Source organism: Narcine bancroftii, chromosome 3 (assembly GCF_036971445.1).
Source record: "Narcine bancroftii isolate sNarBan1 chromosome 3, sNarBan1.hap1, whole genome shotgun sequence".
NCBI lineage: Eukaryota > Metazoa > Chordata > Chondrichthyes > Torpediniformes > Narcinidae > Narcine > Narcine bancroftii.
The window spans coordinates 15958490-16246847 of record NC_091471.1 but is presented as its reverse complement, the minus strand read 5'-3'; the positions used below and the strand labels follow the sequence as shown (position 1 = coordinate 16246847).

Genomic DNA, 288358 nt, shown 5'->3' with positions numbered 1-288358 from the left:
GTTCTTCAACCACAGTGTCTGTAGACTTTCATGTTTTACTTTCCTTCCTTCCAAAACTAAATGTTCACACCTTTCCTGATCCTTGAATGATCCAAAAGCCATTTGTACTCTCATTCCATCCAACCAATGATAACCTCTTGTAGTCACTTCTCCATTCCAGCCCAGGAAATAGAACAACCAACACGAACACAGCAAGAGCTTTGTCGTAGATATATTAAGTATATAGAATCATGAGGGATTCATGTAGATAAGGTAAATAGTCACATTATTCATCCCAGGGTAAGGGAGCATAAAATTAGTCGGCATAGATTGGTGAACGATTTAAAAAGGTCCAGAGAGGGCATTTTTTTCCACTCAGAAGGGCCGTGGGTGTATGGAACGAGCTCCCAACAGAATTGGTGGTGTGAGTAAAATTGCAGCATTTAAATGGCTTTTAGCTCAGTATATGGGCAGGAAAGGGTGAAAGGGATATGGACAAGGTGCTGTGATGTGAGGATTCATGTAGATAAGGTAAATAGTCGCATTATTCATCCCAGGGTAAGGGAGCATAAAATTAGTGGGCATAGATTGGTGAAAGATTTAAAAGGGTCCAGAGAGGGCATTTTTTCCACTCAGAAGGGCCGTGGGTGTATGGAATGAGCTCCCAACAGAATTGGTGGAGGTGAGTAAAATTGCAGCATTTAAATGGCTTTTAGCTCAGTATATGGGCAGGAAAGGGTGAAAGGGATATGGACAAGATGCTGTGATGTGAGGATTCATGTAGATAAGGTAAATAGTCACATTATTCATCCCAGGGTAAGGGAGCATAAAATTAGTGGGCATAGATTGGTGAAAGATTTAAAAGGGTCCAGAGAGGCATTTTTTCCACTCAGAAGGGCCGTGGGTGTATGGAACGAGTTCCCAACAGAATTGGTGGAGGTGAGTAAAATTGCAGCATTTAAATGGCTTTTAGCTCAGTATATGGGCAGGAAAGGGTGAAAGGGATATGGACAAGGTGCTGTGATGTGAGGAACAAGTTTGGCAGATGATTGAAATGATAACTTCTTCCCACAGATAATGTTAGTATTTCTATAAATTATTATTTGAGAATGACAGGAACAGAGTCATCCAAGAAAGCTTATGGAAAAGTTAGCTCCTTAATCACCAACCGGTCTTGATCTATTGTTGAGTGAGAAGCAATGAGTCTGAACACAAGTTGAACGCAATGAAAGACCTTTATTTGTTCACGAGGGAAAGGCACCACAGGGATCATGCGCATGCTCACACACACACACACACACACACACACACACACACACACACAGAGATATGGTCCATGCACTACACTAATATCAGACACAGCTAACAACTGGTAATCAGATATAGGAGCTCAAGTAGGGGGCCATGGTTCGAGGATAATAGGCAAACCATTTAGGACTGAGATGAGGAGGAATTTCTTTACCCAGAGGGTGATGAATCTGTGGAATTCATTGCCACAGAGGGCAGTAGAGGCAGGTTCATTAAATATATTTAAGAGGGAATTAGATCCATTTCTTCAGTATAAGGGTATTAAAGGATACGGAGAGAAGGTGGGGACGGGGTACTGAATTTTAAGATCAGCCATGATCTCGTTGAATGGAGGAGCAGGCTCGAAGGGTCGAATGACCTACTCCTGCTCCTATCTTCTATGTTTTTCTACAAACTGTGATCTAGAGACTATAAACATAACATGCAACAACCCTTGATCCAGTGCAGGTACAACACCCTGATTAGTTAGAAAAGAATAAAGGATTTTACTATGATTTACAGCTCTCAGTCGCGCTGCAAGGGCAAAGTGCTGGTGATCTTGATCTTGATTGGCAGATGTGGAGGCTTTCAACAAGGTTCCCACCAGAGGAATCATGTGACTGTCCATACTATAGGTGCACACAAATGAGACTCGCTCATATGGGAAACTTGGTCGGCATGGACGAGTTGGGCAGGGGAGTGGGACAATGGAGCATCTCATGATGGAGCAGTGGAGCAGACTTGACATGCCAAATGGCCTACTTGAGCTCCTATATCTTATGGGCTAAAGGGCCTGAAGTTCCTTCTCAGTCATAGGGAATAACCATGGTGTGTGGTCATTGCAGATCTTTTCCAGCATTCAATCTCATTGAAGGTACCGGAAGCTGATTTCAGAATGTCACTGAACAATCAGAAATCTCTTCGAATGAGGTTGAGAGGAAAAGCACATCAACCATGGTTTGAATGGTGGAGGAGGCTCAATGGGCCAAATGGCCTAATTCTGCTCTCTGTTTTATGATCTGATGTTAAGTATAATGTATATTGTGTGAATAGCATGTGCTAACTAATAAAGAATCACCACTCAATCGGTTCATTATTCTTTTGGCTTCAGCAGCCTTTATTAATATCTAACCAACAAACAAAGGGAGATCACATTGGCCACTGGGTGCTTGTGTTACTTGTTCATGTTGCCTACCAGAGCACTAAGAGTGGCAGCCACCAGGTGATGTCTCTGTCAGCATCTGTCGGGCTTTATCCAATGACCAAAAGAACAGGGTGCTGACTAATCTGAATTCAGACATGAACAAGACCAGTTGGTGATAAAGGAGCTGATTTTTCATGAGTCTTCATGAATGGAATTAACCCTGTTCCCCTGTCACTGTCAAATAATAATTTATAGAACTACAGCCATTATCCCTGGTAAGAAGTTATCCATTTAATCATCTCACTTCTCCCTCTCTCTTTCTCACTCTCTCTCTCTCTCTCTCTCTCTCTCACTCCTTCTCTCCCTACCTCACTCTCTCACCTCTTTCCTCTCCCTCCTTCTCCCCTCTCTCCCTCTCTACTTCACTCTCTCTCTTCCTCTCTCCCTTCATTCCACTCTTTCTCTCTCCCCTTTCTCATTCTCTCTCTCTCCCTTCATTCTGTTCTCTCTCTCCCTATCTCTTTCTCTTTTCCTTTCTCTTGCTCTCCCTCTCTCTCCTGTGCTCTCTCTCTCTCTCTCTTGTTGATCTTCAGTGTAACCTTATTTTGAATCATCAAACAGGAGTTAATTATTCAACTCTTTGAGCCCAGTTGATTTCTAAATTCTCCACCTGGTTTCATCCTTTTCCCCATATCACTTCATCTCCCCAGTCCTAGGAGTGATATCTAATTCCTTCATGAAAGATTTATGCTTTAAGTGTTTTCTGTTGGAGAGAATTCCACAGGTTCACCACTAACAGGAAGAGGAAATTTCTCTTCACCTCATTTTTAAATCCTTATGCTTCGATTCTGACCCCTGGTCCTTGCCTCTTCAACGTCCTTCCTGCATTGAACCTCTCCAATCCTGTTAGAATGCTGTGCGTTTCGTTGAGATCCCCTCTCGTTCTTCTAAACCCATGAGAATATCTGCCCTTGTCTTGTGAAGGAAGACATCCATGCAGGATGGTTGGAGAGAGCATTAGTTTCAAATTTTTTTAAAAATTAGCATGGTCAAGGTAAAAATCCACAACAGTGCTAATATATCAACGTTGCAGTTGGTGACATCTTGATGTGCGCACATTGGCAGCCATTACCTAAGTTGCATCAGAATGTAGACTGCAAAATACCCCAGAGATTGCAGGAACCATTAGACAATAAGGGGCAAAGGATGAATCTGAGCATCTTTCTCTCTACATATTTCCTCAGACAATAAATTATTAACCCTACCCCTAACAGCAGATTGAACTCACCAAGGCATTGGCTTTCTCCTCTCCCTCAATGTGCTCATCTCTCCCAATTCTATTTCAGCAATTGCTGAAATATTTTTCCTTCCCCTTTTCATTTAGTTCAGCCCTAGCCAAGAATATTTCCTTATCCTTCTGACTGTGGGCTTCTGTTCTCTTTGGGCAGCATGGTTCGCGTAGCCACACCGTAACAGCGATCGGGTCCGGACCGGGGTTTGAATCCCACGCTGTCTGTAAAGAGTTTGTATGTTCTTCCTGAGTCTGCATGGATTTCCCTCGGGTGCTCCAGTTTCCTCCCGTCATTGAGGCCATTTGGGAGTAATTGGGCGGCACGGACTCATGGGTCGAAAGAGCCTGTCGTCGTGTTGTATGTCTAAAACTAAAGGTAGCGCAAATAAAATAAAAAGATAAAATAAGGTTATGTCTATGGTTCATTGTTCATTCAGGAATCTGATGGCAGTGGGGGAAGAAGTGGTTCTTGTACCACTGAGCTTTAGGCTCCTGTACCTTTTTCCCGATGTTAGCAGGGCAAGGCCTGGGTGATGGAGGTCCTTGAGAATAGAAGCTGTTTTTATTAAGACACCACCTCATGTAGATGTCTTCGATGGAGTGAAGTCTGGTGCCCATGATATCACAGGCTGAGTTAACAACCCTCTGGAGATTTTTCTTGTCCAGAGTGTTGGCACCTCCATACCAGACAGTGATACAACCAGCCAGAATGATCTCCACGGTACACTTGTAGAAGTTCTCAAGAGTCTTCAGTGACATGCAGAATACATATAACAAGTACAGCACAGAAATAGGTCAGTTCAGCCCTTCTAGTCCATGCCGAACACTTTCTCCCAGTGACCTGCACCCAGCCCATATTAGAGATGAAGACACAGTTCAATAACTATGGAGGATGGGGGTATTGGCAAAGGACTAAATGCTAAGGCTGGTCTCCAGGATCATTTTGTATTAAAATGCCAGCTCATTCAAGGCATTCAATTTAAGTACCTGAAGTTAGGTGAGACAAGAACTAGAGGACACGCGTTAAGGGGAAAGGTCAAATATTTAAAGTGAATATTAGGAGGTTTTTTTTCATTCAGTGAGTGGTGAGATTGTGAAATGAGGTGCTAGCTTAATTAGTTAATGTGGTTCCAATTTGACGTGTAAGAGAAATTTGGATTGGTACGTGGATGGGAGAGGTATGGAGGGCATGGTCTGAGTACAGGTCAAGGTCAAAATAGTCGTTATTTTAGATAGATTCGAAGACCTAAAACGACACAGATAAAATGGAAGGAATTACTAAAATGCAACAAATGGAATTCATTGTTAGTAAACGTGAGGTTATACTCATCAATTGTGCTTCAGTATAAGTAGTAATTATACTCCATGGAAGAACGGATGATAATGCAGGAGAGAAATAGGTCTGAAGGTCTGGATTTAAGGTTACATCTCTGGCTAATAAGATAATAAAAAAAGCTGATAGAGTGCTAAGTTTTATTACGAGGAACTGAATATTGAAGCTGAGCAGCGATAATGGGCTTGAAATAAAATCCTAACAAGACCTTGGCTAGTTTTGTTAGTTCTGCATCGGACCCAGCAATAGGAGGGCCACAAAGACAGTGAAGGTGATCTGGTGTGGACTTTACGGTCTGCGACATACAGTGAAAATCTTCCTTTTCTGCGAAGGAACACTGAAAAGACGGATGTATGGACAAGAAGGGTTCAGAAGGATATGGACCAAAGACTGGCAAAGCGACGACGCAGTCTGCCGCAACCTAGAAAAATACAAGAGAAATAGAGGTTAGAAAAGTCCCTTCAGAGCTAGCAGGTGGTCGAGGATCATACCACATCGCCCTCCTTTGCCGCTATATCCACAACCTCGTTCTTAAAATTTAAATTCACTTTTTAAATTAATATTTTTGTTTCATGTTAGGCATACAGCACGATCCTTTTGGCCTACGAGCCCATGCCGCTCAATTACACCCAATTGACCTACAGCCTCGGTATGTTTGAAGGGTAGGAGGAAACCGAAGCCTCTGGGGAAAACCCACGCAAACATGGGGAGAACGTATAAGCTCCTTATAGATAGCGCCAGATTCAAACGTGGGTCACTGGCGCTGTAACTGCATTGCACTGACTGCTGCGCTAACCTTCTTCTCGTGGGGAGGAAGGCTGAAGAGTTTGAAATCGTGCACCAACAGGCTCAAAGACAGTTTCATCTCCAGCAGCCATCAAGCTCCTGAATAAGGCCCACAGCAGTGCTTTCATGCTGCCCTACTTTGCACCAGTTGCTCTTTATATTACCCATTGCAGCTCTATACTTTGCAGTTGTGTTCTTGTGTTACCCGGTTGTTAGATTACACACAGAAGAAACCTTCTCACCTACCATGTATGAGTTGAGATATTTGTCATATATGCAAGCACGAAGTAGAGATGTACCAAAAGTCTTATTTGCTGCAACCTTACAGGTCCAGATGATCTTTGGCTTGGCTTCGCGGACGAAGATTTATGGAGGGGGTAAAAAGTCCACGTCAGCTGCAGGCTCGTTTGTGGCTGACCAGTCCGATGCGGGACAGGCAGACACGATTGCAGCGGTTGCAAGGGAAAATTGGTTGGTTGGGGTTGGGTGTTGGGTTTTTCCTCCTTTGCCTTTTGTCAGTGAGGTGGGCTCTGCGGTCTTCTTCAAAGGAGGCTGCTGCCCGCCAAACTGTGAGGCGCCAAGATGCACGGTTTGAGGCGTTATCAGCCCACTGGCGGTGGTCAATGTGGCAGGCACCAAGAGATTTCTTTAGGCAGTCCTTGTACCTTTTCTTTGGTGCACCTCTGTCACGGTGGCCAGTGGAGAGCTCGCCATATAATACGATCTTGGGAAGGCGATGGTCCTCCATTCTGGAGACGTGACCCATCCAGCGCAGCTGGATCTTCAGCAGCGTGGACTCGATGCTGTCGACCTCTGCCATCTCGAGTACCTCGACGTTAGGGGTGTGAGCGCTCCAATGGATGTTGAGGATGGAGCGGAGACAACGCTGGTGGAAGCGTTCTAGGAGCCGTAGGTGGTGCCGGTAGAGGACCCATGATTCGGAGCCGAACAGGAGTGTGGGTATGACAACGGCTCTGTATACGCTTATCTTTGTGAGGTTTTTCAGTTGGTTGTTTTTCCAGACTCTTTTGTGTAGTCTTCCAAAGGCGCTATTTGCCTTGGCGAGTCTGTTGTCTATCTCATTGTCGATCCTTGCATCTGATGAAATGGTGCAGCCGATATACCCCAACTACAATAGGACAAAAAAACTCACAAGCATACCACAATATGATGAGGTGTGCAATTTTCCTTAAATGGAAGGATGCTGGTTCCCCCTTACCCCTCCCCCACCCCATGATCAGGGGTTGTGTGACATCATGTCCTGTTTCAACATGGAAAAGATTTGTTATTCAATTAATAATCTGGGTATAAGATTCCAGAAGTTATGGGGATCGTTTATGACTCACTTTCTTACTTTATAATTTTACTTCAATGTAATTAAATTGCTGATATGTATCTTTTCCACATTCTTTATATTTAATTTATTATTTTACCTTTGTTTTACATCCCAACGCGGTTTGGTAAAGGGTTTGAGTTTTTCTCCTCTACTATTTTTTTCTTTCTTTTTGATATTATTGGAGTTCACTTTCCCAAAAAAAGGTATATACTATTTAGAGCAGTGGTTCTCAACCTTTTTCTTCCCACTCACATGCCACTTAAAGTCATACCTATGCCATCGGTGCTCTGTGATTAGTCAGGGATTGCTTACGGTGGGATGTGAGTGGGAAGGGAAGGTTGAGAACCATTGCTCTAGAACCAATTGTTACTGAAATATTTTGCTTGAGAAAAGTTGTCATTGGCCAATTTCCTTTGGAGTTATGAAACCGTGCACATAACGAGTCAATTAGGTATGATTAAAACAGTGGTTTTCAAACTTTTTCTTTCCACCCACATACCTCCTGAAGCAATCCCTTACTAATCACAGAGCACCTATGGCACAGGGATTACTTAAAGTGGTATGTGAATGGAAAGAAAAAGATTGAGAACCATTGATTTAGAATATGAATTATGGATATGATTGACAATTTATGTACATTAGTGTTACATGGAATAATTTTATATCGTTTATGTAACTGTCCATACTGTCTCATTGAATTGTACCTTTTTTGTTTGTACAAGTTCTTTATTAAAATCAATAAAAATATTTTAGAAAGAAAAGAACATGCCCAAACAGTAACATGAGACAATGAAAATGAAAGGATAGATAAATAAGTATTCACAGTTGCAGTAATACAAGAAAAACATGTCACTTCAGTGGTGCAGACAGATCTTTTGATGCTCCGGGAGTAGTTTAGTGTAGTGTGATAAATAAACTTAAGATTCTTCAACCACTATTTCTTCCCATTGTTCCCAATAGAGGGGGAGGGGTGCCTACAGACACTGAGCTCGAAAGCCCGCATCCAGCTGCCTGCTCTCCTTCACACCTCTTCCACCTCTGGTCCTAATACGCAGAAGGTGTCAGAAGTTGCCAGCGCCGCTGCATTTGGTCTTCACAAAAGATCCGCATCCTCAAGATGGCGGTGCCCACGCTCGGCGGCGTGACCTCAAGGATTGCGGGCTCTGAGGGAGGGAGGGAGCAGAAGATCAACACAGGGCTCCAGAGCAGCAGGGCACCACCCACTGAGAAAGGGAAATCTGAGAGCTCACCCCACGGAGAAGGAGACCACAGCAGCTTACCAGTGAAAGACTTGTCGGATAAAGGACTCACACCAGAGCGCCATGGTTAGCGTAGAGGTAAGCACAATGCTATTACACCAGGAGCAACCCGGGTTTAAATCCGGCGCTGTCTGTAAAGAGTTTGTACATTCTTCTTCTGTCTGCATGGGTTCCCTCCAAGAGCTCCAATTTCCTCTCATCCTCCAAAAATAAAGAGTGTTGACGGTGGAAAGAAGTAAAACATGAAAATCTGCAGACATCGTTGTTGAAGTAAAAGCACAAAGCTCGAGAAACTCAACAGGCCAAACAGTGTCCTATATATAGCAACGGTAAAAATACATAACCGACATTTCAGGGCTTGAGCCCTTCATCAAGGTATGGTGCAACCTACAGTGTCGTAGGTTGATTGGTGTAATTGGGTGGCATGGGCTTGCATGTCTAAAAATTTAAACCAGGCACGAGCTGTTGGAGACCAGGTGTCGGGACCGGGATCCATGAGGGTGGTCTCAGAGAGCAGGGTTCCTGAAGGGCCTCAGGAGCGGTCAGCTTCCTAATCACTTTGGGAACTTGAACCAGTGTCCGACCAAGGTGATGGATGCTTTAATTTCGGGCTCACTGCTGGGTCGGCAAGAGGTCATGCAGTTGCAGAGGTTGTGGGGGAAGAAGAGCCAGTGGCATTAGAGGAGATCCACAGACTCTCGGTGCATCTGGTATCTGTGACAATAAACTTGAATTTGAGGAGTAATGGGAGAATGAGTTGAGGCCAAAGATCAGAGGTGTCGTGATCTCATTGAGCTCCCAGGTTGATTTCAAAGGTTCAGAGGTTCCTTTTATCGTCATGTATTAATACATTAAAATTGTAATATGCATGATATGCTTCAGCTTTTGTTTGTGGTAAGGCAAAGGGTCACCATCAGCATTGACCCAACAATAGGAGAATGAGAAGTAGAGTCCCTTCAGAGACTCTGCATGTCAATGGATTTACCTCTATCACTCCCGCAGTCTCTGCAGCCACACAGACTTCAACCCGAGCTCCTAGCTATCATGTTCTTGCGAAACAATACATCCTGGGCTGAGTCAGGCAAACAAGATCTCCAGCATGGAGTATGTCCACAGCCCCCACTCCCACCTCCCCCAACGCCTACCAATGACAGGTGCAAACAGAGGTGGGTCCATTACATTGGTGAATGCCACTCAGAACATCACGTAAGCCTACCTCCCCTCCTCGGATTCCATCTACATCTCTCGCTGCTTGGGAAAGGCAGCCAACGTACTGAAAGACCTTTCACACCTTGGACACAATCCCTTCTCCCTCCTCCCATCAGGCAGAAGATTCAAGAGTGTGAAAGCACACACCAACAAGCTTAAAGCCAGATTCTTCCCTGCAACTATCAGGGCTCCTGAACGAAGCCCACAACAGTGCCCTCATGCTGCCCTTGCTACAGTATGTATTGATTGATCTTTGATGTTTGTCCTTCTATGAATTGAACATTTTCCCTTCCACTTCACATGGCTGTATGAATAGTAGAGTTAACCTGTTAGACTGCTCTAGTGTGGATTGCAGAGGGTCATGTGGGCTCTCCGGTTGGAATCCAAACTCATCTTACCTTCCAATCTGCCCACACTGGTATGTGATTGGCTCTTGCAGCTGACCTGTGAATGGTTCGCTCAGGTGCCAATCGATGGTTAGATCGGCCCACAGGTAAGGCTGATGCGCGATCGGTCCTCGCAGGTCACGTGAACGGGCCCTACATTGAAAAAGCTGAGCACATGGAGTCTCGCTCTCTCTTTTGCTACTGCCTTGAGACTATCACTGAACTCCAGGCTGCCAGCCACAGGCGGGCACCAGAGGGTCGAATGTGATGGGCCCATCCCAGATCCCAAGCTGTGGTCAATCCTGAAAACCAGGTTCATTTGATATACTTGTTAGTTATCATTAATTTACTGTTCATTGGTGTTCTGTGCCTGTGGGTGGATGGGCATTGTATGTTTAACCCTGCATTTACCAGTCGGGTCTTGAGAATGTTTAACAGCAGTTTATTTGCACCTGATGGTTACTTATTTGTGTATTATTCCGAGTCAATCTCTGTGAATGTGTCCCCTTTTTTGAGTTCTCCTGTGCGTAAATAAAGACCACTGTTTGTTGATAACTCATGTCCAGCTTGATTCACTTTAAACCCATCAAATCTATTCTGAACACAACTGCTCACAGAAGAACCCTTGTCAGTATGTTTAGTGTAATGTGACAAAGAAACTTAAACGTAACTTATGTTCTGCCACCCAGAAACCTGCAGAAACCAAGGGAGTTCAATCTCTGCTCATTCACTGAAAGTTGGCCAAAAGTATGAACACACGACATGATATTAAAGCTAATTACAGTTAAATCAACACCCACTTTGTACTTTTCTGTAAAATAAGTGACACATGAGACCAAAAATAAATCCACAAAAGATGAACTTCAATTGACTAATTTTATAATGGTCTTGATTTTGAGTATTGTGTTTAAATAGAATCATGTACAGCAGGAGGAGAACGGTTTATTGTTTGCACGTACATATAATAAGCAATATTTCTCAACCCTTTCATCTGTACTATTCATGGGCCGACACATCTTGTGCAGGCAGAATTCTGTGGGATTTACAAAATGGATGTGGTAGGAATGTTCTTAATGATTCAGCGTGAATCACAAGGACTGCAGAAGATCACTGCCTTTGACAACTCCACCTCCTTCACAGCAAGACCAGGAAAGGCGGGGTAAGAGGCTGACTTCAGACCACGTCCCTCCAGAAGGCAAATATGAGAGACAAGAAGAGCTGAAAGTGGTGGCTCAGCAGGTATCTAATCGATTGTGGAAGAAGTCTTTCTTAAAGGGTCACCGTCTTCCTGGGCCAGCCTTTTTTTTAAATTTTATGATATTGATTTGCAATAGACTCAAAAACCTGCGAACCAGGAAAGTGATCTCTTAACGTTCGCGCAACATGATTACAGCACCACCGACCCAGGTTCGAATCCAGCGCTGTGTGTATGTACGTCCTCCCTACGTTTATGCTCAAGATTCCTCCCACATTCCAAAGACGTAGGGGTTTGATGGGTTGATTGGTCGCATGGGTGTATTTGGGTGAGAAGGACCCGTTAATGTGCTGTGTCTCTAAATAACTAAAGACATCCGTGAAGGGAGGAAAGTTTAGGGGATAAATAAAGGGATGTAGCGGCTACTCCGATAGAGCTACTAAGGTAATGCACACACACGCTAGATTCGTCAACTCAAGATTGAGTTTATTCAGATTTTAAAAACTTCTTTTATACCCCGCATGTCCCAGGCTCCACGGGACAAGGCAAGACATCGCTACTGGAGTGCTTCTGATCAACAGGACCGGCAGGTTTAAGTTGATCCTTGTGAGTGTCCTGCGCCTTCCAGCAGGATATTCAGTGGGACAATGCGCCGTTCTCCAGCATGCAGTACTGCTCCGTCAGGTGAGTATTCACCTGTTTGTATTGTTGTTCGGCGGCACACTGAACTGTGCCGGTGACGGTTTGCGACACCGTGCTGCGCGCTCACTCGGCCCACTACACGGCCGCCACATCATAAGTTTTTTACACAGAGAGGGATGGTGGTGGAGGCTGGAACATTAAGGGCATTTAAGAGACTCTTAGATGGGCACATAAATGAAAGAAAACATAGAGGGTAACGAGGTAGAAAGGGTTTCATATTTTTTTGGTAGAAATATATAGGTCGGCACAACATCGAAGGCCAAAGGGCCTGTACTGTGTTATAATGTTCTGTGTTCTATCTTCTAAATATCAGTGCATTTGAAAATAACAGCATTTATTCAAAACCTGCTCAGGATGTTGCCAGGACCAGAAAACTTGAGTAATATGCAAGGATGGATCCGTTGGGACATTATTCCCTAGCATTTAGCAGGCTGAGGAGTAACCTTATCGAGGCATGAAAAATAATATTCAGCAGGGGGGCATGGATAAAATAAATGTTCTCAGTATTTTTTTTTCTCAGGGGAGACGATTAAATGACCAGAGGGTATAGATTTACGGTGAATGGGGAGATTTGACGGACCTGAGGAGTACGTTTTTGCCTCAGAGGTTCGTCAGTCTATGGAGTGAGCTGCCAGAATAAGATAGAGAAACAGCTATTTTATTACAACACTAAAAAGACAGATGTATGGACAAGAAGGGTTGAGAAGGATATGGACCAAATACAGGCAAAGGGAAGTCAGCCAGTATGCCATTTACGCAAAAATGCCAGAGAAATTCAGCAAGTCATGTTGAGTTCTTTATGGAGTAAAGATAAAGGTTCATAACCAATGTTTCGGGCCTGAGCCCTTCATCAAGGTATGAGCAAAAAGGAGTCAGGTGCCTGAATGAGAAGTGGGGGGGAAGGAGCAGGGGACGGAGCACAGGCCAGCAGCCAAGATGTAGAAAGATGCAGGAGAGGAAAGTTGAGAATTGATCGGGAGTGGGGGGGGTCGCTCTCTGAATGCCTGAATGAAATGGTGCCGCTGCCTGCTTTTCGCTCATTCTTCAATGAAAGTCTCAGGCCCGGAATTTTGGTGATATATCTTTATCTTTGCTGCATGCAGACATAACACACCTACAAGAAACGATACATATGCAGCACATATATTGATATTTAAAAATAAATAAATATTGTTCAATAAAGAGTCTCGAAGGGTTGGTATGAGTCATTCAGCATTCTCACTGCCCATGGGAAGAAGCTGTTCCTCAGCCTGGTGGTTCTGGCTCTGATGCACCTGTATCTCTTTCCCTATAGGAGTAGCTGAAAGATGCTGTGTCCAGGATGATTGAGGTTCTCAGCAATTTTGCGAGCTTTCTTTAGACTATGATCCTGCTAGATCAAGTCGATTTGGGGGGGGAGGTGGGGGTGGGCTTAATCCTCTCTGCTGGATTGACCTCCATTCCAATGCTCAACACCATCTGTACCACATTATGATGCAGCCAGCCAGGACACTCTCGATAGAGCTTCTGTAGGAAGTTGATCTGATGGCAGTCAGTCGTCTTGCCTGCCTCTCTCTTCTTAGAGAGTACAGTCACTGTTGCACCTTCCTGACAAGTGGGGAAATGTTGTCCAACAAGGATAGATCATTTCTTAAGTGGTCTCAGAGGAACGTGGTGCTCTCTACTCTCTCCCCTACCAAACTATTTACATGTAGTGGAAGGTAGTCATCCCTGATCCTCCTGAAGTCCACAATCATCTTATGAAGGCCAATATCCCAAAAGCTCTCTTTACAACCCTATTTACCTGTGATGCCACTTTCAGAGAATTTTGTTTCTGTATTCTCAGATCCCTCCGTTCTACATCACCCTTCAGGGCCCTACCTTGGTAGGTCCTTCCAAAATGCAAAACCTATCCAGATACTTGTATATCTGAGGTCTTACAGTACCTTCCAATAAATTACCAACGACTGACATCATGCTCACAGGTCTATAATTTCCCAGATTTCTCTTCAAGCCTTTTTTAAACAAAGGGCTGTCTGAAGAACTTCAGTTCAATTCCTCCAGCAGTTTGCCTTTTGCACTACATTAATTATTAACTTCCTGAGAACTGGAGAAAAGTCTCTCTTGACAAGGGCAGGAATAGTGTAATGACTACAGCACCCTAAAGACGATTCTTAAAAGTGGAATTTATGAAGTTTTGCGTTTTTCGTGAGTCCTGGACCAATACTTCACTGTTGAGTCCTGTTGCTTCAGCCAAATAGAGCCTCTATTTTGTTCCAGCAAAATCTCTTGAAGAATGTTTTGTCCCCACAATCTTACAATGCTCAGCGTTACTTGGTGGTGCATTTTTCATGACCTGTTTCTATTTTTGGGACTATATTATCTTGGCAGACAGAGGTAGAACAGCATTTTGCTTCATCATGGCTTTGAATCTTCTCAGTGTCATTGTTTTTGGCAAATGGGTACCTGCTCATGTAACCAATCCGCTGTTCTGCAACCCTTGTCCTCTTCAATCATTGGATCAGTTCAGGCATTGCCTATGCAGCTGTTATATCAAAACAATATCAAAACAAAGGTATTCAAAAACCTCAGCAAACTTCTTCAAATGTGTATTGGAAAGTGTGCTGACCGGCTGCATCACGCCCTGGTATGGGGGCACCAATATCCCTGAGTGCAAAGCCATAAAAAGCTAGTGGACGCAGCCCAGGACATCACAGGCAAAACTCTTCCCCACCGTCGAGAATACTTACATGGAACGCTGCCGTCGAAGAGCAGAACCAAACATCAAGCGTCCGCACCTCCCAGGACATGCTCTGTTCTTGCTTCTGCCATCAGGAAAGAGGTACAGGTGCCACACGATTCATACCTACAAGTTCAGGAGTAGCTCTCAACCATCAGACCACTGAACAACAGGCTCATTCACAGGAATCATTATTTTATTGAATATTTACATTTCTGTATTTGCTCACGTTTATTTGCTTTGTTTACATTTCTTTCCCTGTATATATTTCTTTCTTCTTGAGTACATTTGACAGTTACCAGGAATTTAGAAATCTGTTCTGGCCCGCAGTAAAAAGAATCTCAAGACTTTAAGAGATGTCATGTACAGTATGTACTCTGACAATAAATTTGAACTTTAAAATAAAATTATAACAGTTTGGATTGAACAAGCAGGTTGGTGGACTTAATTGGGAACATGGTTTGTAATTAAAATGTTAGAAGTGTGAATAGTGTCGAGCTAGAGTAGGAAATGTCCTTACAGAGCTGACACCACAAGTGTTTGTTCACTCATCACACTGACAGATGCACCCGCATCACCAATACATTGATTCCCCAGTGTAGGCATTCATTTCTTCCCTTGTGGTCCCATGAGAGTGATAAATGGCAAATGGGCACTCAGGAGTATAAGAATCAATGCTGTTCCCTCTGTGATGCAGGCCAAAGTTCTCTGTTCACACTTTGAAGTGTGAAGTTATGCCCTTCATTTCTCAGTTGTCAATGCCTCCTGACAGTCTTGATACCATTTCCAGTCCACAATCTGAATCGTTCGACTCAAGTAGCTCAGGGAGTTTGTTGTCCTTTTGCACCCCCTTCATTGCTGAAGATCAGAACAGGTTTTGCAGAACTGTTTCCAACACATGCAAAAATGACCAACGGTTTTGTTCGTTTCTTGCCTTGTGCGACAGAGGAAATTGTCCCATCAACTACCCGTTGGCTGCCACAGTGCAAACTATGCAGGTGCTGCAGCCTTGGGTTCTGTAAGGTAAAACATCATGAGATGGGAATGTGTAAGGAGTTACCCTGGGCAGGGCTGTAACAAGATGTGAATGCATCCTTGTACTTACAAGATAAGAGAGACATTGATGGATTGAGAGGCAGGAAGCTAGCAGGGAAAGGATAGCAACAGTTTTAGTCATTGGACAAGTAATGATATGATGATGTTCTAAGCACGTATCCAAGGGTATAAAAAATCACCATTTTGCTGATAACGGCAGAATGCATTCTCCGACTAACATTGTTAGTCGCAAGTGTTACAATCCGGTAATAAAGAACAAAGAACCCTGATTTCGACTCAGTCTGGTGTTTGTCTCACTCATTCATGAACAAAGCAGACCTAACAATTCTAGAGAGTCAGCAGTTGTCATTAATAATGTGTCATGAATCCCCTGTAATTCTTCAGGACCTTTGATGTGACAGGAGTTTTTTTTTGTCCTATATCATCTCTGGTTCCATTTTCTGTCATTAACTCTTCAAATCTGTGATTTGAAGGGCCTTTGAACTGTTTTCTCTCTATAAATGTTTTATTGTGAATAAAGTCTATTTTGGTTAAAAAAAATGTACATTATACTTGTGCATAATAAAATATTTACAGAGAGAAAACAGTTCAAAGGCCCTTCCTGGTTTTTGTTTCATATTCATACATTTCCATTACATTTCTTTTCTACTTAAACCATTGCCATCACCTTGTCATTGCTCTGCCTCTGTTCTTTGGCGGGCTTCCCTCGGACTCAGTCCCTCAATGCCTGGTAGCAGAAGGATTCTAGACTGTAGTCCTTCCACACAGCGCTCTCGCATTGACTGCGCCAAGCCTCAGTGCGTCCATCAGCACATACTCCTACAGCCTGGAATGTGCCAGTCGGCAGCATTCCCTCTCCGACATCTCCATGTGCTGAAAGGCCAGTAGGTTTCAGGCAGACCGAAGCACATCTTTCACCTCATCGATGTTCTTCCATTGGTTCTGGCTGTCTGACACGGTGTACACCTCCAGGAACGGCCGAGTATAATATACAGATTCACCAAAATGTTCATTTGCTGCAGAAAAACGTGCATAAGATATACCAACTACAATGGCGTATGCTAAATTAGCCGAGTTCAGAAAAAAGTTAATAAATATAGAGATTACATAGATAAATTAGTATTCACAGTTACAGTTGTTACAAAAAGAAAAAGTGGCATTTCAATGAATAAATGGGTCTTTGTGGTCCCCAATTAATATATGGTGAGGATAGTTAGGGGACGTGGTTCATCAGCCTGTTAGCCATTGAAAAAAAAACTGTTCTTGAATATAGAGATTCTGAAGAGAGCAGCACACAGATATTATGACTAGGTTGATGGGGGTCCTTTACGATATTGTCAGTGCCTCACGTAGATGACTTCAGTGGATGGAAGGTCGGAGCCTGTGATGGACTTGGCGATATTTGCTACTTTCTGCTCCCTTGTGAATTCCTGGCCACTTGAATAACCAAATCATGTCATGATGCAACCAGTCAGTATGTTTTCCATGGTACACCGATCGAATTTCAAGGGAGTATTTGCCAATATGCCAAATTTCTTCAGACATCTTGGAAAATAGATATATTGCCGCGCCTTCTTCACAGTTGCCTCAAGGTGCTGACTCCAGGAAAGATACTCAACATGCAGGCTTCCAGTAATTTGAAGGCATCACTTCTCCACCGTTGTCCCATCAGGGGTGTGGTACCTTGGCTTCCTCTTCCGAAAATCCACAAAAGGGGCCTTGGTTTTGTTGATATTGAGAGCAAGATTGTTGCCCTGCCACCACCTAATCAGATTCTCAATCTCCAGTATTCTAACTCATCGCTTCCCATTATTCAGCGTTGGACCCGAACTTTGCTGTATAGTTACAAGTGTACAGGGAATAGAGCAGGAGACAAAAAAGTGAGGAAGAAAAACTGGTTTCATCCTCCGAAACATTAACTGTTCCTCTTTCCGTGAATGCAGCCCGATCTGCTGAATATTGTGTCACAATTTAATTAAAACAATAATGTTCAATAATAGTCTTTAATTAATTAGATTAGGTGTTAGCATCAACAGGCATTAGGTTAACTGGTGATCTGACTGGTGATGTGAGATCCTGGTTATTATCATTAATTGTACATTTCTCATGATACCTGGATACATAATCAAAATTCCAGTAATGTTCTTCCAGTTTGTACATCCTCATTGCCTGGGCAGATTGCAAATGGTGTGTTTTTGGTCCATGGCATCGCTCAAACTGCATCCTATCACCACATCCATACATGCTCTGATCTATACGTATTTTTATAAACTTTATTTAAGATATTAAAATATTTAAAATATTTCAAACCTAATCCAAATACATGTGGTATTTATATTAAAAGAAAGAAAAAAAAAGAAAAACCTCCTATTAATCCCCCACCCCCTCTGCCCACAACTCCCTACAAACTCAAGAGAAGAAAGAAAAAAAGAAAAGAAACCAGACAAGAGAACACAACAGGAGTATTTCACTTTCTGATACCTTTAAGTGTATGTATGTGTGTGTGTGTGTGTGTGTGTGTGTGTGTGTGTGTGTGTGGATGTGTGTGTATGTGAGCATGCGCATGATCCCTGTGGCGCCTTTCCCTCGTGAAAGAGATTTTCCCTCGAGAAATTGGGAAAGATTTATCAGACCAAATCACACACAAATACTTGAAAACACAGAATTTTTGCAGGAGCTTTTGCAATAGTGCTCAGAAACTTCAATAATGGAGTGTTATTTGCAAAAGGCAACAAATGTAACAACATGCAGTAGCAGCTATGTCTGGAAATGAGAATTTACTGTCTGTAAGGTCATGTGATCTTTGCAGGCAGAGAGGAGAAAAAAACAGGCTTTGGTCCAGAGGGACAAACTTCCAATCAATGGACGACAGCTTGATCAAAGGAGAGGACTGGCAGTCTGGTGTTTCCCTTGGAATAGGAGAAACAGAAAGGAATTCTGTGGTGACCTGAAAGAAAGAGGTTATCATCTGGAGAACCCTGAAGGGGGAAAGTTTTGTCAGCAAGACACCGGAGTGGCTGAGGATGTCCTGGACAAGAAAAACTCTCTCTCTCTGAAAACCAACAAGTACCCTTCTGGGTGGTAATCATTTAGCTGTTAAGCACCAAAGCCTGGTGAACTTTATTAATGTTAACTTCTGTGTAAAGTACAAGAACCAGTGAGATTGGACTGTGAACCAAAGAACTTTGCTGAACTTACACACACATTACACACACATGTGCTTAGAATTAGAAGGGAGTTAAGTAGGTTAAGTGAGTCCAATAGAGATAAGTTAAAGTGTGATTTTGTTTTCATGTTCAAAGATAATTAAAAGCAACTTTTTTATGTAACCCTTTGTCGTGGTGCATATCTGTTGCTGCCAGGTTTTGAGGTCCTCTGGACTCGTAACATTATTAGCTCCTCCTTTCGAGTTTTCTTTTATAATAATTTATACATATCCAAAATAAATTTTGTTACATTTCTAGTACATAATAATAATTCTACTTCCCTCTCCACAGGTAATTCTAAATCTTGACCAAAAATTTCACAAAAAAATTCTTGATTTAATAATAACAAAATGTTCTATTTTAAAATAACTTAAACTTTTCCTTCATTCTACTAAAAATAATAAATTTCCCAACTTCAAAACAATCTTTAATTTTCTTAATACCCCTACGCAATCTTAAAGACCAGAAGACAGAGGAGCAGAAATAGGCTATTAAGCCCATCGAATCTGCCCCACCATTTAATCATGACCTGATCAATTTCCCCACTCACCCCCTCTCTCTGGCCTTTTCCCCATAACCATTGATGCCCTGGCTAATGAAGAACCTATCAATCTATCTCTGCCTTAAATACCCCCAATAACCTGGCCTCTACAGATTCACCACACTCTGGCTGAAGAAATCCTCCATATCTGTTCTAAGTGGGCACCCTTTAATCCTGAAGTTGTGCCACCTCATCCTAGATTCTCCCATCATGGAAAACAACCTTTCTACATCTACTCTGTCCATGCTTTTCAACTTTCAAAATATTTCTACAAGTTCCACCCCTCTCCTCTTTCTCCTAAATTGCAATGAGTGCACACCTCCTATGATAACCCTTCCATTCCTGGAATCATTTTATAAACCTCCTTTGAAACATCTCCAATGCCAACATATCCTTTCTTAAATGAGGAGTCGAAAACTCCTCACAATACTCCAAGTGAGGTATCACCAGTTCCTTTAGAGTAGGTGTGGTCATCCTATGGCCTCCGATCCAAATTTATCCATCCAATGTTGCCGCCACGCCCCTTAACCTCTCCAGCACCGCCGCCATCCCCCCATCCAGCGCCGCCACCACCCCCCCCTCCCCCAATTCAGCGCCGCCAAAGAAATTAGTGCAGTCCGCCATTCAACTACAGACTCAATATCCAGCCCATGCAGGGTAAAAGGATCCCTGCCCCTGTTATAGAGCCATAACAAGGAATTATATGAACAGTTGAACAACTCCACGGAGGCCACGGTTTGGCTTCAAGGAGGAACATTGGGCAGAATATTGATCCAAGGAGTTATTGTGGACAAAGCAACAACTTCAGCCAAATGAATACTTTAAATTAAAACTGCTGTATTCTTCTTTTGATGTGTGAGGTTTGGAATGTCTAAGCACTTCAGCTCCCAAGCATTACTTCATACACAAATCTTAAAGACAAGGTGACAGCAGAATGCTACCTTCTGTGAATGTACTGAATCATCTTAACAAAATGTACACAATCTCCAAAATGAGGTAAGACCAGTGTTTATCAAGAAAGTCTGCAGGCGCTGGGGTAGAGTGCAATTGACAAATGCGCTGGACAAACTCAGCAGGTCGCACAGCATCCAGGGGAAGTAAAGGATGACCAATGTTTCAGGCCTGACCCTTACCTGATAAACATTAATTATCCTTCACTTCCTGCTGAGGAAAGCCACCGCTTGCTGGCCATATCTGATGGAAGGGTGGAGTGAGCCGGCTTCATGAAGGTGGTAGTGTTGAAATGGTGAAAGTACTCCCACAGTATCTATACAAAAGGAATTCCAGGATTATAGAGCATAGAAATCTACAGCAGAGAACAGGCCCTTTAGTGTTGTGCCGACTAACCACTGCCTAGAATTTCCCGACTGCATAACCATCTCCATTAACCTGATCCAGATTAAAGAAATTGCTTGTTATCCACAAGCAATTTGGACCAAAACTTGCCATGCTCAAGCTATCCTCCCCCTCCTAGGTGATTGAGGCTGTCAGTTTTAGAAGTTCTGTTAAAGAATTCCTTTCACTGCCTTGAATAATGATCCTCCTTTAACCTCCACAGATAAGGTCAGAATGCAACATTACCCCCTCTTACCGAAGCCGTTTTCCTTCAACTCAGAGCCCACAAACTTCATTAGGAATATCAAAGCAGATTACGCTTTCACTTCTATTTTTGCCACTATTTCTATTATAGAAGTAACCCGGCCTCTGTCAATGTCAGTGAGACGACACTGAAAGGATATTGTGCAGCTCTGTTTGCTCATCTGAGGGAAGGATGTCCTTACACTGGAGATGATTCACAAGGATGTTGCTGGGACTTGAGGGCTTGAGCTTTAAGGAGGGCTAGTACCTTTCTTTCCTGGAGGCTGAGGTGACCTTATAGAGGTATGTAAAATCATGAAGGGCACGGATACGGTAAACAGTCACAGTCTTTTACCCAGGGTAGGGGAATCTGAAACAAGAGGATATGGATTTCAGGTGAGAAGGTGGTGCAGTTTGTGTAGTGGGTAGTGTGATACGATTACAGCGCCAGTGACCCAGGTCTGAATCTGGCGCCGATTGTTAAGGAGTTTATATTGTGACAGGGTATATAAAGTATATAGATATGCTTGTGTGAAATAAATTGGGAAAGGTTTGTTAGAGTACATCACATACAAACACTTTAAAACAGATCTTGTTTGAAATACTGGAGCTCTGCCCCATGCTAGGCACATTGGCTGCTCAGCTGTTGCAAGAGCTTTGAAAAGTGCTCAAGTGATGTCACTAATGGATTGTTGTTTACAAAAGGCAACAGATGCAAGAGCATGTTGGAGCTGCTATGCCTGGAAGAGAACTTGTTGTTCTGAGAGGGTCACGTGGTTTTGCAAGCAGAGAGAGTCAAACAGGCTTTCTCTCAGAGAGAGAGAGAGACACACACAGATCACTTGTACAGTGTCACAGCCAGCAGAAGTAGCTGGGATTGGAACAGGACAAGCTGGCAAGCTTATGGAAAGCCCCATTTTGGAAGATAGCCTGGTCAAAGCCCTTGCAAGAGGAGAGGACTGGCTGTCTAATGTTTCACTTGGAATAAAAGAAACAAAAAGGAACTCTGAGGTTACCTGAAAGAAAGAGATTATCATCTGGAGAACCCTGAAGGGGCAAGTTTCATCAGCAAGATACTAGAGTGGCTGATGGAAGTACGTCAGTTGTGGATGTCCCGGAACAGCAAATCTCTCTCTGAAAACCGACAAGAACTTTCCTGAGCGGTAACCATTTACCTTTTGAACACCAAAGCCTGGTGAACTTTATCAATGTTAAATTCTGTGCACAGTGTAAGAATTGTCTGCAACCAGTGAACTTGGAGGAGTGAAAAGTGAGATTGGATTGTGAACCAAAGAACTTTTCTGGACTTACACACACATTACATACACGAGCACTTAAAATTAGAAGGTGGTTAAGTAAGGTTAAGTAAGTCAATAGAGATAAGTTAAAGTTTGATTCTATTTTCATGTTTAAATATAATTAAAAGCAATTTTGTTTAAGTAACCATTTGTCTTGGTGAATATCTATTGGGGTCCTCTGGGCACGTAACAGTATGTTCTCCCCATGTCTGCGTGGGTTTTCTCTAGGTGCTCTGGTTTCCTCTAAAATGAATGCTAATTTGGGTGAATTGGGCAACATGGCTTTAAATGGCCACAATTGGTTTCTATCATGTTGTAAACAAATCGCAAAATTTAAATTTAAGAAGGGGAAAGATTTAACAGGGACTCGAGGGGCACATGTTTCACAAAGAGGGTAGTAGGTATGTGGAGTGAGCTGCCAGAGGAAGTTGGTGAAACACAAAGGTCTTCAGATGCTGTGATTGTTGTAAAAGCACACAGAAATGCTGAAGGAACTCAGCTGGTCTCACAGCATCCATAGTGTAAGTGTTCCTCCTGACCACTAGAGGGAGTCTGAGACTAGTTTGTGGTAGCTTGGATTGAGTTCAAGATGGATGCCTCCACATGGTCATGAATGAGTTCCATAGGTAATAAAGTATAGTTGTTTTAAAAGAACCTAAGTTTCTTTGGCCTGGAAGTCAGCCTGAAGAAAACTGAGGTCCTCCATCAGCCAGCTCCCCACCATGACTACCAGCACCCCCACATCTCCATCGGGCACACAAAACTCAAAACGGTCAACCAGTTTACCTATCTCAGCTGCACCATTTCATCAGATGCAAGGATCGACAATGAGATAGACAACAGACTCGCCAAGGCAAATAGCGCCTTTGGAAGACTACACAAAAGAGTCTGGAAAAACAACCAACTGAAAAACCTCACAAAGATAAGCGTATACAGAGCCGTTGTCATACCCACACTCCTGTTCGGCTCCGAATCATGGGTCCTCTACCGGCATCACCTACGGCTCCTAGAACGCTTCCACCAGCGTTGTCTCCGCTCCATCCTCAACATCCATTGGAGCGCTTTCATCCCTAACGTCGAAGTACTCGAGATGGCAGAGGTCGACAGCATCGAGTCCACGCTGCTGAAGATCCAGCTGCGCTGGATGGGTCACGTCTCCAGAATGGAGGACCATCGCCTTCCCAAGATCGTGTTATATGGCGAGCTCTCCACTGGCCACCGTGACAGAGGTGCACCAAAGAAAAGGTACAAGGACTGCCTAAAGAAATCTCTTGGTGCCTGCCACATTGACCACCGCCAGTGGGCTGATATCGCCTCAAACCTTGCATCTTGGCGCCTCACAGTTTGGCGGGCAGCAACCTCCTTTGAAAAAGACCACAGAGCCCACCTCACTGACAAAAGCCAAAGGAGGAAAAACCCAACACCCAACCCCAACCAACCAATTTTCCCCTGCAGCCGCTGCAACCATGTCTGCCTGTCCCGCATCGGACTTGTCAGCCACAAACGAGCCTGCAGCTGACGTGGACTTTTACCCCCTCCATAAATCTTCGTCCGCGAAGCCAAGCCAAAGAAGAAGAAAGAAAAAGAAGTTTCTTTATTACAATAAATAAACATCACATGGTACCAGGAGTGGAAGAGACATCATATGGTACCAGGAGTAAGAACAGTCAATAGCCGCAGAGAAATAGAAAGTGTGAAGACTCCTGATGCCGTAAATTGGACTGGAGATGGAGGCTGTTCAAACAAAGATTCATGCTGTACCTGCAAGCCATTGGGGTCAATAGCAAATCTCATGCAGAGAAGATTGCACTGCTATCTACCATGGATGAACCTCAAGCAATGGAGGTTTTCAATACATTTGGGGATTTTTGAAAAGTTTATTTAAAATTTTACAAAATATAAGCATAAAATACACTAGTAAAAAAACCCTCTGATACATTTGTTTATGATGAGGCAGAAGACCAGGGCAAGTTCAACAAGGTTATCGAAATGTTTGATGAACACTTTTCACCAAAGAAAAATGAAATGTTCGAGAAATAGGTGTTTTACTCGCGCATGCAGCTGCAGTGAGAGAGTTTTGATACTTTTTAACAGACTTGAAATTAAAAGAAAGAACATGCAATTTTGGATTGCTGCAAGATACAACCATCAGTGATCAAATTGTGTTCGGGATTATTGATCAGAAAGTGAGAGAGAAGTTGCTGCGAGAGATAAAGCTTCCCTCAGCTGGAGCTGTGAAGAGACGCCATGCCAGTGAATTAGCTCTGCCAAGTCTGTAATAAGTGCAAAGGGCAGAATCATTATGCAAAGCAATGTTTTTCCAAAGGGAAACAAAACTGAAGTGAAAGTGTGCACACAGTACATACTATACAAGAAACTGCCCTCATTGGCATGGTAGGGTAGAAAGAATATAAACCAACAGATACTGAACAGCCAAGCATGAACAGAATTGAGCAGGATAAATGGTCTGGGTCATTGATAACAAATGGGGCAAATATTCCTTTCAAGGTCAATTTGATCTGTGAGTGCAACATCAGGGCAATGAAGATAAAGCTATACATTCATGCAAATCCTGTACAGTTCAAGGCCTGCAATTGAACATCGACATGAAAGGTACATGTAAACTCAAGGTGAAAGTTAATGATAAAGAGCACCAGCTCAGCTTCACAGTAGTCTCAGATGGATGTAAATCACTGCTTGGTGACAAGGCCTTTGGAAACTTAAGCCTAGTCAAGATGTTGTGCCACATTAACAGCATTATTGCATGAAAAAGTGCAGAGGAAATACTGGATCAATTTCCAGACATCTTCAAGGGGTTTGGCATTCTACCATTCACCTTTAAGATACAATTAAAAGAAGATGCACAGCCAGTCGTGCATGCCCTGAGGCAGGTTCCAGTGCCACTAAAAGAGAAGCTCAAGCAGGAACTCGACTGAATGATGTAACTATGGGTCCTAAAGAAAGTGAGGGAGACCACAGACTATGTGTGAATTCAATGGTGTGGGTCAAATAGAATAATGGTGACCTATACGTGTGCATGGACCCAAAAGACTTGAATGCCAATATAAAGAGGGAACATTATCAGATTCCAACCAGGGATAAGTTACAAGTGAGATGGCCGGTGCATAGTTTTTCACCAAATTGGATGAATCCCAGGGCTTCTGGCAAATAAAATTGTATGAAGATACCACAAAATACTGTACATTTAATACACTGTTTGGCCAATACTTCTGTCTGAGGATGCCTTTTGGAATTTTCTCAGCTCTGGAAGTGTTCCATAGGACAACTGAACACATCATAGAATGTAGAAATGGGGTACATGTTAACATGGTTGACATGATCCTCTGGGGACCTATGCAAGAGCAACGCAACAGGAGGCTCATCAAAGTGTTACAACTCATCCAGAAGTATGAATTAAAGTTAAACTGAGGAAAATGTCAGTTTGGTGTTAAGGAAATCACCTTTTTGGGAGATAAACTGACAGAGGCAGGTGTGGAGCCAGACAAAAGCAATTTTAGAGATGCCCAGACCCACTGACTATAAAGGCATATTGAGAGTGCTGGGAATCATCAATTTTATTCATACCAAACCTATCTACCAAAACAATGGACCTAAGGAAGTTGTTACATGTGAATTCAAGTGCACAGAAAACCACAAGGAAGAATGGGGATGATTGACTACAGAACCAGTGCTTTTGACATTCTTTGATGCACCCAGAAGGACAAAAATATTTACATCATTTCAAAAGATGGAATAGCTGCCATACTACTTCAGGCTGTGGGAGAAGATTGAAGGCCGGTAACATACACATCAAGGACAATATCTGAATGTTGACATGCACAGATCAAGAAAAAGTGTTTACGGCTGGTCTATGGACTCAAGAAATTCCACAGTTGTGTATGGTCGACCAACATTCATGGCAGAGACAGACCACAACCCATCAATAGCCATAATCAAGACAAATCTCATTGAAATGTTGCAGAGAATCTAAAGACTGATGATGAACCTATAACGTTATGACATTTAATTATTGTACACACCGGGAAATTTATTGCATTAGCTGATGCACTATCCAGGGCAACAACGCAGAGTGAAGCACACAATGAGAGTTCCACTAGAAACAGATGTGAATCTCCATGCGAATCTGATCACTGAATCTCTTCCCATATCTGATATGAAATTCAAGCAGGTCACAGCTGAAACAGGGAAGCACACAATTCTTCAGAAGGTCATCAAGAATCTGAATGAAGGTAAATGTCAGCTATTCTACAACATCAGAGCTAAGCTGAGAGTTGGCAAAGGGCTTCTACTCAGACAGAGCAGAATTGTCATTCCTCAATCACTGTGACATGAAGTGCTAAAAAGAATGCAAGAGGGGGACCTTGGAATTGAAAAATGTAAGCAGAGGGCCAGAACTGTTGTTTATTGGCCAGCAGTAAATGCTGACAATAACAGGATGGTTTCCAGACAAAGGAAACCATTATAATAAATGATGTACCAGCAGAACCATGGCAGAAAGTTAGGACTGATCTGTTCCACATGGTTGGAAATAATTACTTGCTGGCTATTGAGCATCTATCGAACTATCTGGAGACTGCACTGCTTCCTAGCATGTCTGCTGCTTGTGTGATCAAATATATGAAATCAATCTTTGCAAGACATGGAATTCCTCAAATTGTCTACAGTGACAATGGACCATACTACAGCTGTAGAGAATTCCAGAACTTTGCAAAAGAGAATGATTTTTGAATCTGATTTTAAGTCCTCTGCAACCACAGTCAAACGGTAAAGCAGAGAAAGGAGTTCACATAGTTAAACAGTTGCTCAAAAAAGCACTGGAGATTGGCTCAAATCCTTATCTAGCTCTATTGAGTTACAGAGCTTCGCCACTTGAACATGGCATGTCACCTGCTAAGCTTCTGATACAATGTAGACTATGCACCACATTTCCCTGCTATGCAGACCCAAACAAGAACAGAGATCTCAAAGAAGTCAAACGGAAACAAAAGCCTCTGCAATGGAGACAAAAATCAAACTATGACAAGTTAGTAAGAAGCTGAGGGCCACTGGCACAACGTGACACAGGGAGACTCCGAGATTCCAAAACCTGGGACAAAAATCCACTGTTCTGGAGGACATAAATCCAAGGTCCTACCCTGTCAGAACAGAGGAGGGTCAAATACTGAGGAGGGATTGAAAGAGCCTGCTGAAAACACAAGAGACACTGCAGAAACAGACAAATGCAGAAGGTCCAGCCTGCAGAGCAACAGAGGAAAAACCACCAGTGCCAGAGAGTAGTGGACTAGCAGAGACGACACAAGCATCTGCATTAAGAAAATCCACGAGTTATCAAAACACCTGGCAGACTGAATCTCCAAAAGTAAAGGAACTGCACACTTAAAATGTTTTTCCTGCTGATGATTACATTTTTATTGACCTTTAAATTGAAATAAATACTGTGTTAGTGTGTCATGTTGTTAGATTAAACATCTCAAGGAAAGGGGATGCAGTGATAGAGTGCTAATGATCCTCCTGACCACTAGAGGGAGTCAGAGATTAGTTTGTGGCAACTTGAGTTGTAGTCAAGATGGGTGCCCCCACACAGTCGTGAATAAGTTCTATAGGTAATAAAGAACCCAAATTTCTTTAATACAATAAAAGAAACATCATACATAAGAGGTAGAGCTATATTACCAATGTTTTGGTAATATTCAAGAAACAAAAATAAGCAAAAAATAACAGGAAGGTGTCTGGAAAAAGACTGGAGAGAAAAGGGAGATGAAAAATCCAAAAAGTGTTAATTGGATATGATAAGAGGAAGGTGAGAATTGATTTTGGCCCTCTGAAAGGTGACAAAGGGAAAAAGGAAGAAAGAGAAAATGGGTGTTATGCTATTTAAAACACATACTGAGCCATACCACAACTGCACTTCGGCAAGTTTGATCACCTGGCTGCACTTCTACTCCCAGCGTACAAGCAGAGACTGAAGACCATAGCACAAGTGATTGAAGACGGTAAAGGTATGGTCAAGGGAGGTGGAGGAGTGTCTGCAAGAGTGGTTTGAATTGGTGGACTGGAACATATTCAAGAACATCCATAGACTTGAATGAATATGCAACAGGTGACACCAGTTTCATCAAGACCTGTGTGGATGAGTGTGTGCCCATGCGCACATACAGGGAGTTCCCAACCAGAAGCCCTGGAGGAATCAAAGAATCTGCAAGTTGCTGAAGGCGAGCTCAAGGCCATTTAAGGCCAGGGATTGAGATCTTAACAAGAAGTCCAGGTACAATATGTGGAAGGTCACCTCTGAAGCAGAATGGCAATTCCGGAGGAAGCTAGAGACAGAGACAGATACATGCCTGCTATGGCTGGGCGTGCAGGACATTACAGCCTACAAAGCAAAGGTGAACACTATAGATGGCTACGATGCTTCACTACCCAATGAGCTGAACACATTCTATGCCCGCTTTGAGAAGAAGAACCAAACAATGCCTACTAGAATCCCTGAAAAGGCTGAAGACCTTATGATATCTATCTATCTCTGAGAGAAATGTCAGAACATCATTCAAGAGGGTGAACCCTCGCAAGGCATCAGGCCCCGAAGGTGTACCTGGCAGGGTACTGAAAATCTGCGCCAACCAACTAGCCGGAGTATTCACGGACATATTCAACCTCTCATTGTGGCAGTCAGAGATTCCCACCAGCTTCAAAAGGGCATCAATCATTCTTGCACTAACATCTACTGTGATGAAATGCTACAAGAGGCTGGTCATGGCCAGAATTAATACATGCCAAAGGAAAGCACTGGACCCACTGCAATTCACCTATCGTCACATATGTTCCACAGCAGATGCACTATTACTGGTTCTCCACTCAGCTCTGGATTTCCTCAGAAACATCAACTCAAACATATGGCTGCTCTTCATAGACTGCAGCTCAGCCTTCAATACCATTATTCCCTCAGCACCGGTGAAGAAGCTGCAAACTCTAGGCCTCTGCACCCCTCCCCCCCTCTGTCACTGAATCCTTGACTTTCTCATTGGAAGACCACACTCAGTATGAATTGGAAACAACGTCTCCTCCTCACTGGTCCTCTACACAGGCGCACCCTAAGGATGTGTGCTTAGTCCACTGATCTACTCCTTATACACCCATGACTGAGTGGCCAGGCACAATTACAACGCCATCTTCAAGTTTGCCTGTGACACCACAGTGGTCGGCAGAATCACAAACGGCAATGAGGGAGGGACCAAATTTCATGTCTCTTTTATGACAGTAAATCCTGATTCTGATTCTAACTTTAGTGCAGGAACATGCAAGGAAAAGGTTTGGTGGGATATGGGTCAAAAGCAGGCAAATGGAACCAGCTCAGAGAGGGGCCTTGGCAGGCAGGGATCGTTGTGCTGAAGGGCTTGTTTCCATGCTGTATAACTCTATGACTCAACTTGTATCGTTTTGCCATTCCGGCCTCTCTCTGCACCTCCACTAGTGATGGGTGTCTGATACTTTTCTTTCCCTTTCTTCTGCTCTTTTGTGAAGAAAACACTGCCTGACTATTTTCTTACTGAAGACAATTGTCACAACAAGTTCAAGTCAAGTTTATTGTCATCTGATTGTACAACCGACGAAAGTGTTCTCCAATCCTCGATGCAAAACATGCAGGCACACAACCAGATATAAATGCACATACAGACAAGCATAGATTACAGATGCAGATAAGAATTTCATCGATACAAATAAATAAATCTTGTCTTGTTGCGGATTGTGCGCGAGTGCAGCGAAAGAACTGAGACAGGAAGCTGTGAGCTCATTTAGCACAACTGATTTACCTTGAAGTTCATGCTGCAGCCTTTAAGGCTGTCACCAGCAGGCCCCTTGTGTTCTGGAACGTACATTACGCTGACATAAGCTCGTACGCGCACTTCTGGTCTGCACCCTCGACGCCATCTTTGCCACAGCTGCCCCACTTGCTCGTGACAAGTAGGGCTGGTTCACCACTCCAATTAGGTGCGCCGCCAAAGTTTTATACATATCAGAGTCTCAGATGGTTAGTGTGAGCAGTTCCTTTGGTCGTGAGAAGAAGATGTTCCCCGGCCTGGCAGTGCTGGCTCTCATATTCCTGTATCTTGTTCCCAACAGGAGGTGCTGAAAGAAGCTGTGTGCAGGGTGGAAGGGGTCCTCAGTGATTTTGCAGTTTTGCAACAGTTAAGAGAACTGAAAACCCTCTTAGGCCACTCACCCACTTTGTATTGTATGACCAGGGCTGAATATTGAGCGGGGAATGTAAATGATTCTCAGCATTTATTTTCAGTCAGACACCAAAGACAAGATCTTCGCTCCAAGGACTCCTGGTGCAGTTCAGCTATTAAACTGCTGCTTGCTTTATCAAAACTGTCTCTGCTTCGTTTCTCTTTCTGCAATTTCCAGACCTTGATTCTGATTCCTTCGGCAGATCGTGGCTATGATCAGCTCCTCCTCAGAATAACTGTCACATTTCCTTTATATAAAAAAAACATTCATTATTAGACATATGCTGTGCTTGGATTTTAGAGATTCATCACATCCGTAGAAATACCATGGCAACAACATAAGTTCCAAACCAATTTTTAATCACAATTCCTGCTCCACTTTCTATTTTCCTGATTGGTCGGTTCAGCCAGTTTTGGGTGGCAGCTTCTTACCCCAGTAGCTGAGTCCTCCACACTGTTCAGTTGAGTTTAGTTTAAATTTTATTTGTCACATTATACCAAGTAGAGCAAGAATGGATCCGGTGCAAGCAGTCTAACAGATTCAGCCTAACATACATACAGCCATGTAGGGTAGAAGAGCAGGACCATAATGGCAGAGCATCGACTTATACCAGAGTGAGCATCAGAAGAGATCTAATCGAGGTGGTGATTCGGGGGTAGTCATTAAGGTAACCATGCGGGGGAATGGGGGTGGGGCACAAACTCCTGCTCGAGAACACATTCAGCGATGGGGGGGTGGGGAATATGGGTGCTATACATGCCATGAACCTCCTCCATCCGCCACGCCATCACACTTTGTCCTCCCTCCAGCATTTCAAACAAACACACCTGGAGACCAAACCATGTGATTCATTTTGGTAACACCCTCTCTGATGGCATCATCCGGTGCGGTCTGCAACCACCCTCTAGTGACACTAGTGCTGTGGGTGGGTGGGAGAGCACAATAACTCATTTGGGGGGGCATGGGCCATGGTGGATGTCCCAACATGATGCCGAGCCTGAGTTATACCTAGAACAATGACCTATCTTTTACCAAGCAATATCAACAGAGAAGCACTATTGTGGAGTTCATTCAAAAACCTGATCATTGTCTAAAGAGGGCATGCAAAACCATTGAGGACCCCCTCCTCACTGCACACTGCTGCTCCCATTGGAAAACAGATACAGGAGTATCAAAGTTAGCGCCACAAGGTTGAGCAAGGCAGTGAGAAAGTTGAACAACCAAAGGAACTGCTCACACTAACTATCCGAGACTCTCATATTCATGAAACATTTATTTTTATAGGTGAATACTTGTCCTTCATAAATATTGCTTGTCTGTATGTGGGTTACGTCTTCATGCTTTGTACAGAGGACCAAATAATGCTGTTTTGTTGGTTTTACGTGTGCAATCAGATGACAATAAACTTGATTTGACATGATGACTGTAGGGAAAAATGAAATGGAATCTAAATTTTGTATTACATTCTTTGGCTTGGCTTCACGGACAAAGATTTATGGAGGGGGTAAAAGTCCACGTCAGCTGCAGGCTCGTTTGTGGCTGACAAGTCCGATGCGGGTCAGGCAGACACGGTTGCAGCGGCTGCAGGGGAAAATTGGTTGGTTGGGGTTGGGTGTTGGGTTTTTCCTCCTTTGCCTTTTGTCAGTGAGGTGGGCTCTGCGGTCTTCTTCAAAGGAGGTTGCTGCCCGCCAAACTGTGAGGCGCCAAGATGCACGGTTTGAGGCGATATCAGCCCACTGGCGGTGGTCAATGTGGCAGGCACCAAGAGATTTCTTTAGGCAGTCCTTGTACCTTTTCTTTGGTGCACCTCTGTCACGGTGGCCAGTGGAGAGCTCGCCATATAACACGATCTTGGGAAGGCGATGGTCCTCCATTCTGGAGACGTGACCCATCCAGCGCAAACAGAGGAACTACTGACATGGTCTTTGCCCTCAGACAGCTCCAAGAAAAGTGCAGAGAACAAAACAAAGGACTCTACATCACCGTTGTTGACCTCACCAAAGCCTTCGACACCGTGAGCAGGAAAGGGCTTTGGCAAATACTAGAGCGCATCGGATGTCCCCCAAAGTTCCTCAACATGATTATCCAACTGCACGAAAACCAACAAGGTCGGGTCAGATACAGCAATGAGCTCTCTGAACCCTTCTCCATTAACAATGGCGTGAAGCAAGGCTGTGTTCTCGCACCAACCCTCTTTTCAATCTTCTTCAGCATGATGCTGAACCAAGCCATGAAAGACCCCAACAATGAAGACGCTGTTTACATCCGGTACCGCACGGATGGCAGTCTCTTCAATCTGAGGCGCCTGCAAGCTCACACCAAGACACAAGAGAAACTTGTCCGTGAACTACTCTTTGCAGACGATGCCGCTTTAGTTGCCCATTCAGAGCCATGTATTACATTAATCAGTTATTAAATAATGAAAAGCAACTCGATATTTGTTTGATTCTAAGTTTTCTTAAATAATTTTTAAATTAGCCATACAGCACAGTTTCAGACCCTTTCAGCTCACGAGTGCACGCCACGCAAGTACATCCAATTAACTTATAACCCCAGAAACCAAAGTTCCTGGAGAAAACACATCCAGACGCGGGGAGAAAAAACAAACTCTTTACTGACTGCGTGGGATTCGAACCCCAGTCCCGATCGCTGGTGCTGCACACCCATTTTGTACGGTTGGCTAACTAACTCTCAATCAATGATTGATCTTCGGGTCTTATCATTTCACACTTTTGTTTGATTATACCTGCACTTTTGCTTTACTATTGTAATTTCTGTTTTATCGAAGTATTGGTTAATTTCCCTGGATAGCATGCAAAATAAATCTTTTCACAGATTCACAGATTCAATTAGTTATGCAAATGGAAGGAGGTATTTTTTTTTCTGAAGCTTATGTTAAACTTTATTTCACCAATCCAGGATATAAGAGAAACTAGAGCTACTCTCTGCCCTCACTTTTCAGCTTTTGTCTCTTCTGTTCTCCCATCTAAGACCTCTTGCCTGTTCTCCTTTGCGCCTTCACCTTCCCTTTCCTCCCTCCTCTCATCCTCCTCCATCCTCCCCCACCCTCCCCACATCTTTTCATTCAGGGGCCTGCATGTATTTTTGTTATACCTGATGAAGGGCCCAGACCCAAAAGGATTGTTACCCTTTGTTTCCTGTGAATACTTTGTGACCTGCTGAGTTTCTCCAGCACTTTTGTGTGCCCCGCTGCTTGCACTCAGTCATACAAAATTGTGAGGATTACAAAGTATTCACTGTGGTTGGGTGAGACAAAACCTAGAGGGCATGGGATAAGAATGATAGGTGATATGCTTAGGGGGAACATTAGGGGAAACTGCTCTACACAGAGGGTGGTGAGAGTGTGGAGGAGCTGCCAGCATGGTAACAGGTCCTTTTGGCCCTCGAGTCCGTGCCACCCAATTACACCCAATTGGCCAAAAAACGTTTTGAAGGGTGGGAGGAAATCAGAGCACTTGGAGGAAACCCATGCAGACACAGGGAGAATGTACAAATGCTTTACAGACAGTACAGAATTCAAACCCAGGTCCCAATTGTTGGCACGACAACAGCTACGCTAATCGTGCTATATCATGTAGAGGCGACTGTGGGCTCAGTTTTAACTTATTAAAAAATTTGGGAAAATGCATGAATGGAAAGTGAACGCTGGGCTATGGTCCGGGTGCAGGTCAATAGGACTAGGTGGAATAATATTTGGCGCATTCTAGATGGGCCAAGGGTTACTGATTCCGTGCTGTAGCATTCTATAGTTCTAGTGTATGCCAACACAAAGTTATCCCTGGTATCAATGGCACTGTATTTCCTCTCTCAAGATACTGCCATCCACTGAACTTTGAATAAGCCAAGCCACGTATCTGGAATGGGATTCTGCCAATTAATTTGTTTTTGTTCAAGCAGAGTGCTCAAGAGGTAAAAAGTCTGCAGACACCATGGTTGAAGTGAAAGCACAGTGCTGGGGAAAATCAGCAGGTCAAACAGTATATTTTGTGTAAGATCAAGATACATGACCAACGTTTCGGGCTTGACGCCTTCATCAAGGTATGGAAAAGTGTCAGCAGGCACCCGAACAAAATGGTAGGGAGGAAGGGCAGGGGGAGAAGCGTGGACCCAAGGCAGAAGGTAAGAGGTGGATAAGGGAGGGAGGGCACAGCAGTGAACAGGAGGAGGAGGGATGGCTCTGTGAATGGAGAGGGAAGGGGGCAGAGAGCTAAGGGAAAGAAGACCAAGGGAAAAGGGAAGGGAGGGATAATGGAGAGTAGGTTAGCAGAAACTGATTGGAGAGTGCCCAGACAGAAAATCAAGTGTTGTTCCTCCAACTTACGGGTGATCTTGGTGGGCTATGGACAGACATGTGAGTATGGGAGTGGGATGCAGAACTGAAATGGTTACCCACTGGGAGTGGCTAAATGGTTAGCCAATGGTTAGCCTTGTCACTGATGCGAAAAGACCAAAGGTGCTCAGCAAAGCAATCTCCCAATCTGCGCCCAACCTCAGAGCAAATTGACAAAGGATTAGAATTACTTTCTGCTTCCATTGTGTGAGGACAAAGGGAGATCACTCGGGCTTGCAAATTGGCCACTTTCTATCCCTTCATTAGCTGGGGTGAGTAACTTTGTGACCTCCTCCATTCAAACAAGAGCCAAACAGGAGTCAGGAACAGAGAGCCAATAGAAATACAAAGTGTCCTTTTATTAGGTTACATATTCTTCTGTCAATAGCTCCTGTCCCATTACATTAATCAAACAGAACTCAAGAATCCTAAAGCATCCTGACAGTGGATATTGTGAGGGGTCAAAATGTAGTCATCACTGTTTAAGTTAAACAACAAAGTCTGCGGGGGCCCCAACATTGGTTATCCTTTACTTCCTATGGATGCTGCATGGCCTACTGAGTTTCTCCAGCACGTTGGAAACCTACTCCACATCAATCTACTTTTTCCCAACATCACACCCATAACCCTTTATTTTTCTTACATCCATGTGCCTGCCAAAGTCTTTTGAATTCCTCTATTGTACCAGCTTCCACCACCATTCCTGGCAATGCATTCCAGACATCAACCGCTCTCTGACAAAAAAAACCTTTCCTCTGACATCTCGCCTCCATTAGCATTAAACAGATGTCCTCTGGTGTTTGCTATTGTCACCCCAGAAAAAAAGCTGATGGCTCACCACCCTATCCACAAAACACCTATGTCTTGCCTCATAAGACATGTTCTCCAATCCAGGTAACATCCTGGTAAATCTCTCTGCTCCCTCTCAAAAGCATTTAGGCTCTTCCTACAATGAGATGAGCAGAACTTAATGCAATACTCCAAATGTGGTCTCACCAGAGTCTTACCGAGCTACAACATTACTTCACAGCTTTTGAACTCGATCGACTTGACTAAAAAGCCATCACACCACCCTTTCAACTTCTGAGGCAACCTTAAGGGATTTACAGACCCCAAGAACCCTCTGTTCCACCACACTCTTACAAATTCTGCCATGTCTTCTTCCTCTTCTTCCTCCTCTTCCTCCTCTTCCTCTTCTTCTTCTTCTTCTTCTTCTTCTTCTTCTTCTTCCTCCTCTTCCTCCTCTTCCTCTTCTTCCTCCTCTTCCTCCTCTTCTTCTTCTTCTTCTTCTTCTTCTTCTTCTTCTTCTTCTTCTTCCTCCTCTTCCTCCTCTTCCTCGTCTTCCTCCTCTTCCTCGTCTTCTTCTTCTTCTTCTTCTTCTTCTTCTTCTTCTTCTTCTTCTTCTTCTTCTTCTTCTTCTTCTTCTTCTTCTTCTTCCTCCTCCTCCTCTGCTGTGATCTCTTTGGCTAGAGGATAACATATGTCAACTCCAGTTCTGCAGTGGATGGAGACTATTGTGGAACTCAGGGAGTTTTCCAAAGGTTGGGAGAAGGTGGTTGACTTGAGGGTAGATGGGGAAGTCATATTCTCATTTCACCATATTTTCTACTTGGCTTCACATGCTTCCAGAGTTAAGAGTCAAGGCTCAACACAGCTGTCCTTGATGCAATTTGAGTGATCCTGGGCAAGGTGATTCCTGAGAGCTGAGGAGGACATCCCAACATTCATGTCAGCTTTCTGACCCTCCTTGACATATTCCTTCTGCCTTCTGGGTCTTCCCTTCACAGGAAGAAGTTCAGATAGAGAGTTTCTTTCAGGTCTGGTGTTGGACATGATGTGCCCTGTGCATCAAAACCTGCTGAATATAATTACAGCCTTGATACATGGGATTTCAGTCTGGAAGATGACGATGATGTTGGTTCAGTAATCCTGCCAGTAGATTTGGAGGATTATTCATTGCCGCTCTCACAGGTTAATTATGTGCCACGTGGGATCTATTCATGGCTCACTGCAAACTATGGGGCATATAATTGCCTTTGGGAATCCGCTGCTCTGAAAACTAAAGTTGAAAGCTAATAGCTCATGACAGATAGCTCTGGTCTGTGACCTTCTGGGACTCTCTGTTGCAGTGTTACCTGTGACTGGAATTGTTGCTTCTTCAGCAACTGAAATCCCATTATCTGTCTGTATGACTTGAAATCTTTGTGCATTCTTAATATCTAATAAAGTCTATGTTCAGACAAATGTGCATCAGGTAGAATGACCTGAAGCAGATAAGTCCTCTAAATTTAAGCACTCCCCTTAGATTTAGAAAACAATTTAAAAAAAGGGACAGTTTCTATTAATGATGAGAGACTTGCTTTGATTTATTTATTTTGGAAGAATGTGGGCATCACCAGCAAGGCCAGAATCTACTCTCTTTGCCCCCTCCCCCCCCCCCCCCCCCCCCCACCACCGCCAATTCCTTTTGACAAGATGGCGATGATCCATTTTCTGGAAATGCCTCAGTCCTTCTGACGAAAGAGCCTCCATTGTGATAAAAACATAGAAATGCTGAAGGATCTCAGCCAGTCTCATAGCGTCCGCAGGAAGTAAAGATATATAACTGGCATTTATATAATGGGCCTTGTTTACCTCCTATGGATGGCTGAGATCCTCCAGTGTTTCTGTGTTTTTATTATAATCACAGCATCTGCAGACTTTCCTGTTTCACTTCCCCTGTCATGTTAGGCAGAGGGGTTCTACATGGGAAGTTCCAGGAACAATGAACCAGAGAGAATAAAGACTTCCATGATTCCAATGCACAAATGTGCTGGAGAAACTGAGCAGATCACACAGTAAAAGACAAGGTCAACAATTCATGCCTGAGGCCTTCATTGAGAATGTGGAAAAACAGGTAGAATAAAATGTTGGGAGTGAGGAACGGGGAGAGGAAGTTCGGATTGAATACAAATCCGAGAAGAATCTGAGAGTAAAACGTTCTTTAACCTTTCAACTGCTGCCGTGGTACTTCTCGGCGATAAGAGACGACGAGCTTGGAGATGGGGGCTGCTTTTGGATTAGCCTTGCCAAGTAACTGCAGTGCATTTTGTCTCCAAACGTTGCAACAATTTAAATGTAGTCAGCATTTCTGTGGCACTTTGTTTGAGAGTGAATAACCGCGCATTGTCCCACAGTGTATTGCATCTGCCCTCTCATTTATCACCCCAGTCTAGTCATGCTCTCTTCTCCCACTTCCATCAGACACGCTATACATGAGCTTGCAAACACAAGCCTCCGGATTCAAGGACAGTTGTATTTTTTTCTCTCCCGTTGTTATAAGAGTCTTAAATGGATGCATTTCTGGCAAAAGATAATGCTCCGGCATTCTTTTTAAAAACACTTTTCTCCACACCCTGAACGGTTAGTGCCCAGGTTCGAATCCAGCACTGTCTGTAGATTCTACGTGTCTGCGTGGATTTGCTGGGGGAATTCTGGTTTTCTCCCACCTTTCAAAAAATGTACACGGGTTGTTGGTTAATTGGGGTAATTTGGAGGTATAAGTTCATGGGCTGGATGAGCCTGTTACAGTACTATAAGTCTAAACTGTTTTTGTACTTTTCTCTATTCCCCATACTATTTAACTTACTGTAATAAATAATTCCCAGTACTGTTTTATTTACTTCCAGTGCACGATCTGTTGTGTGAGATAACTTGCTGGGATAGCATGGAAAACAAAGCTTTCTCCCTATATCTCAGTACATGTGACAACAAACAATTCAATTCAATTGATTAACTCCTTCAGCTTGCCCTTATCTCAAAGTCTGTGCACTATCCATCACTACTGACATACCCACTCAACTGTGTGTCATCAGCAAATATGGCGGATTCCTTTTGTCCCCAAGTTATTGATATAAATTGTGAAGAGAGTGAAACACGAAAGCCTCCAGATGTTATGATTGTAATATAGACACACAGAGATGCTGGAGGAACTCAGCCGGTCTTGCAATGTCCATAGGAGGTAAAGATATATTACCGACGGTTCGGGCCTGACCCCTTCTTCAGGGTACCAGCAAAAGATAGGAAGGCGTCGGAATAAAGAGTGGAGACTGGAGAGAGAAAGGAGGAAGAATGAGAGGAGGAGGAGTGTAGACAAAGGGTGTTAATTGGGTATGATAAGAGGAAAGATGAGAAATGATTTTGTCTCTGTGATAGGAGACAGAGGGGAAAGGGAAGAGAGAGAAAAAGAGAGAGAGCGAGCTGGGGAAAGCGACAGGGACAAGAAGTGGGAGTGAGGGTGGGGGGGGGATGGGGGAGCTGGGAAGATCAATTTTAATCAATGATCTCGAGAGCAAAACCCTAGTCGCAGCACACAATGAGCTGCTCAGGGAAATTCAATGAGTCAGGTACCATCCATGGCTAGAAATGGTCCTTCAATGTACGGGTTTGGGATCCTTCATCAAGGTTAAAGTAAAGAATGCATGTGAAGGGGGAAATGAGCTGTGGAAGGACGCCGAAAGGTTATTGGACAAAAAGTGTGAGAGGTGGAGATACAAGAAGAGGATGAGACCATTGGGGAAGATACCGGAGCGCCCAGAGGAACCCCAAACAACCACAGGAAGAACGTACAAACTCTTCAGAGGCAGGCACTGGATTCGAACCCGGGTCCCTGATGGTGTAACAGCTTTGCGCTAACCATCTCACTAACTGTGCTGCCCTTCACACTGGTTGTCAGATAAAGTCCAGGAAAATTAAAGGACTGGGTGGCGAAGTTAATGTGTTATGTACTCTGACAGCAGCAATTGAAATTAGCCCAGTGTTATAATTAAATATTACAGGTACACAATCCTTTATCTGGACATCGAAAATCCGGAAAGCTCCAAAATCCGGCATGTGGGGAGAGAGACAGCAGGGTGAGTCGGGCGAGCGAGGGGAAGAGACTGGCAGCGTGAGTAGGGCGGGCAAGAGACCTCTGCATCTCTCAGCTTTTCCAACTCAATCTGTTTTACTGGCGACCTCTGCTCACAGGAATCCCTCTGGAGAAATTGTTTTACCTCCTCCTCTCCAAACTTCCCATTTATCACACAATAGTCACCTGAAACTTTCTGGATGTCTGCCTTTTTCATTGATCGTTTGACCACCGCAAGTTCCAACTTTTGTACGATAATCAAAAACTCACTCGTTCTCTCCTCCTGCAAATCTGCAAAGGTGGGCGATACCAAAAAATTATCAATGTCCATCGCTACTATTGTTCCACACACACGTCTTTAATTTGGCTCAAAAATAATTCGAATCAATTAAATTGAAAATTAATCGATCACTCAGCTCCCAATTTGGTGTGATCCGAGATGACGAGCCCCAATTTTGTTACATATTCAGACATAGAAATTATCCCAGATAGTGTTATATTTAATTTTTTTTTAATTAATAATTAATTAATAACTTTTTATTATTAAGTACCAATAATATATCACCTTATCTACTTAAACTTATCTAAACTTAACCTCCAACTCTGCACAAATGTGTGTGTGTGTGTGTGTGTGTGTGTGTGTGTGTGTGTGTGCGCGCGCGTGTGTGTGTGTGAAAATATCCCATACCATTACAGTTCACACCCAATTCTCAAAAGTCAATTCAAAGTCCAGTCTCAGAAATCCAGTGTTGATGTGAAGACTCTTAAATTGATGCAAAGAAATAGTCACAAAGTAGGTGGGAAGGACAAGAATGACAGACTGCTTATAAACTCATGAAATCCTTGTCAAGTTGCTTCCAAAGAAAGGTCCTTTTCAGATGAGTAGCAACTAAAGCTTTCCTTTTCCTTGGCGTAGGGGCCACGAAGCAAATGATTTTCACAAGTCTTCCAAAATCATTTTGTGGGTCAGCTGTTCAAATTTACTTTCCCTTTTGGTCACGGTGTAGCACACTCATTCCCCCATAACATGGAAAAATCAGACAAATAGTTTATTACCACATGAGGCTGCTTCAGCACAGTATCACATCCAAACACTCCTGTGCTGTCTCCTTAAAAATAGCCCCTGAGCAAACAATGTACTGTTGGTTTAACATGTTGGTCACGTGGCCTCCACACCTGTGTCTCCAAGTACTTCCTCTCTCCTCAGAAATATTGAATTTGGGTGCATGCTGTCCTCAGCCTGACAACCCACAGTCACTCTCCAGGGTTTGCAGCTGGATTTGTTCTCAATCCCACTCAAGTGAAAATGAACTGAAAATGGGAGCATGAATTAAATGAAATTGTCAAGTTCTATTTGGGGGCAAGAGGCAGCTCCAGAGCCACTGTTGATGCAGGGGAGGAAGCTATGATTGGAACAGGGACTGTTCCACATACCTGACAAACAGGTCACCATAGCTGAGGCCCATAGGTTTGCTCATAACTACACCCTGGATGTAAAGGAAATGATAGGAGTGGAAGGATAGGTTGTTAAATTAATAAATTGTCAGGTAGAGGAGAATGTTAGCTAAAGCCTGGACAGTCCTTTGTTCAGGAAAGAACCTTTCTGATTGGGCATGAATGCGTAAAGGGACTGCACGTCCATGACGATGAGGCGCTAGGGCCAGTCACAGCACGCCACCTCAGGAAGCACCCATTTATTCTCTGGAGATACAAGGCTCTACAGATACTGGAATCTGAAGCGAAAAGCAAATGGCTGGAGGATCTCGACAGGACCAGTGGCATCTGTGGAGTCAAAGGGATGTGCAGACATTTCGGGTCATGACCATGGATCTGGAGTATAAAGGAAAGATAGCCAATGTGGAGGGAAAGGGATAAGGCAGGAGCTGGCAGGTGATGGGTGGTTCCAGGTGAGAGAAGGAAGGGTGGAGCCAGCCCCAGAGAGTAGGACGTGATATGTGGAGTCAACAAGGAGCTACAGATTATGGATTTGGTAAGAAAGGAAGGTGATGAGTGGAGTGAAACACGAAAGTCTGCAGACACTCTGGTTGTAGTAAAATCATAGAAATGCTGGAGGAAGTCACCAAGTCTCGCAGTGTCCATAGATGATAAAGATATATAACAGACATTTCAGGCCTGAGTACCTTGAAGGCCCGAAATATTGGTAATGTATTTTTACCTCCAATGGACACTGCAAGACCTGTTGACTTCCTCCAGCATTTGTGTCTTTTCTAAGATGATGAGTGGAACGAGATAGGGTAAGGAATAAAAACACAATGCTGGAGAAACTCAACTGGTCAAACAGTGTCCTTTATATAGCTGTATTTGATCAATTCACGAATAACTAAATGTACTGCAGTGGTCATCACTAACCTGTTTTTGAGTGATTATTGCATGTATTTTGTTTTGATGTGTTGATAATGCAATTGTGAAGTGCCTGACAAAACTAGAAAATTTATCAAGGTCTTCATCAAGGTCTGAGCAAATTGTAGGCAGGCGCCTGAATAAAATGGTGGGGTGGTGGGGCATGGGGGGGGTGGGGCAGGGGGAGGACCATAGTCCAAGAGGCTGGAGGTAACAGAAAGGAGAGAGAAGAGTGTAAAGATTTTTTTTTAATTTAAATTCAAAACATACAGCATGGCAACAGGCCATTTCGGCCCATGAGCCCGTAAAACCCAATGTACACCTCCAGTACATTTTGAACAATGGAAGGAAACCAGAGCCCCGGGAGAAAACACAGGCAGACATGGGGAGAACATACAAACTCCTTACAAATAGTGCAGGTTTTGAACCCCGGTTTCGATGGCTGGCACAGTAAAAGCGTTACACTAACCACCACGCCCACTATGCCACCCAAATGTTGGACAGATGTGGGTAACGGGGAAAGAGCCTAGGGGGCCCTTTTGGCGAGAGACAGATGGAGCTGAGTGGGGAACAGAAAGAAGCTAGGTGGCAGGAGGCTGGAGGCTGGTATGGAAAGAAGGATTTGTGTGAGAGCATCTGGATGGATCAGGAGAGAGAGAGAGGGTGTAGGTTACCTGAAAGCTGGAGGCTTGAATGTTCATGCCATTGAGTTGGAGATTACCCAGGTGGAATATGATGTCCTTCTCGAGTTTGTGTTTGGCGTCATGTTGGCAATAGAGGATGCTGATCACAGGAAGGTCAGTTTGGGAATGTGAAGGGGAGGTATAACCACTTGCTGCCAGAGCTCAAGATGGTCTCTGTGTAGAGAGTGCCTAGATTGCACTTGCTTTCTCCTCTGCATCAGAGGGCAAACTGAGGTTAGACGAGATGCAGGTGGCTCTCACCTGGAAGAGCTATTTAGGTTTGTGTATGGTGGTGAGCAGTGGGGGACAGGAGTTGCAGGGAAAATGCCTGGGATTTGCAGGGAAGGAGAGAAGGGTTGAGAAAAGCAGGGAGTCATGGAGAGAGCAGTCCCTGCAGAAAGCAGAAGAGGATGAGTTGTGGAAGATGTGGTTGGTGGTGGAATACACCTCATCTCTTCCTGATGTCTTCTGTTGATGCCTGTTGTGCGACAAGGAAAAGGTTCAGCGGTTTTAAAGAGGAACGAGTCTGGACAAAAGATGAACACAGGAAGGATCTTTATTAAAACACACGTAATCACAGAAGGAATAACACACATGTGATCACAGCAGGGATAACACACACTAGTACTGTAAATCACACAACACAGTATAACCAGTCACATCGAACTTAACACTACTGATACTAGCAACTGTGTACAACTAAGGATTACCGTACGCTACCCGCCATTCCTTATCTAACATGGGCACAGCTCCAATGCTATCTACAACACTAATGTACTGCAGTCCCGATCCCTATGTGGTCCACACTTTTCCAATGACTCCTTCAGCATCGCCCACAGTTCACGACCTTGAGTGGAGGAGGGTTCATCTCAGGACCGAAGAGCACAAGAGAAAGTTGATCCATGTGGTGGACTTAACAGTAGGGTAAGCTGGAGGGTCCGGACCAGGTAATCACTAGGTGCTTAAAGGGCATGTGTGTGCCATTAGGTGGGCGGAGTCCAAACTCGATTGGCAGGTGATGTGACCTCCGACTCGGTTCCAGACGGAGAGATCACGTGAACCTCCACAATTCACACTACAACATCCTTTCATTAACAATATCACAAAGCACCTTGAGCAGGAAGAAATGTATCTGGTCTCAGATTTTCCTGAAATACCTTGGTGGAAGACATGTATCTTGTCATATTTATCACTCAATAAAGCAAATCTTCACAAGACTGTTTACAAGGGTGACTCAGTGGGTAGTTCCTGCCTCACAGATCTAGAGTCCTGGGTTGAAACCTGATCTCAGATGCCATCTGTAATTTTCTACCCATGTGGTCATTCACACTGGGCACCTTATTAGACTGCAAGTACCTGAATGCCACAGTCCCAGTGCAGTAGAGTGGATGACCAACAACGAATATTCCCAGTACAATTTACACTGCAAGCTTCCTCCAAAAAGTTGTAGGGGTCCTGCAGGATAAATCACAATGCAGGAATTGACTCAAAATTCCTGTGCATCCCTTTTTAGACTGCCCGCATAGCGGCACAATTCCTTGATTGAGCCGTTACAGGCCTGCAGTGTAAAAACCAAGTCTGATTGAGTTTGTTGTTGAGGAGCCTGACGGCGGAGGGGAAGCAGCTGTTCCTGAACCTGGTGGCACAAGTCTTGTGGCACCTGAACCTCTTTCCTGACGACAGCAGTGAGAACAGAGCGCGTGTTGGGAGGTGTGGATGATTGCTGCTGGAGTGACCTGGAGAGTGGATGAATTTAATGGGGGAAACTGAGGATGGAGAGAGATTAATTATAACTATGAAATTTCCTATCATATACTATTTATTTTAGATATAGCATATTTTTTTAATTTCCTTTCGTATTTTTAAAATGCTTCAAAGCATACAAAACCATAAAGTGCAGCATTCCATTAAAAATTCATTTTCTACTTGGACTTCTCTGGTGATTTTTGGTGGAGTCAGAAACGAGCAGGGTGAAAGGTTTCTCCAGGACATTGCAACCATGATAAAATGGTATCAGGGCCACTGGAATCCATCAAGACTGGCTAACTATTGTTGGTCACTAACACGAGAGGCATCAGATGCTGAGAACAAACGAAAATCAGTGGTAAAACATTTTTTTAGGTCCCTCGAACTAACCCAAAGTGTCGGCATCCTTATACGATTAAACACGCTGAATTCAATAAAAGTTCATGTCACGTTTCTCCAACTTCCTACATGATACAGCAAATCTGAAATTATCTTTGCGTTCAGCTTGAAGTTGTGTATCATAATCCCCAATTTATTTTCAGGAAGTAGAAAAAAATTGTTGGCTAGTGTATCTACTGAAATTTAACTGAGCCTACGAGTGATTTTGTGATTTTAATCCACCAAATTACAAGGAACTTTTGAGCAACGCAGAAGTTTTAGATGCTGGAATCTTGAGCAGACAAGGAGGTTTTGACTCGAAATGTTGACTGACCATTTTGATCCATGGTTGCGGTCTAACCTGTTGAGTTCTTCCAGCAATTCTTTTTTTGCTCAAGGAATTGTTGCCTTGTAACCCACGGCCAATATTTCACGCTGGGATCTAAAGTTCAAAATGTTGCCTTTTTCATACTGTGAATCATTTGGTGTAAAAGGAGGTCTTTCAGCCCAATTAGAGCTTATTCATTATTCTTTCTGCATGGATTGCAGAGGGGATATAAAAGGTAGCATTAACTCTATAGAATTAGCCTTAGAAATGGGATCATTTAAAATCAAAGTGTTTGCAAAATTTACCTCTCTCTCTCTCTCTCTCTCTCTCTCTCTCGCTCTCTCTCTCTCCTTGCTCTCATACTAATGAGGTTTATATGTTGAGATATGAAGATGGAGAAGTAGGAACAGGACCAAGGAATCTCTGAACCACCATCACTGATGAACAAACAGTGCAAGAAAGACGGGGTTTTTTTGGTCTGCCCAAAATATGTTGCTCTTCCGGCACCCAGAGATGTTGGAGAGGAAATGCTGTCGACTGGCCCTCTGCAGGCTGCAGGTGTACGTGCTGAGGCATGCACTGCGACTTGGCGCAACCAATGCAAGGCCATTTTGGGGAAAGGCCACAGTCCAGGGTCTCTCCCACTATAGGCCATTGAGGCTGGTGGAGAGAAGGCCCTTTAACGACTGAGGGAGAATTAACTTCAGAGGGTCAAATTACTGTCAGGGATAATGAAATGAATGGTTAATAAAACAGTGCAGAGCAAAACATCTATATACGAGCACGATAATGAGGATGTGAAAAGATTTTGCACTGTTTTCTTTGGTGCATATTTTATTGTGAATGGCTTACTTTTGAAATAAAAATATTGAGTAAGAACATAGAACAAAGAACATTACAGCACTGCACAGGCCCTTCAGCCCTTAATGTTATGCTGACCTATATAATCCTTCTAAAAAAATCTAAATAATAAAAAAAATGTAACCCTCCCTAACTCGTAACCTTCTATTTTTCTTTCATCCATGTGCCTGTCTTTCTTTGGCTTGGCTTCGCGGACGAAGATTTATGGAAGAGTATGTCCACGTCTGCTGCAGGCTCGTTGGTGACTGACAAGTCCGATGTGGGACAGGCAGGCACAGTTACAGCGGTTGCAAGGGAAAATTGGTTGGTTGGGGTTGGGTGTTGGGTTTTTCCTCCTTTATCTTTTGTCAGTGAGGTGGGCTCTGTGATCTTCTTCAAAGGAGGTTGCTGCCCGCCGAACTGTGAGGCGCCAAGATGCACGGTTGGGGGCAAGATCAGTCCACTGGCGGTGGTCAATGTGGCAGGCACCAAGAGATTTCTTTAAACAGTCCTTGTACCTCTTCTTTGGTGCACCTCTGTCTCGGTGGCCAGTGGAGAGCTCGCCATATAACACGATCTTGGGAAGGCGATGGTCCTCCATTCTGGAGACGTGACCCACCCAGCGCAGTTGGGTCTTCAGCAGCGTGGATTCGATGCTTGCGGACTCTGCCAGCTCGAGTACTTCGATGTTGGTGATGAAGTCTATTTGTCACTTAAATGCCCCAAATGTTTCAGCCTCTGTCACCACAACTATTCCAGACAACCACAACTCTCTGTATAAAGAATATCAGTTAGAATTCCCCTCCGGTTGTAAATCGGCAACAGTCTATAAGGAGTTTATACATTCTGCATGGATTTCCTCCAGGTGCTCTGATTATCTCCCACCCTCCAAGAATGTATGGGGTTAGTAAGTTAATTGGGTGTATTTGGGCTCATGTGGCAGAAGGAAGCAGTTTGCAGTTCATACATTAGTTATTCTTCACATAAACCATTTAAACCATCAATTATATGCCTCAGTTGTAAACTTATCTGAACAGCTATTACCCAAAATAACACAGTTTAGTTCCCCTGTGCTTACTTTAATTATGTTTATGTGATTGGTTACCAAGCTGCTTGAAGGATAACTTTAGTCCCCTTTTTTGTGCGTCAAAATATCCAAAATTTTATTTTCCACCATGTATTTGACGTGATCTCCATTGAAACAAACACCTTTCTATTTGTCGAACCACCAAAAAAAGGTAAAATATTCCACTTGTAGAACGCAACTTTCAAACGAAGCTTTGAAAAATGATGCTCTGAATTGCCAAGGTTGCACCCCCTGTAGGAGATGTTAACTGCACGGCCAAGCCCGGAAAATAATCACAGCTGTCGTGTCGAAGTGGCGACATGTCGATGGAGCATTTTTGGAATTTATTTTCACATTAGCAGTTGCAAGCAAGTATTTACATCAATGAAAAATGCGGCTTTCTTCCCGTATCATAAATATAGAACAGAAGGGACGCAATTCATCTCCAAATCTGTACAATTCACTTTGAAGAGCAATCTGATTTGTTCCATTCCTTTGCCACTTGTTCATCAACTCCTTTGATGAAACTCTGCCTTTCTCTCTTCGAGGTCCAGAGTGGTCCCCTCTACATCGCAGAGACCGGCCACAGACTTGGAGATCTGTCCATTGCCATAGTGCGGATCTCCCAGTGGCCTCCCATTTCAATTCCCCGTCCATCCCATGTCCTTGCTGATATGTCTGTCCAGGGTCTCATGCACTGTCAGATTGAGAAGAATGACACCTCATCTTCCATCTGGGTACCCTTCAATCAGATGCCATTAACATGGACTTCTCTGGCTTCTGTCAAACCCATCCCCCCTTCCTGTGTCACCTTTTCCCCTCTCACTCTCTCTCTCTCTCTCTCTCTCTCTCTCTCTCTCTCTTCCCTTGTCCCTCTGTCTCCTTTCACAGAGCCAAAATCAATTCTCACCTCTCTTCTTATCATATCCAATTAACACCTTTTGTTTGTTGCTCTGGATTCCTCCCCCTGCCAGCCTTCAGTGGTTATTCTGACGCCTTCCTGTTCTTTGCTTATACGTTGAAGAAGGACTCAGGCCTGAAACAGCGCTAATACATCTTTACATCCTCTGGACACTGCGAGACCAGCTGAGTTCCTTCAGCATCTCTGTGTGCTTTTACTACAATCACAGCATCTGCAGACTTTTGCGGTTCACGACCATTCACAGGACCTTGTCGTATTCCGCCCAATTCATCATGGCTCTCTGGGACTGTAGTACAGCTGGACAATTGGGCTGCAGAGGGCATCACAGAAAGCTGTTGTCGTTGCTTGGTAATGGTCCCATTAGGTTGCATATCTGTCATGAGATGGTCAGAAGGAGAGGGGGGGATCAGCAGCTGAATGGTGGTCTAAGACCATTGGAAGAGTGTGACAGTCAACAACCTGAACTAATCATTGCTACCTCTTTCACCCTTGTGAATGGGGAAATCAATTGTCATAGTTTATAATAATCAGAGGGAAAACAGTGGCTGGTTATTTTTGTGGTTTAAGAAACAAATTTGATAAAAATATTTACAAGAAATATAAACAACCAGAACAGTAAAAACATATTGCTGGAGAAATTTAGCAATGTACTTTATACAGCAAAGCTAATGATACATCACCAACGTTTCAGGCATGAACCCTTCATCAAGGTATGGACAAAATGTGGGCAGGCACCCGAACAAAATTGTAGGAGGTGGGGGGGGGGGGGAAGACGCAGGGGGAGGAGCCCCATCCCACAGGCAAGTAGGTGGATAAGGGAGGTGTCAGTGTTGTGAAATTGCTCAGCCAAAGGAAGTATAAGATGCTCCTTCCGTCCAATAGCCTTGGGCAAGGTGTGGTGGCCATTTAGCCTCCAAGTCAGGGTCACGTGAAGCCGTGGATTGCAGATGGTGGATGGTTTTCGCAGGCAGATTCTACAAATTGGAATTTATGGTTGTAAAACTAAAAATGCTGGGCAGATGGATCTGCTGATCGATGGCCAGGGCTATCCATCCAGTACGGACATTGCAACTGAAGAAGGCAACGGAAACCACTTCAGTATGATCATGAACTCAACATTGACTACAGTCTCAGCTCAAAGATGAAGCCTTCACTGTAGGAGAACAAGGGAGGCAACAACTACAATTCGGAGAGTCAGAGTTCATGACCGGAGATGGAGCCCAGGCAGAACAACAAGACACCTAAATGAATGAGGGAAGGAGGGCACACCAGTAAACAGGGGGATGGCTCTGTGAATGGTGAGGGAAGGGGATGTACAACTGCCGGAAAGACAGAGGGATGGGGTAGAGAAGGAGAACTGGGAATAGGCGACAGAAATTGGAGAATTCAATATTGATGCCATCTGGTTGGAGAGTGCCCAGGTGGAAAATTAGGTGTTCCTGCTCCAATTTTCAAGTGGTCTTGGTTTGACAGTACAAGAGGCCATGACAGACATGTTAGCACAGGAGTGGGGCAAAGAATTGAAATGGTTGGTCACTGGGAGATCCATGTCAGCGTACATAATTGTGACATCTATTCTATTATACAAGAGTGTTTTAGTGGAGTCACAAAGATATCTGTACAGGGTTTTCTGCGCTGGATTCTCCACATTCCCCGTCAAGGACATTACTCTGGGAAAAGGGGTCAGAAATCAGAGAAGCTAATTGACAAAAGGTTGGGCGGTGGGGGGGTGGGGGGGGGGGAGAGTGGCTGACAATAGGCAGGGCAGGATTTTCCTGGAGCGTTCCACCCTCTGTTAAAATTTGCTCTTCTCACCGTGAGGAGCGAGATATTGTCAGAGTTCGCATACAAGCCTGAGATTCTTCTCCCTGTGGACGAGGCTGGTAGTGCAAATCAAAACTGCACCCATGTCAACAAATGCAAACCAACTGTGTTCAACACAGAAAGAAATCAATAAAGTGCTGGAATGAGTCCCTGATTGAGTTGATCGTTGAGGAATTCGCCCATCGTTATTGAATGAAGATCTACCGGGACCAATGCCTGAAGAGGGCGCACAAAATCAGTGAACCGGTGCGGACTCGAAAGGCCAACATGGCCTGTTTCCGCTCCGTAAATGGTTATATGGTTATATGGAGGCTGATGGTGGAGGGGGAGCTGCTGTTCCTGAACCTGGTGGCGCCCCACCCTCCTTTCTGATAGCAGCGAGGGTCTTCGATGCAGCCCTCGAATGGCAGCGTTCTTGCTGGTGGGGTGGGTTTCGCCTGTAATACCCTGGGCTGTCGCAGGCCTCTAGGCTCGGGGGTATTGCCTCGCCCATGGTCAGCACACTTGGCACCCCACCTCTGGAGAAGTTTGGCAGGGTTTGGGGTGGCACTGAGAGCAAGGGAGCAGATAATACCTGGATCTCCAGAAAGCAAAGGAGCAAGAGGGAAGTCAGGGGAGGGGTGCTGACTCTCCATGCTGGGGCAAAACGAAAAGTTCAGTCGTGGAAGGATATCCATTCATCCCGGCAGGAACGCCCTCTCCAAATTGGCCCCGGGGGGGCTCAAGTGGGCTGTTAGAGTGGGCAAGATCCTCGCTTTAAGCGGTGCCGCTGACGCCAGGCGGCGGAACAGACGAGCTAGAGAGAGAGAGAGATGGGGGGGTGAGGGCGAGCTCATTCACTGCTGGAGAGCCGTGCGCCGATATTTCACCATTTCCCTCTTTCAAAGTGGGTCGGGACAAAAAGGGCCAACTGATTGACGACCTCAATACGGCAGATTGAAACCCCTCGCCAGCAGGGACGGCGCTGGAAGCTGCGAGTCTCATCTGACAAGCTGCCTCTGCTGGGGTTTTACAAGAAGAAATGTAAAAACTGTGCAGAGAGTTGCAAACCTCTTGGCTTTCCCTTTGGCTCCCCTCGAGACATTCCTAGATTGAACAGAGGTTTCTTTTTTTTTGCATCGAATCTTATAAGGAATGATACCACGGAAAGACCCCAGCAAAACCCAGCGGATTATAATTTTTATACACGATTGGACAAGTGATTTTTGAATCGATTTGAATGTGTGAGAAGGGGAGCGGCTCACACGCAATGTTGTTGATGGGGATTTATTTAGCCTTGACACTCAGTGGTAAGTAGACACTATTTTCAAAGATGTGCAGACGTGGGGAAATAAACCCCTGGCTCCTTGTTTGTAACTCGCAGACATGCAGAGGGGCACTTGAAGAGTCTACGGGGAGGAGGAGGAGGAGGGGGGGGGGGAGCCCAACAGTTGTAATTCGTTTGAGAGTGTGCGAGGTGCGCGTCTCATCCTGTATCTCTTGAGTCCGGCTACACCGAACTGCAGAGAACTGCGTGGGTCAGGAGCCGGTGCGGGCTTCCTCGTCCTGGGATTGCGAGAGAACCGACTTGCAACTTCTCAGGCCAGCGGGGGATGATTCCATCCGAGGAAATATTGTTTTCGACCATCAGCTTTCGGCCTCGCCTTAAGGGAGATGGGGGTTTTTAAAAATAAAGGCAACTTCAGATGGCTTAACTAGTTCGGAGAGGTGGAGGGGAGGGGGGGGAAGAGGGAGGAGAGGTGGAGGGGGGAGAGGTGGAGGGGGTAAGGGGGAGGGGAAGAGGGAGAGGTGGAGGGGGGTAAAAGAGGGAGGAGAGGTGGAGGAGGTAAGGAGGAGGGGAAGAGGGAGGAGAGGTGGAGGGGAGAGGGAGGAGAGGTGGAGGGGAAGAGGGAGGAGAGGTGGAGGGGGAGGAGAGGTGGAGGGAGGGAAGAGGGAGGAGAGGTGAAGGGGAGGAGAGGTGGAGGGGGAGGAGAGGTGGAGGGGTAAGGGGAAGAGGGAGGAGAGGTGGAGGGGGGAAGAGGGAGGAGAGGTGGAGGGGGGAAGAGGGAGGAGAGGTGGAGGGGAGGAGAGGGGGAGTGGAGGGGAGGAAGAGGGAGGGCAAGGGGAGGAGAGGTGGAAGGAGTAAGAGGGAGGAGAGGTGGAGGGAGGAGAAGTGAGGGAGGTAAGAGGGAGGGGAAGGGGGTAGAGGAGGAAGCAAACAGGAGGAAAGGAAAAAAAAAGGGGAAGGAGAGAACCGGGCAGAACGATGCTTGTTTTCTCACCGATTTCGCAATGGACACTCCGCGCCTGGAATAAAACAAACGGGGAATAAATCGTCGACTGGCCAGTCCTGGTCTTGGACACGTTTTGAGGGGGGGGGGGGGGTGTTCTGTAAGTGCACCATAAAGTACTTTTGTGCATGAAGGTATGGATGCACAACTGTGTTTGAATGCGTTAAGTTTGTGTTTGACCGGAGAATGTGCGACTGGGGGGGGGGGGGCACTGGTTCTGAATCGAGGGCTGAAATACATATATAAAGGGGCACCGTCCGGCGTTCGTCGAAACGTGTGGATTCGTTGAAGCCAGTTGCCAGGAGGTTAGAGGTTACTGCGTCTTTTAAAGATCGGCATTGCTAGAGAGATGGGGAAGGGGGGTAGGGGGAGTGTTCAGTCTCAGACCTGCGAGCGAGGGAGGCAAAGTTGGGGACGGTCGATGTGGAAGGAGCCGCTATTAACCCGTCAGTGGACGATGTGCTGGTGTCTTGAACGTCAGCAAGATCTGAGCGAATTGAGGGGAGGAACCCACCCCCCCCCCCCCCCCCACGTCCCTGGGGCAACCCTGCCGGTCCACCAAACCAAGCAGAGAACAAGGCTGCAGAAAGTTTCTCCCAATCCCCCTCCCTCCTGGACAGCACAGACTGCAGAGGTCAGACAGACACCCTGATCAATGTCTTCTCTCTCCACGGATTCCCTCTCCTTCTAGCACATACACCCCATTTCACATTTCCAAGGTTCTTCCCCACACTATCAAACCTCATGAGGGGGGGGTTCAAATTATATTCCTGCCCGGTGGGACAAGCTCTCTGTGACCAACTCGTCGCAGAGCGTTGAAAGGCTTTCCCTGTGCATGCCCCTGCATTCTCCTTCGATGTATATTATTAGACTTGCTTCCTCTGTCCTTTCAGACAGGCAGCCAGTGACAGGACCCAACAGCTGGGAGAGGTTCTTTTTATTTTAAAAAAGAGCCTTCGCCTTTCCTCCGATCTTTTATTTTTGAATCCTGGTCCAAGGCTGGTGTTAGAAAGAAAAAGATTTTGTATCTTTATCGCAGAAATCGGCTTGATTTAAATGAAATTGAATTAGCCAAGGGGGGAGATGGAGGCCGATGAACTCTTGGTGTTGAAGGATCTCGATGAGTACAGGTTTGGTGCAGGTTTCTATGACTAGATGTTACAATTGGCTGGATTGATCCTCTCTCATGGAGAGGTGGGTTGCCTCCATGACAATAATGGAGGATGAGCCCAAGGGAATATTATCCGGTATTGGACACACCTTTAGTTGTATTCCTTGGTACCATTGGGAGTTCGGGCCTTTTAAGCCCAAGGCGCCCTCTGCCAGGGCTGATCAGACCTGGGTGCGTGCCCCCGTATCCGTTTCTCCAAGTGGTTGTTTGGAGCCCAGATAGGATCCCTCCTTCTCAGCCTGAACCAGTGACTGGATGTCTCAGCTGAGTTGGAGGGGGATTCAATTGCCTTTCTCAGGGCCTGCCCCGTGATTTCCCTCAGAAGCTTCTTGATCCTGAAGGATCTCGATGAGCGCTTGAGGTACTATGGCAGAGTTTGGTAGATTGAGTGAGGAGAGGAAGGCAGATAGATGATGGTAGACCAGAGCACAGAGGGCTGAAATGTTTCTGTGTGTCCTGAACTTAATTGAAAATGATCATTTCGACAAGGAATGTAAGAGGGCTTGTGTCAAGCTGCAGGGATTTATTTTATGCACCATTAGGCTTGTAAATATTATTGTTAAAACTGACCGTGTGTACTTGTTATTGCTGTTGGTCCTAGTGTATGGAAACGGATGGCCACTGAGCCTCTACACAACATGATTCTCACACTAGAATGAGCCCAGGCAAGTGGACCACAGAGGCAAAAACGATATTATTGTTACATAAAGTGGGATCATCAAAATAATGCTTGTACAACCTATTACTCTCTCTCGGCCAAATTAAGTGAATCTATTTACCAATGTCACCACTAGCCAGGCAAGCAGTCTGTCCCTATTATGGTGTCTTTGAACGTGGTCGAGCACATGTGTCTGTGCCGAACGTAATGTCCGAATTAAATTAAAACTCTGCTACTTGGACATGATACAAATCCCTCTATATCATGAAGGGTTCAAGCCCAAAACTTTGGTTTATATATCTTCATTTTTGCAGTGTTTCCACCTGCTGAGTTTCTCTAGTAATTGTGTTTTTACAGATCACTCTGCCTTCTGTATATTCATGTATCTATCTAGAAGCCTCCTGAGCACGACGTTTGTATCTGCTTCCACCACTACTCCTGGCAGATTCTTCCAGGGACCTACCACTCTCTGTATGCAAAGAAACATTTGCTTTAAATTTTCCTCCCCTCCCTTCTCTCACCTTAAAAGCATGTCCTCTACTATGGGTTAATTTTTACCCTGGGAAAAAGATTTGGACCGTCTACCCTCTCCTAATTTCATAGGGTTCTATTGGGTCTACTCTCAGTCATTTAAGAGTCAGTTGATTCTGGAGTCATGTCTAAACCAGATGAAAATCTAATGAGGATAAATTTCCTTCAGTGACAAACAAACAGACAATGGTGAAACAGATGGGCTTTTACAACACCAACCATTTGACATTCAGTATCACTTATATTTGTTTTTTTTATGGCAGATTTAGTTAATTACAAGTGATAATGTTCCCCAGCTGCCATAGTTGGAGTTGAACTTGGGTTCCAGATCGATAATTTAAGCCATTGGATATTAGTCCAGTAGCTGAAACCATTATTCTGCTCTTCTGCCAGATGGACTGATGAGTCACCCAAACTGTTGCATCAGTGGCAAATATTCCAAGCAAGCAACAAATATGCTGGAGAAACTCAGCAGGTCACGCAGCATCCATGGGAAGGAAAGGTTTGGGGCCCCCGGGTCCTTCCAAAACTTTACTTCCTCCGGATGCTGAGTGGCCTGTTGAGTTTCTCCACATTAGTGTAGTGCACTGGACCCTGCAAATTTTCTTGGTGAACTCCAATTGCCTGTAATTCCCATCATCCTAATATGAGTTGCTCAGCAGACTGTAGTTCTTTCAAGGATTGGTAGGGACATACTGCAAGCAGGTGGATTTTCAGCGATGGTGCTGTCAGACTTAAGATGAAGAGGAAAGAGAATGATGGGGCTGGTTGTGCACCAAGCCTCTTTTCTGTGCTGTAAATGTGAATGGCTTTGTAAGCCAGCAGGGAATCTGATGTGTACAAAACACAGAATAAAAGTCAACCCATGTTTAAAAGCTGTTTTTCTATTTGTGGTGAAGTGTGTTTGTGTTCTAGGTATTCAATAAAGGGACATCAGACTCTCCAGTCTCAGCATGTAGTTCTATCACCAATCTGAATTTTGCAATGGTATTATTATGGCCTTCCTGTTCCAATAACATAAACATGGAACTCATTCATTCAATTTTTCTCTGCTGTTTTTTAAACATTTAGACGTTTTTCTATCTTTCCAAACTGTGGTAATTTGAGGTACACTATACATGTTTGGCTGCAGCAAGTAAGAATTTCTGACGATTTTACTTACGTATACGACAATAAACTATCATTTTATATTTATAATGCCTTCTCATTACATATTGTGGTAATGGAATTGTTGTTGGGATGTCAAACATTCCAGTTTAGCTGCAGCAATTAAGAATTTGGATCCATTTGTAAATTGCACTTATGTGTATGACAATAAATCACATATTCACACTTCAGACTGCTTTCCCATTTAAAATAGGAATAAACAGGGATTTAGACCAAGCCCATAACGCCAGAAATAAGAGCAGTAAGTCTGCTATCCTGCCCCGTGAGCCTGCTCCACTATTCAGATCATGGCTGATCTGATCTTGGCTCAACTCCACCGACCAGCCTTTTCCTCATATCCCTTAATTCCCGTGCTTTCTAAAAATCTAAGCATCATCCAGAAATAATTTATATAATTATTAGAAAAGATGAGTATGGTAGCATACTGATAAAGTTATTCGACAGATTTTCTTAAGAATGTAGGTTTCAAATTCTGTTTCAGCTGCCAGAAATTTAATATCAAATAATCAACTCTATCTCAACAATGAACGTGGATATTGTCTTTAAGAGAGAGACATCATACTGCCGAAATCTATTTTCCTTATTCTCGCTGGGCCATAACTTACTCCACACTGACTCCTAGAAATGACCCAGAAAGTCATTCAGATCTGGACAGACATGGTGTGGAAGAGTAAATAAGAGGAAGGTCAGTTGGCATCTGTGGAACATGATGTGAAGTTAATGCTTGGTTAAAGGAAAACAGGCAAGGAAACTTTCCTTCTCTATGAATCTGGCCTTGGTTGAGGCATAGATAAGGTAGACAACCAATACCTTTTCTCCCAGGGCAGGAGTAGCAAACACCAAAGGATGCCTGTATAAAGTGAAGGGAGGAAAGTTTAGGGAAGACATCAGGGGTAAGTCATTTTGCACAGAGAGTTGTGGGGGTCAGGAATGTCCTTGCCAGGGGTGGTGGTGGAGGCTGGAATGGTAGGACCATTGAAGGGTAAGAGGCTCATGGATAAAAGAAAAAGAGGGGGTTATGAGGTAGGGAGGGTTTAGGTTTTTTTTGTAGTTTTACATGGGTCGGCACCACATTGTTCTGTTCTATGTTGTATACAAGACACTCGCATTACTGAGGACTGGAAAGTCTCTATAATGGGTGTTAATTGAATTAAGGAGGAAAATCCTTCACCAGAACCTGCCTGGATCTGCCAGCGCAATTGGGCAGTCCCAGGGTGGAGGATTTCGCATGGAGTTCCACTCAATGGACCACAGGCCCCAGAATAGTTATGATACACCAGTAGACTTCTTGTGTTGTCCTCCAGAGTTATGCCAACTACCGGAGGTTACACTGCTCTGTCATTGAGTCTGTCCCAAGGACTGCAGTTTATTAATATTATCTGCTGGAGTAAAGATTCAAGAAAGCGTTGATCTCATTTAGTTGAAATATTTCTATATTTTTAAGTGTATGTATAACTGTCAATTTTCCGCATTTTAATAGTTGGAAAGCAATACAACGTGGATAAAGGCCCTTCAGCCCATCATGTCCATACTAGCCATAAAGCACATATTTATACTGATCCTGTTTATTTTCCTCACACCACCACCTACAGGTTGCCGACCAAACTACACACCAGCCAGACTTGAAAATATATCACCGTTCGTTCTCTCTCTGTTGCTGAGTCAAAGTCCTGGAGCTCTCTACCTGGAAAAAAAAACAGGTAAATGGCAGTGCTGCCATTGGTGCAGCCCGGGGAGAGCAAGGACCGGAGACACAGCACTGCTCCGCAGGGTCCTGCCATCTGGCCTGATGAGCTATCAATAATTCCAAAGACTTGAAGTTATCTGACTGATCGGCTTTTATTATCATAAACTGATGGCACATCTCATGTTGCTGACCTGAGACCTGAGCTTGCTCTGGGGGAGGGGTTACGGTTGGGGCTTTATTAGGGGAATCAGGTACAATCAGCAAGGGGCGGGCCAGCCATACACATACAAACAGTATTAAAAGGAGCTCCACCACATTCACCCCCTCTTTTAAAAAAGAAGTCCGGCAGGGTGAAGTGGATTCATGTCCATCACAGGTTCAATCCATCCAGTGGTCTTGTCTGTCATTGTGACCATCGTGGAGTTGGTTGTGGCTCAGCTGTTAGATCCTGGATGGTCTGGTCGTTGTTGGATGGTCCGGCAAGTGAACTGGGAGAGTTTGGGCAGGGGCTGGATAGGGTGACTTGGTCGTGGTGGGTTATCAGAGGGGACTAATATATTGATTGGTCTTCTGTGCACGCCAGGTCTTGGACAGACATAGTGTCCTCGTGCCCATCAAGCATGCCATATAGGCATATTGGGTATTGCCATGGAGGGGGTGGACCCTCTTGACCATGGGTTTGACTTATGGCTTTTCATATGCTGAGCCTTGAGGCTGTGAGGAAGTGGGAGCTCCAAAAAAGGGGAGCGTGCAATTGGGATTGGAATCAATAACTCCATTCTCCACAACACAGCCGAGAATAGCCTGGTGTGATGTGTGGAATACACATTTATCCTTGTTGTAGGTGAGATTGAGGGTTTTGGCTGTCTGGAGGAATTACCAGAGGTTGGCATCATGGTCCTGTAGATCGTGGCCACAGAGAGTGACGTTGTCGAGGTAGGGGAATGTGGCTAGTAGCCTGTGCTCGTCCATCATTCGAACTGTCTCCCTCTGAAAAATGGGGACCCCATTGGTGACCCTGAAGGGGATCCTCAAGAAATGGTAGAGGCGGCCATCTGCCTCGAACACAATGTACTGGTGGTCCTCCAAGCAGATAGGGACCTGGTGGTATGCCGACTTCAAGTCAATGGTTGAAAATTCCAGATATTGGGCAATTTGATGTGCCCTGACAATTATGCAGGGAAGGGAGTACACGTCCAGTTGCAAAAACCTGTTAATGGTTTGCCTGTAGTCAATAACCTTTCAATATTTTTCCCCACTCTTAAAGTCCAATATCTGGGCTCTCCAGGGGCTGGCACTGGGTTCGATGATCCTCTCAGTCAGGAGCCATCTCACCTGTGATTTGATAAAGGCCCTGTGTCCAGTTCGGTACCACCTGCTCTTGGTGGCAACGGGCTTACAGTCAGGGGCAAGGTTGGCAAACGGAGGTGGGGAGGAACCGGAGCTCGCAGAGGCTACAGGTCGCAGGCGGTGGATTGGATGCATTTGGAGGGGAGGGTGGACAGTTTAAAAACTGTTGGTATTAAATAGTGAGGGGTGGATGGATTCTGTCATACACCACGGTGATGCTCTTGAGGTGACACTGAAAGTCCAACCCCAGTAGAATAGGTGCACAGAGTTGCGGCAAGACAAACAGTTTAAAATGTTTGTACTCTGTGCCACACGCAGTCAGTGCCTGTGGATCTCTACCAAATGGGATTTAGAGTCCATGGAGACTTGGTAACTCACTGGTCTCACCATGAGGGAGTAATGCTGCATCATGTTGGGGTGGATGAAGCTCCCCATGTTTCTGCAAATGAACAGGCAGCTCATCTTGTGCCCATTTACCTCCATGTCCATCATCGACCTGGCAAACTGATGAAGGCTGTTTTGATTGAGCGTGACCGAAGCCAGAATAGCGTCGCTGCCTGACCTGCCATACTGGTAAGATGGCACCCTTGAAGTTGGTGGCCCCCATAGCGGGCGCGCAGTGCTGTTGCTTGTTGGGAGTGACGTCGTCCAAGATGGCGGTGGCCTGCACTGCCCTCATGTGGCACTGCTCAGGTTAGAAGGTTGCTTAGATTTCCATACCTTCGTGTAGTGCCCTTTCTTCTTGTAGCCGGAACAGAGTACGTCCTTCGCCGGGAAGTGCTTCCTGGGATGCTTCTGCTGACCGTAGAGGTAGCACCGGGTATTCACTGCCAGCGGTAGCTGCAGTCAGGTTGGGGTGTGGGGTGGTCTGCAATCCCATGTCCCAAGATGGTGGCACCCATATTCCCCACATGGTGGACGCGTGATCAGATGGGAAGGAGTCCACATTGCGGAGAGCTGCTCCTAGGGTTTTCGCCAGTTTGGTGGCTTTCTTCAGTTTCAGCTCACCCTGTACTAGTAGACGCTGGAGAATGTAGTCCAAACTGACGCCTACTACACAGGCATCTCGAATCACCTCGCTATGCTGATATGGCCATGCAGCTGCAGGCCCGTCCGAGGTCTCGCAGGACCTGAAGGGAATTATCAATCAACTCCCCGGGTTTGCAGCTTACGTGTGGCTAGGACGTGCCTGGCATAGACTTCATTCACCTGGGACAGGTGGTGACCTTCCAAAATATACATGGCTTTGGTGAATGTCTTGTGGTCTCTAACCATCAGGTTAGAGACTGGGTCAATGCCTGATCCGTGAAAACAGTAGGTGTAGTTTGTCTGTGTCAGACTGGATGATCGCGGTGGAGGCCTGCAGAAATACGTTGAAACAGTGTAGCCAGAGTTTGAACTTGTCTGATGGTTCCGGTGACCATAGGACGATTTCAAACCTCTCTGGTCTCACTTGTCCATTCCAATTCAAAGTTATGGTAATAAAATTGATGCACCATCAATAACTCCAAAGATTAGAAGTTACCAGACTGATAGGCTTTTATTACCATAAATTGATGGAACTTCTCATATTGCTGACCCAAGACCCGAGTTTGCTCTGGGAGAGGGGTTATGGCATTGCCCCTTTATTAGACAAAACAAAGAGGGAGGAGCCACAGGTACAATTAGCAAGGGACGGGTCAACCATACATGTGCAAACAGTAATACAGTGGTTCCTCCATATGGTCCTAATGCCAATGGCTCCATACAGTATTTAAATGGCTTGTTAAAGGAGCCGATGGTGTTCTATTTTACCATCCTGCAACCACAGAGGTCTGTGCCCAAGATAGCAATACCAGACCACAAGGGGTTGCAGACTCCTGGGGAACAGGGCACCAGGAACAGAAACCCATCCACTGAGAAGGAGAAGCATGAGAGATACTCGACAGGACAGTGACCATGCTCCTGACTGGCGAGGGGCTCAGCGGTTGAAAGACCCACACGGGCTTCTGTCTTGTGAAACACTCTGGGTTTCAAGGTAGTGCTGAGGGCAAGAAAGGCTACAGAAGGGACTGAGGAACTAAAACGCCCTGATTGTATTGCAGGTTTGAATCTGGTGCTCGGATTGCCAATGGTTTGTACTGGAGTCTGCATCTGGAGAGGCTGCAGAAGCATTGGAGGTCCATCCAGGGGTACAGTGTTTCTGAAGGGACTCTTTCTTGCTTCCCTTTCTCCTATTGTTAGGGGCGTTGGATAATGCTCACGGTGAAACTTTGAAGAGAATATTACATTTTTAACGTATCAGTGCATTACAATGAAAGGAACTTCCTGAATATTTTAACCTAGCAGCATTGTGGGTACATCCACACCCACAAGCCCTGAAATGGTTCAAGTAGGCAGCTCTCCACCTTCTCAAAGGTAATTAGGAATGAGCAATCTCTTTGAAAGAGTTTTCCAATCAGGCTTTCTCCCTTTTTTTCTGATCTTCCCCATAATGCGATTTTTTTTTTGAAATGCACTGGCACTGACTGCACTGTGGAGATTGTGTGGAGTGGTTGCATCAAGGCTACTTGGATACCCAGGAATGCAGAAGGCTGCAGACATCGCCAAATCCGTCGCGGGCACCAAACACCCCTCCATTGAAGACATTGGTGCTACCTCGAGGCAGTGGCCAACATCGTAAAGGTCCCCCATCACCCTGATCACAACCTCTTCTCACTACTGCCTTCAGGCAGAAGGTGCAGAAACTTGAAATCCTCAAGGTTCAAGAACAGTTTATTTTTCCAACCACCATCAAGCTCTTGAACCTCCCAGTACTACCCCAGACCTCACTATAACCCTGGTCCACAAATATCCGTCTCCACTACTAATTCAAACAACATTTTCATTATATAACCACTGGTGAATATTTATCATTTTTTACTCTTGAATATTAATATCCTTTTTATCGCCTTAGTTATTGTGTTTTAAGAATCTGGGAAGCTGAAACAAGAGAGGTGCAATATAAGCATGACGTCAAACTTCATTCACACATTTCAGTGTAGTTATCCCAATTCCCTTTCAAAGGTTACTATTGAATCTGCTTTCACCACCCATTCAGGCAGTGTGTCCCGGACCTCAGACATTCATTGCATTAAATAATAATTCTCCCCCCCACCCCCCGCCACCTTCCAGCTTTACTTAAACATGCTGCCCAGTGACGTTACAAAAAGCAGCAAAAAAAATCACTTCTTTCCACATCTGAGCTGTTTTCTATGTGATTAATTATTCCTTTACCTCTCCTGCTTGGTTCCTTTGAAAATTGCTTTAAGTCTGTGGTTGTTGATCCAACTGTCAGTTTCTCCCATGAAATCCCATCATGGCTTTGAAATAGTGGAGTTACATTCTGTGCTGTGGGTTGCAGTTTCAGCTTTAATAATGTGCCTTTTTCTGCTGCCCTCTTCCAAGCTCTGTGACGGTAAGATGACTTGAGGTTTGGGCATTTGCTTTGCAAAGAGGAGATCTCCAGAGTCACTTTGATTCGAGGTTCAAAGTCTGATTAACAGCAGTGAAGTTTAAAAAATGTTCTGCTTTTAAAACTAAGGCGATTTGGTAATGAAAGGAACTAGCTGTGAATGAAGTTTATAAAATTCCTCATTGATGTTTATGAAATTATGGGAGACTTAGATAGGGCAGACAGTCAGAATCATTCTCCCCGGGGTCAAAATGTCAGACACTAGGGGATATGCATTTAAGAGGAGGGTTGGGGGTTTAAAGGAGATTTGCCAGCCAACATTTTTTTTTAACAGAGACGCATAAAAAGCATGTCAGGGATAGTGCTGGATGAGGCACAACGGTTAAGAGGACACACAAGAATGTGTGGGGAATAAGGGGGGTGATATATATCATACATATGCAGCAGACATATTGAATCCATGGGCAGATTGGTCTTTTTCTGTGATGGGCTGTTTATGTAAATGCTGAGAGTTTGCTTCATTCAGCCAGTGAGTCGGGAACTGGGACAAAAGCCATCATCGAAGACTGGGATTAATTGTGTTTGATACATAGAGATCCATAAATCATGAAAGACTGAACATGAAAGGACATGAAAAAAATAAACAAACTGCTGGACATGAGGAGATAAATTCAGTGCGGCAAAGGGCAGACAGAAAGAATGGGCCTACCAAGGCAATCCTTGTTTGGGAATCTTGGGTAGGAGATAGAAACTGGCAGCTTGGTGTTGGTGGAGGCTGCAGAGGGGAGATCTCCTGAAGTGAAGATGTCACTGACGGTATGGGAGACAGTGGCCTGATTGTTGGTGCAGATTGTTTTTTTGCATTGAACCATTAGAAATCAATTGAAGGTATAGATGCTGAGTCATTGAACTATTTCAAAGCTGAAACTGATTTTGAACTCTGAAGGGAATCTACACAGCTCAAGTGGAAAAGTGTTGCTGCATGGAGCAAGTGTCTTGCTTCCATTTTTTTTACACTCAAGTCTGGACATCAGGTTAACGAAGCGATAGGATGATGAGAGTTTGGGCGGCGCGATGTGCGCAAAGCTGTTACAGCACCAGAGACCGGGCTTCAAATCCAGTTAGTACGTTCTCCCTGCATCTGCATGGGTTTGCTCCAGGTGTTCCAGTTACCTCTCAACCTTCAAAAAGTATGGGGGTTGTTGGTCAGTTGGTTGTAATTGGACAGCACAGGCTTATGGGCCGGAAGGGCCTGTTGCTGTGCTGCATGTCTAAATATCAAAAATTTAAATTTAATTTTAAAAAATTAAAAATGTATTGTTATCCATACAAGTGCAATATGCAGAATGACTTAGCTATCTTTCCAAGGAGAAAAAAAAACTTTAGTTGCTCCAAAATCTTAGCTCAGCGAAAGCTGGAGCTTTGATGAGAAGAGGAAGTTGGAGGTTCTTGGCAAGTCAAGAAAAATGGACAGTCAGTGTTTCGAGTTGGGATCGTTTCACAAGATCTTGATTTTTCAGGATCGTGTTTCTCTTCCTGAAGTTTTTGTTGGATTTTCTTTATCACCCATCCTTGTTCATCAATTTGCTTTCTTAAACCTGTGTCATGGTATCTCCCCATTCACTGGCAAGAACAGTGAATATTACCCATCCCTAGTTATCCTTGAGAGGGCAGCATTGAGTTCTAGCGCTCGCAGGGAAGACAGGGTGCCATTCAGGAATATGGACCAAAAGACAATGAATTCAAGTTCAAGCGGATTGTCACATGTAGAAAGGTGCAATGATAGAGGTTGTTGCCTGCAGACCAGTAGAGAATGGTGGATGCCAGTCATGTTTTGCCATGGATGATGGTGGAGGCTGGTACAATAGGCACATTCAAAAGAGAGGCCTGACTTGAACAGATCACTTGAATTCTGCCCCCATTTCCCCCATCAACCCTAACCCCACTCCCCCCCGCCAACCCTACCCCAACTCTCCCCCCACCACCAACGCTAGCCCCACTTTCCCCCACCACCAATGTTACCCCCACTCTGCCCCACCAACCCTACTCCCACTCTCCCCCACTCACCAAATCTACCCCCACACACCAACACTCCTACTCTCCCCCACCCATCAACCCTTCTCCCATTCTCCCCCACATCAAACCCTACCCCCACTCTCTCCCCACCACCAACCCTACCCCCACTCTCCCCCACCAACCCTGCCCCCACTCTCCCCCCACCAACCCTGCCCCCACACTCTCCCCCACCAACCCTGCCCCAACTGTCCCCCCACCAACTCTTCCCCTACCTCCAACCCTAACCCTGCTCCCATTCCCCGACCCCGACCCCTACCCCCACTCCCCTACACACCAACCCTTCTCCCACTCTCCCCCACTCACCAAATCTACCCCCACACACCAACCTTACTCCCACTCTCCCCCACCCACCAACCCTCCCACTCTCCCCCACAACAATCTCTAACCCCACTCTCCCCCCAGCACCAACTCTACCCCCACTCTCCCCCCAGCACCAACCCTACCCCCACTCTCCCCCACCAACCCTTCCCCCACTATCCCCCCCACCAACCCTACCCCTACCCCTACTCCAATCCTAACCCTACTCCCACTCCCCGACCCCTAACCCTACCCCCACCACCACAAACCCTACCCCCTCCCCATGCTTAGCAATGATCCAGTTCTGCAAAACTCACCTGGACACTTTGACTCAAAGTCCACTTACCATTCATTCAATCCAGTCACTTCAACAAGACCTTTACAATCAAGCAGGAGCCTTTCTCACCTGCTCTGAAAAGATCTAGTCAACTTGCCTCACTCCCCTTGCATTTCCTCTGTTGCAGGGTAAAGGACGGAAAGGGGGTAAATATGGAGACTATAGTGTTTAAGAAAGAGGTAGTACTGGAGCTTTTTAAACATATAAAGGTGGATAAGTCTCCAGATCCTGACAGAATTTTCCCCAGGAACTTAAGAGAAGTTAGTGAGGAAATAGCGAAGGCTCTGGCAGTGATTTTTCAAATGTCATTAGAGACGGGTATAGTGAGTTGAGCATATGGTTCCTTTGTTTAAAAAGGGTTCGAGGAGCAAGCCTAGCAATTATTGGCCTGTAAGTTTGACATCTGTGGTAGGTAAATTGATGGAAAGCATTCTTAGAGATAGTATACATAAGTATATGGAGGGACAGGGTCTGATCAGGGACACTCAACATGAATTTGTGCGTGGAAGGTCGTGTTAGACCAATCTTGTTGAATTTTTTGAAGAGGTGACTAGGAATGTTGATGAGGGTAGAGCAGTGGATGTTGTCTATATGGACTTCATTAAGGCCTTCGATAAGTTTCCGCATGGAGGGTTAGTTAGGAAGGCTAAGTCCTTGGGTATTAATTTGGAGAAGGTCAAATGGATTCAACAGTGGCTGGAAGGAAGGTGCCAGAGAGTAATAGTAGATAATTGTTTGTCAGGATGGAGGCCAGTGATAACCGGTGTACCTCAGGGTTCAGTATTGGGAATGTTGCTGTTTGTCATATATATTAATGATCTGGAGGATGGGGTGGTAAATTGGATTAGTAAATATGCAGAAGATACTAAAATAGGGGGAATTGTGGATGATGAAGAGGGTTTTCAAAGATTGCAAAGGGATTTAAACTGCTTCGAGGAGTGGGCAGAAAGATGGCAGATGATGTTTAATGCTGATAAGTGTGAGATGCTTCATTTTGGAAAGAATAATCAAAGCAAGACATGTGGTAAATGGGAGGGCGTGGAAGAATGCAGTGGAGCAGAAAGATCTAAGAATAACGGTGCATTGTTCCCTGAAGGTAGGAGCGCATGTGGATAGGGTGGTGATGAAGGCCTTTAGTATGTTTGCCTATATAAATCAGTGCATAGAATATAGGAGTTGGGAAGTAATGATGAAACTGTACAAGGCATTGGTGAGGCCAAATTTAGAGGACTGTGTGCAGTTCTGGTCACCGATTTATAGGAAGGATATTAACAAGATAGAGAGAGTTCAGAGAAGATTTACTAAAATGTTGCCTGGGTTTCAGCATCTGGAATACAATGAGAGATTGAGCAGATTACATCTTTATTCCTTGGAACGTAGAAGGCTGAGAGGGGATTTGATAGAGGTTTTTAAGATAATGGGAGGGATAGATAGAGTTGATGTGGAAAGGCTTTTCCCATTGAGAGGAGAAGAGGGGGATACAAGAGATCATGGGTTGAGAGTTTTACGGGCAAAGGTTTGGGAGTAACATGAGGGAGAACTTCTTTACTCAGAGAGTGGTTACTGTGTGGAATGGGCTTCTGGACAAGGCGGTGGAGGCAGGATCAATTTTGTCATTTAAGAAAGAGTTGGATAAGTATATGGATGGGAGGGGGATGGATAGATATGGGCAGAGTGCTGGTAAGTGGGATTAGAGGAGGGTACTTGGATCAGTGCGGACTAGAAGGGCCAAATTGGCCTGTTTCCATGCTGTAATTGTTATATATGGTTATATAATTTGTAATTGAGGTCAATCTTGCTGTTTCCAAACTTAATCTTGCCATTTGTTTCAGAATATTGTACACCTCAGTCTTCCAGTGTCCAGAGTGTTGGGGTCAACCTCTCCTGAAAGGAAAGCCTCTTCATTCATTGAGGCCATTGAGCACAGGAGTTGAGACATCACATTACAGCTGATCAAGATGTTGGTTTGACCACATTTGGAAAACTGTGTGCTGTCTGGTTGTGATGCTATAGGAAGGATATCATGGAACTGGAAAAGGGTGCAGAAAAGGTGATCAGGACTGGAGGGCTTCAATAATAAGGAGAGGCTGGATAGGCTGGGATCTTTTCCCCTGAAGCTCAGAGTGTTGAGGATTAATGCAGGCTCAATTTTAAGATTTAAGAAGAATTTGGGCAAGTACATGGATGAGAGAGGTATGGAGGGCTATGGACTGGATGCAAGTCAGTGGGACTGGGCAGAACAATAGTTTAGCACGGACTAGAAGGGCGAAGGACCTGTTTCCTGTGTGTAGTGTTCTACGGCTAACTGTATAGAACTTGTACAATCAGGAGGGGCATATATGAGGTAAATAGTCGCAGTCTTTTCCCCAGGGAAGGAGATTCTAAAACCAGAGGTCATCAGTGTAAAATGATTTAAAGGAACATGAGGGGCAACTTTATCACACAGGGGTGGTGCGTATGTTGAATGAGCTATAAGAGAAAATTGTAGATGCGGGTACAATTTTGACATTTAAAGGACATTTAGACAGATTTATGGGTAGAAAAGAGTCCAAGGGATGTAGATCAAGCACAAGCAAATGGGGCTAGCTTAGATATTACAGCATGGGCTAAATGACCTGTTTTCTTGTGGTAAATCTCTGCAACAATGATTCTGTTCAGGAATCTGTCTATTGATCCCGTTCCACTCTGCATGTGGAGACTAAAGCTCCAATGGAATCATTTCGAGAGGAATAGAATATAAGAGCAGGGATGTGATGCTTTCTCAGGCACTGTTGAGACATCGCGGAGTATTGTTAGCAATTTTGGACTTTGCATTTCAGAAAGGAGGTGCTACCATTAGGCAGGTTCATAAGAATGATTCTTGGAATGAAAGGGTTATCCGATGAGGATTTTTTGACCACTCTTGGCCTGTACTCATTGGAACTTAGGAAAATAAGTGGGGGGGGGGGGGGGAAATCTCACTGAAACATTTTGAATGTTGAAGGAACATGAACAGGGTAAATGTGGAAAGGTTGTATCCCATGGTGGGAGAGTGTAGGACAAGATGGCACGGCCTAAGATTGAAGGGTGTCCACTTAGAAAAGAGATGTGAAAAAAAACTTTAGCCACAGGGTGGTGAATCACAGAGGTTGTGGAGGCCAAGTCATTGGGTCTATTTAAGGCAGAGATTGATAGGTTCTTGATTGGCCAGGGCATCAAAAGCTTATGAGGAGAAGGTCAGGGAGTAGGGATGACTGGGAGAATGGATCAGCTTGTGATAAACCACTATTTGTATATTTATCTGTCAGAGCACACCCCATTGTCTGACTGTATCTGTGGTTCCACCCACAGACTCCTCAATAAAGGTGATAGTTCCACAACCCCCTCCCCAGTTCAGGACCGTCGACCAGCATGGGCATGCTTCCATTCTATTGTGAATAAAAGCTTATCAGTTTTGCATAACTTCCAGTCTTTTGGAATTATTGGTGGTGCATCACAGCTCATGATTAAATGATGGGGCAGAATCAATGGGCTGAATAGCCTATTTCTGCTCCTATGTCTTATGAAATATTACGAAAGCTCAGTGAAATCTCTCGGCCAGCCTTCCCCATTCTTGTCCTTTTCCAACGAATGATTTGCCCTCTGATTTACTTGATTTGTGTGCACACAAATGTCCGAGCTACAACAATGTGCTCCAGCGTTTTCCTGCTCTGTCATCCTCTGCTTTAACCAAATGCTCAACCCTGTGAGAAAGGAAACAATCGACACTGCAGCGCTTTCAGAAACCAGCTACAACACTTGGCAAAGGGAGGGGTGTTAGCTTTATCAGAATTGTGCTTTGGAGCGTGGAGCACGCATCAGAATTATTCCGAACTCCACTGCACAGCCTCGGGGTGGTGGATGTCAATAGTGACTGCCATCTGGTGAGAGTTTGTCCAAACTACATGCAGATGGGATGTGTTCAGAAAATCTGCCGAGGAGTTTTCCCTGGAACCTTTTGTGTACTGGGATGTGTTGAGAAGTGTTTGGCCAGAGATGCCTGTTTCTTAAACTCTCTCTACTGTGAATGATGGATTCAGCACCAGACTTTAAGGGAAGATGTTGAGATTTGCTTTAAAAGTGTATTACACTTCCAATTCTTCTGCACTTTGCAAGCAGCCTTGATATATATCACATAACTTCACACACGCAGACAGCATTGATAAGTAATTGTGGACTCAGCAAGATTCTACGAGCAAAGGCAAGGAAGGGGCACAAGATCCTGCCTGAATAATTTAAGGAGTTAAGTGGCAAGTTAAAAATAAATGCAACCTCAAGGGCTGTGATCTCCAGATTATACCCTGTGCCCATGTATCAATGAGACCGGAAATAGGAAGCTAGTTGAGCTGAATGCATGATAAACTGCTGTACCAGCGAGGGCCTCTAATATCTGGATCATTTGTCACAGAGGAAATTAATGCTTAGAATCCTTTCCCCAGGTAGGTGATTCTAGAACCAAAGGGCATAAGTTTAAGGTAGGACCATGGATATTGCCTATGTAAACAATTTAACAAGGGCCCTCATGGTAAGATGGTCCAGAAAATCAAGTCACATATGGTGAGTAGGTAAGTTAGCCTCAAAATTGGCTTGGTTCTAGAAGACAGAGGATAATGTGGAGAGATGTTTCCCTCACTAAACGAATACTCTGCTTCAGTATTCACAAATGAGAGGGACCTTGATCAGGGTGAGGTCAGAATAGAACAGGCCAGTGTGCTGGACAATGTGTAGATAAAGGAAGAGGAAGTGTTAGATCTTCTTTGAAACGTTAAGATTGATAAATCCCCGGGACCAGGCGCGATATACCGTAGGATGTTGTGGGAAGTGAGGGAAGAGATAGCTGGGGCAGTAGCAATGATCTTTAAATCTTCTTTGGCCACACAGAATGTGCTGGAATTTGGAGAATGTCATATGTAGACCCCTTGTTTAAAAAGGTATTAGGGAGAATCCTGGGATTTATAGACCAGTGAGTGTGTCAGTGGTGTGCAAACATTTGGAGAGGATTCATAAGGGTAGGATCTATAAGCATTTGGAGAAGTCCAGTCGACTCAAGGATAGTCAGCGTGGCTTTGTGAAGGGAAGGTCATGCCTCATGAGCCTAATTGAGTTTTTTGAGGAGGTAACAAAATAAATTGATGAGTGTAAGGCAGTAGATATGGTCCACATGGATTTTAGCAAGGCATTTGATAAGGTCTGCCACGAGAGACTCATCCAGAGAGTCATGAGACATGGGATTAGTGGAACCTTGGCTGTGTGGATTTAAAAAAATTGGATTGTAGGTAAAAAGCAGGGAGTAACAGTGGAAGGAAAGTATTCTGCCTGGAGGTCGGTGATTAGTAGAGTACTGCAACGATCTGTTCTGGGACCCTTGCTCTTTGTGAATTTTATAAATGATCTGAATGAAGAAGTGGATGGCTGGGTCAGTAAGTTTGTGGATGACAAAAAGATTGAAGGAGTTGTGGATGGAGCTGAAGGTTGTCGAAGGTTATAAGTGGATAGAGGATAGAGACAGGATAGAGTTGGTCCAAAAAGTGGCAAATGGAGTTCAATCTGGATAAGTGTGAGGTGATTCATTTTGGAAGGCTCAGTTACTTAAGAATGTGGAAGATCAGAGGGACCTTAGGGTTCAGATCCATACATCCCTCAAGGTCACTGCACAGGTTTATAAGATAGTTAAGAAGGCCTGTGGGATGCTGGGCTTCATTAATAGGGGGATTGAGTTCAGCAGTAGAGAGGTTATGTTGCAACTCTGGTGAGACCACTCTCAGAATATTGTGTTCAGTTCTGGTCATCTCATTATAGGAAGGATGTGGAAACTATGAAGAGGGTGCAGATGAGATTTACCAGGATGTTACCTGGATTGAAAACTAGTCATATGAGGCAAGGTTAGCAGAGCTGGGGCTATTTTCTTTGGAACATAAAAGGATGAGAGAAGACTTGATAGAGGTCTGCAAGATTATGAGAGGCATAGATAGGGTAGACAGTCAACACCTGTTTCCCAGGGCAGGATCAGCAAACACCAGAGGACATATGTACAAAGAGGGGGATGTTTAGGGGAGACATCAGAGTTGTGGATGCCTGGAATACCTCGCTGGAGATGGTAGTGGAGGCTGAAACATGGGGGGCATTTAAGAGACTCTTAGACAGGCACATGGATGAAGGAAAAATAGAGGGTGATGGGGTAAGGAGGGTTTAGTACTTCTTTTAGGCACAACATTGAAGCTGAAGAGCCTGTACTGTGCTGTAGTGTTCTACATGCAGGGTGATTAAAACTGCTGAGAGATCACTGGGGTCTCCTTTCTCTCTATCAATGATATTATCAGGGAGTAATGCTTAAAGAGGGCTCAGAGAATCATTGAGGATGCTTGCCATCCAGCCTGCAGAATCTTTGAGACAGTACTTTCAAGGAGCATTAAAGAAACAGGACTGCCAGGCTGGGAAACAGCTTCTTCCCACAGGCTGTGAGACTGTTGAACAATCCAAGAACCCCATAAATTATTTTTATATATATTTATTTTGGATCACTATGTGCAATACATATGTCATTTGTGTGAAGCGTATATTGTGTATCTTTGCATGTGCACTGTGGTCCAGAAAAATTGCTCTTTCATCAGGTTGTACATATACAATCTCATGACAATAAATTTGAACTGGAGATCTCAGACCAGTGATCTTCCACAAGGATTATTTCTGGGTCCTCTGCTCTTTGTAATATACTGTATCTATAAATGATTTGGATGAAAATGAAGGTGGTCTGATTTGTAAGTCTGCAGAGAACATGAACAATAGTGGCCTTGTGGGAAGTATGGAAAGTTGTTGGGTGTATTTATTAGTCAGGGTATCAAGGATAGCAGGAAGAAGGCCATGGAGTGGGGCTGACTGGGAGGATGGATCAGCTCATGATAGGATGGCGGGCCGATTAGCCTACTTCTGCTCCGATATCTTGTGATCTTGTAAAAGTAAGGAAGGTTGTCAAAGGAGAGAGAGCAAGATATAGATCCAGTGGAAGTTTGGGCAGAGAAATGGCAGATGGAGTTCAACCCAAACAAGGGTGAGGTGATGCACTTCAGGATATGAAATGCAAGAAGAAAGCCTACGGAAAATGAATGATGAATCAGCAATCATCAAAGACCGATATTGTGAAACTATCAGGCTTTTATTAACTAAAGACGGGAACTGTCAGAAAACCTCATTGACCAATCAAAGCAAAGAGAAAGGGGAACATGCAAAGAACAATGGATAGATCAGTTTTGGGAGGAAAGTCCAGCCGGCAGCAGCCAATCATGACACAACAGTAGTTTATCACAATGACAGAACCCTTAGATGCCCTGTTAATCTTGGGGTGGAAGTCCATGTCTCCCTGATAGTTGAAACACAATGGACAGGGTGGGAATGGACAGGGTGCGACATGCTAACTTTCATCAGTAGGGGCAATTACTGAGGGTAATAGCTGGGAAGTCATGACACAGTTTTATATATCTTTGGTTAGGCCACATTTGGAATATTGTGTACTGCACCAGAGGGAGGATACAGAAGCTTTGGAGAGGACACAGGAGTAGTTCACCAGGATGTTGCCTGGATTGGAATGCATTGTATGTAAGGTCATGAGGGGCTTACACAGGGTGGACAGCCAGCACCTTTTCCCTGAGGAAGCTATTGGAAATACTAGCAGACATCTGTTTAAAGTGAATGGAGGAAAGTTTTGGGGAGATGTCAGAGGTAGGATTTTTTTATACACAGAGAGTGTGAGTGCCTGGAATACATTGCCAAGAGTGGTACACTAGGGACATTCTTTTTCAATATTTGTTATTGGATTTTACATAGAAATAGTACATAATTAAAGCCATTAATCAAAGGTAATATATAAAAAGGAATAGACAGAAAAAAAAAACTATTATATAAGCTCAATATCAAAACAGTCAAACTGAAAAAAAGTAGCAAACACTTAAGCAATTACAACATAGGGCTAATTTTAAATTTTTTTTAAAAATGACTATTACACTATACTACAAATTCTAACCCCTTCCCTTCTCAAGTTATGTGGTATGTACATATAATTTCACTGCCATTAAAAGAAACCACAGTTGGGGAGGGGGGAGGGGGTGTGACATGATGACGTAGGTTGGAGGTGTGAAAATACACCTCTCCTGGCAGAATTAATTAAAACTTGACTAAAAATAGATTTTTTAAAAAATGTTTCTTCAATTTAAAACCTTTGAGATTTATTCTTAATTGATATATTATGGCTACAAAGAAAATAAAAGATTCAAGCAATTTAAAAAATGATCACTGAAGAGTTTAGTACAACTGAAGAAGTTGGGCCTACCTTAATGATGGAACCTCGGGCTCAATTTCCTCTTCCTGCAAGAGTGATCCGTGCTGCAACGGCAAGGATTCATGTGAATCCAGTGCCATCTCTCCAGGTAGCCGGCAAAGATGGTGCTGGAGTCCAGAAGAAGATTATTGAAATGTAGACATCACAGGATCAACTGCACATGCTCAATAGTTCGCACATGCGCATAACGGAGCAACCTGTTTCCCTATGAGGAACAGCTGAGTCGGTTAAGGCTGTGGTTACTAGCGTCAGACTCAAAGCCAGCCATAGATATTGAATCAGGATCATCTACAAATGATTCAGAGAGACAAAAAGATGAAGATCAAGACAAAGAGAAGGAAGAAAGAGTTTATGAAGAATTGAAGGGAGCAGGAGGAGAATATGAAAAAAAAAGCCCAAATGATTCAAGGGATTGAATACAATACCATGAAGCCAGAACTCAAAGTGTGGGAGCTCATGAACAAACCTCTATAATTATCAACCAAATGCAGTTAATGTGTTGCAATTTATTTCTGTCAGAAGTGATGTTAAACCACAATTTGAATATGTTAAGAGTGAAATGAAAAATATTAAAGAAGAAACGGAATCTGTTTTTTTTTATTTATTCGTTCAAAAAACAAATAATATATGACATATACAGCAATTAAGCATGAACATGAACATTTTTTTTATATATAGAAAAAAAAGAAAAGAAAAGAACCCCATCCCCCCCCCCCCCCACTACAGCCAACTCTCCTAAGGAGAGCCATAAAGAAAGAAAAAAGAAAGAACATTTTTTTAAAAGTTAAATATACATATTAAAATCTAATCAATATAAATTGAAATGTAAATATTCCGAGTATAACAGCCACTTATTAATAAAAAATTATAATTATCATGTGAAACATACATAATTTTTCCATTATTAAACAATATTTCATCTCATTATGCCATCTATTAATATCTGTATCTTTCCACGTACTAGCAATATATTTTTTTGCTACGGATAAAGCTAAATATACAAAAGCAAGCTGAAACTTATCTAATCCCAAGCCTTTCAGAGATTGCAAACTACCCAATAAAAGTACTGTCGGATCTAAAACTATTTTAATCTTATACAGATATTCTAAAAACGATTGAATTTTCTTCCAAAAAGATTGTATATATATACATGACCAAACGGCATGAAAAAAAGTTCCAACCGTATCACCACATCTAAAACACAAATCTGATTCATTAAAATCATTATGTTTTTAATTTTTCAGGTGTCAAATATAATTGATGTAAAAAGTTGTAATTAATCATTCTATAATGTGCATTTATCAATCTAGTTACACGATCATAACAGATATCTAACCAATCCTCTTCAGAAAAAGTAAAACCAATATCCGCTTCCCATTTAATTTTAGGGAATCTGTTGATAAAATTAAAATTCAAGTCCAGAAAATTGAAGATGATATTTCAAGATTATCTCTATGAAGTGGAAGATACAATTAATAAAATGGAAGATTCTGTTATGGCTTGGGATGTGCAAAGGAAAGAACTTTTACAAGAGACTGATAATTTGAAAAACCATAGTCGCAGAAACAATGTGAAGATTGTTGGGTTTCCTGAAGATTTGGAAGGCTCTAAAAGTGGATGCCAGAAACTCTGGATCCTGAGAACTTCCCAAATGGACTTGAACTGGATAATAAAAAGAAGCCATTCCCAGGACCAGTGCCACAGTCAATCTTGATTACTTGTTATCAAGATAAAGAAATGATACTAAGTGACAGTGCAAAACATCTGAAAATATCAAGGTCTGTTAATGGTTACAAATAGTAAGGTTTTTTTTAAATGCGGATTTAAGTATGTCAATTGCTTTGGAAAAAGGGATATAAATTCTCTTCTCGATACCCAGCCACCCTTAAGAGTGTTTTCTGGAGAAAACCAATCATGTTTTCTTAGTGATGAAGGTGAAGCTTTGGAATTTGCAAATTCTCTTCTGATATTCAACAAGATTATTGAATGGATGTTCAGAGTCAAACTACTCAGCAAAGTTTGGCAGATCGACCTGAGAAGAAACAGCAAGAGTTGGTTGAGACTGATTGACTGACCGAGTGAATAAAGATCTCAAAGAAACTCTGTACTTATAAATAAATTGATTAAAGTAATGTCCAGTGGAAGCAGACATTGTTGTCTTCTTCTTCCATAGCCGCTTGCCATTTTGTGGTGAAGGCCACTTGACAAGATCACAACATAAAGGAGCAGAAGCAGGCCACTAGACCCATTGAGTCTGTTCTGTGAGTCTACACTAAGCTGAACCATGCTCACACCTAGTTCCAATTTCCAGCCTTTTCCCCACATCCCTTGATACCCTTACAAATTAGATACTTATCAATTTTCCATTTAAATACTCCCAATGATCTGGCCTCCACCACTGTATGTGGCAATGAGTTTCACAGATCTGACTAAAGAAGTTCTTACTCATTTCTGTTTTAAATGGATAAATTCTAATTTTAAGACTGTGACCCCTTTTCCATGATGCACCCACCAAGGGAAACATCTACATCCACTTTGTCAAAACCTTACAAAATTCGAAATGTCTCTATGAGATCTCCTCTCATTCTCCTCTCGTCCAATGAATACAATCCAAGAGCTGCCAAATGTTCCTTGTACATTAGCCCTTGCATTTCAGGAATCATCCTAGTAAATCTCCTCTGCACCCTCTCCAACAACATCATATCCTTTCTAAGATAGGGGGCCCAACATTGCACACAGTACTCCAAATGAGGTCTCACCAGTGCCCCCATAGAGCCTTATCAACACCTCTTTACTCCTATATATTATTCCTCTTGAAATGAAGGCCAACATAGTATTTGCTTTCTTCACTACCAATCTTACCTGATCATTAACTTTTAGGTTTCCCTGCACAAGGACACCCAGATCCCTTTGCACTTCTGAGGTTTGAATTTTCTTCCCAACCAAATAGTATTCTGCCTGTTTATTTCCACTGCCAACATTTCTCAACATTGTATCTCATCTACCATATTTTTGCCCAGTCTCCTAATCTGTCTAAATCCTCCTATCTTAGTGTCATCTGCCAATTTGGCCACACAACCATTCATTTCATAATCCAAATCATGAATATAAATTGTAAACAGCAGCGGCCCCAAGACCGACCCCTGCGGTACACCGCTTGTTACAGGCAGCCATCCTGAATGGGATCCTTTAATTTCAACCCTTTCCTTCCTGTCTATCAGCCAATTTTCTATCCAGTCTAATGTTGTCCCTGTAATTCCATGGGGCCTCATCTTATTAAGCAGCCTAACATGTGGCACCTTATCAAAAGCCTTTTGAAAATCCAAATATTCAACATCCGTAGCCTCCCCTTTGTCTATCCTACCAGAGATTTCTTTAAACTCAGGCAGGATCTACCCTTTAAAAAACCATGCAGACTTGGACCTATCCTGTCATGCATCTCCAGGTATTTTGTAACCTCATCCTTGAGGATTGACTCTAATATCTTTCCAACACCAACATCAGACTAATAGGCCTACAGTTTCCTTTGGCATGATTCCAGTGGGAGACAGAATTACATATTTCCAGGGTCTATTGATTTCTTGAAGATCATCGCCAATGGGTCCACAATCTCCAAAGCCACTTCTTTCAGAACCCATGGGTGCACCTCATTCCGTCCGGGAGATTTATTAATATTCCTAGCACAATTTCTCTAGTAACCTTAACTGTATCTAAAGGGCCTATCTCATTGGCCTGGAGACTAGGTGGCGACCAGGTAGTGACTCAAGTCTCCACTGGTTGCGGAGACGTCTCCGCGATGTCTCCTGGAGACTAGCCAGGTCTCCGGGGAGTCGCAGGAAATTCAAACATGTTCGATTTTTTTTGGAGACTTTTTCCAGACTCCAGCAGGTCTTGGAGACGTCTCCAAGACCTGCTGGAGACCAAGGAGACTGAGACGACGTTGCGGCGAAGTCCCCGCGACTTCCATGCAAATTGGTTGTCACCTTGTCTGTCGCCCTGGCGTCGCCTTGGTGAGAGCGCAAGCCATTTTTGAGTCTCCCGAGTCACCCAAGTTGCCGCGACGACATCTCCGCCAATGAGATACCAGTGTAACTCTACTCCCTGAAGCCTGTGTCTGACAGGAATATTACTAATGTCTTCCACAGTTGAGACTTATGTAAAATATTGATTTAGTTCTTCTGCCATTTCTTTATAACCCATTGCAATTTCCTCAACATTATTTTCTATCAGTCCAATGTCAACACGTGTCTCTCTATTATTCTTTATATATTTTTTAAAAAGTAACTTTTTTTGTATTGTTTGCCAATCTCCTTTCATAACTCATCTTTACTTTCCTAATGACTTTCTTTGTCTCGTTCTGAAAGTTTCTAAAGGTGACCCAGCCCTCAGATTTCCCACTAATTCTAGTTTCCTTGTGTGCCCTCCCCTTTGCTTTTATCTTGGCCTTCACCTCTTTTGTTAGTCACATTGGTACCATCTTTCCTTGGACAAATTTCCTTTTCCTTGGAATATATCTATCCTGCATGCTTTTTATTACTTCCAAAAATATCTTCCAATTCTGCTTTGTTCCTCCAATGTTTGCTTTTCCAGTCGGCTCGAGCCAGTTCTTTTCTCATACCCCCATAATTTTCTTTATTCCACTGAAAAATTGATACTTCCCGATAACATTTTTTTCTTTTTCAAATTTGAAATTATATTCACCCATGTCATGATCACTGCTTCCTAGAGGTTCTACGACCCTTAACTCCTTAATGACCTCGGGTTCATTGCACATGACCCAATCCAGAACTGCGGATCACCTGGTGGGCTTCTCAAAAAAGCCATCTCAGGTTTTCTACAAACTCTCTCTCCTGGGATCCAGTAATTTTCTAGCCTTCCCAATCCTCTGCCATGTTAAAATCCCCCATAATTATTTTGATATTATCCTTGTGACATGCTCTTTTTATTTCTAACTGTAACTCATTGTCCACTTCCCAGCTACTGTTTGGGGGCTTGAATATATATCTGCTAATATGGTCTTTTTACCCTTGACATTTCTTAATTCAACCCATAATGATTCTTTAGACCCTATGTCTCTTATTTCTATTGAATTAATGTCATTACTTACCATGAGAGCTAGCTCCTCCACCTCTACCCATCTACCTTTCTTTCCTATAGACTGTATCCTCGGATATTGAGCTCCCAATTGCACGCCTCATTGAGCCATGCTTCAGTAATGGCCACAATGTCATAACTTTTCAATTGAATCTGAGCAGCCAGGTCATCTACTTTGTGTCTAATGCTACATGCATTTAAGTAGAGAGCCCTGAGACCCCATACTGATATTGTTTGTGCTATATTCCTATTGAACAGCACTTTCTCCTGCCTGCTCACCTGCCTTTCCTTTATGTCATTATTGACTAACTCTTTACTATCTATTTCCTTCTCCTCCATAACTCCCTGTCTCCCTACTATTCTATTCTCTTCACTCTCATTCTGATTTCCCTCCCCAACAGCTCTAGCAAACCCTCCTGCCAGGATATTGGTCCCCTTCCTGTTCAGGTTCAGCCCATCCTTGTTATAGAAGTCTGACCTTCCCCAGGAGTGATCCCAATGATCTAGGAATCTGAAGACCTGCTCCCTGCATCAACTCCTCAGCCATGCATTCTTCAGCCATATCTTCCTATTTGTACCCTGTCTAGCACGTGGCACAGGGAGCAATCCGGAGATTACCACCTTCGAGATCCTATCATTTAACTTTGTACCTAACTCCATAAATTCCCTCTTAAGGACCTCATCTCTACCAATTGGTCCCCATGTGGACCACGACATCTGACTGCTCCCCTTACCCTTCCAAAATGCTGCAGAGTCGATCTGAGACATCCCTGACCCTGGCACCTGGGAGGCAACATACCAGCTGGGAGCCTTGATACAATCCAACAAACTTCGTGTCTGCCCTCCTAACCAATGAGTCCCCTATTACTAATGCCCTCTCAGCCCTTCCCTTCTGAGCTGAAGTCCCAGTCTCTGTGCCAGAGACGTGACCGCCTCGACTAAACCCTAGTAGATCGTCCCCACCAACAATATCCAAAAGAGCACACCTCTTGTGGGTGGGAACATCCATACAGTAGAGGGAATTAGTACTGCTTTTTTTTTAATCAGTAATTATTTTGGTTTTATTTTAGGGTAGGTAGGTGGGAGGGGGGTGGGGAGGGAGGAATGAGGGTTTTTTTTTCCTATATTTACCACATTTGTACTTGTTTTAGTTTTACTGATTTTGACATGAATGTGATTTTTTTTAATTCTTAAATTTTAAAAAAACACAAACTTACAAAGCAAAATCCAAATTATTTTAAAATTGCAAAAATAATTAATAAAAGGACCCCATAAACTTAGAAAAGCTACAGTAAAGAACATCTGATTTTTTCCAAAGTTAAGCATGCCATTATATTGGATAGCCATTCAGTATAAGTAGGAGGGACAGCATCTTTCCATCTCATCAATATTGAACGTCTAGCAATAAGGGAGGCAAAGGAGACTACAGGGGATTGAGGCATAGTTAAATTCAAATCAGTTGTCTTAGTTGATCCAAAAAAGGACAATACTAGGATTAGGTATCAGATTAACATTGAGAACTAAAGATAAGGTACAAAAGATCGTGTGACAGATTATATTTTTATATAATCTATATAAATCTACATAAAATATATTTTATATTGTATGTTTTTGAAGGAGATAGATTGTGGGATTTTAGTGTAGGTCACAAACTGATGCAAACACTTCAAAACAGATCTCATTTTAAAATGCAAGAGTTATGCATAAGGTGGTGCCTACAAGTCTACAAAGACAATAGACTCCTGTGCTGGAGATTTTCACAAAAAGGTGCAAATGGAAGGGCCCATCTCAGGAAACTGACAAGATCTCTCGTGAATTGATTTTGGGAGTCAAGCAAGCTGTTTTGGTGGAGTGTGCCTGTAATAGTATCTTCCCTAAAAAATGCAGAGAGGATCAAGACCAAAACATATGCAACAAAGTACCTTCTTCAGTCGCATTTCGAGGAACTGTTAGAGTAAAATTTAGCCAATTGAACTTTAGAAAAATAAGCTCAATGTATTACCTTAAATTGTAAAAGCAAATATCGGGCACATAAAGAAGATGAATTTACCAGTTTTAAGAAAGAAACCCATATAGTATCCGAAATGAAAATTGGTGATCTTGATCCCATAATGTTTTAAACTTATCTAGGGAATTATTCCTGGACTATGACAATGAGATCATCTTTTTTTGATTTGGTTAAAAATCATAGATCACCCCTATCATATTTATGACAAGGTCTCGAGGAAGTCTCAACACTACAGAATTCATAAACCTCCTAATTTGTAAGTATCTAAAGAAATTATGTTTGGTAAGTTTAAATTTAAGAGATAGTTGCAGTAGGGACATTCAAAAAAACTCTTAGACAGGCACATGGATGTGAGAGAAATAGAGGGATATGGTCGAGAGGTAGGGAAGAATTAGATGGCTGTGGAGTTGATTTATGTGGGTTGGTACAACTGGGGGCTGAAGGGCCTTTACTGTGCTGTAATATTCAATCTATTAGCTACAAGGAGAGGTCAAATAACCATGAATTATTTTCTCTGGACCATCAGAGGGGGAGGGATGACTATCGATAGACAATTGTGGGAGGCATAGATGGGGTATATAGTAAGGATGGAAATGTCAAATACCAAAGAATGTAGGTTTAAGGTGAGAGGGTAAAATTTTAAGAAGATTTATAAGTGATACGCTACCAATGACTTGCATCAGACCAGGAATCATGATTAATAGGCTTTAATCACCATAAACTGCAGACATGTCTCACATGTTGCTGGCCCAGTTCTAAGGCAGCTAGTGAAGGAGGGGTGTAGATGTAACCGCCCTTATGAGAATTCTGAGGGGAGGAGTTATAGATACAGGGGTGGGCCAGACCATACAATACATTTGTATTAGGACACCACTAGCAGTTACCGAACTTGGTAGTGCTGGCTGTGATTCAGCTGTTGGCTCCTGTGTGGTGTCTTGTGTGACAGGCTAGGTGTCCAGTGGCTGAAAAGAGTTAATAGGGTCAGGGGGTGGTGGAGGATGTTTGGTCTAGAGTTGGGGTGGGGTTCCAGGTGCCATTAGTGGGGCTGGATTGTGTTACCGGTAGTTGTGGGGGGAGGGGTGCTGGTTGGTCGATAGTGGAGGTTCTGGCATGTATCAAGTCCCAGACAGAAACAATGACTTTCTATCCATCCTGATACTCTACATAACCATACCTGGGGTTCACATGGAGGGGTGAATCTTCTCGACCAGGGATTCTGTCTTATGGCTCCTTGTGTGTCCCCAGAGCAGGATGGGCCCTGGGGTCGTCAGCCAGAATAGCAGCATGATTCCCAACGCTGACTTCCTGGGGGAAGGAAAACAACCTTTCTTGCAGGATAGTGTTTGCAGTGGTACAGAGGAGGGACCAGATAGTGTGAAATGCCTCTGAGAGGATCTCTTACCACTGGGAAATGGGCTGGCCTTTTGACCTGAGAACTAGGAAGACTGCCTTCCAAACAGTGGTGTTTTCCCTCTCCAACTGGCGTTCCCTGGTGGTCCTGCTTGTGGTTATGCCCTTTGCCAGCAGGTCTAATGAAACTCATCACTCATAAAGGAGGACTCCTAGTCGCTATAAATATAGCAGGAGTATCCAAAAAGAGTGAACAGTTTGCACAGTGCCTTGCTGACTGTGGCCGTGGTCATGTCTGGGCAGGGGATGGTGAACGGGAAACATGAGTACTCGTCGACAACGTTGCTAAAGTATACGTTCCAGTTGGTAAAGGGGAGGGGGCCCTTGAAGTCCAGACTCAGACACTCAAAGGGGTGGGTGGCCTTAATCAAGTGAGCTTCCTCCAGCTGGTAGAATTGTGGATGGCACTCAGTGTAAACTAAGTAGTACCAGGTCAATTCCCTGATATTCTCAACCAAGCAAGGGAGGTTGCGAACTCTAACGAATTGGTAGAGTCTGGTGACCCCCGGGTGGCAGAGGTTGTTGTGGAGGCCTTGGAGGTGGTATATCTGTGCACTGGTGCATGTCCTCCGGGACAGTGCATCAGGGGGCTCGTTGAGCTTCCTGGGCCAGTACAAGATCTCGTAGTTGTAGGTGGATAGTTCAATTCTCCACCTCAGGATCTTGTCATTCTTAATTTTATCCCCACTGCTTGTTATTAAACATAAAACCAATTGCACATTGGTCGGTCAGCAGAGTGAACTATTTGCCAGCCAGGTAATGTCTCCAGTGGCGCACAGTTTCCACTATGGCCTGGGCCTCCTTCTCATTGGCAGAGTGCCAGAGTTCGGGGCCCTGAAGGGTGCGGAAAAAAAATGCCATGAGCCTACCTGCCTGGTTAAGGGTGGCAGCCAGGATAAAGTCAGACGCATTCCTCTCCACCTGGAAAGGGGTGGATTCCTCCACAGTGTGAATCGCCACCTTGGACTTCTGCTGAAGGGGGGAAAGTGGTTGCTTTCACTCACCAGGGGCTGGGTCTTATCTGCATAATTAGGGACCCACTGGGCGCAAAAGGAGAACTCCAAGCACCTTTCAGGGCCTTGAGGTTGCGGGGCAGTGGGAGTTCCAGCAGGGGGCATATATGGTCATGGTCAGGCCCAATGACTTCATTGTCCATCATGCAACTGAGCATAGCCAGACGTGAAATGCAGAATATGCATTTCTTCTGGTTGAGCTTTTTAGCTGCCTGGAGAAATTTTTGTAGGTTAGCGTCATGGATCATTGCCGCAGAAGGTTGCATTGTCCTGGTGGGGAACATGGCCATTAACCCGTGGTCATCCAATATTCAATGCGGCAGCTGCCTTGCCAGAGGAGAAAATCTCTGCATTTTTCTGGGCTGTTTCAAGTGATTTTGCCATGTCCACGACACCTGCAGGCTCCGATCACCCTTTTCTAGGATTCTCTGGTGGAGCTGGCAACACACGCATCTCAGATCAGCTCCTCTAAGTGGACAGCAGCCGAAACTTCTTGGCAGTCACAGGCTCGCCCCAGCTTCCACAGGACGCACATATACTCGTCCACTGACTGACCAGACGCTTGCCTGCGATGGACCAGAAGATACCTGGCAGAGGTGACTTTTGTCGAGGTTTGGTACTGTTTCTGCTCCACAGCCGCTGTGTAAATACCGCAGTCTCTTATTGTTTGAAAAAGAAGGTGGGTGACCTGTGGTAAGAGCAGGTCCCTTTTATCTTCTTCACTCTGCACATCGTTTCATCTCATGAAGGCGTTGAGGCATTGCAGCCACCTGATCAAAATTTATGGAGATCTTCGGAGCTTTAGGGTTGGTGTCCAATTTATCCACCCATATTGCCTCGTCCATGGCACGAAAGTATGGTAATTACATTGATACGCTATCAATGACTCACATCAGACTAGAAGTCCTGATTAATAGGCTTTAATCACCATAAACTGCAGACACATCTCACATGTTTCTGGCCTGGTTCCAAGGCAGGTACTGCCTTTATGGGAATTCTGAGGGGAGGAGTTACAGGTACAAGGGTGGACCAGCCCATACCGTACATTTGTATTAGACAGCATTAGCAATTACACAGAGGATCCACCACACTGAGGCCATGTTCTTTACATGGAGACTGGCAGGTATCAGGAACACTCTGTCAGTGAAGGTACTTGAAATAGGTATGATGCCATCTTTTTAAAGGCATTTAGACAAGCACACTCGCAGGCAAGGAGTATAGGGATTCAGACCATTTGCAGGCAGATGGGATTAGATGAGATTGGCATCTTGGCCGGTTCTGCTGACTCGTGACTTCACGACCAGATTCAGTTCAATTAGAATCATAAAGTTTATGGATGGTGCAACAGTACCTGGCCTTATGGGCAACAATGATGAGTCGGCTTACAGAGAGGAGGTTGTGAGGCTCGTCAAGTGCTACAAGAACAACAAACTGAGTCTCAACGTGAACAAGACAAAGGAGGTGACTGTGGATTTGAGGAAGACGAAGGTCGACCATTCTCCATTACACATCAATGGCTCTGTTGTGGAAAGTTTCTTGCTGTGCATATAAAGGGTGACCTATCCTGTGCCCAGAACACCTCTTCCTCAGGAGGTTGGGGAAGGCAAGGCTACCAACCCCTATCTTGACAACTTTTTTTACTGGAGCACAATTGAGAGGGTCCTGTCAGGCTGCATCATTGTGTGGGACAGTCGCTGCAAATCATCAGGCCAGAGGTCTCCTTTTCTCTACTGACAATATTTACCGGGTGCGTTGTTTAAATAAGGCTCAAGGATTTTAGAGGACCCTTTCCATCCATCCATTACCATTAAGAAAGAGGATAAAAAAGCATCAAAATCAAGACTGCCAAGACAGGAAATAGATTCTTCCTGCAGGCTGTGAGATCGATGAACGTATTTAAGTCAAAATATCTATAGATATTATATTAATTTTGAATTATATCTTTATGTATATATGTGATTCTTATGTGCTGTGTATTATGTGTGCACCTTGGTCCAGAGAAATACCGTTTCAACTCTGTGTACAATCAGATGGTAATAAACTTGAACTTGAACCTGGTGGATCAAGGGCCTGTAACTGTGCTGCACTATCCCACATTCTCTGTAAATGAGAGCAGATCATTCCTGGTGTTGATTGTAGACAATAATTTGATACACAGGAAGAGTCTGGTTCACTACCTGTCAGCCAATGGGATGTGCTGACAGAAACACACAGGTAACATGGAGATCTCCAAAGTAGCATGGATGATGGGATCATTCGTCGTAAATGGGACCTGAACAATGGTTCGATCACCAGATCTCCACAGCATTTCCTTGACAAATGCCTTTATAAATGTACAACCTTCTGACTTGGACAGAATTAAGGGCAAAGCACAGGGAGCAGTTTTAATATCCTACTTCCCTTTGACAACCTGCTGCATTGTTTCTTCAGATTCCAGGGGCTGTGGATGTAATTGTCCGGGTGACGGATGAAGGTATAATAACTCATGAATGGCTTTAAGGCATGTTAGGGTAGTCCATTACTTATGGCTTGCGGGGAATTGAAGGGCTTTGGGGAGGAAGGTTGTAAGTCACTCGCTGCAGGGAACGCTGCCACTAACATTGGCTTTTAAAGAATTGGTCCTGTGTAGTTTGTGTTGATGGAAGAAATGAATGTTTGGAACATTGCAAAGGGGACTTTGTCATGGCTGATATTTCATGAGCACTTGTGTGCAAGTGGAGAGTTTTCCATCAAGGCCTTACATGGGACGTAAGGAGTTTGTACATTTTTTCCAAGACCACATGAGTTTCTTACCAAGTTCCAAAGACGTTCAGGGTTAGTATGTTAAATAGTCTCATAGGTGTATTTAGGAAGTGCAAGCTCATGGGCCAGAAGGGTTTGTAGTAAAAATACTTGTAATAGTCGATCCCATGGAAAAGGTGACTCCCCACCCCCATTTTTGGCCCCGGCCACCTGCCCATCTGAGCTCATGATGCCCTGACCGCAGGTCTTTGTCCCGGCTACCTGCCCTCCAGAACCCCCGACGCCCAACTACCTGCCTATCTGAGCATCTGAAGCTACTGATTGTGGATCCTCACCTCAGCCATCTGCCCATCCGAACTCCCAGTCCCCCAACCGCAAATCCTTGCCCCCACCGTCCACCTATCTGAGTTCCCAGCACCCTGACTGCAAATCCTTGCCCTTGCCACCCATCCATCTGAGCTCTTGGCACCCCGACTGCGAATCCTCACCCCCGCCACCCCCCATCCAAGTTCCCAATGCCCCAACTGAAAATCCTCGTCCCACTTGCCTGCCCATCCAAGCTTCCAACTGCCCACCATCTGAGCTCCCGATGCCCTGAGCACAGACTTACCACCTGGTCCCAATGCCTTGAACTATGCAGGTACTTAACAAGGTCAAAAGTAGTATCCATGTAAAAGTCAACCCCCTCCCCAAATTTGACCTGAAATATTGATCCCCAAAACTCATCTATTACATGAGAATCTACGGTAAATTAAATGTATAAGCCTACGGCAGTCTGCCCAAGATGGTGGTACCTGTGCTTGGAAGCCATGACCACCGGGTGAGCAGAAGATTGACACACGACATCAGAGCAGGAGAACACCACCCCACTGAAAAGGACAAGTCTGTGGAAGATCCTACAGGTCCCACAGCAGGGGACCAGTGAGGGGCTCAGAGGCCAAAGGCTTCAGCAGACTCCTAACTCATGGGAACTAGTTGGGGCTGGGATTTGTGAGGGTGCCCCAATTTCAAGCAGGACTCGTAGGTAATAGCTTCACTTCTGAACCAGGGTCTGAGGAATGCGCAGGAGCTTGGGTTCACCACTGGAACAAACAGGAGGCCGTATGGCTACAGAGGTAGTGGGATCCACAGACACTTGACATCTCTGAGGAGACTCTCTTTTGCTTCTCTTTCTTTTCTCGGTAAGGTTACCAGACTGGCAGTGCCTCTTTGTGTGTCCCTTGGTGCAGGACATGGTTGGCGTAGCAGTTAGAGTAATGCAGCACCAATGACCCTGGTTCATTCCAGCACTGTCTGTAAGGAGTTGTATGTTTTTACCATGTCCGCGTAGGTTTCCTCCAGGTGCTCTGATTTCCTCCTGGCCTTCAAAGTTGGTTCATTGGGTGGCATGAACATAGAGTTCAGAAGGACCTCTTACCATGCTGTTTCACTAAATTAAGACGTAAAATAGGAAGATTTTTTGTAGCATGTGCATGATAAAAAAGGAATCTGTATTACCCCTCAAACCCCCCCCCCCACCCCACTGCTTTCCCTATCTCTTTGGCTCCCATCCCTCCTTCTCTTTCCTCTCCCCCACCCTCCCTACCTGCCCACCACCCGTACCTCCCTTCCTCCAGCCCCAACCCCTTTCCCAACCATCATCATACCTGTAACTGATGAGGCGGTTTCAGCTTCGTTGTCAGTGTCCCAGAATAAATCATCTTCCATACCATCCGTTGCACAAGAGATAACGGACTTTTTAAAGGATTTCATCACAGTCTCTCACTTTGTCCCATGCTTTGAGCACAAGGTTACACAGCACATAGTGTGATGCAGGCACACGCTTCCCCTGCCTTTTGTAAATGACTTTCCTGCACTCGCCACCCATGTACTCCATTCCTCGTGCACGTGGTCTTTGAATGGCTTGTTCAAGCAGACATCGAGAGGTTGCAATATTGACATCAAACCACCCAGAATAACCGCCATATAAGTATTATGTCGTGCTAATCTACTTTCAGTGTTCTCAGTTAAGTGGCTACGAAACATATCCCAGACCAGCAAACTCCTTTCTTTGTATAAACCCCCCGGCCGCCTGTTCTGCACATTGTTTATTCATAGTTTGACACCATTTTCATCTATCCATCGTTTTTCATAAAAAATGTACAAAAATACCTGCTGGGAATTTCATTTTAGGTTTATGTTTGCACTTGAAGATGATGTTTTCATCCCATCGGCCGTGCACGATAACACCACGGTAAACCTGGTCCTTTTGTGGCCTGTACTTCTGGTTTGCACAGTTTTAACACCTGTTCCACCGTTCTATTGCCTATCATGTCTTAAATTCATGGGTGTTTCATCCATGTTTCCGATATTTGCAAATGCAAACTGATGTTTCTGCCAGTTACGTATAATAAACTGATGAAAACTTATAGCTTTATGATCAAGATCTTTTGGTAGTTTCTGTGCAATTTTTGTTTTTCGGCGTAATACCAGATTTTTCCTGTTCATGAAAGGACAGCACCAGCTTCAAAATCTTTACCGCGTCCTGGGTGCAACTTGGCCCACTTCAGTGCAAACTGCTCTTATTTTATTTGAGTGACTACATAGCAATCTTGCCTCTGTTCATGTACCCATGCTGTGATGTGATTTTCCAGCTCTGGCCAACGTGTGATTCCTTTTATCATCAAACTTTGTCTTTTTAGTATTTTTCTTCAAGTCTCTTCTTTCTTCCTCCAATCTCTTACCAACTTCTCATGTACAGCAGATTTTCTTGCAGTAGCGCACTTGTTGGTTTTCTCGGCCACTTCTATCATTTTCGACTTAAAACTCGCGTCATACTTTCGTTGTTTTCCTGGAGCCTCCGTGATAACAACCAACCTTCAGCCAACGCCCAGCAGCTCAATTTTTAAAGGTTGACTTATACACCAGATATATGATAGGGGGGTGGGGGAACTTATCTGCCAGTCGACTTATACAACCAAAATATATGGTCACTTTTCCTGACCTCACACCCATAACCTTCTATTTTCTTTCCATCCATGTGCCAGTCTATGAGTTTTTGTAAACGTCCCCATTGTAGCAGCCTCCACCAGCACCAGCCATGGCAGTGCATTGCAGGCACCCACAATCTCCATCTCTGGCACTTCCCCTGGCAGGTCGTCTTGTGTACCCACCAGCCTTTGTGTGAAGAAAGTACCCCTCATCTCTTACTCTGGGAACAGAGACTATGATTATTTACCTTAACTGTGTCCTCATTTATTTCATAAAATCCCCACACTCCAGCGAGGAAAGTCCCAGCCTCTCTTCATAATTCAATCCCTCCAGTCCAGTAATGTACAAATCATGCGTTAAAGGTACGTATGTTGAAATCCCATCCATCTGCATGTTGGACTGGGCACAATAACCCTGCGCGTTGATGCCAATGGGATCATTGGTCAATCTGCCATTTTTTTAAAAAAAGAGGAAACCTTAAACCTTAAACCACAGTAACAAGCTCTTTCATCCCACAAGCCTGTGCCACCCAATGGACTTACATCCTCAGTACGATATGAAACCTTGCAGTAAGATGGCACGGAGATACAAGTTGATACTGGGACACTAATGTGCAGCATCTATCTGCCTGAGTTTTGATGCCCTGTATATTTCACATACCACTGCTGGATCTTTTGCACAACAAAAGAGATATTCTTTTATCTCTGCCAATGCCTTGGAGCCAGTTATGACAGGGGACTCCACAATCGAAGCAGTGGAGGTGCTCGTGGTGACCAGCATAGGCACACACACTGAAGACAGTTCTCCTTGTTCTCCCTCACCTCCATGACCGGTGTGCAGCAGCTGAGTCCTACTTCCTAGGATCCCTAGCAGCAAAAGAAAATGGCCAACGCAATCCATCCAGGCAGCTGCCATCAAGAATCACTCAGTTTCTATTTTAAAGCAAAAATCAAGGTGAAATCTTTTAAATATAAATATTCCTCATTATGTGATTTATTTTGGGAGGGAGTAGGAGTTCACAAGTGGGTGTTAGCACTACATGCAAGCAACAACTTTGCGGAGAAATAAGGCAGACACCCAATTTATAAGCATATTTAGAATGTCTTGATAGAAATTTATGAGTATTGATATGGTAGTCAAGTCAAGTCAGGTTTAATGTCATCTGATTGCACCCAATGAAACAGCATCTTCTGGTCCTCGGTACAAAACACGCAGACACACAACCAGACATAACACACCTACAGACAAAACCCAGCAGCAATAGACATTCACTAAGACAAATGGTTACTTAAACAAAAGTTGCTTTTAGTTATCTTTAAACATGAAAATAGAATCAAACTTTAATTTATCTATTATTAACTTACTTAACCTAACTTAACTCCCTTCTAATTCTAAGGGCACAGGTGTGTAATGTGTGTGTAAGTTCAGAAAAGTTATTTGGTTGACAGTCCAATCTCACTTCTCATTCCTCCAAGTTCACTGGTTGCAGACAATTCTTATACTGTGCACAGAATTTAACGTATAAAGTTCATCAGGCTTTGGTGCTCGAAAGGTAAACGGTTACCACTCAGGAAGGTTCTTGTTGGTTTTCAGAGAGAGATGTGTCGTTCCAGGACATCCACAACTGATGTACTTCCATCAGTCTCCTCAGTGTCTTGCTGACGAAACTTGCCCCATCAAGGTTCTCCAGATGATACCATCTTTATTTCAGGTCACCTTCTTGTTTCACTTATTCCAAGTGAAATATTAGACAGCCAGTCCTCTCCTCTTGCATGAACCAAAAGCTTGCCAGCTTGTCCTGTTTCAGTCCCAGCAACTTCTGCTAGCTGTAACACTGTCAAATTATCTCTGCTTATCTCTCTCTCTCTCTCTCTCTCTCTCTCTCACACACACACACACACACACACACACACACACACACACACACACACACACATGCACGCACACACACACACACACACACACACACACACACACACACACACACACACACACACACACACACTGAGAATAAGAGAAAGCCTGCTTCATTCTCTCTGCTTGCAAAACCACATGACCCTCTTACAACACAAAACTCTCCAGCAGACCATAGCTGCTCCAGCCTGCTCTTTCATCTGTTGCCTTGATAAACAATAATCCATGAGTGACATCTCTGGAGCACTCTTCAAGGATCTTTCAAAAAGGTGTGAAAAGCCACTATGTCTCCAGTATTTCAAATAAAATCCGTTTTAAACTGTTTGCATGTGACCTACTCTAACAAACCTTTCCCAATTTTACTCCCAAAGACATTTCTATATACTCTGTCACAATATGCAGGACAAGTGTTCATAGGCAGTCAGAAATATTTATTTCCCATAGGGTAAAAATCTCAAATACCAGAGGACATGTATTTGCGGATGAGGTAAAAGGTGGGGGGAGGGAAGGTGGAAGTTTAAAGAAACTAATTTTTTACACAGAGAGTAGTGAGTGCTTTGGACAGGCTACCAGGAGTAGTGGTGAAAACAGATACAATAGTCCTGTTTAAAAAGCTTCTCCATCGTGAACATGGTGGAGGGATATGGATCGTGGGCAAGCAGCAGTTTTAATTTAACATCATGTTCAGCACAGACATTTTCCTGGTTATCCTCTTTTAAGATTTAAATATTCATTATTTGTTTATCTGTATAAAGTGAAGGGAGTAAAGCTTAGGGGAGATATTAGGGGTAATTTTTTTACACAGAGAGTTGAAGGCACCTGGAATGCGTTGCCAGGGGTGTGGTGGAGGCTGGAACATTTCGGGCATTTAAGAGACTCTTAGACAGGCACATGGTTGAAAAGAAAATAGAGGGTTATGAGGTAGGGAGGGTTTAGGTTTTTTTTAGGTTGGCCCAACATTGTGACCTGAAGGGCCTGTAATGGTTTTTGTTTTGCCATTTAAATTTACCTGTTGTTGTCTAACATAAACCTTACATATACCACAGATGAAACAGATATTAGAAACCCAAAATGAAAGCAAAATTTGCTGGAAATTGCCAGCAGTTCTACGGAGGCTGATAGAGAGTTAACTCCTCAGGTTGGACTGCATCTCTGGCCATCTGACGATGTAAGTAAAATATCCTGGAACATTAGGGGCATTTAAGACACTCTTAGACAGGCACATGGATGAAAGAAGAATAGAGGGTTATGAGTCTAGGACCAGCGAGCACAGCCTCAGAATACAAAAATGTTATCGCTGAAATAGTCATTTGTGAACTTGTTTTCTCTTTGGTTATGCTGGGCTCTCTGTCAGACACTTGTTCAATGCCAATGTCACTGAGATCAATTTCAAATGATTGACAGGCGAAAGGTTCACGAGAATGATCCCTGGAATGAAAGTTTGTCCATAAGGACAAATGGCTCTGGGGCAGTACTGGCTGGAGTTCTGAAGAATAAGGGGGTGGAGGATCTCATTGAAAACTATTGAATACTGAAAAGCCGGGATAGAGTGGATGTGGAGAGGAGGTTTCCTATGGTGGGGGAGTCTGGGACCAGAGAGCACAACCTCAGAATACAAAAACGTCCCTTTGAAAGAGATGAGACGTATCCTTTCCCCAGAGGGTAGTGACGCTATGGAATTCAATGCCGTGGATGGCTATAGAGGCTGTTACTGGATATACTAAATTACAAATTTATTGTCAGAGTGACATACACGAGATTGGTTTTTACTGTGGGGCGTGGCATAGTTTCTGATTATAGGTAACTGTAAACTGAACAGAAATAATTGTAAATGAAAGAGAGAAAAAGAAACAAAATGTCTGTGCAAATGCAGAAAAATAAATATTCAGTGATAAATAACGTGCAAAGTTTGTTGGTTGAGCCAGTGGTTGAGGGATAATAACTATTCCTGAATATGGAGGAATATTTAAAACAAAGGTCCATGATCAGGAAAGGATTCAAGGATTTGGGGGAAAAAAGCAGGAAAATGGGATTGAAAACAATAGTAAATGAGCTGTCTATATGTTGGGGTGGACTCGATGGACTGAATGGCCTAATTCCGCTCTCGTGGAAGACATGATTCCTGAGATGAACTTGGGTGAGAGAGGCTCAACCATGACAGACAGAAGGACCCTAGCTTGTTAATGCTCAGAAATATGCCGGCTTGCACAGTGTACCGATCATATGATGGGTGATGGCTAGTGCATAAAACCAGTTCAATGCCTGATATAGAGACACCAAACACCATTTAAGATTGCTTCCTTGGCAGAGTTACATTATTTTATTTATTAGACTTTCTGCGCGGTAACAGGACCTTCCGGCCCATGAGCACATGCAATTACGCCCAATTAACCAACAACCCCGTACGTTTTGAAGGGGGGGAAGGAAACCGGAACACCCTGGGAAAACCCAAACAGACATGGGGAAGACATACAATCTCCTTACAGAGAACCCCAGATTCAAACCCAGTTGCTAGCTCTGTAAAAGCACGAAAACCAACAAGGTCGGGTCAGATACAGCAATGAGCTCTCTGAACCCTTCTCCATTAACAATGGCGTGAAGCAAGGCTGTGTTCTCGCACCAACCCTCTTTTCAATCTTCTTCAGCATGATGCTGAACCAAGCCATGAAAGACCCCAACAATGAAGACGCTGTTTACATCCGGTACCGCACGGATGGCAGTCTCTTCAATCTGAGGCGCCTGCAAGCTCACACCAAGACACAAGAGAAACTTGTCCGTGAACTACTCTTTGCAGATGATGCCGCTTTAGTTGCCCATTCAGAGCCAGCTCTTCAGCGCTTGACGTCCTGCTTTGCGGAAACTGCCAAAATGTTTGGCCTGGAAGTCAGCCTGAAGAAAACTGAGGTCCTCCATCAGCCAGCTCCCCACCATGACTACCAGCCCCCCCACATCTCCATCGGGCACACAAAACTCAAAACGGTCAACCAGTTTACCTATCTCGGCTGCACCATTTCATCAGATGCAAGGATCGACAATGAGATAGACAACAGACTCGCCAAGGCAAATAGCGCCTTTGGAAGACTACACAAAAGAGTCTGGAAAAACAACCAACTGAAAAACCTCACAAAGTTAAGCGTATACAGAGCTGTTGTCATACCCACACTCCTGTTCGGCTCCGAATCATGGGTCCTCTACCGGCATCACCTACGGCTCCTAGAACGCTTCCACCAGCGTTGTCTCCGCTCCATCCTCAACATCCATTGGAGCGCTTACACCCCTAACGTCGAAGTACTCGAGATGGCAGAGGTCGACAGCATCGAGTCCACGCTGCTGAAGATCCAGCTGCGCTGGATGGGTCACGTCTCCAGAATGGAGGACCATCGCCTTCCCAAGATCGTGTTATATGGCGAGCTCTCCACTGGCCACCGTGACAGAGGTGCACCAAAGAAAAGGTACAAGGACTGCCTAAAGAAATCTCTTTGTGCCTGCCACATTGACCACCGCCAGTGGGCTGATAACGCCTCAAACCGTGCATCTTGGCGCCTCACAGTTTGGCGGGCAGCAACCTCCTTTGAAGAAGACCGCAGAGCCCACCTCACTGACAAAAGGCAAAGGAGGAAAAACCCAACACCCAACCCCAACCAACCAATTTTCCCTTGCAACCGCTGCAATCGTGTCTGCCTGTCCCGCATCGGACTTGTCAGCCACAAACGAGCCTGCAGCTGACGTGGACTTTTTACCCCCTCCATAAATCTTCGTCCGCGAAGCCAAGCCAAAGAAGAAAAGCATTGCACTAACCAGGCCGCCACGAAGGTTAACCAGTAATCTTTCCAGTGTACGGATCTACTTACTTTTAACTTTTACGCTGCACACACCAGGGGTGGCAAAATTTGCTTAATGTAAGAGCCACACACGATCAACTTCAGATATTTGAGAGTCGCCACACCACGCGATCGCAAGTTGCGTCCACTAAAAACTACCACTACGAGCAGTGGCTCATTCGATTCCAACATAATTCCACGAACCGCAAGTTGTATGTCAAGGAGCAGTGTGTGGCTCGCGAGCTGCGGTGTGGCCACCCCTGCTGTTCACCATCCACACACACATACCCACACAAACACAGACGTCCCACCTCCACATACAAATTACTCCTCACAAATACGCAGATTGTTGCGTATTTGATCCCAAAGCATCACACACGTTTCCATGAGATCAACCTTATGGGTGCACGCATCCCTCCCTTGGGACACACTTCCACAGATATTTACCCATATGTATATTTATCACCTAACATGCTTGCCGAAGATATCAGTCAGACATGTGATATATGAAAAATTGCAAAAACTCCCAAGATTTAATAGTGGTTGACAATTGAACTGTTGTTGGCTACCAAAGCACTGCCTTGCGTTGATAATTAAAGTAGCTATTGTTATCACTTATGTCGTCCCTCACGGTGCTAGGGAACATGATTCAAATTAAATGTACAAAACAAATTGTGAATTTGCATGCGGTTGTTTGTGATTGGTCGGTAATTATAAGCCCTGCAGGACAAGGTTCAGGCACATGGAGCATGACTTACAGGGTTGCTTGGAACAAATTGGCTAAAACTGAAGTGTGTTCAGCAGAAATTGCTCCAAACCCAGGAGCAATGTTGGCTTCAAATGCACAGTGAGACTTTTGACATTTAAAGGGCAGTGCCAATGTGACATCAATCACCCATATAATCAACAGCCACGGACTGTCCCGTTCAGCCGCTGAGCGATCCCAGTTTGGGCATCATTTAAAGATACAATTTCAAATTGTGTTGTCCTGGTTCCCCCATGCAAAGTAGGACATTGGCAAAGAAATGTGAAGATGAAGCTGGTGTCCAAGGTGTTTTTGAAGATGGTGTCCATTGCACAATTTAATTAGCGACAAGCACATTTTGACCAGCCTTGATTGACTTTACACAGGACGGAGCAATGCATTGATTGGCTGATTTCATCTTTTTTGGGAGTCAATGCTCCAACTATTTAATTTTTTTTTAAATTTCGTCATACAGCCCATGAGTCAGTGCTGCCCAATTTACACCCAATTAACCTACACCCCCGGTACATTTTGAATGGTGAGAGGAAACCGGAGCCCATGCAGACACAGAAAGAAAATACAAACTCCTTACAGACAGCATGGGCTTCGAACCCTGCTCCCAATCGCTGGTGCTGTAAAGGCGTGGCGCTCACCGCTATGCCAACCATGATCTAACTATGATCTAATCCCAAGTCTATTGTCTAAGTAAAATCTTCTATTCACATAGCTCTGGTATATTTAGTGACACAGCAGCATTTTACGTATGTTGGGCCCCGTATACACGAATGTGTTGTGATAAAAGGAGGTTTGAAGGATTTGTATGATACCATGATGGATTTAGGCAGGATGAATAGAGAGAAACTGTTTGCATTTGCAGATGATTCAATAGTCAAGGCATTTAAGGTGATGGGTAAAAGTTATAGGTGTAGGTTGGAAGTTGTAGCAACAGAAACCTGGTTAAATAAAGTATATTAATTTGTCCTTAACAATCAGATGCAGACCTCCTACTCACTATTTTAGGCAATTAGGAAGTCAGCTGAACATATACCACACATGGTTTGAGGCAAGGACACAGAAAATCCTTAATGTCATATTGCTCGGGGAAATTGGGATAGGAAAGTCTATGTTACATCAGAAGTATGAGCAGGAGAAGGCCATGTGGCCCATCAAACCTCCTCCACCTTTGAACGTAATCATACCTGATCTGATGACAGGCTCATCACCACCAACCTGCCTTTTTCCCACATCCTTTAATTCCCCTATTGTGTAGAAATCTATCCAACTTTGTCTTAAATATATTTGCTGAGGTCACTTCCACTGATTCATTGGGGAGTGAATTCCACAGATTCACCACACTCTGGAAAAAGCAGTTCCTCCTCATCTCCATCCTAAATCTTTTACCCTGAACTTTGAGGCAATGTCCTCTTGTTCTGGACTTTCCCAAATAGAAACAACCTACCTGCCTGTTGCCTGGGGCTGAATGTTTTCCCTCTCTCCCCTTAGAACCATAGAACACTACAGCACAGATCTATCTAGTCCATGCCAAACTATTATTTTGTCTCATCCCATTGACTGCACCCAGACCATAGTCCTCCGTATCCCTCCCATCCATGTAATCATCCAAGTTTCTTTTAATGTTACATTTTGATAAATTAGTGAATCGTCCTTCTTCGGTAGAAATGGAACTGAAATTTCCTAAAAAACTTATTTATGTTGGCAAATTTAGGTTTCATTTTACCCTTTTCCTTTTCTAAATTGACACATAAGAGGCAAATAAGTGAGCAGACTTGAGGGACCTGGTGTTACCAATACTCTCTGATCAGTTGGTCAGAAATCCATCTGCAGAGTCATTTGCTTAGGCCAAGGTCATGGAGTTTGGGGATGCATTTATATGAGATTGTGGTTTAAATTAAAATTTAATTTAGACATACAGCACAGTAACAGGCCCTTCTGACCTACAAGCCAGTGCCCCCCAAATATATCAATTAAGCTACAAACCCCATAAGTTTTGAAGGGAAGGAAGAAACCAGAGCACTTGGAAGCAACACACAAAGAAGCAGGGAGAACATACAAACTCCTTATAGGCAGCACCAGATTCGAACTCAGGTCACTGGTGCTGTAATAGTGTTGCGCTAACTGGTACGTTAACTGTGCTGTAGTCAACGAAAAATAGTCTGACAGAAGTGAATTTGCTATCCAGATGTTCCAGGGCTTAGTATAAGGTCAGGAAAGTGACGCCTACTGTGGATCTGTGGGGGGTGTTTGGTGAATTGAAATGGGTTGAGGCTGGCTGAGATGCTGGAGTTAATGTGGGCCATGATCAATCTCCTGAAGCCATCAGCCAGTGGTCATTAAGGCCTATTGTCATGTTTCACTCGGCACCAGGTTGTTAGTGGCCTTCTTGAACCAGGTGGGTTTCAGGGAAAGACTGAAGATGTCATCTGATCTGTGTGGGCTTGCAGGACATATCCAGGGACTCCTTCAGGGCCAATTGATCCCCTGGTGTTCACTCTCAGGAAGGCCAAGCCAATGACAGCAGTAGTAACCGCGGGAGTGGTTGTGCCTGAGGTTTGTAGCTCCCTGGTCAAAGGGAGCCCAGATGCATTGATCACACTGGGGAGGTATATGTTATTGCCTACCCCTGCCCAGTTTCGCCGTACCATGTACTGCCATTCATGTCTTGCCAGAGGTGCTGGCTGTGGACTTACTTGTTATGAACCAGAAGCCATTTGGCCCATCATGGTTATACTAGCTCCAAGCAGAGCAATCCGATCAGTCCCTTTGCCCTGGGGAAAAAAGTATTCTTGCCTGTCTCCCCTAAATATACCTCTCATAACTTTGTTCACAGAGGATTCACAATAAATTCATTGTGGAATTTGGTCAACGCTCTACTGGAAGAACATGGGGAAGAACATTTCCAAGAGTGGAGCATTTTACTGAAGGGAAAAAGTTGGATAGATTCCAGATTGTTTTCTTTCTTTTTTAATCTTTTTATTGTTTTTTATAAGAAATACAATACAATGAAGAAAAGGGAACAAAACTGCCAGATTGTTTTCTTTAAAACTCAGAGAGGATGGGGATGAGTAATGGTTAGGATTTAATCAACATCTTCTTTCAAATCCACCAGGGTCAACTTTGGGTGAATTGGAAACACCTACCTCCTTTGTAAAGAGGTCAATTATCAAGAGGGTGGAGATTTAAGATGGTAAAAGGACTAGGGGAGAAATGAGGGAAAATACCATATATTTTGGTGGATAAGACAACACTTGAAGCACCCAGAAAAACAACCCCCAACGTAAAGGGGTCAACCTATAGGCCAGATATTTTTAAAAAATTACTTTAAAATTCTACTCAAAATACCACTTGATTGGTTCCATAACCCACCCAGACCCCACCCAATAACAATTTTTAAGCTAACAATTTTTTTTTTTTAAAAAGCTGCGATCGTGTACACAATTTTTCTTTTCATCATCTGAGGCACAAAATGCATCCGGAATCTCATCGTGTGGGTCCCAGTCGGAATTTGGTGAGTCAGCTTCAGCTTCGTCTTCAGTGTCCCACAGTAAATCATCCTCTGTCGTGTCCGTTGGCTAGAGACCTTTAACTTAGAACTTGCTTCATACTTCCTTTATTTTGCTGGTGATAACAATTTGATTTAAAAAAATTTGGGGGGGGGGGGGTTCATCTTATACCACCCACTGATATGAGCTTAAACCATGAAATTCAGACTGAAAGTGGGGTCTCGTCTTACCTGAAGTTGCCTTATCCACTGCTCACAAAGTATAAAGAACTTTGACCCAGAAAATTGTCATGACCAAAGGTCTCTGTCCAAATGGGTGGTAAATGTCGAGAACCCTCACCATTTGATGTGCAACAATTTGCAAGGTTAGGAAAGACAAAAAGGCTGAGGATCAGATTTACGACACTTTCTTGACTGTAAATCTTTACAAATCAGTTCTCTGCTCTCTTAACATTCACCACCTGCAGGACGGCAACTTCCTTCTCCTCTCTCCTTTTCTACTGGAAACTAAACAGCAGCATTTATATCATGGGTCCCATTTTTCCCCGTGCATTGACCCAGACTCTTGACAGATTCCATCATCGCAGAATAAATTACCTTCTGTGAGAATCTGGCTTCTTCATCTCTTAATAAAATGAAGCGCGCTTCATCCAATGAGTCAGCCATGGCATTTTAGCACGAGCCATTAATATTGAAAGAAAAGGTCAATCAAAAAAAAAATCTTCCCTTGCTGAAATCTGAAATACCTGCAAGGCAACAACAACAAATTCTGTTGGCACTGCAAATCCTGGAAACAATCAGCAGGTCAAGAAACATCCACGGAAGGGAGGACGGAGTTAACATTTCAGGTTGAAAATCCTATATGAAAATTGGGAAGGGGAGAACATAAATAAATTTCAGACCTGTTGAAATTTCCAGCAGATTCTGAGATGGTGACACGCATCAATCACACGAGACAGAGCGCAAGTTAAACATTAGTTTTAATAGGCTAATATATACAGCTAGATCTTGCCTCTGTGCAAGCCTAGGTCAGAGTGGAGGAACATGAGCTCTGATCGGCTTTATATACAAGGTCGTCAGGTGGTAGTCCTTGGTGACCTAGTGGTCACCACATTCACCCCCCCCCTTAAAGGATTTTGACCTCCCCCTCCCCAACCCCCCGTACATTCAGTATCTGATGGGCTTTCCTTTTTCTCCTGGACCTTCGGGGTACTGGGGCAGGGGGAGTGGAGGGTATTGATGGCAAAGGGTCCTGACATTGGATGTAGGGCTTTCCGTACGAGTACTGGTTGTTGGGGGTGTATTGTTTGCCGGGGCCCTTTGGGATGACGTGATGATCAGCTGTCCTGGTGTCTGTCATCCTTTGTGCTGATCTATAGGGGTCTGTGACTCTCTCGCGTCATCCACGATCCCTTCATGCTGATCCATAGTGGTCTGCGACTCTCCTGCATCATCCACAATTCCGGCCAGTGCGAGGTCCCTGGTGCCCACTGAGTCTTCCCATCCGTCCCTGAATGCAACAAATTCGTAGTGGGGGATCACGTGCCTCAATTCCACGGCTCCACCAGCGGGTCTATTTTGTGCGGCCTGCAGTGTTTCCGGAGGAACGCCGGTCCCCTTGTCATCAACCAGCTAGGCAGCACCGTGCCAGTCGCGGTTTTCCTCGAAAAAGAAAACATACAGTTATGTGGTGTCGTGTTAATGGCGGTACACAACAGTGAGTGTATAGAATGTAAAGCCTCCGGTAACACATCTTGCCATCTTGCCACAGGTAGGTCTTTTGCCTTTAAGGTCAACAGGATGTTTTCCAGAGAGTGGCATTTTCCCTTTCTACTTGCCCATTACCCCTGGGATTGTAGCTTGTGGTGCAGCTGGTGGCAATGCTTCTATCCCGTACATATTTCTGGACTTTGGCACTCATAAAGGTGGCACCCCTGTCTGTGTGTATATAGCTGGGGTACCCACACATGCTAAAAATGAATTGCAGGCATTTTATTACCGTGGCTGCCAATATGTCGGGGCATGGAATTACAAAAGGGAAGCATGAGTATTCGTCTATGGCATTAAGGAAATAGGTGTTCCTGTCGTAGGAAGGGAGCGGACCTTTAAAGTCGAGTCTGAGGCGCTTGAAAGGACTAGTAGCTTTTATTAGAGTGGCTTTATCCGGCCGGTAAAACTGTGGTTTGCATTCTGCACAGATGGGACAGCCCTTGTTTACTTCCTCTACCGAGAATGGGAGATTTTGGGTCCTTATGAAGTGAAACAGTCTAGTGACTCCCAGGTGGCCCATCTCATTGTGCAAGCTCTGCAGTTGGAACATGTGGTTGAGGGCTGCACAGGTGCCCCTGGACAGCACATCTGGGGGCTCATTGAGCCTCCTGGGATGGTATAGAATGTAGTAATTATACGTAGACAATTCTATCCCCCAGCGCAAGATTTTATCATTTTTTTAATCTTCCCTCTGTTCTGGTTGTCAAACATAAAAGCCAGGGATTGTTGGTCCATGACGAAGGTGAAGCGTTTACATGCCAGATAATTTCTTGAGTGCCTTACCGCTTCCACAATGGCTTGAGCCTCCTTCTCCACTGCTGAGTGTCTTACCTTGGACCCCTGTAGGGTCTGTGAGAAAAAGGCCTCCGGTCGCTCCTCCTGATTCAGTGTGGCAGCTGGCGTTAAATCTGAGGCATCGGTCTCCATTTGGAATGGGTTTGTCTCATCTATAGACCACAGGGTTCCTTTTGCAATCAGGTCCCTAGTATCTGTGAAGGCTGCTGGGCAGAGAGGGAAAGCTGAGGCTTTTGTGAGTGGACGAGCCCTGTTGGCATAGTTGGAAACCCACTGTGCATAATATGCAAAAAGTCCCAAACATTTCTTTAAGGTTTTCTGTGTATGTGGGACTGGGAGGTTTAGAAGTGGGCGCATGCTGGCGGGGTCCGGGCTGATTTCCCCGTTCTGCCCCACTTAGCCCAGAATGGCCAGTTTCCTAGTGCTGAAGATGCATTTATCCCTATTATACGTTAGATTGCGTTCCTTTGATGCCTGAAAAAACATTTAAGGTTAATGTCATGGTCAGCTTGCGAGTGGCCGCAAATCGTAACATTATCCAGGAATGGGAACACTGCCTGGAGTTGATAAACTCATCTACTATGCAGTCCATTTTCCGCTGGAACAGGGACACCCCGTTGGTGATGCCGAAGGGGAGACAGAGAAACTGATTCAGCCTGCCATCTGCCTCGAACGCTGTGTATATGCGATCGCTCTCTCTAATGGGCAACTGATGATACACTGCCTTGAGGTCAATTGTGGAGAACATATTAGACTGAGCAATGCTGTTTACCATGTCCCCAATACGTGGTAGTGGGTAGGCATCCAGCTGCGTAAACTTGTTGATCGTCTGACTGTAATCAACCACCATTCGCTATTTATCCCCTGACTTCACTCCAACAACTTGTGCTCTCCAGGGGCTGGAGCTCTTCTCTATAACGCCCTCCTGCAGGAGTCTGCGGACTTCTGCTCTAATGAAATCTCTGTCCCTTGGGCTGTACCTCCTGCTCTTGGTGGCTACTGGGGTGCAGTTGGGAGTGAGGTGCATGAATAGTGGGGGAGGATCTATGTTCAAGGCTGTCAGGCTACAGTGTCCTCTGTTCTTAAGGAGCAGAGGGGGAAGGGGCCTTTTATGTATTATCGTGATGCTTTTCGATTGGCATGTGCCCAGCAGGACGGGGGCACAAAGGCAAGGGAGAACTAACAACTTAAATTCTTCGTACTCTGTGCCTTAAATTTCCGGTGTGACCCTGCAGAAATGTTTTACCTTAGCTATGTGTCTGCTGGATGTTAACAAAATCTGGTGTTTAGAGCAAGGCGTTCTACCAGACCCTGGTCTATGAAACTTTCAGTTCTCCCACTATCCATCAAGCAATTTAATTTTAATACTAAGAGTAGCATCTGATAAATTGTGTGAATTCACCTGATTCAAACGCAGAGAGGCCAGCATGGCATGTCCTCCGTTCTGGTAGTATTTGGCATCCTGGTCGTAGTGGTACTCTGTATCCTATTCATCCCGGAGAAAAAGGAAAGCCCGTCAGATACTGGACTTATGAATATACAATGGGGGGTTCTCAGGAGTAGCAACCTGTCCACGAAGTCCTGGCAGTAGATCGTGATCAGGAGGGTAACTTTCTGTATGCCTTCTGCCCGCATTTGTCGCGATCCTTGATTATAAATCAGGAACCCGGGGGGTTGTATGGCCGGTCCTGCTTCCAGTGAATTAACTAACAAGCGGGGTTCTTGGCCGCTCTTTACCTGGTCCAAGATACTTCTGTCCCTCTCATAGTCCATGGTCGCTGGGTGTGTCCCTCTCTCCCCCACGATTTCAGTTCCGCAGCTCTATCTGGTCCATACATGGTTGCACATGCGTGGGAGCAATCTCCGTTTCCAGGTCCTTAAATTGGATTTCAGTGGAGCCGGGAGCGTGGGCGAGGGCAGAAGTAGATTCCATCCTGGTTATATATTAGTCTATTAAATTGATGGTGACTAGCATCAACTACACGAGACAGAGTGAAAGTTAAATGCTAGTTTTAATAGACTAATATATACAGCTAGGTCTTGCCTCTGTGCAAGCCTAGGTCAGAATGGAGGAGCATGAGCTCCAAACAGCTTATATATACAAGGTAGTCAGATGGTGGTAATAGGTACTTCTGGCCTACAAGCCTATGCCACCTAATTACATCCAATTGAGCAACAACTCCCAGCACATTTTTGAAAGGGAGGAGGAAACCAGAATGACTGGAAGAAACCCACGCAGACATTGGGAGAATGTACAAACTCCTCACAGACAGAGGTGGGATTTGAACCCCCGATCCCGGTTGCTGGAGCTGTAACAGCGTTGGGGTAGTCCTTACACTAACCATGCCACATGTCTGTAGACTCTCCACATCCTCTGCACAATTTGCTTTTCCACTCAATCTAGTGTAATGTTAGATACACTACACTCAGTCCCCTCTTCCAAATAATTAATGTGCGTTGTGAACATTTCCTGGGATCACTCCTGACCTCTGATGGTGTACGTGTGAAGGTTTCATGTTTTCCTCTGACTGCATGGGTTTCATCTGAGTGCTTTGCTTTCTTCCAACCTCCTAAAGATATGCCAGTTGGTAGGTTAATTGGCCTCCATAGGTGGTCCCTAATGTGTAGGTGGGTGGCAGGATCCAAAATAGAGTTGATGGGAATGCCAAGAGTATAACATGGGACTAATAGAAATGATGTTTAACAGGAAAGTCTGCAGATGCTGTGATTGTAGTTTAAAGTGCTGGAGAAACTCAGCAAGTTATGAAGCATTCTTTATATAGACATATCAAATTTACATCTGATAGATCTGGGTGCTTGATGGTTGGCATGAATGGTTCCTGTACTGCATAACTGTATGGCCATTAAGTGGCCAGGCAACTCACTCAGTTCAAGGGTAATTGATGGTGCCACAATGACCAGCAACACCAAGATCCTGAGAAATTAATCAATAAAATGCTGAAATCTCCAGAATGAACATAAGAAGCCTGTGGCGCCTGCTCTATCATATCATTCAATAAGATCATGTCTATTCTGGTCATGGACTCAGCTCCATTTGCCTTCCTGTTCCCCATTGGCCTTAATTCCTCAACTATGCAAAAATCTATCTTCCTGTGTCTTAACTCCGTTCAATGAGGCAGCCTCTTCTGTTTGATTGAGCAGAGAATTGCACAGATTCACGACTCTCCGGGAGAAGTAATTCCTTCTTATCTCTGTTTTAAATACACTGCCACAAATTTTGAGGCTAGGTTCGCACAGTTAGTGTACCGATTAGCACAACCCTGTTACAGCACCCAGTAATTGGGACCAGGGTTCGACCCCGACACTGTTTGTAAGAAGTTTGTACGTTCTCCCCTTGTTTGTGTGAGCTTTCCTCCTACTGTTCAAAAAGTGTATGGGAAATTGTAGGACAATTGGGTGTAAATGGGTGATAAGGGCTTGTGGGCCAAAAGGGCTTGTGGGCCAAAAAGGCTTGTTACCGTGCTATATGTCTAAATTTAAAAATGTTCCCCAGTTCTCGCCTCATCTGATTTCCTGCTTCTATTGTTATGGAATGGGTTAATAAAATGTTGGTAAAATATATCTTAAAGGGGGTAAGATTGTGAGGTTTAGTTGTTAGATCACATTTCACAAACAAGCAGGAGTAGACTCATGTTTTCATTTGGCTTTGCTGAGTCAATGGGAGAGAACTTGTGAGAGTTTTACAAGTAGGTGTCAATGGATCAGCATGTTTGTACAGTGCCCAGGCTCAAGAATTTTTTGCTATTAAGACTGGTGCCAGAAGTTTAAATTCCTGGTTGAAGGTTGCTATTCTACAAGAGGGGTCATGTGGTTTTGCAAACAGAAAGAAAACCTTCATTCTTTGGGAGAGAGACTGAGACATTCAGCAGATGTTTGTGGTGAAGGCTGCAGGTTGGCAGACCTGCTGCATGACCCCATTTCAAGACAGGTTTTGAGTCCTTGAATTCAACCTATTCTAAATATCCGTAGCAAATTGCAGAGTCTGTGGCTTATTCTTGTGTTTCTCCTGAAATCGGGGAAAAAGAAGAGCTCTTTGTGGTAACCTGGAAGAGGAGGTTATCTTTTGGAAAAACGCAAGAGGGGGCAAGTTTCTTCAGTGAGAGATTTCAGTGGCTGTTTGAAGGCGATCAGTTTGTGTGTCCAACGGTCTTTCTGAAACCAACAAAGACCTTCCTGAGCAGTAACAATTAAGTTAAAGCATCAGAACCTGGTGAAGACAATAAATGTTTAATTCTGTGCACAGTACGGAAGATTGCCTGATGCGAGTGAACTTGGAGAAGTGAAAAGTAAATGATTGGACAGTGAAAAGGAACTTTCCTGAACACATAAACATTGCATACACGTGCACTTAGAATTACAAGAGGGTAAAGTTAGGCTAAGTTAACAGTAATTAGTTAAATATTGATTTTAATTATGTGTTAAGAACATAACATAACATATAACATAACAATTACAGCACGGAAACAGGCCATTAGGCCCTTCTAGTCCGCACCGAACCAAACACCCGTTTCTAGTCCCACCCCCCTGCACAATGCCCATAACCCTCCATCTTCTTCTCATCCATATACCTGTCCAACCTTTTCTTAAATAATACAATTGACTCCGCCGCCACTATTTCTCCCGGAAGCTCATTCCACACGGCTACCACTCTCTGAGTAAAGAAGTTCCCCCTCATGTTACCTCTAAACCTCTGCCCCTTAATTCTTAACTCATGTCTTTCCTCCTCTTAACGGAAATAGTCTATCCACATCCACTCTGTCTATCCCTTTCATAATCTTAAATACTTCTATCAAATCCCCTCTCAACCTTCTACGCTCCAAAGAATAAAGACCTAATCTGTCCAATCTCTCCCTATACTCTAGATGCTTAAACCCAGGTAACATTCTGGTAAACCTTCTCTGCACTCTCTCCACTCTGTTTATATCCTTCCTATAATTAGGCGACCAGAACTGCACACAGAACTCCAAATTAGGCCGCACCAACGTCTTATACAATCTCAACATCACCTCCCAACTCCTATATTCCATGCAATGATTGATAAAGGCCAGCATACTAAAAGCCTTCTTCACCACCCTATTCACGTGAGTTTCTACCTTCAGGGAACGATGTACCGTTAATCCTAAAACCAGTTTTGTTTAACTAGTCATTGGTGAATTTCAGTTGCTGCTGGTCTTTGAGTCTTTTGAGCTTATAACACTATTTTATCTACATCTCTCTGTAAGATTCCTGCCCCACCCCACCACCCCCATCCTTCTGAATGACAATGAGTATGGTCCCAGCCTACTAAATATTTCTTCATAAGCTAACCTCTTGATGACTATAGCTAAAAAATGATCAAAAGTGAAATGTTCCCTCGAGCATTAGATCGAGAAAGAAATTTGTCATTTTAGATCCTAAGATCTTGACATTCATACTTCCTGAGTGTTTCCAACACATTCAGTTCTTATTTTATATGAGCAATTGTCTGGAGTGCTATGTAATCTGAAGAGAGAGATCAAGAGGAACATCCTTTACACAGAGCAACAGGGGAAAGGAATGATTGGCCACAGGGCATCCTGAAACCAAGGCACCTTTTCATTAAAAGCAAATAAATTTCCAGAGTGCATATGTTTTATATTACAATACCTGTGTAACAATTAACCTAAAGATCCTTTTTATAGCATAGTTAAAGACATTTCTTCAGACAGGAAGATATCAGAGAAATATCAAGAGGAATTGATGTTGAGGATAATAAGGCACTGGTGAGACCTCCCCTATTTTGGAGCAATTTGGGGCTCCTCGTTTATGAAAAAATGTATGGAGAGAATTCAAAGGAGGTTCAGAAAGATGAATGTCGGAATGAGAGAGTTATCATATGAGCATTTGACAGCTCTTGGCCTGCTGTACTCGTTGGAATTTAGGAGAATGAAGGGGGGGATCTCATTGAAACATATTGGATGCTGAAAGACATGGAGAGAGTAAATGTAAAAGTGGTGGAAAAGTCTAGGACAAGAGGGCATAACTTCAGGACTGAAGGGCATCCGCTTGAACAGAGATGTAGAGGAATCTCTTCAGCTAGAGGGTGGTAAATTTGTGGAATTTGTTACCACAGGTGGTTTTGGAGGCCAGGTCATTGGGTGTATTTAAGGCAGAGATTGATGGGTTCTTGCCGGCAGCGGAGCTGTGGGAAAATGGATCAGCTGGTGGGGCAGATGTGATGGGCTATATATCTTACTTCAGCTCCTATGTCTTATAGTCTTATGGCAGAGTTTTTCAGCACGGAAATAGATGCTTTTGTGATGCACCATCAAGGACTCCAAAGGATTGAAGTTGTGCAAACTGATAGGCTTTTATTAGCTATAGAACAAAAGCTCGTCCATGCTACTCAACTGCTCTGCACTGAGTGGGGACTGTGGAACAGTCACCTTTATTCGGGAGCCTGTGGGAAAGGCCACAGGTACACTCAGCCAATGGGAGTATCCAAACAGATAAATATATATATACAGTGATTTACCACTGTGACAGATTATGTTATATGTTATTTTTTATATTGTATATAGATATGTTTTAAAGGAAATAAATTGTGGAGGTATTTTTTAGTGTAGTTCACAAACACTTCACAACACAGATCTCATTTAAAATGTCAGTTTTTGCTCCACTCAAGCCAGACAGTCCAGCCTCCCAGTGCCTTTGTTAAGACAATAGATATGCTTTCCTGAAGGAGTTCACAAATAAGTGTTAATTGGATGTGCTGTGGAGTAATGGATTATTGTTTTGGAAAGCAACAGATGAACGGATTCGCAAGATTGGTTCCTTTGCCGCCGTCTGTTTGAATGCAGGTTGCTGTTCTAAGAAGATCATGTGGTTTTGCAAGCAGAGAGGGAGGAGAGACCAAGCAGGCTTTTTGTAAGAGAGTGTGAGAGAGAGAGAGAACCGACTTCTGCAGCATGGCAAGCTGGCAGCTTGTTTGAAACACCATTTTGGAGATAGGTTGTGAGTTCAGCCTGTTCAAAGCCCTTGTGGTCATTATGAGAGAAGATGGCTGGTTGTATAATTTTTCACCTGAGATCAGGGAAACAGAAAAGGAACTCTATAGTGACTTGAAAGAAAGAGGTCATCATCTGGAAAGCCCTCATGGGACAAGTTTCTTCGGCAAGACACTGAAGTGGCTGATTGGAAGGAATCAGTTTGTGTGTGTCCAACGAGCAACAAATCTCTCTCTGAAAACTGACAAGAAGCTTCCTGAGCTGTAACCATTTACCTTTCAAGTACCAAAACTTCTCTCCAGTCTTCCAGTATCTCATTCGTGGCTGAGGAAGATACAAAAGTACCTATCAGAGCCCCTGCAATTTTTCTTCTTGATTCCCGCAACATCCAAGGATACACCTGGTCAAACCCCGGGAATTTATCCATCTTAAGGCTGCTCCCATACCACTAGCATCTCCTACCTTGTAACATTGATAAGTTTTGGCACATCGCTGTTCTCTTCCCTGAACTCATTCGTTTGACCTTCTCCACAGAAAAAACAGATAAAAAGTATTTATTTCAGGTTCAAGTTTATTGTCACATGTACTGACCCCACGTCACCCAAAGACATATCAAATCAAGTTTATTGTCATCTGATTGCACAAGTACAACCCAACAAAACACCGTTCTCCAATCCTCAGTGCAAAACAAACATAACACACATATAGACAAATAATGCATATGCAGGACAAGTATTCATCTATACAAATAAAGATATAAATATTGTTTCATGAATGTGAGAGTCTCAGATGGTTAGTGTGAGCAGTTCCTTTGGTCAGCTTTTGTCAAACTGAGAGGGAATGGGAGAATGATCAAGGGTAGAAAAAAGATGTGTGTGTTCTCTGTGCTATTGGTAGTGCCGTTTCCCCCCCCCCCCACCCATCCAGCAATGCCACCACCCCTCTGTCCGGTACCACCACCATCCCCTCCACTGGGATTCCATGCCTGGGGATCGATGAGGGATCAAGTATTCCATGTGCACAGACATGGAAGTTCTCATTTGAAAGGGAAATGCAACTAAATTTATTTCTACTATGCATTCCTGCTTCAAGACCAAAGCCCAAATATTGGGTGACATAAATCTCAGGAGTGATGGGTATTGGATTTGGGCATTGTAATTAATCAACAATGCTGGTCAAATTTATGTTGAGATAGTGTGATAGGTCATATTAATTCAAGATATAGAATGATAGATTTCCATTTTTTATATCAACACTATCTCAGACTCCATCTCATTCCTCAAAAATAGTAAATCAGAAATCTCAAATCTTTTTAAATGTGGCATAGATATTGGTACTTTCATACATTCTACCTGGTTATGCATGAAATTTAGATCTTTTTGGATAAATTTGAGGGAAATATTTACAAAAATTATGGGGAAGGTCTTCCCTCTTGATCCACAGTTGTTCCTTTTGGGGAATTTGGCTGGGATGGATGCTAACTTTCTTTGGCAATAGCCAGAAAATGTATAGCAGTAACATGGAAATCTGATGCCCCCATACGTATTGATCATTGGAATTTCACTTATAATCTTAGAAATGAATATAACATTTGTAGATGTCTGGTAGCCATATTTGAATCAGTTAAATGCCCAGATAGTTTAGTCTAGTTATTAAATACTGTATATTTAATTTTCATCCTTTACTTGTAATTTAATATTTTTATTTTTTGATTGTATTAAATGGTTGACACCAGCTGTGTCCCCTTTTCCTTTATCTTCTTCTCCCCTCTTAAGGTTCAGAGGGGTTATTCCTATGTTTAATGTGTATTTTAAAGATATAAATTTTTTGTATATATTCATTGAGATTTTCTTAAAAATTAAATAAAATATAATTTTTTAAAAGTATTCCATGAGGGGGGGGTCGAAGGTCTAAAATTTTGGGCACCCCTGTCATAGAGGTTTATAAAGCTATGCGTGGAATAGATAAGAAGACTAGTCATTGTCTTTTTCCCAGGGTCGGATGTCTAAAATTAGAGGGCATGGGTTTAAGGTGAGAGAGGGAAAGGGGACCTGAGTAGCAGGTTTTTCATACAAGGGGTGTGGAGCAGGCTACCAGAGTTTGTAGTGAGCTGGGTACAATTACAAAATTTAAAACATATTTTGACAGGCACATGGACAAAGAAGATTTTAAGGGACATGAGCCAAACACAGGAACATTAAAAAAAAAATTTAATTATACATTTTAATTTTTAAAAAATTTTAAAAAACATTTAATTCTTTTTTTATTTAAAAAATTTAGACTAACAGCATGGTGGAACGTTTGGTGTAGTGGTTAGTGCAACACCTTTATAGCACCAGTCGTCGGGAATACCGCGCTGGTCTGTAAGGAGTCTGTGCATTCTCCCCATGTCTGCGAGGGTTTTCTCCGGAGCCTCTGGTTTCCTCTCACTCTTCAAAAACGTACCGGGGGGTGTAGGTAAATGAGGTGTAAATTGGGCAGCATGGACTCGTGGGCTGAAATTGCCTTTTACCGTGCTGTATGTTTAAAGTCTAAAAATAAATTTAATTTTTAATTTTAAATTAGCCCTTCCAGCCCGTGCTGCCAATTACAACTAATTCATCTCCACGCTTTAAGGGGTAGGACAAAACCAGAGGACTCGGAGGAAACCCACGCAGACACGGGGAGAACGTACAAACTCCTAACAGGCAGTGGCAGATTCAAACCTCGGTCACTGGCGCTGTGACGGTGTTGTACTAACTCCTGCACTAAATATGCTGCCAAAATAGGACAAGCTCAGGTGGGCAACTTGGTCAGCATGGAAAGGTTGGGCTGAAAGGCCTGTTTTTACACTGTATCTCAATAAAAAAGGGAATGAAAATCATTCAGATAAATGTCAAATTCACCCATGGACACATTACATATGGACAGATTTGGTGTCTAAAATCTTTGGGGTGGGGCCAGGAAGCCAGACTCAGCATCAGAACAAATCTAATTGAGGGGCATTAGGGTAACTGCTGGGGGGGGGGGGGGTGCAGTGGTGTATTTACACAAAATATCGCCTATGGCAGGGGTGGCCAGTGCATCAAAATAAACGGCAACAAGGAGGTCTCATGAGAGCTGGCCTTCGTGGCTGCCATTTTGTATTTGGTGTTATCGGTCATGGAAGAAACAGCTGTGTGTTCCTTATATGTCCGGGATAGCATTTGGGGTCGGGGGCGTCCTCCCTTCAAGTGGCGCCCCGGACATGTGCCATTGGTGAGTGGGGGAGGGTCCCAGATGCCCCCCATGACGCCGACCCTGCAGAAAACCATGGCAATGAACAGTAGATAAGAGATGCATCCTTGTAGCCTCAGGGAGGCTATATGGAAAGGTAATGCCATTGGAGAATGAGGAGAACCCAATGATCGAAAGCTGGCAATTGAGAAGGCACTGGTTTCTAAGCAAATGTTTCACCATGTCCCGCACAGCTGAAAAAGTCTGTCGAGAGAGCGGCCAGTGTCTGCTGTTGTTCTCAACCGTATCATCCTTAAACTCATCAAACACTGAAGCAGCTGGCCCGAGTTAGCTGGACCTAAATCATCTCCAGCATGTTGTGAATCTGTCGGGATTCAGCCAATGCATTCAGCTTCACAGCTTGCAGTTTATATCTTTCGCATCCCTGGAGTACGTGAGAGACAGAACATCCAGTCACACTCCTGGCAAAGACCCAGATTTCTTCCCCTTTGCAGAAAGTTTCTGCCTGTTCATACTTTATTTTAATCTCTATTGTTACCAGCTGCACTGATAAATGCTGCTAATTTCAACGATCCTTTGACATGAAGAGCAAAGCCCCTTTGTTTTTCAGTGCTTCCCTGGGCTTTACCACTCATTTTACACCAGTAATCTTCCGAATGAGTGGTAAATTGTTCAGCATGTGGTGAGTGCACTCCAGAACCAAGACCGTACCATCCTTTGTAACCCCTCAGTGTATCAGGTTATTGTCAACTTATTCACAGAAGTGCGCAGGGAGAAAACAAGGTTTCTGCCTTTTGGAAGAAGCTGAAAGCCCCGTCCCCCCATTTCCCCCCACAGATGCCAGCCACGTTAACTTCCCAATCACCTTTCCCACAGAGATATGTCTGTCTGTCCTTGCCCTCATCCATTGACAGGTAAGGCCAAACAAAAACTTGAGGAATATAGTTTGGCACCGACTAGATGGCCTGAAAGGCCTGTTTTTCAAATTTAAATTGAGATGTTCAGCATGGTAACAGGCCTGTCCAGTCCATGAGCCCGTACCCCTCAAATACCCCAATTAACCTATAATCCCCATACATTCTTGAAGGGTGGGAGCACCCAAAGGAAACATGCAGACACAGGAAGAACTTACAAACTGGTTACAGTGTTGGATTAGAACCCAGGCAGTGTTGTGCTAGCTGCAAAGATAAATGTGCTGCAACAGTCATTTATGCTGTAGTATTCTGGGGTCAAGATATTCTGCCTAGATTGCACCATTTCCATCTGTCCTTTGCATGCTCCTATTATCACTTTTATTTTAAACCTGCACCCCCAACTCCTTTTCCTCTTGCTGGTCTCTCCCTCCACCTATCTCTTCACTTCTCCCCCCCCCCCCATCATGTTTCCAGCATTCTATCACCTCTTAGCCCTCCCCTCCACCCCTTTCTCTGCTTCGTGTACCTCGGGATGTTGGTGGGCAACTCAGTGGTCATCATATCATTCAGTATCAAAGATTTCAGGCATGGCTGAAAAAAGGCAAGCAAATTTTTTTAATGGTAGCGACCAGGCAGATTTTGCTTGCCATTTTTCAGTCATGCCTGAAATTTGTCGCGGTATTATTGCATGCATGCTCCATTTCCCGAAGAGTTACGAATAGAATTTGAACATTGTTCAGTCAACAACAGACATCCTCACTTCTGACCTTCTAGCAACTGAAGATGAGTGAACTGGGGCATTGCCCTGAGGGGGTCCTGCAATGTCCCAGGGCCAGATTTTTTTTTAAATTTTGAGATTATAAATTTTAGATATGCAGCACGGTAACAGGCCATTTGTGGCCCATGCTGTCAATTAACCTGCATCCAGAGGAAACCCATGCAGATACAGGAAGAACATATAAACTCCATACATTTGAACCTGGGTTGCTGTAACAGTATTGTATAATCCTTATGCCAACTGTACATACCACCCACTATGCTAACCATGTCACCACTCCACTAAAGGGCCTATCTCATTGACTTGGAGACTAGGTGGAGACCTGGTGGTGACTCGAGTCTCTGCGACATCTCCTGGAGACTAGCCGGGTCCCCGGGAGTCGCGGGAAATTCAAACATGCTCGATTTTCTTGGAGACTTTTTCTGGTCTCCAGCAGGTCTTGGAAATTATTCCATCAGTTGCGGCGATGTTGAGGAGACTAATTTTGTCCATGACGTCTCCGAGACCTGCTGGAGACCAAGGAGATGTTGTGGCAACGTTGTGGTGACGTCGCAGAGATGTTTCAGCAATTGGCGGAGACGTCGTCGCGGACATCGCCCTGGTGTCGCCTTGGTGAGAGCGCAAGCCATTATTTGGTCTCCCGAGTTACCCGAGTTGCCGCGACTAATTAGTCGCGGCAGTCACGGCAACGTCTCAGCCAATGAGATACCAGTGTAAGATTGAGATTGGCCTCCAGCAACACACCCAGCTTCTTTATTGTGAGGTATGACTCTACCCATTGACTTTGTCCAGTGATTTTAGATTTACCACTTTATCATTACGTTCGGTCAAATGTTGAATCAAAGCTAATGACAGTCATCGAGTCATAGTCACACAGCACAGAACAGGCCCTATGTCCCGACCTCATCAGTACTAGCCCAGTTGGCATCCTGAGGTGAGACATTTGCTTGCATTCAGTCTATAATCTTCAAAGCACTTCTTATCCACTTATTGGTTCAATTGTTCTCGCTTCTACAGTTAACTCTTGCAACTCATTCCAGATACGGACCACCTTCTGCTCACTTCAGGCCTATGCCTTCTGGTTCTCGAATCATCAACCTGGGGAAAAGACTATGGGCATTTGCTTTATTCATCCCAAGCAATTCAGATACCTGAAGCACTTCCAGCTCTTTAGTCATGCATTCAACTGCACTGCCTTCCTATTTCTGGCCTCATTGGTATCTTAGATGTCTTCCCACAACCCTCGAGGTCCTGTTATGTAACTTTCCACTTAACTCCCAAAAACCCTCAGGCAGGACCTCGTCCCTTGCTTACGAGATCTCGCTGACCCACAATTACTTAGCAATGAAAAATGAACGTATGAAGCTCTGTGATATTTTCCAGGCCAGTTGTGAGGAGTAGAAGAATTAGAACCATCATTTTTTTTAAATCTCAAAATCTTACCTCAAAGCCTGGCCCTATATCTCACCCTCTCACATTGTCAACTTGTGTGTAGAATCATTGGTAAGGAAGGCAAATTGAATGATAACATAAGATGGATTGAATATAAAATTTGGGATCTTAGGGTGGTCAAGTAGTCCGAGGCACCAGACTCAAACAGTGAAATCCTTCAAGAGAAACATGGGTGTTCTGGTATCCAGATGGGGTGGTGGTTTTGTGTCCCTGACAGATGCATTTGGGGGCAGTTAGTGTAGCAGTTAGCGAAACCCTATTACTGCGCCAGGGATCAGGACCGGGGTGCGCATCCGGCACTGTCTGTTAGGAGTTTGTACTTTCTCCCCAAGTCTGCATGGGGATTTTTCCTGGTCCTCTGGTTTTCTCCCACCATTCAAAACATACCAGGGATGTAAGTTAATTGGGTGTCATTGGGCAGCACTTATTCTTGGGCCGAAATGGCCTGTTACCGTGCTGTATGTCCAAATTTAAGTTTAAAAGCAGGGATGTGATATTGAGGCTTTATGAGGTCAGACAACACTTGGAATATTGTAAGCAGTATTGAGTTCCATATCTAAGAAAGGATATGTTGGCATTGGAGGTTAACATGGATGATCCCCAGAGTGAATTGCTTTTCATATAACGAGCGTTGGAAGATTCTGGGATTGTACTCGCTGGAGTTTAGATGAATGAGGGGGATCTCATTGAAACCTATCGAATACTGAAAAGTCTGGATAGAGTGGATGTGGAGAGGATGTTTCCTATGGTGGGGGAGTCTGGGACCAGAGGGGACAGTCTCAGAATACAAAAATATCCTTTTGTACAAAGATGAGGAAGAATTTCTTTACCCAGAGGATGGTGAATATGTGGAATTGGTTGCTGTGGAGGCCAAGTCATTGGGAATGTTTAAGACAGAGACCAAGTACATTCTTGATCAGGAAGGGAATCAAGGATGAATGGAAGAAAGCAAAAGAATGGGGTTTAAGAAAGTAGTAAATCAGCCTTGATGAAGTGGGTGGACACACTTGGCGGGCTGAATCCCCTAATTCCACTTCTATGTCTTATAGTCTTATTAAACCTATGCCCTTTCATTCTAGAATAATCAACCGGGGAATAAGACTGTGAGTATTCCCTTTATACATGCCAAATGATCCAAATACTGGAAGCACTTCCAATAACCCCAGCTCTTTAGCCATGCATTCAACTGAAATATCTTTCTAGTTTTATTTGATCCATGCTCCTTATGATTTTATAAAGCTCATAAGATCAGCCTTCAGCTTCCTACATTCAAGGGAAGACAGACCCAATGCCTGCCTCCCCTCAGGAAATCTTTTTTGGTTCATGATCGGACAGTGATGAGGAACAGAGCAGAGTAATAGAACCATAGAACAATGCACCAGAGACTCAAGCCTATTTGGGCCTTCTAGTCTGTTTCTTTACCTAGTCCTACTGACCTGCACCCAGTCCATAGCCTCTCCCATCCATGTACCTGTCAAAATTCTTTCTAAATGTTCAAATTGAGCCGGCATTCACCACTTCAGTTGGAAGCTTGTTCCACACTCCCACCACTCTCTGTGTGAAGAAGTTTCCCCTCATGTTCCCCCAAAAGGTTTCCCTTTTCTCTCTTAACCCATGTCCTCTGATTTATATCTCACCTGCCCTCAGTGTGAAAAAAACCTACCTGCATTTACTCTGTCTATCCCCCTCATAATTTTAAATATCTCTCCCCACATTCTTCTACGCTCCTAACCTGTTTAACCTTTCCCTATCACTCAATTCCTGAAGTCTGGGCAACATCCGAATAAATCTTCTCTGCACTCTCTCTATCTCATTGATATTTTTCCTGTAGTTAGGTGACCAAAACAGCCCACAATACTCCATATTTGGCCTCACCGATATCTTATAACATTGTCTCATAACACCAATGTCTATAACATCCCCCAACACCTACACTCAACACTTTGATTTATGAAGGCCAATATGCCAAAAGCTCTCTTCACAACCCTATCCACCTGTGATGCCACTTTCAGGGAATTATTTATCTATATTCCCAGATCCCTCTGCTCTACCACACACCTCAGTGCCCTACCATTCACCATGTATGTCCTTTCTTCGTTTATCCTTCCAAAATCCAACACCTCACACTTGACAGCATTAAATTCCATCTGCCATTTTCCAGCCCATTTTTCCAGCTGGTCCAGATCCCTCTGCAAGCTTTGAAAATCTTCTCCGCTCTCCACAACGTCTCCAATCTTAGTGTCATTGCAAACTTGCTGATCCGATTTACCACATTATCATCCAGATCATTGATATAGATGAACAACAGTGGTCCCAGCACTGATCCCTGAAGGACACCACTAGTCACAGTCAGAGAAGCATCATGCACTACCATTCTGGTTTCTCCCATCCAGCCAATGCCAAATACCGTTTACTATTCCTGGTGAAACAGATATTCTGCATGAATAAAAAAGTTAATGGTGATGAAGGGCTGGTTGATAGCCTGTCAAGGATAGCTTTGCTGGTGGTGCAGAGGAGACTGGAGTTTAGTTCACCAGACTGGATTTGCACTGCTTTTTGTGAACATGGCTGGAGAAATTTGCACAATCTAAATAGAAACCTGTGTTCCAACTGAACCTGCTTGATTAGGAGCTCAGATAGTTCTGGAGCACAAGGCTTCAGTGTTTCAACTGGGGTCTTGTGTGCTTCTACAGCCAACCGGGCTTCTCAGCTATTCCATATAACTATAAAACAATTTACAGTACGAAAACAGGCCATATCGGCCCTTCTAGTCCTCACCGATTTACGTGAAACTCCACTACTTTCACCTACCCACTTCCATGCCCATAACCCTCCAATCCCCTCACATCCATGTACTCCTCTCTTCTTCTTCTTCTTCTTCTTTGGCTTGGCTTCGCGGACGAAGATTTATGGAGGGGGTAAAAGTCCACGTCAGCTGCAGGCTCGTTTGTGGCTGACAAGTCCGATGCGGGACAGGCAGACACGGTTGCAGCGGTTGTAGGGGAAAATTGGTTGGTTGGGGTTGGGTTTTTCCTCCTTTGTCTTTTGTCAGTGAGGTGGGCTCTGCGGTCTTCTTCAAAGGAGGTTGCTGCCCGCCAAACTGTGAGGCGCCAAGATGCACGGTTTGAGGCGAGATCAGCCCACTGGCGGTGGTCAATGTGGCAGGCACCAAGAGATTTCTTTAGGCAGTCCTTGTACCTTTTCTTTGGTGCACCTCTGTCACGGTGGCCAGTGGAGAGCTCGCCAAATAACACGATCTTGGGAAGGCGATGGTCCTCCATTCTGGAGACATGACCCACCCAGCGCAGCTGGATCTTCAGCAGCGTGGACTCGATGCTGTCGACCTCTCCATCTCGAGTACTTCGACGTTAGGGATGAAAGCGCTCCAATGGATGTTGAGGATGGAGCGGAGACAACGCTGGTGGAAGCGTTCTAGGAGCCGTAGGTGATGCCGGTAGAGGACCCGTGATTCGGAGCCTCCTCCTAAATGACAGGATTGACCCTGCTGCAACTACTTCTTCTGGTCGATCATTCCACTCAGCCACCACTCTGAGCATTCTCTTATATTACTCCTAAAGTTTTGCCCCCTAACCCTTAACTTATGAACCTTTGTACCTCAGGGGAAAGAACCTATTCACATCTACTCTATCTATTCATAAGTTTAAATAGAACATAGAATATTGCAGAACATGTACAGCCCTCAACATTGTGCCTACCTATGGAAACCTGCTCCACCTCATATCCATAACCTTTTATTTTTCTAACATGAATGCACCTATCTAAGAGTCTTTTGAATGTCCCAATTATACCACCCTCCACCACCGCCCCTGCCCATACATTCCAGGCACTCACTGTCATAAAACCTCTGACATCCCCTCTGACTTTTCCTCCACTGACCTTAAACTGATGTCCTCTGGTATTTGCAATTATCTCCCCAGGGGGGAAAAAATGTTCTGGCTTTATGTCCTATCTAAGCCCCTCAAATGTACTTCTATGAAGTCAGCTCATTCTTTGTCACTCCAAAGAGAAAAACTCTAGCTCTCTCAACCTTGCTTCCTATGGCATGTTCTCCAATCCAGGTGACATCCGTGTAAATCACCTCTGCACCCTCTCCAATGCATCAGCTTCCTTCCTGTAATGAGGTGACCAGGACTGAACACAATATAAAATAAATTTTGATATTGGTTTTTTCCCACTCACATATCATCTTAAGTAATCCCTTACTGACCACAGAGCCCCTATGGAATAAGATGGCATAGGTGCCCTGTCATTAGTAAGGGACTACTTAAGGTGTACTGACAATAACCACAGCAGCAGTGCGAGTATAAGACAGCTTTAATAAACTAATATATACACTAAGAGGTCTTGTCTCCCTGCAAGACGAACCTGGAAGGTGTTAGGTCTGCTTTGTTCATGAATGAGTGAGTCAAACACCAGACTGAGTCGAAATCAAGGTTCTTTGTTCTTTATTGCCGGATTGTAACACTTGCAACTAACAGTGTTAGTTGGAGAAGGCGCATTCTGCCGTTATCAGCAAGTGGTGTTTTTTTTATACCTCAGGATACGTACTTAGTAAATTATCATACCATGACATTGTCCAATGAATAAACTGTTGCTATCCTTCTCTGTTAGTCTGCTCACATCATTCTTGTTAGTGCCAAGCTTATCTTGAGTGTACAAGGTCACATCTGCATTCTGTTACTCCTTAGTACTGGTGACTCCTTCTCCGGTCCCATCTCATGATGTTTTTACCTTACAAAGGCTAGACTGTAGCTCTGGACTGCTTTATCTACAAGGTCACCAGGATGACCCCTGATGACCTAGTGGTGTATTTACATATCACCACAGTATGCGAGTGGGGTAAAAAAATGGTTGAAAACCATTGGGCTAGAGGATGGCTTCTGGAGATCTCAGGAAGAAGTCGAGAGGAATCATCTGTTCATCACCTCTGGCTTGAAAGTGGTTGTGAATGCTTCCGCCTTTTCTTTGCCCCTTACTTGCTGATAATGGGGATGTTCTGGGAGGCTTTTCCCACTGTTATCTGTTTAATTATCTACCACCATTCACGTCCCAGATGCGATGGGACTGTAGAGCTTCAATCTGACCTGCTGCTTGAGAACTTTGTTCATTACATGCTGTTTATGCTGTTTTGCCGACCTGTTGAAACTTTAGCTGGCTGCCACCTCTCAGTTTCCAGGTAGGTATTCCTGATCCCTCTGCAGTCCTTTCTAATCCAGGGTTGATCACTTAACTATATAGAGATGATAGAGGGAAGAATATGGTGGACCTTTGGATTAGAGAGTGGCAATGTACATTTCTGCTTGCTGTTTATTATCCATGTCCACAGTGCCATTTCTATAGATCTGCCCGATCTATATTGAGTCAATCCCATTGAACACAAATGTGACACCCCACAACACGACGAATATGGTCATCACTTTCAAAACAGATCTTTGTTTTCCCAAAGACTGTTTGATGCTCACTTCTATCAGTGCCTTAGAAGCGTAGAACCGTCGAACTTTACGGCACAAAAAGCAGGTCCTTCAGCCTTCTAGTCTATACCAATCTATAATTCTGCCTAGTCTCACTGACCTGTACCTATTCCATATCCCTCCATACCCCTCCTGTTCATGTCCCTATCCAAACTTTTCTTAAATGTTAAAACTGAGCCAGCATTCACCTCTTCATCTGGCAACTTGTTCCATACTCCCATCACTCTCTGAGTGAAGCAGTTCCTCTCTAACCGTTTCCCCTTTCCTCCCAACCCATGTCTTCTGGTTTGTATTTCACCTAACCTCAGTAAAGAAAAGCCTACTTGCATTTACTATATCTATGCCCCTCATTATTTTGTACACCTCTATCAAATTTCCCCTCTTTCTCTGATGCTCCAGGTAATAAAGTCCTAACCTATTCAACCTTTCCCTGTAACTCAGCTCCTCAAGTCCCAGCACCATTCTTGTAAATCTCTGCACTCTTTCAATCTTAATGACATTTTACCCATAAGCAGGTGGCCAAAACTGTACACACTACTCCAAATTTAGCTTCACTAATGCCTTGTGCAACTTTACAATAACATCCCACTCTCCTATTCTCCTGTAGATGTCCTATAGATGTCTATCCACTGATGGATAGATGTATCTGCCACAAGGGATCTGGTGAGAACAATGTTAAGCAAGTTTATCACTGGCAATTGATCCTTCATTACATGCTTCAGACCTAGTCTGGCCACTGAGCCCTTCAGGACTCAACTACCTTGGTATGCCAAGCCACTCTTGGTGATAGACATTGAGGTTTCTCCACCCAGGGACTATTCTGTGCTCTTGCTGCTTTTTGTAGTTCTTCAATAAGGGGGAATGTTGATTCATTAGCTGATGTAATATGGTGAGTGGTAATCAGAAAGAATTTCCCTGCTTGGATTTGACCCACTAATATGAGAATCAATGGTAAGGGCGACTCCTTTCATCTTTACAACATTTGGTTACTAACACTAGTCTAGCTCTGCCAGTCAGATACAGCATACCCAGGGATATTAATGGAGGAGTCTGGCAAATTGTCTGTGAGGTATGATTAATTTAATACAATGATGTCAGGTGGTTGCTTAACTAGTTTCTGGGACACCTCTCCCAATTTAGACACCAGTTCCCAAATGCCTGAGTGGAGAAATTTGTCAGGTCAACAAGGCGCAGAACAATCTGCCACTGCCAAATTCGATATTGAGGTTTATTCTCTCTTCTGTTTGAACAGAAGAGGCAAGGAGCTTGAGAGACCATTTAGAAGGCAAAGAAAGGTCATGTATCAGCTGGTATGGGATGACTGAGTGAACCTCAATAGTCTTTGTGGTCATTATTACCTGTACTTTTGTCAGATTCGAGATCATTTAGCAATATACTGTAAATTCCACAGCTGCCAGGGAGAGATTTGAACTTAGACCTTGGCTCCTCTGGTTTGCACCTCTAGGTAACTCATTTGGGAACTTGAACACATGCAGAAATTGCAGCTTCCTCGTAGATGTAATTTCTAACAATGTAAATTCCTGGTAACCCATGAGAAACTGCAGATGCTGGAATCATGACCAAATCACAATCTGCCAGAGAACACGTGAAAACACAATGCTGGATAAACTCAGCAGGTCAAACTGTATCTTTTGTGTACCAAAGATAGATACATAACTGAATTTTTTGGGCTTGAGCCCTTCATCAAGGTACGGAGAAATGTTGGCAGGTGTCCGAACAAAAAGGTAAGGTGGGAAGGCAAGGGAGGAGCATGGTCCTAAAGGCAAGAGATAATAGATGGAGAAGGGAGGGAGGACACAGCAGCAAGTGGAAGAGGAGAGATGGCTAGGTGAATAAAGAGGGAAGGGGTTGGAAAGCTAAGGGAAAGAAGATGGAGTGAAGAGAAGGGAAGGAGAAAGGAGAGCAGATTAGCAGAAACTGGAGAAGTCAATGTCAATGCCATCGGGCTAACGGAAAATTAGGTGTTGTTCCTCCAATTTATGGGTGATCTTGGTGGAATAGGTCATGAGGCCATGGACAGACATGTGAATATGGGAGTGGAATGCAGAACTGAAATGGGGATTAAGTCTGAATTCAAGTCATCAAGTTTTGTTTATTGTTATCTGATTGTACACGCATAACCCGAAGAAACAGGATTCTTCTGTCTGGAATTCTAGAGACCTCTCCAAAAAACACCACCATCATCATACATAGAACATTACAGCACAGTACAGGCTCTTCAGCCCATAATGTTGTGCCAACCTGATAAAAATAACTCCTTACTCATAATTCTCTATTTTTCTTTCATCTGTGTGCCCGTCTAAGTCTCTTAAATGTCGCTATATTGTTCCAACCTCCACCATCACCCCTGTCAATTTATTTCAGGCACCCACAACTCTCTATGTAAAAAACATGTCTCTCCTAAGCTTTCCTCCCTTCATTTTGTACAGATGTCCTCTGGTGTTTGCTACTCCATCCTTGGGGAAAAAAGTTGCTGGCTGTTTACCTTATCTAGGCCTCTCATAATTTTGTAGACTTTTAATAAGTTATTTGACATCCTTCTCACTGCAAAGAAAAAAATATCTAGCTCTGCTAACCTTGCTAACCTTGCCTTATAAGACATATTTTCCAATCCAGACCACATCCTGATCAATTCTCCTCTGCACCCTCTCCATAGCTTCCATATCCTTCCTGTAATGAGGAGGCCAGAGTTGAACACAATATTCTAAGTGTGGTCTCACCAGAAGTTTACAGAACTGGAGCACAACTCCTGAACTCAATTCTCCAACTAATAAAGCCTTTTTAACTATCCTATCAACCTGTGTGGCAACCTTGAGAGATCTATGGATTTGGACCCCAAGGTCTCTCTATTCTTCCACATTCTAACCGGCCATTAACCATGTACCATGATCCAAAATGCATCACCTCACACTTATCCAGATTGATCTCCATCTGCTACTTTTCCGCCCAACTCTGCATTCTGTCGACCTTCAACACTAGCCACAACTCCTTCAACCATCGTGTCATCCACAAACTTACTGACCTATCTCTCTGCATCTTTGTCGAGGTCATTTATAATATACACAAGGACCAGGGGTCCCAGAACAACATGGACTGCAACAGTTCATAAAAGGTTAAGGGATGAGCAATAAATGGTGTCCCTCTCAGTAATGCCCACATCCACATTAAAAGGAAAAGACTTCCTTAAATATGTTGCCTAGAAGTGGTCACAACTCTTTTCAAAATACCTGCTGGATTAGACCCAACTTTTGGTTTTCACAACCTTTTTCTCAGTAGGTAATTTTACATTGAATGTTCCCACCACTTTTTCATGTTCATGTCACTGTACAGGCTTGAACGGTCAGTCAGAGGCCAGTATTTTGTTGGTTTTTTTCTTTCTTTGGCTTGGCTTCGCGGACGAAGATTTATGGAGGGGGTAAAAAGTCCACGTCAGCTGCAGGCTCGTTTGTGGCTGACAAGTCCGATGCGGGACAGGCAGACACGATTGCAGCGGTTGCAAGGGAAAATTGGTTGGTTGGGGTTGGGTGTTGGGTTTTTCCTCCTTTGCCTTTTGTCAGTGAGGTGGGCTCTGCGGTCTTCTTCAAAGGAGGTTGCTGCCCGCCAAACTGTGAGGCGCCAAGATGCACGGTTTGAGGCGTTATCAGCCCACTGGCGGTGGTCAATGTGGCAGGCACCAAGAGATTTCTTTAGGCAGTCCTTGTACCTTTTCTTTGGTGCACCTCTGTCACGGTGGCCAGTGGAGAGCTCGCCATATAACACGATCTTGGGAAGGCGATGGTCCTCCATTCTGGAGACGTGACCCATCCAGCGCAGCTGGATCTTCAGCAGCGTGGACTCGATGCTGTCGACCTCTGCCATCTCGAGTACTTCGACGTTAGGGGTGTAAGCGCTCCAATGGATGTTGAGGATGGAGCGGAGACAACGCTGGTGGAAGCGTTCTAGGAGCCGTAGGTGGTGCCGGTAGAGGACCCATGATTCGGAGCCGAACAGGAGTGTGGGTATGACAACGGCTCTGTATACGCTTATCTTTGTGAGGTTTTTCAGTTGGTTGTTTTTCCAGACTCTTTTGTGTAGTCTTCCAAAGGCGCTATTTGCCTTGGCGAGTCTGTTGTCTATCTCGTTATCGATCCTTGCATCTGATGAAATGATGCAGCCGAGATAGGTAAACTGGTTGACCGTTTTGAGTTTTGTGTGCCCGATGGAGATGTGGGGGGGCTGGTAGTCATGGTGGGGAGCTGGCTGATGGAGGACCTCAGTTTTCTTCAGGCTGACTTCCAGGCCAAACATTTTGGCAGTTTCCGCAAAGCAGGACGTCAAGCGCTGAAGAGCTGATATTTAAAGCAGTAAAGCAAAATTAGAAACATACAGCATAGAAAGAAGTCCTACGGTCTAACTTCATCATGCCAACCAAGTTATCTATCTGACATAGTCATTGTGTTTGACCCATAATCCTCTAAACCGCTCCTATCCAATATATAGTAAAATCCTCTATATCCAGAATTCAAGCAATTGGCAGCCACAAGCAACCAGCAAAAAATAAATAGGGGAAAATAGGTCAGTAAAAAATACGCACGTTTAAAATTGGTTCCCCCTACAGGTTAGTTCGCCAATCCGCGCAACTCAATCTCACACAACCGGCAAATTCACTTATCCGGCATCTCCCATTTCCCATTACAAGTGATTTACAGTATCTAAATACTACTCTAAATATATTTCAAGTATCATAAATGCACCCAACTCCAGTAGCTAGTTCCATACACCAACTATTCACTGTGTAAACTTAAGGCAATGGATTTATAAGGAAAGCAACGGAGAGTTTCAAGTTCAAATTCAGGTACACATGTAATGAGGGACTGTAAGAAAGTGCATTTTGGAGTAACATATATGAGGCACACTGTGATTTACAAATCACCAAGTGTTGTTGAGGCAATTTTTCAGTAGTCTCCCAAAAAACAAATCAATCCATCACTCTCCCTGGAGGCTTCAGGAAATTGCTGATTTGAAAAAGGGAATTAAACTTAATGCAAAATGTCTGGAATGGTACTGAATCATGTCGGTCTCTCTACCCCTTTCTACATCTTTTCACTCTTTCACTCTCCCTGGTTAGTATATTCTTCTTTGGCTTGGCTTCGCAGACGAAGATTTATGGAGGGGGTAAAAGTCCACGTCAGCTGCAGGCTCGTTTGTGGCTGACACATTGGAAAGGGTGCAGAAAAGATTCACGAGAATGTTACCAGGACAGGTAGGCTTGAATTATAAGGAGAGACTAGAAAGGCTGTGCCTTATTCCTTTTGCATGAGGGGGACCTTATGGAGGTTTATAAAATCATGAGAGAGAGATTAAGGTAAATATCATAGTCTTTTTCCCAGGATAGAGGGATCTAAGGTGATACTAAGGGACATGAGGAGTATAATAAATGTAAGAAAACACTTAAGAAGGAAATCAGAAGGGCATGATATATGAAGAGCTAGTGTGACAGAGTATATTGATAAGTTTTTTGAGAGATAAATTGGGAAAGGTTTGTTAGAGTAGGTCACATACAAACACTTCTCAACAGATCTTATTTGAAATACAGGAGCTCTGCCCCATGCTAGACATATTGGCTCCACAGTTTTTGCAAGAGCTTTGGAGAGTGCTCGAGTCTCCACTAATAGATTGTTGTTAACATAAGGTAACAGATGAAAGATCTTGTCAGAGCCACAGACAGTCTGAAGGAGAACTCTTGTTCTAAGAGGGTCATGTGGTTTTGCAAGCAGAGAGAGTCAAACAGGCTTTTCTGTGTGTGTGTATGTGTGTGTGTGTGTGTGTGTGTGTGTGTGTGTGTGTGTGTGTGTATGTGTGTGTGTGTGTGTGTGTGTGTGTGTGTGTGTGTGTGTGTGTGTGTGTGTGTGTGTGTGTGAGCCCTTGTGGTTCATGCAAGAGGAGAAGACTGGCTGTCTAATGTTTCACTTGGAATAAGCGAAACAAAAAGGAACTCTGGTGACCTGAAAGAAAGAGGTTATCATCTGGAGAATCCTGATGGGGCAAGTTTTATCAGCAAGGCACTGGAGTGGCTGATGGAAGTACATTAGTTGTTAATGTCCTAGAACAACAAATCTCTCTCTGAAAACTGACAAGAACCTTCCAGAGCAGTAACCGTTTATCTTTCAAGCACCAAAGCCTGGTGAACTTTATAAATGTTAAATTCTGTGCACAATATAAGATTTTCCTGCAACCAGTGAACTTGGAGAAATGAGAAGTGAGATTGGACTGTGAATCAAAGAACTTTTCTCAACCTACACATACATTACACCCATGTGCCCTTAGAGTTAAAAGGGAGTTAAGTTAGGTTAAGTTAATAATAGATAAATTAAAGTTTGATTCTACTTTCATGTTTAAAGATCATTAAAAGCAACTTTCGTTTAAGTAACCATTTGTCTTAGTGATTATCTATTGCTGCTGTGTTTTGGAGTCCTCTGGCTTGTAAAATATAGTAGTCCTGAAACAATGGCAATATATATCACTTATGGATGCTGAAAGACTGGCTGAGTTTATCCAGCATTACAGTGTGTTTTTCCTACAATCACAGTGTCTTCAGACTTTTGTGTTTCACTCAAGGGACAAAATTTAGTCCAATTGAAGATCAAAGTGGCTATTTATTCTTGGAGACACAAGAGATGGGGAAATCATAAATAGATATTTTAAATCTATATTTATTTGGGAGGCACACTTAGAGTCTACACAACTGAGGCAAAACAGCAGTGAGGTTATGGACCTTATAAAGATTACAGAGGAGGTTTCTGTCTTGAGGCAAATAAGGTTTAATAAATCCCCAGGACCTGACAAGTTATTCCTTCGGACCTTGAGGGAAGCTCATGCAGAAATTGCAGGGGTACCAGCAAAAAGTATTTAAAATATGCTTAGACTTGGTGAGGTGCCAGAAGTTTGGAAGATAGCTAATATTGTTCCGTTGTTTAAAAAGGATTCTACATGTAATCTGAGAAACTATAGGCTGGTGAACCCAAAATCAGTAGTGGGTACTGTTATGACATAAACCAACAGCAATAGAAATTCACCAAGGCAATGGTATCTTCAAAACAATAATTAATAATATAAAATCTTACTTAATTCTAAACTTAACCCCACTATGCATAAATGTGTGTGTGTGTGTGTGTGTGTGTGTGTGTGTGTGTGTGTGTGTGTGTGTGTGTGTGTGTGTGTGTGTGTGTGTGTGTGTGTGGCAGATCCCCCCCCCCCCCAAACTATTACAGTTTAGGCACAATTCTGAAGAGATGAATCACATTTAAAGTTCCATCTTAGAAATCTTTTGTGTCAAAACTCATAGTCTTTAAACTGCTGTTCAAAAAGTATTAAAGCTCATGAATTCTTATAGATTAGCTTTCAATTAAATATTTCTTCATAAATTCTACTCTCTTGCGTGGAGGTTTTGGAACTTGTGTTTCACACGATGATTTCACCGACCCAGACAAGGGTTAACACACACACACATACACACACTTTGCCAAAGGACATGCAGAACTGCCCTTTCTTGACAAAGATGCCATTGAAGTGGCCCTTTCATTTCAAAGCCACTGATTCTATGTTCCTTTCCTATCAAAAAGAGAATGCACCATGAATCTCATTCAATATTACAGATGCTCTCTTGAAGTGGTGTAATCACATGATATCCCATCACTTAAGTTTCATTTTTCTTCAGTCAACAAGCAAATAGTCTTCTCTTTATACAGGTACTTTTCTGAATAATGTTCATTGTCCCAGCTTTCAATGGAGTACAATAAGCCAACTTGTTACTTTTTGAATTAGCAGTCAAACTGTTTCTTTGAGCAAACATTCATTAACTTCAATATTTCAATGGAAAATCAGTCCAGTTTTTATTGCTTTGGTTCTGCTGACCATAGCAGACTCAGCATCTCTGTGTGTGAGTGGCTTTGTGTGTGTCCCTTTTTCTAACCTACAAAGTCTCTTTACCACTAAAATGCATATTCAACCTAAAAATTACTAATAACATAATTCTCTAATGGTACATTATAGAAAGGCATTCTAAATTTTGTGTAGATGGACTGATTAGGTATAGTAAACATGGCTTTGACTATATCTAACCAATGTATAGAGATTTTAGAGAGTGTTACAGGGAAGTTGATGAAGAAAAGGCAACGGATGGTGCTTACATGGACTTTAGCATGCTGTAGATCAGTGGTTCTCAACCTTTTCCTTTTCACTCTTTTATGGGCCCAGAGGACCCCAAAACCCAGCAGCAATAGAAATTCACCAAGACAAATGGTTACTTAAACAAAAGTCATTTTTAATTTTCTTTAAATATAAGGTACAATTAAAATTTTCTTTCCACCCACATACCACCTTAAGCGATCCCTTACTAATCACAGATCCATTTCTTATTAGCAGCTGTAGAACACTGTGATCTGTGATGCAGCTGATCAGGATGCTCTTGATAGAGCTCCTATAGAAAGTTGACATGATGGTGGCTGGTGACCTTGCCTGCCTCAGTCTTCTCAGGAAGTGCAGTAGCTGTTGCACCGTCCTAACAAATAAGGAGATGTTGAGACTCCACGACAGGTCACTGGTTAAGTGAGCTCCACGGAACTTGGTGCTTTCCACTCTCTCTCTCTCTCTTCTACAGAGTTGCTGATGTGTAGTGGGGGGCTGGTCATTCCTGGTCCTCCAGAAGTCCACGATCATCCACATTGTCCCCATTGAGACTTAAGTTGTTATTCATGAGATATTCCACCTATTCTTTGTAATATGACTCATCGCTGTTGTATATTCTGCAAACTTGATGACATTGTTGAAGCTAGATCTGGCGACACAGTTGAGGATCAATAACGTGTACAGGAGCAGACTGTGCACAGAGCCCTGAGGTGAGCCAGTACTTAGTGTGATGGTGATCTTTCCATTAGGATATCCAGGATCCAGTAACAAAGAGAATTATTGAGTCCCAGTGAGAACAGGCTTCCCCTTCAGGCTCTGGGAAATGATTGTACTATGCCAAGCTGAAGTCAAATAGCAGCAGCTTGGCGAATGAGGCATCATTATCCAGGTGGGCCAGGACAGAGTGAAGCAACAGGGCTATAGCATTGTCTGTAGAATGGTTTCTTCTATAGGTGAATTGAAATGGGTCCAGCATCTCTGGGTGGCGTGCTTTGATGCATTCCATCACCAGACATTCAAAGCATTTCATAATAATGCCAAAGGGTGGTAGTAAATGTTGCCCTCTTGGGTACCGGGATGATGCTGGCTGACTTGAACCTGGCAGGAATAGTAGACTGCTGTAGTGAGGTACTGAAGATGTGTGTGAAGACCTCCGTTAATTCGTCTGTGTGGTCCTTCAGTACCCAACCAGGTATGTTGTCTTGTCCCGCTGCCTTGGATATGGATCTCTTCAACTTGGCTGCGGCTATGCAGGGGCCCTGATCATCAGAAGGACATGGAGCTTTCTTTGGCGTCGTCCTGTTCATCTAATCAAACCCTGCATAGAAGATGTGAAGTCTGTCCATAAGAGAGGTGTCATTGTCCTTAACTCACAAGGTGGACTTTTGATCTGTTATAGACTTGATCCCTTGCCACATGCGCCTCGCATGGCTGGTGTTGTACAGCTGTCTGGGATCTTCTGTGCATTCCCTCTCTTTGCTTCCTGGATAGCATGGGAGAGTTCACCCCTGGCTGATGTTAGTGCAATCCTGCACCCTGTTCTGAGTGCAGCATCACGAGCTCTGAGAAAGGATTGGACCTGAGCTGGAGTGCCTCATGGACTATTGGTGAACCTCAGGGAGGTCCATTGTTTGTCATCTTTATCAATGATCTGGATGTTAATGTGGTAAACTGAATTAGCAAGTTTGCAAATGATTGATTTGCAGATGATTGTAGATGATTGGTTGATTAGAGATTGGAAGTGTAGTGGACAGTGAGGAAGGTTTTCAAACCTTGTGGTGGGTTCTGTACCTGCTGAAAAAATGGGCTGAAAAATGGCAGATGGAATTTCCTGTGGACGAGTGTGAGGTGTTGCACTTTGGGAGGACAAACCAAGGTAGGACATATGTGGTAAACACTTCAGCTCTGTGTAGTGTGGTAGAAGAAAGGAATCTGGTAATACAGATATATAATTTCTTGAAAGTGGTGTCACAGGTTGATAAAGCTGTGCATTGACCTTCAAAAATCAATGTATTGAGGGGTGGGAGTTTGAAACAAGCTGGCAGTGGAACTGATGGATTTGGATTCAATTTCAATATTTCAGAGAAATTTGGATACAGTACATGGAACGGAGGAGTATGGATGCTCCTGGATGCAGGTTCATAGGACTGGACAGAAAAATATTTAAGAATGGACTAGGTGGGCCAAAGGACCTGTTTCTATACTGTAGTGTTCTATGGTTCCAGAGGGTATAGATGCCTTCTTCATAAAGAGTGTAGTGGGTCCATGAAATGAGCTGCCAGAGGAAGATGTGAGGCGGGGACAATTGTAGTGATTAAAACACATTTAGTCAGGTACATGGAAAGGAAAGGTTTTGAGGGATATGGGGCCAAATTAGGTCGGCATGCATAAGCTGAGCTGAAGGACCTGTCAAACTCTATGCCTCTATTACTGCACCAGTGACCCAGATTCAAACCACCCCTCACTGTAAGGAGTTTATACCTTCTTCCTGTGACCTGTGTGGGTTTTCTCTGGGTGCTCCGGTTTCCTCCCACCTTTCAAAACATCCAGGGGTGTTGTAGGTTCATTGGGGCAGCATGGGCTCATGGGCTGGAAGGGCCTGTTACTGAACTATATGTCTAAAATTTTGTTAATGAATTTCATTTAAATTTCAATTCTGGTGCTATTGCTTTTTTGGAGCAGTGGAGTGAGAAAGAAATTGCCACCACAATGTTATCCAGAAGTCTGGTCCAATAACCTGGTGGGGGATAGAAGGGATGATTTGCTTCTGTTGTGCGGCCTCAATTAAATGTTAATTGTGGGGGGATAAAAGTTCCAGGTTTATCAGCACAAAACTTCTGAGAGCCCGCTCTTTGAAAGACGGAGTTAGAGACCCCAGGTGCTCACTCTTGCTGGCAGTAAGCAATTGCAAAGAAATCATTTGAAAGCTGCTTATAAGAGCATTTCAGAATCCAGCCCTTGGAGAGATGACTAACATTGACAGTAATGAGAGGTGCACGATAATAATTAGATTGTGTCTAAATGACTCATTTAACCAGCAACATTAATTGGGCATTTGTAATGAGGGCCAAATTGATGCAGGCTTTTTATCCTTGAGAAATCAGGCAGTGTCTAGGAATTTATACGTCCTCCCGGTGTCTACAAGGGTTTCTTCTGGGTGCGCCGGTTTCCTCCCACCCTTCAAAACATTCTGGGGTTGTAGGGATACTTTAATGGGCTTGTGGGCCTGGAAAGACCTGTAACCATGCTGAATGTCCAAATTTATAAAAGTTTTTACAAGAGACTCAGGAGCATTGTATACAGCACAGAAACAAGCCCTTTGGCCCACAATGTCCATGCCGACCAAAAATGTCCCACCCTCACTCTTCCCACCTGCTTGCATTTGGCACATATCCCTCTGAACCCAGCCTATCTATATGTTCATCTAAATGTTTCTTAAAAGTTGCTGCCTCAAAAACTTCTCCAGAAACCTGTTCCATTCACCCTCTACACTCTGTGTAAGAAGTTACTCCTCAGGGATTTGTTAAATCTTTGCTCCCTCACCTTAAACCTCTGGTCCTCAATTCACCTACTCTTGGCAAAAGACCCTGTGCATTCACTCAATCTATTCCTCTCATTATTTTTTACACCTCAGTGAGATCACCCTTCATCCTCCTGCCCTCAAAGAAGTAAAGAATTAACCTTCTCAACCTCCCCCCTGTAGCACAGGGCTGCAAATCCTGACATCATCGTAAATCTCCTCTGCACTTTCTCCAGCTTGACAGCATCTTTCCTCTCACATAATGATCAAAGCTGAACACAACTGGGTTGTGTTTTCTGTCATCGTGCTGTAGATCTGGAGCTCTCCATAGAAAAATGCATGTAATGTAGATGGTAGAATCTTGGGTGAAGCTGGAGAGGCTCCACGGGTTAAGCAATACTCTTGGAGGAAAATGATGGGTCAAACTCTCTCATGGGCTGGAAGGGCCTGTTACTGTACTACAGTAAATCTCACTGAAGATTCCAGCATCAAAACATCTCAAGGATTGTGTTTCTATCAAGGATCCTGACCTGAAACATTGACTGACCATTTCTCACCATGAATGGTGGTTGACCAGCTGAGTCCCTGCCACTTCTCTTGGTTCACTGTGGCTTTCTATAGCCAGACAATTTAAGAGGCTTGGTCAATATAAGTAATTGAACACAAAAAATATAGAACATAGAGCATAAGAGCACAGTAGAAGCCCTTCAGCCCACGATGTGTCGACCAATATATTACCAAACAAAACCTAAACCTTCTCTACCTAATAACCCTCTTTTTTTTTCATTCATGTGCCTAAAAATCTCTAAACATGCCCCTGTTCAATCATCTACTACCACCCCTTGCAATGTATTCCAGGCACCCACAATTCTCAGTGTACAAAACGTTCACTCTCGTGTTTGCTACTTCTCCCTGGGAAGAAGGTGCTGGCTGTCTACCCTCTCCATGCCTTGTATTATCTTGTAAATGTCTATTTAGTCACCTCACATCCTTCTTCACTCCAAAGAGAACAGCCCTTGCTCTATTATCCTTGCCTCATAACATATATTTTCCAATTCAGGCAACATCCTGTTAAATCTCCTCTGCACCCTCTCCATAATGTCCACATCATTCCTGTAATGAGGTGACCAGAACTAATTAGAAGTTTCTAAGTGTGGTCTCACCAGAGATTTATAGAGCTGCAATAGCAACTCACAACTCATGAACTACTCAGTGTGAAATCCTTGCCACATTAATTCACATTTGCAAAGCTCCTAAACAATGCAAATACATAAGAACATTGGCAATCAATATTATTTGACAGTGAAAGTCTTGAAATTTGGCGTCTGAAGGTTTGGTCACCAATCCTGCTGCAGTGGAATCTGGGGAAATGCAACACAGAATTGGTAGTGAGAATTTCACAACCTGTAGGAAGTTGCAGTGATAGGAAGAGGTGAAATAATGGGGGGGTAGGATGGGAAGGTGTTGGGGGGGGGGGGATACTGGGAAATGTTGGCTTCATTATCACTGAATGTACTCCAGTACAATGGCAGCATAATGGGCTCTGCCTCAGAATTTTATTCCTGAATTTTGAAAGCTGACTGGGACACCATCGCGAAATTGACTGAGCGCTAATTACCCGAGTTAGTGTCCAAGCAACAGAACTTTGAATTCAAGAGAGTGCCCTGTCAAAGCCAGTGACCATCTCCTGATCCAAGGGGGAAAGGAACTTGCTGCTGGTAAGGACATTTTTGTAATCCAAAAACAAAATCCACCTAAATTGGCATCAGTTTCAAAATCTGTGATAACAGCTGGTGCGCTGATTTAATGAGACTCTGAGAACTGTAATATTATCTTTAAAAATCTAATCTGTCTTATTCAACAGAACTACAATAGAGTGATAGATCAAATCTTGTTAATAATAATAATAATTCAGATTATTATTTAAATGCCAAGCGATTGCCACATGCTGTTGAGCAGAAAGACTTGGGAATGCTTGCGCATGAATCGCAAAAGGTTGGTATGCAAGTGCAACAGGCTATCAAGAATGTTAGCCCTCATTGCTTGAGGAATTGAATTTAGGAGCAGGGAGATTATGCTGCTGGTACTGGTATGGCCTCATCTAGAGCACTGCATGCAGTTCTGGTCTCCTTACTTGAGTAAGTATGCACTGACTTTGGAGGCGGTCCAGAAGAGGTTCACCAGATTGATTCCAGAGATGAGCTGGCTAGCCAGTGAGGGGAGATTGATGTGTCTGGGACTGTACTCGCTGGAATTTCGAACAATGAAAGAGGGTCTTATAGAAATTTGTAAAATTATGAAAGGCGTAGGTAAGATGGAGGTAAGTAGGTCATTTCCATTGGTGGGGAGGCTAGAATGAGGGGATATAGACTCAAGATTCAGGGTAGAAGATTTAAGATGGAGATGAGGAGGGACTATTTTGGAATTCATTGCCGGTTGAAGCAGTGGAAACTGCCTCAGTAAATATATCTAACACAAGGTTGGATAGATTTTTACATGGTAAGGGAAGTTAAGGGATATGACAAAAAGGCAGGTAGGTGAGATGAGCCTATAATCAGATCAGCCATGATCTCATTGAATGGCGGGGCAGGCCCGAGGGGCCGGATGCCCGTCTCCTGCTCCAAGTTCTCATGTTGATCCATGGCTCCACATTTGCTGTTTACTGGTTTATGGTCCAGCAATCCTCCCATGTTAACATTATTAATTCCCTTCATAATATTGCTGCTTCTAATTTACACCCCTTTAGAACAATATTACCAGGCTACTTGACTTTGGATGCATTTTCTTATCAATCATGACTTATGTTGGAAGCTGATTTGCTTTAAATGAAGGATGTGTGGCTAGAAGGTCTATCTTCAAATTCAAGTTGAAATTTATTGTCAGAGTACATACATAACATCACATACAACCCTGAGATCCTTATCTTTCTGTGGGCCAGGCAGAAATCTTGTTTATTTGCTTTACTAAAAGAAAGATAGAGCAAAGGCCACACTGGAACAAGGTTATAGTTAGCGTTGGGCAGCAGAATTATTGTAATGGTCACTGCACTGCCGTTACAATATGAGTGACCTGGGTTCAAATCTGGCGCTATCTGTATGTTCTCCCTACGTCTGAGTGGGTTTCCTCTGGGTGCTCCGATTTCTTCTCACCCTTAAAAACGTGCAAGGGTTATAAGAAATTGGGAGTCATTGTGCAGCATGGGCTCATGGGCTGGAAGGACCTCTTACTGTTGGGGGGGGGGGGGGATGGTAATTGCAGCTGGTATGTGTCAATGAACTAGAAGAGTATGAGAGCTTTCAGTCATGTGCTCTGCCTGTAGAGTGGGTGGAGATGATCCTGAGAGCAAATTATACCAGCAGGATATTAGGAGAAGAAAGAAAACAGAACAATGAGATTATAAAGGGGAAAGAAGCATGCAATAATAGGACCGGTCTATTACTGCTGGAGACCACGAGACTCTGAGCATTTTGATGGAATCTAATCCAGTACTTGCAGTAAATTCCAACGATAATAGATTGTGGGCCAGAACACAATTTGCTAAATGGGGGTACATTTCCATTTGGTATTCTGGTAGGCAAACAAGAGAATTTGGAATCCACTATGAAGGTGGAAGTTAAAAATTTCGACACAGGGGTGTTTGAGTCATGGAGCCAGAGACATGCAGCATAGAAACAGGTCATTGGACCCTCAACATCCATACCGAGCATCAAGCACCCATCTATTCTAATTCCACTGACCCAAACTTGATCCATGGCCTTCATGTGTCCCTCCCAACTAAACTTTCTAATCCATTCGTTTTCAACTTTTTTTTCACTCACTTACCACTTTAAGTAATCCCTGACTTAACCACAGGCTACGTATGCCACAGATACTTTGTGGTTAGTAAGGGGATTATTTAAGGTGGTATGTGAGTGGAAGCAAAAGGTTGAGAACCAATGTTTTAACCCTTACACTAAGAGTAAAACACAAAACTCTGACGTGGATCCTTACGCTAAACCTATGAATTTTAGACACGTCCATTGCATGTAAAATCAGGATCAGAATTTATTGTCGTGACCATATCAAGAAATTTGTTGTCTTACAACAGCATCACAGTACAAACAGTTATAGAAACTACCTTACAAAACAGGTAAAAATAGTGCAAGAAAAAGAAAAGGTGAAAGTAAGGCAGTGTCTGTGGTTCATTATTTATTGTGAAATATGATGGCAGAGGGGACAAAGCTGTCCCTGTGCCGCTGAGTGCTCAGCTTCAGGCCCCTATACCTTTTTCCTGATGGTAGCAGAGTGAAGAGGGCATGGCCTGGGTGGGGAGGGACATGAGGATAGAGGCTGCTTTCTTAAGATATCACCTCTTGTAGATGTCCTTGTTGGAGTGAAGACTGGCGCCCATGGTGTCTCAGGTAGGGTTAACAACCCTCCGGAGTTTTTCCTTGTCCTGAGTGGGGGCACTTCCGTGCCAGACAGTGATGCAACCAGCCAGAATGCTCTCCACGGAACACCTGTAGAAGTTTTCAAGAGACTTTGGTGACCTACCGAATCTCCTCAAACTCCTCACAATGTATAGCTACTGGTGAGCCTTCTTCATGATTGCATTGACATGGAGGCCCCAAGAAAGATCCTCAGAGATGTACTTCCAATTAAATTTGGAAGTTCATTGGAAGTTCCAGATGAACTTTCCAACCAATCACCCTTGCCATTCCCCTCATCATTTTGCACACCTCAGCTCCTCCGTTCCAAGGCAAGCAAATGCAGACTCTTCAGTCTCTCCTCAGAACTGAAGTAGTCCATCCCAAGAAACATTCTGATGTTTGCCTTCTGCATTTGTGGGACTTATGCTGCACACAGAAGTTCTATCTCCTTTAAACCATATTTTAAAAAGAAAACAATGTGCCATAGGAACTCAGCAGCATCAGTGGGAGAAAAAGAACATTCGATGTTTCAGGTCAGGACCCTTCATCAAGATCAGTGTGCTTGGATGGATGTAAGAGATTAATAATGTCACGTGTTAGAGATTGGAGCTTGGGAGGCTGTGATGGACAAATCTATATTACCAACAATAGAGCAAAGAACACTACAGCCCTCGATATGGTACCGACCTATATATTCCTAACAAAATAAAAAACTAAACACTTTCTACCCAGAGAAGTGTGGATCTGTGGAATGCTTTGCCGCAGAGGGTGGTAGGGGCGGATTCGCTGGATATGTTCAAAAGGGAGTTAGATAAGGCTCTTGTGGGCAGGGGAGTTAAGGGTTATGGGGATAAGGCAGGGAATGGATACAGACAGAGAATTAGCTTGACGGGACACCTACTCCAGAATCTACTGTCTTATTGTCTATTGTCTACCTCGTAACCCTCTGTTTTTCTTTCATTCATAGGCCTGACTAAGAGTCCCTTAAATGTCCCTAATGTTTCATCTTCTACCACCACCCCAGACAAGATATTCCAGACACCCACTGTGTAAGCAACTTACCCTTGATGTCTCCTCTAAACTTTCCTCCTTTAATTTTGTACAGATGTCCTCTGATATTTATTACTCCCACCCTGGTTTAAAGGTGTTGGCTGTCTACCTTATCTATTCCTCTCAGAATCTTGTGGACCTCTATTTTGTCTCCTCTCAAAAATCTAAACACCGAAGAAAAAGCTCCACTAACCTTGCCTCATAAGACTTACTTTCCAATCCAGGCAACATCGTCGTAAATCTCCTATGCACCCTCTCCATTGCTTCCACATCCTTCCCATAATGAGGTGACCAGAACTGAACACAATACTCTGTGTAGTCTCACCAGAGTTACAACATGACCTTTCGACTCTTAAACTCAGTCCCCCAACTAATGAAGTCCAGTATCCCATAGGCCTTCTTAACAATCCCATCAACTTGCATGGCAACCTTAAGAAATGTATGGATTTGGACCCCCAAGGTGATTGCATTTTCGTGTGGAAAACTGACTTAAATTCTTTCATTTAAGAATTCTCAACCAAAATTTGAGATAATAACACGAAAAAAATAAACAAAAGCTGGGTGAGATGAAAAGATTTCAGGATCGCTTTAAAGGGGTGGGGGCGTAAAAGGGTTGCCTTAATTTCCAACAATGAAACCCAGAGCAAGGATTATCTTAATCCCCTGTCATCCCCTCTGTCAACCTAAATTCGGAGTCACCGACCAAATGATATTACACATATCTGTTATCTAAAAAGTGTTGCAGCCTCTCACAGATGTATTTGCATACTGTTGTCATAGCAATGGGACCTTTTACACAATAGGGCTGATTTTTGGAAAAATGATGTGCGAACATTGTGATTTTCAGGCTAATGGATGTTAGTAGCCAGAAACTTTGGAGCATCTGAGAAGGGGGGAGGGGGTGAAGAATACACTCTGTCCAAAAAACGGAGGTACTGGAGGACCTCAGCTGGTCTCACAGTGTCTGTAGGAAGTAAAGACATGTTACCAATATTTTGGGTATACCTTGAGGAAAGGCTCAGGACTAATACTGTAAAATCCCTGGTATCTAGAATTCAAGCAACTGGCAAAAAAAAAATTGAGAAAGTAAACAATTTTTTTAAAATAAATAAAAATGTAAATAAAAATACCTAGAGTACAGAGAAAGATTGAAGAGGTTAGGACTTTATTCATTGGAATGTAGATGGTTGAGAGGGGACTTGATAGAGGTGTTTAAAATTATGAAGGAAATGCAAGTAGATTCTTCCCCCTGAGAGCAGGGGAGGTTGAAACAAGAAGACACAAGTTGAGGGTAAGGGGGCAACATTTTAGGAGAAACATTGGAGGGTGCTTCTTCACTCAGAGAGTGGTGGCTGAATGGAATAATCTTCCAGAAGAAATAGTTGAGGCAGAATCGCTTGGCAATTCTTTAATTTAAGAGGAGGCTGAATATATCAATGGATAAGAAAGGGTTGGAGGGTCATATAACATAACATAACAATTACAGCACGGAAACAGGCCATAAGGCCCTTCTAGTCCGCACCGAACCAAACACCCCTTTCTAGTCCCACCTCCCTGCACAATGCCCATAACCCTCCATCTTCTTCTCATCCATATATCTGTCCAACCTTTTCTTAAATAATACAATTGACTCCGCCGCCACTATTTCTCCCGGAAGATCATTCCACATGTCTACCACTCTCTGAGTAAAGAAGTTCCCCCTCATGTTACCTCTAAACCTCTGCCCCTTAATTCTTAACTCATGTCCTCTTGTTTTAATCTTTCCTCCTCTTAACGGAAATAGTCTATCCACATCCACTCTGTCTATCCCTTTCATAATCTTAAATACTTCTATCAAATCCCCTCTCAACCTTCTACGCTCCAAAGAATAAAGACCTAATCTGTCCAATCTCTCCCTATACTCTAGATGCTTAAACCCAGGTAACATTCTGGTAAACCTTCTCTGCACTCTCTCCACTCTGTTTATATCCTTCCTATAATTAGGCGACCAGAACTGCACACAGAACTCCAAATTAGGCCGCACCAACGTCTTATACAATCTCAACATCACCTCCCAACTCCTATATTCCATGCAATGATTGATAAAGGCCAGCATACTAAAAGCCTTCTTCACCACCCTATTCACGTGAGTTTCTACCTTCAGGGAACGATGTACCGTTACTCCTAAATCTTTCTGCTCTCTGTATTCCTCAATGCTCTCCCATTTACCACGTATGTCCTATTCTGATTCTTCTTACCAAAATGAAGCACCTCACACTTATCAGCATTAAATTCCATCTGCCATTTTTCAGCCCACTTTTCTAAGCAGCCCAAATCCCTCTGCAATCCTTGAAAACCTTCTTCATTATCCACTATTCCACCTATCTTAGTATCGTCTGCATATTTACTAATCCAATTCACCACCCCATCATCTAGATCATTAATGTATATAACGAACAACAATGGGCCCAATACAGATCCTTGAGGCACACCACTGGTCACCGGCCTCCAACCTGACAGACAATTATCCACTACCACTCTCTGGCCTCTCCCTTTCAGCCAATGTTCAATCCATTTGACTATCTCAAAATTTATACCAAAAGACTGCACCTTCCTAACTAACCTTCCATGTCTTTGGCTTGGCTTCGCGGACGAAGACTTATGGAGGGGGTAAAAAGTCCACGTCAGCTGCAGGCTCGTTTGTGGCTGACAAGTCCGATGCGGGACAGGCAGACACGATTGCAGCGGTTGCAAGGGAAAATTGGTTGGTTGGGGTTGGGTGTTGGGTTTTTCCTCCTTTGCCTTTTGTCAGTGAGGTGGCCTTACTGAAGTCCATATAGACAACATCCACTGCGCTACCCTCATCCACATTCCTAGTCACCTCTTCAAAAAATTCAATCAGATTGGTCAAACATGACCTTCCTCCCACAAATCCATGTTGAGTGCTCCTGATCAGACCCTGTCTATCCAGATGTTTATAAGTACTATCTCTAAGAATTTTCTCCATTAATTTACCTACCACAGACGTCAAACTTACAGGCCGATAGTTGCCAGGCTTCCTCCTTGAACCCTTTTTAAATAACGGAACCACATGCGCAATGCGCCAATCCTCCGGCACTATCCCCATATCTAATGACATTTGGGCGGAGAATAGCCAGCAGAGTTGTTTGAGTGAACCGGGATAGACTTGTAGGGCCGAGATGGCCTGTTTCCATGCCATAAACTGTTATATGGTTATATAAAATTGAATAAGTGTTCTCCAAAGCAACCCCCAACCCCTTGGTGAATACTTTTTAAGTCTTAAATTATACAGAAAACATTCTTTAATATACTGCTATATTTCACACAAGATCTGGACTATGGTACAGCCTTCTGCTGCAATGCAAAACAGAACAACATATTTAAAAACTGGAATGCAAATGCAAACACAGAGGTAAATATTGAAAGATTTGAATAATTCTTAGCGTTCAGCCTGGTGTGCCGGCCAGGGCAGCTGTTTGAATAAAATTTCAATAAAGTTGTGTTTGAATAAAATGGTGGCACCCAAGATGAAGATCCAGTCAATGTTTTTCGCCACTGGAGCATTTCTCCCAAAGTGTCTCCCTATCCCTGCCTAGTAAGAGTCTTTATCTTTATTAGTATTAAGTATACATGTATAAATAAGGCTTTATCAGTAAATTTAGAATAGGGGATGTTAATTATGATGGCAGCACGGTTAACATAGTGGTTAGAGCAATGGTATTACAGTGCTAGCGACCGGGGTCAAATTTAAATTTAATTTTTTTTAAGTTATAGGAATTACCGATTAAAGTGAACTACAATCACAGCATCTACCGACTTTCGTTGCTTCATTCTATCCTGCACCCAGAACCACCAAGCAGTTAGAATAAGATCAGAGTACCTAATACTCATTTGCTCACAGAAACTGGGCTTTGATAGTTTGCCCTGTATTTATCACCCATCACTTCCACGAAGAAACACGCCATGCCATTTCAAAGGCCGGTACGGAGTCAATGCTGCTTTTGGGTCAGGAGCCAGATTGATGGAGACGAAGTAACTTGCAAATGCTGGAATCCAGAGCAAAAGGCAAACTGCTGGAGGAACTCAGTGGGTCACGTAGCGTCCGTAGAGGGGAAGTTGACGTTCAACATGGGTTCACATGCTTTGGGAAAAGGGAAGTATTAAAGGGGAGAGGGGAAGGGGTCAGTTGGTGAGAGGTGGAATACAAAAGATGTGGAAGGACAGGCAAAGTTAAAGGGAAGATGAGGCGAGTTCAGTACGTGATACCTAGCATCCACAGTGTCCTCTGCCTCACCCTCTCCCCTTTAATATTGATGAAAAGTTTGCAGACCCTGTGACTGCAGTTCAATTCATAAAGGTGGTGGAATAACTCAGCAGGTCCTGAGCATGTCCTCAGCATTCCTTAAGTGGCAAATATATGTAACCAACATTTCAGGTCTAGACCCTTTGTCAAGGTATGTATGTGCAAAAAAAGCAGGCAGGCACCTGAACAAAATAGTGGGGGTGGTAGACGGGTGATGAACACCGGCGCACGGGCAAGAAGTCATAGGTGGATATGGGTGGGAGGGAAGAGGAAGAAAAAGCTGGGAAATGATAAGGGGAAGGGGTAGCTCTCTGAATGGAGAAGGAAGGGGGTGGGCAGCAAGAGGAAAGGAGAAAGAGAGAGAGAGATAGGGAAAGAGAGAGAGAGAGAGAGAGAGAGAGAGAGAGAGAGAGGGAGAGAGAGAGGGAGAGAGAGAGAGAGAGAGAGAGAGAGGAGGAGGAGGAGGAAAGGAGTCTAACGAAAACCAGAAAAGTCGAAGTTAATATTTTCTGGATAGAGAGCGCCCAGGCAGAATATTAGGTGTTGTTCCTCCAATTTGCGGGAGGCCTCAGTTTGGCAGTGCATGAGGCCATGGGCAGATTTGTCTGAGTGGGTGAGGGGTTAAATTGAAATACTTGGCTACTGGGAGATCCCCGCTATTGCAGCAGACAGAGCAAGCTTGCTCAACGAAGCAATGTCCCAGTCTCTCTGACATACAGGAGGCCAGAACGGGAACATCGGATGCAGTAGATGAAACCCTGTGGCTTCAGAGGTGAAGTGTTGCTTTGCTTGGAAAGGTTGTTATGGGCCCGGAATGTATGTTGCCTGTCTGAAGCAGGATTCTGGCCTGTAACGATGACTGTCCATTTCCCTCCATGGATGCTCCCTGACCTGCTGAGTTCCCCCGGCACTTTGTTTTTGGTCTGTAGTCAGATACTGGCCAGACTGGTTAAGGATGGCCAATTTCCTTCCTTGAAGGACATCAGAGAACAAGATGGGATTTTGAGTACAATCTGCTGACAGTTTTATGATGGCTGTTAGTGTTATTTAATCACTTGAACTTGCCATTCTGGGATGAATATTCTGCCTCCAGATCAATGGTCCAAGCCCCTGAACATTAATAAAAATGTAACCATTCATCAGTCATAAGCCTTGAGCCTGACGGCAAGATATCACACACTAGAGAAGTGTCTCTCCGTCACACAGTGATGGAGGTGGAAATGTGAGCTGGAGGTTAACTTTTGCTTTGTAATCATAGACCTCAGAAATAGGCTCTAGTCTGTGCTGAACAATAATTCTGCCTAGTCTCATTGACCTGCACCTGAACCATAGCCCTCCATACTCCTCCCATCCATGTACTTATCCAAATTTTTATCTAATGTCAAAACCGAACTGACATTCACCACTTCAGCTGGCAGCTCTCACCACTGCATGAAGTTTCCCCTAATGTCCCCCCTAAACATCTTACCTTTCACCCTAAGCCCATGTCCCTTACTTCTTGTCTCACCTAACCTTAGTGGAAAAAAGTCTGCTTGCATTTAATCTCTTTACCCCTCATAATTTTGTATACCTCTGTCACATTTCTGCTCATTTGCCTACGCTCCAGGAAATAAAGTCCTATCCTGTTTAACCTTTCCCTGTGACTCAGTTCCTCAAGTCCTGGCAGCATCCTAGTAAATTTTCTCTGCATTCTTTCTACCAGATTTATCTGAGTGGGTGAGGGGTTAAATTGAAATGCTTGGCTACTGGGAGATCTGAAGCAGGATTCTGGTCTGTAACAATGACTGACCATTTCCCTCCATGGATGCTCTCTGACCTGCTGAGTTCCCCCGGCACTTTGTTTTCGCTCTGTAGTCAGATACCGGCCAGACTGGTTAAGGTGCTGGAGCCTTTCCCACTGCACCTGGTTAATCGGCAACCTGGCTTTTTAAGGGGGTGGAGTCCGGCTCCAGCAGTGACAATGTGAGAGCAGGCTGTGCTTTCACACCGCTAGAAGTTAACTCATCCAGGCTCTGACACTTGCCCCCACCAAGTGTTAGAGCCTAGTTGAATATAATTTGCCCTTCCAGATTGGGACGTTTCACACCACATGATTACCGGGAACGGACCTGCTAAATTAGCCAGTTAACCCACACAGAATCGACGGTGTGCAAAATGATTTTGGATGCCCTCTTCAGACAACGATCCTGGTAGATCACATTGATGGGGGTGGGGGGGAAGGGAAACCCCAGTGATCCTCTCTGTGAAGTGGCCTCCAATCCATTGCTCTTTGGCAACCAATACAGCAAACATTAATCCCACCCACCTTAACCTTTTAGTTACACCCTCTCGCCTTAGATTCTCCCCTTCTGGGAAACAGTCTGTCACTATACACCTTATCGATGCCCCTCACGATTTTATAAACCTCACTGAGAAGTGAACTCAATGAGGGATTCACATATTAAAGATTTCAGCATGAGAAAGTTTGGCTCCTAAAACTGATGCACCTCTGCATTATGGAAACTTCACGAAAATACAGTTCGTGAAGCATTTCAGCCACAGCAGCTGAAAGAAAGATGGTTAACAGGACACATCTGCAACAAAGCAAATAAATTGACAGTTTATATGAAAGGTGACTTCTTTCCCAGCATAAAGGTGGAGGATACAGGTTGCACCTCTTTAATCTGGTGATGTTGGGACCTGGTCATTGCTGGACTGGAGAAAACGCTGGAAAACAGAAATTGACACCTAAGGGAACCCCCTATGTAAACATATTAAAGGAAGAACAAAGCTTAAAGCAGGAAATAATATGTGGGGCGGCACAGTTCACTTGACGGTTAGCACAACACCTTTGCAGCGCCAGCGATCGGGGCATTGGTGAAAACTCCTTACAGACAGCGAGGGACTCAAACCCCGGTCCCGATCACAGCAGATTCAACCTTTAGAGCACCAGCAATCGGGACTGGGGTTCGAAGTTTGTCCTGATGGCGGCAGATTCAAACGTGCCAGACCACAGAGCGCCGGATAAAAGAGGTACAACCTGTATGTTGTTTTAACAATGCTCACTAAATAACCTGTGAAGTGGACTTCCCAAACACCCATCATCTCAATTGCACAGAGAATGCAGGAAACAAGTGGACTCCTTCTTTTACTCTGGTCGTACCTCAAGGGGTGAACCTGTACACTGGTGAGGCCAGACGCTGATTGGGTGGCCATATAGAACCATAGAACTCTACAGCACAGAAAATAGGCCATTTGGCCCTTTTTGTCTGTGCCGACCATTGTTCAGCTATTCCCAATAACCTGCTCCCATTCCGTAACCCTCCAGACCTCTCCCATCCATATATCTATCTAATTTATTCTTAAAACTCAAGATCACATTTGCACCCACCACATCGGGTCACCAGCTCTCTGTCTTTCAGCTCCAAATGAAATTCTGGTTGCCAACCTTTTTAACCCCTCACCATTCCCATGCAGACATGTCTGTCTTTGCCCTCATCCTTGTTAGGGTGTGACAAAAAGTCAATATGAGGAACTATTCCTTTTGGGTAGTCTGGAACCCAACACCAATAACACTGGAAGACAATTTTTGTTCAAAAGGGATGTTTCTTGAAAATAAATTGGGGATTATGATAGACCAACTTCAAGCTGAACACCAGGATAATTTCAGATTTGCTGTATCACATAAGAAGTTGGAAAAACATTAACTTTTATTCAATTTAGCATGTTTAGTCGCATAATGATGTTGACACAGTGTATTAGTTCAATTGGCCTAAAAAGGTTTTACCGCTGATTTTAGTTTGTACTAAACATCTGAAGCCTCTAGTGTCAGTGTCCAACAATAGTTGGCCAGCATTGATGGGTTCCAATTGCCCTGATACCTCATTTCCATGGTCACAATGTCCTGGTGAAACCTGTCACCATGTTCGTCACCGTCTGCACCAATCTCAGCAGGGAAGACGTCCAAGTGCGAACGCAGAAAGTGAATTTTGAATCACATGATGCACTTTGTGGATTTATATGCTTGAAGCAGACTTAAATATGACAGGAAATCACAAAATATGTCATATCTAAAAAAAACAGTACATGATAGGAATATCAAAATCCCAAAATCCATAAAACATGCACAAAAGTGTTCAGGAAGCAAAATGTTCATTATCCAGTGCATTGTTCGGGTTATGTGTTTCAGCTAACACTCACCCCAGTCTGGTTCCACTGCTCCCATTTTGACTTTTCTCTAAATGCATCCCATTCCTCAGTGGTATCCTCCACTACATGTCTCACCACCTCTCCCACTTTCTTTCGACTAATACCCTAACATTTCTGGGCTTGTTCCTCCACCTCCCCACTTTTTATGCCCACTACCTCCCCTTCCTACTTTAGTCTTGATAAAGAGTCCTGACCTGAAGTGTTGACTGACCTTTTCTCTCCATGGACACTGCCTGACCATTGAGTCCCTCCAGCTTCTCGATGTTCTACAATATTCTGCCATCTGTGTTTTTTCTGCAGTAAAAAAGGACCTGTTAGCAAGGAAATACCTCCATCAAAGTTGATAGTAGGGTTAACAAAAGATATAGTGTGTTGCCCTTCATGAGTCAGGGGATTCAGTTCAAGAGCCATAAGGTAAACATTGCAACTCTATAAAACTCTGTTTAGACCACACTTAGAGTATTGTGTTCAGTTCTGGTCACCTCATTACAAGAAGTGCACAGAAGAAAATCACGAAAATCTGTAGACACCGAGGTTGAAGTAAAAGCACAAAATGTTGGAAAAACTCAGCAGGTCAAACAGTGTCCTTTATATCTTCTTTGGCTTGGCTTCGCAGATGGAGATTTATGGAGGGGTAAATGTCCACGTCAGCTGCAGGCTCGTTTGTGGCTGACAAGTCCGATGCGGGACAGGCAGACACGGTTGCAGCGGTTGTAGGGGAAAATTGGTTGGTTGGGGTTGGGTGTTGGGTTTTTCCTCCTTTGTCTTTTGTCAGTGAGGTGGGCTCTGCGGTCTTCTTCAAAAGAGGTTGCTGCCCGCCGAACTGTGAGGCACCAAGATGCACAGTTTGAGGCAATATCAGCCCACTGGCGGTGGTCAATGTGGCAGGCACCATGAGATTTCTTTAGGCAGTCCTTGTACCTCTTCTTTGGTGCACTTCTGTGGAGAGCTCGCCATATAACACGATCTTGGGAAGGCAATGGTCCTCCATTCTGGAGACGTGACCTACCCAGCGCAGTTGGATCTTCAGCAGCGTGGATTCGATGCCTGTCGGCCTCTGCCATCTCAAGTGCTTCGATGTTAGGGATAAAGTCGCTACAATGAATGTTGAGGATGGAGCAGAGACAACGCTGGTGGAAGCGTTCTAGGAATTGTAGGTGGTGCCGGTAGAGGACCCATGATTCGGAGCCGAACAGGAGTGTGGGTATGACAACAGCTCTGTATAAGCTAATCTTTGTGAGGTTTTTTAGTTGGTTGTTTTTCCAGACTCTTTTGTGTAGTCTTCCAAAGGCGCTATTTGCCTTGGCGAGTCTGTTGTCTATCTCGTTGTCGATCCTTGCATCTGATGAAATGGTGCAGCTGAGATAGGTAAACTGGTTGACCGTTTTGAGTTTTGTGTGCCCGATGGAGATGTGGGGGGGGGGGTGGTAGTCATGGTGGGGAGCTGGCTGATGGAGGACCTCAGTTTTATTCAGGCTGACTTCCAGGCCAAACATTTTGGCAGTTTCCGCAAAACAGGACGTCAAGCGCTGAAGAGCTGGCTCTGAATGGGCAACTAAAGCGGCATCGTCTGCAAAGAGTAGTTCACGGACAAGTTGCTCTTGTGTCTTGGTGTGAGCTTGCAGGCGCCTCAGATTGAAGAGACTGCCATCAGTGCGGTACCGGATGTAAACAGCGTCTTCATTGTTGAGGTCTTTCATGGCTTGGTTCAGCATCATGCTGAAGAAGATTGAAAAGAGGGTTGGTGCGAGAACACAGCCTTGCTTCACGCCATTGTTAATGGAGAAGGGTTCAGAGAGCTCATTGCTGTATCTGACCCGACCTTGTTGGTTTTCGTGCAGTTGGATAACCATGTTGAGGAACTTTGGGGGGCATCCGAGTATTTGCCAAAGCCCTTTCCTCCTCATGGAGTCGAAGGCTTTGGTGAGGTCAACAAAGGTGATGTAGAGTCCTTTGTTTTGTTCTCTGCACTTTTCTTGGAGCTGTCTGAGGGCAAAGACCATGTCAGTAGTTCCTCTGTTAGCGCGAAAGCCGCACTGTGATTCTGGGAGAACATTCTCGGTGACACTAGGTATTATTCTATTTAGGAGAATCCTAGCGAAGATTTTGCCTGCAATGGAGAGCAGCGTGATTCCCCTGTAGTTTGAGCAGTCTGATTTCTCGCCTTTGTTTTTGTACAGGGTGATGATGGTGGCATCACAAAGGTCCTGAGGCAGCTTTCCTTGGTCCCAGCAGAGCTTGAAAAACTCATGTAGTTTGGCATGCAGAGTTTTTCCACCAGCCTTCCAGACCTCTGGGGGGGGATTCCATCCATACCTGCTGCTTTGCCACTTTTCAGTTGTTCAATTGCCTTATATGTCTCTTCCCGGGTGAGGACCTCATCCAGCTCTAGCCTTAGGGGCTGTTGAGGGAGCTGGAGCAGGGCGGATTCTTGGACTGAATGGTTGGCACTGAAAAGAGATTGGAAGTGTTCTGACCATCGGTTGAGGATGGAGATCTTGTCGCTGAGGAGGACTTTGCCGTCTGAGCTGCGCAGCGGGCTTTAATTTTGAGGTATAAGAGAATGCTGGCAGATGTTCAAACACAAAGGTAGGGGGGAGGGGGGTGCTGGCAAAGGCAGGAGATGATAAGTGAAGAGAACAGGGAGGGGACAGTAGCAATGAAAGGGAGGAGGGATGGCTGGGTGGGTAAGGGGGAAGAGAGGGCAGAACTGAAAAATTTGGAAAGGGGAGGGGAAGAAAAAGGCAAGCAAGTTTAGCAGAAAGCAGAGAAAACGACAAGGCCATCTGACTGGAGGATGCCCAGATAGAAAATAAGGTGCTGTTCCTCTAATTTGCGGGTGGTCAGGTAGGGAAAATTCATAAGTCCATGGACAGACATGTGATCATGGGAGTGTGACTCGGAATTGAAGTGGTCGGCTACTGGAAGGTCTCTGTGGTTGTGGACAGAGAGGAGGTACTCAGTGAAACGATCTCCCAGTCTGTGATCAGTTTTTCCAATGTAGAGAAGGCCACAAATGGAGCACTAGACACAGTAAATAAGTCCAGTGGATGTACAAGTGAAGTGTTGCTTCACTTGAAAGGCCTGTTTGGGGCCCTGGACCATGGTGAGGGAGGAGGTGTCAGTGCAAGTGTTGCACCTCCTGCAGCCACAGTGGAAGGTGTTGGGGTGACGGTAAGTGGGCAGGGATGAGTGTACGAGAGAATCACAGAGGGAGTAGTCCCTGCGGAAGGCCAAGAGGGGAGGAGAAGGAAAAATATGTCTGGTGGTTGGAATCTGTAGTAAGTGCTGGAAATTCCGGCGGATGATGTGTTGGGTGTGGAGGTTGATGTGGTGGTAAGTGAGAATGAAGGGGATCCTATGTTTGTTGCCCCCTCTGGGGGCAGAGGGGGCCAGGGCAGATGAGTGGGAAATGGAGGAGATGTGGGTGAGAGCTGAGTTGATGGTGGTGGAGGGGAAGCCATGTTTGTGGAAGAAGGCAGACATTTCAGAAACTCTGGACTGGAAGACCTCTTCTTGGGAACAGATGTGGCGGAGACACAGAAATTGAGAGAAGGGAATGAAAACCTTGCAGGGGACAGGGTGTGAGGATGTGTTGTCCAGGTAGTTGTGGGAGTTAGAGGGTTTGTAGTATTTGATGGTGGAAAGCTTGTCTCCTGAGATGGAGAGATCCAGGATGGATCAGGTAAGTTTGAGATCAGGTTGGAAATTGGCCGTGAAATGGATGAAGTTGACAAGCTCATTATGGGTGCCCTAACCCTGATGTAGTCGTTGATCTACTGGAGGAAGAGTTGTGGGGTCTTGCCTCTAGCATGGATTGTTCCACAAAGCAGGCAGGCATAGCTGGGACCAATGTGGGTACCCATGGCTACTCCTTTAATTTGGAGGAAGTGAGATGAGTTGAAGGAGAAGTTATTTAGAGTGAGGACAAGTTCTGCCAGGAGGAGAAGGGTGGAGATAAAGAGTGACTTGTCAAGTCTTTGTTTTAGGAAGAAGTGAAGTGCTTTCAGACCTTCTGGGTGGGGGATAGAGGTATAAAGGGATTGGACATCCATTGTGAAGATGAGGTAATCTAGTTTGGGGAATCTGAAGTCATTGAGGAGATGGAAGGCATGTGAGGTGTTGTGGATGTGGGTGGGGAGGGATTAGACCAGAAGGGAAAAGGTAAGATGAAACTAGTTTGGTGGGGCAGCAGGAGCAGACAGAAGCAATGGGTCTACCCAGATGGTTGAGTTTGTGTATCTTGGAAAGATGAGCAGTGCGAGGATGGGAGAGAATGAGGTTGGCGGCTGTGGGGAGGAGGTGACCAGAGGTGATGAGGTTGGAAATGGTGTTGAAGACAGTGGCTTGATGTGTCGTAGTGTGGTCCTGTGGGAGGGGTAGATAGGAGGAGGTGTCTGAAAGCTCTCGACTAGCCCTGACAAGGTAGAGGTCAATGCACCAGATTGTAATGGAGAGAGTGAACAGCAGAACATTCTGAGGAGATGGAATACGAGAGGGAAGTCGGTAACGATGAGACCTTTGATGTCTCGGCTGAAGTTGGAATTAAAAAGATCCAGAGTGGGCAGCTGACCAGAACAAGGTGTCCAAGAAGAAGAAGGCTTGAAGCAGGAGAAAGGGTATGGGGTGGGGATGGATGGAGAGTCACGGTCACGGAAGTAAGCCCAAAAGTGGAAGTGACGGAAGAAGAGTTTGGCGTTGCAGCATGCACAGAACTCATTGAGGTGTGGCCTCAAGTGAGGACTGAACGCTCTATCTCAGAGAGGGGAAGGTTAGAGGGGATAGTAAACCCAACTCCCACCCCCTACCTTTTTGTTCGGATGCCTGCGACATTCCCTCATACCTTGATGAAGCGCTCAAGCCTGAAACATGGGTGATGTAATTATTTTCCTTTGCTACATAAAGGACACTGTTTGACCTTCTCCAGCGCATTGTGTGATTTTAGAAGTATGGAGATTCCTTGGAGAGGGTGTAACCTGGACTGGAGAAGAAGGTATATGAAGGTTTTACTCTTCATAGTGGCAAAGGATAAGCGGTGACTTAATAGAATTATGTAAGATTATGGAGGGCTTAGATAGGATGAACAGCCTTTTTTCCTAGGATGACAATATCAAATACAAGAGGACATGTGTTTAAGCTGAATGGAAGAGAGTTTAGATGTCAGAGATGAGGCTTTACATAGAGAGTGGTGGATGCCTGGAATGCATTGGTGGAGGTGATGGTGCAGGCAGGTACAATAGGGACATTCAAAAGACTTTGAAAGGCACATGGGTGTAAGAAAAATAGAGGGTTATGGAGAAAAAATAGATTGTTATGGCAAAAGCGCAATGCTAGAGAAACTCTCTCCATCATTCTGTTTTTACTTCAACCACAGGACTTGCAGGCTTTCATGTTTTACTTCCTTAGGTTGTTATGGAGTAGGTTTCCATAGCACAACATCAGGGGCTATGTTCCAAATTAATCTAAGTTCCAAATTAATCGAAAGTGGGCTCACACGAGCATATAGAAAATCTGATTGGTGGAGAGCCCAAGGAACCAGGCAAGCCAAGACACCAAAGTCATCCAGTCTCTCATGTGCCACCGATTGTCTGATCTCAGTCCCAGGTGCTCGCATTTTCTCATCTCCTGGTGATTCTTGCCACTGTGTGCCAGCTATTGAACATCACTCAAACTGGCCCTGAGGCCTGTGCCTTTAAAGAAACATTATGCAGTAGGAAAGGAATTTTTTTTTTTCCTCTCTGTTAGCAGTCAATATCACACGATCTCACAACCAATTCTCTGCCACAAATGCTTGGCGACATGAAAGAAATGCATTATTTTCAAAAGCTCTGATGGTCCGCAAGCACTCAGAGGGTTAACAGCCTGCACAGCGCTGATAGCTGAGGCGATGCATGCTCTGTCATTTATTCACGGATGAGGAAATTATTTCTAATTCTGAACCTGAATTTGACAGATAGTTCAGTCTGTAATTTCCAGATGAAGGGCATTTTTAATTTTTTTTTAAAAATGAAAAATTTAATTTCATCACGTTGGGCTTCAGACAGGCTAATTCACCCTCTGTAATGCTCTGGGGTATGTTATTGTCCCCTTTGATCACTGTTGCACAAAGTAAAATATCTATCCCAATGGTAATGTTATTTCAATGCAGGAGGCTTGGAGATCATAAAATATTCCTCACAATCACAGAATCATGTTTAATATTTAAGGTCATTTGATGGCAGATCTTTTTAAAACGTTTACCTTGGCTGTTCGTCCATCAAAGTCTTGATGTTAAAATTTTCTTCTCATGTTCACTCCCCCCACTCCCTCCACCATCCACTCCCTCCATCATTCACTCCCTCCATTCACTCCTTCCATCATTCACTCCCTCCATCATGCACTCCAGCATTCACTCTCTCCTTCATTCACTCCTTCCATCATTCACTATCTCCATCATTCACTCCCTCCATTCACTCCTTCCATCATTCACTCCCTCCATCATTAACTCCTTCCATCATTCACTCCCTCCATCATGCACTCCAGCATTCACTCTCTCCTTCATTCACTCCTTCCATCATTAAGCACTCCCTTACATCTGCCACTCTGAGAACTAACTCTGTCCTTGGGAGGCCATGCCTTAAGAGGCCTAAGCTGACAAGCTCTGGAATTCTCTGCCTTCATCTCTCTCCCTCTCTCTCACTCTGCCATGTGGCACTTAGAACATCTCTCTTTGCCTGTGCCCCACTTGTCTGGTCACCCTTGTCTTTTCATGTGTAGTTCTGGTCAGCATACTTCTGAAAGGTTAAGATGGAAAAGGTGCAAAAGAGACTCAAAGGGATGGAATTTAATTTAACTATTTATTGTCATGTTTACTGAGATATCATGAAGACCGTTGTTATGCAGGCTATCCAGGCAAGTCAGTAATAATAAAACAAAACATTTAGTGAGGCTAAATTTGGAGTATTGTAAGCCATTTTAGTCACCTAACTACAGGAAAGATATCAATAAGATTGAAAAATTGCAGAGAGGATTTACTAGGATGTTGCCCAGACTTCAGGAACTCAGTTCAGGAAGCATAGAAGAATGAGGGGAGATTTGATAGAAGTGTTTAAACTTATAAGCGATATAGACAGAGAAAATGTTGGTAGGCTTTTTCCACGGAGGGTAGGTGAGATACAAACCAAAGGACATGAGTGAAGGGTAAAGGGGGAAAGTTTAGGGGGAAAATAAGGGAGAACTTCTTCACACAGAGAGTGGTGGGTGATGTGGAATGAGCTTCCAGCTGAAGTGGTGAATGCAGGTCTCAATTTTAACATTTAAGAGGAATTTGGGCAGGTACATGGATGGGAGGGGTATGGAGGGCTATGGACTGGGAGCAGGTCAGAGGGACAAGGCAAAAAAAAAGTTCAGCACAGACTAGAAGGGTCGAAGGGGCGTGTTTCTGTTCTCTAGTGTTCTAAAGTAATAGGAGTGTGGTGTTAGAGTTAAGTTCTGGGTATAGGACAAAGTGCAGTATATAGTGAAAAGTACATTTTAACCATGCAAAGGGCATCATAACTTGTCAATGTGAAGTCCCTTCAAGCGCCTGATCACAGCAGGAGAGAAACTGTCCTTGAATCGGGAGGTCCATGTTTTCAAGCTCATGGTATCTGCTACCCAATGAAGGGGTGGGGGTGGGGGATGACCAAATGGGATGAGTGCTTTGATAATTTAATTAGTAGTTTCCCTAAGGCAGTGGAAGGTACAGTCCGAGTTGATGGAGGGAAGGTTGGTCAGCATTCACAACTCTCTGAAACTTCTTGTGATCTTGGACAGAGCAATTCCCATACCAGACTGTGGTGTTTATCCACAGATACTTTCTATTGAAATATTGAATGGTGCATGGTGGGGCTTGAGCTATCAAGAGTGATTGGAAAGGCTAAGTCTAGTTTACCTGAAGCAAAGGAGACTGATAGGTGACAGGATGGAGGAATCGAAAAGGCACATAGCTAGTGTCTGTTAACCATGTCTATCTACAACTTGAGGACGAAGGTTTAGAGTGAGAAGGAGGAGGTTTAGGTTTTTGCACACAAAGTGTGGTTGGAATATGGAATGACCTGCCAGGGGAGGTGGAGGTGGTGGATGCAGGATCAGTAGAGGAGTGTTTTAGAGGCATCTTGACAGGTGCTTCAGTGAGCAAGGCATGGAGGGACATAGAGTTAATGCAGTTAATAGTTATAACGCTCACAACAGATGGGGTGGGCCTGTTTCTATGCTGTAATTTACTATCACTCTTTCTACTAGAACACAAGAATTAAGACCTAGAGCAGGCCATTCGGCCCACTGAGCTGCTCCACCATTTAAAATGATCATATCTGATCTGGCCGTGGACTCAGCTCCACTTACCTGCCTCTTTCCCCATAACCCTAAATTCCCGGACTGTGCAGAAATCTACCTAAAAATATTGAAAGAGGCAGCCTCTACTGTTTCCTTGGGCAGAAAAATGAACAGATTCATTTCTATCTCGGAGAGCAGTTCCTCCTCATACTAATCTCACTTACCAGTGGAAACAACTTTCCTGTCTCTATCTTATCTACCCACTTCATAATTCTATACATTTCTAGCCCTCTCATTCTTCTGAATTCCAATGAGTAAAATCCCAAGTGACCCAATCTCTCCTCATAGACTAACCTGCTCATCTCCAGATTCAACTTCGTGAATCTCCTTTGCACCGCCTCCAGAAACCAAGTACATCCTTTATCAAGTAAAGAGACTAGAACTGCGCTCTCTGCACCCACCAGTTACAGCAGAACCTCCCTGTGTTGAATTTCAATCCCTCTAGCAGTGAGGGCCAACATTCCATTTGCCTTCTTGACAACCTTCTTTCTTTGGCTTGGCTTCACGGACGAAGATTTATGGAGGGGGTAAAAGTCCACGTCAGCTGCAGGCTCGTTTGTGGCTGACAAGTCCGACGCGGGACAGGCAGACACGGTTGCAGCAGTTGCAGGGGAAAATTGGTGGGTTGGGGTTTTTCCCCCTTTGCCTTTTGTCAGTGAAGTGGCTATTGCACTGGCAAACCAACCTTTTGTGATTTATGCGCAAGTGCGCCCCAAGTCACTCTGCACAAACCCGTACCATTTGGTTAATTGGGTGTAAATTGGGCGGTACGGACTTGTGGGCCAAAATGGCCTGTTACCATGTTGTATGTCTAAACAAAATAAAACAGCGTGCTGCAATCTTATATCACTGAAATAATAGCCCGATCCACTAATTTTTCTTCCAAAGTGGATAGCCACACATTTACCGACACTATACTCCATCTGCCAGACCTTGCCCATTCACTTAATCTATCTAAATCTCTATACAGACTCCCTGCCATAACACTTTGGCTCATGTTCCACCCAATGACACCAGACTTGACATTGTGGCTAATTGCAGAATTGTTTATTCTTCTGTTCAGAGGATGTGGACATCACTGGCGTTTATTATTCACCTTAATGCCCCTGAACAGTTGTTGGTCTGGAATGAAATATTGGTCAGGCTGCCTTTCTTGAAGAACCAGATAAATGTTTTACGATAGTTCATTATCTCATAATGACCGTTGACAAGCTGACCAATTGACTGCAACAGGACACTTCTGGACTCACAAAATGGGCAGACAAGTGGCAGATGGAACTTAATGCAGACAAAAGGGAATAGAGCAATAATATATTTAATGACCCAATTCTAAAGAATGTGCACGAACGGAGGAATCTTCGACTTCACGTGCATAGACATTTGAAGTGTATTAAACATGGTGATAGATCATTTAACAAAGCAAACGGGATCTTGGATTTCATAAAGAGAAGTAATGAGCACGGAGTTTCATCAGCCAGAGGGTGGCGAATCTGTGGAATTTGTTGCCACAGGGGGTTGTGGAGGCCATGTCATGAGGTGCATTTAAGGCAGAGGTTGATAGATTCCTGATTAGCCAGGGCATCAAAGGTTATGGGGAGAAGGCCGGGTAGTGGGGCTGAGTGGGAAAATGGATCAGCTCATGATTGAATGGCAGGGCAGACTCGACGGGCTGAATAGCCTATTTCTGCTCCTATGTTTCATGGTCTTATATGTATCATGTGCAGGCAAAAAATATTTAGTTTAATTTGGTGCAGACATTGTGGATCCTAGGGTCTGTTCCTGGCTGTTCCTACATTCTAATTCATGTTCTATTCTTTTGTTCATGATACTATAATTATGTCTCGTCACTGAGCTGGAGACGAGGGGATGCAACGGGTGAATAGTGGGAGGGGAGGGATTTTGGTATTGCAGATAACCCAAGGCTCTGTCAACCGTCAGCTTCCAATCACTCCCTTTCTCTCGGAATATTGGAACTGGTTCCACCTCATTACTTGCCCATCACCGAGTGCTTCAGAAAAGGGACGTTCTTAAACCACTGCTGTCCTTCCAGTAAAGTGTGTTTGATTAGGGAGTTCCAGGATTGGAAAGCAGTGACCACAAAGAATCCTCTGGAGTGGGCGCAGCCTGAATGTTGGTTGGGATGGAGCATTTCAGTGCTGAGAAACAGGAAAGGCCTGGATTTTATTTCTTTGGAGCAGCAATGCCTGAGGTGGATCTAAATAAGCTAAAATAATGAGGGGCAGTGACCAATGTTCCCCCTTTGTGGAGGTAGGTTAAACCAGAGGGTGCAGGTTTAAGGTCATAGGTGGCAGTTTCGGAGAGAATCTGAGCAAGATACTTTTGCACCCAGAAATCTAGAACTCAATGTCTGAGGGGGAGACAGAGGCAGGTAGTTTTACAATATTGGGAAGTATTGAAATGAGTATTTGAGTCACCAATATTTAGAATGAGAGGTGACTCAATAGGTGCCACCAAGATTATGAGAGGTACAGATAGGGTAGATCGCCAGCACCTTTTCTCTTGAAGCAACAGGAGCACAGAGGGCATAAGATGAGGGGAGTAAAGTTTAGGGAAGATGTCAGGGGTACTTTTTTTTACACAGAGTGTAGTGGGTGCCTGGAATTAATTGCCGGGGTGGTGATGGAGGATGGTACGATAGGAACGTTTAAAAGATTCATGGATGAAAGAAAAATTAGAGGGTTGTGAGGTGGGGAGCATTTTTTTGGCTTTTCATTTTTTGGGTAGATATATATAAAAATCGAGGGTTATGGGTTTGAGGTAGGGAAGGATTAGATGGATTATGAAGGGTCATTAATTGCCCATCATAAATGGGGTGAATGCAAAGTCTTTTCTCCAGAGTAGGTGAATTAGTAACCAGAGGATATTGATTTAAGGTGGGGAGGGAGAGATTGAACAGAAACCTAAGGTGTATCGTTTTTATATAGAGAGTGATGGGCCGATGGAATGGGCTGCCAGAGGAGATGATTGAGGCAGGTACTATTGTAATTGGATGGATATATGAATAGGATGTATTTAGAGAGAAGTGGGCCAAATGCAGGCAGGTGGGACCAGTGTGGGTGGAACATTTTGGTCGACATGAAAAAGTTGGGCCTGTTTCCACATGGTCTCACTCTATGACTCCATGCTGAAGGTACTCAGAACTAAGTCAGCATCTTTGGAAAGAGAAACCATAAATCTGTGGTTACTGTTCAACCAGCTGAGTGCTTCCAAAATTTTCTGTTTCTATTTTGAACTTCAGGCATCCACAGGAGATTGTTTTTACATTTGCAAAAGGATAATGTGCAACTTGGGGAAATCTACTTTATAATTAGAGCATATTACAACTAGAAAGAGGCCATTCAGTCCATGCTAGCTCCCAGTAGATTCATCTTAATAATTAAATTTCCTCTCTCTTTATTCTCCTGCATACCTAAAATTGGATCAAGAAGTCAAATTCAAGTTCAAGTTGTCATCTGACTATAATTTATAACCAGACTAAAGAGCACACAATAGACATCATTTAATAATCACATATATACATAAAAATGTAATATAAAATAAATATGTATAAATATTCTAGAACGATGAATAATTAGGATGGCACAGTTAGCGTAGCAGATAGCACAATGCTGTCACAGCGCCAGTGACCGGGGTTCGAATCTAGTGCAGTCTGTAAGGAGTTTGTACGTACTCCCCATGCCTGCATGGGTTTCCTCCCACCCTTCAAAACGTACCAGGGTCATATGTCAATTGATGTATTTAGGCGGTACAGGCCGGCCTGTTACTGTGCAATGGATTGAAATTTTTTAAATGGGCTTGTTTCATTTATTAGGGTCCCAAGGTTACAGGATACCATTCATCAATCTCAGAGCATGTGTGAAGAAGCTATTTCCCAGCTTTGCAGGCCTAATTTTGATGGTTCTGTAATTCCTTCCTAGTGCAATAGATCAAAGATCCTGTGTGATGGATGATAGGAATCCTTGATAATTCTTTGAGCCCTATTTAAACCAATCAATGTTATCAATAGAGGAAAGAGAGACCCCAATGATCTTGGCCATTTTAATAATCCTCTGTATAGAGTTTGTGGTGCGCTGTTAGCCAGAATCGGACACACACAAGGTAAAGACTGTACAACAGGCTTTAATCCACAAAGACTTCCACAGAGCCAGGCTGGCTGCAGCTGCAGTAACTCTGAGTGAGACTTCGGGAGGCCGGCGCAGGCTTGTATTTCGGAGGGTGATTGACACCCGACCAGGTGGGGCTTGATCCATTCAGGCCGAATGATTGACAGCCGGCCAGGTGTTGTCCTGTCCCCTTACACTCCTGCAAGTACCGAGGTCGCCCCCTGCAGTAGGCCAGTGGTACACTCCTGCAGGTACAGAGGTCACTCCCTGCAGTAGGCCGGCAGTACACTCCTGCAGGTACAGAGGTCGCCCCCTGCAGTAGGCCGGCGGTACACTCCTGCAGGTAAAGAGGTCGCTCCCTGCAGTAGGCCTGCGGTACACTCCTGCAGGTACAGAGGTCGCTCCCTGCAGTAGGCCGGCGGTACACTCCTGCAGGTACAGAGGTCGCTCCCTGCAGTAGGCCGGCGGTACACTCCTGCAGGTACAGAGGTCGCCCCCTGCAGTAGGCCTGCGGTACACTCCTGCAGGTACAGAGGTCGCCCCCTGCAGTAGGCCACCGGTACACTCCTGCAGGTACAGAGGTCGCCCCCTGCAGTAGGCCGGCGGTACACTCCTGCAGGTACAGAGGTTGCCCCCTGCAGTAGGCCGGCGGTGTACCACCACAGAGTTGCAGTCCAGTACTTGGCACCTACGATACCACACAATGATGCAGCCAGACAGGACACTCTCAGTTGTGCTCCTGCAAAAGGATGTCAAGATAAGGGCACCTATCTGACCGATGAGGCGATGTTATGGGTCCAGTAAAGGTTGTCCTTGGTATGCACACCAAGGAACTTCGTGCTCTCCAATATCTCCACAACAGAGCCATTGATGTGTAGTGGAGAGTGATCAAATTTCATCCTCCTGAAGTCCATAATCATCTCCTCTGTCCTCTCCATGTTGAGACTCAGGTGTTGTCTTCACACTAGATGATGAGCTCTCGCACCTAAAAGCCATCTTCTATCACCTCACCTCACATTGATGAGCACCACCCCCCCGCCATCTTCTGGATGTCTGCGACCAGCTCTTCATCTTGCTGATATGTGTTCTGACAACAATCCACTAGCTCTCTATCTCCTTTCTATATTCTGTCTCATCTCTTTGAGATCTGACATATTATGGTAGTGTTATGCATGAATTTGAGGATAGAGTAGCAGCAGTATTTGGCTACACAGTCTTGTGGTAACTGGGAGTATATGGGGAGGTGAGAATAAGCCCTCGCAGGCACCAGTGCTGAGAATGACCACAGTGGAGATGTAGTCTCCGATCCTCACTGACTGCAGTCTTCAGGAAGGGGAGGACATGGATCCAGTTGCAGAGGAGTGTGCTGAGACCCAGGTTACAGAGTTTGGGGATGACTTTATCTAGGACAATGGAGTTAAAAGTGTAGATGTAATCTACTTTATAATTAGAGCATATTACAACTAGAAAGAGGCCATTCAGTCCATGCTAGCTCCCAGTAGATTCATCTTAATAATTAAATTTCCTCTCTCTTTATTCTCCTGCATACCTAAAATTGGATCAAGAGGTCAAATTCAAGTTCAAGTTGTCATCTGACTATAATTTATAACCAGACTAAAGAGCACACAATAGACATCATTTAATAATCACATATATACATAAAAATGTAATATAAAATAAATATGTATAAATATTCTAGAACGATGAATAATTAGGATGGCACAGTTAGCGTAGCAGATAGCACAATGCTGTCACAGCGCCAGTGACCGGGGTTCGAATCTAGTGCAGTCTGTAAGGAGTTTGTACGTACTCCCCATGCCTGCATGGGTTTCCTCCCACCCTTCAAAACGTACCAGGGTCATATGTCAATTGATGTATTTAGGCGGTACAGGCCGGCCTGTTACTGTGCAATGGATTGAAATTTTTTAAATGGGCTTGTTTCATTTATTAGGGTCCCAAGGTTACAGGATACCATTCATCAATCTCAGAGCATGTGTGAAGAAGCTATTTCCCAGCTTTGCAGGCCTAATTTTGATGGTTCTGTAATTCCTTCCTAGTGCAATAGATCAAAGATCCTGTGTGATGGATGATAGGAATCCTTGATAATTCTTTGAGCCCTATTTAAACCAATCAATGTTATCAATAGAGGAAAGAGAGACCCCAATGATCTTGGCCATTTTAATAATCCTCTGTATAGAGTTTGTGGTGCGCTGTTAGCCAGAATCGGACACACACAAGGTAAAGACTGTACAACAGGCTTTAATCCACAAAGACTTCCACAGAGCCAGGCTGGCTGCAGCTGCAGTAACTCTGAGTGAGACTTCGGGAGGCCGGCGCAGGCTTGTATTTCGGAGGGTGATTGACACCCGACCAGGTGGGGCTTGATCCATTCAGGCCGAATGATTGACAGCCGGCCAGGTGTTGTCCTGTCCCCTTACACTCCTGCAAGTACCGAGGTCGCCCCCTGCAGTAGGCCAGTGGTACACTCCTGCAGGTACAGAGGTCACTCCCTGCAGTAGGCCGGCAGTACACTCCTGCAGGTACAGAGGTCGCCCCCTGCAGTAGGCCGGCGGTACACTCCTGCAGGTAAAGAGGTCGCTCCCTGCAGTAGGCCTGCGGTACACTCCTGCAGGTACAGAGGTCGCCCCTGCAGTAGGCCGGCAGTACACTCCTGCAGGTACAGAGGTCGCCCCCTGCAGTAGGCCGGCGGTACACTCCTGCAGGTACAGAGGTTGCCCCCTGCAGTAGGCCGGCGGTGTACCACCACAGAGTTGCAGTCCAGTACTTGGCACCTACGATACCACACAATGATGCAGCCAGACAGGACACTCTCAGTTGTGCTCCTGCAAAAGGATGTCAAGATAAGGGCACCTATCTGACCGATGAGGCGATGTTATGGGTCCAGTAAAGGTTGTCCTTGGTATGCACACCAAGGAACTTCGTGCTCTCCAATATCTCCACAACAGAGCCATTGATGTGTAGTGGAGAGTGATCAAATTTCATCCTCCTGAAGTCCATAATCATCTCCTCTGTCCTCTCCATGTTGAGACTCAGGTGTTGTCTTCACACTAGATGATGAGCTCTCGCACCTAAAAGCCATCTTCTATCACCTCACCTCACATTGATGAGCACCACCCCCCCGCCATCTTCTGGATGTCTGCGACCAGCTCTTCATCTTGCTGATATGTGTTCTGACAACAATCCACTAGCTCTCTATCTCCTTTCTATATTCTGTCTCATCTCTTTGAGATCTGACATATTATGGTAGTGTTATGCATGAATTTGAGGATAGAGTAGCAGCAGTATTTGGCTACACAGTCTTGTGGTAACTGGGAGTATATGGGGAGGTGAGAATAAGCCCTCGCAGGCACCAGTGCTGAGAATGACCACAGTGGAGATGTAGTCTCCGATCCTCACTGACTGCAGTCTTCAGGAAGGGGAGGACATGGATCCAGTTGCAGAGGAGTGTGCTGAGACCCAGGTTACAGAGTTTGGGGATGACTTTATCTAGGACAATGGAGTTAAAAGTGTAGATGTAATCAATTAGCAGTAATTTGACATGGGTTTCCATGGCTGAGTGAAGGGTTAAAGAAAAGACGTCTGCCGTAGACCTGAACAGCAGTAGGTGAATTAAAGTGGGTCAAGACTCGCTGGGAAGCTGGGTTTATACCAGCCATTTCCAACTTCTCCCTCCTCTTTTGTGCTCACCCACAGATCTATGACCTTATTTTTATCAAGACTCACTACCACTACCACTTTCTTTGCTGATCTTTTATTCTACGTGGTTTAATTTTAGGTAACACTCCAGCCCCATCTGGTTCCATTGTTTTCATCTTTACCCACTGCAGTACCTGTATTTAATTTACCCCAGTCCCCTTCTACTGGCTTCTTTCTCTCTCTCTCTCTTTCTGCCTGCCTCTTCACCTCCCACACTTCTGACCTTCACTCTCTCACCTCAAATCTTCCCTCCACTTTTTCCCCTTTTCACCTTTTATCTTGGCTTATCTTGCTCTTGATAAAGGTTCCCAACCCATGACATTGACTGATCATTTCTCCCAAGGATGCTGCCAGATATGGTGAATTCCTCCAGCAATTATTGTTTGCTCAATATTCCAGCATCTGCAACTGTTGTGTTTGTCTATGATTAATACCTCTTCTTTACCTGCTCCCATTCTCTCAAAACCCCAGCCCCTCTTCCCTCTCCCCATCTCTCCACCTCTCCCATCTTCATTTGTTCATTCAAATTCAAGTTTATTATCACCTGACAGTACATGTACAACCCAACGAAACAATGTGTCTGGACCATGGTGCGCACATGTGTCCGTGCGCACCCACAGACATGCACACACACATCCACACACACACACACACACACACACACACACACACACACACACACACACACATAGGCACGCACACACATAGACATACACACATACACACATGCACACACACACACAGATACACCTGCACACACACTCACACACACACACACACACACACACACACACACACACATAGGCACGCGCACACACATAGACATATACACATACACACATGCACACACACACAGATACACCTGCACACACACACACATGCACACATGCACACAGAACAGACACACACACAGACGCACATGGACGCACACACTACACAGTACATAATAATCACATTATAATATAATTTAAAATTAATATATACAAATTTTGTGGTTGCTTTACTTGTTACAGGACACTATTCCTCATTCTTACTGCCTGTGTGAAGAAACTATTTTCCAGCCTGATTTTGATGCTCCTATACCTCCTTCTCGATGGTAGTGGGTTAAAGAAACTGCACACTGGATGGAAAGGGTCTTCATTCATTCTTTGGCCCTTATTTAAGTATCATTCCATCCAGCATCTTATCATCTCTTGACCCCTACCCTGCTCCCCACCCCACCACTTTTTATTCTTGCTATGTCTCCTTCTCATCCCCACCCCAAATGAAATGTTGATCGACCATTGTTCTGCACGAATGCTGTCTGATCGTCGAGATCCTCCAGCATCTTGTTTTTTCCCAGCTGGAACTCCTCTCCCCATTCCCACACAGATCTGTCTGTCCTCAGTCTTATCCATTGCAAGGGTGAGGCCAAATGTAAACCTGAGGAACAACTCATTGAAAAAACGAGCAAAAAAAGGTAATGTTGTAAGAACACATTGGGTCAGACAGATCCAAGGGTAGAAATGGTCAGTCAGCATTTCGGGTTTGAACATTTTATCAAGAATAGGTGAAATATATATACATATACATATACACACACACACACACCATACATTTTCATGTAATAGTCAAACCTGTCAAAAGATGATTCCCACTATTTTTGGCCATGGCCGCCCTCCCATCTAGGCTCCAAACGCCCCAAACATGAACCCTCGTCTCAGCCGCCCTCCCCATTCAAACTCCCAACACCTCGATTGCGAACCTTCAACTTTGCCACTTGCCCATCCAAGTTTCTAATGCCCCGGCTGCCTGCCCATCTGAGTTCCTGACACCCTGAATGTGGACTTACCACCCAGTCCCAGCCACTCGATCTCACGATGCCTTGAACAATGTAGTAGTATCTGTGTAAAAGTCAACCCTCCCCCAAATTTGACCTGAAAAATTGGTCCACAAAACTCGACTATTACTCAAGTATGTAAGGTAAAGAGGGAAAGAACATTGCAGAGAGGACCAGTGATGGTATAGGATGGAAGGTGTGAGAGGTGGAGGGAGGAAGAAACCATGAGGAAGGATGGTGGAGAAAGAAAAGTTGGAGAAACAAAAATACTAAGTTCAGGTGTGGGTGGAGATGGGTTTTTCAAATCTTTTCATTCCATTCACATACCACTTTATGTAATCCCTATGTCATAGGTGCTCTGTGATTAGTAAGGGATTGCTTAAGGTGGGATGTGGGTGGAAAGAAAAAGTTTGAAAACCACTGTTTTAATCGTACCTAATTGACTCGTTAGGTTCATGGTTTCATAACTCCAAAGGAAATGGGCCATTGACAATTTTTCTCAAGCAAAATATTTCAGTAACAATTGGGTCTTGAGCAGTGATTTAAGCAATCCTTTACTAATCACAGAGCAGCTATGGTATAAGATGATATGTGAGAGGAAAGAAAGAATTTGGGAAACCTGACCTACTCTATCATCCCTGGGTCCTTCCCGCATATTCTTCCTTCTTTTTATCTGTAATTTATCTTTGACCCCTTCCCACCTGTCTCCACCTATAACTTCTCAGCCCATCCTTCCCCTTCCCCTCCTTGCCCTCTCCAGCTTCTCATTTGGCCATCTGCCTGATTTCAGCACTCCGAAATGTCGATTGGTCTTTTGCTTTCCATGGAGGCTGCATGACCTGCTGAGTTTCTCCAGCACACTTGTGTACTGCACTAGACCCCAGCATGTCCTTGTTTCCCTCCATTCTGCAGCTTTTGTGCTTCTCTAACAGGTTGAAACCTGTTGGTCTTCAAGTACAGGGAATCTTTAATTATTGGCAATGCTTCAGCCCACTGATCCTTTGATAGATTTCTACATTAGTGATAGATTCCTTGATCCATCTGATAAGAACAGCCATGAGTCTAAAATGATCTGCACTTTAAAGTCAAGTTTATTGTGATTCGATTGTACTGAAACTGCGTTCTCCCAAAATACGCAGACACACAACCAGACATAACACACATACAGACAAACAATACAGATGCTGGACAAGTGTTCATATGTACAAATAAATAAATATTGTTTCATAAATATGAGAGTCTTGGAGGGTTAGTGTGAACAGTCCCTTTGGTTGTTCAGCCATTCTCACTGCCTGTAGTGGTGCCGGCTCTGATCCTCCTGTATCTCTTCTCCAACAGGAGTAGCTGAAAGATGCTCTGTGCAGAGTGGAAGGGGTCCTCAATGATTTTGCATGCCCTCTTCAGACAACAATCCCGGTAGATCACGTCGATGCAGGGAGGTCAACTCCAAAGATCCTCTCTGCCACTCTTATGGTTTTGTGGATTGTACTCCTATAGAAGGTTGACATAATGTTTGCCCACTTCAGTCTTATCAGGAAGTGCAGTCACTGTGCCTTCGTGTGTGAAATCTGTGTGTTCCCACCAGTGCTTGTTGGGGACATGGGTCTGTCTTAGTCTATCATGTCCATTGGGATCTAATGATACGTGCCTTCAGTGAGAATCTAGGGATTTGTGTGCATTGTGGTCCAGAGATCCATGCCTGAGGATCTAGTGAACCTATCCAAACAGGTACACGGAGAGGAAAGGTTTAGAGGTATACATGGGCCAAGCACAAGCAAATGGGATTAGCTTGGTCGGCATGGAGAAGTTAGGCCAAAAGGCTTTTTACAATCTGGGAGAATTTAGATTTATCCCTCTACTGATTAATAGGATCTGTGCCCTGATTCCAATAAGTATTAGAATCTAGGGGCTTTGTGCGCTGATTCTAGATAATATACTAAAATCTAGAAATTAATTCTCTATAGCACATACTGTATCTGTGTTCTGCTTCTATATGTAGTTCTAGGTGTAGGGATCTGGACAGAAATTGCCATGGACATTGGAATCAGGGACCTTTGAAATCTGTCTGGGGCATATATGGCCTGTATTGTTTTCCACACAAGCTACTGATTACAGTCCTGTCACCAGTATTAGGATGAAGGAATCTGTGCCATGCTCCAGTAAATATTAGGTTCCAGGGATCTGTATTTGTCTTAAGATCCTGTGAGTACTGATTCCCAGGCACTGGTTCACCGTTTCCAGCAGGCATGAAGATCCATGGACCATCATCTGGTCTCAGGGCTTCTCTACCCTTTCTCAAATGCACATTAACAATTTTGATTTTTTTTTAAATTTTAACTTCATAGTAAAGTAGAAGGCCCATTCGGCTATTGAGATCCATACCCCTCAATTATACCTACCAACCCTATGTATTTTAATTGGGAGGAAACTTGGAAAACCCACATAGGTCATGGGAAGAATGTACAGATTCTGTCCAGACAGCGCTAGATTCGAACCCAGGTTGCTGGGGCCGTAAGAGTGTCGCACTGACTGTTACTCTACCCAAGCTGACCCACGGTTAGCATTTGGATGACAAGATGTAGGAATTTGTACTGTGCTTCCAGTGTGTGTTCAGCTGTATGAATCCATGTACTCCAGAGCCTGCTTTAATCAAGGGATGTGCGGACTTCTTCCACTATGCTTCAGGATCTCAGGAATCTGTGCATTGCATCCAGAAGTATTGAGAATCAAAGGGTCTGTGCCCTGTCTTTAATGTGTATTAGGTCTGGAGATCCATGCCCTGTCTTTCTTGGATACAGAGGTCAAGGCACTGTTTGCAGTGTGCATTAATATCTAAGGATCTCAGCAATGTCTCCATTGTGCATGAACACCTAAAGATCTGTGCCCTGCCTCTCATCTAGTAGGTCCATGTACCACAGAAGATTCAGAATTTATTGTCACAAACGTGCCATGAAATTTGTTGTTTTGCAACAGCATTAGTGAAAACATTTCTATCACCCACATTTCAAAATAAATACAAATAGTGCCAGAAAACAAAAAAGACAAAGTCTGTGATTCATTGTTCATTCAGGAGGGGAAGAAGCTGTCCTTGAGCCGCTGAGTGCACATTTTTCCCGATGGTAGCAGAGTGCAGAGAGCATGGCCTGGGTGGTGGGCTGGCAATCCATATATCCTTTCCTAAGTATCTATTCACTTTTCCAAGTATGTGCCAAGGTCTGCCTGCCTGCACCTCTTGAATGTCTCCCTGTGAATGGACGAACAGATTACCAGAATGAGACGCAGGCCTCAGTGTGTGGCCATCCTTACACAATGTGAATATAACTCCCTCTGGCCAGTAGTTTATTTTTTCAGCCACATACAGTAAAGCCCCTGGTATCCGGCCCCTACAGAAATTGCGGATGCCGGATATACATATTTACCGGTTGCCTGAGATACATTCTTACAATGTCTAACTAATTAAGAAAAAACAGTTTAAAAGATGCAATATGTTAAGTGATTTGAAAAAAAATCAGTATTTTTCTCCTTAATTATACAAAGTCCACTTGAATCAGGTCATTCTTGTAACTTACAATATTGAACTTTAATTTCAAACCTTGGTTAACAGTGCTGTGCTAACCACCCCCGTTAAGATTCAGATTTCAGATTCTGTGTTGCCCTAATAATTAACCCCCTCTCCCCCAAATTCACAGATAAAGCCTTAATACTAATAAAGACTCTTACTGGACACTTTAAGAGAGTCTCCCCACTGGCGAGAGTCATCGGCTGTCTCTTCATCCTGGACTTTGCCACTTCATTCAAACATAACTTTGTTCAAACAGCAGCTGCAGGTGAGACATGACCGGGACGCGCTGGCTGAATGTTTGTTCCCATCTTCACCAAGGGGTTAGGTGTTGCTTTGGAGAACATTTACATTTACATTTTTAATTATTCTTTTTTATTTTAAATTTATGGATTTATTTATTTCCTCAATTTTTTTTCCCAGTTTGCCAGTTGCCTGTTGCTTGAATTTTGGATACCAGGAATTTTACTGAGATTCATTTGGATCAGGTTTCTTTTGCTTCATTAATTGTGTCTTTGAATTTCAAACAGTGAGAGAGAAATTAGCCCCGAACACAAAACAGGCAGTGGTCAATAAGGAGCTCATTTCACACACTACACAATTTTCTTCTTTATTCTTGTTTTGCTTATTGGTTCCTCAAATCACAGTGACTACATTTCAAAACAGCACAATCGACTTTAAAGTTGCCAGGTGTTTCCTGAAGTAGAAATACAAGCCCTTCTATTTTTCAAGTTACTGCTCTCCATTTATAGGAATAGTCCTCACCTGATTTTGTCCTCATTGAATCTCTTGGACTCTCTCAGTCACATCCTTGGTTATCTGTGGTGCATACAGTATGTTCCTGCAGTACAAGGGTATAGGAGCAGGGGTAGGCCACTTCTCCCCGCAAACTTGCCCTGTCATCTACTGGCTGATCTTCCTCATCTCCTCTTCTCTACCAGTTCCCTGTGTTCCCAGACTAGCTCAGTGATTAGCTTGTTACAGCTCCAGCAACTAGAGTTCGAATCTGGCACTGTCTGAAAGGAGTTTCTCCCCATATCTGCGTGAGTATCCTCTGGGTGCTCTGGTTTCGTCCCACTGTTCAAAAGCGTATCGGGGTTGTACATCAATTGGGTGTAATTGAAAAAGAAAAAGTGTATATCATGGCTAATGTGATTTATGGTGTGAAAAATAAAAAAATTTTAAAAAAAAGCTGGAGGAGAGATTGCATTTGGTGGGGATGTGGATGGCTTAACTTCCCATCAATGAGATGTCTGTTGCTCCACGTCCAAACATCAGTCCGCACCATTGGAACATCGAAGTGATTTGCACAAACTACAACCGTGAATATTTATTGATCCTTTGATATTCATTTACTTTTTCCCACATTGTAATTTAATTGATACCTTGATGAAGGGCTCAAGCCTGAAATGTTTGTCATATATCTTTATCTTAGCTTCATAAAGGACACTGAGTTTCTCCAAAAAAAAAAAAAATTGGGTGTAATTGGATGACACTGGCTCGTGGGCTGAAAGGGCCCTGTTACAGTGCTGTATGTCTAAAATTTTTAAAAATCTCGACAAAGTCTACCTACTTCCTCTTTAAGTACCCTCCTTAATTCGCCACTCTGCATGGTAGGGAGTTTCACCATGGTCTCCAAGTTCTTATGCTGATCCAATCCTGTGACAGGGGAATTGTTGGATTCCTGTGATGCTTTAGCTGTAGTCAGTCCCATCCCTTGGTCCGTCTCATTAACCACATATTGCTGCCTAATGGAGGATGCGACTGAATAAACTCCCAGTGCACCAGTGTTACAGATCACACCAGGCAGCCACCTCACATTCAGCCCTCCCTCCAGGATACCCACGTCTGCATTAACTGTTCACAGCCGTTATCGGGGGATGTTGTGGAGGGGTCCATGAGCACTGTTACAGGGCATCCTGATCCTGGACAGACCTGATGGCCTTCCCACAGCAATTTCTCTCTGAATCCGTTAGAATCAATCAAAATACATTTAAAGCATTGAACAGAAAAATAAGAATAAATGGCTAATGGGGCAGAATAGGGTTAAATCCCTTTACACCAAGAAGGCTTTTTGGCTCCTTCTTAAACACAGAGGCATTCAATCCCCCTAAACTAACGCTCTCCTCTTGTCCTCACCCTCACCCTCAATAATGTCTCTTCTCATTTTCTCTAAATCCAAGGTGTAGCCTTGGGCTCCAGTTACCCCCATGTGTTTGGCCCTACTCAGGTACCTCACCCCAACCTTTCCTTGGCCACATTGTCGACTACATTGGTACTACCTCTGGAACCCATGCAGATCTTGAAAATTTCATCCAATTTACGGCCAACTTCCACCCAGCCCTTAAATTTACCTGGACTATTCCACCCTCTTGACCTCTCTACCTCCATCCCATGGAGATCAACCTATCACAAACTCACTGGTTAGCACAGCTACCTGGATGCCACCTTCCCCCCATCCTGCCCTTTGTAAAGGATGCCATCCCTTCCTTACAACTCGTTTGCCTCTGATGGTCAGTTCCCAAGATGAATCCTTCCACTCCAGGACATCTGAAATCTCCTTTAATGTACATGGATTCTACCTTACTGAGATTGATAAAGTCTATGCTCAGATCTCCATTCCTTACACTTCCTCCCTCACCCCTCCTACTCCCTCCTCCCATCAAATAGATTGATTCATCGCTTTCCAACCCATCTGCTTCCGCATCCGATATGTTATCCTCCGCCACTTCTGCCAACTTCAGCATGATCCCACCACCAACCACATCTTTCCCGCTCCACCACTAACCACGGGAACATCTCGATTAGACTCCTTCCCCCCCCCCCCTTCCATCCTCTCGTACACTTCCCGCTGTAACTACAGAAAGTTCAAAACTTGCACTTGCATCTCCTCCCTCACCTCCATCCAGAGCTACAAACAGACGTTCTAGGTGAGGTAGAGCTTTACATGAACATCGTCCAAACTACTTTTAGTGACCTTGTTGCAGCCTCCTCCAGGTGTTGTTGAGGCCCTAAAAGTGGCATCTCAGGTGGATAGGGTGGTGAAGAGAGCTGTTGGCGTATTGGTCTTCGTAAATCAAAGTATTGAGTGTAGGAGTTGGAATGTTGTGGCAAAGTTGTATAAGATATTGGTGAGATCTAATTGGTGAGGAAAGATATCAATAAGATTGAAGGAGTGCAGTGAAGATTTACGTATGTTCCCTGGGATTGAAGAACTGAGTTACGGGGAAAGGTTATTCCCTGGACCGAAGAAGAATGAGGGGAGATTTGATTGAGGTATTTTAAATTATGAAGGGGATAGACAGAGTTAGTGTAGGTAGGCTTTTTTCTACTGAGGGTAGGTGAGATACAAACCAGAGGACATGGATGAAGGGGGAACGAAGTGCAAGCTTCTTCACACAGAGAGTGGTGGGATGTGGAATGAGTTGCAATCTAAAGTCGTGATTGCAGGCTCAACTTTAACATCTAAGAAGGATGTGGAGAGGTACATAGATTTGACAGGTGTGGAGGATTATGGACCAGGTGCGTCATTGGGACTAGGCAGAAAAATGGTTCAGCACAGACTAGAAGAGCTGAAGGGGCCTGTTTCTGTGCTGTAATGTTCAGTGGTTCTAAATGCAGGTTGGGTGACTGCTTTACTGAACACCTGCACTATGTTTCTTGGTCTAAACCTGAACTTCCCATAGTAATCCATTTTAACTCCCCATCCATTTCTGCAATGATATGTCTCCACATCCACTGTCAAGATAAACTTGAACAATATCTTGTCAGAGCCTTAAATCTAATGGCATGAACAGTGTTATTTCTAATGTTAGGGAACCTCCACCCCAATCTGATTGCATTGTTCCATCTCTTTCTCAAACACAATTTTCTGTCTCTCTCCCTCTAATGTTTTTTACTTCACCTTCTTCATGTTTTCTCTCTCCAGCTGTCTCTTCATTGCTCACACCTTACTTCCTATTACCTTTCGTCCCTTCGCCCTACTTCTTTGCTCCTTTAGGTAATTTTCCTTTTTAACTTCATCTCGATAAAAGGGTTTCTACTCAAAATGTTGACTGGCCACTAGCTCCTCCAGTATTTCTTTACTTGCTGAAACTAAAATTCTGATACTTGCACAAAATAAACATCCTGTCTACATGCATATGTTGATATAGAAGCCTCTTTAATGCTACAGTATTGTGTTTATGTAAATAACAATTGCCCCGCACATCTCTTTTAAAATTTGTCCCACTCACCTTGAATGCATTTTCTCTGGGGTAAAGATTCTAACATTCACTCCGTCAGTGCCTCTCATCATTTTAATTTAATTTAATTCACACCTCCATCAGGCCGTTCTAGTCCATAAGTCCATGTTGCCCAACTACCTCAATTTACCTACAACCCCAGTACATTTTTGAAAGGTGGAAAGGAACAGGAGCACTTGGAAGAATCCCATGCAGACATGGGGAGAACATGCAAACTCCAGATTCGAACACTGGTCGCTGGTAATAGCTTTGAGCTAATCGCTGTGCTAACTGCGCTGCCCTCCAACAGAGGTCTATATACCTGATCACCTCTTAACCTCCTATCCTCCATAGAAAGCAACACATGCTGCTCCATTTCTCCACATAACTCATATACTCTAAATCAAGCAACGTCAGAGAAAACCTCTTCTGTACCCTTTCCAAAGCCCCACCCAATACCTTCTTGTAATGGAGCAACCAAATTTACAAACAGTTTTCCAAAGTGCATCCTAAGCAAAGCTGCAAATTGATTCCACACTTTTATACTCAATTGTAATGGTGTCCCCTAACCAATGAAGCCAAGCATGCTAAGTGCCACCTTTATAGATTTTCATAGATTAATTAGGGGCATTAACTGGAAAGAGAAAGAAAATAACCTTGATTCTCCTCGCTTTTGAATAAGTTTCAGCAAATTTGTTCAGATGAATGGAGCTGAGTTTGATGTACCATCTCGAGCTGGTGTGTTCTGTGGGGTTTCGCACCCTTGTCCCAAACTCTTCCATTCCCTCAAGCCCCACAAATTGTGCCAATGTATTTTATAAATCAGATGCCCCAAATCCCAGGGCATGTACCAAATCTCCTGACCTAATCATAGTAAAACAAAATCACACTCACTTAACTTGCAGTAACTTGCAATTACAACTAGCTTCCAAATACTGGAAACCTTTACCATTCCTTGAATAATTATGTCCCAATTATATCCTTTTCTGACAAGGCAATTATTTGGCACATAACATCCTTGGCAGTTCTTTTACAGAGGTTTCCAATTCAAGTTCAAGTTTATTATCTTCGAGAGATTGCACAAGGACAACCCGACAAAGCAGTGTTCTCCAATCCTTGGTGCAAAATATACAAACAGATACAGAGAACCAGACATAACATACATACACACAAACAACATAGACGCAGGTCAATTGTACAGATAAAAATATAAATAAATAAATTTTATTGTGTAATTATGAGATTCTCAGATGGTCAGTGTGAGCAGTTCCTTTGGTCGTTCAGCATTCTCGCCGCCCGAGGGAAGAAGCTGTTCCTCGGCCTGGTGGTGACTAGCTCTGATTTTCCTGTATCTCCTTCTTGACAGGGGTAGCTGAAAAATGCAATTATTCCCACTTTCCTTAGCTTTTCTCCACGGTTATGCAAATTATAAATATTCATAAGATGACACGTGTGTGGGATTCACTGTAAATTTCGCTTTTGGATTCTGGACTGGCTTACTTATGGAGTAATGGTGGAAGGATCTTATCCTGACTGGAGGTCCATGACTAGTGATGGTCCACATGACTTGGATGAAGTAGATGGATGATTTAGTAAATTTGCAGATACTACAAAGATTGGTAGAGTTGTGGACATTTCAAAGAATACAAGACATAGTAAAAATGCAAAGCTGGGGAAACTCAGCAGGTCAAACAGCATACTTTCAGTAGCAAAGATAAGGATATATAAACAAGGTTTCAGGCTTGAGCCCTTGATCAAGTTATGAGCAAAATGTAAGCAGGAGTCCAAACAAAATAGTGGGGTGGGAGAGGTGCAGGCCCACAGTTGCAGATAAGTACAGACAAATGGCAGGTGGGGTTTAATCTAGACAAGGGTGAGATGTTGCACTTTGGGAGGTTAAATGTAAAAGGAAAGTATATCCTTAATATCTGGACAGTTTAAGAGTAAGGAGGTCACATGGCAGCTATAAAACACCTTATTTTGGCTGCGGTTAAAGCACTGCCTGCAATTCTGATTCTCCTATTACAGGGAGGATGTGTATGCTTTGGAAAGGGTTCAGAAGAGATTGGCTGGGATACTGCCTGGATTAGAGAGTCTGAGCTCTGGGAAGACCTTGGGTCCTGAGTGTCAGATACTCAGGAGAGACCTAAAAGAAATTTACAAAATTATGGGAGGGTAGTCAGATTTTTCTTTCCCCAGGGTGAAAATGTCAAAAATTCGAGGACACACATTTAAAATGAGCAGCTCAATGTTTGTAAGATTACTCCTACCTGTACCACCCATGGGTCTTTATATAGTCTATAATCTTGTACCAGAACTCTATCGCCCACTTCCAATGTTCGAGGTGAGGACTGTGGCAATGCTGTTTTTTGCAATTAGAAACCCAGATCTGGAGGAACTGTGGACAGCCTGGTCTGCAGGTTGCGGCCAAACATTAGTCTGCTGGGGTGCATTTTGTGGTACATTGCAGCATGTTTCTGTACCCCAATAGGGAATCTGCGATTTTGAATTTCCATGAGGCATTTAGAAGTTTCATGGTTTTCATTGCTTTTTTGAATGTTTGTACAAACGTTCTGCCTCCCCATTAGTACTTGGGTGATAGGATGTGGACAAAAAATGTCTGATATTGTTGTCACGCATAAATGATTTAAAATATTTTGATGTAAATTGTCCGTAACTAATTCATGAGGTAATCGGTAGGTGGCAAAAATAGCTCATAGACAATCAATCATGCGATCTGCTTTGATGTTTTTCAGCTGTGAAACTACTGGCCATTTGTAGTGGGCATCCACAGCTATTACGAAAGTCTCACTCATGAATGGTCCAGCAAAGTCTACATGAATCTGACGCCAGGGTTTTGGTGGCCATTTCCATGGATTAGCTTTGGTTTGCGGCATTTTTGGCTGAATTGACTGACATACTTTGCATTCTCTTACTGTTGTTTCAATGTCACTGTCTATGGAGGGCCACCAGACATCCATCCGGGCCAGTGCTTTCATTGGTACCATTCCCAGATGGTTGCGATGTAGTTCTGATAACATGGGAATTTGTCATTTGGCTGGAATAATTGTACAGGTACCCCCATAGTAAACATCTTTCCTCGACTGATAGTTCATGATGGCGTGTGAAAAGGTTTTAGATTTTCTGAATGACTTCAGATTCAGGCCACCCATTAAGGGTGAAATATAGGATCTTGCTTCATGTTGCCTCTTTTTGGGTTTCCTTTGCGATCATCTGGTCTGTATTGGGCAGTTGTTGAAGATGTTCTTGGTTGATGGCTGCTGCGTCTGCTGTCCATTTAATAATTTCTTATCGTTGTTCTGTCTCGGGTAGCGGCACACGTGATAAGGCTTTTCTGATATCATATTTGAGAACAGTAGATTCGATGACCAAGAAGGACTGTCCCTATTGCTGAATTCAGATTGAAGGCAAGTCTGGAACTGAACCTGCAACTTTCATGCATGTTTTACTAGCTCAGACAGTCTTAGATTTATTCCTTGCCATCTGGGTAGCGCTGCCAACCGATTTTAAGCAGATTGAAACATCTGCCATGAGCTTTAGCATTCAGACAGTGGTGATACCTGAAGGATGCAAGAAATTAAATCTTCTGCAATGCCTGTTCGCTATCAATTTATATTCTGAGAGTTCTGTCTAATCCCAGGTGCAAGAAAACAAATAGGAGCTGATATGTATTATTATATTCGCAATGATGACACTGGAAGCTGTTCTGGTTCCTAAACACTGGTGGATTCAATCACAAAGCGATGGTTTGTCAAGAACAAATAGCTTGTGGGATCTTCAGAGAGACCAGGATTAATGAGATCATGAATTGGCTTCGCTGTACATGGAAATATTTTGAGGCAGTGAAGAGTGATTTTAATATTTCTTTTGGATAATCATATTCATCTTTATCAATATATGTTCTAATAGAACAAATAGAATTCTAATAGTCACATTGAGAACCAGCATATGTGAAGGATTGGTGGAAACAGGATTGTGACCTGCATTCACCCTGCGCTTTTTCTGTGTTAAACGGTAGGCTTTTAGTTCATATCTCAGGAGGGAAATTGACATAATTGGATTATCTGCCCTTTCCTTATCTCATTCAATTTTACTTTCATTTGGCCCAGAATGTTTTCTTCTGTTAAAATGTTATATAAGTTGTTGATCTTAACGATGCAGGCAAGAAGCTGATCTGATCCTCAAACCTGCAGGAGGAATCATTTAAAATAGCTTTGCTCGTGGGAATCATCTCCCGAAGCATTGTCTTCACATCCAATTGTTTTGGCAGTTTCTTCCACCTCATGTTCACACCCTTCACAACCTCACAGATTAATATCCGTCTTCAGCCTTCCCACCGTCATCGCCCACACAACCCCATCATACTAACCCCTGCCCTCTGCCACCCCCTCTCCACCTACACTCCCGAGAGGACATAAATAAATTCCTCGGCATTATTTTGAAGAAGATAAAGGAAGTTATCGCTGTCAGGGATGGAACGTTTTGTGTAGCAGTTAGCGTTGCGTTACAGTGCCAGCAATTGACACCTGGGTTCGAATCCCATATTGTCCTTCAGCAGTTTGTATGTTCTCCATGTGTCTGCATGGGCTTTCCCCAGGGGGCATGGGTTTCCTCCCACCATTTAAGACATACCAGGGGTTATAGGCCAATAGGGTGGCACCCGTTCATGGGCCACAAGGGCCTGTAACCATGCTTTATGTCAAAATTTTACAAATTTTAAAATTTAAATTTAAAAATTTTAAAAATCATCCTGATCAATGTTTGCAAAAAGAACACACAAGAAAAATAAGGACAACACTTGGCCATCTGGTCCATCATTCAATGCCCTTTATTTCCCCATCTTTCAAAAATGATTCTCTCTCCTCTTTAAATATCATTAAATTCATCTCTGAATTCACAGAACTGAACATAGTTGTTGATCACTCTAAGTGGGAGGTCGCTGTGTGCAAATTGATTTCTTTGTTACCTGTATGATAACAGCGGGCATTTGGGAAGTGGTTTACTCCAAATTGAATATCACATGAAAGGAACTTTGGAAGTACAAGCTATTCTTTACCTTTCCTTCTCTCTTAGTCACTGCTTCTCTGCCTACTGAGAGCGACACTGCTCCACATTCTTTACAAATTTCATCCACAATTAATATACACAAAAGTGCTGGAGAAACTCAACAGGTCACGCAGCATCCATGGGAAATAAATGGTAGCCAATGTTTCAGGTCAGATATAAGCACAAACATCTAGGTGCCTGAATAAAATGGAAGGGGGAGGGGGAAGGAGGAGAGGATCACAGGCTAACAGGTAAGAGGAGTAGATACAGGTGGGAATGCAGATGAGGAAAAAAAAGCTTTGAAGTGATGGGAGACAGAGGGTTGTTTGATAGGAGAGGGGAGGAAAGGGGATGGGGAGCTGGGTGAAAGGAAACAGAGGATAGAGAAAGAGGGAGACCCATGGGAGTGGGTTCACAGAAATTGGAGGTTGGAGTGTGCCCAGATTGGTGGGTAGCCTGCTTTGGTAGTGCATGAGGCCAAGGCCAGACTTATCAGTGTGGGAATGGCTGTCCTTTTCTTCCTGTGGATTATGCATGACTTGCTGAGTTTCTCTAGAGCAGTGGTTCTCAACCTTTTTCTTTCCACTCACATACCACTTTAAGTAATCCCTAGACCATGGGTGCTCTGTGATTAGTCAGGGATTGCTTAAGGTGGTATGTGAGTGGGAAGGGAAGGTTGAGAATCTCTGCTCTCGACCCAATTGTTACTGAAATATTTTGCTTGAGAAAAATTGCTATTGGCCCATTTCCTCTGGAGTTATGAAACCGTGCACATAACGAGTCAATTAGGGATGATTAAAACAGTGGTTTTCAAACTTTTTCTTTTCACTCACATACCACCTTAAGCAATCCCTTACTAATTACAGAGCACCTATGGCTTAGGGAATTCTTAAAGTGGTACGTGAGTGGAATGGAAAAGGTTGAGAACCACTGCTCTAGCATGTTTGGGGATTGTACTCAACCCCAGCAGCTACAGACTTTCTTGTTTAACTTAAGAAGGATATGAGGAGACTGAAATAGTCAGGGGTGCAGTGCTGCAGGAACTCACAAGAGCGCTGTTCTGGCACCTCAGGGGGCCTCTCCGACACCTCCTTGTCACCGTTTCTGGCGAGCTCCAGCACCTAAAAAATTAGCACTGCACCCCTGGAAATAGTTGACTTCTTCCTCTCTTCCTAAACAAATAAATAAATTTGAAGAATCACTTCTCTACCCCTTAGCACATAGCAGAAGCATTGACAAAATCAAAATAACAAGGCAAAGTGTTCAGTTCTGGTTGCCTCATTAGGGAAAGGAAGGGATATAGGAGCAGAATTCGGACATTCAGCCATTTTATCATGAACTGATCCATCCTCCCACTCAGCTTCACCACCCGGTTTCTTCCCGTAACCCTTGATGCCCTGACTAATCAAATACCTGTCAATCTCTGCCTTGAATGCACCCAACAACTGTCTTTGTTTGGCAACAAGTTCCATAGACTCATGACCCACTGGCTTAAGAAATTTCTCTACATCTCTGTTTTAAATTGATGCCCTTTTATCCTGAAGCAGCGCCTTCTTGTCTGAGACTTTCCTACCATGTGAATAAACCTTGCAATATCTACACCATCCAGGGCTTATTGTGGAAGCTTTAGAGAGAATGCAGTAGAGATTTACCAGGATGCTGCCTCTATTGGAGAGCACATCTTATGAAGAAACTTTGAATGAGCTGGGGCTTTGCTCTTGACAAAGGATAAAAGGTAACACAATAGAGATGTGTAAGATTATCAGGGGCATAGATAGGGTGGGCAGCCAGCACCTTTTTTTCCACAGGGCAGCAATGGGCAATACCAGAGGAGAGCTGTTTAAGGTGAGGGAAGAAAGTTTAGGGGAGACAACAGAGGTAGGCTTTTTAAACAGAGACTAGTGGAGCCTGGAATGCATTGCTGGGGAGGTGGCGGAAGGTGGTACAATAGGCACAGGGATGTAAAAAATTTGAGGGTTATGGATGTGAAGAAGGGAAAGGTAGATTGATCATGGAGTAGATTGGCGCAACACCATTCTGTGTTCTAAAATTGATCCCATGTTTAATTACCATACCAAAAGACAGGAAAGGTTTTAGACCAAACACAGGCAAATGAAACTAGCTCAGGCTGATAATTTGGTCAATTGGGATAAGTTGGGCCAAAGGGCCTGTTCCCATGCTATGAAACTCTATGACTCATGCACTAAATTGGTAGCTTATTGTGGATGTCAGGCACAACGTGTTCAGCCTCACCGAAATAATCTTCTTCACAGTTGAATGTCTAGCTCTATTTTGAATGTTAAAATTAAATAGGCTGTCATCACACATCCAGACAGATCATAACAACTCACTGTGTCAATAATATCTTATTACATCCCCTGCTCCCATGGCACCTTCATCAAGCCATCACAATTTTAGTTTAATTGAACATTTACAACACAGTTTACCACCAAATCTGAGCTGGTCCAAAAAGAACCAATCAGTCTAATCGCATTTTCCAGCACCAGGTAATATACAAATCCAGGAAGGTTTTAAGAGTGGTTTCTGACCCTTCAGACAGTCACCATCATTTGGGTGACATATTCTCTATGTCTCTTCGATACCTTTTGCATGCTACTTTAAATTTCTGCTTCCTATCTTTTTGATACATCAATTCAGGGAAAGAGATCTTCCCTTATGCAGTTAAGCCCCTGGTATCCGGCCCCTATGGGGATTTGTAGATGCCGGATAAGGTTGCTTGAGACTTACTCTTACAGGGCCTAACTAATGCAACTGTATTAAGAATAAACAGTTTAAAAGACAGAAATGCTACACTGTACTTACACTGAACAAGCTTTAATTGCATAATATATAAACCTTAAAGCATTTTATTTTCAGTCAAATTCTTTGAAAACTTTTAACCATCGCTGCATCTGCAGGTTCCTCCCCCTCCACGGAGCTGCCTTAAAGACAAACAATAACATTGCAGACAATTAACACCCCCACCCCCAAGTTCACAGATAAAGCCTCTGACCAAGGCAACTCTTACTAAGCAAGGATCAGGAGACACTTTTAGAGTCAACCCAACAATGAGCGGCATCAACAATCTCTTCATCCTGGGTGACACCATCGCTGTTTCACACAACTTTATTCAAACAGCTGCTACGAGCAAAACATGACCAAGACTCTCTGCTGGCTGAATATTTGCTCCCATCTCCACCAAAGGTTTATGTGTTGCTTCAGATAAAATTTATTTTTACAATTTTAAATGTACATATTTTACCTATTATTCTATTCAATTTATTTAATTTTTTTAATTTACTTTTCTCCATTTTTTTTTGCTGGTTGCTTGAGGCTGCTGGTTGCTTGAATTCCGGATACCAGAGGTTTTACTATAATTCAGTTTACCCTCGTTCTGCTCTGTTTCAAGGGAAATATCTTTGCTTTAATCCAACCATAATTCTCAACTCCAGTTTTCCAATCCAGGCAGCATCTTTAATGCATAATAGGACAATGCTATTATAGTGCGAGCAACCCAGATTTGAATCTGGAGCTATGTGTAAGGAGTTTGTACGTCCTCTCTGTGTCTGCATGGATTTCCACTGGGTGCTCTAGTTTCCTCCCATTCTCCAAATTGTACAAGGTTGGCAGATGAATTAAGTCCCTGATGACTACACCTGCACAAGGTGCATCCAGCTGGAGCTCCTGATAAACTGAGTTAGAGGTTTGGAGCTGGAGCTGGATGAACTCTGGATCATAAGAGAGGCAGAGAGGGAGATAGAGAGGAGTTTCAGGGAGACAGTCATCCCCCAAAAGTCAGGAGGCAGGTACCTGTGTGACTGTCAGGAGAGTGAAGGGGAGTAGATAGATAGAGAGAGTGAGAGAGAGAGAGAGAGAGAGAGAGAGAGAGAGAGAGAGAGAGAGAGAGAGAGAGAGAGAGAGAGAGAGAGAGCAGAACACCCCTGTGGACATTTCTATGAACAATAAGTATTCCATTTTGGATACTGTTGGTGGGGATGACTTAACAAGACAAGTTGTATTGGTCATGTCTTTGGCACTGAGTCTGGACCGTTGGCTCAGAAGGAAAGGATGGAAAGGAGGAGAACAGTAGTGATAGTTGATTCAATAGGGGGACAGTTAAGAGGTTCTGTGGGAGAGATCAAGAATCCTGGATAGTTTGTTTTCTCAGATTGAATTTTCAGTATTCTCAGGAGGGAGGGTGAGCAGCCAGATGTCGGGGTCCATGTAGAGACCAATGATGTGGGTAGGAAGGATGAGGAGGTCTTGCCAAGAGAGTTTAGAGAGTTAGGTGCAAAGTTGAAGGTCCGAACCTCCAGGGTTGCGATCTCAGGAGTGCTACCCATGCCACACTCTTGTGAGACTAGAACTAGGAAGTTAATGCAGCTAAATACACGACTAAGGAGATGGTACAGGTGGGAGGGCTTCATGTTTCTGGACCATTGGGCTCTGTTCCAGGGAAGGTGGAGCCTGTTCCAATTGGATGGTTGGGACCTGAACTGGAGAAGGACTAATGTCCTTGCAGGTAGATTTGCTAGTCCTGCTCCGGGGGGTTTAAACTAGATTGGCAGGGGGATGGGAACTAGAGTGTTAGAGCAGATAGTGAGGTGGTGGAGGCTAAAGGTAATGCAAAGATTGCAAGTATAGACAGAAATCAAAGGTTTGTACATAATAGAAATGTTCTCAGGTGGATTTATTACAATGCATTGTTGCAAAGGCAGGCAATCTTAGGGCATGGATTGGTATGTGGGATTATGACATTATTGCCATTAGTGAAACTTGGTTGTATGAGGGGCTGGGCTGGCAGCTCAATGTTCCAGGCTTCCATTGTATCAGACCTGATAGAGGGGAAGTGGTGAAAGGAGGAGGAGTGGCATTACTAGTTAGGGAAAATATCACAGTTGTGTTTAGACAGTACAGCCCAGAGAGCTCATCTACATAGGCTGTATGGGTGGAACCGAGGAACTGGAAAAATATGATCATACTGACAGGGTTGTATTATAGATCACCCAATGGTCAGAGAGATTTGGAGGAGCAAATCTGTGGAGAGATAGCAGACCCATGTAAGAAACAGAAAGTTGTGATAGTAGAAGATTTTAATTTTCCACATGGTGTCTGTGATTCCAATACTGTAAAAGGGCTGGATGACTTAGAGTTTGTCAAATGTGTTCAAGAAAGTGTTCTAGATCAGTATATAGAGGAAACAACGAGAGAGGATGCTATGTTTGATCTCCTATTAGGGAACCAGGAAGGTCAGGTGACAGAAGTCTGTGAAGGCGAACATTTTGGGTCTTGTGATCATAATGTCCTTAGTTTCAAGTTAATTATGGATTAAGAATAGATCTGTTCTTTGAGTTGAGATTCTGAATTTGAGAAAGGCCAATTATGTGGAAATGAGAAAGGATCTAGAAGTGGATTGGGATAAGTTGTTTTCGGGCAAAGATGTATTCAGTCAGTGGAAGGCCTTCAAAGGCGAAATATTGAGAGTGCAGAATTTACATGTTCCTGTCAGGATTAAAGGCAAAGTTAACAGGAATAGGAAACCTTGATTTTCAAAGAATAGTAGCAATCTTTTAAGAGGGAGAGAGAGGTGTAGAGCAGGTATAGGCAACAAGGAATAAATGAGGTACCAGAAGAGTAGAGAAAATGTAAGAAAATACTTAAGAAGGAAATCAAGATGGCAAAAAGGAGACATGAGGTTGCTTTGGCAGATATTGTGAAGGTAAACCCAAGGGTTTCTACAAGTATGTTAAGAGTAGAAGGATAGTAAAGGGCAAAATATAGTTGTCTGTGGGTTGAGCCTAATGAGATTGGGGAGTCCTTAAACAGTTTTTTTCATCAATATTTACCCAGGAAACTGGCAAAGTGTATCAGGAAAGAAGGGAAACAAGCAGTAGTGGCATGGAACATATAGAAATTAAAGAGGAGGAGGTGCTTGGTGCCTTACAGTGAATAAAGGTAGATAAATCCCTTGGGCCTGACATGATATCCCTCAGACCTTGAGGAAGACTAGTGTAGAAATTGCAGGGGCCCTAGCATAAATATTTAAAACATCCTTAGTCGCGGGTGAGGTGCTGGAGGTCGGAGGGGAGCTCATGTTGTTTCATTGTTTAAAAAAGGCTCCAAAAATAAACCAGGATATTACAGGCCAGTATGCCTGATGTCAGTAGTAGATAAATTATTGGAGGGTGTTCTGAGTAATCAGATGTACAAGTATTTGGTCAGCCAACGGCTGATTAAGGATAATCAGCATGGCTTTGAGCATGGTAGGTCATGTTTAATAAATCTTATAAAATTTTTTGAGGAGGTTACCGAGAAAGTAGATGAAGGAAAGGCTGTGGATGTTGTCTATATGGACTTTATTAAGGCCTTTGACAAGGTCCCACATGTGATATTAGTTCAGAAGTTGTAAACTGGATTAAAAATTGGCTGAATGGGAGAAGACAGACTGAAGGCCTGTGACTTGTGATGTGCCGTTGTCTATATCAATGATCTGGATGATAATGTTGGAAATTGGATCAGCAAATGACGCCTTGGAGGCGTTGTGGTCAGTGAGGAGGCTTTCAGAGTTTGCAGAGGGATTTGGACCAACTGGAAAAATGGGTCAGTAAATGGCAGATGGAATTTAATGCAGACAAGTGTAAGGTATAGCATTTTGGAAGGACAAACCAAGGTAGGGCATACACAGTAAATGGTAGGGGTCTGAGGAATGTTGAAGAACAAAGGGATCTGGGAATACAGATACATAATTCCCTGAAAGTGGGAGTTAGGGTTGTAAAAAAGCTTTTGACATCTTGGCCTTCATAATTCAAAGTAATGGGAACAGTAGTTGCGATGTTATGGTAAAGTTGTATAAGACATTGGTGAGGCCAAATTTCAAGTTTTGTTTGCAGCTCTGGTCACCAAACTACAGAAAGGATATCCATACGATTGAAAGATTGACGAAAAGATTTACTAGGATCTCCAGGAGTTGAGTTACAGATTAAAGTGGTTAGGTCTTTATTCCTTGGGGCGCAGAAAAATGAGGGGAGACCTGATAGAGGTTTTACAAAATTATGAGGGGTATAGACAGAGTAAATGCGAGTAGGCGCTTTCCTCTTAGATTACGAGAGGTCATGGCTTTAAGGTGAAAGGTTTAGGAGGAACATTGGGGAACTTCTTCACTCAGGGAGTGGTGGGAGTATGAAATGAGATGCCTTCTGATGTAGTAAATGTGGGCTCACTCTTAATTTTTAGGAATAAATTGGATAGAGAGGTCTGGAGGGTTATGGAATGGGTGCAGGTCAGTGGGATTAGCGGAATGATGTTTCGGCACAGACTAGAACAGCTGAATGGCCTGTTTTCCATGCTGTGGTGCTCTATGGTTCTAATTGAGTGATACATGGTGGCAGGGCTTTCAGGGCTGAAAGACCTTTTGCCATGCGGTATTATTAAAAATCAAATGTAAAACAAAATATTTGGAGTGGATACAAAAGTCTGCAGGTAAAGCACGAGGCTGGAGAAACTCAGCAGCAAACGTTGTACTTTAGAGAGCAAAGATAAAGATACAAAACCAATGTTTCAGACTTGAGCCCTTCCTCAAGGTATGAACAAAATGTAGGCAGGTGCTCGAACAAAATGATAGGGGGCAGGGGAAGGAGCATGTCAAAAAAAATCTCTTTTCCCCAGTGCAATGCTAATTCTCCTAATATAATGTTACAAAATCCTTGATGCAGACTTTATTCTATGCAAAACAGTGGATTCACATCACAGGAAGTCATTAACCCCATTCTGCTCAAGTCATCTCTTTGAAATTCTCCTCTCATACAGAGCATTTTAATGATATGATGTTCTTCTTAAACAAGTTCTTTCAAGTTTATTATCTGACGGTACATATATAACCAGATGAACAGCATTTCTCCAGACCACGGTGCACGTACATAAACTCACACATAACACAGCACATAATCATCGCATATGTACATACAATAAAATATCTATAAATATTTTGGAAAGATTTACTCGGCTACAGGATATTCTTCATCAATCTCACAGCCTGAGGGAAGAAGCATCTTCCCTGCCTGGCAGTTTTGATTTTGATGCTCCTATACCTCCTTCCTTAGGTTGAAGATATTGTGCACTGGATGGAAAGGGTCCTCATCATTCTTTGAGCCCTTTTTAAGCCATAGTCCCAGTAAATGTCATCATTAGAGAGGAAAGGGAGACCCCGGTGATCTTCTCAGCCATTAATGCAAAAGCTTTCTAAAGTTTGTTCAGCAATGCAGTCATGCCTTTCAAGCAGATGTGAACATCTTGTTTCTTTCCTTCCTTGCCAGATGGACTGTGGAATGTGGAAGGGGCCCACACTGATTGCTTACAGGCCAGCGAGACCTGCATTAATGACCCCAAGTGCAGCTCCAAGTACAGGACATTCCGTCAGTGCATGGCAGGCAGCAGTGCTGCTCCACTGGGGCCCGGAGCCAAGAATCAGTGCATGAGTGCTGTGCTGTCGCTTCTCTCCAGTCCACTGCACAACTGCAAGTGCAAGCGAGGTATGAAGAAGGAGAAGAACTGCCTTGGGATCTACTGGAGCCTCCATCAAAGCATGTCACAAGGTTAGTTGCTGAGCTTTTTAATTTACTCTGGGCCATACATACTGACACCACCATTCCAGGACAGAATGGATTATTTCACCAGTGAAACATTCCCACAGTGCTGAAGCAACCACAATTGATGTTATCCATTTAACTTATAATGTATAACCATCCTGCAGGCACTCTAATTTGCTTGAGAGAAAACCTCCCTTTTACTGGTTAGATGTTGCTGTGGTTTCAATCACGAATTCTGGTTGCAGAGGCCTTATTATTAAATTGTTTACTGATTGTTAACTAAATGGATATTACCTTGTTATTTATTTTCTTGCCTCTCAAGTCAGGATCACCATGCCTTGCAGTGTTGTGAGGAAAGAAAAGGAGATATTTATCGACGAGAAGGATGTTGACAAGAATGGGGCATTCAGTCACTCAGCCTCTTTCAGTTTTGGAAACCGGGCGATCAATGAGTCAAGATGGAAGTCCTTCTCCGTTCAGTGATTGGCAGGGTCCTATCAATAGGAAGGTTATACTCATCTTTGAGAGATTACAGACTAGACTTACCAGAATGAAGTATGGACTCAAAAAGGGTTCTATAATGAAAAAAATGTTCAAACAAACTAAGCTTATTTCCTCTGGAAATTGAAAAGTAAAGAATTGATTTGATTGATCATAGAATAATAGATCAATACAACAAGGAATCAGGCCATTCAACTCAATTTCTCCATGCTGACAATAGGCAGCTTTCTGTATTAACTTGGTCCACAGCCTTCCTCTCTCAGTTCCTCTGCCTCCGTCACATCTGTCTTACATTCCAGAATATCTGACGTGACCGCCTTCTTCATAAAACAGGGCTTCCCCTCCTTCCACTGTTATCAATTCAACTGTTACCCACATCTCCTCCATTTCCCGCTCCTCTGCCCTGGTCCTCTCAGCCCCGAGATGCAACAAGGACAGGATTCCCTTTGTTCTCACCTACCACCCCACCAGCCTCTGCATCCAGCATATTATCCTCCCCAATTTCCATCACCTGCAACGTCATCTAACCACCAGAACACATCTTTCATTCCCTTCCCCTCTCCACTGTCTGCAGGCACCACTCTCTCTGGGATATCCTTGTCCACTCCTCCTTTCTCACATTCCGCCCCCTGAATGCCTACCCTGTGACTCTAAGAAATGCCCACACCTCGTCCTCACCATGACTTGGAGCCCTAAATAGTCATTCCATTTGAAGCAACAGTTCATTGTGAATGTGCAGGGGTCATCTACTGCATCCAATGCTCCCATTGTAGTCTCTCTACATCGGAGAGACTGGTCGGAGTCTGGAAGATCATTTCATAGAACATATTCACCCTGTCTGTTGGAATAATGTGGCCAACCAGTTTAATTCGACACACCATTCCCACACCGACACATCTATTCATGTCCTCCTGCAATGGCAAACAGAGACTACCTGCAAATTGGAAGAACAATTTTTTATGTTCCATCTGGTCATTCTCCAACCAGATGAGATCAATATTAACGTCCAGTTTCAATTAAACCCCTCTGCCCGAGTCTCTCCCCTTCTTAAACCCTGTTTCCTTTCTTCCAGCTCTCCAACCCCTTCCATTTCCCCTCCTATCAAGAGAGCTACCCTCTACCCAATCACTTCTCAGCTTTTTCCTTTCTACCCTCCCACCTACTGTATATCCACCTATGGACCCCTACCTATTAGCCTGCTCTGCTCTCCCTTCCCCTTCCTCCCTTGTCTCTTCTCCACCCCCCACCTTTTTATTCGGACACTGCCTGCTTCTTGCTCATAAGGGCTCAGGTCCGAAACGTTGTTCACTTCCAATAGATGTTGCGTGACCTGCTGAGTTCCTCCAACACTTTTGTGTATTGCACTGCAACGCCAGCATGTGCAGTCTTTTCTGCTTAACTCCATATGTCCTCTTAACCTCCTACACTTGAGGGAGAAAAACTAGCTTCACCAATCTCTTCTCATAATGCTTCATCCCAGACAACATCCTGGTAGATCTCCTCTTCACCATCTCCTTTATCTTGGTGACCAGAACTCCAACTGATGTCTGACCCATATTTCACAAACCTGAAGTATTCAATGCTTTGGCTAATTAAATTTCCTTCTTAACCCCGTTCACTACCTGCAAGGCAACTTTCGAGGATCTCTGGACTTGCACTCTGAGGCCCTTCTATTGCAGTACACAAATGTGCTGGAGAAACTCACACACCTTCCATAGGAAGAAAAAGGCATTTGATGTTTTGAGCCTGAGACCCTCATCCGGAAAGTCCTTCTGTTCCTCAGTACTTCCTAAGATCTACCATTCATGGTGTTTGTACTGACAATGACCACACCAGCAGTGCGAGTATAAGACAGCTTTAATAAACTAATATGTACACTAAGAGGTCTTCTGCAAGACGAACCCAGAAGGCTAGACTGTAGCTCTGGACTGCTTTATAGACAAGATCACCAGGATGACCCCTGGTGCCCTAGTGGTGTAATTACATATCTTCTTCACCACAGTGTTTACTCCAGCTTCAGTCTGCCCACTTCACCAAAACACTGATAGCCCAAGATTACGTTTCACACTATCAGCAAGTCCTTCACAAACTGACTGATACTGCCTCCCGCTTCTAATCCAAGTTGTTCAGGGAGGAGCCCAGCACCAATTCCCACAAGATACCATTAGTCACAGGCATCCAAGAGCAAACACAACCCTCCAAGATCAGTCTCCTAATGTCAAGATGCCAGCAAGATAGTATCAAGATGGATTGATATTCTCAATATATGGAAATCTGATAGGGATGAATAATCTTCTCTGCCCGTGGACTCTTGGACTTGGTGAGATTCTAATCATTGGGATCAATCCCTCTCTATTACAATGCATTATTTGCTCTGTTAAACTCCTAATATCCTCATTGACTCCTTCTCCCATTTTCTCGAATGTTAATATCCAAGCCTGATGAATGTCTATCGAAATGTCAGCTCAAAATATTCATCACTGTTTGTTTTACGATCTGCACTCATACTATTGCATTCAGTTTTTATGACAGTAGCTGTTTGTAGGGATACCAATGGTCTTTATACTCAGTACAATTCAGTCAGCCCACTGATGTACATCTTGGCTTATCTTTATTGTGGCTTGAGACTTCCATTTGGTAATCGAAGTGTTCAAAGTGCACAGGTCTAACAAATAGACACAAGTTATTTTGTCCTTCAGTACACCATCAACAAAATGGTCAAAAAGCACAATTATGTTAACATGTTTCTTTTCAATGTAAGTTGTGGAACTATTGGAGGAAATTTAAATATATATATTTCTCCATATTTCCCCTAACTGCTTCTTAATCTGGATTCCTTTTGATTTAGTTCCACAACTGGAGCTAATTATTTCTAATCGCACAGTGGATATGATCTCATTCTTCAGACTGAATGCACACCTCGAGTAAAACACATTAGCAGAGATCAAAATTCCCTAGGCAATCAGTGAACGCAATTTTAAAAAATGCTTTTGTTGAACCACATTCACTAGACTAAGTAATTGTGGGAACTAGAAGGGTGAAGGTAGAAGTATTGTGTTGGTGAGAAGAGACGTTTGTATGTTTCACTCTTTACTGTTGAACACCAGCAGGAAACATCTGGCAAACGCGTCGAAGGTAAGAGAGAAAACACAGCCCTTGAGGAAACTTTCAAATTCCATCACTTTTCATCCTGGACAAGGTGGGGAGGCTCATTACCTTAGCACACCAGGGTGATCAGTACCCAAGAGGATGTTCTTTGGAAATGTTTTCTCCAGGTGTTGGCAAACCTATTCCATTTTTTTTTTAAAAAAGGCTAAATTAAGGGGCAGAGTTGCCTTCTGAAAATATCCTTGATTTTCTTTTGTCAGGACAATCTCAGGTTCTTGTGTTCTATTCCTCTTGATTAGACCAAGGCCAGGAGTCCCTAACTAGAGGGGATGACTAATTAGTTTTCATTAGGAGCTGTGAATCAGGGTGGCTTTCAAAGCTAAGGGCAATTTATCTGTGCGATTAATGGTTGGAGTAGCAGAACCGTCCCAGTTCAGATGCTATAAGAAATTCCCCCTTCTCAACCCCTTCCCCCCCTCCCCATGAATATTGTGTACCCACCAGCTGTCAAAAAGGCCATTTGTTTTAATTAAAAATAAAGTGTTTAAGATGATGTCCAGCCTCAAATAGTCCCATTGCAATTGAACAACTGAAAAGTGGCAAAGCAGCAGGTATGGATGGAATCCCCCCCAGAGGTCTGGAAGGCTGGCGGGAAAACTCTGCATGTCAAACTGCATGAGTTTTTCAAACTTTGTCGGGTCCAAGGAAAACTGCCTCAGGACCTTCGTAATGCCATCATCATCATCCTGTACAAAAACAAAGGCGAGAAATCAGACTGCTCAAACTACAGGGGAATCACGCTGCTCTCCATTGCAGGCAAAAGCCACAGTGCGGCTTTCGCGCAAACAGAGTATAAGACATGGTCTTATGGTCTACTGACATGGTCTACTGACATGATCTTTGCCCTCAGACAGCTCCAAGAAAAGTGTAGAGAACAAAACAAAGGACTCTACATCACCTTTGTTGACCTCACCAAAGCCTTCGACACCGTGAGCAGGAAAGGGCTTTGGCAAATACTAGAGCGCATCGGATGCCCCCCAAAGTTCCTCAACATGGTTATCCAACTGCACGAAAACCAACAAGGTCGGGTCAGATACAGCAATGAGCTCTCTGAACCCTTCTCCATTAACAATGGCGTGAAGCAAGGCTGCGTTCTCGCACCAACCCTCTTCTCAATCTTCTTCAGCATGATGCTGAACCAAGCCATGAAAGACCTCAACAATGAAGACGCTGTTTACATCCGGTACCGCACGGATGGCAGTCTCTTCAATCTGAGGCGCCTGCAAGCTCACACCAAGACACAAGAGCAACTTGCCCGTGAACTATTCTTTGCAGACGATGCCGCTTTAGTTGCCCATTCAGAGCCAGCTCTTCAGCGCTTGACGTCTTGTTTTGCGGAAACTGCCAAAATGTTTGGCCTGGAAGTCAGCCTGAAGAAAACTGAGGTCCTCCATTAGCCAGCTCCCCACCACAACTACCAGCCCCCCCACATCTCCATCGGGCACACAAAACTCAAAACGGTCAATCAGTTTACCTATCTCGGCTGCACCACTTCATCAGATGCAAGGATCGACAACGAGGTAGACAACAGACTCGCCAAGGCAAATAGCGCCTTTGGAAGACTACACAAAAGAATCTGGAAAAACAACCAACTGAAAAACCTCACAAAGATAAGCGTATACAGAGCCGTTGTCATACCCACACTCCTGTTCGGCTCCGAATCATGGGTCCTCTACCAGCATCACCTACGGCTCCTAGAACGCTTCCATCAGCGATTTCATCCCTAACATCGAAGTACTCGAGATGGCAGAGGCCGACAGCATCGAGTCCACGCTGCTGAAGATCCAGCTGCGCTGGGTGGGTCATGTCTCCAGAATGGAGGACCATCGCCTTCCCAAGATCGTGTTCTATGGCGAGCTCTCCACTGGCCACCGTGACAGAGGTGCACCAAAGAAGAGATACAAGGACTGCCTAAAGAAATCTCTTGGTGCCTGCCACATTGACCACTGCCAGTGGGCTGATATCGCCTCAAACCGTACATCTTGGCGCCTCACAGTTCGGCGGGCAGCAACCTCCTTTGAAGAAGACCGCAGAGCCCACCTCACTGACAAAAGACAAAGGAGGAAAAACTCAACACCCAACCCCAACCCACCAATTTTCCCCTGCAACCGCTGCAACCGTGTCTGCCTGTCCCGCATCGGACTTGTCAACCACAAACGAGCCTGCAGCTGACGTGGACATTTACCCCCTCCATAAATCTTCGTCCGTGAAGCCAAGCCAAAGAAAGAAAGAAATTCAGTCAGGTTTTAACACAAGCTTTCATCTTTTTGAGCTGGTTGTGAGCTTTTGGGGGACATGGGAGGAACATCAGAGTTAGTGAGGAGTACATTGCATCCTGGTAGAACAATAATTTTCAGACATGCTTTGCTGAAGGCTGTTGAATAGGTATGCATCAATTCAAGCTTTAATCGGGACATGAAAACCCACTTGTTAATATCTTTCATTTGATTTACTCATCTTCTCCTGAAGCCATTGACTTTCAAACTTGATAGAGAAAGGATCTCAAGTTTGAAGATTCCTTTATTGTCAATTAATAAAAACAGGACAATATTACACGGAATTTGTTTTTGCCTGCCTTAAGGCAGATAGATTCGCCATCGGCATAAACTGCCTGAACTGCCTCTTTCAGTCAGAGAAAGAGAAGCAAAAGAGAGTCTCCTCAGAGCTACCAAATGTCCGTGGGCTCGCCTTCAGTGCTGCCGCAGCCCCTGCAGCCAGTCCAGTCCAAACCATCAGCAGCCCGAGCTTCAGATCCGAACCTCCGACTCGATCAGGAACCCTTCTTTGCACCCTCTCGCCTTCCAGATTCCAATACCTGGTACCCCTTCAGCCAGTCTTGAGTCAGTCTCCAGCATTCTGCCTCCTGCTGTGAATACCTTGACCACAGTGGCCAGCTGCCCACAGCCTGAGCAGGTTCCCCCCCTTGACTCGCCAACAGCCCATCCCCTGTTTGTTCTTCAGCTGCAGAACCCCTCACTGGTCTGCCGGATAATGAAAATGAGCTGAGACTGGCAGCTCTTTCTTTCGTGCTGTTATCAGACTCATGAATGAACCTCACCCCTATAAAATAGTGTTCCTTTGCTCTGTTATAACTGATCTCTCTCTGTAATTCTTGTCTACAGACTCTTTACTCTTTTCTGTATTTTTACTACTGTACAATGTATAGGTTGACCAGCTGAATTGCAGGCACAACAAAGTTTCTCACTTTACTTCAGTACATGTAACAACATACTTGACCAATCTTTGAACTATGTGCAAGTCCAGAAACTCAGGCCATAATTTTTTTCCAATCAATTCTGTGATGTGAGCATCGATGGCATTTAAAGCCCATCCCTAACTACTCTGAGATAGGTGGCAGTGAGACTGCACCCAAAGCTGTTCAAAGCATTTCTGGTATCACTGAGTGGTTTCCTCAACTGAGTCCAGGAACAAATAAGAGTCACGTCAAGTCAGGTCAAATTCATTCTCATCTGATTATGCAAATACTGTACAAGCCACGCTGCTGAAGACCCAACTGCGCTGGGTGGGTCACGTCTCCAGAATGGAGGACCATCGCCTTCCCAAGATCGTGTTCTATGGTGAGCTCTCCACTGGCCACTGAGACAGAGATGCATCAAAGAAGAGGTACAAGATCTGCTTAAAGAAATCTCTTGGTGCCTGCCACATTGACCACCGCCAGTGGGCTGATCTGGCCTCCAACCGTGCATCTTGGCGCCCCACAGTTCGGCGGGCAGCAACCTCCTTTGAAGAAGACCGCAGAGCCCACCTCACTGACAAAAGACAAAGGAGGAAAAATCCAACACCCAACCCCAACCAACCAATTTTCCCTTGCAACCGCTGCAACCGTGCCTGCCTGTCCTGCATCAGAATTGTCAGTCACCAACGAGCCTGCAGTAGACGTGGACATACCCCTCCATAAATCTTCATCCACGAAGCCAAGCCAAAGAAAAGAAACAACCCAACGAAACAGTGTTCTCCAGTCCTTAGTGTAAAACATGCAAACACACAACCCCATATAACACAGAGACAGGCAAACAATACATATGCAGGACAAGTATTCATATATACAAATAAATTATTGCTTCATGAATATGAGCTTCTCGGAGGGTTAGTGCGAGCAGTTCCTTTGATCGATTAGCATTCTCACTGTCCGCAGGAAGAAGCTGGTGGTACTGGCTCTGATACTCCTCCATCTCTTCCCATGCGAGCAGCTGAAAGATGTTGTGTGCAGGGTGGAAGGGGTCCTCATTGTTGTCAGACATCAATCCCGGTAGATCAGGTCGATGGGGGTTGTGGGGTGGTGGAGGGATACTCCATTGATCCTCTCTGCCACTCTTCTGGCCCTGTAAATTAGCCTTCGATCCACTTCTCTACTGCAACCGTACCACACTGTGATGCAGCCAACCAGGATGCTATCGATAGAGCTCCTGTAGAAGGATGACATACCCTTATCAGAGGATCCATGGGACAAGATTCTTTAACTAATGAATACATCTTCAATATGTACCTGGCATTCATTAATCCAATTCAAAGTGGTGCATCGTGTTCACACATGCAAAGAAAAGCTGGCTTGTGTCTTTTCTAATACTTCTGACAGATGCAAATCTGATATTAACCATATAACCATATAACATTTACAGCATGGAAACAGGCCAATTTGGCCCTTCTCGTCCTCACTGATCCAAGTACCCTCCTCTAATCCCACTTACCAGCTCTCTGCCCATATCCCTCCATCCCCCTCCCATCCATATACTCATCCAACTCTTTCTTAAATGACAAAATTGACCCTGCCTCCACCACCTTTCCCGGAAGCCCATTCCACACAGTAACCACTCTCTGAGTAAAGTTCCCCCTCATGTTACTCCTAAACCTTTGCCCACCAACTCTCCACCCATGACCTCTTGTATCCATCTCTCCTACTCTCAATGGGAAAAGCCTTTCCACATCAACTCTATCTATCCCTCTCATTATCTTAAACACGTTTATCAAATCCCCTCTCAGCCTTCTAAGTTCCAAGGAATAAAGACCTAATTTGCTCAATCTCTCCTTGTATTCCAGATGCTGAAACCCAGGCAACATTTTTGTAAATCTTCTCTGCACTCTCTCTATCTTGTTAACATCCTTCCTATAAATCGGTGACCAGAACTGCACACAGTCCTCTAAATTTGGACTCACCAATGCCATCTACAGTTTCATCATAACTTCCCAATTTCTATATTCTATGCACTGATTTATATAGGCAAGCATACTAAAGGCCTTCTTCACCACCCTATCCACATGCGCTCCTACCTTCAGGGAACAATGCACCGTTATTCCTAGATCTTTCTGCTCCACTGCATTCTTCAACGCCCTCCCATTTACCACATGTCTTGCTTTGATTATTCTTCCAAAAATGAAGCACCTCACACTTATCAGCATTAAACTCCATCTGCCATCTTTCTGCCCACTCCTCGAAGCAGTTTAACTCCCTTTGCAATCTTTGAAAACCCTCTTCATCATCCACAATTCCCCACTATTTTAGTATCATCTGCATATTCACTAATCAAATTTACCACCCCATCCTCCAGATCATTAATATATATGACAAACAGCAACATTCCCAATACCAAACCCTGAGGTACACCGCTCGTCACCGGCCTCCATCCTGACAAACAATTATCTACTACTACTCTCTGGCACCTTCCTTCTAGCCACTGTTGAATCCATTTGACTATCTCCAAATTAATACCCAAGGACTTAGCCTTCCTAACTAACCTCCCATGCGGAACCTTATCGAAGGCCTTACTGAAGACCATATAGGCAACGTCCACTGCTCTACCCTCATCAACATTTCTAGTCACCTCTTCAAAAAATTCAACAAGATTGGTCAAACACAACCTTCCACGCACATATCCGTGTTGAATGTCCCTGATTAGACCCTGTCCCTCCATATACTTATATATACAATCTCTAAGAACGTTTTCCATCAATTTACCTACCACAGACGTCAGACGTACAGGCCAATAATTGCTAGGCTTCCTCCTCGAACCCTTTTTAAACAAACGAACCACATGCGCAACACGCCAATCCTCCGGCATGATACCCGTCTCTAATGACATTTGAAAAATCACTGCCATAGCCTCCGCTATTTCCTCACTAACTTCTCTCAAGGACCTGGGGAAAATCCCGTCAGGACCTGGAGACTTATCCACCTTTATATGTTTCAAAAGCTCCAGTACTACCTCTTTCTTAAACACTATAATCTCCATATTTACCCCCTTTGCTTCCTTTACCCTGCACAGTTCAATATCCTTCTCCTCAGTAAATACTGAGGAAAAGAAATTGTTCAAGACCTCCCCCATCTCTTTTGGCTCCACACACATTTGTCCTTTCTGATTCTCTATTGGACCAATTTTATCTCTCACTTTCCTTTTGCTATTTACATATTTGTAGAAACCCTTTGGATTTATTTTCACCCTCCTTGCTATAGCCACTTCATACCTTTTAGCTTTTCTAATTTCTTTCTTAAGATTCTTTTTACATTCAATATAGTTCCTTTGAGAACCAGGTCTCTCTCAAACTTTTGCAAAAGATCATAAGCAGAATTTCACCGCAAACCTACAGGAAGCACAGATATTCTCATCCAGGGCTATCATCACCCCCTTTGGGCTGTTTGAGTTCCTAAGAATGCCTTTGGGGCTCAAAAATGCAGCTCACACCTTCCAGAGGCTGATGGACTCAGTGGGCTGGAACCTCAGGTTTGCGTTCATTTACCTGGATGACATCCTGATAGCCAGCTGCAATTGCAAGGAACACGCGATTTTGGCCTAACAATCAATCCAGCCAAATGTCAGTTCAGGCTAGAGACAATATGCTCACTGGCTCGAAAAGGTAGAGGCCAGTAGGTGCTTCCCCAAACCCCACACGGTGAAGGGCCAGGTATGATGCAGCTTGCATCATGCTCCCCTGTTCACACTAATGGCGGGGAAGAAAAAAAGAAGTCACTTGGGACAGGGAAGCATCGAAGGTGTTCCAGACGGAAAAAGATGCCAAGACAAATCCCCCGAATGCCCTCACAGTAGACACTTCCAACACAGCGGACAGAGCCGTACTGGAACAGTTGATCGAGGGGCAGTGGCAGCCCCTGGCTTCCTTTAGCAGTCACCTCCAGCCACCTGAACTTAAGCAATTTAATGTTTTCACTGACCACAAGCCATTAACCTTCGCCTTCAATAAAGTGTTGGACTCATGGTTGGCCAGGTAGCAAAGGCACCTGTCCTACATGTCTGAGTTCACCACGGGCTTTGAATATATTCCCAGGAAAACCACATGGTGGCCGATGCATTGTCACAGCCAGCAATCCAATCGATCCAAACCCTGTCCCAGTGGATAGATTACTCTGCCCTGGCCGAGGCACAGCAGGCAAACCCCCGAGATGCCCGCGTACAGGATGGCAGTTTCAGGCCTCAGGTTCCCAGATGTCCTTTGTGATGTATCCACTGGAAACCCCACCCCACCATGCTGGCAACCTGGAGACGGCAGGTTTTTGACACGGTGCATAATTTGGCACATCCGGCCATCAAGACCACTGTCAAGATAGTAGCCAGAAGGTTCATCTGGCATGACCTCCGAAAGCAAGTCAGTCAATGGGCAAGACCTGCACACTTTGCCAGGCGTCGAAGGTATAGGCGCACATCAAGGCATCCTCCTAGATCTTTAAGCCAGCACGATGAAGGTTCAGTCACGTTCACATGGACATTGTAGGACTGCTGCCGGTAACCCGGGACAATATACCTTTTGACAATGGTCAATCGCTTCACAAGATGGCCAGAAGTGGCCCCACTGGCAGAGATAATGACTGAGCCCTACACCAGGGCTTTGATCAACACCTGGGTGTCAAGATTCAGAGTCCCAGAACACACAACTTCAAATAGGGGTGTGCATTTCACCTCGAGGCTCAGGATAGCACTGGCTAACCTTCTGGAGACCCAACTCCAACACACCACACCATATAATCTCAGGCCAATGGGTTGGTGGAACAGTTCCACAGATATCTGATGGCTTGGCTCAAGGGACCACATTGGACAGATGAACTACTGGGTCCTCCTGGGGATCCACACTGCACCAAAAAGAGGACTTTAATGCCTCGGCGGCGGAAATGGTATATGGTGCACCCTTAGTCATCCCAGAGGAGTTCTTGGCCTCTGCCTAGAACCCAGAAGAACCACCAGCTGTGACGGAATAACTGAGAGAACAACTAGGCACTCTAGCCCTAACACAGCCTTCACCACACGGCTAACCCAAAATATTCATCCCCAAAGATCTAAAGACATGCAATTGCGTCTTTGTGTGATGGGAAGCACCTCTGCAGTGATCGTATGAGGGGCCTTACCGAGTGACCAGGCACGAGGATCCACGTGCATGCTGGACATTTGGAGTAAGGAGGAAACATTCACTAACCACCGCCTCAAACCAGCACACATAGACACTAGCAAACCAGTCACCATGCAGGCCCCGCAATGCAGAGGCAGGCCACCATAATCAAAGGACAGCACACGGATCACCAGTTTTGGGGGGGGGTGGGGTGGGGTGGTTGTGAAGTGTGAAGCAGCCCGTTACCTGTGAGGTGACCCAATATACAAAATGGTGGATGAACACGGCAATCTCACAAAGCCCAGATGGCAGGAAACAGCAAACACTGACCAATCAGCGGCTGGCAGGCCGATGACGTTACTTCCACCAACAACGGTGGGAAAACCAGGCCCAGTGGTGGGAAGCTGGGCCTATTTAAGCAAGGGAAGGGAGACCAATAAAAGCGGTTGTGACTACAGTCACAGCGAGTGTGTGCTGTTCTTCCGTTCAATATCCTGTATTTGATTCATCGGTGAAATTTGAAGATAGATGGTGACCTTTTATTTCTTATTTTCATTTATATGGATGAACCTGTAGAAGTGGATACAATTACATCATTCAAAAGACACTTGGATAAATATTATAGAATCATAGAATAAAACCATCAAATATTACAGCACAGAACCAGGCCAATCTATTAGTCTGCCTAGTCCCACTGACCTGCACCCAGTCCTTATCCATCCATATCCCACCCATGCAAATTTTTCTTAAATGTTAAAATTGAGCCCGCCCTCACCACTTCAGCTGGCAGCTCGTTCCACGACTTTCTGTGTGAAGAACGTCCCCCCCATAATCTTCCCCTTAAATTTTTCCCCTTTCACCTTTAACCCTTGCCTTTGAGTCATTTCTCTACCTGATGGAAGTTCTGATTGATGGTGTTCCCACCCCATCCAGCCCCCATATTCATAAAGCCATTCCATCATGTAAATAAACCAGGACAACACAGAAACAGCCCATTCAGCCCATCATGGCTGTGTTGACCACCATGCCAATCTTACTAATCTCATCTCCCTGCACCTAGTGTGTATCCATCTTTTTCCTGCCTGTTCACACCATGGAGTTGTAGAGTTTTACAGCACGGAAATGGGCCCTACACCCCAAGATGTCCACCTGAGCTAGTTTAATTTGCCTCCATTTGTCCCTTTCGCTCAATACCTTTCCATAGAACCACAGAGCACTACAGCTCAGAAGCAGGCCCTTCACTCCTCCAGCCTGCGGCGAACCATTACTTATTGCACAATTATCACAACGTTAAAAAGACATGGATGAAATGCAGACAAATCAGACAAGCTTAGAATACCAATGAGGTCAGCAGTGATGGCTTGGGCATTAGTGGGCAGCATGGTTAGTGTAGCATTGGGCGGCAGTTAGTTGGCCTAGCAGTTAGCGCAGATTCCTTTACCGTGCCAACGATCGGGACTGGGGTTCAAATCCCGCGCTGTCTGTAAGGAGTTAGTACAGTCTCCCTGTGTCTGTGTGGGTTTTCCCCGCGGGCCCCGGTTTCCTCCCACTGTTCAAAACATATTGGGGGTGTAGTTAAATTGGGCAGACTCGTGGGCCAACCGGGCTTGTTACCGTGCTGTATGTGTAAATTTAAATTTTTAATTTAAAATGTTATTATAGTACCAGCATCCCAGGTTCAAATCTGGGCTGTCTGTAGGGAGTTTGCTCTTCTCCCCATGTCTGCAAGGGTTTCCTCCAGATGGTCTGGTTTCCTCCCACCTTCAAAAACTTATAGGGGGTGTAGTTTAATTGGTGCCTTTGGGAAGAAGGGCTCATCTTAAATTTAATGATTTATGATATTCCATTAACTTTGCCATTACTAGTTCTAGCTGACACTAGATTCAAATAGCATTCTGAATTTCTGTTCTAAGATCTGAAGTGATGTCGATCACTCATGAGTCCGGCATTAGGACTGTGATGGATATCAATACCATGAGGCTTGTAGCATCTTGCTACATCCTTCCTGGGGTAATTGAGAATGAGCAGTCAATGAAAGCCTTGCCAGCAACACATATAAGTTGTGCATGGGGAAAGCAAAAGATATAGGATTGCAATGCCTTGTATATTCCCTCATTCAGATGGGCTAATTACTGCCTGAACGTTTCACACCAGCCATCACAACTCAAGTGAAAATCAGGTAGAAAATCATGTTGGGTTATAGAGACTCCAGGGAAATTTACCTCCACTGACTTAATACTCCACATAGAACATCACTGAATATAAATCTCCTCCAATGTTTCCCCTTCAGCCATTTCACTTCATCTAAATGGTGAGTCTAAAGAGAAAGATAAATGAGCTGCAGCAGGCAGAGGTGAACGTAACAGTTTGTTAAAACTTTGGCTTGCAGGGGAGCAGACAGATGACAGCACACCCTACGAGCCCAGCAAGAGAGGGTACGACTATGCCAGGCTAGCCTCCATAACAGCAGGTGAGTCTCCTCTTTATCAAATAGAAGGGCTCCGCGGTGCTCTGGGGATTGACATGGGACTGGGTCAGTCGAGGCATTGATTGATGAACACCAGAAGCACCGAGTTATACTCTTGCTTTACCTTAAAACCTTCCTTCAGGGAATCTCTGCCCTACTTGACACCTGGACAAGCAAATCTTTTGAGTGCCCTGATCTTCCCATTTTGGAGCAGGTTGTAAGGAAACAGGATGGTGAAAGACAAATATTTAAAATTGTTGTCACACAGGAAGCCGTTCCACCAAGTTTAGGACTCCTCCTCCTCTTTCTCCTTCATTCTAACAATTATAGCCTCCCAGGGCCCTCTCCAATTCCCCTTTGAAGTCACTGATTGACTGTTTCCCCACGCCTGCAAGGTAGTGAATTCCAGATCCCAATTATAGTCCAAGGAAATGAAAAGATTTTCTCCACATCCCACTGGTTACCCTTTGCAAAAAAAAATCTCAACAATGCACCTGGTGATGGAGACAGCTTCTCTTTATTTATCCCATCTAAATCAGTTCTGATCTTGTGTCCCTTCATTAGATTACAACGCAACCATTTCAAGTCAGAAGATCGTCACCTGAAAGGTCCCAGCGCAGGAAGGAGATCATTTGCTGTATAGCCCATGTTCCTTTGAACTGCAATAAATTTTTGGAGTATTTCCCAATGACCAGAGCATTATGTTTGGAAGAGGAAGAAAACAAGCACGTGAAAAAAAATGCTTGGCATTCCTTCTTCACACACTCACCATGATCTGCGGGCTTGGGAGGTTTAACCCTATCCTGCAGCGTGAGGGTTAAACCTCCCTAGGTTCCCAAGGAAGGTGCAGGAAGAACGGAACAGCCAGTTGCTAGAACAAGCTAGGCACAAATGAGGGCCAAGAGCTCTCAATAAATAATGACTGGGCCATCAATTAAAGACACTCACGACCCCGTTCTAAATTTAAATGTTTAAATTTAAATTTAGACATAAGCACGGGAATAGGGCCTTTTGGCCCATGAGCCAGTGTCGCCCAATTACACCCAATTGACCTGCAACCCCCACCCCCACCCCACCCCCGGTACGTTCTCTGTCCCCACTCTCTCACTTTTGAAGAATTCTGTCAATAACAAAAGCCTGGGTCCATATCCTGCAACCCCTACCCAAGTGCTATCCCATTATCAAGAGCACTGAGCGAACTGATGGATGGGCAATAAATGTTGGCCCTGTCAGTGAAGTTCACGTTTTATATTTATTTTTAACGTGTCTCTTCATTCACACTGAAGAAAAGAAAACAGAGATATATAAAGATACACAAAGTGATTACCTTCATTTGAAACAATAATATTCAACAGAAAGTGTCAAAAGTAATTTATCTGTTGACATCTTCCAAATAACTTATTTGCGCTCTTTTCTATTCTACTGATATTGTGAGGGTGTTAATCACCTATCAAAATGATGGCTGTGGTGTTCTTGAACCCTCCAGACCTGAGGATAAATTTAACTCAGGTTGCCTGCTGACCCAGACTGCTACTTAAAAAGGAGTGTGAGTCCTTGGGCGGCATGGTTAGCTCAACTCTATTCCAGTGCTAGCCACCCGGGTTCGAATTCAGTGCTCCTTGTGTCTGCGTGGGTTTCCTCTGGGCACTCTGGCTTCCTCCCATCCATCAAAAATATACAGGGTGACAGAATGTGGGTGCACATGCTCATAGGCCAGAATGACCTGTTACCATGCTGTACGTCTAAAAGCTTTTTCAACTGCAATCTCTGGGAAGTGGGTATGATTTTGAGATGACTCCTACCTATTACCGCTGCACAATTAAATTAGACTTACTTTTTTTATGGAGGTTTTACAAGCCACATGAAGGTGTGGTTGCAAAGCATTGATTGGAACACTTGGTGCTCTTGAAGCTTCCAAAGCCCCTGATGGTCTCCAGGTCATTCAACTGGTTGTGAGTAGTCCTCCATTATCTCAACCAAACATGTGCAGACTGTCTTCACTGACTCAATGCTCCTGAGCCATTGTTCTTTTGAATATTGAACTCCAGGCATCACCCACTGGGTTCTTCACTGCTGTCTGAAGGAACTCTCTCATCCCCTTCCAGGTTCCTCATCTCAGTGGCTCAGTGGTTACCCTGGTGGCAATGTCTCTCATTCTTCACAAATGACTCTGGTGGCCATTGCAAACAGAGATGGTTACTGGAGACCATTGCAAACACAGATGGTCACCAGAGGCCATTGCAAACACCGATGGTCACCGGGGTCATTGCAAACAAAAATTATCACTGGGGCCCATTGTAAACGCAGAGGGAAGGATCTAAAACTAACTGTCCTTTTTGTATAAGAGATGAAGAAGGGAAAGGCTTGTTTGTCTAGATGCACATCAATATTTATCTTTGAAGAAACAGTGGGAAAGTGCATTGCAAATGAACAAGGGTCTCTGGCACTCCACCTGATGAAAGATGCACAACACTGGTCAATGTTCTCTTACCTGTTGCACTCTAACCTCACAATCTCTTGAAGGCTGACCTCTACCTCTATCCCACTGCTGGTTACCCTTCTCAGCAGGGGCTAATCAATCGGCATTGTAGAAAATGTGCATTCACACCAGAGGCTGAATTTACCTTAGTGAAAATACACAGAAATGCTGGAGGAACTCAGCTGGTCTCGCATTTTGGAGATATAATCAAAAAACAGGAAGGCTTCTGAAGAATAGCAGAAGGAGGAATCTAGCACCGTGGTTCTCAACCATTTTCTTTCCACTCACATCCCACTTTAAGTATTCCCTATGCCATCAGTGCTCTGTGATTAGTAAGGGATTGATTAAGGTAATACGTGGGTGGAAAGTAAAAGTTTGAAAACCACTGTTTTAATCGTCCCTAATTGACTCTTTATGTACATGGTTTCATAACTCCAAAGGAAATGGGCCGATGACAACTTTTCTCAAGCAAAATATTTCAGTAACAATTGGGTCTCGAGCAGTGATTCTCAACCTTCCCTTCCCCTCACATCCCACTTTAAGCAATCCCTTACTAATCACAGAGAACCGATGGCATAGGGATTACTTAAAATGATATGTGGAAAGAAAAAGGCTGAAAACCACTGCTCTCGACCAAGAGTCAAAAGGTGTTAATTTGATATGTTAAGGGGAAAAGTGAAAATTGATTTTCCCTCTGTGAAAGGAGACAGATGGAAATGGGAAGAGAGAGGGAAAGAGAGAAAGAAATGGGGCTGAAATTTAATGGAAACCGGAGAGGTTAATGCCATCCAGTTGGATGATGAGGTGTTGTTCCTCCAATTTGCAGGTGGCCTCAGTCTGGAAATGCATGAGGCCATGGACAGACATATCAGCAAGTGATTGGATGGGGAAATGAAATGTGTGGCCATTAGGAAATCCACACTATTGCGGCAGACAGAGCCGAGGTGCTCAACAAAGTGATCTCCTAGTCTGTGCCCAGTCTCTCCGATGCAGAGGAGACCACAATATATCTTTACCTCCTATCGACGCAGCGAGACCAGCTGAGTTCCTCCAGTATTTCTGTGTGTGTTTTTACTACACAATCACAGTGTCTGCAAACTTTTGTGTTTTGGTTAATTTACTTTACTACCCCTAAATCCCTGAACTCTTGTCATCATTTTTCTCCAAACAGCTTGTCCTATTTTCTTGGGACCTTTGCTCTGACACTACTTATTTCCATTGCTGCCTTAAACATCCCAAGGGCACAATGTAGAATTTCAGGGATGGGATAGCCATTGGAAAGCAGGTAGAGCTCCTGCCTTCTTGCCGATGAGTGGCTGCAACCACAAAGTTTGCACCAGAGCTGTTTGTTCCTTCTAATGACAGCTGTAAGCTAATGAGGGGAACTGTACTGAAATTCTGTCTCCTCCTCCTGGCCAATGACATTTCTATAGAACCATAGATCACCACAGCATCGAACCAGGCCCTTTGGCCCATCTAGTCCGTGCTTAACTAAGTCCCGTGATACCTGTCCAAATGTCGAAATCGAGCCTACATTCCCCACTTCAGCTGACAGCTCATTCTAAACTCTCACCACTCTCTATGCAAAGAAGTTCCACCTAAACATCTTACCTTTCACCCTTAACCCATGTCCTCAAATTCCTGTCTCACCTGACCTCAGTGGAGAAGAGTTCTGCCTGCATTGATTCTATCTATACCACTTATATTTTGTTTCTGAGAGGAAATCGCAATGGATTACAGCAAAAAAAAACACACACACTTTGGAAAGCCGTTATGTGCGTAGAATGCAGTTCCTAGAAGTAGAAAGTAGCAAGATGACTAGCAACTACTGAGCAGCAAACATCTGTCCCCTTATCCATTTTTCACAATCCTTCATTCCACTGTTAGCTTCACCACCCGGGTTTAAAGCCCAGACGATAATTCCCAAACTCTGGATTATCCTCTCCAACCAATTTTCTCTTCCTTTAACAGTTTCCCTGAAGTTATCTCAATCAATTTTTTTTTGGTGGGGGTCTACTTTCTTTGTCCAGCATTCACTGTGATCCGCACGTCACTCTTCAAGACTTTCTGCCGATATCATTTGTCATTACAACACACCATGAGCAGTGTTTGAACCATTTGGACTTGGATTTTTATTTCTTCATGACAATAAGACCATAAAGTATAGGAGCAGAATTAGGCCATTCAATCCATCAAGTTCACTCTGCCATTCCATCATGAGCTGATCCATTTTCCCACTCAGCCCCACCTTCTCCCCATAACCTTTGATACCCTGACTATACAGATACCTATCAATCTCTGCCTTAAATACACACAACGACCTGACTTCCACAGCTGCCCATGGCAGCAAAATCTAGAGGAGCACCATTCTCTGGCTGAAGAAATTCCTCTGCATCTCTGTTTTAAATGGTCAATCCTGAGGCTGTGCCCTCTTGTCCTTCGCTCCCCTACCATGGGAAACAAATTTGCCACATCTATTCTGTCCAGGCATTTCTACATTCGAAATGATGTCTCCGTCATTCTTCTGAACTTCAAGGAGTACAATCCAAGAGCCGTCAAACATTCCTTATATGCTAATCCCTTAATTCTTATGAATCTTCTCTGAACCTTTTCCAATTCCATCACATCCTATCTTAAATAAGATTCTTAGCCCTATAGAAGAGCTTAATGTGCTGGACTCCCACCTTAACAGTGTGGTGTGTGTTAGCTGTCAGGAACAAATGAGGTGGTACCTCACCCACCGCAATGGCCTTTAACGGTGCACCACTGAAGGTGAAATCTTATATTAGCCAATGCAGCAGTCTGATTGGCTTAATTGTTCACAAGCATTCAAAGACACATTGTCACCCAATAATATCTTTGGCTAATTTTATTGCTTCTTCAAAGGCTCGCTGCACATTGTCTGAATTCTTTATTTAGGCTGGTATCCCTTGGAAACAGTATAGGCCATTAGGTGTACTAATCCTGGGAGCCCTATTCCAGCATTATTTCCCTATAGTCTAGCAAACTACCTCCCCTTCAGTGCCTGCCCAACTCCTTTTGGATTTTCCGTTCTGAATGCTTTGTCTCCAATATTTCTATGGGCAGTACATTCTGAACCATCTGATCAAGATTTTCCTTAGCATTTCTTTTTATATCGTTTGTCTCTCACTTTGAAGCTGTGTGTCCTAGAACCATCCACCAATGGGGAGAACTTACCTTCATTGAGCCAACTGAAATCCATCACGATATCGAACACCTCTATCATATCTCTTCTCAACCTTCATGATCCCAGGGTGAACAAGCAGCACGAAGAAACTATCTTGCCTGGTTGTCTTGTTGCTTGAGTGCAAAACTTGTCATTGGACCTCTGACTGATATCTCCTTCAGTCTTGGCTGTGTCACCTACAGTCTACAGGCACCTCATGTCCAGGCTTGGTGCCACCAATTACTTCTTGATGTACATACGTACATTCAACTGGATCAATTGAACAAAAACAAAACACTAACCATTCACCTCAATTGTCCTCAAGAGGTTAGGCTGCAAACATCATAGCTGATACCTCATTACAACACCAGTTCCAACCAACTCAGTAGAACTTTGGGGATGTTCCAGAGACTCATCTGTGTTCACTGAAGTCTTATCTTGCAAACTGGATGTTATCTATTCAGGGGACCTCATTTACTTTACAAACCTTTCATTTGTGACCACACCATGTATCATGACTGACAGCTGCTGTCGCTTCAGTTGCCACAAGGTCTATAGGAAGATTCAATGTTTGTCCAATTGGTTTCACAGGGTCTGATGTCGGTGTCACACGAGCCAACCGTTGCCTGGATGCAGCCAAGGCGTGCAACGTGGATGAGTCATGCCAAAGGCTGCGGACGGAGTACGTCTCCTCATGCATCAAGCGCTCCCGCAAGACGGAGGCCTGTAACCACCTCAAGTGCCACAAAGTCCTCCGCAAGTTCTTCGACCGCGTCCCTGTCGAGTTCACGCATGAGCTGCTCTTCTGCCCTTGTGAGGACACGGCGTGCGCGGAGCGCAGGAGACAGACCATCGTCCCATCCTGTTCCTATTATGTCAAGGAGAAGCAGAACTGCTTATCGCTGCTGGAGGCGTGCAAAGTCAATGTTATTTGCAGGTAAAGAGATTGGAGACGGTACCTCTGGGAGCAAGTTTCTTCAGGGATGGAGTCATTGAGGAGATGGAGGGCATGTGAGGTGTCGGGGTGAAGTCATTGAGGAGATAGAGGTGTTCTACCTATGAGAGCCAGCACACACGGTAGTACACTTGGTCTCAGAGTTGTCTGTGCCTGTTAATACTCAGCCATCTGAATTACAAGGTTCACATTCCACTCTAGACCCAAACACAAAAGTCTAGGCTGGAAATCCAATGCAGAAATGAGGTACTGTGGCATCAACATAATCTTTCAGATGAAACATTAAACCTATATTTCCATATATACTGTCTCAGGTAAATGTAAAGTACCCAATAGTCTTATTTTCAAGAAGAGATGAATGAATGAATTAAATTTATTTTCATATGCCTTACAGGTTCATAAACACAACATATAACACATTAGAATAGAAAAAAATAAATGTAAGGAAGAATAAAACAATAGATCATAATAAATATTTACAGTTGGAGTAAAATTAAGTATACTGATATTTGGGTGTCTTTGAGCCATGTCATTCATGGTGAAGTGAGTGCAAAGATATTCAAGAGCTCAATAACTGTTGGAAAAATACTGTTCTTAAACCAGAGGTGCCAGACTTCAGGTTTCCGTACCTTACTGCCTGAAGGTAGCAGTAAGAGGATGTTGTGACCAGGGTGATGGGGCCTTTAATAATGTTTTCAGTGCACAGGAGGTTGGTGCCCAGGGTAGACTTGCCAGGTTCGCCGTGTTCTGCATGGGCCCACACACATTTTCAAACCAGACTGTGATGCCACCAGTCTACTTTCCTCAGTGCCCCTGTAGAAATTCGATAGAGGGTTCAGTGATGTACCAAATCTCCACAAACAAAGGTATGAAACAAAAAGTCTGCAAGAGTATAAATACTGGAAGAGGAACTCAGCAAGTCACACAGCGTCCATAAGAGGTAAAAACATAGAACTGATGTTTTAGCCCTGAGCATTTCTTCAAAGTATGAATAAAAAGCACCCAAGTGCCTGAATTAAAAGGCAGGGAAGAAGGAAAGAAAGAGCAGGGGGAGGAGCACAGAGTAACAAACAGAAGGTGGATTGGAAGACAGGAGAGGAAAGGTGAGAATTAATCAGGTGAAGGGGTGGCTCTGTGAATGCAGAGCTGGAGGCAGGGCAGTGGGAAAAGGAAGAGAGAGAGAGAGAAAGAGAGAGAGAGAGAGAGAGAGAGAGAGAGAGAGAGACAAAGCAAGGGAAAAGGAGAAATAGGGATAGAAAGGATGGGGGGGGCAGCGACCCAATGAAAACCCGAGAAGTCAATGTTAATGCCATCCAGTTGGAGCCTTCTTCACGATTGCCTCGAGGTGCTAGCCTCATGAGGGCAGGTGAGACTGTTTTCTTCCCAGTGCACTGGCCAATGTTTATTCCCCATTGCTTCTCTGGTTATTTTTCCACTGCCTAAGTGTAAATTTGCAGCAGGTTTCCTCGATACAACAGTAACTACACAAAAGAAGTATGACATTGACTAGAAAGCACTTTGGAGGCTTCTGAAAGGGTTGTCCAGGCTGCTCTGTGCAATAAAACTCCTAATATCTGGCACAATGGGATTGGTAGATGCCGGATAAATGTATTTTCCAGTTGCTTGAGATTTACAATGTCTAATAATAATTTAAGAATAAACAGTTTAAAAGACAAAAGACAAAAATTCTGTACTGTCTTACACTGAACAAACTTCTCTTGCATGAATATATAAACCTTAAAGCATTTTGTTTTATTTTCAGACACGTTAGATCTTTATTCCTTGGAGCGTAGAAGGCTGAGGGGGGGATTTGATAGAGGTCTTTAAAATTTTGAGGGGGATCGATAGAGTAGACATAGATAGACTTTTTCCATTGAGGATAGGGGAGATTCAAACTAGAGGACATGAGCTGAGAGTTGGGGAGGGGCTAAAGTTTAGGTACAACACAGGGGGAAGCTTCTTTACTCAGAGAGTGGTGTCTGTGTGGAACGAGCTTCCGGTGGGGCCAAGTACAATATTATTTTTTAAGAAAAATTTGGATAAGTATGGAAAAGGTATGGAGGGTTATGGGCAGAGTGCAGGTCAGTGGAACTAGGAGAGTATAAGTATTTTGGCACGGATAAGAAGGGCTGTGATGGCCTTTTTCTGTGTATATGGTTTATTCTACTGAAAGCCCAAGCCAGGTGGGCTGTACATGTGCTTGGAAAGCTAGACAGCCAATTGTGTCAGGGCAAGGGCTCAGTCGGAGGGCAGAAGAAACATTACAAACTCTGCCTCAAAGTGTCCTTCAAAGGCCTGGGTGTCAACATCAACACGACCATCCAGCTTAGCGTAGCAAGATCACCACAGGAGCCCATGCAGCTGAAGTCAGGTGCATTATGGAGGCGCAACGAGAGCGTGCTGTGCACAAGGCCTGAGCAGCATCCACTGCCAAGACAGCACCTACCCACCTGTGTCCCACATGTGGGCAAGCCTTCAGGGCCCGGATTGGCCTTACCAGTTACCTGCGGACCCACTGCCACCAATCTCCCATTTGACTTTGAAGCCATGGGCATCTTCGACTACAAAGGACAAACATCAACCACAACATTCTTTGAAAATATAAAAGTCAGGTTTGGATAGATTTTTACGGAGTAGGGGAATTGAAGGATTTTGGGGAAGAGGCTAGAAGAAAGGAGAAATAGGGTTAGAAAGGTTGGGGGGGGGGGAGTGCTAACAGAAACCAGAGAAGTCAATGTTAATGCCATCCAATTGGAGATGTGCAGGTGGAGATCAGCCTATCATCATATCAGCCACAATCTCATTGAATAGCGGAGCAGGCTTGATGGGCCGGATGGGATTATTAGTCTCCTCCCCACCCACCCCCCCTCCCCCGCCCCCCAAGTTTACAGACAAAACCTCTGACTGGGATGACTCTTACTAAGCAGGGATCAGGAGACACTGTAAGAGAGCCTTCCCCAATGTCAAGCGGCATCAACCAGCTCTTCATCCTGGGCGATGCCATCGCTGTTTCACACAACTTTATTCAAACAAGCAAAACATAACCAAGGCTGAATATTTACTCCCATCTTCATCAAAGGTTTATGTGTAACTTCAGAGAATATTTACTTTTACAATTTTAACCTGAAGTATTTTTTACCTATTATTTTATTCTTATTTATTTTAATTTATTTATTTATGTTCCTCAATTTATTTTGCTGGTTGCTTGAGGCTGCCATTTGCTTGAATTCTGGATGCCAGGGGTTTTACTGTATTTTGATTCATGTCTCCAGTGATCCGAGTTTGAACCTGTCTATGTGACTGCATGGTTTTCCCCTGCGTGCTCCAACTTTCCTCTCTCATCCCAAAGTCATTGGGTTCATTAAATTACCTCCAACAGAAGTAGGTGGCTGGCGGCATAATCTGGGGAGTGTTGATGGACACATAAGAGTGTGATACAGAAACGTGCTGGAGAAATTCAGCAGGTCACGCAGCTTCCGTAGGAAGTAAAGGGTAACCAGTGTTTCGGGCCTGGGCCCTTCGTCGCCCAAATATCTGCAGACTTTCCTGATAAGATGTAGGTTTTTAGTATTTTATATGTCAAACATGAAATCAAAAGGAACAGAAAGATTGAACACAAAGTAAAAAATAAGTCTTTGATACATGATGGCTATAATCCCTGTCTCCCCCCACCCTCCCATAAAAAGTAAAGAAATATGCCCCAAAGAAAGAAATGAAGGGATGAAAAAAGAGAAGAAAAGACTAGAAAGAAAGAAACAGGGATTGTCGGGAGTCCGTTGTCTACCCCACAAAAATCCACATTTTCAAAATTTACTTAGCTCTTAAAGGGGTATTAGCATGGGTGAAATGGGATGCAAGCAAAGATTTACACCTGCATTTTGCAAATTTCTTTCTTTGGCTTGGTTTCGCGGACGAAGATATATGGAGGGGTAAAGACCACGTCAGCTGCAGGCTCGTTTGTGGCTGACAAGTCCGATGCGGGACAGGCAGACACGGTTGCAGCGGTTGCAATATGGTTGCAAATATGGCTGCCATATTTGGAATCGCATGTCACAATTATTTCTTAAGTTATAAGTAATCTTCTCAAGGGGAACACAGCTATGCATTTCCACATTCCAACGGCCTGTACCTAAATGGGAAGCAGACTTCTATTTGTATAATTCCTGACCATTGCCAATGCAATCTTAACAAATATTATTTGATGTTTGGACAATTTCATTGCAGACTACAATATTCCCCAATAATTCTGGGTTCTGTGGAAATTCAATTCCTGTAATTTGCTCTAAAAGATTCCCCAGATCTACCCACCTTGGTACATGAATGTAGAAAAGTTCTTATTGTAGCGGCAGCTACCCTGCTACTGAAAGAACACACAACCAGACGGGTTGAGCTCAGTGAGCAGAAAAACTGGTTTATTGCTGGCTGCCGGGCTGGACTTTTACTCCCAGCTCGGACCTGGCTGAGAACTGAACTAGGGGGCGCCGACGTCACTCGGGCATCACGTGGTCCCCCAGAGTGGGCTTCTGAGCCCGGTGCTGAGAAGAAGGGGAAACCCCCGATGGCGCCATTTTAGCTAGCTGCCCCACCTCATGGATTACAAGCTGGAGTGGTTTGCCTGCCTAGTGGCATGCCGTCACACAGCACCCCCCCCCCCCCCAGAACCGGCGCCAATGTCCTTTTTAGCTGGTCGGCCTCACTTCTTGGGCTGGGTCACAATCACTGGTTCCGTGGAGTCGAGGTGAGCTGGCTTCAGCCTGTCCACAGTAAACAGCTCCCACCTGCCACTGATGTCCAGCGTGAACGTAGACCTGAACACTGGACAACACTGTACGTCCCCTTGTAAGGTCTCTGCTGAGGTGCCACGGGCAGGCCCCACCAAATAAAGATGTACTCTACAGAGGGCTGCTCGCTGGGGATGTAAGATGGCCGTGTGCCGTGTCTCAGCAGCGGTGGAGGTGCGAAGGAGTCCAAGTGGGCTCACAGGTGGGGAAGTAGCTCATGCGGTGACCGCTGGGGGTTGTGAGGCTCGTTGATGAACTCACCAGGCAGTGCCAGCGGTGCGCCGTAGACCAGCTCAGCTGATGACGCCTACAGATCCTCCTTGGGCATGGAGCAGATGCCCAGGAGCATCCAAGGCAGTTCGTCCACCCAGTCAGGACCGATGAGTCGGGCCATAAGTGCCGACTTAAGATGGCGGTGCAGACGCTCGACCAGCCAATTGGCCTTCGGGTGATAGGCCGTGGTGGGGTGTAGCTCCATCACCAACCTGTTAGCAAGTTGTGCTCAGAGCGCAGAGGTGAACTGGGCACCCTGATCGTTGGTGAGGTGATTCGGAATGCCGAACCGGGCGATCCAACCGTGCAACAGCGCTCCAGCATCGGGATCGCCTCGGGCCAACAAGTGGTGTGGTCTACCCCCATGAACAGGTAATGGTTGCCCCGGGAAAATGGTAAAGGTCCGACTATGTCCACGTGAATGTGGCTGAACCATTCCCAGACATGCTCGAACTCTTGCACGGGCGCCCTGGTGTGCCTGTGCACCTTGGACATCTGGCAATGGGTCCATGTTCTGGCGCAGCCCGCGATCTGCTTCCACAGCCCATGCCAGATGAACCACTCTGCCACCATATGGACCATGGACCTGATGGATGGGTGCGAAAGGTCATGGATATGATGGAAGACTTGCCTGCGCCACTGCTGGGGCACCACTGGCCACAGGGTGCCCATGGAGACATCACACAGGACGGTGCCTTCGCCGCTAGGAGTCGGGAGGTCTCAGAACTGCAGGCCCATGATGACAGTCCTGAAGGCTCACGTTTCCTCATCGGATTTCTGGTCCCGGGCGAGCTGGTCGAAGTTGAGGCCGAGTGTCAGCGCGCAGATGGCCGGTCATGAGAGTGCATTGGTGGCCACATTGTCCTTCCCCGCCTTGTGCCGAATGTCAGTGGTAAACTCCAACACGAAGGAGAGGTGACACTGCTGGCAGGCCGACCAGGGATCCTTTGCTATCGCGAGTGCCTGAGTGAGGGGTTTATGGTCAGTGAAGATGGTAAAAGTCCTCCCCTCCAAGAAATAGCGGAAATGCTGCACCCGCCATGTACATGTCCAATAACTCACGATCGAAGGCGCTATACTTGCGCTCTGGTGGGCGGAGAAGCCGGCTGAATAATGCCAGCGGCTTCCATTGTCCATTCACCTGCTGCTCCAGGACAGCGCCGACAGCTGTGGCAGAGGCATCAACAGAGAGCGCCATATGCAGGTCGGTGTGCGGGTGGGCGAGCATGGTAGCCTTCACGAGGGCGTCCTTGGTGGCCTCGAATGCACAGCAGGCCTCTGGGGTCCAGGTGAACGTTTTGTGCTTGGTTGTGATGAGGGTGGATAGCGGCTGCATAATGCGTGCAGCTCCTGGGATGAATCGGTTATAGAAGTTGACCATACCCACGAACTCCTGCAGCTCCTTGAGGTTGTCCAGGTGTGGGAACTCCTTGATAGTGGAGACCTTCGTAGCGGCGGTCATGGCTCCCTCGGCCGTGATGGTATGGCCCAGGAACTGCATGGACTCTTTCCCGAACTGGCACTTGGGTTGATGGTGAGGCCGAAGTCGGTCAGCCAGGAGAAGAGGGCGCACAGGTGGGCCTTGTGTTGCACCCAATCCCTGTTGGGAATGAGGATGTCATCCAAGTAAATGAAGACAAAATCCAGGTCCCTGCCCACTGAGTTCATGGGGTGCTGGAAGGTCTGAGGGGCGTTCTTTAGCCCGATCGGCATGTAAAGGAATTTGAACAAGCCAAAGGGAGTGATGATAGTCATCTTAGTTATGTCCTCAGGGTCCACCGAAATTTGTTGATACCTGGGCACCAGGTCAACCTTGGAGAAAACCCTCGCACCGTTCAGGTTGGCCGTAAAGACCTGGATGTGAGGGATGGGGTAACGGTCAGGAACTATCGCCTCGTTTAGCCATTGATAGTCTCCACAGGGGCACCAGCCGCTGGAGGCTTTCAGTACCAGTTGGAGTAGCGAGGCCCATGGGCTGTTGGAGTGCTGAATGATCCCAAGCTCCAGCAGATGCGAAAACTCTTCCTTTGCCACCTGGAGCTTGTCAGGCAGGAGCCGGCATGTCTTGGCATGAACCGGTGGACACTGGGTGGGGATGTGGTGGAACACCCCATGGCGCAGTGAGGCAGCGGAGAACTATGGCCTGAGGAGGGCCATGAACTCATTCAGGATTCGCTGGAACCCGTCTCTGGGCATGCTGATCGTGGCCATCTGTGGCTGCTCTGTGCAGGAGGCGTCGAGGCGAACAGCCTGGAAAGTCCGGGCATCTACCAGGTGCCTACCTTGAATGTCCACCAGGAGGCCGTGGGCAAGGAGGAAGTCGGCACCCAGGATGGCGGTTGGAAGGGACGAGACGGTGAACCTCCATGAGAACTTTCACCGGCCGATCTGGAAGTGGACTGTCTTGTTCCCATACATCTGGATCTCTGTTGCGTTGGCTGCACAGAGGGGAGGTCCTTGAGGTTGGTTCCTGGACTCGATGGCCTTGGCTGGGATGATGCTGATCTGGCCCCCAGTGTCAACGAGGAAGCGCCGGCCGCTGGCTGACTCTCGCAGGTAGTGGAGGCTGTGTCCTTGGCCAGCCGCCACAGCCATTAACAGTGGTGGCCTGGTCGTTTCCCCGGAATGAGCAGGGCTGACGACACTTCCAAGCCTTGGCTCCCCAGTGCTGGTGGTAGAAGCAGAGGCCTGGAGCGGATACCGTGCCCATGGTTATGCTCTTGGTGGCCCCTGCAGGGGCCAGGTGTTCTATCGCAGCGCTAGAGGCAGGCTTGGCATGGTCATGCCTGTGTATCGTGACCTGCTGGACCACCGAGCCCTTCGGGAATCACTCGAGCCATAGCACTTCAGCCTTCTGAGCAACCTTCTTTGGGTCAGTAAAGCTCTCTTGGGCCAGTAACAGCCAGATGTTGTCGCTCAAAGAGTGGGCAGTTGATGTGATCACCCATGAGCGTGAGCATCTCGTCCATCAGTTCCACCAGGGACCTGTTCCCAAAGGCGTCGAGGTGCAGCATCCGAGCGGCATGCTGGCATCTGGATAGTCCAAGGGATCCGGTGAGCACTTGCTTAATGGTCCCATTTTTGTCTTTGGTGGGTGGGTGCTGAACGAGGTGCAGCACACGTTTGGCGGTGGCCTGGTCCAGGGTGGCGACCACATGGTAGAATTTGGTCATGTCGGACGAAATCTGGCGGAGGTGAAACTGGGCCTCCGCGTGACCAAACCAGGTCTCCAGCTCCTGAACCCAGAAGTCAGGCAGCTTGACGGCTGTAGCGCTGATCCCAGGTTCGCTCATGTTGGGTACCAGTTTGAACTAGTCAGGCTCACCAATTGTAGCCAACTACTCCTGAAAGAACACACAACCAGACGGATTGAGCTCAGTGAGCAGAAAAACTGGTTTATTGCTGGCTGCCGGGCTGAACTTGTACCCCCAGCCCCGGACCTGGCTGAGAACCGCGCTGGGGGGGCGGGGGGGACGCTGACGTCACTCGGGTGTCACGTGGTTCCCACATCACGGGCTTCTGAGCTCAGTACTGAGAAGAAGGGGAAACTCCTGACGGTGCCACTTTGGCCGGCTGCCCCACCGTGTGGTTTACAAGCGGGACCAGTTCCCCTGCCTATTGGCGAGCCGCCACAACATCTCACCACACCTAAAGCATTGATTTAAATGTAATTTAGCTTTTGTGATGTGAGATATAACTGGTGCAAAAAGTTAACTTCCAACAAACTATATCTTACATTTATTGTATTGGCCATACAGTCCCGGCGTAGATCAGACCAGTTTTGATCACCAAAACTTGTGCTTAAACCTAATTGCTATCTCCATCTAGACTTGTGTACTCCCATGTTTAGGCATCCTCGTTTGCAGTAAATAATACATTGCTGAAGTAAATTTCTTTGTGGTTCCCTTTCAAATCAGAATCTCCAGATCACTGCACTTTGATAAAGTAATTTTCGGGCCCAATTTATCCCTTAAGTATACCCTTAACTGAAAATAGCAGAATATTGTATGATAAGAGATTAGGTTTCAGGGAAGTTAGCCAGGAAATAGGATTGTTCCAAGTCAGATATGGATAAAATGGATTGTAAAGGAAGATAAATCTGAGAAATCATCAATTTTACTTTTCTTGATTTCCTGGGAAATAAAATTTCAAGAGAGGTTTCAACCAATGCTCAATGTCAAATCATGCCCTTTGTTGACAGGACTGTTAGGCTGGAGTTAAAAGGAGAAACTGGATAGGCTGTTCTTTTTTCTCCCAACTGAATGGTTATCTTAGGCCTATAAGATCATGAAAAGCATTGATAATGTGGATAGTTGCTATCTTTTTAACAGGGTAAGGGCAGCTGAAACTAGAGGGTTGAAGCTGAGAGGGAAAATATTTAAAAGGGAGCATAAGATCATAAAGCATAGGAGCAGAACTAGGGGCTATCGTGCCTGCCCCACCATTTAATCATGAACTTGTGGCCACTGGAATTGCAGTGGACAGGATGAAATAACCACACAAGGCATTTCTAGAGTGAATCAAATGGATTTACTCTTCATCACCCGCGCAACCTTTTAAAAGCCAGAATCACACACTCAACACCCGCTGATGTCGGATGGCCGGTTTGATGCCTCCTGGGAGTTGTAGTGTCGCCATAGTGCTACAACATGCTGATCCATTTTCACATTCAGCCCCACTGCCCGGCCTTCTCCCTATAACCATTGATGCCCTGGCTGGCTAATCGAACCTATCAATCTCTGACTTAAATACAATGACGCCCTCCACAACTACCTGTGGTGACAAATTCCACAGATTCACTCTTTTCTTTGGCTTGGCTTCGCGGACGAAGATTTATGGAGGGGGTAAAAAGTCCACGTCAGCTGCAGGCTCGTTTGTGGCTGACAAGTCCGATGCGGGACAGGCAGACACGATTGCAGCGGTTGCAAGGGAAAATTGGTGGGTTGGGGTTGGGTGTTGGGTTTTTCCTCCTTTGCCTTTTGTCAGTGAGGTGGGCTCTGCGGTCTTCTTCAAAGGAGGTTGCTGCCCGCCAAACTGTGAGGCGCCAAGATGCACGGTTTGAGGCGTTATCAGCCCACTGGCGGTGGTCAATGGGGCAGGCACCAAGAGATTTCTTTAGGCAGTCCTTGTACCTTTTCTTTGGTGCACCTCTGTCACGGTGGCCAGTGGAGAGCTCGCCATATAATACGATCTTGGGAAGGCGATGGTCCTCCATTCTGGAGACGTGACCCATCCAGCGCAGCTGGATCTTCAGCAGCGTGGACTCGATGCTGTCGACCTCTGCCATCTCGAGTACTTCGACGTTAGGGGTGTAAGCGCTCCAATGGATGTTGAGGATGGAGCGGAGACAACGCTGGTGGAAGCGTTCTAGGAGCCGTAGGTGGTGCCGGTAGAGGACCCATGATTCGGAGCCGAACAGGAGTGTGGGTATGACAACGGCTCTGTATACGCTTATCTTTGTGAGGTTTTTCAGTTGGTTGTTTTTCCAGACTCTTTTGTGTAGTCTTCCAAAAGCGCTATTTGCCTTGGCGAGTCTGTTGTCTATCTCATTGTCGATCCTTGCATCTGATGAAATGGTGCAGCCGAGATAGGTAAACTGGTTGACCGTTTTGAGTTTTGTGTGCCCTCTTTTCAATCTTCTTCAGCATGATGCTGAACCAAGCCATGAAAGACCCCAACAATGAAGACGCTGTTTACATCCAGTACCGCACGGATGGCAGTCTCTTCAATCTGAGGCGCCTGCAAGCTCACACCAAGACACAAGAGAAACTTGTCCGTGAACTACTCTTTGCAGATGATGCCGCTTTAGTTGCCCATTCAGAGCCAGCTCTTCAGCGCTTGACGTCCTGCTTTGCGGAAACTGCCAAAATGTTTGGCCTGGAAGTCAGCCTGAAGAAAACTGAGGTCCTCCATCAGCCAGCTCCCCACCATGACTACCAGCCCCCCCACAGATTCACTACTCTCTGGCTAAAGACATTCCTCCGCATCTCTGTTCTAAGTGGACGTCCTTCAACCCTGAAGTTGTGCCCTCTAGTCCTAGATTCTCCTGCCATGGAAAAAAAAACCTGAGGAACAATTTTTTATACATGGAATGAAGTACCAGGGAAATTGGTAGAAGAGGGTAAAATTATGGCATCTCAAAGACTGGGTACATGTCTAAGAAATGTTTCAACGGATTTGGACCAAAAGCAGAGAAATGGGACTAACTCAGTTTGGCAACTTGGTTGGCGTGGACAACTTGGGCAGAATGGCCTGTTTCCGTACTATGTGACAACGAGTTGATTCCCACCTCCCAGCCTCTCCACCCTCTCCTACTTCATTTTCACCCTAGGTATTGGAGTTCCAAATACACCAAAGAAGGAATTAAATTTGCCTGTTTCAGGCTGTTGTAATATCTTGACATAAGAGAAATTTGTGCAATATCAACATGTCTCCTCGGAGAGGCGTGAGACTATCCTTAATAAAAAAGTCATGCAGACCCAGTGTTGGGAGATAGTTAGCCAAATAACTCTAGTTATCCAAAATCGGATTCTCCGAAATCTTCAATTATCTGAATTTTTTTAAAAATTTGGATAAACAAGGATTTTTTTTGGTGAGAATTAAACTTTATTTTAATGCTTTAAAAGCCTTCCCTTGTTGCTTGTTGTATAAACACTGTTACAAGTGATTTACTGTTGCTACTGGGCTGTTTTAAAAACCTTTATCAGAAATGGGCCTAGTCTCGACCATTTTGGATAATCGGAGTTGTACTGTACATAATTTTACACTGTTGGAATATGCAGTGTTTGACGAAAGTCATAACAGTTCAGAGAAAATCATTTAGCCTCAACTCCACCAAACAGCCCTGTGGTGCGTCTGTCTTTATGCTGATTCTGCCATCCTGCTCGTACAATAGATAACAGGACTGGCAAAGAATATTGCTTCGCATTACTGATGAAGATGAAAGGCCGTTAAGCCAACCCAAATTCAGAGAGGCCTGAATCAGATATCGTAGAAGGGCTCAATCCCAAAACATTAGTTATATATCTGTCGGGCACTACCAATTGCCCCAATAATTGCAACGACAAAGACTGAGGGGAACAATAGGCTTTATTGCACAGAAAACTTGAGCTGGCTCGGATCCAAACTAGGGAAGTGCAGGGAAGGGAGAGGTGGCCCAATCTTTATGGCCTGGTTCCCAGGGGAAGAGACCAGGTAAGAGTGTCATCAGGGGGCAGGCCAGCCTGAGCCAATTAGCATACACAATCCATACCATTGCAATATCTTTATCTTTGGTATTTAAAATACACTGTGTGGCCCTGCTGAGTTTCTCCAACATTGTGCTTTTACTTCATTCAGAGTGTCTGTAGACTTTTGTGTTTTATTCTGAATCAGACTGGTTTAGTCATCTGTCAAAGACAGATCTAAGTGATTCATCTCAGATGGTCTGACATCTAAAGGAAATGACAATTTACAGCGGTAACTCGGAGAATGGGAGGCAATTGTATCTGGAATGGCAATTGTTTGTGAATGGTGAATTGTTTCACTGAGTGGGATTTCACTGTCTGGGATAATCTTTCCCAGCTGCCATAGGAAATTTACGAAGGAGAGCAAAATTATTCAATGTGTTGTCACTGTGCCAATTCCACTTGCCAAACTGGATTAGTGAGAGTAGATTTAGTCCAGGATTCATGGGTGTAGATTTAGTCCAGGATTCGCGAGGGTAGATTTAGATCAGGATTCAAGGGGGTAGATTTAGTCCAGGATTCTTGGGGGTAGATTTAGTCCAGGATTTGTGGGGGTTGATTTAAACCAGGATTCGTGGGAGTAGATTTAGTCCAGGATTCATAGGGGTAGATTTAGTCTCAGGATCATGGAGGTAGATTCATTCTCAAAATTTGGGGGAGTAGATTTAAAATAGAGATGAAAGAGGAACTGCTTCTCGCAGAGAGTAGTGAATCTGTGGAAGTCTCTGCCCAATGAAGCAGTCGAGGCTGTCTCATTAAATATATTTAAGACACAGATAGATTTTTCCACTGAAGTGGAATTAAGGGTAATGGGGCCGAGTCCACGGCCAGAACCTGTTTGATGGGCCAGGTGGCCGACTCCCGCTCTCATTTCTTATCTTTTCAGGAATCTTCCTCCTTCACTATTCTATTCTTTAAATGCACATAATAATTCTGATACGATAGGTGTTTCTGCCTCTTGTGCCCTAATTGGCCATGAGTTCCAGACTCCTGGGTGGAAAAAAAATCATGTACTACTAATGTTACTGTTGACCTTAAATTTATGCCCTCTTGATTTATTCCTCTTTGCAAATAAAAGTAAGTCCATCGTATCTACATCTAAATGCCCCATAATTTATGATGATGAACATGTCTGAATTTTATCAATTAAGTCTGTCTTTGAAATTGAAGACGCCTACAGATGATGAAAATCTGAAATAAAAACAGGAAATGGATAGCTACTTGGATCGCAAAGTAGAGGGATCCAGGCCTGACGGAGGCAAATGAGATTAGATAGACATCATGGATGAGCTGGGCTGAAAGACCCATTTCTGTGCTCTTTGTTTCCATCACCCCTAGCACTGGAAACAGCCACCAGGTCAGGCAGCATCTGTGGAAACAGAAACCTAGTTGATGATTCAAGTCAAAAGGGAGAGTACAAGATCCCTTTATTGTCATCTAATAATATATGTAAAGCAGGGGAGGCACGGTTGGTGTAGCGGTTTGCGCAATGCCTAAACAGCAGCAGCAATCGGGACTGGGGTTCAAATCCCGCACTGTCTGTAAGGAGTATATACGTTCTCCCTGTGTCTGCGTGGGTTTTCCCGGGGCCTCCAGTTTCCTGCCACCGTTGGAGACTTACCAGGGGTTATAGGTTAATTGGGTGTACATTGGGCAGAATCGACTCAAGGACCAAAATGGCTTGTAACCAGCCATGATCCCGTTGAATGGCGGAGCAGGCTCGAAGGGTCGAATGACCTACTCCTGCTCCTATCTTCTATGTTTCTATTAAAGGTTACGGAGAGAAGGCGGGGACGGGGTACTGAACTTTAAGATCAGCCATGATCCCGTTGAATGGCGGAGCAGGCTCGAAGGGTCGAATGACCTACTCCTGCTCCTATCTTCTATGTTTCTATGTATGTCTAATTTTTTTTTTTATGTAGTATACACAAAATTTACTTTTATCTGCCACAAGGGAAAGAAAGAAAGACTCGCCATTAGTATTGTCCAATGCCTAACAATAAGAGAAAGAGAAGCAAAAGAGAATCCCTTAAGAGACACAGAGTGTCCCTGGATTGGTCTCCGGCTCTCTAGTGGAGTTTCACGTAAATTGGTGGAGACTAGAAGGGCCGATATGGCCTGTTTCTGTACTGTAAATTGATTGTCATCCCTCCCGCAGCCTCTGCACCTTCACAGACACCAGTTCAATTCATTGGTAACCCGAGCTCCAGATCCAAACCTCCGACCCAAGGCCCTTCAGGAACCCTCCTTGCCCCCAGCACCCTTTGGAATCCCAGTTCCAAAATCCAGCTTCCATGAGCTGATCTCCAGCAGTCCACAGACTGGTGGGATTCCTTCAACTCCAAGCTACCAACAGCCCATTACCTGTGTGTTTCTTCAGCCACACAGCCCTTGTTGGTCCACTGCCGTGATCACTATTCTGTACGTCTACATTTTTTTTTAATGAACTCATTTCTGTTTGCTAGTTATTACTGCATATCCTCATTTCCAGCAGGTTTGCAAAGGTGTCTTGCCCAGTGGCCATTCTGTAAACATCAGAACAGGAGGACATTCTTTGGCCAAGAGGAAGCAGGGGCCAAAGCAAAATCAATCCAATGCTCTATTGATATATGTAATATATTGGCATCTTAATCAACTCTGAAATCAAGGCACTTCAATAAAGCTATTGACTCGTTGGAGTTGAACAAGAAAGTCTGCGGATGCAGGGGTCTATTGCAAAACCCAAGCATGCTGGAGAAACTCCACAGGTCAAACAGCATCCATAGATTCGGATTCATTGTCCGAGAACATACATGACATCACACTCAACCCTGACATCCCTTTTCCCTGCGGCCGAGACAGAATTACCACTTACTGGCAGCGCAAAATGAAACCCACTCAGGCTACACATGTAGACAAAAAAAATGTAAACAAATTGACAGTGTAATACAGAGCGAGAGAGAAATCGGTCAATGAAGTGCAAAAGTTAGTGTCCTTAAATAATTCCCTGATTGAGTTTATTGTTGAGGAGTTTGATGGTGGAGGGTAGCAGCTGTCCCTTGTGGCACCTCCACCTCTTCCCTAATAGTAGCAGTGAGAACAGAGCATGTGCTGGATGGTGTGGATCCTTGATGTTTGCTGCTGCTCTCAGATGGCAGCGTCCCCTGTCGATGTTCTTGATGGTGGGGAGGAGGATTTTACCTGTGATGCCCTCGGCTGTGTCCACTACCTTTTGCAGGGCTTTTTGCTCAGTGGGGGGGAGAGGGGGTGTGTGGAGTTAAAGGTCATGAACATTTTAGGCCTGGGCCCTTCATCAAGGTTTGAACTGTGTGACCTGCTGAGTTCCTCCAGCTGGTTTGTTCATTGCTGTTGGCTCATTGAACATGCCCAACGTGGTGATATGTAATTACACCACTTGGTCACCAGGGGTCATCCCGGTGACCTTGTCTATAAAGCAGTCCAGAGCTCCAGTCTAGCCTTCCAGGTTTGTCTTGCAGAGAGACAAGACCTCTTAGTGTACATATTAGTTTATTATATTGCGCTGCTGTTGTGGTTATTGTCAGTACACCCTACCCCTTACTAAAACTTTTGGGTGATAAATTATGGATGAGAGGGGGTTGGAGGGTTATGGGCAAGGGAGTGGGTTGGTGGGACTAGTGGAGTTTCACATAAATTGGCGGAGACTAGAAGGGCCAGTATGGCCTGTTTCCGTACTGTAAATTGATTGTCATCACTCCTGCTGGCACTGGAAATATACTCCACTTGTATTCCCATGAGAAATCCTTCCCTGTTTGATAAGCTTATGTGCTGTGTACTTCCTGACCTCCAGTGCCACCTAGTGAGAAAGGCCCAAAAAGGAAGGATAATGGCCAAAGGGAATAGAAATCTTCATTTGCTTTATTTGTGCTAATTAGACACCCCCGTCTCTATGGCAGCTGCACCCTTCACTGGTTGAGGACACATTTCCTCCTGCCCGCCACTAAACCAAGGCTGCCCATAAATCGGAGAAGCAACACCTGATATTCCATCTGGTGTCATTAACATAGATTCTCTGGTTTCTGCTAGGCCACTCCCCACTCTCCCTCTCTTCCCCATCTCATTTCCTACAGGTCTCCTTCCCCCTTCCCTCCCCATTCTGGGAGCTATCCCCTTTCCCTATCATTTCCCAGCTTTTGTGCCCTCCCGCCCACATCCACCTCTTGCGTGTGGGCTCCTTATCCTTCCCTCCCCCTCCCACCACCTTTTTATACAGGCACCTGTGCATTTTGCTCATACCTTGATGAAGGGCTCAGGCCTGAAACATTAGTTATCCAACTTTTTCTTTAGTTCATAAAAAAAATCTCCAGAGATTCTCCAGCATTTTTGGTTAACCTTTCCTCCTTAAACACAGACCTGAGCATTTCATCCTCCCTGACATCTTTCTGTTCCCCACTCCATGAAGGAACCAGACCATCAACTCGTAGACTATATTGTGCTGCTCTCCCCCAGGACCTCAAATGGAGGGATTCTCCAACCCCCATTCTGTGATCTGCAGGCTATTAAATCATTTGATACCCATTTTCCTACATCCGCATGACATCTGCCATTATCTCTAAGGAGTTTGTATGTTCTCTCCATGACTGCGTGGGCTTCCTCCGGGCATTCCAATGTCCTCTCATGTTCCAAAGACAGACGGGGTTGGAGATTAAATGGTCACAAGGGTGCATTTGGGATCATGCGCCTGAAGAAACAGTTACCATGTTGAATTAAATTGAAAAATTAATTAAAACTTTCATTCCCATTTAACTCACTTGGCTCACAGAGTAATCCCATTCCTCATCTATTTTCTCCCATCTATCTTCCCTAGATTCTACCACTCACCTGTACGACAGCCAGTGAACCTAATAGCCTGCCCGTCTTCAGGAGGCGGGTAGAAATGGGAGCACCCGAGGGAAACTCTATGCAGTGGCAGGGAGAATGCACAAATCCACACATACAGTCAGTGCCCGAGATCAGGTTTAAACCCTTGATCACTGGAAGACCTGCCAGCCGCGCTGCTGTAAAAAACACAACGCTGGATAAACTCATCAGGTCAAACAGCGTGCTTTATGTAGCAAAGATAAAGATACGTAACTAACATTTCCGGCTTGAGCCCTTCATCAAGGCATGATAAAATGTAGGCAGGATCCTGAAAAGAAATGGTGAAGGAGGGAGGGAGGGGAGGAGCACAGTTCCACAGGCAAGAGGTAATAGGTGGACAAGGGAGGGAGGGCACACCAGCAAACAGGGGGGCAGACTGTGAATGGAGAGGGAAGAAGGTGGAGAGTTGGAGGAAGAGAAATGGAAGAGAGGGAGAATGGAGAGTAACCGGAGAAGTCGATATTAATGCCGTCAGGTTGGGGAGTGCCCGATCAAGTGCTGCTCTGTAGAGCTCGTCGAAAGAATCAAAGACTTGTTGATCCAAACCAAGGCTTTTATTAGCAAAAGACAGGAGCTCTTCACAGGTGGCCGACCAGTCCAGAATGATCCGACCTGGCTAGGGACACAACCCTTTAAGGCCCAGACAGTAGGCGTGGCTTAGCTCTCAGCCAATCGCTGTAAGCACAGTCTAGATACTGTAACTATATACACTATATACATTGGTGATAGATCTGTACTATCACATGCTCCTCCAATTTACAGGTGGTCTTGGTGGGACAGACACATCAGTGTGGGAGTGGGGCATGGAATCGAAGTGGTTGCCCACTAGGTGATCCTTGTCACACTGCCTTCCCAGCATTGTGTGTTTACTTCAACCACAGTGTCTGCAGACACTGTCTATCTATGTCTCTCATGATCTTGTAGATCTCTATTAAGTCACATCCTTCTGCATCAAAAAGAAAAGTCCCAGCTCCACTAACCTTACCACATAAGACTTGTTTTCCAATCCAGACCACATCCTGGTAAATCTCCTCTGCACCCTCTCCATAGCTTCCACATCCTTCCTAAAATGAGGTGACCAGAACTGAACACTAGTGGTCTCACTAGAGATTTGTAGAGTGGCAACATGACCTCTCAACTCTTGAATTCAATTGACCTAGTCCAACATCCGATGGGCCTTCTTAACTATCCCATCAACCAGCGCGATATAGTTGAAAGATGCATAGATTTGGATCCCAATGAATTTGACTATTCTCCATATACTCAGCCTTCTAGTTTGACCTTCCAAAATGCACCACCTCGCACATATTCGGATTGGACTCCTTTCCTACTTCTCTGCCCAACTCTGCATCCTGTCTATATTTTTTTGTAACCTATGACAACCTTCAGCACTATTGACAATCCTCCAACCTTCATATCATCCACAAACGTACTGACCCATCCTTCCGCTTCTTCATGTGGGTAATTATAAAATTCATGAAGAGCAGGGGTCCCAGAGCAGATCCCTGCAGAACTCCACTAGTCACTGACCTCCAGGGAGAATCCTTTCCGTCCACTACTACTCTCTGCCTTCTACATACAAGCCTTTTTTTTAATCCACACAGCCAAGGCTTTGACTTATGACTTTTGGAACGAGTTTCTCATGGGGGACCTTGTCAAATGCATTACTAAAATCCACATGGACCATACCTACCATCCTTCCATCCCATCAATTTCTTTTGTTCTCTCCTCAAAAATCTTTAAAAAAACTAAATTAAGCTTGTGAGGCATGTCCTTCCCTTTATAAATCCATGCTATCATTTGAGTGGACTGTACTTTTCCAAATTCTCAGAGATCCTGTCCTTAAGAATCCTCTCCATTAGTTTGTACACCACTGACGTAAGACTCACTGGTCTATAATTCCCAGCCTTCTCCCTATTACCATTTTTAATGAGGGGACCATATTTGCATACCTTAACCCTGATGTCTCCCCTAAACTTTTCTCCCTTCACTTTATACAGATGTCCTGTGGTGTTTGCTACTCTCACCATGGGGGAAAAAAAAGGTGCTCCCTGTCTACCTTATCTATGCCTCTCATAATCTTGTAGGTCTCTATCAAATTACCTCTCTTAATTTTATTTTAATTTAGACAAATAGCATGGTAACAGGTCATTTTGTGCCGCAGAATTACACCTGATTGACCTATACCCCCAGTACATTTTCGAAGGGTGGGAGGAAACCGGAGCCCCCGGGGAAAACCCACGCAGACACGGGGAGAACATACAAACTCCTTACAGACAGCATGGAATTTGAACCCTGGTCCTGATCACTGATGCTGTAAAGGCGTAGCACCAACTGCTACACCAACCGGGCCACCCTGATCCTTCTTTACTCCAAAGAGAAAAGCCCTAGCTCTGTCTGTAAACCTTGCCTCATAAGACATTTTTTTCCTATCCAGGCAACGTCCTGGTAAATCTCTGCACCCTCTCTATATCTTTCGATCCTTCCTGTAATAAGGTAACCAGAACTGAATGCAATATTCAAAGTGTGGTCTCACCAGAGATTTAGAGAGCTGCATCGCTACTGTTGACCCGCATTTTAAAAAAAGTGCTGGTTGCCCACCTTCTGTAAGCCCCTCATAATCTTAAATAACTCTATTGGGTCACTTTGTCGCTCTAAAGAGAAAAGCTGTGAACCTTGCTTCTATGACTTGATTCCACAGCCTTTAGCTTCAAAGAGCTTGTCTATGGTCACAGCAGATTCTGTCGGAGTGGGGGATGGAGCAGAGTCTTTATCCCTGCTAGTTATAGTTGTTTATTCATTACATCCCTTGTTAATCCATGCAGAGTCTTTTTTTCTTTGGCTTGGCTTCGCGAACGAAGATTTATGGAGGGGGTAAAAAGTCCACGTCAGCTGCAGGCTCGTTTGTGGCTGACAAGTCTGATGCGGGACAGGCAGACACGGTTGCAGCGGTTGCAGCGGTTGCAGGGGAAAATTGGTTGGTTGGGGTTGGGTGTTGGGTTTTTCCTCCTTTGTCTTTTGTCAGTGAGGTGGGCTCTGCGGTCTTCTTCAAAGGAGGTTGCTGCCCGCCAAACTGTGAGGCACCAAGATGCATGGTTTGAGGCGTTATCAGCCCACTGGCGGTGGTCAATGTGGCAGGCACCAAGAGATTTCTTTAGGCAGTCCTTGTACCTTTTCTTTGGTGCACCTCTGTCACAGTGGCCAGTGGAGAGCTCGCCATATAACACGATCTTGGCAAGGCAATGGTCCTCCATTCTGGAGACGTGACCCATCCAGCGCAGCTGGATCTTCAGCAGCGTGGACTTGATGCTGTCGACCTCTGCCATCTCGAGTACTTCGACGTTAGGGATGAAAGCGCTCCAATGGATGTTGAGGATGGAGCGGAGACAACGCTGGTAGAAGCGTTCTAGGAGCCGTAGGTGGTGCCGGTAGAGGACCCATGATTCGGAGCCGAACAGGAGTGTGGGTATGACAACGGCTCTGTATACGCTTATCTTTGTGAGGTTTTTCAGTTGGTTGTTTTTCCAGACTCTTTTGTGTAGTCTTCCAAAGGCACTATTAACATCCCTTGTTAATCCAGCGCAGAGTAAACATGCATATAACAGCCTATTCAAGTGTCTGGGTAACCAGTTTGCATCACTGTGGCCTATTTAAGCTCAAGTAAATTAACGAAGCCAGGCTTTTTTCTATGCTGTGGTGAGGTGTACATCAATTCTAAGTATTATTATGAATGGGCCTGCCCTGACAGTGGTTTACATCAGAGTCCAGGAAAATGGGAACAAAAGTAATACCTTTTTCATAATCGGAGACCTATTTTATTTCCTCTAAAGTTCTTGAGCCTCGTATGCATCAATGCAGATAGCCTGGGAGTTCCAGGGTTAAGTTACCTTCTAAGACTCCAGACTCCAAATGCAGATCCCGCTGAGGCAGTTAAGGAATTTAAATTTATTTAAATAACTTGTAATTTAATTTGGAAAAAAGGTCTAAATCTCTACGGGGAAGGAAAGGTGACATTTTTACCTGGACTGAACAGATGTCTCCAGTCGTCTAGCAATGAATTTAATTGAACTTGATTGTTTATTATCAGGTTTGCCAAGATACAAAGATAAGCTTTGATTTGCGTGTTATCCAGGCAAGTCAACCCATACTTCAGTTCAACAAAGAACACAATAATAAAACAAGATTGCAGAGTGTAGGGTTAGAACACAGAACATTAAAACACAGTACAGGCCCTTCATCCCTTGATGTTGTGCCAATCTATAGATTCCTACCAAAATATACCAAACCCTTCCTATCTCTTCACACTATTTTCTTTTCATCCATGTGCCTGCCTAAGAGTCTTAAATGCCCCTAATTTTTCAACTCCACCACCACTCCTGCCTTACGAAAATCATGTGGACCATATCTACTGCCTACCTTCATTAATTTCTTTTGTTATCTCCTCAAAAAAATCAGGATCATGAGACACAACCTTCCTCTCACAAAGCCACGGTGACTATTCTTGAGTGGACTATACTTTTCCAAATGCTCACAACTCCTATCCTTAAGAGTTTACACAAACTACAGTAAAGGGTGTTATCTGGAATTCAAGCAAACAGCAGCCTCAAGCAACCGATAAAAAAAAATTGAAAATAAATGGGTAAAAAAATATGGAGTTTAAAATTGGCGTGCGTGTCTTGTCGTTAATTTGCCAATTGCACAATGCACAATCTCAAGCAACTGGAAAATTCACTTATCCGGCATCCTCATCGGTGCCTGATAACAGGGGTTTAACTGTGTGTAACTCTTCCATAATATCAACAGACACACAATGAGCTGAATCACCTTCCAAACTTTAACCATTCTGTGATTGCATTTACATTCAAGCATCTGTCATATACTTTATTTTTCTCCTTATCTTTTTATCATCCTCAGAATTTTGGTTTACTTTCCATGTCCTCTCTAAACAATCTTAAATTTTAGCAGCTAATTTTTTTACTGCAATTTAACCAAGTGAGATCTCTTCTAATGAACATTGAAAATGACTCTTCCCTAATTGTTTATTTTTATTTTGAAATGATCCTTAACTTTTCCATGGATATTCTCAATCTCATGGTGACTGTTTTTTTCGAGTTTTTTTAACCCTTGATTTGATTAAGTACTCAGAACCAGGTTCAGCAATGCTGCCCACCTGACTCAGACACAAAACATACTGATTAGGATAGAAGACATGTCACTGGAACTGCATAAGCACTAATCAATGCACATCTGTACCACTCTTACTACTCCGTTACATTGACCGATGCACATCTGTGTACCACTCCGTTACATTAACCGATGCACAACTGTACCACTCTGTTACATTGACTGATGCACATCTGTGTACCACTCCGTTACATTGACCGATGCACATCTGTACCACTCCGTTACATTAACCGATGCACATCTGTACCACTCCGTTACATTGACCAATGCACATCTGTGTACCACTCCATTACATTAACCGATGCACAACTGTACCACTCTGTTACATTGACCGATGCACATCTGTGTACCACTCCGTTACATTGACCGATGCACATCTGTACCACTCCGTTACATTAACCGATGCACAACTGTACCACTCCGTTACGTTGACCGATGCACATCTGTACCACTCCGTTACATTGACCGATGCACAACTGTACCACTCCGTTACATTGACCGATGCACATCTGTGTACCACTCCGTTACATTGACCGATGCACATCTGTACTACTCCGTTACATTAACCGATGCACAACTGTACCACTCCATCACATTGACCAATGCACAACTGTACCACTCCGTTACATTGACAAATGCACATATGTACCACTCCATTACATTAACCGATGCACAACTGTACCACTCCGTTACATTGACAAATGCACATATGTACCACTCCATTACATTAACCGATGCACAACTGTACCACTCCGTAACATTGACCGATGCACATCTGTGTACCACTCCGTTACATTGACCGATGCACATCTGTACCACTACGTTACATTAACCAATGAACAACTGTACCACTCCATCACATTGACACATTGACCGATGCACATATGTACCACTCCGTTACATTGACCAATGCACAACTGTACCACTCCGTTACATTGACCAATGCACATATGTACCACTCCCTTACATTAACCGATGCACAACTGTACCACTACGTTACATTGACCAATGCACATATGTACCACTCCATTACATTAACCGATGCACAACTGTACCACTCCGTTACGTTGACCGATGCACATCTGTACCACTCCGTTACATTGACCGATGCACAACTGTACCACTCCGTTACATTGACTGATGCACATCTGTGTACCACTCCGTTACATTGACCGATGCACATCTGTACCACTCCGTTACATTAACCGATGCACAACTGTACCACTCCATCACATTGACACATTGACCGATGCACATATGTACCACTCCGTTACATTGACCAATGCACAACTGTACCACTCCGTTACATTGACCAATGCACATATGTACCACTCCATTACATTAACCGATGCACAACTGTACCACTCCGTTACGTTGACCGATGCACAACTGTACCACTCCGTTACATTAACCGATGCACAACTGTACCACTGCGTTAGATTGACCAATGCACATATGTACCACTCCATTACATTAACCGATGCACCACTGTACCACTCCGTTACGTTGACCGATGCACATCTGTACCACTCTGTTACATTGACCGATGCACAACTGTACCACTCCGTTACATTGACCGATGCACATCTGTGTACCACTCCGTTACATTAACCAATGCACAACTGTACCACTCCATTACATTGACCAATGCACATATGTACCACTCCATTACATTAACCGATGCACAACTGTACCACTCCGTTACGTTGACCGATGCACATCTGTACCATTCCGTTACGTTGACCGATGCACAACTGTAACACTCCGTTACATTGACCGATGCACATCTGTGTACCACTCCGTTACATTGACCGATGCACATCTGTGTACCACTCCGTTACATTAACCAATGCACAACTGTACCACTCCATTACATTGACCGATGCACATCTGTATACCACTCAGTTACATTAACTGATGCACAACTGTAGCACTCCATTACATTAACCGATGCACATCTGTATACCACTCCGTTACATTAATCGATGCACATCTGTGTAGCACTCCGTTACATTAACCAATGCACATCTGTATCACTTTGTTACATTATCCGATGCACATCTGTACCACTCCATTACATTAACCGATGCACATCTGCGTAGCACTCCGTTACATTAACCGCTGCACATCTGTACCACTCCGTTACATTAACCGATGCACATATGTACCCCTCTCTCCATTACGTTAAATCAATTTACAGATGAAGGAATATTTAAGATCCTGTTGCTGTTAATGACCTAATATTTTAGTTTTGAATTTACAATTTAGGAGGGGAAATTAACCATGTCTGTTTGATGACTGTAACTTCAATCCTGCCTCCTCCTGATATCCATGCCTGATCAAGTATCCATCTGCCTCCTGCTTAAAATTAATCTAAAACACTGCATCCAACCACTCTTAGAGTTCCAAAGAATCACAACACTGCGAAGGGGAAAAAAAGAAAAAAACTTCATTTTAAGACCTTAAGACATAGGAGCAGTAATAGGGCATTCAGCCCATCATGTCTGCCCTGCCATTTAATCATGAGCTGATCTATATTCCCACTCAGCCCCACTGCCCGCCCTTTTCCCCATAACCTTTGATGGGCTGGTTAATTAAGAAATAGATCTAATTAGGTGATTTTAAGAAAAAATAGAGATTCTCCAGCAAGAATTGCAGGATTGAAGTTCCAAGCCCACCTTGTCAAGAGCCTCCAGAAATCTTTTTATTTGCCCAGCCCTTTGTTCAAGGCAAATGCTTATTAATATTTTCTGGGACTGTTTTCCCTGGTCATTTTAAATTCACATGGTTCTACATGGTCTTTCTGTTCATCTGGACTCTGTTTCCCATGTTCCTTCTTTTATTTCAAAACTTTGTTCACAATAAAGAAAAAATAATATCCAGTCGTGCGAAGGCTCTTTACATTCTTTCTCTCATTCTCTCTATACGTGATCAATGTCATTTAGTCCAGTCATTCTAATTTTATAGACAGAGGCATTGGTATGGCACTTACATATCACCATTGGGCCTCATCCCTCGCCACCATTTTGGGGCCCAAACAATCCTTTCAGCGGAAGCAACTCTTCACTTATAAATCTGCAGGGGTCATCTACTGCATCCAATGCTCCCGTTGTCTCCTCTACATCGGAGAGACTGAGCGGAGAGTGGGCGATAGCTTCTCTGAGCATTTTCACACTTCCTGCCGCAATAGCAGGCTCTCTGTGGCAACCCATTTCAATCTCATGCCCCATCCCCATGCCAGCATCTCTGTCCGTGTCCTCGTGAACTGCCAGACGGAGACCACACACAATTTGAAAGAACAAAACCTCCTATTTCGTCTGACCATCCTCCAACCAGATGTCATCGACATCAACTTCTCCAGTTTCAAGTTCCCCTTCTTCCCCCTCCCCCGCATCTCTCTCTCTCTCTCTTTCTCTTTCTCTCTTTCCCTGTCTCCTTTCCTCCAGATCTTCGTTCACAAAGGTTCCCACCTCCCTCAATCGATTCCCACCTTTCTTCACCTGTCCTCTTATCCACGTCCGATTATCGTCTTTTACCTGTAGCCTGTGGTCCTCCTCCCCCAGCCATTATATTCTGGCGCCTGCGTGCATTTTGCTTATTCCTTATCAAAGGACTCAAGCCCGAAATATTGGCTATGGATCTTCACCTCCTATTGGTGCTGCAAGATCAGATCAGTTTTTCCAGCATTTTTGAGTTTTTACTACAGGTACATGAACCTGGAAACATGAATCTGGAAACCTTGGGGGACACTGTGTTCCGGATTTTGGATTTTTCCAGATTTCGGAAAGCCCACCTGAATTGTGCTGCCATATCCACCCCCACCCCCTTCCAGTTACCCAGCCGTCTCCCCCAACCGCGGTCCCTCAGCTGCCTCCCCCAACTGCCGGTCTCCACCTGCCGGATTTTTGGAGCTTTCTGGATTTTAGATGTCCAGATAAAGGATCATATACCTGTACAAACACAACTTTCATAAATTTGCACTATTCGTTCTAAAATGGCCCCCTATATACCCTTTGGTTCCCATGTTTTTTTTCCAAAACTTCCTTCCATGCATATCAAATGAAATGAGAGTTTTGATTTAAATATACACAAGTACAATGTATTGACATGCATTCTCCCCGTGTCTACATGGGAGTCCTCTGACTGTTTTGGTTACCTCTCACCCTTCAAAACGTACGGGGATTATAGCTTCATTTGGGTGTAATTGGGGCAGCACAAGTTTAAATGGCAAGAATCAGCTTCTTCCATGTTGTAAATAAAATTTAAAATTTTTAAATTTAATGTACCAAAATTCCTACTTACTGCAGCCACACAGAGACACCACTGCAATGGTACACATTAAATTATGATATTATGCCAAGACAGAAAAAATGATAATAAATATTTTAAAAATTGATAAATAAATATTCATAGGTCAATATTCACAGATGTGTCAAATGATAGCTTTTAAATTAAAAATTTTAATTTTGACATACAGCACGGTAACAGGCCCTTTCAGCCCACATGAGGGTGCCCCCAAATTGCACCCAATTGACCTAAAACCCTTAGTACATTTTTGAACGGTGAGAGGAAACCAGAGCCCCCCCCCGGGGAAAACCCACGCAGGCATGGGAAGAACCTGCAAACTCCTTACAGACAGCACAGGATACGAACCCTGGTCCCAACCGCTGGCGCAGTAGTAGTGTTGCGCTAAACACACCGAAATGCTGGAGGAAACTCAGCCAGTCTTTGCAGCATCTATTGGAGACAAAGATAGCGCCTGCAGCTTATCGCGTTTCACACGGTGCTACACTAACCACTACGCCACGCTCTCCCAAGAGTGAATCAATTGTAAATCTGAAATTAATGGACTTTTTGCAATCACAGTGTGTTAAGCTGATCCTATTACCTCTTGGCCCATCCTTAATACTTCCCCTCATTCTTCTTACAACTTAATGATCCTGTTCCAAAACTGCTTGGCTGCCTGATCAGTTTTGTACATCCTATTTTTTACTTTCTGTGGATGTAAGAGCCCACTAGACCCTCCAATGGTCATGTTAGTTTAAGAATCACTTCGCAGTGATGGAGGAGAAGCTCGAAATGAGGTGAGGGATGAGTGAGCAGTGAACATATCTGTAACTTATTTATTGCTTGGGGATGTTGAGTTACGGCAACATTAAAGCTGGCCTTCTTATCTCACTCCTTGCAGTCCAAGGGAACTGACAAAAAATATATCTCCAGATGTTTCTGATAGAATTGAGTGTTTGAGAGTTCTACTGTAATAGATCTTTACATTGGGGGCAGGGTTTTTTTCCCTTTTTTAACAGTTTTTGTTGCTGAAAGATTTTTCGAGGACTGCTTTTGATATAGTATAAACCCCTGTGAATTCACCTAATTATGAATGACCTTTTTTTTTGTTTCCAGTGACAGTAGAGTCGGAATATTATTTTGTCTTGGTAGCAGTCTGCTTTCCAGACATAAAATTCCAATGGAGGAGACCTCGGCTGGGTCACAGGGCACCCTTTGTGGGACAGAAGCAGGAGAGCATCACTGAACTTCAGGGCTGCAATTGTAGTAGATCCTTGAGCAAAATTTCAACAAGCAGCTGAAAATGAATTGAAGAAGAAGTTCAAGAGTTCAGTGGGGATTTCTGAGAAAAGGAGGGAATAAAAGGTGTTGGATGTTTGGTAGAGAGGAAATCTATTTGTTTATGGTCATTGAATCAAAATTTAGCATTGCAATTGTACATGCAAGTAAACTAGCTCAAACATAATTCACAACAGTGGTGGAGAAACTCAGCAGGTCACGTGGCATCCACAGGAAGTTAAAGGTAACCAATGTTTCGCACCTGACCCCTTCATCAAGGTATAAGGGGTATGGCCCCAAATTTTGGTTACCCTTTACCTCCTATAGATCAGTGGTTCTCAACCTTTTTCTTTCCATGCACATACCATTTTGTATTCCTTATGCCATAGGTGTTCTGTGATTATTAAGGGATTGCTTAAGGTGGTATGTGTGTGGAAAGAAAAAGTTTGACAACCACTGCTTTAATTGTACCTAATTGACTCGTTATGTGCACGGTTTCATAACTCCAAAGGAAATGAGCCAATGACAATTTTTTTCAAGCAAAAAAAATTTCAGTAACAATGGGTCCAGAGCAGCGATTCTGAACCTTCCCTTCCCACTCACATACTATCTTAAAGCAATCCCTAGCACCGATGGCCTAGGGATTCCTTAAAGTGGTATGTGAGTGGAAAGAAAAAGGTTGAGAACCACTGTTCAACTAGCACAAATATATATAGAAAAAAAAACAGATTGTAAATGTATTTATAATTACATCAAGTAGAAAAGGGTGGCTATAGAGAATGTGGGTCCCTTGAAGAGTGAATAAATATTGACCTATGGGGAGAGATCAAGTCATCTGGGAGTATACTCACTAGAATTCAGAAGCGGGGATCTTCTAGAAATATCTAAGATTTTGGTGGGTCGTTAAGATAGGGGCATGACAGTTGTTTCTACTGGCAGGTGAGACTAGAACTGGAGAACAGCCTCAAAATCAGCGGAGTAAATTTAGGACAGAGATAAAGAGGAACTCCATTCCCCAGAGAGTGGTGAATCTGTGGAATTCTCTGTAGAGGCAGCATCTTTTATGTATCTAAAGACATAGATTTTTGCATCACAGGAGAATTAAGGGGAAAAGGCAGGAAGGTGGAGCTGAGTCCATGGCCAAATCAGCCATGAATGGTGAAACAGGCTCAAAGGGCTATGATGTACTCCTGCTCCTAATTCTTATGTTCTGATGTTCAACAATGATTCTGTGATGAGTATCTGATTCTTTACTGCATACATGTACTTTCACCAATATTGTGCGTAGTCCCTGGAGTGACTGCTAGGTTGAGAAGGCTGCCGACAGAGACTTACATTTTCTTAGAACCTGTGGCTCAAATGGTCGTTGAAGTTGGGCTTGTTTTCTCGGGTTACACTGCGGGACTGTGGATTCAAGCAAGATTACCCACATTTACCCAATTATTCTGATAACATTATTCATGATTTTGAATTGTACAAGACCTAGATCATATGTGAAGCCGATGGGGGAGGTGGGGAGGTGCAGAGAATGGTTCAGTCACAGGCAGCCGAAGGGAGGGGAACAGATTTTACTTGGGCATCTTTCCCGGTTTTGGATAAGTTTGAGGGGGTGCAGGATGTTGCCTAAACTGGCTTGAGTTATAGCAGAAGTTGGATAGAGCATAGAACGTTGCAGCACAGCGTAGGCTCTTCGGCCTACAATTCTGTGCTGACCTATGTAAATCTACTCCACAGCAATGTAACCCTTCCCTACCACACACCCATATTCCTCTATTTTTTTTCTTGCATCCATGTGCCTATCTAAATGTCTTTTGAATACCCACATTGCACTAGACTCCACCACTCCTGGCAATTCACTCTAGGCACCCAACACATCCTGTGTAAAAAACATTACGCTGAAACTTTCCTCCACTCACCTTAAACAGATTCCCTCCGGTATTTGCTGTTGTTTCCCCAGGATAAAAAAAGGTACTGGCTGTCCATGCTATCTAAGCCCCTCGTAATCTTATCTACCTCCAGTAAGGCACTACTTTTCCTTCATCGCTCCAAAGAGAAAAGCCCTTGCTCTGTCAACCTTGCTTCATAAGACATGTTGAAGGCTGAGATTTTTATCCCTGAAGTGAAGGAAGCTGAGCGGTGACCTTGTAAAGGTTTAGAAAACCATGGCCTTTCAGTCCAACTCATCCATGCTGGCCCAAGGTGCCTACCTGAGCTAGTCCCATGAGGTTCATGTCACTCTCAACCTTTCTTCTCCATGAACTAGTCCAAATGTCTGTTAAACATTTTCATTGTTCCCACCTCCACCATCCTGCCTTCATTAACATCATCACAGGCAAACTTATCCCTGAACTTCAGGATCTGGGCCTCAGTATTCACTTCTGCAACTGCATCCTTGACGTCCTGTCTAAAAGACTGTGATCAGTGAAGATGGGTAACGTTTACATGTTGTTACAATTACACAAAACACCGGCACTCCTTATGGATGTGTACTCAGTTCCCTATTATACTTCCTCAACACCTGATAGTACAACCAAGTACCATTCTAACTCCATCTTCAAGTTCTCCAATGACACCACACACATTGGCTGAATATCAAAAGCCAAAAAGATCTAATACAGGAAGGCGATTGAAAGGCGTGCAATGGTGTCGAGATAATAATCTCTCAACAAAAATAAGACTATAAGGATATGATCACTGACTTAAGGAGAGGGGGCAGAGACCATACCCCTATCCATATCAATGGTGTTGAAGTGGAAATGGACTATAGCTTCAAGAATAAGAATCTCAATTGTCCTGACTTGGACCAATCAAGGTGTAGTAACAGTCAAGAATGTGCACCAATGTCTTTACTTTCTTAGATGACTAAAGAGGTTTGGCATGTCCCCTGCCCCATTGCTCAACTCCTTCTGAAGGTGCACCAACCAAAAACATACTTGCTGGATGCATCATTTGCTGGTACGGGACCTCCTCTACTCAAGTTCACAAGAAACTGCAGAAGGCAATGAATGTAGCTCAGAACATTAGACAAATTTCCCTCAGTTTCATCTACATCTCCTGCTTCCTGGGAAAGGCAGCCAAAATGCAAAAGGACTCATCAAACCCCAGACATATTTTATTCTGCCATTTTCCATTGGGGAGAAGGCTTAATAGTGTAAAATCACCCACCTAGACTTAAAGGCACAGTTATCAGGCTCCTGAATGAACCCCACATTGAGCTAATTCTATGCTCTGTAGTTGTGTTCTTGTTCTTCATAGTTAACCTGTTAATTTGCTCACATAAGAACCTTTCCCACTGTAATAGGCATAATGTGACAAACCACTTAAAATTCTGTCAGCTCATTCACACTCTGACCAACCTCTGGTTCTCTTTAAATCTTTTGTTATGAGCCCAGAGGACCCCAAAACCCAGCAGCAATAGATATTCACCAAGACAAATGGTTACTTAAACAAAAGTTGCTTTTAATTATCTTTAAACCTGAAAACAGAATCACACTTTAATTTATCACTATTGACTTAACTAACCTAACTTAACCCCCTTCTAATTCTAAGCACAAATGTATGTAATGTGTGTGTAAGTTCAGAAAAGTTCTTTGGTTCACAGTCCAATCTCATTTCTCATTCCTCCAAGTTCACTGGTTGCAGGCAATTCTTATACTGTGCACAGAATTTAACATTTATCAAGTTTATCAGGCTTTGGTGCTTGAAAAGTAAACGGTTACCACTCAAGTAGGTTCTTGTCGGTTTTCAGAGAGAGATTTGTTGTTCTAGGACATCCACAACTGCTGTACTTCCATCAGCCACTTCAGTGTCTTTCTGACGAAACTTGCCCCCTCAGGGTTCTCCAGATGACAACCTCTTTCTTTCAGGTCACACCAGAGTTCCTTTATGCTTCCCTTATTCCAAGTGAAACATTAGGCAGCCAGTCCTCTCCTCTTGCATGAACTGCAAGGCCTTTGACCAGGCTGAACTAAGAACTCACAACCTGTTTTCCAAATGGGGCTTTCCACAAGCTTGCCAGCTTGTCCTGTTCCAGTCCCAGATGCTGTTGCTGTTTGACTCTCTCTGCTTGCCAAACCACATGACCCTCTTAGAACAACTCCACTCAATATTGTGGCCTCACCAATGACGAATAATTTCAACGTAACATTTCAACTTCTATACTCAATACTTTGACTTATAAAGGCTAAGATGCCAAAAGCTTTCTTTACAACCCTGATGCCACCTTCAGGGAACAATGTACCTGTATTCCCAGATCTCTTTGCTCCTCCCGCACTCCTCAATGACCTACCATTTATTGTATAGGTCCTACCCTGATACACTCTTCCAAAGTGCAACACCTCACACTTATTTACATTAAATTCTAGCATCCATTAACTGGCCAAATTCCTCAACTGGTCCAGATCCCTCTGCAAGCTTTGAAAATCTTCCAAACAATCCACGACACCTCCTATCTTCGTGTCATCAGCAGACTTGTAGATCTAATTCCACCACATCATCATCTACGTCATTTATATAGATAACAAAGAATAATGATCCCAACTCGGATCCCTGAGACACACCACTCGACACAGACCTCCAGTCTGAGAAGCAACCATCCACCACCATTCTCTGTTTTCTTCCACCGAGCCAATTTCAAATCCAATGTGCAACTTCTCTAGGTAGACCTGTCTTAACCTTCTGAACCAACCTCTCATGTGGAACCTTGTCAGATGCTTTACTAAAATCTATATAAACAACATCCACAGCCTTTCCCTCATCAACCTTCTTGGTAACTTCCACAAAATCTCTCCAACATTTGTTAAGTATAACCTACCATGCACAAATCCATGTTGACTGTCCTTAATCCAGCTGATGATGGTTAAAAGTAACTTTATATCCTATCCTCAGAAATCCTTCAAATAATTTACATACTACTGACGTCAGCCTCACTGTCCTTTAATTGCCTGATTTATTTTTGTAGCCCTTCTTAAACAGCAGGACAACATGAGCCACCCTCCAATCCTCCTGCACCTCCCCTGTGACTAAGGGCATTTTGAATATATCCACCAGGGGCCCTGCAATTTCAGCACTTGGCCTCCCTCTAGTTGCGGGGGAATATCATATTCAGTCCAGGGGATTTGTCCACCTTTATTCGATGCAAGGCAGCGTTCACCTTCTTCTTAAACTCCATATGCTCCATGACACTTCTATTTGTTTCCCTTCCATCCTTATTCACTACGCCAGTTTCCTTTGTAAATATTGATGCAAAAAAATTATTCAAGAGTGCAGAGAAGGTTTACCAGAATGTTACCTGGGTTTAAGCATCTAGAGTACAGGGAGAGATTGGACAGATTAGGTCTTTATTCTTTGGAGCGTAGAAGGTTGAGAGGGGATTTGATAGAAGTATTTAAGATTATGAAAGGGATAGACAGAGTGGATGTGGATAGACTATTTCCGTTAAGAGGAGGAAAGACATGAGTTAAGAATTAAGGGGCAGAGGTTTAGAGGTAACATGAGGGGGAACTTCTTTACTCAGAGAGTGGTAGACGTGTGGAATGAGCTTCCGTGAGAAATAGTGGCGGCGGAGTCAATTGTATTATTTAAGAAAAGGTTGGACTGGTATATGGATGAGAAGAAGATGGAGGGTTATGGGCATTGTGCAGGGAGGTGGGACTAGAGAGGGGTGTTTGGTTCAGTGCGGACTAGAAGGACCTAATGGCCTGTTTCCGTGCTGTAAATTGTTATGTTATGTTATGTTATCTTCCCCCATTTCACGAGTCACCACAAATAGTTGACCACTCTGATTTTCTAGGGGTGTCATTTTGTCCCTTACTTATACTTTTAAACCTTTGGATTTCCCTTTACCATATCTGCCAAGGCACCATTGCCTTCCTGATTTCCTTCTTAAGCATTCTCTTACATTTTCTATACTCTGCGAGTAGCTAATTTCCTCCATGATGTTTATAACACATATATAGCCCCCCTCCTTTTCTTACCAGCAAGTGAACTGGCTCCTAAAATGGCAGACATGCTGTGGAAAACATGGAAAATTGACCTGTATCCAACACAAGTTTTTATCCGGGCTGATGGCATCACTGGTGATGTCACTTCCTGCCAACGTGACAGAAGCCATGATAGATATAAGCCCAGCATGCAAGCCTGGAGGGTCAGTCTTGCACTAGACTTCAGAATTTGTACACTGGTGTCTATAGTAACTTGCTATAGAATACTTTGCTGGATTGGTGACCCTGATGGTTCAAACAATGTTTGGACTCCAACATGGAAAAGTTTTCCTCAATGTATGCTGTGGGTATAAAACTGCCAATGTTTTGGACTACCCAACCATGCGTATGGTTTGACCAAGCAGAAGCCCAATTCCAGTAGAGGCAGATAACATCTGATTCCACACAGTACTACTATGTAGTAAGTCCCCCGGATCGAGAGATGGCATGCCGAGTTTCCAATTTTCTGCAGCATCTGCTCTCACATACTTTAAATATTCAATATTCATAGATGTGTCAAATGATAGTTTTTAAATTAAAAATTTTAATTTGGACATACTGCACGGTAACAGGCCCTTTCACACCATACCATAAATGGCTTGGGAGACAGGACCCCCTCTGCGCTCATGAATTAAATGCTGGCACAAGCAGAAGGGCATATAGGCCCTGCCGCATGTTCGACCAGGCTTTTTGGACCAATTGCCAGAAGGTATCCACATGCTGCTGGCCGATGAGGATTTCAGTGACCCGTGCTGACATTCTGCAGTGGGCTCAGCAAGAAACCGTGACATCTGTAGGACAGGTCAACAGATCCCTGATGGTTCGGCTGTGAGTTGGAGGAGGAGCTTGGAGAGAGTCGAGCTGTGAATCAGAGGAGGAGGAGGAGCTTGTTGAAAGTGAGGAGAAGGTAAGCTATTAAAGCCAGGGGCTTACCGGGGCTTGGGCCTACTTGGTTCGGCTGGGAGACGGAGGAGGAGCTTGGAGAGAGTCGGGCTGTGAGTCAGAGGAGGAGGAGCTTGCTGAAAGTGACAGGGTTAATTGGTCAAGGGGCCAATAAAAGGAGTGAAAGGGGAGGGAGCGGCCAGTGAGGAGTGGCTCAGTGAATGAGTGGAGCAGTGAAGGAGTGAGACTTCCTGGCTTTGGCTTATCAGGCTTCGGCGAAAGCAGGCAAGGAGAAAAGGTAAGCTGAGTTATTTGCCTTCGTATTCAGAGTCATGCTAATAGGGTTGGTGCTCTGTACTGGGTGTCAGATGTGGGAACAATGGGTGACCTCCACCCTCCCAAATGGCCACATCTGCACCAGGTGTACCGAGATGCAGTTACTAAGGGAGCGAATTAGGGATATGGAGTTGCAGATTGATGACCTGCGGCTTGTAAGGGAGAGTGAGGAGTTAATCGACTCAACTTTCAGGGTGATAAATACTCCAGAACCCGTGTCAGGTAAGTGGGAAACCGTCAGGGGGGGAAAGAAAAAAGCAAGAAAAATGGAGAGCACACCAGTAACAGTTATGTTGTGTTGGATTCTGTTGAGGGAGATGACCGGACAGAAGATGGCCACGGGCACCAGGTCAATGGCAATGAGCCTGGCAGAGTGGTGCAAAGGAAAAGGAAAAGGAGAAATGCAGTAGTTATTGGGGACTCCATTGTCAGGGGTACAGACAGGAGGTTCTGTGAGCCAGATAAGTATACCCGCATGGTGTGCTGCCTCCCTGGTGCAAGGGTACGAGATATCACAAATCGGGTCCAAAATATTCTGAGAGGAGAGGGAGAGCAGCCTGATGTCTTGGTACATGTGGGTACAAACGACATTGACAAGTAAAGGGAGGAGGTAATGAAAAGGGATTACAGTGAGCTGGACGAAAGCTGAAAGACAGGAACGCTAGGGTTGTGATCTCGGGATTACTACCTGTTCCAAATGCAAGTGATAAAAAGAATGTAAGGATAAGGAAAATGAACGTGTGGCTGAGGTGCTGGTGTACAGGGCAAGGATTTGGCTTCTAGGATCATTGGGATCTCTTTTGGGGAAGGCATGATCTTTACAAGAGGGATGGGTTGCACCTAAATCCAAAAGGTGTCAACATTTTGGCAAGTATGTTTGGTACAGCAGTGGGGCAAGGTTTAAACTAATTTGGCAGGGTTATGGGAACCAGAGTGATAGGGAAAAGGGTAGGGAAGATAAAGTAATGGCCAGGAAAAGTAAAATAGGAAAAGTAATGTTGGGAGGAGAAAGTAAAAAATCAGATGGTGCAGTGAGTTTTCGGGTCAATATTAGTGTTTAGAAAATTACAAAGAAAAATAGTGGGCAGAAAAATCAAAAGAAAAGGTTACAGAAGTCACTAGATATTAAAAGGTCAAAGAGCATAAGGGCACTTCCACAGTATTAGAAATAAGGTTAGTGAACTGGAGGCGCAAATCGGTACCCATGCCTTTATTTGGTCGCCATCGCGGAAACATGGCTACAAGGTGACCCTAAATGGGAATTAAACTTTCAAGGGTATCAGGTGGTGCAAAGAGATAGACAGGATGGTAAGGGAGGTGGAGTTGCACTCTTAATCCAAGATGAGCTCCAGGCAGTAGTGAGGGGGATGATATAAGATCTAAAAAGCATAATGTTGAGTCCATTTGGGTAGAGATAAAGAATAACAAAAGGAAAAAATTATTGGTGGGTGTTATCTGTCGCCCACCAAATAACAATAGTTTAGTGGCACAGGAAATAAATAGAGAGATAAGTGAGGCATGTAATAATGATATGGCAGTCGTCATGCGGACTTTAACTTCCACATAGATTGGGAAAATCAAGTTGGTCGTGTGAGTCTGGAAGAGGACTTCATAGAATGCATCCGCGATAGCTTTCTTGAGCAGCAGGTTAAGGAACCCACAAGAGAAAATGCTCTCCTGGATCTCGTGTTGTGCATGAGATAGGTAGAATAAATGATGTAATAGTCAGAGACCATCTGGGAAAGAGCGATCATAGTATGATTGAATTTCTCATTCAGATGGAAGGGGAAATAGTTGGATCTAAAACTAATATATTATGTTTAAACAGGGGTGACTACCATAGGATGAGGGAGGAATTGGCCAGAGTGGACTGGGAGCATAGGCTAATTGATGAAACAGTTGAGGAACAATGGAAGATTTTCAAAGAAATATTTTGTAATGCTCAATAAAAATATATTCCGGTCAGAAAAAAGGGCAGCAAGGGAGGGAAAAATCAACCGTGGTTAACAAAGGAAATAAAGGAGAATATAAAATTGAAGGTGCAGGTGTACAAGGCTGCAAAGAGCAGTGGGAAACTGGAAGATTGGGATAACTTTAAGAGACAACAAGGGGTTACAAAGCAGGTAATAAGAAATGGGAAAAAGGATTATGAAAGTAAATTGGCACAAAATATAAAAACAGAAAGCAAAAAATTTTATAAATATATAAAACGGAAGAGGGTGGCCAGAGTTAACATGGGACCCTTGGAGGATGAGAAAGGAAAACTGGTAGCAAAAAATGAGGAAATGGCCGAGGCATTAAACAAATATTTTCCGTCAGTCTTCACGGTGGAAGACACGTCCAACATGCCCAAGTGCGGAGTTAAGGATGCGAATGTTGGGGAGGGCCTTGATAAAATAGTTGTTACAAAGGAAATAGTGATGGAGAAACTAATGGGACTAAAGCCAGACAAATCACCTGGTCCTGATGATATGCATCCAAGGGTTCTGTAGGAAATGGCAGAAGTTATAGTTGATGCATTGGTGGTCATATACCAAAATTCCTTGGATTCTGGGCAGGTCCCGGCAGACTGGAAGACAGCAAATGTCACGCCACTTTTTAAGAAGGGATGTAGGCAGAAGACTGGAAATTATCGGCCAATTAGCTTGACGTCTGTGGTTGGAAAAATGCTTGAAGCCGTCATTAAAGATGAAATAGTGAAACTTTTGGAACGTAAGGGTTCAATCAGGCAGTCACAGCATGGTTTTAGAAAGGGAAGCTCTTGTTTGACAAACTTGTTAGGATTCTTTGAGGATATAATGGGTGCGGTGGATGGAGGGGAACAGGTTGATGTTGTATATTTGGATTTCCAGAAAGCGTTTGATAAGGTGCCGCACAAGAGACTTCTCAGTAAGTTACAGGAAAGTGGAGTCCGGGGAAGTCTATTGGCCTGGATTGAAAATTGGTTGTCTGACAGGAGGCAGAGAGTCGGGATAAATGGGAGTTTTTCAGGCTGGCAGAGAGTGGTAAGTGGGGTGCCGCAGGGGTCAGTGTTAGGCCCACAACTGTTCATCATTTACATTGATGACTTGGAGGAGGGGACAAAATGTGGTGTAGCCAAGTTTGTGGATTACACCAAATTGAGTGGAAGAGCAAATTGTAATGAGGATGTTGAGAGTCTGCAGAGGGATAGAGTTAAGCTGGATGAGTGGGCAAAGGTCTGGCAGATGGAGTACAATGTTAGTAAGTGTGAGGTTATCCACTTTGGCAAGAACAATAAAAGAGCTGAATATTATTGAAAGGGTGAAAAACTACAGCATGCTGTTGTGCAGAGGGACTTGGGAGGGCTTGTGCATGAATCGCAAAAAGTTAGCTTGCAGGTGCAGCAGGTTATTAAGAAGACAAATGGAATGTTGTCCTTCATCGCTAGAGGAATTGAATTCAGGAGTAGGGAGGTAATGTTGCAACTGTATAAGGTACTGATGAGACCGCACCTGGAGTACTGAGTCCAGTTCTGGTCTCCATATTTGAGGAAGGATATACTGGCTTTGGAGACGGTCCAGAGGAGGTTTACTAGGTTGATCCCTGGGATGAAGGGGTTGACTTATGATGAAAGATTAAATCATCTAGGATTATATTCGCTCGAGTTCAGAAGAATGAGAGGAGATCTTATAGAAACATATAGGATTAGGAAGGGTATGGATAGGATAGATGTAGGAAGGTTTTTTGAGCTGGCCGAGGAAACTAAAACGAGAGGACACAGTCTCAAGATTCGGGGGAGTAGATTTAGGACAGAGATGAGGAAAAATAGTTTTTCCCAGAGAGTAGTGAATGTTTGGAATTCTCTAACCAGGGAAGTGGTTGAGGCTGCCTCGTTAAACATATTTAAAATTCGGTTAGATAAATTTTTACATGATAGAGGAATTAGGGGATATGGGGAGAAGGCAGGTAGGTGGAGTTAGGTCATAAATTAGATCAACCATGATCGTATTGAATGGTGGAGCAGGCTCGATGGGCCATTTTTGGCCTACTCCTCTTCCTACTTCCTATGTTCCTATGTTTCTATCCCACTCGCAGTAGCAGGTCCATTCAGCTCCAACATTAGACCAGCAGCAGGGTCGATCAAATCCGTTGTCAGACCGCCAATCAGCCAGGAAACAATGGGACAAAGATTCGTGGTTCCTACCATCAATGTTGGGGCACAGAAGCTCGCTACTGCCAGCCTCCCTGTGGGTTTCAGGGAAAATGCCAGGGCCAGTCGTCACTAATGGCTGCGGCGGCAGGCCATTGAGACAGTTTCTTTTATGTCTCTGATAGACATTCCAGCTGGTGTTTCTTAGTGGGTAAAGGGGCTGAGATCAGTGAGCTTCCCCTTTTGGGGAATGACACATGTAACAGAAAACCTGGGCCATCTAGACATATGGCATGTTTAGGATCCTGTTTCAGTTTGGCGATACTAAGTTCATGTGGATGTTCACATTGGCCGCAGTCGCACATCTGCTACTGGGAGCTGATTTTCTCAGAGCACGTGGCCTGTTGGTTGATCGAGAGGGACGAAGGCTCTTTCATACCAACACTTTCCAGACCTTCACTCTGTCCCACCCAAGTTGCCAGCCCCACATTTAAACCGTTACTCTTTCAGAGAATGAATTCACCAGGTTGTTGGCGGAATTTCCCACAATAATTACGCTGCAATTCACCTCGGTTACGCCAAAACATGGGGTGCAGCACCACATACCAACTGGAGGGCCACCACTGCATGCCCAAGCTTGCAGGCTCCCTCCAGATAAACTTTGTCTGGCCAAAGAGGAGTTTGAAAGGATGGAGGACATGGGTATTGTCTGATAGCTCTTGGGCCTACCTGCTCCAGATTGGTACCTAAGACCGCAGGCAGATCGAATCCCTGTGGTGATTACTGCAAGTTCAACAAGGTTACCACACTGGATCACTACCCGGTACTGCATTTACAGGACTTTGCATCCAACCTGCAGGGAGCCCGCAACTTTTGCAAGGTGAACCTGGTCCGGAGGTGTCATCAGATCCTAGTCAACCTGGATGATATTCCAAAAACAGCCAATATTACACCCTTTGGCCTTTTTGAATTTAGAAGGATGCCTTTTGGGCTCACGAATGCCACGCAGACTTTCCAACGTTTAATGGACAGAGTGGGACGCGATCTCAACTTTACCTTCATATTCATATAGCTAGATGACATACTTGTTCCATCAAACACATCTCAGGAAAGCCCAATGTAGTGGCAGATGCACTGTCTCGCCCGGCCATTCAATCCGTGCAGACCTTAGCCCAAGGGGTGGTTGTGTTGTGCTCACAAAAGTGCAACAGGCAGACAAAGAAATTCTGCAGGCGGAAGAAATTCCAGGAGATCCAGGGGAGCTCAAACTCCTGTGTGACATATCTACAGGTCGTCCTCGGCCAATCGTTCCGGTGGCAGGTATTTGATGCGGTACTTGAGTTGGCACATCCATTGATCATAAGGACTGTCCATATGGTAGCTAACAGATTTGTGTGGGATGACCTTCAAAAACAGGACAGCAATTGGGTGAAGACATGCACACATTGCCAAAGTCCAGCAACACACGAAAGCCCCACTACAAACCTTTGAGCCAATGTATCAGAGATTTGACTGTGTGCACACGGACATTGTAGGCCCCCTGCTGGTGTCATGTGGCTCCCGTTTTCTTCTCACTACAGTGGATTGGGCCACGTGGTGGCCAGAGACTTTTCCACTAGCAGACATGACTACCGGCACCTCCGCCAGAGTCCTCATTTCTACCTGGATAGCACGTTTTGGTTGGCCAGTACACATCACATCTGACAGTGGTGCCCAATTCATGTCAAGCCTGTGGTCAGCAATGGCCACCCTGCTTGGAACCAAGTTGCACCACGCAACGGCCTCCCACCCACAATCCAATGGACTAGTAGAAAGGTTCCACAGACATTCGAAATCAGTCCTTATGGCGCATCTGCAAGGACCTAACTGGGTTGACGAATTGCCATGTGTTCTCTTGGGCACATGAAAGGCACCTAAGGATGATATAGGTGCCTCACTGGCAGAGCTGGTCTACACCATGCCCATGATGGTTCCAAGAGAATTTGTATCAGACACACGAGGATGGGAGTAGATGTCTGCAGTGGTCCTATGCAAGTTCAACAAGAAGCTCAGTTCTTTAGAGCCCATACCAACATCTGCAAGTACATTTTCATACAGAAAGGAGCACCATTCCAGCCTCTGTATGAAGATCCCTTCAAGGTACTGAGAAGCAATGGTTCAATGTACATTTTGGACATTGGAGGTAAAGAGGAAGCTTTTGCAATTGACCACTTCAAACCTGCCCAGCTGGATCTGGACGAACCAGTCATAGTTCAGGCGCCTCAATGGAGAGAAAGGCCACCCAAACAAAAAACAATACAGAATTTGGGGGCCCGTAGCAGGATTGCTGGTTCTGGGGAGGGGTCATGTGCCGATCCACTTGCCAGTAAGCGAATTGGCTCCCGAAATGGCGGACGTGCTGTGAAAAATGCAGGAAATTGACCTGCATTCAACACAGGTTTTCATCTGGGCTGATGACATCACTGATGATGTCACTTCCACTCCATAAGCAGTGATATATATAAGCCCAGCATGCAAGCCTGGATATATCAGCCTGGCACTAGACACCATAGTGCATGGACCGGCATCTATAGTAGCTTACTATAGAATACTTTGCTACAATCCCTTGAAAACCAAGGTTCCCTATGTCTGTTAACTGTGCCCTTATTTCTTGTAGGAATGTGCAATCACTGCACTCTCAAAATTTTATCCTTGAAGGCCTTCCATCTGCTAGATGCATCCTTGCCAGAAAATAACTAATTCCAATGGACTCCTCTGAGATCCTCATTTCCTCATAGTTGGCCTTTCTCCAATTCAGAAATTCAGTTGGAGGACCAGACCTATCCTTCTCCATAATTAACTTGAAATTAATGATATTATGGTCACTTGACAGAAAATGCACACCTGCCTGGTTCCCGAAAAGAAGATCAAGTATTGCATCTTCTCTTGTAGGTCCCTCTACCTATTGATGTAGAAAACGTTGCTGTACACATTTGACAAACTCCAACCCCATCCAGTCCTTTTACCGTATGAGAGTTCCCGTCTATGTGCAGAAAGTTAAAATCTCCTACTACCACAACTTTCTGTTTCTTACACTGGTCTGCTATTTCCTGTCAGCTTTGCTGCTCCAATTCTCTCGGACTATCAGGTAGTCTGTAATACAGCCCTATTTGCGTGCTCATGCCCTTCCCGTTCCTCAGCCCCACCCATATGGCCTCTGTAGACAAGTCCTCAGTGCTGTCCTATCTATGCACAGCTGTGATATTTTCCCTGACCAGCAATGCCATACCTTTTCCTTTCCTCCATTGCCTTCTATCCAGTCTGAAACAATCGAACCCTGGAACATTGAGCTACCAATCCTGCCCCTCCTGCAACCAAGTTTCACTAATAGTAATAAGACCATAATCTCACAAGGCAATCCTTGCTCTAAGTTCATCCACCAGCTGCAGAGTGGAGGGTACCTGGAATGCATTGCTGAGGTTGGTGGTGGAGGGTGGTACAATAGAGACATTCAAAAGACAGGCACATGGACGTTAAAAAAAATAGAGGGTTATGACTGTGAGGTTGGGAAAATTAGATTGTTCAAGGTTCATTTTATTGTTATTTAATAATATATAAAAATGTAATATACTGAACATGATATACTTCAACTTCTGTCAGCCGTAAGGGCAAACAAAGAGTTGCCATGAACATTGACTACGAATAAAAGAAAGGGAAGCAAAGAGAGTCCCTTCATGGGCAATGAGTGTCCATGGATTACCACAGCCCTCCCACAGCCCCTGCAGCTGCAAACTCCTTCATTGGCAAACTAAGGTCCAAACCTACGATATGATCAGGAAGGTTTCTGGTCCTCAGCTCCCTCCCAGAATCCCAGTCCAATACCTGGTTCTCATGAGCCAACAGCACGCAGCCCGGGCGGTTCCTTCAACCCATGCTGATGGTTGTGTAGGTTTCCATAGGTCATGCTCTAAACATCTTTGGTTTTTTTTTAAAGGGTGAAAATTTCATTGGATATATTATATTTCATAAATGCTTCCTCATTCCATTTCAAATTATCTCCAATATTATATCAATGGGTCGTGTTAACTCTTTTTTTTGGCCATAAAGCATTCTCGATCATCCAAAGGTTGTGAAAACAGCTATATAAATGCAAAAAATGCTGGAAACTCTTAGTGAATACGACAGCATTTCAGATTAAAAATTGTTTGTCGGAACTGGGAAAGAGAGAATTCTCATGAATCATCTTCCAACTGAAATGTTAAAACTGGTGAATATTTTCGGTTTTACTTCTCAACTGTTTTTTTTTTTGCTTTTCATTTTAAAACGTCACTTTTTAAACTAAATTCAAAATGTTCAACTTGGATTTGTGGACCAGGGCAATGCTTTTATTTTTCATTGTCCTTTGGCAATGCATAGTTTAATAAAATCCCACGGAGACAAACTTTACCTTTTTTTAACATGTTCTTTCTTATTTTTTTCCTCTAAACATCTTTGTGACTCTGGCCTGCATCTCTCGATCACTAACTTCCTGTAGTACAGCGGCCAAAAATGTGTACAGGTACAGTCTCGTCAACACTGTGCAGTTGCAACATGACATCCCAACTTTTGTACTCAATATCCATCTGATGGAGGCAAGTAAGCCAAATGCCTTCTTCACCACCTTGTCTTCCAGGAAGCTATGTTGTACTTGTACCACAAGACCACTTGGTTCTACAACACTCTCTCGGACCCGATCATTCACAGTGTAAATCCTGTCGTTTTTCCAGGGTCGGGGAGTCTAAAAGCCCATTCTCGGCCTTTTTTCGGCTATGACCTTCCCACCAACAGAAATCTGCTCAAAGTTTATGGGTCTCCCTCCCCGTGAAGCAGTCAAGCTTTGGTTTCTTCCGTATTTCTCTCCTAGCAACTCCATATAAAACATAAAAAATATTTTTGTTACATGAGGTGAAAAGATAATAAGGCTCTTACATGTCTTGTAGCCCCTGTTGAGAATGGCTGCTCAAAAACTAGAGGGCACAGGCTTAAGGTGAAAGGGGAAAGATTTAAAGGGGGTCTGAGGAGCAGGCCTTTCACAGCTGCGGCCAAACAGGTTCTTCATGGAAAAAACCCCAACTCCTTTTACATGATAGAGAAATTAGGGGATATGGGGAGAAGGCAGGTAGGTGGAGTTAGGTCATAAATTAGATCGTATTGAATGGCGGAGCAGGCTCGATGGGCCATTTTTGGCCTACTCCTGTTCTTACTTCCTATGTCCCTATGTTCCATCAGTACATACAGAAGGAGATAATAAATATAAAAATATAGATAATAATAAGTATTCACAGTTATAGTCGTGCAAGAAAATGAAGCAGTGTTTCAATAATGCAAACAGGTGTCTGTAAATACTCCCACCAACTGATCTGCACATGGGCCCTGGAGCAGCCTCTGATCACAGACACTCTCCCTGGAGGGCCAACCTGTCTCTGCAGCGGTGACTACAAGTCTTCCAATCCACCAATCTACAGGTGTTCAAAATGCAGTCTTCCTTCATGTTTTCAAATGGAAATTTTAAAAAAAAGGCTGCATTGGCTCGAAATTTCAAATTCAAACAGATCTGCTCAGCAACGTACCATTCTCCTGCAGAATGATAAACAGCGTTAACGTTTCAGGTTGAAGATGAGATTCTGCCCAAGGGTCTGTGACTTGAGCGGTTTCTCTTTGAAAACACAATATTCCAGAACTTGTTGCATTGTTGGGCAGAACCACCCTTCTGGACTCTGATCTGAAGGAATAACTCAAGACTTTAATGAACATTTGAGTTAGTTTTAAGCATGTACGAGCAAAACAGATGTGATGAAAATGTTGTTGCAGATTACACCCTCAAACACGGTGAACAGAAAATGCTTTGTTTTGGTTCAAAGAGTTCATGTTATTTTTCACTTTTCTGTATCTTATCCCCGGCAGATCTAGGCTAGCAGAGTTCCAAACACGCTGTCAGCCTTCAACACAGTCTGTGAGTGGCTGCCTCAGGGAGAACTATGCCGCCTGTTTGCTCTCGTACACTGGGATTATAGGTGAGATTCAGGTCCCTTGCCTTTTTAAGTGCTATGTTACTTTATTGTAAAGACGGAGTTCATCAAGAGTCTTGAGTGCAGCACGTTCCTATTTTAGGCATTCCCTGTCAGTATTTAACACTTCCCTTATAAATCATCGGTGAGATGTGGAGAAAAGCATATGCTACTTTGCCCAAGAATGAAGAAATTAATGCTTTTTATGACTTCCAGAACTGTCTTACAGCCAAAGAACGCTCCAGCACAGAAAACAGGCCCTTCAGCCCTTCTAGTCTGGGCCAAACTATTATTCTACATAGTCCCCTTGACCTGCACCCAGTCCATAGCTCTCCATTCCCCTCCCATCTACGACCCTGCATTCCACCACTTCAGCTGACATCTTGTTCCACACTCCCACTAGTCTGTGTGAAGAAGTTCTCCCCTAGCGTTCCCCTTAAACTTTTCCACATTCACCTTAACACCACATCCTCTGGTGTGTATCTCACCTCCACTTGGTGGTAAAAGCTTAGAACAAAGCTTCTCCAATTTCAAGTATATTCCCCATTGCAGTTTTGAAACTAGGTTTGCCATGTTTATGCATAACATAATGATTTACAAATAATGATCAGGTGATATATTTGCTTAATGGCTATGCTGGAATACCTCTTGTCCTCTGTATGGACTGGAGCCCCTCTCACCAGAGTGCCTTGCATGCCTGGGATCTTTGTTACCTTTCCAGATGACAACACTGTTCTTCATAATTACATCATGAGCGTTTAGAGACAGAAGAGAGTTGCCAGGATGTTTCCTGGATTGGAGAACATGACACAGAGATAGGCTTTTCTCTTTGGAGTGATGATGGATGAGAGGTGACTTAATGGAGGCATATAAGATTATGAGGGGCTTAGACAGAGTGGACAGCTAGTAGCAAGAATGGTAAATACCAGAGGGCATCAGTTTAAGGTGAGAGGAGGGAAGTTCAGGGAAGACGTCAGAGGTAATTTATTTACACAGAGGGGTTGGTTCATGGAAATACATTGCTGATGGGGCATTGATGTAAGAAAAATAGAGGATTATGGCAGTGAGATAGGGAAGGATTAGATTGTGGTAGAGTAGGTTTACACAGGTCGGCACACCATCAAGGGTTAGAGCGCTTTCACTGTGCTGTTCTATGCTCAGAAGCTTGACAATTAAAGCAGAAGCAGTTTGATTGTCTCTTTTTTTTTAAAATCAGTATACAATCAGGAAACGGGCACAGAGTTGTGGGAAGTAAGCAGTGAGGTCATGAAACCGATACAGATTAAAGAGGAGAAGTGCTTGCTATCTTAATGTAAATAAAGGTAGTTAAATCCCAAGGGCCTGACAAGATATTCCCTTGGACCTTGAGGAAGGCCTAGTGTAGAAATTGCAGGGGCTCTGGCAGAAATATTTAAAATGTCCTGAACCACGAGTGTGGTGCCGGAGAATTGGAAGGTGGCTCACGCTGTATTGTCGTTTAAAAAAGGCTCCAAAGGTAACCTTGGAAATTATAGGCTGGTGAGCCTGACATCGGTAGTAGATAAATTGCTGGAAGATGTTCTAAGAGATTGGATATACAATTATTTGGATGGACTGATTAGAGGTAGTCAACGAGGCTTTGGGCATGGTAGGTCATGTTTATCGATGAGGGTTACTAGGAAAGCAGATGAAGGAAAGGTTGTGGATATTTTCTACATGAACTTTAATAAAGGCCTTTTACAAGGTCCCACATGGGAGATTACTCAGGAAGGTTCAGTTGCTCAATATTCATGGTGAAATAGTAAACTGGATTCGACAATGGCTGGACAGAGAAGCCAGAGAGTAGAGGAGGATGACTGCTTCTCAAACTGGAGGACTGTGACAAGTACTGTGCCTCAGGGATCGGTGCTGGGACCATTGTTGTTTGTCATCTATATCAATGATCCTGATGATCAAGTTTGGATAAGCAAGTTTGCAGATGACAGTAAGATTGGACCCGTTGTGGACAGCAGTTTGCAAAGCTTGCAGAGAGATCTGGACTGGCTGAAAAAATAGCAGATAGATTTTAATGCAGACAAGTGTGAGGTGTTGCATTTTAAAAGAACAAACCAAGAAAAGATATACATGGAAAATGGTAGGACACTGAGGAGTGCAGTAGAACAGAGGGATCTGGGAGTATATCCCTGAAAGTGGCATCACAGGCGGATAGGATTGTAAAGAGAGATTTTGGCATATTGGCCTTCATTAATCAGAATATTGAGTACACAAGTTGGGATGTTATGGTCAAGTTATATAAGGCATTGGTGAGGCCAAATTTGGAGCATTGTGTGCAGTTTTGGTCACCTAACTGCAGGGAAAATGAATAAGATGGAAAAAGTGCAGAGAAGATTTACTAGGATGTTGCCCAGATTTCTAGAACTGAGTTAGAGGGAAAAGTTAAACAGGTTAGGGCTTTATTCCCTGTCGAGTAGAAGAATGAGGGGAGATTTGAGAGAGGTATTTAAAATTATGAAGGGGATAGACAGAATCAAAGCATATAGGCTTTTTCCACTGAGGGTGTGTGAGATATAAACCAGAGGACATGGGTTAAGAGTGAAAGGCGAAAAGTTTAGGAGGAACATGAGGGGGAACTTTTTCACACAGAGAGTGGTGGGAGTGTGGAACAAACTGCCAGCCGAGGTGCTGAATGCAGGCTCAATTTAAACATTTAAAAGGAATTTATACAGGTACGGAGGGCTATGGACTGGGTTCAGGTCAGTGGGACAAGGCAAAAAAACTGGTTTGGCACAGACAGGATGGGCCGAAGGGGCCTGTTGCTAGACTGAAATGTTCTATGGTTCTTTCTGGCCGCATCTCACATTGACTTTAGAGTTAACAGTCGCAGGCTGTGATACTTTCTGGCTAACTTTTACTTGTTGGGGTACACTCTGGCTAGAATGACAATATTGCTTGGTTTGCAATGAGGACATCATTATTTTCTCCCCTCCAATTTTAAAAGCCCTTGTAGAATGCACAATCACCCTGTTTCTCAGGGGTCGTGTAGCAACTAACACCGTTCTAGTATAATAGCATTCCAAACATTCAGATACCAGACATATAGACCACTCAAGAATCTGGACTTTTCGAAAACTCTCAAACTTTTCAAATTTAGCAGGCACTTGTTTGTGTGCATGAGTAAACGCCACAGATGCACATCGGCAACAAGCAACCATGCTTAATACAGGTAATCATATCACAAAGAAATTCATTTATATACTGTCCTTTTCTTTTACAATGTTCATGTTTAAACATAATGGTGCAGTGAAAACATTTTGTTTTCATTTTTGTCAAGTGTTGACTTCATTTTTATTTTATACTGCTTGTTTTGATAAACGAAGCATGCTGTATTTGGTAGTGAATAAACTACCAAAATTTACCTGCTCATCTCTTCTCCATTCCTCCTCAAATTTGAATTTTAAAAGTTCTGCCTGAGAATCCGGAAAATCTAAAAATGCAGACCGATCCAATCCCTGAGCAGTCCGGATTTTCGGACTTGCACCGTATTTGTTTCCCGTAATCATTCAGCGTTTCTCCACAGATACTTATCATCTTCCCAGCTGCAACACTGTTAAGTTCAGCTCCTCTCTTTTGTCAGGTACTGTGATTACCCCAAATTACATTGACAACTCAAGCTCGAATGTGTCACCCTGGTGCACCTGCAGTGGGAGCGGTAACCAGAGGGAGGACTGCGAGAATTTCCTCAATCTCTTCGCGGATAATATCTGCCTCAGTGAGTGTGGTTTCTTCAATTGCACATGGTGCTACCTTTTGTTTATCCACCGAGAGCCAAACGAAAGGACATTCAATGACAAAAGCATGAAAAAAAGATATTTCTGACAGAGCCGTGTTGTTGGCGTAGCAGTTAGCGCAACACTTGTACAGCGCCAGCGATTGGAGCCAGGGTTCAAATCCCACCCTCTGTCATGAGTTTGTGCGTTCTCCCCATGTCGGCGTGGGTTTTCCCCAGGGGCTCTGGTTTCCCCCCCATCATTCAAAACGTACTGGGAATGTAGGTTAGTTGGGTGTAAATTGGGCGGCATAGACTCATGGGACAAAAAGCCCTTTTACCATGCTGTATGTCTAAAGTTAAAATTTAATCTAAAGAACCCTTGTCCTGGTCACTGGCTATGGGGATGGTAAAGACTGGATCTCCCCTGTCTGTGCACAACTCAATGGAGGTGGTCTATTCACATGGGGCATTCTTGCTAGGTTTTTGCTCTGACCCATAGTCACCCTCTTCATTCATTATTGCAACTGCAATGATTTACACCTCTGGGACCAACTTTCATTCAATTAATTATAATGATAAAAATTTTATTGTCATATAAAATCAAAGTATGCACCAAAATTCGAAGTTGCTGCATTTAAAAAGGTACTTTTGTTAAAAAAATCTCCAATCGTATTCATTAAATGACTTTATAATGATTCCGCTATTCCATTTACATCTCAAAAACTCTGTAGATCTTGATTATATTATTCTATGTTTTCATCTTGTACCATCATGCTCCGTTCCTTTTCTCTGTCTTTTTTTTTTCCCTAGTCACAGAACGTTTTCTTTGCTCTCTAATACATTAAAAGTACTGGAAAAACTCAGGTTACACCATATCATATAAACCACATTACAATTACAGCACAGAAATAAGCGAGTTCAGGCCTTCTAGTCAAAGTTGAACACCGACTCCCACCACACCAGGCCCATAACCCTCACACCTTTCTCGTCCATATACCTATCCAACTTTTCCTTAAATGTTAAAATCGAACCCACATTTACCATTTGGGCCAGAAGCTCAACCCAAACTCTTACCACCCTCTGAGTGAAGAAATTCCCTCTCATGTTTCCCCTTAACTTTCCCCCCTTCAATCTCAATCCATGTCCTCATATTTGAATCTCCCCCTCTCTCAATGGAAAAATCCTGCCCACATTGACTCTATCTGTCCCCCTTATAATTTTAAATACCACTATCAAATCACCATTCAATCTTCTACACTCCAAAGAATAAAGTCCCAGCCTGCTCAACCTTTACCTGTAACTCAAACCCTGAATCCCCAGCAACATTCTCGTAAACCTCTGCCCTCTCTTTATTCTGTTTGCATCCTTCCTATAATTCGGTGACCAAAACTGCACAGAATATTCCACATTCGGCCTCACGAATGTCTTATACAACTTCAATATGCCATTCCAACTCCTGTACTCAATACTCTGATTTATGAAGGCCATCAGGCCAAATGCTTTCTTCACCACCCTATCTACATGTGACTCAACTTGCAGGGAATTATGTCCCAGAATTCCTAAATCCCATTGTTCAACTGCACTCCTCAATTGTCTATCATTTAGTCCTACTAAAATGTAGCATGTAGCTTCTCACATTTATCAGTATTAATCTCCATCTGCTGTCTTTCAGCCCACCCTTCTAACTGGCTGATATCCCACTGCAAGCTTTGATAACTTCTTCACTGTCCACAACACCACCAATCGTCATATCATCTGCATAATTACTAATCCAATTTACTACCCTACCAATGTTGCAGGCCTGATTCCTTCGTCAAGAGACTTCAGTCCAACCTTTTACATGCTGACCAAACTGTCTACCCAAGCTAGTCCCATTTGTCTGCTCTCAGCTCATAGGCCTCTTTACCTTTCCTATCAATGTACTGGTCAAAATGTCTTTTAAGTATTGGAGTTGTACACTCTTCTATCATTTCCTCTGGCAACTCGTTCCATATATTCACTACCCTCTGTGTGAAAAACATCCCTCTCTGGTCCCTCTTCAATCTTTCCTCTCTCACCTTAAATCCAAGCACTCTAGTGTTGGATGCCCATACCCTGGCGAAAGAAAGATTATGACCTCATCTATGCCCCTCATAATTTTAAGAATCTCTACAAGTCCCCCCTCAGCCTCCTACACACGCGAGAGAAAGGTCTAAGCCTATCCAGGCTCTTCTAAAAATTCAAGCCCACCAGTCCTTGTAACATTATGGCCAGCACAAATTAGTCCAACACTATTACAGAGCCAATGGCCTCAGTTTGAATCCACCACTGTCTGTAATGAGTGGGTACATTCTCCCCATGTTTGTGTGGGTTTTCTGTGGGCAGTCCGGTCTCCGCTCGCCCTCCAAAAATGTTGTAGGGTCATTGGTGTATTTGGAGGGCGCGGATTCATGGCCCTGAAGGGCCTGTTACCGTGCTGTACATCTAATATTTAACATTTAAAAATTCTTGTGAATCTATTCTGAACCCTTTCCAGCTTAATTATATTTTTACAGTCACTGGGCGACCAGAACTGCACTCAATACTCCAAGTGTGGTCCTTCCATCTTTATTCATGTAAACCATGAATCTTCAGCCTAGGGAAAGATTCTCCCAGTAGCAACCAATGGAACTTTGCTAATAATAATATAGATTTTAATAAGATCATCTCTCATTCACTCCAGAGAATGCACGCTCATTCTACATGAATTGAAAAGTAGTGCGTTAATTAAAACTGAACATGGAGCATAGCACGGAAACGAGGGAACCATGCTTTAAAGAAAGTTCTTGTCAATTTCTTGGGTTTAAAGCTATCTTACTTCCCTCTATCCGCAGAGAATGCATTTCATGCATTTGGAAATGGGACAGATCTTAACACTGGCTCCAGTATTCATCACTCCACGTCGCAGACCTGGGTGAACAAACACATAAAAAGCACGGAGCTTTCGCACCAGGAAGAAAATGCGTTTAGTCTATCTCTACCCACACAGGTAGGAATAGAATGTAGCCCCAAAGATCAGCAAGGGCCGGCCTTGGACCTTGCAGAAGTGGGTGACCACAAACAGTTGTGCCCACTTGTGCTGGGGTAAACCACAATCTTTCAGGATCCCTGGAACTGGTAGGTGTACTCTGACTCCCTGGTTGATAAAAACCTGTCACAACGAGCGCAAATGTGATTTGGGGCTGGTTTTGATGGAATGATCTCCCCCGATATGTGATCCAATCACAGATTTGAACAGTGGGAGTTAAAGGAAGATGTTAAGATGCCTTATACTTGTGCTAAAGCCACACTGGGCCCAATGACATGATTCAGTACTCTGTACCTTTATGATTTTGCGATAGAATGCCAGGTTGTGCAAGGTTGCTGTGCGGCACCATACTGCTGAGAGAACTGTTTGGTGCCTTTACTAAAAAAAACTTGATGTCATAAAATCCAATCCTAGGATTTTGACTTGAAATACATGTTTTTTTCTTCATTTCAAAAAATAGTTTAAACTTCGTTTGAGTCTGAGACAAGATAGAGTTTGAGTTCCAAAGAACTCAACTGAATGTATGTATTAACGAAGCTAATCATATAAAGGGATAGATAGAGCACAGCCACCACTGTTTTTATTTCCCCAGAAGGGCAATGGCCAATACCAGAGGATATCGGTTTAAGGTGAGTGGAGGGAAGTTTAGGGGATACTTCAGAATTATGACTTTGTAACACAGAGAGAGGTGGGCGCCTGGAATGCATGGCCAGGGGTGGCGGTGGAGGCTGGTGCAATAGGGGCGTTGAAAAGATTCTTAGATAGGCACATGGATGTAAGAAAAATGTAGGGTTATGGGCTCTGTGATGGATCATGGGTCAGCAGAACATTGTGGGTCAAAGGGCCTGTGCTTGTTCTCTGTTCTAATATATGGCATTTTATAGAATATGAAATCTGAGATGAAGCAGGTGTGTCAATATAAAAATTTCATAAATGTGTTCATTTTTGGAGCCCACATTACAGGAAGGACGATGGAAGCAGAAGCAGTAGAGTGCATTTTTGGTCATGTGTCGTTACTGAAAGATTTGAACAATTCTGTCAGCTCAGGTAGTTGGAAATAGCCTCAGGATTCAGGGTAGTAGATTGAGGGTGAAAATGAGGAGGAAATGCATTCCCCCTGAGAGTAGGGAATCTGAGGAAGCAGTAAAGGTATCTCCTTTAATATATTTAAGACACAGTTAGATAGATTTTGCATATTGGAGAGTCAAGGGTTATGGGGGCGGGGGTGGTGGAAGTCACACTGGTGGTGCTGAGTCTATGCCTAGATCAACCATTATCTTATTGAATGATGGAGCAGGATCGATAGTCCAAGTGGACAAGTCCTGCTCCTTTTTCTTTTGTTCTTGGGACAAAGATGATGAGATTGAACCGTTTCGAGCAATTGGCACCAAAGCACTGTTAAACTGATGGTTCTCGTCACCCACTGAGTGCCTCCAGTAACTCAATTTTTTGTTCCAGAATCCAGGTCACCAATCCTCCAAGAAAGAGTTCGAACGGAGGCCAAAAAAATATTTATATGTATATCTGTACATTTTTCAGTTGTGCAGAGAATTGAAATGCTGTGGAAATATACTGCCATACTCAATGCCTGAAGCTGAACTGTTGGAGTTCTTGAGTGCCTTGCTGAGAGGCGTCTCTTCAGATATGGAAAGTGACGTGCATTTAACTCTAGGAGTTAAGAGTGAGGGCAGGTGAATTTTTTTTCAAACTATACAGCACATTCCCTTTCGGCCAATGGAAGCCGTTCAACCCAATTCCATCCAATTAATCAACAAACCCCGTACAGGAAATCGGAGCACCTGTTAAAAACAAAACCTCGCAGGTCAAGGGGAGAATGTACAATTCTTACAGACAATGGCAGATTCAATTCCAGGTCATATTATTGGACTAACTGCACCACACAGTCCCTTGCTTTATTGATATTTAGGATAAGGCTCAATTTCCATCAAATGGCTACTGCCGCTGCCATTTTTAAAAAAATCTTCCTGATCTCAAGCCCACCAAAAAGCTTACGGTCTCCTGGACAGAAGTGGCCTCCATCCTTTCTGAGACAAAAACTAACTATAGCTGGCACCTAAAAAAAAAACTGGACAGGGATTGAAAATGTTTCCTCTGGAGAATTGTGGGTGCCTGGAATCTACTGGCAGAATAAGTCAACAACCTTTCTCAGTTCTGGCATTGCGGCCCTGATCTCGCTACCAGCTTCAACAGACAGGATGTGTTTTCTGACTGCAGATTCCAGACTCCTGGACATGGCTCTCCACTCTTGAGCTCTTCCAGACCATGGAGAAAGCATTTTCACAGCCTCCTTTAGGAACCGCAGTGACCTAATTGACTCATAAGAACCCCTCACCACTCGAAATGGAGAAACAGGATCTGATCATCTTGATCACTTTAACAAGGGCACAAGGGGTCCAAGAAAAAGTGGGGGATGGAGCACAAAATCTTGAACCCAATATTCCGCACCCTTCCTTTCCCCCCACCACATCCTTCATCTCCTGTCTCATCTGTGGCAGAGACTGCAGATTCTACATTCAGCTCATCAACCATCTCAGAGTCTATGTAACTAGACTGAAAGCAAATTATTGTTCACCTCCAGTGATCACCCAGGAAGAAGATCCATGCGAGCACCTCATAATGACCATAGTAGATCAGGAAGACAACACTACATTTTCGAGGGTGATTAGGGATCAACTAAAGATGCTGATACTTCAAACATATCCATATTAATGTAAAATGACTCCAGAAAGAGATGTCAGGAAGACCTGACAAGTTAATTTTTCTTTACCATTAACTCCATTGGTGTAGTTGTCACCAACAATCCTGACGCCATCTCCCCCTAGCTGCCTTTGAGCCAAATGAAAGTAACCACTCACCTTCAACTATGTATTATATCTCAGTACAGGCCCTTCAGCCCACTATGTTGTGCCAACCTACGGAAACCTACTTCATCACAATCTAATCCTTCTTTTTCCCATTCCAATAACTCCTTACTTTTCTTAAATCCATATGCCTATCTAAGAGTCTTTTGATCTTTCCGGCTTCCACCTTCACACTTGGCAAATTTCTGTGGAAAAAAAATTACCTCTGACATCTCCCCCAAATGACCTCTCAGTATGTGAGCACTTTGAGAGTCTCCACAACTCCCTGAGCTTTAGCATTGCTACAGATAAGGATAAAAGTAGACAAAATGAGAAAGTATTTAATTGGGGAATGGCTAACTACAATGGGATGAAGCAGAAATTAACGAGAGTAAATAGGAAACAGGTGTTCAAGGGTGAAACAATGTGGAGGAAGTTTAGGGACCACTTGTGGCTGGGTACAGGATAGGTTTGTCCCAATGGGACAGGGAAAAGATGGTAGGAAAAGGGAGCCATAGTTGATGAAACAGGTGAGGCAGCTAGTCAAGAGGAAGGTGGAAGCTTACATTGGATATAGGAAGCAGGAAACAGGAAGGACATGAGAAGTTTATGGTAGCCAGGAAGGAGCTTAAAAAAGGACTTGGAGCTTGAAGGCCAAGGCATGTATGATTAAGGAGAACTCCAAGGCGACCTACGCATATGTGAAGAACACAAGGATGGAGAGAATGAAGGTGGGGCCACTAATGGATAAAAGAGGCAACAGTTGTCCGGAGGCAGAGGAGGTTGGGGAGGTCAATACTTTGCTTCAGTATTCACAGGAGTAAAGGACCTGGATCAGGGTGAGGTCAGACTTTGTTGAGATTAAGAAAGGGGTAGTGTTGGATCTTCTTAAAAACATTAAGATTGATAAGTCCCCGGGGCTAAATGTGATAGACCCCAGGTTGCTGTTGGAAGTGAGAGAAGAGATAGCTGGGACAGTAGCTATGATCTTTGGCTGCAGGGGAGGTGACAGAGGATCGGAGAATGGCAAATGTAGACCCCTTGTTTAAAAAAGGTAAGAGGGAGAATCCTGGGAATTATAAACCGGTGAGTCTTGTGTTAGTGGTGGGTAAACTAATGGAGAGGATTCTTAAGGATAGAATCTATGAGCATTTGGAGAAGTCAAGGCTACTTAAGGATAGTCAGAATGGCTATGTGAAGGGAGGGTCGAGCCTCATGAGTCTAATTGAATTTTTTGAGCAGGCAACAAAGGAAATTGATTAAGGTAGGGTGGTAGATGTGATCTATATGGATTTTAGTAAGGTATTTGACAAGGTCCCCCATGAGAGACTGGCTTGCATGTAAAAAGGGGAGAAGAGTAGTGGAAGGAAGGTATTCGGCCTGGAGGGCAGTGACTAGTGGAGGGCCACAGGGATCTGTTCTGGAACCCCTTCTCTTTGTGAGCTTTATAATGACCGAGATAAAGAGGCAGAAGGATGGATCTGTCAGCTTGTGGATGAAACGAAGATTGAAGGAGTTATGGATGGAGTTGAAGGTTGTCGAAAGTTACAAGAGAATATAGACAGAATGCAGAGTTGGGTAGAAAAGCGGAAGTTGGAGTTCAATCCAGGTAAGTGTGAAGTGATACATTTTGGAAGGACACACCAGATGATCAGTTACTTAGGAGTGTGGATGAATAGAGGAACCTTGGAGTCCAAATCCATCCATCCTTCAAGGTCACCACACAAGTTGATAGGATAGTTAAGAAGGCCTATGGGATGTTGGGCTTCATTATTGGAGGGATTAAGTTCAGAGTCAAAAAGTCATGAGGCAACTCTACAAATCGCTGCTGAGACCACTCTTGGAGTATTGTGTTCAGTTCTGGTCACCTCATTATAGGAAGGATGTGAAAGCTCTGGAGAGGGTGCAGATGAGATTTACCAGGATGTTACCTGGATAGATATACAAGTCTTATGAGGCAAGGTTAGTAGAGCTGGGACTTCTCTGTTTGGAGCATAGAAGGATAAGAGGAGACTTACAGGGCGACAAGATTATGAGAGAAATATATAGGGTGGACACTCAGCACCTGTTGTCAGGGCAGGAGTAGAAAACAGCAGAAGACATATGTACAAAGTGAAGAGACGGAAGTTTAGGGTAGACATCAGGGGTAAGAGAGTTGTGAGTGCCTGGAGTGCCAAAGATGGTGGTGGAGGCTGAAACATTAGGGGGATTTAAGGCACTCTTAGACAGGCACATGGATAGAAAAATGGAGGGTTACAGAGATTGGAGGGTTTAGTTGTTTTTACTTGGTTCGGCTGTGAGACGGAGGAGGAGCTTGGAGAGAGTCGGGCTGTGAGTCAGAGGAGGAGGAGCTTGCTGAAAGTGACAGGGTTAATTGGTCAAGGGGCCAGTAAAAGGAGTGAAAGGGGAGGGAGCGGCCAGTGAGGAGTGGCTCAGTGAATGAGTGGAGCAGTGAAGGAGTGAGACTTCCTGGCTTTGGCTTATCAGGCTTCGGTGAAAGCAGGCAAGGAGAAAAGGTAAGCTGAGTTATTTGCCTTCGTATTCAGAGTCACGCCAATAGGGTTGGTGCTCTGTACTGGGTGTCAGATGTGGGAACAATGGGTGACCTCCACCCTCCCAAATGGCCACATCTGCACCAGGTGTACCGAGATGCAGTTACTAAGGGAGCGAATTAGGGATATGGAGTTGCAGATTGATGACCTGAGGCTTGTAAGGGAGAGTGAGGAGTTAATCGACTCAACTTTCAGGCCAATAAATACTCCAGAACCCGTGTCAGGTAAGTGGGAAACCGTCAGGGGGGGAAAGAAAAAAGCGAGAAAAACGGAGAGTACACCAGTGACTAGCCCACTCAGCAACAGTTATGTTGTGTTGGATTCTGTTGAGGGAGATGACCGGACAGAAGATGGCCACGGGCACCAGGTCAATGGCAATGAGCCTGGCAGAGTGGTGCAAAAGAAAAGGAAAAAGAGAAATGCAGTAGTTATTGGGGACTCCATTGTCAGGGGTACAGACAGGAGGTTCTGTGAGCCAGTTAAGTATACCCGCATGGTGTGCTGCCTCCCTGGTGCAAGGGTACGAGATATCACAAATCGGGTCCAAAATATTCTGAGAGGAGAGGGAGAGCAGCCTGATGTCTTGGTACATGTGGGTACAAATGACATTGACAAGAAAAGGGAGGAGGTAATGAAAAGGGATTACAGTGAGCTGGGACGAAAGCTGAAAGATAGGAATGCTAGGGTGGTGATCTCGGGATTACTACCTGTTCCAAATGCAAGTGATAAAAAGAATGTAAGGATAAGGAAAATGAACGTGTGGCTGAGCTGCTGGTGTACAAGGCAAGGATTTGGCTTCTTGGATCATTGGGATCTCTTTTGGGGAAGGCATGATTTTAACAAGAGGGACAGGTTGCACCTAAATCCAAAAGGTGTCAACATTTTGGCAAGTATGTTTGGTACAGCAGTGGGGCAAGGTTTAAACTAATTTGGCAGGGGTATGGGAACCAGAGTGATAGGGAAAAGGGTAGGGAAGATAAAGTAATGGCCAGGAAAAGTAAAATCGGAAAAGTAATGTTGGGAGGAGAAAGTAAAAAATCAGATGGTGCAGTGAGTTTTCGGGTCAATGTTAGTGTTAAGAAAATTACAAAGAAAAATAGTGGGCAGAAAAATCAAAGAAAAGGTTACAGAAGTCAATAGATATTAAAAGGACAAAGAGCATAAGGGCACTTTATCTGAAAGCCCGCAGTATTAGAAATATGGTTAGTGAACTTGAGGTGCAAATCGGTACCCATGCCTATGATTGGGTCGCCATCACGGAAACATGGCTACAAGGTGACCCTAAATGGGAATTAAACTTTCAAGGGTATCAGGTGGTGCAAAGAGATAGACAGGATGGTAAGGGAGATGGAGTTGCACTCTTAATCAAAGATGAGCTCCAGGCAGTAGTGAGGGATGATATAAGATCTAAAGAGCATAATGTTGAGTCCATTTAGGTAGAGATAAAGAATAACAAAGGGAAAAATTATTGGTGGGTGTTATCTATCGCCCACCAAATAACAATAGTTTAGTGGCACAGGAAATAAATAGAGAGATAAGTGAGGCATGTAATAATGATACGGCAGTAGTCATGGGGGACTTTAACTTCCACATAGATTGGGAAAATCAAGTTGGTCGTGGGAGTCTGGAAGAGGACTTCATAGAATGCATCCGCGACAGCTATCTTGAGCAGCATGTGAAGGAACCCACAAGAGAAAATGCTCTCCTGGATCTAGTGTTGTGCAATGGGATAGGTAGAGTAAATGATGTAATAGTCAGAGACCATCTGGGAAATAGCGATCATAGTATGATTGAATTTCTCGTTCAGATGGAAGGGGAAAGAGTTAGATCTAAAACTAATATATTATGCTTCAACAGGGGTGACTACCATAGGATGAGGGAGGAATTGGGCAGAGTGGACTGGGAGCACAGGCTAATTGATGAAACAATTGAGGAACTGTGGAAGATTTTCAAAGAAATATTTTGTAATGCTCAACAAAAATATATTCCAGTCAGGAAAAAGGGCAGCAAGGGAGGGAAAAATCAACCGTGGTTAACAAAGGAAGTAAAGGAGAGTATAAAATTAAAGGGGCAGGTGTACAAAGATGCAAAGAGCAGTGGGAAACTGGAAGATTGGGATAACTTGAAGAGATAACAAGGGGTTACAAAGTGGGTAATAGGAAATGGGAAAAAGGATTATGAAAGTAAATTGGCACAAAATATAAAAACAGAAAGCAAAAAATTTTATAAATATATAAAACAGAAGAGGGTGGCCAGAGTTTACATAGGACCCTTGGAGGATGAGAAAGGAAAACTGGTAGCAAAAAATGAGGAAATGGACGAGGCATTAAACAAATATTTTGTGTCAGTCTTCACGGTGGAAGACACGTCCAGCATGCCGAAGTGTGGAGTTAAGGATGCGAATGTTTGGGAGGGCCTTGATAAAATAGTTGTTACAAAGGAAGTAGTGATGGAGAAACTAATGGGACTAAAGCCAGACAAATCACCTGGTCCTGATGATATGCATCCAAGGGTTCTGAAGGAAATGGCAGAAGTTATAGTTTATGCATTGGTGGTCATAGACCAAAATTCCTTGGATTCTGGGCAGGTCCCAGCAGACTGGAAGACAGCAAATGTTATGCCACTTTTTAAGAAGGGATGTAGGCAGAAGACTGGAAATTATCGGCCAATTAGCTTGACGTCTGTGGTTGGAAAAATGCTTGAAGCCGTCATTAAAGATGAAATAGTGAAACTTTTGGAACGTAAGGGTTCAATCAGGCAGACGCAGCATGGTTTTAGAAAGAGAAGATCTTGTTTGACAAATTTGTTAGGATTCTTTGAGGATATAATGGGTATGGTGGATAGAGGGGAACAGATTGATGTTGTATATTTGGATTTCCAGAAAGTGTTTGATAAGGTGCCGCACAAGAGACTTCTCAGTAAGTTACAGGAAAGTGGAGTCCGGGGAAGTCTATTGGCCTGGATTGAAAATTGGTCGTCTGACAGGAGGCAGAGAGTCAGGATCAATGGGAGTTTTTCAGGTTGGCAGAGAGTGGTAAGTGGGGTGCCGCAGGGGTCAGTGTTAGGCCCACAACTGTTTATCATTTACATTGATGACTTAGAGGAGGGGACAAAATGTGGTGTAGCCAAGTTTACGGATGACACCAAATTGAGTGGAAGAGCAAATTGTAATGAGGATGTGGAGAGTCTGCGGAGGGATAGAGTTAAGCTGGATGAGTCGACAAAGGTCTGGCAGATGGAGTACAATGTTAGTAAGTGTGAGGTTATCCACTTTGGCAAGAACAATAAAAGAGCTGAATATTATTGAAAGGGTGAAAAACTACAGCATGCTGTTGTGCAGAGGGACTTGGGAGGGCTTGTGCATGAATCGCAAAACGTTAGGTTGCAGGTGTAGCTGGTTATTAAGAAGGCAAATGGAATGTTGGCCTTCATTGCTAGAAGAATTGAATTCAGGAGTAGGGAGGTAATGTTGCAACTGTATAAGGTTCTGGTGAGACCGCACCTGGAGTACTGTGTCCAGTTCTGGTCTCCATATTTGAGGAAGGATATATTGGCTTTGGAGACGGTCCAGAGGAGGTTTACTAGGTTGATCCCTGGGATGAAGGGGTTGACTTATGATGAAAGATTAAATCGTTTAGGATTGTATTCGCTCGAGTTCAGAAGAATGAGAGGAGATCTTATAGAAACATATAGGATTACGAAGGGTATGGATAGGATAGATGTAGGAAGGTTTTTTGAGTTGGCCGGTGAAACTAAAATGAGAGGACACAGTCTCAAGATTCGGGGGAGTAGATTTAGGACAGAGATGAGGAAAAATAGTTTTTCCCAGAGAGTAGTGAATGTTTGGAATTCTCTAACCAGGGAAGTGGTTGAGGCTGCCTCATTAAACATGTTTAAAATTCGGTTAGATAAATTTTTACATGATAGAGGAATTAGGGGATATGGGGAGAAGGCAGGTAGGTGGAGTTAGGTCATAAATTAGATCAGCCTTGATCGTATTGAATGGCGGAGCAGGCTCGATGGGCCATTTTTGGCCTACTCCTGTTCCTACTTCCTATGTTCCTATGTTAATAATATATAGGTCAGCACAATATTGAGGGCTGAAGGTTGGTACTGTGCTGCAGTGTTCTATGTTCTAAACTTTCCTCCAATCACCTCCAACAGATGTCCTCTGATATTTGCTATTGTCACCCAGGAAAAAGGTGCTTTCTGTCCACCCTTCCTAAACCCTTCTTAATCTTGTGTATCTCTGAAAAATCACCTTCATAAGAGATAAACCTGTCAACCTTGTTTCATGTGATATGTTCTCCAATCTAGGCAACATGCTGGTAAATCTCCTCTGCACCCTCCCTAGAGCATCTACATCCTTCCTGTAATGTGGTTACCAGAACTGCGCGCAATACTCCAAGTGTGGTCCAACCACGTTTTGTAAATCTGTAGCATTAGCTCACGGCCCTTGAACTTGATCCTCCCCCCCCTGACTAATGAAAGCCAGCATGCCATATGCCTTCTTAACCACCCTATCAATTTGTGCAGCGACCTTGAAGGTCTGATGGGCGACTAAGTTATTTTACTGAAAGGAAAGATAACCACACTGGTTAGGGCCACTTTCCTGTACAGCGATGAAATATGGACAGCAATTTAGTTTTCATTATAATCTGACAGTTTCATGGTAATTTTACCGATCGCTGTGTTTTATTACAAATTTATTAACAAATTTGTATTTAAAAATGAATGAACAATTTCCGATGGTTATGATGGGATATACATCCCCTGGATTATTAATCTCAGTCTCTGCACTATTACTGCAGTAATGTAAGTGCCAAAGCATTATAGCCTGTTAGTAATGGTACATTATATTTCATCCTAATGGTGTATTAAATACCATCAATCAAAAAGAGCGGTGGGATTAAAGAAAGATTGCAATACAGTTTAACTTGACAGTGCAAAATGTGCTCTGGTAACGCTGACTGAAGAATGGGATATGGTCTCTCTGGGCTTCGTTTCTGTAGTTGACACCCCAAGTACGATTACTGGGTGCCCAGCAGCACATCTGTTTAAATTGGATTTGTCCACTTTCCATTAAAGTGAATTGGAGGAACGAAGGCAGTTCCTGTGATTACATCATGAATACACTGCAGACACAGCTTGTCTGTGCTTATCACGGAAAAATAAATTGAGGCCACAGGTGGAGTGGAGAACAGTGAGCTGCACTGTTTATCAATCAAGTCCAAGGAAATCTCTTGAGCAGTGACAGTATGCTTTGGAAGTTCTTAATAATCAGTATATACTGCATCAAACTTATTACTTTAGGATGCTGTCTATAGAGTACAAACCGCCCTGAAAGTTACTTTCAAATTACAAGATATTGCACTCACTGTTGATATATTTTTATTTTAAAATTCTTGAGGGAAGCCAATAAATTGCCATAAATTTAGACCTCCCTAATTTGAACGGACAAAATAACGCAACGTGATAGCAAAACACAATCTGCTGGTAGAACTCAGCAGGTCGAGTGACATCAGTGGAAGAAAAAGGACGGCTGACGTTTCAAGCCGGAGGAAAGTCATTACAGAAACCACTAAGGGAGAGTTTTGGCTCAAAATGTCGACCGTTCTTTCTCACAGAGTTCCTCCAGCAAACTTCATATTCCAACATCTGCAGCCTCCTGTGTGTCTTCAACACTAAATAGATGTGACCGGCATGGTTAGTGCAGCAGTTTGCACAATGCCATTGCAGCGCCAGCATCCTGGCACTGTTTGTAAGGTGTCTGTATGAACTCCCCATGACAGCATGGATTTTCTCCAGATGTTCTTCCCACCCTCAAAACGTACAGGGTTGGGAGGTTAATCAGCTGTAAGTATGGCATAGATTTCATGAGCTAGAAGGACCTTCTAACATGATGCATTATTAAAATTAATTAAAATAAAACAGATCAGGTAGCATTATAATCAGAAAAAAGTCGCTGCACAAAGTCAGTTGTCCTAGGCAATTTCTGTGACGATATTCCATTATCCATATTTAATTCGGTCTCTCCAAAGTTTTTATGCAATGGCTCAATGTTTACCTTCACCATGAACTATGCAGATAAAGATGTTTCCCTGATACAATTACACTGGACAACATAGTTTTTTTCAAAAGTTTTGCTTCCTGAAAAAAAAATTGGGGTTTCTTGTAGACATAGGAAGTTGGAGAAACATTAAATTAACTTTTATTAAATTAAACATGTTTAATCGCATCGTGACGCTGACACATTATGTTAGTTCAACTGACCTAAAATGTTTTGCAGTTTATGTTTATTCGTACTCAGCATCTGATGCCTCTAGTGTCAGCATCCAACAATCGTCAAGCAGCATTGATTTTCAAAGGTCTCATTATTGTCACATAATACTACTACATTTTAGAATGTAGCACAGAAGAAATTCTTTAACTTTTGTCTACCGTAAGGCAGATTGAGAGTCATCACTTTATCCAGCCCCCCCTTCACAGAAACCGAGAGCACTTGGTGTTCCTAGGCGGTCTCTCCTCCAAGTACTGACCAGGTCTGAACCTGCTCAGCTTCTGAGAACAGGCATCTTCAAGTTAATGAGTGATTCCAATTGCTATGATCAGGCTATGATGGATTCCATTTGCCCTGATACCGCTTTTCCATGTGCTGCCCTTGTTCAATACTAACTGCGCCAAGATCAGTAGGGAAGAATTTAGAAAATAAATTTTCAGTGACATGCTGCACTTTATCATTTTGTATGCTTGAAATAGACTTAAAATATGACAGGAAACCACAAGACTCTAGAAGATTGTACGTGATAGGAAAATTTTAAGTTGATTTTTATATCAGGTTCTTCAGCCCATGATGTTGTACCCGTGTAAACCTACTCATGTAATCGTCGATCCCGTTTAAAAGTCGACCCTCCCCTTTTTTTTGGCGCAAAAACAGGATTTTTTCCTGTGACCTCCCTATTTTTGGCCCTGACTACCCGCCCATCCGCGAATCCTCATCTCTGCTACCCACCCATCTGAGCTCCCAACGCCCTGTCCGTAAATCCTCACCTCTGCTACCCGCCCATCCAAGCTCCCGACGCCCCAACCATGAATCCTCACCTCTGCTATGTGCTCATCCGAGCTCCCAACACCCAGACCACCAATCCTTGCCTCTGTTACCCGCCCACCCAAGCTCCCAAAGCCCTAATCGTGAATCCTCACCTCTGCTACCTGACCATCTGAGCTCCAGATGCTTTGAATTAGGCATGTACTTACCGCGGTCAAAAGTAGTAGCCATGTAAAAGTCACCCTCCCCCAAAGCTCAACTATTACTCGAGTATATTCAATAGTCAACACTCTAAACCTTCCCTACCTCACACGAATGGCCCTCAGTTTTTCTTGCAGTCTTCTAAGATAAGCCCCTATTTTAACTGGGGTCTCTGCAGACAAGTTCTAATGGTTAGTACCTGTATCCTCTAGATTTAGTTAGAGCAGAGGTTTTCAAACTGCACCCCCCCCCACCAAACTCACATTCCACCTTAATCAATCCCTATGTGCTTTGTGATTAATAAGGGATTGCTTATGGTGGTCCGTGAGTGGAAAGAAAAAGTTTGAAAACCACTGTTTTAATCATCCCTAATTGACTCGTTATGTGCAAGGTTTCATAACTCCAAAGGAAATGGGCCGACGACAATTTTTCTCAAGCAAAATATTTCAGTAACAATTGGGTCTCGAGCAGTGATTCTCAACCTTCCCTTCCCACTCACATCCCACCTTAAACAATCCCTGACTAATCACAGAGCACCGATGGCAGAGGGATTACTTTAGGTGGGATGTGAGTTTAAGGGGGAAGTATGAAAGCCACTGAGTTAGAGGTCGCAGCATGTAATGATTTTCTAGGTGTTCACTCGACATTTACTTCCAATTCCCTTCTATTATATCCTTTGGGCACCACATTTGCGCGGACCACATAGAGATAATTAAAGAGAAGAAAAACGTCCAAAGGGGCCAGGAAGGAGAAGAAAATGAAATAGATAGTGTTGGCTAAATGCCTTCCTTCTCCACTGACAGATGGAAGTCCAGATAGGTAGAATAATCAAGCAGAAACAGGAAACCTTCTTCCTCCTGGACATCCTTAAAGCTAACGGCTTCGATTGATTTTTCATGTTTTGAGTGATTTCCCCAACCCTGATCTGATTCCATCTATTTTTTACCTATTCCTGTGGAAAAAAATGTCCCCTCCTCTCGAATTTCCCAACCCCTCTCCCCTCCCCACCAGAATTCGTCCTTCTACCTGTCTCTGCTTCTCTTACCGCCTGGGTCCCTCCTGCAACTTTCCCACTTTATATACCGTAAAGTCACTCTTTTCCCTCTAGTCTTGATAACCATAACACTGAGGAACAAAATTGTGCCATCAAGTCTGCTCCACCAATCAAATCCACGGCTGATGCATTTTCACTCTCAACCCTATTCTCCTGCCTTCTCCCCATAACCTTTGACACCTTCACTAATCAAGAACCAAGCCAGCTCTGCTTTAAATCTACTCAATGACTCGGCCTCCACTGCCATCTGTGGCAACGCAGATTCACCACCCTCTGGCTGAAGAAACTTCTCATCTCCTTTCAAAAGGGGCGTTCTTTCATTCCGAGGCTGTACCCTTTGGTCTTTGATTCTCCTATAACCATATAACCACTTACAGCACAGAACAGGCCAGTCCGGCCCTCCTACCACGGGAAACATCTTCTCCGCGTCCTCCCTATCTAGCCCTTTCAATATTTGGAATTGAGATCCCCCTCAGGGGCAGCACAGTTGGCGTAGCGGTTAGCACAATGCTGTGACAGCGCCAGTGACCAGGACCGGGGTTCGACTCCCACGCTGTCTGTAAAGAGTTTCTACGCTCTTCCCGTGTCTGCTTGGGTTTCCTCCGATTGTTCCAGGTTTCCTTGCACCATTCAAAAATGTACCGGGGGTTGTAGGTTAATTGAGTACTTGATCAGCATGGGCTTGTGGATCAAAAAGGCCTGTTACCATGCTGTATGTCTAAATTTAAATTTGAATTTAAATCCTTCTAAACAAGTGGTTCTCAACCTTTTTCTTTTCACCACTTTAAATATTCCCTATGCTAGGGGTGGCCAAACTTGCTTCATGTAAGAGCCACAAACAATAAAGCTCAGATGCTTGAGAGCCGCAGGACGAGAACAAAATTCACACATACATTTTTATTGTTACATACACATTTTGTTACAAAAATTTTATATAAATTTTAAGAAATTTTTATTAAATGCAATAATATTTATTCATGCATGCAGATTTTAAACTGTTATTCTGTATTAGTTTCAGTAATCTCACAAAGACACAAATATGTTTTTTAAAAAAAAGTAAACCAAAAAATTAGAGACATTTTAATCAGATTTCCACCTTACAAAATTAGTTGGGCGGGCGAAAGACAGGCAGCGCGAGCTGCATATTAAAGGTCAAAGAGCCGCATGTGGCTCGCGAGCCGTGGTTTGGCCACCCCAGCCCTATGCCATAGGTGCTCTGTGATTAGCAAGGGATTACTTAAGGTGGGATGTGAGTGGAAAGAAAAGTTTGAAAACCACTGTTTTAATCGTATCTAATTGACTCATTATGTGGACGATTTCGTAACTCCAAAGGAAATTGTCCAAGGACAATTTCTCTCAAGCAAAATATTTCAGTAGCAATTAGGACTAGAGCAGAGGTTCTCAACCTTCGCTTCGCACTCACATCCCACCTTAAGTAATCCCTTACTAATCACAGAGTACCGATGGCACAGGGATTGCTTAAAGTGGGATGTGAGTGGAAAGAAAAGTTTAAAAACCACGGTTCTAAACTCTAGTGAGTACAGGCCGAGAGACATCAAACGCTCCCCATACATTAGCCCTCTCCTCCCCATATCAATTTTATAAGCCATCTCTGGACCTTTCCCAATGCCAGCACATCTTTCCTTAGATATAAGGCCCAAAACTGCTTTTATGATCTGACACACACCTTTTCATGCCTCAACTTTAGATCAATGCTTTTATGTGATAGTCCTCTCAAAATGAGACGATTCTTTCTTCCAAGACATGGAAAATGAGGATACAAATTGAAGTCTAAAGTTCATCAAGTAAACTCGTCTCTCCTGTCCCCTTTTTCTAAGGCATTTTTAACTTGTTTATCACCGACTCCTGTGGAACACGACTAGTCTCCGGCAGCCAGCCAGCCAGAAAAAGCCCCCTTTATTTCCTCTCTGCCCGCTGCCAGTCTTCTTTCCATTTGCTTTCCTTACAACTGACTCACCCTGTATGTTGACCTGTAGTGAATCCTACACTAGGATTCCTAAGTCCACTTTCTGAATTCTCTCCCCATTTAGAAATTAGCTTACACTTTTATTTCTTCTCCCGAAAGGCATGACCATGCATTTCCCTCCACTGTCACCATCCTCATTCTCAACCTGTTTAAGTCCCTCTGCAGAATCCCTGCCTCCTCACCACTATCTGCCTATCTTCATGTCATCCACAAACTTGGCCACAAAGCCATCAATTCTATCATCCAAATCAGTCATTCCCAGAGGTGCCCCCCTGGGGTCCATGGAAAGATCCAAGGGGGCGATGATGGAAAAAGGGGGAGGTCTGATCCTTCAGTCTCATTATTATTCAGTCTGCTGCAAAGTCTAATGAAGAAGCCAGTGCAGTAATTTTCTGGCGTCACGGTCTCCGGAAGTTGCCGCCAGACTCAGGTGGCAGTAGTGAGCAAAATAAATGGCAACAAGGAGGTCTCGCAAAAGCTGACCTCGGTGGCTGCCATGTTGCATTTGGCTTCGAACTTTTAATAAGTTGAGAGCGAACAGGAGGAGGAGAAAGGATGGATGGAGAGAGGGAGGTACCGAGCGCAGGGGGCTCGGGGGGAGGGAAAGGCCTCGGGAGAAAGGAGTCGGACACAGGAACAAGTCCTGCCGGCGGCACCGGCTGAGGAATGAGAGGCTGGAGGTGAGAGGCGGTGAGTGGGCAAGGGAGGAGAAAGAGGTGTGTGTTCATTGTATGTATCGGGGAGCACTAGGGATGTGGCCTGGGAGCCAACCCAACAAAGTTTGGGAACCACTGATCTAAATCATTTATATGCTCAATGAAAAGTAGCGGGCCCATCACCGACTCCTGTGGAACACGACTAGTCTCCGGCAGCCTGCCAGAAAAAGCCCCCTTTATTCCCTCTCTGCCCGTTGCCAGTCTTCTATCCATGCAAGTACCTTCCCCCTAATACCATGCACTCCTGTTTTATTTAGTGGCCTTGTGTGTAGCACCTTGTCAAATAACAGACCAACATCCAGTGGTTTAGCTGTTTGGGTGCAGGGGGAGTGACTGCAAAAGTAGCACCTTGCCCCCCCCCCCCCACTACTCCCCCTCCCCCCAGTCTGACACCACAGGAAAATCAGTGTGGCCCCACCATCCAACCACTTATTCACCATCTGGCATGTGTTATGGAGCCTTTTTTATGTGCTTGCTCCCCCTAACTTTAGAACCTGGCTAACCCCAGCCAACATCACCACCGTCCCAGATAAACAAGTTAAAAATGCCTTAGAAACAGGGGACAGGAGAGATGAGTTTACTTGATGAACTTTAGACTTCAATTTGTATCCTTATCTTCCATGTCTTGGAAGAAAGAATCGTCTAGCGATGTCATATTCATGACTGTCTTCAAGAATGAAGATAAATCAAACCACGATTAGCGCAACTCTGTGACGGCGCCATTGACCGGCGCTGTCTGTAAGGAGTTTGTATGTTCTTTCCATGTCTGTGTGGATTTCCTCCAGGGGCACCGGTTTCCTCCCACTGTTCAAAAATGTACCGGGGTTGTAGTTTAGTTGAGTGCAATTGGGCAGCGCGGGCTCATGGACTGAAAAGCCCTGTTATCGGGCTGTATGTCTAAATTTAAAAATGTAATAGTAACTGCAGGGGAGTGTCCCTGCTTGTCCTAGGAACATTATCAGTGGGATCGTTCCCAAAAGGCACTCTTCTGAGACTAAAGCATGGCTCCCTGATTTACTTCATCAATTCTGTCCATCTACATTGGAAGTTATCTTCACCATGTGCTAACTCCAAGAGACATGTTGCAGATGTAATCAAAGATCTTAAATTATATCTTTGACTTCCCAAGAGCCTTTCAGTGCGTCGATCAAAAGGGACCATGGAACTTCCTTTCCAAATTGTGCTGTCAGCCGGATTATGTATCTGTTTTACATCATACAGCCGTGGTATTAAACAATGGGTCCACAGTCATTTCAGTATCGGCACAGAGTCAATCAAACAAGACTCCTTCATTGCCGAAAGGTTTCCTCAAGCTTTCATGTCATAATGTTGCATCACTTACTTTCAACAAGATTCACATAGAACTTAACAGCGCAGTACGCTGCTGGACTAATCTTCGGACACAGAGCTTGCATTTCATCAGGTGAGCTCCAGTCATCACTGAGTCAATCAGTGGAGCACTAACGCTACTGTGGTTCTTATCAAGGGAGAAAGTTCGAAGCTTCAGAGCCTGGTTAGATGGACACAGAACTGGCAAAGGACAAGGGCAGGAGTATCATGCTGGAATCATGAGAACCTGAAGGGACTAAGCGGCTCTGGGCCACATATAGAGCACTATGTACAATTGTCACCAAATATGAGATAATACAAGACCATAAGACATAGGAGCCGAAATTGGCTATTCAGCCCATCAAGTCTGCCCTGCTGCGTAATCTTGAGCTGATCCATTTTCCAACTCAGCCCCACTGCCCGGCCTTCTCCTCATAACCTTTGAAGCCCTGGCTAATCAAGAACCTATCTATCTCTGTCTTAATGACTGGTCTCCACAACTGCCTGTGGCAATAAATTCCACAGATATGCCACTCTCTGGCTGAAGAAATTCCTCCGTATCTGTTTTAAGCAGTTGCCCTTCAATCCTCATATTGTGCCCTCTTATCTGAGACTCTCCCACCATGGGAAACAACCTTTCTCCATCTAATCTGATCATACATTTCAACATTTGAAATGTTTCAAAGAGGTTGACCCCTCATTAAATGGCAATGAATACAGGTATTGATGACCCGTAATCACCTCATTTAACCTCCTCTGAACCGTCTCCAACTTCAGCACATCCTTTCTTGAATGAGGAGCCCAAAACTGCTCATAATTCTCCACGTGAGGTCTCACCAGGGCCTTATAAAGCCTCAACCTCACATCTCTGCTCTTATATTCTATTCTTCTTGAAATGAAGGCCAGCATTGCATTTACCTTCAGGCTATCCTGCATGAGTACTCACAGGTATTTTCTGAAGTCTGGGCAACATCTTAGTAAATCTTCTCTGCACTCTTTCTATCTTATTGATCTCTTTTCAGTAGTTAGGTGACCAAAACTGCACACGATGATGCAAATTTGGCCTCACCAATGTCTTATACAACTTTACCATTAACATCCCAACTCCTGTTCCCAATATTTGCACATCTCCTTTAAGCTTCCTCTCCTTCACCTTAAATGGCAAATGGAAAATAGTTAAGAATGAAGGAGAAGGAAGGTCAAGGGCAAATGTGGTAAAATAAGGTAAAGGGCATAAAGGGAATCTTATAACACATGGCAGTACAGATCTAAAAGAAAAGGGAGGCATGACAGATACAGGCAGATAGGTTTGAGTAAATCCCTTGAGAGTACAAGCAGTGGTGGATTAAATACTAGACTGAGTAGGCTGAAGCCTTGGGCCTGGAGGGTAAGGGGACCCTGAGCTGCCCAAGATATTTCAGTACTTTTGCATTAATTTTGAAATAATCAGATGGGTTCAACGGTGGCTGGAAGGTAGATGCCAGAGAGTCATGGTGGATAACTGTCTGTCAGGATGGAGGCTGGTGATGAGCGGTGTATCTCAGGGATCGGTGTTGGGTCCTTTGTTGTTTGTCATTTACATTAATGATTTGGATGATGGGGTGGTAAATTGGGTAAGTAAATATGCAGATGATACAAAAATAGGGGGAGTTGTGGACAGTGAAGATGGTTTTCAGGGACTGCAAAAGGATGTGACCTGCTTAGAAGAGTGGGCTGAAAGATGGCAGATGGAGTTTAATATCGATAAGTGTGAAACGCTTCATTTTGGGAAGAATAATCAAAACAGGACAAATGCAGTGAAGGGGAGGGGATTGAGGAACGCAGAGGAACAGAGAGATCTTGAAATAATGGTTCATCTTTCTTTGAAAGTGGCATCTCATGTGGATAGGGTGGTGAAGAAGTCTTTTGGTTCGCTGGCCTTTATAAATCAAAGCATAGAATATAGGACCTGGGAGGTGATGTTGAGACTGTTCAAGGCATTGGTGAGGCCAAATTTGGAATATTGTGTGCAGTTCTGGTCCCCAAATTATAGGAAGGATATCAATAAGGTAGAAAGGGTGCAGAGAAGATTTACTAGAATGTTTCCTGGATTGCAGTATCTAGAATACAAAGAAAGATTGAGTAGACTGGGTCTTTATTCATTGTAGCGTAGAAGGTTGAGGGGGGATTTGATGGAGGTATTTAAAATTATGAGGGGGATCGATAGAGTAGATGTGAATAGGCCCTTCTGCTTGAGGGTAGGTGAGATTGGAACGAGAGGTCATAAATTAAGGGTTAGGGGGCAAAGGTTTAGAAGTAACATGAGGGGAAACTTCACTCAGAGAGTGGTGGCTGAGTGGAATGACCTTCCGGAAGAGGTGGTTGCAGTAGGGCCACTTTTGTCATTTAAGAGAAGGTTGGATAAGTGCATGGATGTGAAGGGGTTGGAAGGTTATGGGCAGGGAGCAGGTAGGTGGGACTAGAGGAGATCACTTAAATCGGTGTGGACCAGAGGGGCCGAGATGGCCTGTTTCCGTACTGTAATTGTTATATGATTATTATTTTCACATCAGCAATATTACAAACATTATTCTGTTATTTAAATTAGGCTCCAAACATATAAACATTTAGAAAGAAACAAGAAATGCTTCTAGGGACTTTGTACTGCAGCCGGCTTCCCCGCGAGATTGCGTTTACCATGTGCATGACTGCAGATGCTGTGATTGTAGTGCAACACACCATGTCCTGGAAAGGGTCACACAGCATCTACATGAAGTAAAGGGCAACCTGGTCTCCATTTATCATTTGAACGTAATGACTGTGGGCCAGAGTCGGCACTGTGCCATTGCTGGGGCGACGCGCGCAGTGGTTTCTGGGAGCTGGAGGCAGCGGCATGAAGATTTGCGGACTGTGCGAGGAGGGGGCTCCAAAATACTGGTCTCCAACTCTCACCTGTGTTAGTAAGTGAACAATGGGAGGGGTGCGTAGCCGGTGGTGTCCGACTGGTGGCCGGTACCACTCAATGAGAGGCCGGTAGCGAGTGGCACCTGGGTGTCCAGGCCCTCACTAGGGGGGGCCAGGATCGTGGGGGCAGCCTGGGCCACGGAAGGGGAGCAAGGGGCAGTGGGGATAGCCAGGCATGTGGCGGGGAAAAGTCAGGGGGAGCCTTACTAAAGCCAAACCTAGGGTCCAGGTAGTAGTTAATTGCCACTGAGTACAAGGAATGATGGAGCATCAGGAAGAGAGGAGTAAAGAGTGCTCAAAGAGGTTTTGAGATGGCTTTAGTGGACAGTGCAAGGAAGAATCCAAAAATATATTATATCAAGAACAGAAAGGCCATGAGAGAAAGAATAATTCCTAGAATGATCAGGAGTGTATGTCCATATTTTGTACCAGAGATGGGGAAAATCTTATATGAATATTTTGAACAAATGTTAACTGTGAAGCAGGAAAAGCAGGAGTGGCAGGTAACTAAAGATTGTCTAGGGCATGTCTTCATCAGTAAAAAGGAGGTGTTTGCAGTCTTAAATCAAGTCAGGATGGATAAATCTCCCGGTTCACACCAGATGTATCCTAACACATTGTGGGAAGCCAAGAAGGAAATTGTTGGGGCCTTGACAAGGTTAACTCATCAGGAATGTGAGCAGAAGTTCCGAAGGACTGGAAGATAGCAAATGTGGTGCATTATTTAAAAAGGGCCGCAGGGAGGGAATATCCAGGTTACTCCACCACCGTTAGTCCAGCTTCAGTGAACGATAGAATCTATCAACATTTGGACGGTCCAGGTACAGTTTGAGGAAAATCGGCATAGGATTGTGTGTGGGAAATTGTGCCTCGTGAACTTGAATCCATTTTTTGAGGAGGTGACGAGGAGGGTGGATGAGGACACTATCAGGAAGCTTTCAGATGGATCTTTGGGAGCCCTTCTGCCCCTCGGCACTCTCTTGAATCCAGCTCCGATTCCTGGTTCCCATGAGCCAGTGTTCAACAGCCCCACAGCTCCTGCGGGTCCCCCGACCGCGTCACCTGGGGCTTGTGTGGGTCCCTCAGCCACAGAGCCCCTCACTGGTTTGCTGTCGTGGCCACCTTCCCTGTAGACTAGAATCATCTCTGCCTCTTTTCAGTGGTGGTGGGGGTGGGGGGGGGGGGGAATGGTGCTCTTCCCATTTCTGGTGCCCTGCACTGGTCTGCTGCTCCCCAGACTCTGCAACCCCTCATGGCCACTGCAAAGTTCAGTTGCCACCATCTTGGACACAGATCCCCCTGGTTGCAGAACACCATCAGCTCGTTTAAAACCTCAATGGAACCACCGTCATTAGGACTGCAATGCTGGATTGCAATGAGATTTAGATCAGATGGGGAACAGGACAAAGGAATGACAGATGCAGTTCAACTCAGAGAACTGTAAAGCGCTCCATTTGAGTTAATCAAACCACGTAGAACTTCCTCTGTTAATGACTGAGTATTAAGAAGCAGATGGACCCAGGGGTGCAGGTACATAGCTCTTTAAAGATGGCAGCACAGATAGACGGACTAGTGAAGGGCGTGTTTGGGATATGTGCCAGCCCACAGTTACTTCAACCCACTTCTATCTAAAAGAAGGTACAGGAGCATCAAAATCAGGTTGGAGAATTGGTCCCTCTTACAGGCTGTGAGACTGATGAACAGTATCCTCCAACCGTGGCAATCATCTCAAATAATTATATCTATTTATTTTATATGACCTTTATGTCTCGTGTGATTTTTGTGTGTGCATCATTTTCTGGAAGTTCGTTGGGTCGTATATGTACAATCAGATGATAATAAACTTGAACTTGAGAAAAGGTCTATGGAGTTGTTGCCAAGATTCACGAGAGACTGGAAAAACTAATCATCTTTTCCTTCAAGTGATGGAGGTTGACAGGGGATGGTATTTGAGTGGGGAAGAAGGTTGAGAACCACTGCATTAGGAAATGACTTGCATGCTGAGGGTGGGGGAGAGGGGGTGGGATGTAGAAGGGACACGATGGGGACAATTCTTCACTCAGAGGCTGGTGAGCACATGGAACGCAATGCCAAACTGGTCAAGGCAGGTACATTAGCTTACTTTAAGAAATAATTGGATCACTATATGGGTGTGAGGGGATTGGACTTGATAAAACCCACTCTGAGTCCACTCTGCGACTAACACAGGAGGGCATGCTGTTTGGCACGGACAAGTTGGGCCTGTTTCCGTGCCGTAAGGCTCTACGACACCAAAAGGTCTGGCGGATCTACTGAAACATCACTTTCTTGCCCTCTGCATTTTGAATATTTATTTACCTGTTCCTGTTATATGTATTATAACATTTTTTGTCTTTGTAATAATTTAGTTTATACTCCTGCAGTTGGTGTATCTAATATACCTGTCTGGCTGCAGCAGGTAAGAATTTTGTCGCATTGTACTTGATGTATATATGCTGACCGGCTGCATCACAGTCTGGTACCTGAGTGTAAAGTCTTCCAAAAGATAAAGGATACAACCCAGGACATCACAGGGAAAACCCTCCCCACCATCGAACGCTGCCGTCGGAGAGCAGCAGCGATCATCAAAGATCCCCACCACCCAGCACATGCTCTGTTCTCGCTGCTGCCATCAGGGAAGAGGTACAGGTGCCACAAGACTCACACCACCAGGTTCAGGACAGCTGCTACCCCTCCACCATCAGACTCAATAGACAATTGGTGCTGGAGGAGGTCATTTCGATCATGGCTGATCTTCCACTATCAGTACTCCGGCCCTGCCTTCTCCCCATAACCCTTAATTCATCTAACACCCTCTTGAACTTATCAAGAGATCCCACCTCTACCACTCTCTGTGGCAAAGCATTCTACAGTCCAACAACCCTCTGGGTAAAAAAAAAAAATTCTCATTTCTGTCCTAAAGGGTCTTCCCTGTGTTCTTAAACTATGGACTTTAATTCTAGACTCCCCCAATATCGGGACCATGTAATCAGTTTCTATCATGTCCAATCCCTTAATAATATTATATACCTCAATAATCTTATGGACTTCAATCATATCCTCAACAACAAACTCAATCAGAGACTCATTTAAGGACTCGTACTTTTTCACATCATGGATTTATTTTCTCTCTGTATTGCATAGTCACTTTGTTTACATTTTATTTGTTTACATGTGTACATTTAAGTACTTTTTTTGTACTACCAGTATGTGGCAGTTCTGCCTCGCCCACAGAAAAAAATACCTCGGGGTTTATGTGATCTCATGTATGTACAATGAATCTGAAAATAAACTCCCCCTTTTTTAAAACCATTTCAAGACAACGTACTTGTTGTGTTTTTCAGCCAGCTGATGAGCGGTTGCTGTGGAAGGAGCCAAGACCAAGCCGGGCAGCGTCCGAGGCCCTGGGCCTGGCCGCCATGTTGAGCACCAACACCCAGTTGCTCTGTAGCCTCCTCCTGCTCTCCGCGCTCTTCTCCCAGCTGATGATGTGAAAGGCCCAGCAAACCGCACTGAACCCGCAGCCGAAGGACCGTCTCCACCCCCATTGACCGCTTCACAATCACCCCTCACCCCTCCAGGAACCAGCATAACATTTGACAGGAAGGACACGAGAGGTTTTTGCAGTCTCAGCAAGGACAAAGTAACAGCGGACAACGCATCGCAACCGGGGAAGCCATTGAGCCACACAACGTTGCTTTCGGGGAAGGTATTTAGCGATGCACATTTCCCCACGGAAGCCACTTTGTGACTACATTGCTAGGATATGGGGCCTCCTCTAGTCAGAGGTGGCCTCTCGTCTCCAGAGGTGGCGGCGCTTTGGTTTCAGTTAAACAGGTTACAAAGACAATTCAGAAAATCATTATTAAAATACAGTTCATTCAGCTTCAGTGCCCATGTTGTGATGTGCGAGGTCGGATTTCACTGACACATTATAAATAGTTGTAAAGTATAGAGAATTTAACACCTTATTACCCTTGTCTGGTATTAAGGGATTATTGCATTAAATGGAAGCTCAGTGCATTTTTTTTAACCAGTTGCCATTTAATTCCACTATTAAGGGTGAGCAGCTAGTTCTCGCAGCCATGGGGGATATTGAAGAGAAATCAGCTCATTGCCCTTTATTCCCATCGCCGTCTTTCAAATGTCAAAGTTCGGGTTTGTGGTCACATGTACCAAGATGCAGTGATCAAGGTTGTTTTAAGTCTAGTTCAAGTTTATTATCATCTGATTGCACAGGTACAACCCGATGAAACAGCGTTCTCCAGTCCTTGGTGCAAACATGCAGACCCACAACCCGACACCACACACACACACACACACACACACACACACACACACACACACACACACACACACACACACACACACACACACACACACACACACACACACACACAGATGATATGTGTGCAGGACAAGTATTCAGGAGACAATTAAATCAATAAATAAATATTGCTTTGTGACCATGAGAGCCTGTCAGTGCCCATCATCAAGATTGGCACAGACTTCTGGGGATTCCCTGCAAATCTTCAGCCTCACATCCTGAGGAAGGAAGGCTTTCCCCCACCTCCCCCTCCCCCACCCCACCCCCTTTCGATTCATGTCTCCCAAAGAAAAGATAAACACAGAGACATTTCTTGGAACACTCAGCAGGCAATGGAACGAATTCGGTATGAGTCTCTTTAGGAATGTTAACCTTTAAATTTATTCAGGCCCTTTTGGCCCACAATCCCATGCTATCCAGTTACACCCAACTGACCTACAACCCCCAGAGCGTCTGGAAGGGTTGGGAAGAAACCGGTGCAGATACGGGGAGAGTGTGCAAACTCCTTCCAGGTACCGCCAGATTTAAATCCTGGTTCCAGATGTTGGTGCTGTAACAGCATTGCGCTAACCGTGCCACCAACTATTTCTCTTTCCACAGATGTTCCTTTTCCTGCTGAATATCTCTGACATTCTCGGTGTTTATTTCAAGGTTCTAGCACCAGCAGTTTTTTTTAAATAATTCTCAAAGTAATATTGTGCTTTCATTTTAGACATTTTAAACTGCTTACCTTAAAAATAGCACTTACTTGTTTGAAGGAATGTTTAGATTTGTGATCCAGTTCAGTTGAACACTAAACCAAATAGCTTCAGGGATTCCAAGTAGATAAGATAAAATTGTTCAGACCCTTGGCTTTTCACGAGGGCAGCGCAGGTGCAGCAGGCGATGCTCTGAAAACCAACTCCAGTCCTGAACTCTCTGCGTGGAGTTTGAATGTTCTCCTTATGACTAATGGGTTTCCATTGGGTGCTCCAATTTCCACCTGCACTCTGAAGACATGACAATTGGTAGGTTAATTGGCTAGTGTAACATTTACCCCTGGTCTACAGGTGGGCACAAGGAAAATTGAGCTGGGGTGTTGATGGACATGTGAGAAAGAATGCTTGAAAGTGAAATAGGTGGGAAATGGAATTACTCCAAGAGCTGGGATACATTTACGAGGTCAAATGGCAGCTTCTTGAATTGGAAAAGAGCAATGCATCTTCATATATTAATGTTAATTTCACTCATTAATCTATTGCAAAGGCACTTTAAACATTATTTTGTTATCTTTTTTAAGTCATCTCCTAACTGCTCTTGCTCCATACTTGACTTAGAACCATAGAGAAAAATGTATTGGTGCTGACCAATAAAATTAGCTAGTTCCACTGGCCTATTCTCATTCCATAACCCTCCAGACCCCTCCTATCCATGTATTTAACCAATTTATTTTTAAAACTCAAGATTGAATCTGCATTCACTACATCAGATGCCAGCTCATTCCACACTCCGACCATTCTCTGAGAGAAAAACTTTCCCCAATGTTCCCCTTTCAGCCTAAAGCTGTGACCTCTCAGATTTTCTCCCCCAATCTAAGTGGAAACATCCTACTCACATACACTCTGTCGATATCCCTCATAATCCTAAACCTCTATCTCCCCTTATTCTTCTTTGTTTCAAGGAATAAAGTCCTAACCTATTCAATCTTGCCTGGTAACTCAACTCCCGAATAAACAACTTCATAAATCTTCTCTGCGCTCTTTCAATCTTATGGACATCCTTCCTGCTCCTGGGCACCCAGAACTGCGCATAATATTCTAAGTGTGGCCTCACCAATGCCTTGAACAACTTCAACATAACATCCCAACTTCTATACTCAATACTTTGACTTATAAAGGCTAAGATGCCAAAAGCTTTCTTTACAACCCTGTCTACATGTGACACCACCTTCAGGGAACAATGTACCTGTATTGCCAGATCTCTTTGCTCCTCCGCACTCCTCAGTGTCCTACCATTTACTGTGTACGTCCTACCCTGATTCACTCTTCCAAAGTGCAACACCTCACACTGATTTGCATTAAATTCCAATCTCTCAACTGGTCCAGATCCCTCTGCAAGCTTTGAAAATCTTCTTCACAGTCCGTTATGCCTCCTACTTTTGTGTCATCAACAAACTTACTGATTCAATTCACCACATCATCTTGGACATTTAGATAAATTACAAAAATTAATGGTCTCAACAAAGACCCCCCCCCCCCCCGAGACACACCACTCGACACAGTCCTCCAATCTGAGAACCACCATTCTGTTTTCTTCCACTGAGCCAATTTCGAATCCATTTTCCAACTTCTCTATGTAGACCTTGTGTCCTAACCTTTTGAACCAACCTCTCACATGGAACCTTGTCAAAGGCTTTACTAAAGTCCATATAGGCAACATCCACGGCCTTTCCCTCATCAAACTTCTTGGTAACTTCCTCAAAATCTCTACAAGATGACCTACCACGCATAAATCCATGCTGACTGTCTTTAATCAGCTAATGACGGTTAAAAATAACTATATATCCTATTGCTTCAGTAAAATAATTTACATTCTACTGACATCAGTCTCACTGGCCTATATTCAGCTGGTTTATTTTTGTAGTCCTTCTTAAACATCAGGACAACGAGTCACCCTCCAATCCTCCGGCCCTGACATTTCAGCACTTGCCTCCCTCAAGGTGCGGGGAAATATCATATCCAGTCCAGGGGGTTTGTCCACCTTTATTCGTTGCAAGGCAGCAAGTACCTCCTTCACTACGCCAGTTTCCTGCATAAACACTGATGCAAAAATATTGTTCAAGATCTCTCCCATTTCATGAGGTTCCACACATAGTTGACCACTCTGATTTTCTAGGGGGTCTAATTTTATCCTTTACTTTTCCTCTAACTTTGATCCTTTGCACTGAGTTACTGCAAATTCATCTTCAGTTGTCTCGAATGTAAGCTCTTGCATTTCTACCCAAGGTGTTCCTTAATCCTAACATTCTCCCACAGCATCTCAAGATATTCAAGAAGCAATAAATAAAGGGCAATTTGCTTCTCCCTCCCCCACCAACCCACACTCCCCCCCCACCCACCCACTCACTCCCCCCACCCTCCCACTCACTCCCCCCACCCACCCACTCACTCCCCCCCACCCACCCACTCCCCCCCCACCCACCCACTCCCCCCACCCACTCACCACTCCCCCCACCCACTCACCACTCCCCCCAACCACTCACCACCCCCCCCACCACTCACCACCCCCCCCAACCACTCACCACCCCCCCCAACCACTCACCACCCCCCCAACCACTCACCACCCCCCCCCCAACCACTCACCACCCCCCCCCCCAACCCCCAGGCTCATTTCATACCTAAGCTGTCTTGGGATTCAGTGTTATCTGGTTAAATTTTCAGTGCCCAGGGAGAGTCCTTGATTATTTATTTCAACAATTCAAGATTCAATTTATTTTTAATTCAATAAAGACAGCGCAATATTACGCAGAATTTGTTTTCATCTGCTGTAAGGCAGACTGATTCGCCATCGGCAGACATTGCCTGAAATCATTTAGAGAAAAGAAGGAAAAGAGAGGCCCCTCGGTATCACCGAGTGCCCATGGATTCAGCAAGGTGGCTGTTTTCTGTACTGAGAGCAGTAAGGTAGAACTATGAATTTGGGGTTTAGGCTTTAATGACAGGTTTTTTTTTACTTAGAACATACACAGGAACGGGAGTAGCCATTCACACGGGAACAACCAAAACTCCAAGCATCCGTCTCATATAACCATTTACAGCGTGGAAACAGGCCATGTCAGCCTTTCAAGTCCGTACTGGTTGACCAGGTAGAATGTAAAAAAGAACCTACTTCCTTATGAAACCTAAAACACCAGAACAGGCAAACTGCGAGTTTAGACAGAATACTGGAAGTGCCGTAATTATGTCCTGTTCATTAGCCTGTTGTTTGTGGAATGCCCTGAAGTTTAGTTTAGAATGCACGCGATCCGTGAAAATGACCAGGGGTCACGGAGGTAAAATTTCGGAATGGGAATTACCATTACAATCTTTTCACACAGACTGTGTTCTGGAAAATTTGGAATCATTTCCTGGAATGCAGCGGCTGTGTAAAAAAACGTAATTGTTTGCTTAATAAAGGAATGCAAGTAAAATTGTCCAAATCATTCGGGGTAATAATGAAGATACCTAGATTGTCAGAGAGGAAGAAAGTTGGTTAGGTTGTGTAGAGCTCATCGAAAGAACCAAAGACTTGTTGATCCAAACCAAGGCTTTTATTAGCAAAAGACAGGAGCTCTTCACAGGTGGCCGACCAGTCCGGAATGATCCGACCTGGCTAGGGACACAACCCTTTAAGGCCCAGACAGTAGGCGTGGTTTAGCTCTCAGCCAATCGCTGTAAGCACAGTCTAGATACTGTATACACTATATACATTGGTGATAGATCTGTGCTATCACAGGTTGACAATAAAGTGACAAATGAGATTTAGTCTGTGGTGATAATATGCATGCTAATGCAATTAGGGAGGACTAATGAGGCCAGGGAATGCATGACAAATGTTTGAGTAATAAGAAAAGGAGAGGAACTGAAGATCTTGAGGTGCTTTTGCAAAATACATTGAAATTAGCAGGAGAGCTCAGCAAGGTCATTGAGAAAACCCAGAGGTTGCTTGTCACTTTTGGCAAAGTCAGATAAAACTAGCAGGGAAATCATGTGAGAATTGCATTAAGACAGTTGGGCAACAGTTTGAACACTATTAGATGAGCAGTTTTGATCTTATAACACAAGGGAACATCCAGAGGAGGTTTTGCGATGATTGACTGGGGTATGGAATAATGGCCACGAGGTAAGTGTGTATGGGAATAATTTATTTACTTAACATATGTTGGAGATTGAGGGCTCATTCCCTGAAAGAATGATGGGACTTAAACTCTCACCATGTTGGATGAGTAGATCAAGATCTGCATGACTTTGGATTAAGAACTATAGAATAGTTCTGAGAATACTGAGAACTGCGAATTATAGTCCATTTAGCCTGACGTCAGTAGTAGGTAAATTATTTGAAGGTGTCCTACGAAATCAGATATGCAAGTATTTGGATAGCCAGGGACTGATTCGGAATAGACAACATGGCTCTGTGTCTG

At 44.1% G+C, this 288358-nt stretch overlaps 1 protein-coding gene across 1 annotated transcript; it reads left to right on the top strand.

Moving 5' to 3' along the window:
- The first annotated feature begins 50784 nt into the window (after nucleotides 1–50784).
- gfra4a (GDNF family receptor alpha 4a) lies at nucleotides 50785–283874 on the top strand. The gene is made up of 8 exons (XM_069923528.1): nucleotides 50785–51234; nucleotides 184746–185024; nucleotides 199429–199509; nucleotides 205764–206109; nucleotides 251267–251376; nucleotides 254984–255118; nucleotides 257971–258125; nucleotides 282218–283874. Exons 1-8 carry the CDS (start codon nucleotides 51165–51167, stop codon nucleotides 282365–282367), a joined length of 1326 nt encoding a protein of 441 aa, XP_069779629.1. The 5' UTR covers nucleotides 50785–51164; the 3' UTR covers nucleotides 282368–283874.
- The last annotated feature ends 4484 nt before the right edge of the window (nucleotides 283875–288358 follow it).

Coding starts and splice junctions, on each gene's coding strand:
- gfra4a (XM_069923528.1), top strand. CDS start 51,165: ATGTGTGAGAAGGGGAGCGGCTCACACGCAATGTTGTTGATGGGGATT. Junction 51,235..184,745: donor TTTAGCCTTGACACTCAGTG/GTAAGTAGACAC, acceptor CTTCCTTGCCAG/ATGGACTGTGGAATGTGGAA. Junction 199,510..205,763: donor GCTAGCCTCCATAACAGCAG/GTGAGTCTCCTC, acceptor TTGGTTTCACAG/GGTCTGATGTCGGTGTCACA.